This window comes from Bos grunniens, chromosome 7 (assembly GCF_055505025.1).
Source record: "Bos grunniens cultivar Pamir isolate PY7600 chromosome 7, Bosgru_T2T1.0, whole genome shotgun sequence".
In the NCBI taxonomy this organism is placed as follows: Eukaryota; Metazoa; Chordata; class Mammalia; order Artiodactyla; family Bovidae; genus Bos; species Bos grunniens.
In genome coordinates this window covers 62,504,499-62,792,856 of record NC_141171.1, presented here as the reverse complement: position 1 = coordinate 62,792,856, position 288,358 = coordinate 62,504,499, and the positions used below count along the sequence as shown (strand labels likewise).

Here is a 288,358-nt window from a genome sequence, read left to right as displayed (position 1 = left end):
AACACCTAAGACCTATCCTATTCAAACTCTGCCAGAAAAACTCCCAAAGTCATTCTATGATGCCACCATCACCCTGATACCAAAACCAGACAAAGATGCCACCAAAAAACACAAAAAAAGAAGAAAAAAGAAAATTATAGGCCAATATCACTGATGAACATAGGTGCAAAATGCTTGACAAAATTCTACCAAACAGAATCCAACAACACATTAAAAAGATCATACATAATGATCAAGTGAGATTCATCCCAGGGATGCAAGGATTTTTCAATATATCTGAATCAATCAATGTGATACATCATATCAACAAACTGAAAGATAAAAACCATATGATCATCTCAATAGATGCAGAGAAAGCTTTTGACAAAATTTGACACCCATCTATGATAAAAACTCTCCAGAAAGTAGGAATAGAAGGAACATATCTCAACATAATAAAGGCCATATATGACATCCAGGGTTTCCCAGGTGGCACTAGTGTTAAAGAATCTGCCTGCCAATGCAGGAGACATAAGAGATTCAGATTCAATTCCTGGGTCAGGAAGATTCCCTGGAGGAGAGCATGGCAATGTACTTCAGTATTCTTGCCTGGAGAATCCCATGGACAGAGGAGCCTGGTGGGCTATACTTCACAGGGTCACAAAGAGTTGGACATGACTGAAGTGACTTAGCATGCACACAAACACACAGCAAATATTTCAATGGTGAAAAATTGAAAGCATTTCCTCTAAAATCAGGAATAAGACAAGGGTACCAACTCTTGCCACTATTATTCAGTATAGTGTTGGAAGTCCTAGCCACAGCAATCAGAGAAGAAAAAGAAATAAAAGGAATCTGGGTTGGAAAAGAAGTAAAAACTCTCATTGTTTGCAGATGACATGATTCTTTACATAGAAAACCCTAAAGATGCCACCAGAAAATTATTAGTGCTAATCAATGAATATGAGGATGAGATGGTTGGATGGCATCACTGACTCAATGGACATGAGTTTGAGTAAACTTCAGGAGTTAGTGATGGACCAGGAGGCCTGGCATGCTGCAGTCCATGGGGTTGCAAAGAGTCAGACACGACTGAGCGACTGAACTGAATTGAATCAATGAATATAGTAAAATACAGGATACAAAATTAGTACACAGAAATCCCTTTCACTCCTATACACTAATAATGAAAAGTCAGAAAGAGAAGTTAAAGGGACAAACCCATTCACCACTGCAACAAAAAGAATAAAAGTTAGGAATAAATCAACCTAAAGAGACAAAAGACCTGTATGCAGAAAACAAGACACTGATGAAAGAAATTAAAGACTACACAAACAGATGAAAAGATATACTATGTTCTTGGATTGGAGAATCAGTGTTGTAAAATTGACTTACTACCCAAAGGAATCTATAGATTTAATGCAATCTCTGTCAAACTACCAATGATATTTTTCACAGAATTAGAACAAATAATTTCACAATTTGTATGGAAACACAACAGATGTTGAATAGCCAAAGCAATCTTAAGAAAAAAGAATGGAGCTGGAAGAATCAACCATTCTGACTTCGGACTATACTATAAAGCTACAGTCATCTGACAGTATGGCACTGGCACAAAAATAGAAACATAGACCAATGGAACAAGATAGAAAGCCCAGAGATAAATCCACATACTTATGGGCACCCTATCTTTGACAAAGGAGGCACAAATATACAATGGAGAAAAGACAATCACTTCAATAAATGGTGTTGGGAAAACGGGACAGCTAGGTGTATGTAAAAGAATGAAATGAGAACACTTCCTAATAGCATACACAAAAGTAAACTCAAAATGGATTAAAGACCTAAATGTAAGACCAGAAACTATAAAATTCTTAAAGGAAAACATAGGCAGAACACTCTTTGACATAAATCACAGCAAGATCCTCTATGACTCATCTCCTAGAGTAACGGAAATAAAAATAAACAAGTGGGACCTAATTAAACTTAAAAGCTTTTCACAAATGATAATCAAGGTAAGACAACCCTCAGAATGGAAGAAAATAACAGCAAACAAAACAACTGACAAAGGATTACTCTCCAAAATATACAAGCAGCTCATTCAGCTCAATACCAGAAAAACAAACAACCCAATCAAAAGGCAAGCAGAAGACCTAAACAGACATTTCTCCAAAGAGGACATACAGATGGATAATAAACCCATGAAAAGATGCTGAACATCGCTGATCGTTAGAGAAATGCAAATCAAGACTACAATGAGGGGACATCTCACACTGGTCAGAATGGCCATGATCAAAAAGTCTACAAACAATAAATGCTGGAGAGGGTGTGGAGAAAAGGGAATTCTCTTGCACTGTTGGTGGGAACGAGAATTGATACAGCCACCAGAGAACAGTATGGAAATTTCTTAAAAAACTAGAAATAGGACTTCCCTGGTGGTCCGGTGATTAAGAATACACCTGCCAATGCAGGGGATAGGGTTCAATCCCTGGTCCAGAAAGATCCCACATGTTTCAGGGCAACTGAGCCTGTGTGCAACAACCTCTGAGCCCATGCTCCACAACAAGAGAGGTCATCGCGATGAGACAGTAGCCACCGCTCTCCACAACCAGAGAAAGCCCTCAGGCAGCAATGAGTGCAACCAGAAATCAAAATAAGTAAATAATTTTTTAAAAACTAGGAATAAAACTACCTTTTGACCCAGCAATCCCGTTACTGGGCATATATCCTGAGGAAACCATAATTCAAAAAGACACAGGTACTCCAGTGTTCATCACATCACTATTTGCAATAGCTAGGACGTGGAAGCAACCTAGATGTCCATCAACAGATGAGTGGATAAAGAAGTTGTGGTATATATACACAATGGAATATTACTCAGCTATAAAAAAAAGAATGCATTGAGTCCATTCTAATGAGATGGATGAACCTAGAATCTATTATGCAGAGTGAAGTAAGTCAGAAAGAGAAAGACAAATATCATATATTAACACACACACACACACACACACATATATATGGAATCTAGAAAGATGGTACTGATGATCCTGTTTGTGGGGCAGCAAAGGAGACGCAGACATAAAGGACAGACTTATGATCACAGTGGAGGAGAGGGTGGGATGATATGAGAGAGCAGTATCAAAATATATACATTACTATATATAACATAGATAGCCAGTGGGAATTTGCTGTATGATGCAGGGAACCCAGTCAGTGTTCTGTGATAACCTAGGAGGGTGGGATGGGAAGACAGGTGGGAGGGAAGTTTAACAGGGAGGAGACATATGTATACCTATGGTGGAGTCATGTTGATGTATGGCAGAAGCCATCAAAATATTGTAAAATAATTATCTCTCAATTAAAAATTAAAATAAATTAATAAAAAAAAGACTTTGTGCTTCCACGACAGGGGGCATAGATTTGATCCCTGACCAGGGAATAAGATCCTGCAGGCCACAGGATGCTTCAAAAAAAAAAAAAAAGATGGTGTGTGTGTGTGTGTGTGTGTGTGTGTATGAGTTTGTGTATTTGTGGAGGAAGAGAATGGTAAAGAAAATGAGTCAAGATATAAACCAAAGGTGAATCTGGATAAAGGTTTTCTGGAATGTTCCTGTATTATTCTTTGAACTTTCATCAAGTAAGTTTAAAATTATAACAAGATACAAAGTCATAAAGAATAATGGTATCTGAGACCTGCCTGAATTCACGTATTTCCACTTTGAGGCCAGGGGACAATGTGATCTTGGGCAGGTTCCTGTCCCTCTTCGGTCCTAGGGCTCTACTTTGTAGGGGTGAAACTGGACACCAGATGTCTTTGTGAGACAGATCAGCTCTGACTTTCTGATTACTTAAGGCTCTGGGTTTGTGGAATCAGAGGATTACTCAGGAGACCCACTGGGTGACTGATGGGTGTTGGGTCCCTCTATTTTAATCTTCTCAAAGTGCCTGGGGCATGGAGTTTGCTTTCTGCTGAGGAGGCAGAGAGGAGAGGTGGTGATTTTGCAATGGTTGCTGGTCTCCAAAATTTAAAGGAACAGAAAACTTAAATATGGAAAACAGGGAAATGAAAAGCAAGTAGCCAGGCCTCTACAGTCTCATTCACCTAATGTTGGAACCTATTTGACAGGGACAGACTGCCTGAACAGAAGGGAATCCCCACTTTCTGTACTACTGGGGAAATTGAGACTCAGAGGTGGGGCGTGACTTACTCAACATTTCACAGATGCCCCCGAGTGGCAGGGTCAGGATTAGAAACTATGTGTTGTGAATTTCAGACTAACCCAATGTTGGTGTTTATTTTTATTTATTTGTTTTTGGCCTTAGTTCCCCAACTAGGGATTGAACCTGCGCCCTTAGCAGTGAAAGCACAGCATCCTAACCACTGAATCACCAGGGAATTCCCCCAATATTGGTGTTTAATATATGTCATTTTTTCTAATTATGAAAGAAATATAAAATACTTGACCATATGGAAATGACTGAGGAGCCATACCTAATGGATTTGCTTGCTGGCTTTCCTACTCTAAGAATCTCCAGATTCCAGGTGGGGCGTTCCTCTCTGCTTTTGGGCCCCACACCCGGACCTTCCTTCATCCAGAAGCCTGGGCAGGGCAGGGCTGGACTCTGTTCCTCTGCAGGGTGTTAGTGGCTTCCAGCTGACAGTCAGTCAAACACCCAGGCCCTGAACCTTCCCTTATGGTTCCTTCTCATCTCCCCATGCAATGCTGGGCTGGAGCTAGCCCACTGACTGGGTGTTGTATATGCTACTCATAGAGCCAGGCTTTGGGGGGTTCAGGAAGATAAACCATCTGTGCAAAGTTCTACCTGAAACTTCACAGTTCATGCTTCATTCCTTTACCTTCAGCTTTGGCCAAATTGCTTGGGTAGCCAGGTCTGCCGCCAGAGTTCATCAGAAGAAGGAGGTCATTCTGTTCATGGGGAGAGCAGGTACCCTGCTTTTCTTTTTTCTCACTCCCAGAACCCTGTTTATGCACATCTCCAGTGGACCTCTGAGTTCTGTTCTGGAGGCATCCCCGGATGAGGCTCACTGTGACCTTGATGGTCAAAGTGAGAATGCCTGAGGGCAGATCTTTTTGTTTTACAAAACAAAGATAGTGATGAACCTAATTTTTACCAAGCTGTTTTGTTGGGCTAGGCACATCCGTTAGGTGCTTGAAAGGCACCACTTTTAATGCTCACCAAGGTGCTATGACGGGGACGGCAATGGCACCCCACTCCAGTACTCTTGCCTGGAAAATCCCATGGACTGAGGAGCCTGGTAGGCTGCAGTTCATGGGGTTGCTAAAAGTCGGACACAACTTCACTTTCACTTTTCACTTTTCACTTTCATGTATTGGAGAAGGAAATGGCCCCACTACAGTGTTCTTGCCTGGAGAATCTCAGGGACAGGGGAGCCTGGTGGGCTGCCATCTATGGGGTCGCACAGAATCGGATACGACTGGAGCGATTTAGCAGCAGCAGCAAGGTGCTATGAGTATACAGTTTCTTCTCCCTGGTTTATTCTTGTGAAAAAAACTGGTTAGAGGGTTTCGATTACACATAACTGGAAAGAGTAGTAGAGAGGAGCTCAGAGATACAAATTCCAGGTCTGGCTCTGGGAGGAGGGGGTCACTGTTCCTTTTAGACCTGGCTATCTTTCAGTCCCCAGACCGTCTCTGTCACCACGACTGGCACTGGGCAAAGGCTCCACCCCTCCTCCATTCCCAGTGCCCCGCACTCTGCTCATGCTGCTGGCAGTGCTGTGAGGCTACCTGAGGAAGCTGAGATGAGAGGCAGGGCCACTGGGTTGCACAACTCCAGGGGCATTTCACTGTCTTCCATGTGAACGCTATTTCCTGGAGTTGTGCAATGCAGGGCCTGTGAGGAAGAAGCAGGGACCAGCCCAAGGCACATGGACTAGGAGAACCGGCACTTGAACCCAGAGCCAAGGCCTTTCCCAGCAGTCAGGGCAGCACTGTGTGTGTGTTCTGGGGGCAGGGAGGGTTAAGTCTTGTCTGGACGTCTGCCCTGGAGGCAGGCCTCGGAGGCTTGGTGTCCACTCCAGCCATTCCTTGGGATGGTGGGGGCTTCCCTGCAGGAAGCCTCCTCTCCCTGGCCCCAGAGCACAGAGGCAGAGGTGCCCCTGTGCAGCCTGACTGGGAACCCGTCTCACTCCGTCCTGGGCAGTTCTAGAAGACCCGGCAGACAGCAGGAAGTAGTCAGGCCTCCTCCCAGAGCCCGGCCCTGGCTTGGTACCCATCCTTTTACTTACTGCCAGTGAGCACAGGGCAGAGCAGATCTCTTCTCTCTCACAAAACCTTCCAGGGTCTCCCACCGCTTGCAGGACAGAAGGGTTTAGACACGTCTGCCTCTATAATTGGTTTCTACTTATCCAGCTGCATCTTAGGCCACAATTTCCTGTGTGCTCCATCAACCCCATGCCACTTACAACCATCACCAGCATGCTGAACTCTCCTGTCTCCTGCCTTATCTCAGTTTGTCCTCTGCTCCCTAAATGACTTTCTCCTCTCTGATCTCTTATTCTTACCCTGCTGAAATCTTACCCATCCTTAGAGACTCAGGCCAAATGTTTCTTCTTTAAGAAGTGTTATCTTAGAATCAGAATTAATATCTTCATACATCTTAGTGTTTATTACTACATGTGCCCCTTCGCCACAGAGAGAAAAGTGACCCAGAACGGGGGCAGCCACCCTCAGAGCCCTGATCCAGTCTCAAGGTGTAGGGGTGTGCTGAAGCTTCTCTCTCCAAACCTCCTTTGAGCCCCGAGTTTTCAAATGGCTGGGGAACTCTGCTGAGCTCCCTGGTCATCAGAAATCCTCATTTTTATGGCAGCAAGGGGGGTAGGGTGGGGGGGGTGGGGCAGATCTGGTGGGTAGAAGCCCTACCTGAATCCCGCAAACTGACCACAGTGATGGATATGTCTGTGGGCACAGTCCTGCGCTAGCTTGTTCCCTGGGGGAGGGAGTTGCGCAAGAAGACAGGGAAGGGCCCTGTCCCATCCACTTCCTCACCCGCAGCCATCCAATGGCCCATTCCATTCTCAGAGGCCTTGTAATTTGCTCTCATTAACCAAGCTTTGTTCTAGGGGGCAGTGGTAGAGAACCCCAGGCATCTACTGCAGGCCTGGTCATGTCCCCACCACCCTCCCCTTCCTGCCCTGGGAGGGGAAGCCTGGAGTGAAGACCATGCTTGGCTCCTTCCCACACCACCCTCTCTGCAGGGAGTCAGGGACTCAGGAGAGCTGGCCCCATGGCAGGCAGAAGTGGTCGAGTCTGTTATCAGAAGTGGGGTCTGGGCAGACCAAAATCCCTGGGCTAGGGGCAGGGATTGAGATAGGTTTTAACTTGCTGTGTGACCTTAGGTAAGGCCTTTTCTGTCTCTGAGCCCTGCTGTTCCCTTCTGGGATATGAGGCATGCTCAGGCTCTGCACCTGAGTCAGTGTCAGGTCCAAGAATCAAGAAGTCAGGAGCCTTTTCCTTTGGTTCAACCATGCCCAGCCCCAGAGACATTGTACTTCTAAGCGCCCAAATCTCAGCTGCTTGATGCCCCAACCTGCTGCCATCTCCTCCCAGCCTCCATCCATCACCTCCCCTTTACATTCCACTCTCCAGACCTTGCAAGACAGTGACACACCACCATGACTCTGAGCCACTCGCTGGCTGTGGGACCTCTCAAGGCTGAGCCTCTCAAGGCTCTCAGATTCCCTGGGTGTGAGCGCAAATAACATCATTATGTGCTGCCTAGGGTGACTGTGAGCGTTCAAAGAGGTGATTCAGACAAAGTGCTCTGCATGGTGCCAGGCACATGCTAAGTTCTCAATAACTAGAAATCATTCTTGTGATTATCATTATTGTTAGTATTTTAGAAGCTAAGTTGAACCAGGGCTCTGGTTAGACAACCCCCTCTCTTAGCTTGACTTTCTGTTTTAACATATTACCATTCTCTTTTCTTCTCTCTTTTTTCCCTCACATCTAATTATCTAGAAAAACTGTCCAAGTTGTCCTTTTCTTTTTTGTCAATGAAAAGACATAATTCTACTTCTTCTTTCCTTTAATAAACATCCAAATATTTGTAGAACCCCTACCATATCCCAGGTGCTGCAGTCATCAAATAAAAAAGACCAAGAAGGTTCCTGATGTAGGTGGGGAGGCAGTGAATATTCAAATACGTTCATATGTAACCATAACCTGGATGTACTCTCTGGATGGCAGGCAGAGGCAGGAGAGAGCTCAGATATCTCACACCGAGGTCCTGTGTAGATGTGGTCTGGCCCATGAGGTAGGGTGCATTTCACAGCAGGACAAAAGCAGATACTACAGGGTCCCCATTCCAAGCATGCTCACGTGCCTGTAAGTGTAGGGTGTGGGGGTGGAGGAGGGTGGTGCTCTGTAGACTGCCGCAGTGAACTTGATCTGCTAAGTGACTGTGATGAGTCACCAGGCCTCTCTGATTTGTTTTGCTTGTGTATGCAAGAAAACCGACTTCCTTCGGTCCCAGGAAGGGCTGCAGAGTCCTCTGACGTGCGGGGGATTATTCCCACGTGCCTTCATTTATTTGGCAAAGATTCCCTGAGTGCCTACTCCATGCTCTGTATGGGAGGAAGATGAATCCACGGGCTCCACTCTCAACAGGCTCATCATAACAAGTCAGGATTTATTGAGCTGCTACTATGTTTCAGGCACTTCAGCCATTTTAAGCCATTTTATTGTCATAAGACTCTGATGACAAAAGTTATTACTGTCCCATATTTTATAAGCATGGAAATTGAGGCACAGAGAGGTTGATTGACTTGTCCAATGCTCCCAAGAGTTGGCGGCAACCACTCCACCATTCTCATGCAGTGGCCTAGGGAACCCTGAGGGCTCCAGAGACCTTTGTACATAGTCCAAAAGGTCAAAATAACTTTTTTTTTAATGACTAAGAACTTGCCTGCCTTTCTAACTCTCATTTTCTCATGAGAGCACAGTGGAATTTTCCAGAAGTTACGTGACTTATGGAATCACAGCAAGCAGAAGGAAGAACCCCAGTATCTTCTGCAGAGATTTGCAAAAATGTAGAATGATGCCACTCTCCTCCCTACTTTTTTATTTGGAAAATATTTTTCATAAGGATACTTTCTGTGAATATGCAATGAGTTCATTGTTATTTTTAAAAGAGTGAGTGGGAGTGAAAGTTGCTCAGATGTGTTTGACTCTTTGCAACCACATGGACTATGCAGTCCATGGAATTCACCAGGCCAGAGTACTGGAGTGGGTAGCCTTTCCCTTCTCCAGGGGATCTTCCCAACCCAGGGATTGAACCCAGGTCTCCTGCATTACAGGTGGATTCTTTACCAGCTAAGTTACCCCATAAAGTTTTAGAATATTCTTCTCAGTTCGAATTTCTAATAAACTGAGAGGGTAAAGGTACAGAGACGAAAGAAAGCTTGAGAACCGCTGTGCAACACTAAGCAGAAATGCTCCCCAATCACTATAGCTCGGGAATAACACTCCAAGACAGGCCTGCTGGAGGTGTGGCCCTGGTGTTGTTGCCAATGTCATTAGAGTTATTAAGAAACACATCCCTGGATCATGCTCCATGGAGTGGCCCGTGTGGGAACCAGCTCCATCACAAATCAATGCTGTGATTCAGAGTGTCTGCCCTTGTGACTTGCAATATGGGAGTCAGATTCAAATCCCTCTGTGTGTTTCTCTTCCTATAGCTTTCTCAGGACTATGGCTTGTCTCTCTTTTTTTGGCTGCACTGGGCCTTCCTTGCTGTGCATAGGCGTTCTCTAGTGGCAGTGTGTGGACTTCTCACTGCAGTGGCTTGTCTTGTGGAGCGTGTGCTCTACAGCATGCTGGCTTCAGTAGTTACAATGCGTGGGCTCCGAAGTGAGGGCTCAGCAGTTGCGGCACACAGGCTTAGTTGTCTTGCAGCATGTGAGGTCTTCCTGGACCAGGGATTGAACCTGTGTCCCCTGCACTGGCAGGCAGATTCTTAATCACTGGACCACCAGGGAAGTCCTGGCTTGTTTCTCTTGAACAGCCATCCCTCCAGGGTCTAAGTGACCTCCCTACTCTTTGTGATGCCCCCCACCTGAGCCCTGCAAAATAAATTTTGTTTCTTACACAGCCTATATATTCTATACAAGATGCTCACCAACATTCCCACTGAATTTGGTGACCATCCATCTAGCTACTTTCACTTGATATGGTGACAAATGAAAACTGAATAATAAAAATGCAGATAACAATAATATCAGGAATTCAGTAGATATTAAGGGCATGGAAACAAATGCCAAACATGGCAGATCTGAAGAAAATTCTATGAAAACTTTCATGAAATCTGTGTCAGTGTCCTTGGGAGGGGAATCTGGTCTTCTGGAGGACAATCTTGATATTATCTTTTAGGTTATTCTCTTCATCTGGAACTCTGTAGGAAGCTTCTTGGAAGAACTCCAAAGGACATATATTTGAGAATTTCATTCCAGAAATGATAAGTTATGATCTGACACAAACACGATTCTAACTTGCAGTGTTTCTATAAAGGTTTATTCAAAAGATGAGAGCTAAGTTTTTCAGCCACACTGGTTAAATTACTACACTAGAACAGGGTGTGTTAAGTCTCTCAATAGACGCACAACAGAGCTTTCTATATCATGCCTGGCAACTTGGCTTCATTCAGTTCTGCTTTGAATTTTGTGACCCATTCAGAGGCTTGCCTGAGAGCCGATCTTGTTTTGGAAGCTCACGGTGGCATGGCGTCAAAAGGAATGCGCTTCAGATCTGACCTGAAAAAACAGTGCAAACTGTAGGTTTTGGCTCCTGAATCAGGACAGTCCTGTGTGATCCTGGCTGAACTGTTAAGACATTCTAGAGCTTCAGCTCCTCAGCTGTTGAGTGGAAAAAAAGAAATCTATCCTTCTTAGCCTGACATCTTTATTCTGAGGATCAAACGAGGTAAAATATTTTAAAAAACAGAAAGCACTTGTCTCTCTCCTGAAGGCTTTGCACATGCTGTTCTTACCTAGAACCAGCTCCAACCCTGTCCGGTGGCTGGTCTGCAGCTATGGCTCTCTCTGCTCCAGCCACACTGATCTGCCCTGTCCTGCCTGTCTGTCTCAGGACCTTCGTACCTGCCATGCTGTTTACATGGAACACTCTTTCCTCAGGTACTGCACAGCTGTTTCCCTGACTTCCTTCAGGTCTCTGCTCAAATGTCACCTTATCAGAAAGACCCTTTCTGGACACAATATACAAAGTAATCTCCAAATCCCAGGAGCCCTCCATGTTCTTCAGAGCATGTGTGCAATTTACCTGTTGATTATCTGACTAAAGGGCCCCCTTGGTGGCTCAGTGGTAAAGAATCTGCCTGGCCAACGCAGGTTCGATCCCTGGCTCAGGAAGTTCCCCTGGAAGAGGAAATGGCAACCAGCTCCAGTATTCTTGCTGGGACAGTTTCACAGACTGAGGAGACTGGCGGGCTACAAAATATCAGTTCCATGAGAACAGGAGCTTTGCTTTGTTCTGCTATAATCCTAAAGATTAGAATCTAGCATCCATGCCTTCCTCCACCAAGAAGAAGAAAGTCAGGAGACAGCCATATCAGGAGAGGAGACAGGGTGGGCTGGGTGGAAGAGATTTCAGCTGGGCAGACCTACAGAACAAAGAGGAGGCCCCAGGTTCTCTCCCACTCTGACTCCCACCTCTTGGCTTAGATGTATTAGAGCATATCCTTAGTGTAATTATGGGCATTTGAATTGTTTACTCCTTGTTAACCACCCTCTTTGCTCACTTAATTGGTTCAAAGCCTGTGGCATGAGTAACTAACTGTGCAGCAATTTGGCATGTGGTGAGAAGGCAGCGGCGGTGTGACTGCCCAGCGAGGGCTCGTTTGCAGTAACCAGGCTCTAGGTGCAATCCTCACACAGAAACAGAGCTCAGATGGGGCCACAGCACTTCTGATGTCCTGGCAAACACCCCCAGTGGGACTTGCTCAACCCCTGCATCCTCATGCCAGGCTTCTCCACAGGTGCCTGATTGGTCACGTGGATTTCATGCTCTCTGAGCACCCTACCTATGTGGGCAGAGTAATTCACACCCCTGCTTCAGGAAGAGTAAAATCCAGGGTGGTCTGGCTTCTGCTTGCCTGGCCACCTCACCTCACATGTCTCTCCTCTTCACCTAACTTCTACTTGCTCTCCTGTGGTGGTCCTACCTCAGGCCCTTTGCACTGGCTGTTTTCCCATATTCTCACTTGGCTACCTCTTCTTTTCTGTGGATCAGCTTATATGGATGACTGGATGGACTGCATGACATCAGGCAAGTCCTAGCCTTGGTCTGAATCTCCACTTCCTCATCTGATAAATGGGTAGATGGATTCAAGATGAGGCCAAAGAAATTTTTTGAGGAATTACAGGGTACTGGATCCTAGGGGCTAGGTAGATAGTGGTGAAAAAAGAAGATAGAAATCCTGCTCTAAAGGGCTATCCGTGCTAGTGGAAGGAGATTGACAGACAATCCCTGTGGTTCAGCTGGTAAAGAATCAGCCTCCAATGTGGGAGACCTGGGTTCAATCCCTGGTATCCACTCCAGTATTCTGGCCTGGAGAATTCCGTGTCCATGGGGTCGCAAACAGTTGGACATGACCAAACAATAAACATAGAAACAGATAAATAAGATAATCTCATTTACTATATAATTTCATTTACTAATAATTTCAGTAAGTGCTGTGACGATAAAAATAAATGAATGAGATAGAGAATGAGTAACAGCAGGCAGGTTTTGGTTAAAGCAGTCAAGGAGGGCCTCTTTGAGACCTAGACAATAGTGAGCTAGGGCAATCATTCCAAGAAGAAGCAGTAATTGCGGAGACCCAAAGAAAGGAAAGCGGAGAAGGCAATGGCACCCCACGCCAGTACCCTTGCCTAGAACATCCCATGGATGGAGTAGCCTGGTGGGCTGCAGTCCATGGGGTCACTAAGAGTCAGACATGACTGAGCGACTTCACTTTCACTTTTCACTTTCATGCATTGGAGAAGGAAATGGCAACCCACTCCAGTGCTTTTGCCTGGAGAATCCCACAGATGGGGGAGCCTGGTTGGTTGCCGTCTATGGGGTCGCACAGAGTTGGACATGACTAAAGCGACTTAGCAGCAGCAGCAAAGAAAGGAAAGAGGTGTCATCTTCTAGAAACAGAAAGAGAGGGAAGATGACCAGTGGGCAAGAGACAGAGAATGAAGGTTTTGTCTAGGGGCCATGGTACCTCTGTATGTTTCATGTTAGGGGCCATGGGATGTCCACGGAGGGTTTTAGGAGATCAGTGATTTACATCTTAGAGCAAATCATTCTGGCTATTCCTCTGAGAACAGACTACAGCGAGACAAGAGTGGAGGCAGGGGAGTAGCTATCCAGGGAATAAAAGGCAACACCAGTATCTGGGTCAAAGGCAGAGAAGCTGGTCAAATTCGGTGCATGTTTTAGAGGTAGAGCTGGGAGCACTCACTGATGGATTGGACATGCTCGTGAGAGAGGGAGAGGCATGTGGGAAACAGTTGATACACGTCTGATGAATAATAAACATAGCTCTGTGATCCCTCCAGGAGGCTAGTTTGCCAAAGAGCTCAGCATCGGGGCTGAGGCACATCTGCAATGACGACAGAGTGATCTTTGTATTTCCCATCTGTCATTGTCCAGGAGGGTGGCAACCATGTGGGTTTTGTTGCTTTACCCCTGATGCCTAGGACAATGCCAGGCACAGAATGGTACTTATAATAGTTACAAATAGTCCTGGAGCTTGTACCTCCCCAGGGACTTCACAGGGAGACGGAGCCAAGAAGGCATTTCTGGGCTCACCAGCCACGTGCAACCTCATGGTCCTACTGGTCCCTTGATGAACCAATCTCGGCAGGTGAGGCAACCCTGCTATGTCCTCACTGCCAAACCCAGATCACCCAGATCCCGCTTCCGGTCCCAGGCTCCCAATTTTTATGCAGTTTGCCTACTCTCCCAGCTCGAAAGCATGCCCATCGCTTAAAATTTACCAGTAGTCTGGACCCCCAACTCCTTCTTCCCCTGTGGGTCACACACACACTCACAGAGGCCTTGAGAGACTTGGGAGTCTGCTTCATACTAAGGGTGGAATTTCAACTATATGGGGGAAATGTTAGGGGCTGGGGTTCTTTGGAGATGGGGTGGCCTGTATTAATCCATGCTTCTTTTGCCTGAGGAGCACCCCACTTTGTCTACCACTGGGGCTGGTACAGGAAAAAAGATGCCTTTTTCTGAAGGTCCCCCCAAGCTACCTGCATACGGGGAGAGGGCTGCCCCAGAAACTGCCCAGGAAAGAAACTCCAACCCTACCTTTCTTGGCTCAGTCTGACTCTGCAGGCTTCGCCCTGTTCCAGGGCTAATAAGAAAGACTGCCCCAAGGCACTGGGGCTTTGTATTAAATTTTTAATAGCCACAGTGGGTTTGATCCTACACTCCTGTGAGAATTAGTCACTGCAGGTTCAAGTGAGGAATTTATGGACAGGCCTCAACAATCTGTTTCTAATTTGGGGATGGAAATTCTTTGATTCAAGAATCCCAGGAGGGGATATGGTATAGCTGAGGAGGCCTAGGTTCCAACTATTCAACAAATTTTTTAAAATCTTTGTGCCCAGTGCTATGCTACTCCAAACTCCTGCTGTGACCCTGAAGCTGTGTGACCTTGGGCAAGTTCCTCCCCATCTCTGGGCCTTAGCCTCCTGACTTGCACATGATAGAGTGGGACTCTTTCCAACTCTGACGCCCTGCATCTGGATCTGTGAAGGACAAATGACATCTCCAGCTGCAGCTGCTCCCCGGGAGGCCTCCCTTATCGAAAGTTAGCTTTGGAGGCAGAGCAACTGCTGGGTGCCCAAGCATGCCCTGCCCTGAAACCCTGCTTGCCCTCCTGCTGTTTGGGAAGGCACTGAAAGGGTTAAAGTTGGCTCAGTCAGGCAGAGAGAGACTCACTCAATCCCCTCCCTCTTCAGGTCCACTCCCCTTTTTGTTCTCCGGGATTTGCTCAGCTTGCTGAGGTTTGGTAAGCCTGCTTGCTGGGCCGGGAGCCATGCCCCTCTGCCTCTCTGCTGTGAGAGCGCTGAACTGCTGAACTGTAGCAACTTGCCCTCGCTCTTCCCCCAGGCAAGAAATCTGAAGCTGCGGCAAGGGGTGGAGAAATCTTGGAACCTGAGACAGTGATTCTACCTGCAGCCAGAAGTGGCTCTGGAGATAATGGAGTCCAACTAACTCCTTTTCAGATGGAGAAACTGAGGCCCAGAGAGGGGACTTTTCTAGGTCCAGAGAGTCAGTTCAGTTCCGTTCAGTCGCTCAGTTGTGTCCAGGCCTTCCTGTCTATCACCAACTCCCGGAGCTTACTCAAATTCATGTCCAATGAGTCAGTGATGCCATCCAACCATCTCACCCTCTGTCATTCCCTTCTCCTCCTGCCTTCAATCTTTCCCAGCATTAGGGTCTTTTCAAATGAGTCAGTTCTTCGCATCAGGTGGCCAAATTATTGGAGTTTCAGCTTCTGCATCAGTTCTTCCAATGAATATTCAGGACTGATTTCCTTCAGGATGGACTGGTTTGATCTCCTTGTAGTCCAAGGGACTCTCAAGAGTCTTCTCCAACACCACAGTTCAAGAGCATGAATTCTTCGGTGCTCAGCTTTCTTTATAGTCCAACTCTCACATCCATACATGACTACTGGAAAAGCCATAGCTTTGACTAGATGGACCTTTGTTGGCAAAGTAATGTCTCTGCTTTTGAATATGCTGTCTAGGTTGGTTGTAACTTTTCTTCCAAGAAGCATAGTCTCAAATGCAGGTTTCCAGATTCCCAGGCCAAAACTTTCCTCCTAGGCTGATTTCTGGAGTGGGGTGACAGTCTTTGGGGTTGAAGCTGTCATGAATAGGTCATGTTGGGGTGGGGGACATGCAGAAGGAAAGCAGAGGAAGCATGATTTCAGATGTCTTGAAAGCAAGAAAAAGGGCCTCTGTTAATGCTTCTTCAAACTGCCTTCTTCATTTTCTTCTTCCTTTTAAAAATTTATTTGGCTGTGCCGGGTCTCAGTAGTGGCATATGGGACCTTTAGTTGTAGCCTGTGGGCTTTTAGGGCATGAGGGATCTAGTTCCCTGACTAGGGATTGAACCCAGGCCTCCTGCATTGGGAGTGAGAAGTCTTAACCACTGGGCCACCAGGGAAGTCCTGGAGCTGTCTTCTTGACATTCATCCCTGCCCTTACCAAGGACCCCAAATATCTACCCCTCCAATCCTCCGATTGCAGTAGCCAGGTCTGTTTTTATTGAGAAGCCAGTTTGGATAGCGGTTCCTTTGTTTATGGCCCAGTTTTGTAAATAGACCCCTACCTCAAGCCCCAACTTCTCTTTTTATTAGTTGTGTGATCCTGGGCATGTTGTTTCACTCTTCTGACCCCGAGCTACCTGTCTGGAAAATGTTGGTGCTAATAGTCCTTTCTTCACAGTGCCGATGAGAGATGAACAAGATAATGCAGGGCTGGGCATAAAGTAAGTGCTGGAGAAATCACAGTGGTTACCATCACTCCTCAGCTCCCTCTTCTTCCTCTTCAGTAGAATGGACCTATTTCTTCTGGTCCTGCCCTCCCCACAGGAATGTGAAACTCTAATAAGACAACAGAGACAAAGGAGCTTTATAAGAATGATATGAGAGTCTTTCCTGGTGGTCCAGTGGCTAAGACTCTTGTTCCCAATGCAGGGGGCCCAGGTTCAACCCCTGGTCAGGGAATTACATCCCATGTGCCACAACTAAAAGATTTTTCATGCTGCAATGAAGACCCAGCTCAACCAAATAAATAAATATATATTTTTTAAAAAAAGAATGATATGGAACCAGTGGTCTTTGTTGGTGATTCCACTGGCACGTCTGTCCCATGACTCTGTGCCTCTGGACAATCCCTGGTTGACTAGTTGTCGGTCGGCTCAGGATGTGGTGTAGGGGAATACCAGGAATTCAGATGCATTGGGATGCATTCTAACCACCCATGAGCTAAATGGCTCTCTTAGATGGTTACAACTCACTGTAAAATGGGACCAGAATCCCTGCTGTTCCAAATTCATAGGTCTATGGTAAAACTGCAAAGTTCTATGCCTGTTTTGTATTCATCCCCCTCTTCCTCTGGTTCCACATCTCATTTTCATAACGGGGTCCAGTCCACCTAACCTTCAGTTTTAACCAGAGCTTTGGGGGCAGCCGATTGAACCTAACACTCTAGAGTTGGGGCTGAGAATTTGGTCTTGCCAATCAGAGCCCTGAATTCCCTGTAGTCACCACGACTGGTTTGAGGATGGGCCTGTGACCTAGTCATAGCCAACCAATTTTCATCCTGGAACTTTGACTTGTAGTAACAGGGAGAAATGACTCACTCTCTTTTCTGCCAGACAAGAGTGGGGGGAAATAAGAGCTTGGAGCTCTCAGACACTATCAGGTGAAGAGAACTCAGCTGATTATTAAGCAAACGCAAAGGAAAACAGACAAAAAGTGGAGAAGGGCAGTCTTTTGCCTATGCTGTTTGTGCATTTGGCCCAGGCTTACTACTCACCTAGAGCCAGACATCCTGGAATGTGGAGTCAAGTGGGCCTTAGAAAGCATCACTACGAACAAAGCTAGTGGAGGTGATAGAATTCCAGTTGAGTTATTCCAAATCCTGAAAGATGATGCTGTGAAAGTGCTGCACTCAATATGCCAGCAAATTTGGAAAACTCAGCAGTAGCCACAGGACTGGAAAAGCTCAGTTTTCATTCCAATCCCAAAGAAAGGCAATGCCAAAGAATGCTCAGACTACCACACAATTGCACTCATCTCACACGCTAGTAAAGTAATGCTTAAAATTCTCCAACCCAGGCTTCTGCAATATGTGAATCATGAACTTCCTGATGTTCAAGCTGGTTTTAAAAAAGGCAGAGGAACCAGAGATCACATTGCCAACATCTGATGGATCATTGAAAAAGCAAGAGAGTTCCAGAAAAACATCTATTTCTGCTTTATTGACTATGCCAAAGCCTTTGCCTGTGTGGATCACAATCAACTGTGGAAAATTCTGAAAGAGATGGGAATACCAGACCACCTGACCTGCCTCTTGAGAAATCTGTATGCAGGTCAGGAAGCAACAGTTAGAACTGGACATGGAACAACAGATTGGTTCCAAATAGGAAAAGGAGTACGTCAAGGCTGTATATTGTCACCCTGCTTATTTAACTTACATTCAGAGTACATCATGAGAAACACTGGGCTGGAAGAAACACAAGCTGGAATCAAGATTGCCAGGAGAAATATCAATAACCTCAGATATGCAGATGACACCACCCTTATGGCAGAAAGTGAAGAACTAAAGAGCCTCTTGATGAAAGTGAAAAAGGAGAGTGAAAAAGTTGGCTTAAAGCTCAACATTCAGAAAACTAAGATCATGGCATTCGGTTCCATCACTTCATGGAAAATAGATGGGGAAACAGTGGCTGACTTTATTTTTCTGGGCTCCAAAATCACTGCACATGGTGATTGCAGCAATGAAATTAAAAGACACTTCCTTCTTGGAAAGAAAGTTATGACCAACCTAGATAGCATATTCAAAAGCAGAGACATTACTTTGTTAACAAAGGTCTGTCTAGTCAAGGCTATGGTTTTTCCAGTGGTCATGTATGGATGTGAGAGTTGAACTGTGAAGAAAGCTGAGTGCTGAAGAATTGATGTTTTTAAACTGTGGTGTTGGAGAAGACTCTTGAGAGTCCCTTGGACTGCAAGGAGATCCAACCAGTCCATCTTAAAGGAGATCATTCCTGGGTATTCTTTGGAAGGACTGATGTTGAAGCTGAAACTCCAGTACTTTGGCCACCTGATGCAAAGAGCTGACTCATTTGAAGAGACCCTGATGCTGGGAAAGATTGAGGGCAGGAGGAGAAGGGGTCGACAGAGGATGAGATGGTTGGATGACATCACCGACTCAATGGACATGGGTTTGGGTGGACTCCAGGAGTTGGTGGTGGACAGGGAAACCTGGTGTGCTGTGGTTCATGGGGTCGCAGTGAGTTGGACATGACCGAGCAACTGAGCTGAACTGAACTGAACTACCTAAAGTCAAGTTATTCCTGGACTTCTCAGGAATATGAGTCAATTCATTTCTTTTACTATTTGCCTTCTTTCTTCCCATTAATTTTTCTATCAATTTATTTATTTTTCCTTAAGCCAATCTAATTTTGGTTTCTGCCATTTGTAATCAAAGTTTCCTAAGTGAGACTAAATAAAGAATGATGATAGTTATTGGGATAAACAATGTTAGCTGCTGATCTGGTATCTATTTTTCCCTCTTTATCACTAACAGAACTCTGGATGGAGGATGGAAATAAGGAGAGATGGCATAGTAAGTCCCAAGAGAGATGTGACATTTCGTCTAAGCTAATCATGACACCCATGTTTCATATTTTTCAGAATCCTTTGTACTGACAACAGTCATGTAACCCAGTTCTAGACCATGAAACAAGGAGAAATCTGGGAAAGCAAACACATGGGAAAACAGACATAGCCAGCATCATTCTGTCTCTCTCTTTCTGCCTTGAAAGAGGACGTAATGACTGGAGTTGCAGCATCCACACTGTGGCCATGAAGCAGAAACCAAAAAAAGCTTCAGTGACACCAGTCCTAACATCACTGAGTCACTAAGGGCAACAGCTGTCTGCCTGTCTTTCTCTTGTAATAAAGACAAACACCCATTTGTTTAGGATAACATTAATTGAATTTCTGTTATTTGCACCTCAAAGCATTCTTTAGGGATGAATCATCTTAGTCATGAAGAACTCGAGTAGCTACCCAGCAATATCACTGGCCCATAATTCAGACAGGAATCCTAGAATAAAACAAGGACTTCCCTGGTGGCACAGTGGATAAGAACGTGCCTCCAATGCAGGGGACGTGGGTTCAGTCCTTGGTCGGGGAAGATCCCACATGCAGCAGAGTAACTAAGCCCATACACCACAACCTCTGAGCCTGAGTGCCACAACTACTGAAGCTCGGGGGACCTAGAGCCCACACGCTGCACCAGGAGGAGCCCCTGCTCTCTGCAACTGGAGAAAGCCTTCACAAAAGCAATGAAGACCACAAAGAAATAAATTTTTTTAAAAAGAGTAAAATAAATAACACTTGTTGAGTAGCAGCTATTGCGAAGAAGTGTGTAAAGTGCCTTCATTGCATACAACTTTATGTTTAGTTGCCATAACCTTACAAAGCAGATACTATTGCTCATCCCATTTTATAGATCAGAGTGATAAAAAGATCTTTTTAGGCTCACATGGCTAATAAGTGCTGGAAAAAAGGCTTCTGAGTAGTCATGGTAGTATGAATTCTACCATGTATTTTATTCATAGGAGACACCCTTGCTTAGTAAATACATGTACTCATTGTCTACACAATGTACATATGCAGTTATCTAACAAATTCACTATTATAAATAGAACAAATGTAAAGTAAGTGATAGTTGACACTCTGCCAGTGAACAAGGAAAAAATATGGAAAAAAAAAAAAAAAGCCTGGCTCTCGCAGTGCAGGGGCAAATAGCCTAACATACCTTCACAGAGCTTAAGGACATTTCTGCATTAACACTCAATTCAATTATTAATGTTTTATAATGGCCCTGAGTCATCAAACAAAGATGAAGTCATGCTTAGCCTCTTGTTTGGGAAGGCAGGGAAGCAGTAATACACCTAGGGAAGGTTCCCACCTGAAATGCTTAACAGAAGGTTTTAGAACATTAATCAGCAATACCTTTCCCCTCACCCTTCCCCAGCTCTCTCTGGAAAAATCAACTCACAGAATGCTTCCACCCCCAGGGGCCTAGAGGCCAAGGTAGTAGAGGACTGCATTTTTCATCACCGTTTTCCCAAGATGTTCCCTTCCCAAGCCTATAAACATCAACCAGCAGGTTTCTAGCAAAGGGGATCTTAATTATTATTCCTGGGGGATACCAATGGGCACTTAGAGCCAAGAACATAGTAATAGCAGGAAGACTTGAAGAGCAGGACTTGGTTGGGACCTCTGCTCATAGCCTGAGTTGGGATCAGGGGAACAAGTGGGAGAAGGATCTGAGAGAGGGAATTAAGTCGATTCAATGTCAGGATGGACAGGAGTCACTGAGCAAAGGGCTTGAAGGCAAAAATGATGGACTTCCCTGGTGGTCTAATGGTCAAGACTCTGTGCTTCCACTGCTGCACAGCCGCACGCACGCACGCACGCACGCACGCACCCCGAAAGAATCAACAAAAAACCACCACACCATGCTGAGACTAGATGTGGCCTCTGATGTCCATAAATCCAACATGCTCTTTTAACAGACAGGAAAACTGAGGCTCAGAGAGGGAAAGGGATTTACTCAAGGTCACACAGCAAGGTAACAACAGAGCTCAGGGCTTTGTTTCCTGACTTTTGACCAGGGCAGAAGGGTACACTGGACAAAAGTTTGAGGGTTGAAGAGGTTAGCTGACACTTGTGTCCTGAGCCATGAAAGAAATATACCTGGCTGAAGTTTCTCTCACATCCTGGGCCCCCTCTTTGGGACTTCTGGAGTTCTCAGAGAGCGGGACCAGGTGGGGGCCCCTCTGAGATATTAATTCAACAAATATATATTGTATCTATTATATTCTCACAACAATGATGAAAATAGGAAGCAGTGTCAGTACTCAAGAGGCTGTCAAACACAGTGGTTGAGACTACAGGTTCAGGAATCATAAGGCAGGAGCCAAGCTGGGGGTCTCTTGTTTGCTGCCCCAAGACAGGTTACAGAGGGAAAGACAGACAGGTAGACCCACACAACAGAGCCACACAGGCATAGGCAACGTGACTTACGTATTCAAACACAGACGTAGACACTGAACACACAGACACACAACCGCACAGATGGATGTATAGACAGGTGTGCCCAGAGACATACACACAGCTGTCACAGGCAGACACACGCACACATGCACACACACACAGCCTTCTCATTTCCCCCATAAGCAAATTGCGAATCGGCAACTCTGGAGATTGTAACTACATTTTTTCCCGGAAAAACAGACTTCTTTAATGCTGCCTGACCCAAGACCAGGGCTGCCTGATCCCACCCCACACACAGCCCCCACCCCACCCGCCTTGCTGCCAGGTGTTTCTGAGTAGAGGCCAGAAACCAGGATGTAAGAGCACCTCCTGCCTGATTCACTCCTCTTGGCCCCAGAACTTCCTCTTCCCTGATCAGAGCAGCTTCCCAGGACTCTCAGCAACTTGACCTCTGCCCCTGACTCATCCTGCATTAGCACAGTTCGCAGGCCTGTGTTTCACACAAGTCAAGGCACAACCAAGGTGGGGATGGGGTGATTTGGGTGGGAGGTGGGGGTAATTATTAGGTGAGGGCCCAGGAGGAGGTAGGGGTGTGCGCTGTGTGTCTTGAAGGGAGTATAAGGAATATGTACCAATATCTCCTGATGGAGAGAGCTGGCTAGTGAGGGTAGAGGGGGTACCTAGTGGTAGCCCCGGGATTGTCTTCAGTTAGGATAATCCTCATGCTGGAGCTATGGAGCCCCACCCTGACCCATCCTGCCCATCCTCCAGCAGCATTCTCCCCTTGAGGCCAAGAGTCTGTGGAGTCAAGGGAACAGATCACCCCAAGCCTGTGGCCTCCCCCATCACTTCCCTCTGCATCAGGCCTCTGCCAGTTGGCTTTCTCCAAGGGCTGGCAGTGCATCCCGAGGGCTGTCGAAGAGGGAGCAAGTTGGTGCCATTTGCTGGGCAGGCGTTGGGGTGGTGTGGGTGGAGTTTTGGCTAAGAGGTGTCAGCACCTTTCTTGTGGAAAAGGAACAGGTAGGAAGGGAAGGCAGGTGGGCTAGAGCCACAGGGCCTGGCATTTGGACCCTTGCTTGTCGCCCCACACTATTAAGGGTGAACCAGAAATTGGTCACTCCTGGTTCAAGGAGGTCTCCCAGAAAGGGTACACCAGGTTGAATTTCTATTCTAAAGCAAGAACCATGAAGCTGAATGTCAGAGAACCTGGGTTCTGGCCAAGTTCTGCCTAAGAGTTCTGCTGAATAGGATTATAGTCTCTGGGGTCAGCAACTCTGGGAGTTTCTAGCTGGGTGACCCCAGTCAAGATCCCCCTATGAGCCTCAGTTTCCTCCTTCATTGCATGAAACCAGTAATTGTCTCTACCTCGTGATGATTAATTAGCATGATCATCTGTGACACTCATAAGTTCCCTGCTTTCTCTGAGTCTCAGTTCTCTTTCAGGAAAGAGGGAGGGCTTGGTGATGCTAAATTCAATGATCTTTTTTAAAAAAAAAATTTTTTTTTTAATCTTTTGGCCATGCTACACAGCATGTGGGATTTTAGTTCCCTGACTAGGGTTCCAATCTGCACACCCTGCACTAAGAGTCTTAACCACTGGACCACCAGGGAAGTCCCTCAGTGATCTTTAAAGTTCCTTCAGATGCTCTTAGTTCAGAATTAGGTCCCAGGGAGATGCCTCTCAGTGACCTGAATGCCCCACCAACAGAGCACAGCAAGCACACAGAACATTCTCCAGTACCAGCTCTCTGCTCTAACTGCTGGTTTGATCCTACAGATCCTTGCCAAAGGACTTGGGGAGGAAAGTGGTTCTCAGAGAATCATACTTCCCACCCCAGGGCCTTTGCACATGCTCGTCCCTTGCTGGGAACACCTGTCACCTTTCATCTCTTACCAGTTAACTTCCACTTAGGTTTCAAGTCTTAAATTAAATATCACATTGTCAGAAAAGTTCAGACCCTCTTTTACAGGTCCTTCTTGTTCCTTGTATCTATTTCGACCTATAGTCATACATCTTTGTAGATGACGTTGGGTGTCACCTCCTCCAAGAGACCTTCCTTTCAATCCCACCAAGGTTCAGTGCCCTCCTGCTGGACTCCCAAAGCACCCGGCACTTTGCATTTCACCTTTCATCTTGGAATTCTTTGTATTTCATCTTTGAGGGATGGATAAAATGATGGAGGCACCAGATCAAGACAGGCTCCCCTGCTGCATATGCCTGTGGTGCTTCTTACTATCCTTTCACAAAATGCACTGCACCTGTCCAACTTGTCAAGACTTATTCGATGTCTGTCTTCTCTCACCAGAGCAGGAACTTCCCGAGGCAGGAACCTACTTGCCTTCTGCACAGCTGTATCCCTAGCATATAGGACAGTGCTTAGCACATTTAAAGAATTATGAGCCTACATATCAACCTTTTCCACTCTGTGCGCACACACACACACTTTTATTCTCCATGTCTATGATAGTGCCTGGCACAAGGTAAAATTCTCAATGGGCACTTGTTGAATAAATGAATACATGATTGGTCTTTATAGGAGTTGAAGCTTTGAGAGGCCAGGGATCACACCTTCAGTGATGTTTTCCATCTCCTTGTGAAAATGGGATCAAGCAAGATCCCCGGAGAAATGCCCCTGTTGTAGGACCAGATCTGGCTTCCACTCCACACACGCACAGCAAGGCCTCCATGTCCTCACTTCTCAGCTGTTTATGATCTGCCCCACTCTCCTGTCAGCCCCAATCTTTCTTTCCAGTCTTAATTTCCACAATCTCCCCTCAACCTTAGGTCTCAGTCATGGCTTCCCAAGTGGCACTAGTGGTAAGGAATCCACCTGCCAATGCAGGAGACATAAGATCCCTTGGAGAAGGAAAAGGCCACCACTCCAATATTCTTGTCTGGAGTATCCCATGGACAGAGGAGCCTGGTGGGTTACAGTTCAGAGGGTCGCAGAGAGTCAGACACAACCAAAACAACTTAGCATGCATGCATGTGACTTACTATGTAAAGCACAGGGCCCCTCCCATAGTTTCCTGAAGCCCCCTGGTTTCCTCCATTGTCCCATAGCTACTGTGGAGAGGCTCACAGAAGAAGAGATGCACAAGTTCACCGGCATAGAGGAAACTTCATCTAAAAAGTGATATTTGACCCTGGCCTTGAAAGGTAACCCTCTAGCCAGGCTGAGACTGTGAGGGGTGGAGTAGAAAAGAACAAAGGGAGAAAAGGCATTTCAGGCAGAGAGAATGGTCAGCAAAAGCTCAAGGTAGAACCGACTGAAATTCTTGGCAATGTGGCCACCTCGCTCCAGCATTTTCCAGGCAAAGTACTGGAGTAGGGTGCCATTGCCTTCTCCAATTATGGGGGTAGCAGAAGGATTGGCAGGGGCTGGAAGAAAACTTGAATCTAGTATCATTTTAGAGAAAATAAGTAGTAATATCATGAGCAGTAGAGATACTAAGATGTGCTCTTTCCTTTTAAAGAGACCATTGTGTAACTGAGCGTGGGACCTTGCCTTTCTTGGTCCTCAGTTTCCTGATCTTCCAGATGAATGTTTTGGATGAGATGAAACGTCCATCTCTTTCCAGCTCTGAAGTCCTGTGACTGAAACTGAAGTCTTCTCTTGGCTTCTAATTCCTGTTCTGGGCCAGGACTGGTGACCAGATATGAGATCAGTCTTGCAGATTTCAAGACAAATGAGGGCTCTGTCTGTGCAGCTGGTGTCCACTTCCCGTGCCCGGGGTTTTGCTCTTATGCTGTGTGCGGCCGGCTGTCACCACATCCATGGTGTCACCAGCTCCTACTGGTCTTTACTCCTCTGAGCTCCTGGAGTGTTCTCGGAGTCTGGCCAGGGGGAAGGTAGCACAGCGGGTCAGGAAGGCTAGGTGGGCGAGAGGGATCCTACCGAGGGCTGGCAGGGCATTGCGGACCCCCTGACAGTCCCTGGCTCAGTAGTCAGGCTTCTTTTTTTCCTATACCCACATTTTTTTTTTTTTTTTTTGCAGCCAATGGATTTTGGAATGAGTCAGACCTGGCTTTGAATTCTCTCCTTGTCACTTACTAGCTGTAGGCATTTGGCCTAGTTTAGTTGTATGTTTACTAGTTATTTCATTTGACCGTTAGCTCAATTTGCTTGTTGATACACTCATGTATGCATTCTTCAATAAATGCTTATTTTTTATTTAAAAATTTTTACTGGAGTATAATTGCTCTGTAATGTTGTGTTACATTATACATTAATGTTCTGCTGAGCAATGAACTGACTCAGCCATATGTATATGTGTATATATATATGTATCCCCTCCCTCTTGAGCCTCCCTCCCACTACCACCCCCATCCCACCCATCTAGGTCATCACAGAGCACCGAGCTGAGCTCCCTGTGCTATACAGCTGGTTCCCACTAGCTGTCTATTTGACACATGGTAGTATATATATGTCAAACCTAATCTCCCAGTTCATCCCACCTCCCCTTCCCCACTGTGTCCACATGTCTGTTTTCTGCCTCTGTGTCTTTGTTACTGCCCTGGAACTAGGTTAATCTGTACTATTTTTCTGGGTTCCACATATATGCATTAATATACAATATTTGTTTTTCTGACTTACTTCACTCTCTATGACAAACTCTAGTCTATCCACATCTCTACAAATGACCCAGTCGAATTGAATGCCTACCATGTCACACTCGATGCAAGGGGTGCAGTGGTCACCAATCTGACTCTTACTGCCCTCATGACATAGTGTGACAGGAGTGTTCACCTGCATGTCCAACACAATGGCCACTAACCATTCATAACTATAGAGCACTGGAAATCTGGGTAGACTAGGAAACTGAAGACTGAGGAAATGAATTTTTTTATTTTATTTACTTTTTATTAATTTAAATTTAAAAGCACATATTTGGTTCACTTTTAAGTATGCTTGATATAACTCAGAAATGTGAAGCTATTTTTTCAAATGTAAACCTTATGAAATCTAAACACAGGTCAAATCTTGCTTATGAAAATTTAGCATTTGAATCAAGATGTTCTGGACATGTATAAGAACACATTGGCTTTTAAAGTGTTAGTAAGAAAAAAAAGAATAGAAAAATATCTCACTAGTAAATGTTGATTTCAAGTTGGATAGAATACCATTTTTGAAATATTGAGTTATCTAAAAATGTTACCAAAATGAATTTCACCTGCTTCTTTTAACTTTTTTTAATGCGACTCCTGGAAGTTTTACATCACATATGTGGATACATGGTATTTCTGTTGGACAGTGCTCTGTCAGCCAATTAAGCAATGCAACATGAACTTAAAAGATTGTTCAGTTCAATTCAGTTGCTCAGTTGTGTCTGACCCTTTGCAACCCCATGGACTGCAGACTGTGAGCACTGAATGACGATTTATCTAAAGTGCTTAGTTCAGGATAAGTACTAAGTCAATATTAGCTAATTCTGAATGTCAGACATTGGGCTGTCCCCCACGTTACCCCTTTCTGTCATCTTGACATTGGTGCCTACTTGGGGCCAAGACCTCGTTCCCCTGGTTGAGGGTGACTTTTTTCCCCAGGAGTCTCTTGGGCCTTTCCTGCAAATAGGGTCTTCCCCATCCCACCTCTCAGTCTTTAAGACACTCCAAGGTGTAGCTGCTACAACAAGGATCCACTTGATGCCATCTCTGTCTTCTCCTCCCCAGGAGGGCACACTCTTTGCCCTACCTGAAAATCTGACCCATTCTCCAGAAATTTCTAAGTCACTTTTGGATTTCACAGGTTGATAACATTTCCCAGAATTTTGTGGGCCCAATACAGGATTGTTTTTCTTTTCTCTCTCTCTCTCTTTGGCTAAATAAAGTCTTTAAAAATTACTGTCTTCTATCACCTTATTTCACAAAAGAAAGAACACTTCTAAAAAAATGGGACTCTTCTGGGTAGAATTTGGGAAATCCCATGGAGAGAGGAGCCTGGTGGGCTATAGTGCATAGGGCCCCCAAGAGACTGACGTGACTGAGCATGCACACACATGCACGTGACAAGCTAATTCTAGAATTTATATGGAAATGCCAGGAACACAGAAAGGCCAACAATCTTGAAAAAGAAGAGCAAAGTTGAAGAACGCATGCTTCTCCATTTCAAAACTTAACTTCGAAGTCATAGTAATCAAGACAGTGTGGTACTGGCATAAGGATAGACATATAGGTCAATGGAAAAAAAAACCCAAAAGCTCAAAAGAGATAAACTCTTACATTTATATGCAATTGATCTTGATAAGGGCACCAAAACAACTCAACATGGACATAATAGCCCTTTCAACAAACAGTTCTGGGATAACTAGATACACAAATGCAAAAGAATTAATTTGGACCCTATATGGTATCATGCCGGAGAAGGCAATGGCACCCCACTCCAGTACTCTTGCCTGGAAAATCCATGGACGGAGGAGCCTGGTAGGCTGTAGTCCATGGGGTCGCTAAGAGTCAGACAGGACTGAGCGACTTCACTTTCACTTTTTACTTCCTGCATTGGAGAAGGAAATGACAACCCACTCCAGTATTCTTGCCTGGAGAATCCCAGGGACTGAGGAGCCTAATGGGCTGCCGTCTCTGGGGTCGCACAGAGTCGGACACGACTGAAGCGACTTAGCAGTAGCAGTAGCATACTATCATACACGAAACAGCTCAATATGGACCATAGACATAAAGGACTGCAAAATCAGAAAATATCAGTGAGAATCTCTGGATTAGGCAATAATTTTCTAGATATAATACCTGAAGCATAAGCAATACAAGAAAAAAATGTATTAGCTGGAGATCAAAATTAAAAATGTGTGTTTTAAATGATGCCATCAAACAAGTGAAAGCACAACCCACATAACTGGAAAAAATGCTTATGCATTGTATTTATTATAAGGGATTTTATCCAGAATATATAAAGAACTCTTATAACTCGACAACATAAAGACAAATAATCTAATTCTAAAATGGGTAAAGGATTTGAATTACACAAAAAGATACACAAATGGTCAATAAGCACATGAAAAGATGTTCAACATTAGTCATTAGGGAAATTAATCCCTTAGTCATTAGGGAAATGCAAATCAAAACTCCAGCACAATACAATTTCATACCTACTGGGATGGCTGTAATCAAGAAGGCAAATAATAACAAGTGTCGGCAAGGATGTAGAGAAATTGGCAACCTTACACATTGCTGGTGGGAATGCACAAAATGGCCACTCGGGGAAACAGTTTGGCAGTTTTTCAAATGCTAAGGATAGAGTTACCATATGACACAGCCTTTCTACCCAGGAGAAATGAAAACATACGCCAAAAAAAACCCCAAAACAAAAAACCCACCTCAAACACATATGTTCATAGCAGCATTGCTCCTAACAGCTAAAACAGTAGAAAAGTCCAGGTACCCATCGACTGATAAAGGGATAGACAAAGTGGGGTGTCCCTGTACCTGGAATCTTCTTTAGCCACAGAAAGGAGCGAAGCACATGCTACCACAGGAATGAACCTCAGGACCATTATGCTCAGTAAAAAGAAGCCAGGAACAGAACACATCTCGTATGGTTTTATTCATTTGAAATGTCTGGATTAGGCAAATATACAGAGGCCGAAAGTAGATCAGAGGTCAGCAGGGGCTGAAGGGGAGGGACGGGGATTGGGGAGTGACCACTAATGGGTATGGAATTTGGGGGCAGGGGTGATAAAAAAGTTCTAAAATTCTCCTAGGGCGAACATTGCCTAACTGTGTAATAAATCAAAAGCCATTGACCTGTATACTTTAAATAGGTGAATCTTATGGCATGTAAATGGTATCTCATTAAGGCCAGAAACCATAAAAGTGGGCCCCAGGACAGATTGCATGTGGGTAAAGAGAGCAGAGCTCTGCTTCCTGAGGGCTCCGAGTGTCTCAGCTCTGCCACTTTTCGGTTGTGGGATGGGACCTCAAACAAAATAGTCGACTGTGCTAAGTCTCAGTTGTCTCAACTCTATGGGGGGTGGGGAGAGGTTGGGTGAGGAGAGTGCGGGTGTTGGGGTTGTGAGGATTAAACAAGAGCATCTGTGTAAAGTGTCCAGAACATAGCCAGGGCTCAACAAACACCAGGCAGTTTTGTTCTTACGTTTCCATCTCATTCAAGTACCATCCTTTAAATGAAGTAAAGTTAATTTTGTGAAAATCAGTGAGATTGTTCCAGTGAGCCTGTCTGTCCTTTTTTTTCTCACTTTGTAAAAACCGAACTAATGACAGCCTCCTTACCAGCCAGCATCACCCCTGCCAACCCTCACAGCAGCAGGGTGCCGCCCACCCACACTGCATGCCTCTCTCTGAGAAGGAGACTGCCTAGACTGGGAGATCTCTAGGGATCACTCACTCCAGTCCTTTCCAAACATATTTTAGAAGTGGGATCAGTCTTCACATGAAACTAAAATAACAATAACCATGATAGCAGCTAACAATTATTGAACCTTTACCATAAGCCAGTTCCAGCTGAAGTATCTCATGTGCATTATCTCCTTCAATAACCCTTGAGGTCCTCAAGGCCTGTTAGTAAGCAGCAGAGACCTGTTTGTATTAAACTAACTAGCAAGCCTGTTAGTTTAATACAAAACACCTGTGCTCTGAATCCTGGGCCAGCTAAAAAGGGCCTGATCACAAGTGTTTGCATCTTAGATCCTAGACAGCTTACTTAACAGCTCAGAGCCTCAGTTTCCTCATCTCTAAGATACATATGTGCTCATGATAAAATACTAAGCAGGGTAATTACACTAAGCGCTTTGCACACATTAGCACATGTAATCCACCCAACATCGTGGGAGGGCTCAGTGTTTGTTTTCGCTATTACTACACATCACCTCCTCATGCAGAAGCCCAGAGGGTGAAGTGGATTCAAGAAGGGTTATTCTGGTTGAAAAGAACAGGGACACCACTTCTTCCTGTCTTATCTTCTGTTGCCCCTTCCCCCAAGGCAACCTTAAGAACCCCTCTTTAGGACTCTAGGGCTCCTTGAAGTATAGTTTGAAACTATGCTTCTCAGCATATCCTCACTCACTGCACAGATGAGAAAACTGAGGCCCAGAGAGGGTAGGATACTGGTTCAAGGTCACACACTCAGGGGCAGAGATGGTTCTATAACCCTGGATTCCTGGCTCCCAACCGGGTTGTTGCTGAGGCAACTGGGATCCCCAGGTCTTCCTGCTGCCTCAGAGGAGGTTGTGTGGATGCCAGAACTCCCAGGTTGGGCTCCCTACCCTCCTCCAGTCTCAAAGATAATCCTTTAAAGAATTAAGTGCAGCAATTATGTGGCTAAGACAGAGGTTTTGTTACTTTTTGGTAACCAGTCTTGCAGAGTCTCATTTACTGTCAGTTGAGTGCTCAGAGAGAACACCCCTTGCTTTCCCCATCTCCATCAGAATTTCCTCCCCACCGCTTTCCCTTCAATTCACAGCAACACCCTGGATGGGCAACCCTCCACAGCACCTCCTCTCACAGCGCTTCCAGTTAGCACAGCAGACGGGCACTGAACAAGCAAAAAGCAGAGCAAAACCCTGAATGAGAAATAGTCACTAGTTACCTTCCAGTGTGTGGTTCTCTTGTTCAGAGTGGAGCAAGGAGTTGAGTCTGGGAGGAAGTACAGCCTGGCTGTTGCTCTTCCTTCTGCCTGGAACATTCCTCTCTGACCTTGTGGCTGGCTTCTTCTCACTCTGGGTCCCCTCCCGGGTCATCTGTTCAGGGTGGCCTTCCCTGGCCAACCCCCGGAGCGGGGCCAAGCTACTCTGACCCTTCTGCTTTCTTTAGGACACACAGCTCGCTCCAATCATCCAACTGATTGATTTGCTGAAGCTTTTATTCTCTGCCTCCTCCCCTCCATTAGAAAGTCCGGCAGGCAGGAAGCATGTCTTTCTCACTCACTTACTGCAGGCCCAGCACATGGAGCAGTGATTGGCATGTGGTAGGGGCTCCATGTGAGTGTGTGTGTGTTTTCTTAGTCATGCCACTCTTTGTGACCCCATGGACTGTAGCCCACCGGTTTCCTGCGTCCATGGAATTTTTCAGGCAGAAATTCTGGAGTGGGTTGCCATTTCCTACTCCAGGGGCTCCATACTATTTGTTAAATGAATAAGAGGAGGAAGGAATTGGAGAGCAAAGTGCAAAGAAGAGAGAGTTAAGAAAGAATTCTAGTTCCATGTCTGTCACTAACTTGCAGTGGGACCTTGGGCAAGTTTCTTAGCCTCTTTGGTTCACTATGTTGTCTTCAGTTGCAAAATTAAAGAATTGGAATTAGCGCTGGCTGCATGCTCACATCTCCCTATAATGCTTTTCACACGGAAGCATAATTTTGTTTTTAGACATCCATCTTACCCACCAAGTGCTATGTTCTTAGGGACAGAAACCGAGTTTTAGTCTGCAATCTAACCTTGCACAGGGCGCTGAACATACAAGGACGCTAATAGTGTTGGATGAGTGAATGGATAGATGGATGGATGGGTGGGTGGATGGATGGGTGGAAGGCTCTCAGAAGTCCCTTCCAGGAGTAGAGACTTAGGGTTCTAGGGGTCTTGTAAGCAGGGGCAATTAAAAGGGGAAGTAGGTATCCAGGTCTCTGCCTCCTTTGGTGTTTCAGCTTGGATATGCTCCTTAGTCTTCCCAAATCCATTTGGAGGGGTTCAGGCTGTTCCTGCTTCCCCAGCCCCTAAGGCAGAGAACTATCTGCTCCATCAGAGGTAAGACCATGGAAGAAGTGGGACTTGTTGGTGGTCCAATAACTCAGACTCCAAGATCCCAATGCAGGGGCCCCAGGTTCAATCCCTGGTCAGGGAACTAGATCCTACATGCTGCAACTAAAGATCCTGTGTGTCACAACTAAGACGCAGAGCAGCCAAATAAATAATACATATATTAAAGAAAAGACCATGGAAGGAGTGGTACAAGGGTGGCATGACACGATCTCATTAAAGAGTTCAAGACAGCAAATCATCCAAACAGCACAGTGTGTAAAGGATACAGCAACAATCCAGTGGACTGGGGGCAGCTGGAGCACAGTCTGGTGTACTTTTCCTGCAAAGAGCTGGATGGTAAATATTTTAGGCTTTACGAGCTATACTCTCTCTGTTGTAGCTCCTCAACTCTGCAGCCACAGATGACTCCCAAATGAGTGAGCATGGCTATATTCCAAGAAATCTAGGTATGGACACTGCAATTTGAATTTCATCTAATTATCATGTAACGCAATGTATTATGCTTGATATGATTTTTTCTAACTATTTGAAAATCTCACACTCATCCTTAGCTTGCAAGCAGTACAAAAACAGGTGATGGGTTGGACTGGCCCCTGACCTAGAAAGGACAAGACAGTGTTGGGGAGCTTCTCTGGGAGGCTTTCTGCAGGAGTGACAGAGGGGCCAGGGAAGGATTTGGATAGGAGAGCAGCAGAGGTTCGGGTCTGAGGTGAGCAGGCAGGGCACCAGCTCAAATGGCAGCAGAGGTCAGGAAGATGCAGGGCATGAGTGAGGCCAGCCAGGAGGGGCTGGGGGAACTCACACACCCATGTCCCATCTGTCAAGACCTGCAGCATCTCAGCTCCAGTCCTTTATTGCCAACATGCCCGTTTTTCAGATATCCAGAGTTTCAAGAGAAGTCTGGATTGTTCTGAAAGGAAATATGGAAGAAGAAACAAACAAACAACATAGACTGGGTCAAACAGGACCTGAGAAGGGGAGACTGGCTTATGGACCAGCGGCTTGCCATTCTGGGCTTTGGAGTGAGAGGGAAAACTTCTGAACCTGGGTGCATGCTCCAAGGATAGATGGACACTAGAAGAGGGGACTGATGCCCACTGGATAAACAAGGCCTATATTCCCAAATAGTCCATTTCCCTGAAATACTTTGGAGGAAATCATTGTTAAAGTCTAAGCATATTTGGTTAGATTGCAGAACTTAAATCTTCTCCTTTTTTTTTAATTAAAATTTTTTCTTAAATTGGCATTACATATAATAAAGTTCACTGATCTTATTAAGTACAGTTCAGTGGATTAATTTTGTTGGTTCCTAAACTTCATGTATATGGAGTCATACAGAAAATGCTACTTGGGGACTGGCTCGCTTCCCTCGACCTTGTCTGAGATCATTCATGTCACTACGGGTAGCAGTGGTCTGCTATTTTCTGTGCTCACATACTATTGCTCCATTTACTGATTTTATGGTTAATGGGTATTTCGTTTGTTTCCAGTTTATGGATTCTATGAATGGCATCGCTATCACCATTCCTGTATGTGTCTTTTTGTGAACATAAGCACTCACTTCCCTGGGCTGTGGACTTGCTGGCAGTCTGGAAGGATGTGCTTGCTGTGAGTAGTTTCAGATTCTGCCTCCAGGTCCTCAGGGGCCCAAGCCCTCTCTCCTTTGCAGCTAGGTGCCCCTACTGGAACATTTGACCACACTGGTATGTGGCGGGGGGGGGCAAGAACATGGCATGAAGAGCCAGAAGTCAGCGGTCAGCACATGGTACAGCATCAGTACCATGACACAGATGAGTGACCACACAGCATCAGCATCATTTTGATCCTTCACTCAGAAAAACAAGCTGAGTTGTCTGAGGTCAAGTAGATATTAAGGGGACACCCTGGGTTTAAATCCAGATTCATCCAACTCCAGAGTCATGTTGCTAATTGCTCTAACTACCTGGGAGTGGGGACCTATATTTTTACCCACCAGCATCCATTCCTTTCTTTTTGCTAACAGCATCTCAGTTGTGTTTTGGAGAGGCATCCAGGGGCTACCTGATGCAGTCTTAGTGGGCTGTCACTCTGGCCATCCTCAGCCCTGGGCCAAGGTGTAAGCTCAGCACTAGAATGAGGGGAGTCAGGTAGCAAAGGGTCCCAGGGTGAAAATTTTAAGGATGCACTCACTGTCTACTGTTGTGTTAGTTGTTCAGTCATTCTGACTCTTGGTGACCCCATGGACTGTAGCCCTCCAGGCTCCTCTGTCCATGGAATTCTCCAGGCAAGGATACTGGAGTGGGTTGCCATTTCCATCTCCAGGGAATCCTCCTGGCCCAGGGACAGAACCCGGGTCTCCTGCATTGCAGGCAGATTCTTTACTAAGCCTTCACTCTCAAGGCATGCAAATGTGGGGTCAGCCTCTCCCTCATCTCAGTTCTACAGGGGACACAAGCTCAGCAAGCCCAGCCCCCTGGAAGCAATCTGGATCTTGAGATTGCTCACAGAGATGAGGGGCATCCTTCCAGTGGTGATGGTCTGGGTTGATCACCCATCCACTCCTGGCTCTTGTCTTTTGGGAGCTCTAGCTGTGAACCCTATACTCTCATTCTGTGTCGCTCATAACTAAGCCCTTGGCATTAATTTCCCCTTCTGTGTAAGTTATGCAAAGTTGGTTTCTGTGGCTTTTAAGGAAGACACTGTGTGCTCTGGAGCATATTGCCTGATGCTTCAGTCTCATTTACTCCATCTGGAAAATGGGGATTCAGTGCTTAGCACTCCAGCTGGAAAACAAGGCGAGTCCCCGGATAAGGGATACCTCTAGGCATTGCTTCCCAGCCTTGGCTCCATGTTGGCACCACCTACTGAGACTTAACAGCCTGATGCCTAGGCTTGCAGACATTCACAGTCTCTGGGGTGGGCTCACATAACAATATTTTGTAAAGTTCCACAGGTGATTCCAGGGAGTTATGAGGGCGAGAACAATTGCTCTAAACAATGCGGGATTTCTGTGGGTAATTAGCAGCTCCACTGCTCTTGCATCGCCCCCGTGGCTCCACACCTGGGACTTCAGCGTTGCATCAGCATGGCCCTCATCTGGGCAGCACGCAGATGGGAGGAGAAGCAAGAATCTCTTATCTCTACTAGGCCTCTCTTATCCCTAGGTTTTCAAGGATCCCAGCAGCAGCCTGGTGAAAGCCAGAGGGCTTAGTTTAAAATCCTCAGGCAATTGGAGAGGCTTGTGCCTCAGAGTTGCTGAGGAGTCTGCAGTCTTAGAGCCTAAGGCCGTGGAGAGGTCAAGGTGGCCATTTCCTTGCAGGAGGCACTGGCAGGGCCCCTGGAATAGGCAGCAGGAGTCCTGGGTTCAGGTCTCAATTCTGCCAATGGAACATCAACCAGTGAGCCCAGGCAAACAGCAACAGCTGCAAAATGAACAGATATTTAAGAATCATTGTATGCGAGGCATCAAGCTGGTATCCTCAACTGGGGCATGTTAAAGGACTCTGAATTAGAAGACAAAACTGGGACCCCAGGATCTGTACTTGTCAGTGGGCACCCAAGTGATTCTGGTATTGTGGGCCCTTGGATACTGACCCTGAGGTTGAGTGATCCAGGGGATTCCGAGGAGGGAAGCAGAGTTGAGCCTCACAGCAGAAGGTGCTGTGTCAGGGAGGAGTGGAATGTTTTGGATGATGAGACAAAGTGAGTAAAGTGAGACACTGACCTCAAGCAGTCTCCTAACATCAGGCCTTCAGTAACTCAACAGCTACTCGATGGAGTAGGACCTACTGCTGTGTAATATACATCCCAGCTCCTATGTCTTTTCCTCCACCAGCCAGTCTTGCATTGTCCTCTTTGTATATCTAAGACCAAGAACTCCTTTAGATTTGCTTATTTCCACAATCCTCTGACACTTACATGTAGCTTTATGCAGTTTCCCCTCTCATCTACTATTTGAGGCAGTTCTTATAATTTCCTGGTTAACATGAGAGACTGGACTGATCATCCTGTTTCTCAGTACAAAACTCTCATGGATACATGGTCAGTAAGAGTAAGTAAGTAAAAGGGCCCAAATCCAAACTTAGGCATCAGACCCTACATCCAATGACCCTAGACTAAGATTATCTATCTGTTTCTCTGCTTACTCATCCATTTGTCCCTCATCCATCCATTCAGCCAGCCACATGTTCATCCATCCACACATTGCTAACTTATTTTTGTCTGCTTATTTCTGCCATCTATTTAATATGCTCATCTATTTCTGTTTGGGCTTTCCTGGTGGCTCAGTGGTAAAGAATCCACCTGCCAATGCAGGAGGCATGGGTTCGATCCTGCCCTGGGGCAGGAAGATCCTCTAAGGAAGGAAATGGCAGCCCACTCCAGTATTCTTGCTTGGGAAATCCCATGGACAGAGGAGCCTGGCAGGCTACAGTCCATGGGGTTGCAAAGAGTCAAACACGACTTCTTACCTACTAAACAACAATTTCTGTTTATCCATTTAACACAATTTGTGTCTATAACAAGTTGTTTATTGCAAATATTTATCGAGCCTGCCATATATCTCACTGCCCCTACTTGCATCTCCTGCTTCCACTCTCCAAATACCTCATCTTCCCTTTGAATGCTTTCTCCGCTGACCTTTTTCCAGGACCCTTAGTTTGTGTGACCACAGCCTCCACTTGCCTGTCTCCTAACTCACACTCTCCCCTGATTGCTGTGGCCTGACCCCTTGTCCTTCCATGACTGCCCCAACCTGGTTCCATTCCTCCCTAGGCTAGACTCCGGGGAAATATTGATTGACTCGCTGACTGGACCCCCAGCTGGGCTGTTTGCAACTCCAGGGCAAGGACCACGTCTCTTTCAGGGTTCCACCCTTCTCAGTTTCCAGTCTAGGGCTAGGCACACGCTGCTCATTTTGTTCATACTGGCTGGCTGGAATTTGCAGTCCTTGGGAGTTGGAAGGGTCCTTTCAACTATTATTCATTTGACAAATCTTGCATGATTTGTCTTGCTAGATGCTCTTGCCAGGCCTAGAGATTAAAGAGTACAACCTTCTGTGCAGATGGGGACAGGGAAGCCCTGGGAATGACCAGGGCTCTGTCAAGGTCCCACAGCTGAGGCAGAACCTTGAGCACAGAGAAGAGAACATCACTACTATGGATTGTGATGGCTCCTGGGCTTCTCCCAGAGCCAGATGGCATGTGCTTGAAGGTGTCCACAGAGGAGGTATTGGGAAACCCGGGCTGCTTCACCAAGTCACACCAATCAGTCCCCAGTGAGAGCCACAGGGAGCTGCCTTCTGGGTGGCAGGAGAGCCTGAGTCAGCTTCACCTGCACAGATGACATCAGAGTGACCGGGGGCTGGCAAGGGAGAGGAGTGGCCCTGGGGGCTCTAAGGGAAGGAAAGCAGGGGACCCTAGCTGGCTCCCAGGGTATCACACTCCTGACACAGGATATCTGAGTAATGGAGTCCACAGCCAAGTATTGAGGACTCTCTAATTAGGCTGGACTTGCCCTCACTGTTGGAAATATCCGCTCTCCCTGTCCCTACCCTATGCTAAAATCAGATTCATAAGATATGATGTTAGAGTTTATCTAGCTCTGAGGTTCTTAAACTTGAGAGAGCCCCAGAATGAGTTCCAAGCCCGGGTAGCTCCGGGTAGCACACCACTGAGTGAAAAAGTTGCAGCAGGACACACAATATACTGCTTTAACAACCCACCCCACCCCCTGAATCTTCCCTGGTGGCTCAGAGGTTAAAGCGTCTGCCTCCAATGCCAGAGACCCGGGTTCGATCCCTGGGTCGGGAAGATCCCCTGGAGAAGGAAATGGTAACCCACTCCAGTATTCTTGCCTGGAGAATCCCATGGACAGAGGAAGCCTGGCAGGCTACAGTCCACGGGGTCGCCAAGAGTGGGACACGACTGAGCGGCTTCACTTACTCACTTCACTTACTCACCCCCTGAAAGCAAGCGAAAACCCCCAATGCTATATATCTCCTACTGGTATATTTATATGTGAATGTAAGAAGGGTTACACACCTAAATAATTACATTGTTTGCCTTTGAAGAAGGTATTGCTGGTGGTGGCAAAGAGGCCTTTAGCCTTAAATGTAATTCTTTATTATTTGAGAAGGAAAATATACCATGTAAATGCAACACTTAAAGATTTCTCCAATTTTTTTTCACCCATTTTATCTGGTTGGAAGTCTGAGAATCTGCGTTTTAGCAAAGTTTCTGTGCTTCTGTACAGTTGATCCGTGAATTGCACTTTGAGAAAAGCTGGTCTAGTCCCATCATTGTACAGATAAGTTGAGAGTCAGAGAGTCAGGAAACTACCTAAGACCACACAGCATGATAGTGACTGAGCTGGGACTTGAGCCCAGGAGGTTTTACTCCACGGCGCTCTTGTACATGATGACATGAGAAAGAAACTGAGGAGAAGAGTGGAGATTGGGGATAGGGCATGGATGTGCACAGGCAGAGTGTGAGCAACTGGGGCTCAGTGTACACTGGGAACTGGGCCCATTGGCGGCCTCTGTGCTGGAAAGGGATACAGGGATGGTGGGTAGGGGAGGAGGAGGCAAGAGGGGGAATTATTACTCATCTTTATGATTTTTTCTCAAGCCAGCCTGGTCTCAGGCCCCTCTTCCTTTCTGGATTTCCCTGCCTTGTGCAGCTCACTGCTGAGGCCCTCCTGTTTCCAGCAGGTGCAAAGGCTCCCGTTTTGGACAGCCTTGTGGCTAGGTAACCTTGGGCACTTGTTTTCCCTTTCTTGACTGCATCATCTTCATCTTTAACTTATACAGTGGACTGAGCTTCCCTGGTGGCTCAGTGCTAAAGAATCCACCTGCAATGCAGGAGACGCAGGTTCAACCCCTGGATCAGGAAGATCCCCGGAAGAAGGAAATGACAAAACCCACCTCGGTATTCTTGCCTGGAAAGTTCCATGGACAAAGGAGCCTGGCAGGGTACAGTCCAGGGGGTCACAAAGAGTTGGAGATGATTGAGTGACTAAACAACAACAAACATACAGAGGCTCCCAAACCTGACTCGGCACCCTCTTAGAGACTCATTTAAAAATCCGGAAAGCTGCGCTTCCCTGGTGGCTCAGAGGTGGAGAGTCCGCTTGCCAGTGCAGGAGACATAGGTTCCATCTCTGATCCAGGAGGATCCCACATGATGCAGAGCAACTGAGCCACGGGCAGCAACTATTAAGCCTGTGCTCTAGAGCCCAGGAACTGCAGCTACTGAAGCCCACATGCCCTAGAGCCCATGCTCAACAACAAGAGAAGCCACTGCACTGAAATGAGAAGCCCACACCCCTACTAGAGAGCAGCCCCCATTTGCCAGAACCAGACAAAACCTTCTAGCATTGAAGACCCAGCACAGCCAAAAATAAATGAATAAATTCAGGCTCCTCTGTCCATGGGATTTGCCCGGCAAGAGTGCTGGAGTGGATTGCCATTTCCTTCTCCAGGGGATCTTCCTGACCCAGGAATTGAACCCAGGCCTCCCACATTGCAGGCAGACACTTTACCATATGAGCCACCAGGGAAGCCCTGGTTACAGACTGCTGGGCCCCTCTGTAATGGGGAGGGGACTGAAATGTGGGGTTTTTTTTTTTTGTCTTTATTCTTTTAAAACTTTTTATTTTATATTGGGGTATAACTGATTAATAATGCTGTGATAGTTTCAGGTACACAGCAGAGCATCTCAGCCATACATATGCATGTATCCATTCTCCCCAAACTCCCCTCCCATCCAGGCTGTCACAGAACATTGAGCAGAGTTCTCTGTGCTATACAGTAGGTCCTTGTTTGTTATCCATTTAAAATACAACAGTGTGTACTTATCAATCTCAATGGAACTTGCATGTTTTAACAACCTCATCCCTCTGTCCCTCCGGGATCCCTACAAAGTCTTCAGTTAGAAAACCGCTGTGCTACTAGTCATTTTCCCTGAGCAACACCTCCAGCCCTGGGCCTCGGGCAGTCTGAGGTTTGGCCTGTGAGGAGGGCTGTGGGCACTGAGGAATCCAGAGCGGCAGGCAGGCCTGCTCCCCAGGAGACCTCTCCCCTAGCCACCCCTTGTCTAGTGGTTCTGGATTTCCTCCCTCAGGGCCGACCTCTTCCTCGCCTGGGCAGAATGTCTGGAATGTGGGGCTGGTTGGGCTGCCAGAGCTGCCTCTGGAATCCAGGCATTGGAGAGCAGACTCTTGCCTCTGAAGGCCTCTGCCCTGCCAGCCTGGAGGTGACTCTACAGGACCCAGGCGTCTGAGAAAGCGAGGAAGGGGCGGGCATTAGGGCCCTGAGGACACCGGGCAGTCTCTCCGGGCCTCAGTTCTTTTGTCTGTGTGCTAGGTGAAGATGTATCACACAGTTAATGTGTGTTCCGTCGCTTCAGTTGTGTCCGATTCCTTGTGACCTCCTTGGACTATAGCTCGCCAGGTTCCTCTGTCCATGGAATTCTCCAGGCAAGAATACTGGAGTGGGTTGCCATTTCCTCCTCCAGGGGATCTTCCTGAGCCAGACTGAACCAACCTCTCCTGTGTCTCCTGCATTGCAGGCAGATTCTTTACCAAAGAGCCACCAGGGAAGCTCCTTTATTTGTAACCATGTCCTACCCTCTACACGTATGGCGTTTTGGCACGTGCCATCTATCTGTTGTAGGAAGCGGGAGGTCCCCCTTCAGGGCTCCAAGAGCGGGCTCTTGTCTAACACTCGGAAAAGAATTGTCTGAGGAGACATGCGCTGACAAAGCAAGAGATTTTATTGGGAAAGAGCACCCAGGTGGAGAGCAGTAGGGTAAGGGAACCCAGGAGAACAGCTCTGCCGCATGGCTCACAGTCTCGGGTTTTATGGTGATGGGATTAGTTTCCGGGTGGTCTTTGGCCAATCATTGTAATTCAGAGTCCTTCCTGGTGGTGCACTCATCGCTCAGCCAAGATGGATGCTAGCGAGAGGGATTCTGGGAAGTGGACGGACATGCGGTGTCTCCTTTTGACCTTTCCCTAACTCTTCTGGTTGGTGGTGGCTTATTAGTTCCGTATTCCTTACCAGGATCTCCTGTCATAAAACAACTCATGTGAATGGTTACTAAAGGGACTGGCCAGGGTGGGCGGTTTCAATCAGTGTGCTTCCCCTAACATATCCATTCTCTGCACCTATCATATTTCATTAGCACCATATGAAGAGCTATTGGAACTTCATAGATGAATTAGACACCACTGATTTGGAAAACCACCACTTTTTGCCCCAGGCACACTGCTTAGAGCTTTTTTCTTTTTTTTTGATGTGGACATTTTTTAAAAAGTCTATATTGAATTTTTACACTATTGCTTCTGTTTTAAGTTTTGTTTTTTTGGCCTCAAGGCATGTGGGATCTTAGTTCCCCAACGAGGGATCAAATTGGCAACCCCAAGGCTGGAAGGCAAAGTTCTAACCACTGGACCACCAGGGTCCAGTAGAGGTTTGCTGGAGGTTTGCTGATTCACTATCTTATTTAATCCTGACAACCCCTGTGAAATAAGAACCCCATTCAGCCACTTCTATTTTCACCCGCATTTGGCAGATGAGGAAACTACTTCCCAGAGAGATTAAGTAACTTGTCCAGTGCCTCACAGCTGCAAGACGGCAGAGCTGGGTTTGAATCCAAATGTCTAACCTTAAGTCCAAACCTCCCGTTGTGCCCCAACTCCTTGGTAAATGCAGCAAGAGGGAGAGGGGCCACACAGTGCTATCCTTTCCAGACCTCACTGTCAGACCAGCACAGAGCAATCTGCACTTGGCAGGGGCACAGAAGCCCTGGCAGTTCAGGGGAGGTGCAGAGGGAGAGGCCAAGAGACCTTCCTGAGCGGGCAACCGGGTGATGGACCTGGTAGGCGTGGGCAGGATGGCAGTCTCCCAGTAGGAGCCAGTGGAGGGTGATGGACTGAAGCTGACCGATCTGCAGGCCATCTGCACCTCATCTATGAGGCCCAGTGTAAAAGGATAATGTGGGGGGCCTTATTCAAAAGTTACTCGGATGTGTAAGACAGAGAAAGCAGAGCATTGGGTTGAGAGTGGGGCCTTGCTAGATGCAGGTGGCGTGGCCATGGATCCAAATCCTGTGATTAGACTGGAGCATAACCAAGGGCCAAGGCTAACAGCACAGGTCTTAGATATAGATAAACTCGGTTCAAATCCTATCTCTGCCATTTAAGAGTATGACGACCTTGGACAAGTCACTTAAAACTAAATCCCTAACACATATATATGGAATTTAGAAAGATGGTAACAATAGCCCTGTATACGAGACAGCAAAAGAGACACTGATGTATAGAACAGTCTTATGGACTCTGTGGGAGAGGGAAGATTTGGGAGAATGGCATTGAAACATGTATACTATCATGTATGAAACGAGTCGCCAGTCCAGGTTCGATGCACGATACTGGATGCTTGGGGCTGGTGCACTGGGACGACCCAGAGGGATGGTATGGGGAGGGAGGAGGGAGGAAGGTTCAGGATGGGGAACACATGTATACCTGTGGCAGATTCATTTCGATATTTGGCAAAACCAATACAATATTGTAAAGTTTAAAAAAACAAAAACTAAATCCCAGTTCCTTCCTCTGCAAAATGAAAATGGTAACAGTAGTACCTTATCAGAAGGATCTCTTTCAGGATCAAATGAGATGATGCTTAGCCTAATACTTCATAAATTGGGACAAATATCAGTTATTTATAGATTCATTGTAATTGTTGTTATTACCATACAAAAGGCAGAAAAGTGGTTTGTGGCTGTGGAGAAGGGGACATGGGAGGGATACTGATTCTCGGGGGTGTGGGCAGGGCCAATCAGATCCCCTGGTCTGGGGGCAGGTAAGGGTGGGTATGACATCAGAGGTTCTGTTTCATGTCCGTTTTGGAGCAACTCACCACCTCCCAGCTTCCTGTTGGGGTGACCTAACCAAAGCCTTGGACCAGCCAGCCGGGCTCCGGGAGCTCTGTGCCAGCCCCACCCACCAGAACCAGCCTGGGGCAGGCTGACAGAGGGCTGGATTGGGCAGGTGAGCTCATTCTCTCCAGCCTGACCAACCAAGCCGGACACTGCTCCTGGCAGGAGCTGTCAGAACTCCCAGCTGGGGGTCAGGATGAGCTGGAGGGCCTGGTGGTGCCCAGATGCCCATGGCCAGCAGGTCTGCTGAGTGTTTGATTACATTCCCAGGCACCCCAGGTAATGCCAGGGCTAGTGGTTCCCACTCCTGCTGTGTCCCGTCTGTCAGCCTCGGAGCTGACATCCCCCAGCTCAGCCCCCACAGCCCACCTGCCTTCCACCTTCTGCTGCTTCCCCTGGGCTGCAGCCCTCATGGAGCCAGGTGGCCTCATCCCCGATGACTTCATCCTCCTTAAAGGCACCATGTCCCTTTCTTTGACAGTCAAGCCTCTGGAGCCCTTCCTGTCCACAGGTCCACAAACTGACTTCAGGGTCCCCACTCTGTACCCACTCCCATGCTGCTGTATGTGACCCTCCCCAAGAAGAACACAGTACGACAGAAGAGAGGCCAGCCCCAGAGATGACAGCTTGCATCTCATGTTCATTGACCATGTTGTCTCAGTGTAACCAGTCCATCAGCCAACTGTCCCCATGAGCTGAATCTTTTCTCCGGACCAGTCCTCCAAGGTGGACTACACTCTTCCCATACCCTCTGGGTATGCAGCTCACATGGGGCAGTAATGCAGAAGTTCCCTCCATTAGGGTGACAGACCAGTCCCATTTCCCTGAAAACCCCACATCCCTTGAAGCCCCTCAGTCCCATGCCAAGCAGGTTGCTTGTCAGCCAATCCTGCACTTGCATCTGTGATGTCCTGGCTCTCATGACTTGTGCCTCTGATTTCCCCTGAATTAACCTAAGATTTCGGCCTTCCCCAGAAGGAATTAGAGGGGTTCAGCCTGTTACAAATGAAAATACAATTATCTGTGCTTCTAGACTCTCTGGACACCTTGAAATTTGCCATCTGGTTAGAATTTTCATCACTGCTCAAGCCCCTCATTTACACTCCCTACACCATGGGGAATGTGGACAGATTGCTCTAGAAAGGAAAACCTAGGAGGGAGAGGGGAAGCACTCACCCAGACCACAGTGGGGAGTCTAGCTTTCTCCAGGCATACAGGAGAGTGGGCAGGGATGGCGTGCTAGGTCTTTCTTTAGAAGCTTACAGCATCCTATGTCAAGAATACTAGAGCTTTAGAATCTCAGAGCTGGATCTTAAAGATCAGAGTTCAACACCTGCTTCAATGAAACAGGGAAACTGAGGTCCAGGCAGGGGATTCAGAATCAGATGTAATTCTTTTAATGCCTATGACATGGCTGACACTGCTGGGAAACACTGATGCCAGGGCCTGTTCCCAGGGAGTCAGAGGCAACAATTCAGTGGGTGGGCAGTGGTTGGACACTAGAATTTGTAGCTCCCCAAGTGATGCCAGTGTGCAGCAGCCCCAGCTGAGAACTCCTGGGTTAGACAGAGATCCCTGGAGCTTCCCAGGTGGTTCCATGGGTACCCGGTTAGGACCTGGGGCCAGCAGGGAGGAGGATCAGGGCCTGAGGCAAGAGTGGAGAGGGAACTGGAGAGGAGGGGATGGATGTCAGTAGCGATCTGAGGTTCTCGGTTCATCCCATTCCTCATCTCCTCTTACCCCCAGGCTGCAGACATCCCTTCGCTGGACAGGCTGGAGGCCAGTCTTGGCCAGGATGGGGAGCCCAAAGGCAGATAGTCGCACATGACTAGTCAAAGGATTCGTGGGGCTGCCTAGCCACCTTCCTCGGGTTAATGCCTAATCGGCCCAGACTCGGAGACTTGGGCGGCAATCAGCCAAGTGGATAATTGCCCAGGTTAGCCTTTCCATTGGTGTTGATCACAGGAGTCCTCTCGTGCTGTAAACCCCTACGGCTTTCAGGCAGCCTGTAGGAGGGACGCCTGGGAGATTCCTCCCTGGACGTCTCAGGCAACACGTGGCAGCCACTTGCTGGACACCTGTGGTCATGCCCAGTGCTGGTGACAGATCCCTGAGGGCGTGGTCCACAGGGACTGCAGTCATTCCATGAATGGGTATCTCCTGAGAGCTGGGATACAGCCAAGAGTCTCTTTACTCCTCCATAAACAAGATCAGAACCTGGGGACTTCCCTGGTGGTCCAGTGGTTAAGAATCCACCTGCCAACTCGGGGGACACAGGTTCAATCTCTGGTCAGGGAACTAGATCCCACATGCCCATGTACAACGAAGCCCGTGCAACACAACTACTAAAACCTGTGCGCCCTAGAGCCCATGCTCCACAGCAAGAGAAGCCCCTGCTGGCCGCACCTAGAGAAAGCCCACTGACAGCAATGAAGATCCAGTGCAGCCAAAAATAAATATATTTTTAAAAGACCAGAACCTTAATGGTTCCACTTAAACACAAGGTCCCCTAAACCAGAGCCTGAACATCTAGAAAACCTAGTCCTAGCCAAAGAACCAGGTGTTAGCATTTGTCACTTGGCAGAGGAAATATATCTTTTCTAAGTGGCCTCAGCAGTTTTGAGTCCATTTAACAAATGAGGAAACAGAGGAAATTGATGACATCTGCCTTAGGTCACATGGTTTTGATAAGAGTAAGAATAAGGATAAATAGAATGTTTATTTATTAACCAGGTTCAAGGGCAGCTTGAACAGTAGCTCAGCTGGACATCAGGTAGAACTGCTAAGAATCAGAACTGACTGCTGGGAAAGGTAGTGAGTTCCCCATAATTAGAGGTATGCAAGCAAAGACTTATTTATTTGTCAGGGAAGCAGCAGAAGGGTTGCAAGTCCAGGGAGAGAGGAAGGTAGGGGTACTGAACAGGATGGTCTCAGAGCCATTTTCAGCTCTGTGGGGCGAATAACTATATCCCCAGTGCCTGGTAGTGCCTGGAAAAGAGATCCAGGCACTGAGCTGTGCATTTTACACACATCTCTGTCCCATGATTCTGCACAGCCTTACAAAGCAGGGATTCCTGTTACCCCCATTTCACGGCTGGGGAAGCCAGAGATCAGAGAGGTTAAGTCACTCATGGAGAAAATCACAGCTGATAACTGTAAGAAGAATTTCCTTTTATGGGGGACTTAGTCTGCTAAGTGCCTTCCCTCAACCTTTATATCATTTAAATCTCATAACAATCTTGTAAGGTAGGAGTTATTATCCACCCAAAAGGAAACTGAGGCTCAGACTAGTAACGCCCCCAGAGTTACTGAGTTAGTAGGTGGCAGTGCCAGGGTTCTGAACCAGACCTCGAGGGGAGGGGTGCTTGTGCTTGTTCATCTCAGATCTGCAGAGTTGGGAGGAGAAAGGAGAGAATTCTGGCCGGAGAGCTGAGCAACCTGGGGCCTTTCCCAGGGCCTCGTGGTCTCTGTGCATCCTCAGACAAGTACGATCTGACCGGGGCCTCAGTTTATCCCTCTGTAAAACAGAGAAGGCAGGTGGAGATGGGCAGGACTTCTCAGCAACTCTCCAGCCATCATTTTCCATGACTTGATTCCCCACCGTGAGTTCTGGGCCACAACCCAGTTGGCTCCCTCCCTCCCTCCTGCTCCGTGAGACAGAGAGCTGGCAGGAGGGGATGATCCGCCTCAATTCTCCCACCTCCTTTTCCCTCCTCCTCCTCCTGGGCTGGGACACACCTACTCCAACTTTCTCAGCAGCCTCTTTGAGTGTGCGCCTTCCTGCTCTGAGACTCCGCGCCTCCCTCCGGAGCTTGTCAGCCCTTGTGAAAGGGGCTCCTGCCCAGCGGCCCACTCCGGGGCACCCTCCCCCACCCAAAGGGCCCAGGTAAGAACTGTTGGAGGGTGGGAAGGCGGGGGGCGGGGGTTGCGAAGCTTATCCATTCTGGTCCCCAGTAGGGGCTCCTGGAAGGTGCAGCAGAACCTGGGAGATGGCTGGAGCAGGCACAGCAGGGGTAGGACGCCTGGGCCCTGCCTGAAGCCAGGTACACCTAGGTACACTGAATGAGGCCAGCCCAAGCCTAGCGCTGGGGATCCGGGCCCAGAATGGACAAGGTTAGGGCTTTGATCTCCTGGAGGAGCAAGGTCATATTTGTACGTGTGGAAAGTTGGACTCCTTTGCTTGGAAGAATGAAATTCCCTGCTCAGGCTTTCTGGGGATGACCTTCAAGGGGATGGGGAGACAAGCTTCTCTTTGATTTGAGGAGGAAGGGCTGGGGCCAGGGAACCAACAGATGCTAAGACCTCGTGTGTGTCCAAGGCGGGGGGCACAGGATCCCTACACAGACAGAGTCACCTGCTGAGGGGGCGGGAGGCAGGCCTAAGGGAGAGGTAGACATCTGGCCGGCCCTGACTCTTGTGGGACTCTTTAGAGGCACCCAGATTAGAACCTCAACTCTCCTGGCTGGGGGAGGGCTGTGAAAGGCAGCGAGCCTGAGGCCAAGGGCAGCACTGGGGTGGGTGGGGGGAGCGGGAGCAGCTCTTGGGGGAAGCAGGAATCCGATGTGTATCTGTGGAGGTAGGATGGAGGGAGTGGAACACTGAACAGGGCCGCCAGGGCCGGAGTTCAGCCCTCCTCTTGGGTGGGGGCGGAAGTAGCCCTCCGCTTGGGGGGGAAGCAGCGACCATGCTGAGGTATGCTGAGGGCTCAGAGAGGCCAGGCTGTCTCTGACCCCAGGCGCACAGCACTCAGGAGCAAGGCTGGGGTTTAGGGCACCAGGGAGGTAGAGAAGCAGGCTCAGGATGCAGTACTTTCAATCCTTCAGCTTCCTCTATGGATGGGTGGGTGGGGGAGCGCTGAGCCTGGGCAGGTGGGCAGTGCCCTCCACGCAGAAATGAGCAACAGTTACTACTACAGCTGACACCTTTTGGATGCTTCCTGTGTTCAGGGATGGGGCTGACTACGTAGGGTCATTTGAAAATGTTGCATTTTCAAAGCAGGCAGGGGAAAGGAGAATTTCATTATTTGTGTGCTTGTAAGTCATGGGCGGTGTGGCTTGAAACTGTTCCATACAGTTCTGGGCCTATTTCCCTACATTTTAAATAAGGGGGCAGTTGGGTTATTGTTAAGATCCATTCCTTTTTAATTAATTTTAAAACATTGGAGTATAGTTGCTTTACAATGCTGTGTTAGTTTCTGCTGTACAGCACAGTAAATCAGCCATACATATACATATGTCCATTCTCTTCTAGACTCCATTCCCACATAGGTCATTACAGAGCATCCCTGTAAGATACACTCTTACTCTCACTCCCACAAGGCTGCTGGGTAGACAGAGCAAGAATGATTGCATTTTGCAGGTGAGGACGCTTTGGAACTTAGCATCCCCCAGTGCAGGAAGAGGCAAGCTCAGGTTCCTCCCAGGGCTCTCCACAGAGCACAGATTACACCCCTGGCAGGAAAGGACTGAGCCCATGAGCTGGCTAGGGTGGTGGAGCAAAACAGCGAGGCCCTGTCTGCTACAAGCTCCCTGGGCCTCAGTTTCCTCATCTGTAAATGGGGAGAATCTGGAGGGAATCAAGGTCTCCCTAAAACTTGTTTCCATGCTCAGTGGCCTCTTACGGATGCAGGGAACCAGACCTAGAAGGACATTGGCACGCTCCAGATCACACGTGTCAGCTGCCCCTGTGTTTTCCACTGGCAGGGGTGGCCAGGGCCCCCTGCACCAGGCCTCTGTGAGCTGGGCCGCCATGGTCCGCTGCTCGTACACTCTTCCCCAGGTGCCACTGAACTCACCTCAGCCTGACAGTTTTCCTTCCCCAGGACAGGCTGAGGCACTGAGACTGCTGCTGGCCAGGCAAGAACGTGGGGCAGCCTTAGAGGAAACCAGCGTGTGTTGGGGATGATGGTGTTGGCATAGTCAGGGATGTTCCTGTGCCCACCAGGTGGACCCTGCCTTTTTGGTTCCTTCAGTAACATGTGGGCCAAGCTTCTGAAAGTTCCCGTGCTTCCTGGGCTCCAGCACAGGCTGAGCTAACTGAGAAACTTCATGCTACTGTTTCCCTGACTAACGGTACTGATGCTTACATTCACAATAGGGGTTTTCAGACAGGTGTATAAAGAAGGGTATGGGTCCAAGACTTATAGGATGAACTTGTGGTTGCCAGGAGGGAAGGATAGGGGGAAGGAATAGTTAGGGAGTTTGGGATGGACATGTACACATGGCTATATTTAAAAGGACCTACTGTATTGGACAAGGAACTCTGCTCAGTGTTATGTGGCAGCCTGGATGGGAGGGAAGTTTGGTGGAAAATTAATACATGTATATGTATGGCTGAGTCCCTTTGCTGTTGACCTGAAATTATCACATTGTTAATCGGCTATATCAGCCATACATATACATTTACAAATAAAAAGTTTAAATTAAAAAAAAAGGAAGATGAGTGTTGGTCCAAATCCTAGATATTATTGGTTGTATGACCTGGGCCTCAACTTCTTCAAACCTCAGTTTCCTCATCTGAAAAAATGGGGCAAATAACAATCCTTTTCTCAGAGACTGATGTGAACATTAAATGAGATAATGCATGTGGTGCCCAGAGCATGATCATTAATTAATTAATTGGCTCCTCTCCGCTTCCCCTGGGGTAGAGATCATCTCGGGCACCCTGAAGTATTCCTTCCTAAGACAGATCACAATTGTAATTACTAGTTATTTGTGTACATTTTATATGATACAGTCTCTCCTACTAAGTGTTGCTCACAGCTCCGGAATCCGTGTCTAGCGCAGCACCTGGCACGTAAAAGCAGCTCAGTGTGTATCTATTAAGAGAATGAATGAGTCTTCACAGATGAGGACTGACACTCGGAGGGACTAAGCATTAGTCCAACCCCACCATAGATGAGAGTGAAAGGGTCCCTAGACATCACTGAATCAGACATGGAGGCCTCCCTAGAGAAGACTGATAAGTTGGCTTGGGGTCACGCAGCAAGTGAGTGGGGAAGGCAGGGCCATGTCCCAGATCTTCTCACCTTCCTCTGCCTCTCTCTGCCTAGCCCAGATCAAGAGAGAGTCCTGCTTCCTATGTGAGTGGTCAGCCTCAGAAGCCAGGGAATTGCCCCCATACCCCTGGAAGCAATTTAGGATGAAGAACAAGGTTGATCCCTAAACTGTAAGATGCCTTTCAGGGGACAAGGGACATACACAGCATCAATCAGACCCCTCCTCCAACCCCCACCAACACACACACCCACACACGTACACACCTGCACACCATCCCCTCACTATTGCCAGAGAGTCGGTAAGAATCTGCAACTGTACGAGAGGAAGGTGCTCAGGAGTTCCCTCAAGTCTCCTTTAAGAATTATTGGGTCCATTCTAAGGAAATCCCCAAAAGAGGGAATAAATGCATACATATAGCTGATTTACTTTGCTGTATAGTGGAAACTAACACAACATTGTAAATCAACTATACTCCAATAAAAACTTCAAAAAAGAATTATTGGTTCCATATTATAAATGGAAATTTGTAAATTGGTTCCATTTTACTTGCCTAAAGTCAGTAGCCCAGCTTTCGATGGGTCCTAGGCTTAAGCGCAGCCCTGAACATTGAACGTTGGAGAGAGAACTCTTGATGTACTGAGCCCCTTGAACCACCAGGTTAGACCATGTCACCTATATCTTCTCTTCTACTCTGCACGACCTCCCTGCAGGCCTGCAGTTGTGATCCTCCACCACTTCTTTTTGCTGTTGCCATTAGTCTCCAGCGTGGACATGAATAGAGATTCAGAAAAGCTAAGCCACTTCCTTTCAGTCGCACAGCTTCTGTTTTCTCAACAGATCCTTAGTTCAATAGACACTTAGTGCTTACGATATGTCAGGCCTCCAGAGACTCACAGCTAGCGGAGGCAGGTCTGTAAGTGGATGGTTTAATACCTTGAGGTAGGTGGTAAAATAGAGGCAAACTCAAGCAGGCAGCGGGGCCTGAGGAGCCATACATAGTTAGCCTAGTACGGAGTTAGTGGAGCAAGGCTTCTAGGAGTAGCTGGGACTGAATATCAGTTTTGAAGACTAAATAAGGCTTAAATAAAGAAAAAAAGTGGGAAAGGCAATTCAGAAAGAGAAAGTAGCACATGCAAAAGTATAGCAGTTAAAGAAAACACCATGTATGTGCAGGCAACTGTCAGCTGGGTAGAGAATATTTGGAGATGTGCTCTGAAAGGCCAATTATGTCGGGCCAAGGAGCGTGACTTTACATATATATATAAATATGATGATGGCCCACCATTACCCACTGACTGACAAACTACCTCCTGAAAGAGGTGATGCCTCAAGCAGTTTCCAGTTTGGAGCCTGCAGAAGAGAGAAATGTCTCCTCTGCCCGCCCCACCCCACTGCGGAGTCCTTCTCCGTTCCTGAAACTGGTGCAGGCCCCTGCCAGGTGACCTGGAGTGGCAGGTAAACGACAACTGCCCGTCCCCTGGCCGGGGGGCAGGGAACAGCGATGCAGAGCTCTCCTGTTCCCAGTTCCCGTTCAGTTCCAGCACCCACAGCAGTTGGCCTCGGTGCCAGTTGAGCAGGACTGCACATGCCAGCTGTGGGGTAACGTCAGCATGTGTGTGCGTGTTGGCCCGTGTGTGCTCACGTGTCCCAGCTGAGAGCTGCTGTTTGTGCCTGCAGCACCCCCTTCTCTCTGGGTCCTCCCAGCAAATGCAAGGCTATACGGCACAAAACGCATCACTGGGATACTTAAACACTCAGCCTTGATGCCAGTATGGCGCCATGGTTGGCACACCAGCTCTGGAGCCAGGGCACTTGAGTTCTGGTCCTGGATTTGCTGCTTTCCAGCTCTGTGACCTTGAACCCATCATTTCATGTTTCTGCGGGGTTTGGGGTGGATAAAGCTGTCCACCTCACAGAGTTGCTGTGAGTTGATCCATACAAAGCTCTTAAGATCTTAGCATAGCAGTCAGCGCATACTAAGAGCTCACTAAACGTTAGCTACTATTACAGATTTGGGGGCTTCTGCAATATTGGAACTGACTTAGAGAATCAGAGCATTGTGGGACATTCAAATCCTAGAATATCAAACTCTTCAGTTCAGTTCAGTTCAGTCGCTCAGTCGTGTCCGACTCTTTGCGACCCTATGAATCACAGCATATAATTAGAAGAACTCTATTGGATTTTTTATACAAATCTGTACTCTATGTAAAGATTGCTCCTACAGTGTCTCTGATGGATGGTCAGCCTGATTTTTTTTTTCCTTTTCACAAACATTCAAAAAGAAGATGCATTAATTGCAAGTTATAGCTTGATGAATTTTTACCAAGTGAATGCAAACAGTGGCTAACCAGGATCCAGAGCAAAAAGCAGACACCACCCTGTCCCCACTAGAGCCCTCCAGATACTCCTTGTCAGTCACTGCCCTGCAACCCTAAGCATAGCTATCATCCAGTCAGACGGGCTGGTCTCAAATATATTCTTGAGGGCTTGTATACCATCGATAGGAGGACTCTAATTATTAGAGAGTTTCCATGAGCTATTTAGAAGTTGCTAAATGAAGTTTTACATTTAAATTATTTTGTTTTTACTGTCATATTTCAGTGGAAGCATTGTTTAGAGCTGAGCATCCCAAATGGCTAGGGCTGTTTTTAAAAAATATGGATTTCTCAGCTGCATCCTGAGTCCACATCATCGGAATGTGTGGTCTGGGGGTGAAGCCAGGGGATCTGTATTTTTACAAGCTCCAAGGGAACTCCAGTTGGGTTTGGGAACCATTGGACTAGCGGTTCAGAACTTGGTCTCAACTCAGACCATTTCTTCCAATCCATGCCCCACACTTAATGGACACTGATCTTGGATAAGGCACTTAGACTTTCTGATCTTTGAGCTTTTTCATTTATAAAATATGCATGAAATGATAGTACCTACTTCCTTGGGTTACTGAAGGACTCTCAGGGACAGTGCTCACTAAGTGATTGCTCACTAATGCTCACAGATACTTAGCATTGCTTTACTTGGAAGAATCCATCTGTGGTGTAGCCAAGGGAGTGTTGGATTTTTCATCTGAAGCCTCGTGTTTAAGTCCTGGCCGGGCTGCTTGCTAGCTCTTGCTAGCTTTAGACAAGTCTTTTGATCCCTATCTTAGGGCCTCAACCTCCCCATCTATAAAATGGAAATATTTCTTGCTCTACATGTAGGGTCTTTCAGAAGATATAAGAAGAACACAGTCCAGAAACCTGCTCTGAGGATAGAAAAATGCTGCATGAAGCAAGCCCTAATGAACTGTGAGCTCAGTTGAACCTGGGAACCCAGTACAAAATGGGCTGTCATTGTCCTTGTGGTTCTAGGGAGGGCAGGCCATGTGGAGGTGGGGATAGGGAACTGCTGAGGCACTGGTTTTCCACAGCCCTGGTATGCCCTGGCATGGTGCCCGAGCTCTCAGGTTCTGAGAATTGTCTCCTTCCTGGTTCCTGGGAAAGGAAGAGTCCATGATCCCACAGTCATGAAATCCCATGTAATCTGCTATAGTCAGAAGTCACCTGGAGTTCCCTTTTATTAGTTAAATTATTTTTCTTTTATTAAAAGTCTTCTTTGAGCTCCTTTACTAGTACTTTTAGAAAACCTTTAAATTAAGTATAATAAAACAGAAAAAGGCATGGATCACAAGTGTGCAGCTCAGTGAACTTTCCAGAAACTAATCAGCTTCCAGATAAAAAAACAGAACATTACTACCAATTCCAGAAACCTTCTCTGTGTCCTGTCCAGTTGCTAACTAGCCCTCTTCTCCCGCCCAAGGTAACTTTATCTTAATGTAATCCATAGATGAGTTTTGGCTGTTTGAAAGTTTTATACAGTTGGACTAGCACAATATGTACTCTTTTGTATATGGCTGTTTTCACCCCCACATTACGTGAGGGGGATTCATCCGTGTTGTTATCTAGAACAATATTTTCATTTTCTTTTCTATAGAGTATTCTGCTGTATGACCAAGCCACAGCTTACTTATCCATCTGCTCTTGGTGGTCATTCAGGCTGTTTCCAGCAGAGGGTTATTATAAATAATGCTGCTCTGAATATTCTCGTGTGAATCTTTGGTGAACATACGTACACAATACTGCTGTGCAAATGCAGAAGATGGAAATTGTTGGGCCATGAGTATGCCTGTGTGGATGGAATCCACTGATTTTAAGTTCAGTTTTATTCACCGCAAGGAGAACATGGTTCATGGGGCTGTGTCTCTATCTGGGAGATAGACCTGTTTGCAAGAATTAAAAACAGTTGTCTCTGGGGTTTGAGATGCTAATGAGCGGAGAGATTTGCACTCAGAGACTTTTAGGTGAAGGGCACAGGAAGCAGATCTGTTGTTTCACTCTCCTGTTTGGTCTTGTTCGCTCTTCTATTTGACTTTAGAGATAATCTTGCTCCTGCTTTGCCTGGGAGCCAGTGGTCCCCACCTACGGGAGAGAAGCCCTCCGAGTTCCACAGCCCAACGAAATCAGCCTTCTTAAGGATGAGGCTGTAATTTTTATTACACTGACATTTGAGAAGCACTTGTCTAGCCTAAAAGTCATCGAGACTTTGGTCTTTTCCTAACTTCCCTAACCCCCTCTTCACTGGGGCTAGAAGAGGCCCATAGATGGGATACTAACACAGGATCTTAAAGAACGCGATTACCATGGTCAATGGATCCCAAACACCAGTCGTACAAAAACCACCCCAGGAACTTGTTAAACATCTATTCCTGAGCCCCATCCTTAAGAATTTTAATTCAGTAGATCTGGGGTGGAGCTTGAAATATGTATTTGTAACCCCTACACCCATCCCCTTAGGGAATTCCCAAAATATAATCCCTGGTTTAATTCAATGGCCAGCCCTCTCTGGTGAGAACACAACTGACCCAGTGGTCCTGTTGAGTTTCGGGTCCACAGATAGCTGGGCGGAGAACACTTACCAGGGAGTCGGTGTGGACAGAGCCCCGGCGCTTGAGCTGGAGTCCCTGACAGAGGCTCATTTGCATCTCATTAGTAAGCACCTTGATGCTACCGCATCATCCCTGACCCCTCTGTTGACCCTCGCTCTACAGTCAGGTTCAGCCAGCTACATGCAGGACCGCAAAGAGCGGAGGGAGCTGCCTTGCTCTACTGCTAGAGCGCCTCTCCTCACCTGCCGAGGCCTGCCTACATTCTGCTTTGTCCCGCGCTGCTCTGCTCAGGCAGAGAAGGCAATGGCAACCCACTCCAGTACTCTTGCCTGGAAAATCCCACGGACGGAGGAGCCTGGTAGGCTGCAGTCCATGGAGTCGCTAAGAGTCAGGCACGACTAAGCGACTTCACTTTCACTTTTCACTTTCATGCATTGGAGAAGGAAATGGCAACCCACTCCATTGTTCTTGTCTGGAGAATCCCAGGGATGGGGGAGCCTGGTGGGCTGCTGTCTATGGGGTCACACAGAGTCGGACACGACTGAAGTGACTTAGCAGCAGCAGCAGCAGCTCTGCTCAGAGGGGATTGGACTTGGACAGACAAACAGCTGGGCTGGGCACTGCCAGAAGGAAAGTGATTGAACTGGAGATGAAGCTTTTGCTGGGAATCTGTGTGCTGGTGGGAGAGGACCCATGGTTACAAGATCCTTGATGTGGGGGAGGGATCATATAACTCTCTCTCAGCCACTCTTTCCAGTCCACAGGCCCCGGGAGGCAGGCCAGGGAACTGTTAGACGCACCAGAGATCTGAGTTTTAATCCTCCTTGGCTAGCTGTGTGAACTTGGAGCTTAGGTAACCTCTCTGAGTCTCATTTATCCCTTCTGCAAAATGAGCATAATTATAGGGTTGCTGTAAACCAGCTTAAAAGTGATAATGCATGCCAAGGGCCTGGCCTATAGTAAACAGTCAGTAAATGTCAGCTGTGATCAGGGCCTGTGTATTTCCTATTCCCTAAACCTCACCTTCTTTAGAGCATCATTTGCCAACAGCTCAGGGGAGAGTTCCCTCATAGCTCAGTTGGTAAAGAATCCGCCTGCAATGCAAGAGACCCTGGTTTGACTCCTGGGTCGGTAAGATCCCCTGGAGAAAGGATAGGCTACCCACTCCAGTATTCCTGGGCTTCCCTTGTGGCTCAGCTGGTAAAGAATGTGCCTGCATTGCAGGAGACCTGGGTTCAATCCCTGGGTTGGGAAGATCCCCTAGAGAAGGGAAAGGCTACCCACTCCAGTATTCTGGCCTGGAGAATTCCATATAGTCCATAGGGTCGTAAAGAGTCAGACACGACTGAGCAACTTTCACTTTCACTTTCACAGGGGAGGGTTACCCAGGAAGGCAGGAGAGCAGGCACTAGTACCAATTCCCAGACGGATAAGTGGAGATCCCATGAAATGAGGTGGTTTGCTCAGGGGGTCTCTGGTTTGGTCCCCTCCCAGGCCCTCTGATACATCACCAAGGTCCCTCAGCACCAAAGGAGTGGAGCTCCCATCCCTAAATAATTTCATCACTGCCCTATTGCCTGAGGGCTCCTCTGCAAGGCACTGGGACCGTGGTGTGAGGCACTTCATCTTAACTGCAATCTCACTGCAGTGGGATTATCTTCTCCAGTTTATGTATGAAGGGACTGAGGCTCAGTCAGGGTTAAAGATTTGCTCAAGGTCATACAGCCAGCAATGGGCTGAGCACGACTCAAACAGCAGGTCGCCTTACATCAGAGCCTGAGCAGGTGGTCTCCACACTCTGTGGCCCTAACAGGAGCCTCCCCACCCTCAAGCAGACCCGGCAGGCAGTGGCCATGGGCGGCAGATGACCTTTGGTACAAGGAACAAAGAAGCTTAGGGACTTCCCTGGTGGTCCTCTGGTTAAGAATCAGCCTGCCAGTGCAGGGAACATGGGTTCAATCTCTGGTCCAGGAAGACCCCACCTGTCTCAGGGCAACTAAGCTCTCAAGCTACAACTACTAAAGCCTGTGCATTCTAGAGCCCAAGCTCTGCAACGAGAGAAGCCACTGCAATGAGAAGCCAGAAACTACAGAGTAGCCCCAATTTGCCGCAACTAGAGAAAGCCTGCTCGCAGCAACGAAGACCCAGTGTAGCCAAAACTAAATAAACAAATAAACTAAAAAAAAGAGAGAGAGAAAAAAAGAGAAAGGGAAGCTTCAGTCCCAGCAGCTTCAAAGAGCCAGTATGAGGAACAGAATTCACTTCACTGGGGGCCACAAGGCCTACTAACTCTGGAGAAGGCAGTTTGTTGTATTTGGATAGACAGGGGAACCATGCTGGATGGCTTCGTTTGACAAATCACATGAGATGGGGCCCAGAGAGTCACCCCAACACACCAAGAGATCAGGTAGGTTGTGAGGTGTCCACAACATTCTCTGCCTTGTGTTTCCACAGCCTATCTTCTTCTGCCCACCTCACACCCCGTCTTTGCCCCCTCACACTCTAAATCAGATCACATCTCTGACCTCTCTGTACCCACTGTGGGGAAAAGGGTGACAAGATCAGAAATTATTTTTATTATTCAAATGCTGCTCAAGCTGTTGTGTGAGCTTTGCTACAAATTGTTGCAAGGAAACAGGAGATGTCACAGAGACTCATAGCGTGTGTATGTATGTGTGTGTATCTGTTTGTGTTTAACAATACTTCTGGAAGAGGCTCCTGGAGCATGGACAGGTATCTGTATACATACAGAGAATATTCCACACATATTTTTGAACACCAAAGGTAACAGTAATAACATTACTATAACTATTCCAATAACTATAGTAATAATAATGAATGATAGTAATAGTTAACATTATTTTCTACGTGCTAAATGCTTTGCATGCATAAACTCACTAAATCCTCTATGGAGCTAACTGTTGCTAGCCCCATTTCACAAATGGGGAAACTGAGGCTTGGATAGAGGAAGTCAGGCCTCCAGACAAGCAGAGGGAGGAAGGACTTCCTTGTTGGTCCAGTGGTTAAGGCTCTGCGCTTCCATTGCATGGGGCAGGGGTTCAATCCCTGGTTAGGGAACTAAGATCTTGCATACCCTGCAGTGCAGCTAAATTTTTTTAATTAAGGAAAAAAAAAGAAACAGAAAGCAGAGGCAATACAGGAGGCAGGTGTGACCCCAATGGCTGGCTCCTTTCTCTGCACTGTCCTGAGTAGAATGAGTGCTTTGTGGGTTCCTAAGGAGCCCCAGGTTGGGAAAGGAGTTGGGGTGTGGGGGGCAACTTGGCCAGTGCAAAGTGCTCAAGATGAGGAGACTGGGTTCTGTTTCCAGGTGTGCCAACAAAGTCCAACGCGACTTGGTACAGTGCACTATGGACTTCCCTTCTCCAGGCAGAATTCTCCCATCTCTACAAAACAGAGATTAGACTCCTAGCAGCTCTCACACTGTGCCCTAGCGGGGCTTGGGAACCTCACAGAGATGCCTGCGAACGTGAAGGTGGGAACCAGTGGGGGTGGGCTCAGGGCAGCAGGCGGGTCTCAGTCCACTTTCCATAATGATAATGACAGTTTTAAAAAAATAGCAGCTAATATTTATTCAGCAGTTGCTAGGTGTAACATTGTGTTAACTGTTTAATATGAAATCACCTAGTCAAGCCTTCAGAACAACTATCTGAGGTGCATTCAATTAGTATCTCTCTTTTAAAGATGAGAACAGAGGCTCAGAGGTTCAGTTAGTGATCCAAAGTCCCCCCTGTTGGAACTTGATGCCTATGTGTTTTAAAATTCATCCATAGCTTCTGGAAAGACAAAGAGTTTCACTAGACCCAAGAGTTGCAAGACGCACAGAGGACTAAAGAGCCCCTGCCCCAGGTGAGGCCCATGTGGTGGGGACACTCTGGCCTCTACAATCTGTTCTACCCTCTGGAGGGAGCTTTGCAGTCCTCCAGGGATGTCTGTCTCCTGACTTCAGGACACAACCTTCCAGCCTCACAGAGAGCCACCCCAAACTCTAACCTTCAGGACAGCCTCTTTCTCTCCACACGGGGGCCTCCTGGTCCCTGCCTGGCCGAAGGCTGCCCCACCAAGAGGAGAGACTCCACAGGCCTTCCCACGGAGCTGAGTTTGTGCCTGAGGGATCCCAAGACATAAACACAGAACTTAGAGGAGGTGCTCTGTTCCTCCTCTTTGTCTCCAGAACGACTAACTGATAAACAGGTTCAATGTCATTCTGAGCTAGAACTCGTTTTTGTAACTTATGAATCCTTCTGGACAGAGCAGCCAGAAAAAGTGGGACAGGATTTGTCCTCCCCTCAAGCCCTCTAATCCCTGGATGCCCTCTGGTTTAGGGAGTTTTCAGCTCCAAATGCAAAGCTCATGCACCCATACAGGCAGTCCCAAGAGGAAGAGATCCCTTGTTCTCTCTGGGGCTCAGTGAGTGTTGGGGGCTCTGAACTCTCCAGCCAGGGTAGGGGGAGCCTCACGGGTCAAGCAGGCCCAGTGCATGGAGAGGAGGCCATCCTGGAGTCTATTTTCCTTACAGTTTGGAAAGAGACCTGGGTACCAGTATGTGTCTCTTCTGATAGAAAATTACCTTGAAGATAAATAGTAGCTGATGCAGCCTCCGAAGCTGGGAGAGCTTGGGGAAGAGGTCTGGAGAACACAGGGCCCATCTGCAGGTGGCAGCCACCACTCAGCTCCAGCCAGCCGTTCTATGGACCAACACAGACAGTGCCCTCCACTTTGTAAACGGAAGCTGGAGTCTAGATTTTGGGGTGAAGCTTTCCAATGTTTATACATTAACAACTAATTAGGTAAAAAGCCATCAAACAACAAAACAATATACTATGGCTCAACAAAACTAACTGAAGTGGGACAGCCTGTATACTACCCACTGGCCACATGGGATGGCCTTGAAGGGCTCTAAGACTTTATGTCCAGCAGCACCTCACTCTCTCCTTCGGCTCCTCGTAGACCACCATGTCGATCTCATGACGGGGTCCCGCTCACTACAGGTCTTCCCTTTGGCCTGAATTGCCCTGGGCTACCTCCCTGGCCTGCAGGAACCCCTCTCTCCTTTCCCCTCTAGTCTGTCTGCAATCTCCCTGTTCCTGCCCCAGGGCCTTTGCACTGCCTACTTCTTCTGCCTGGAAGTCCTTCTCAAGATGACTTTGTGGCCTTCCCTCTGCTCACATGTCACCTTGCTATGTAGGCTTTCCCTGACCACTCTTTCAAAAATAGCACCTCCTCCATCACTCTCTAATCTTGCTTTCTATGAATTTCCTTCACATCAGTTTTTTGGTGATGTCACCAGCTTGTGGGATCTTAGTTCCCCAACCAGGGATCAAACCTATGCCTCCTGCACTGGAAGCATAGAGTCCTAACCACTGGACTGCCATGGAAGTCCCTTATAAAGTACTTTTATTTATTTAGGCCACATTGTGATCTTGGTTCCCCAATCAGGGATCAAACCCATGCCTCTTGCACTGGAAGTACAGTCTTAACCACCAGACTTTCTCTTAACCTCTCTCTCTGCCACTAGAATCCAACCCCCACAAGAGCAAGGTCTTTATCTATCCTGTTCTCTGCTCTAGAATGTCTTCATAGGGTAGGCCCTCAATAAGTAAGTACCGAATGAATGCATAAATGAATGGCTTTGGCAGAAGAGGTCCAATAGCAAAACACTTTCCCATTATCCCCCATTTTGTCCCTTTTCTTCCTTAAAATCCAGTTGCCTAGAAGCCCTTTGTTTCCTTCAAATGTCCAACTCTCCCGGATCACATTATGCCTTTTGAGGGCCCTAGTCACTGTAGCCTTTGTATGCCCCTTCCTCCATGAAAAAAATATCAGAAAGTATATTTAAGGACAACACTGACATACAGATGAATATATGGGCTAGTGGCTCCCATGCTGGACAGCTCAGACATAGAACACTTCCATCACTGTAGAAAATTCTTTTGGAGAATGTTGCTCCAGAGAGTCAGCTACAGCCCCCTCTGAGTCTCTCTTTTTGGAATATGGGTTCCTATTCTGGGCCAGTACTTGAATCTACCACCTGCTAGATGGTGAACCAGGCAGAGCCCTCCAATTATCTGAGCCTCCATTCCTCATTTACAGAATGAGAATGATAATAAGTGTCACAATAAGGGTGAGGTTGGTACAGTAACTAACTCACACTGAGTGTATCCTGTGCTAGGAATTGCCATGTATTGACTCATGCAGCCTTCTCATTAGCTCCGTGAGATAGGTGCTACTCTCATTTCCCTTTTTCCAGGAACAGAGAGGTTAAATAACTGCCCAAGGTCACACAGTTGGTGAATGATAGAGCTGGGATTTGAAAGCAGGTTGATCTGACTTCAGAGACCACTTTCTTGCTATCAATTCTACCCAATACTGTAGCCTTTCTCCAAAGACCAAGTGAGAAAATGCATGCAGATGTGTTTTGAAAACGTATAGATTGCCATCCAGATACCGGACAGTATAATTTTTGTCATCAATAATGATAATCAGAATACTAATAAAGAAGGGGACCTCAAGTCTCAGCTCCATTTCACCTATACCCTAGATGAGAACTTCCTTTTCAGGCATTTCTCTTCCCCTTAATTCCAGGCTTGGGTTTCTCAGTCTGCTGGTGGTTCCTGCTGCCGTTTAGCAAGCCATTATTTGTCCTAATAAGGTGTTACTCTGCATCTTTCCTCCCTGTGCTTTTACCTGTCATATTATCTGTCTTTCCTCCAGCCCTGGGAAGTAGGTAGGAGTAGCTATTATTATTGCCATTTTACAGACAGGTAAATTGAGGCTCAGAAGAAATCCTGTGGCCTTGCTAAGGTCACACAGCCCATGCAGGGCTCATGTCACTGGTCCTTTTCCTGTTTGTATCCAATTCTTCGACTTGTTTTTGTTACATAAGGACTCAGCAGTGGCTGCCTATAAACTAGCACATGACTCAAGTGTTCAAGTTTCTTAGAAATGAATCGAGCCTCCCTACCAATTCCTGAATTTCAGTTGACCTAAACCAATAGAGCTGGTGTGCAAGACCAGTCCACACTAGAGTCGGAATCTTTTTTAAAAAAAAAAAAAAAAACATTTTATTTTCTATTGGGGCATAGCTGATTAACAGTGTTGTGATAGTTTTAGGTGGACAGCAAAGGGACTCAGCCATACCTATGCATATATCTATTCTCCCCAAAGCTCCTCTCACACCCAGGCTGCCACATAACATTGAGCAGAGTTCCCTGTGCTGTACAGTAGGACATTGTTGTCCATTTTAAATACAGCAATGTATACATGTCGATCACAAACTCCCAAACCACCCTTTCCCCCTACCCTTCCTTCCCACCCCGGGGCAGCCATAAATTCCTTCTCTGTGAGTCTCTTCTTAATTTGTAAGTAAGTTCATTTGTATCATTTCCTTTTAGATTCTACATATAAGGGATGAGCTACGATGTTTTTTCTTCTCTGTCTGACTTTGTAGAGCGGGAATCTTGAGTGGGAAAATTCCCCTTTTGATTTGATATTAGATTACTCTTCCTAGCACATAGTTCTGCTCTGGTCCTGCCTCTTCTCTAAAACCTTCAGTGGCTCCATACAACTAAGTAGAAAAATTATTTCAGTAGCTAAAGACTTCCTGACAAGCAGGTACCTGGAATGTCAACATTCTTTCACTTTTAATCTGGCTCAAAGGCAAAAGGCCTCCTAATTCTCACTCCTGGCTCCACCCTCCCCCATTCCCCAGCCTTTGTCATAAATAGAATATATTCAGGATTCTTTCTTGAGAGCCACAGAGCCAGCCTCACACTGGATGCCAGAGGCGGTGGGTAGGGGTGGGCCGTCATAAAATAAATGCTGAGAGCACCCAAATCCATGGTACATTCATATTCAGACTTTTGAGGGGAGAGTGTGGACATCATTCAGTGAAGAGGAATGAATCCAGTGACTCTTTCATGAAAGACTCTCCAAACTATACAAAATATCTTCCCTCATTGCTTCTCCCCTGAGCCCAGGCAATCCAGAATGCCCAGCTTCAGGAAATTCAGCTTTCTGATATCAGTTCAGCCTCCCCGTTCTGGGTGCCCTTGGTGTGCCAGGCAAATCTCAGTTTACCGCACCTGAGAAACGGGAGTAAAAGGGCAGATGCGTTTCCTAAAAGTGCTCTTGGGCTATTAGTTAATGTCCAAGAAAAGGGAAGGTGCTGGGCCATGAGGCAGAATGTCATTTTCTGATTTGTGCCTGGGTGATGGGGAAGAATTTCATCATCAGAAACAAGCTTGGCATTTTGAACAAATCTGGTAGGACTGTCTTTAGTGGAAGCTTGATTTGGCTTTGAATTCTTCTAAGTGCATTTGCTTCCCCATGGAAGAGACAGAAATACAGAGTTACAAACTCCTAGAACTAGACGCCTGAGTCCTCGCACGTGGACCATTATGGATACAGGTCACAGAGCATCAGATTCACAGCACATCCCACCATGCAGTTCAGAACATGCAGGCAGGACACAGAATGTTAGGATGGCAGAGCCCCCACTTGTCAGATCTGGAGGGGCTCCCAGTCTAGTTTTTCAAACCTGTGCTTCCTAAGAGAATGAGGGACAAGCCTGGAGGCAGAGTCCGAGGACTTGAGCTCTGCTTCAATAGTGCAGTTCTGCTTTTATCTGTTTATAGGCTGTGTTTCCAAGTACAACTTGATTAGGAAAAAAAGAAAGCAACAGAGGGGTCTGAAATCTCAGATCCATTCATGCCCCTTCCCCCAAGACACACACATCATTTAGAGGTGAAGATGGAGGTCCAGATGGCTTAGGTGACTGACTTGACCAACACTCCCAGGGAATAAGTGACTTTGGATCTAGGTCTTCCAAGAACCAGGTCAGCTAACTACACTGACCACTGAATAGGCATCAGTGAATGTGCAACCCTGATCCACAGCCGGAGGAAGTCCCAAATTCCACAAACCAAAGAACCTGCCCATGTAAGTTGGAAAGGACTTTAGAGCTCTCTTTGTAGTCCCCAAGGGCAATCATTCCCCTGGAGTAGCACATCCTTTCCCGGGTGGCCACCCAGAATCTGCTTGGATTCCCCCAGAGACGGGGACCTCTCTATATTGTGAGATGACTCATTCCAGAATTGCACTTGAGATCGCTAACCGAGAAAACAGGGCTAGATCTCAGAGCACTGTTCCTGCCAGTTGTATTCAGACTTTTATCACTGACTTGGATAAAGACACAGATGTTACAATCACCAAGTTGCTAAACATTTGAATTAAGATTCTGAGAAGCTGGAGCAGTGAGTGAAATACATGGAGAAATGAATCCTGGTCTCATTAAAGCCCTATGTCATTTAGTTGCAGAAGATCAGCCTGCATAGGAACAGATTGGGGGTGGTGTGAAAAGACATCTAGGAGTTTTCATTACCTACAAACTCAACAATCTGAGCCAGTTGCTAAAAAGTAATAATACTTGGTAATATTTGTTGAAAATTGTGTCATGTACCATAGTAATTATGTACTTTAATTCATTTCATTCTCAAAATGATATTATGAAGTCAGGAAACTAAGGATCAGAGAATGTAAGTCACTTGCCCAAAGTCACACAGCCAGAAGCTGTGCGCTGTGAATCATTTTCTGCATGAAATGGGATTGGGAGTTACACAGAATTTGATTCACTGCTGCTGCTGCTAAGTCACTTCAGTCGTATCCGACTCTGTGCGACCCCATAGACGGCAGCCTACCAGGCTCCCCCGCCCCTGGGAGTCTCCAGGCAAGAACACTGGAGTGGGTTGCCATCTCCCTCTCCAATGTATGAAAGTGAAAAGTGAAAGTAAAGTCTCTCAGTCACGTCCGACTCTTAGCGACCCCATGGACTGCAGCCCAACAGGCTCCTCCGTCTGGGATTTTCCAGGCAAGAGTACTAGAGTGGGGTACCATTGCCTTCCCCGTTGATTCACACATATATCCTAAAAGAGCCCATTCATGAAGCCCCACATCTGCACTTGCTCGCACCTGTGCATACACACAAGCCCCATGGCTACCAGTTTATTTACTCCCATTCCATTCATTCTGTCAAGCAGGCACACACAAAGAGTGTACCCACACAATTATTCAAAATTGCCTCCTAAGTGTATGTGTATGTGATTTCTTGAAAATGTGCACATTCAGCCACATGCAGATTTCTCTCTGAGTCTGGGGAGCCAAAAGCTTGAGGCCCCACCCGGGACAAGCGCCTGCTCGCAGCTTCCCAGCACAGCCTATGGCTCGGCTAGCAAGCTCAGACTCGACCAGGGACCAGCAGCTTCCTGCTCCGCTGGGGAGCAGACTGGGCCTTCTCTAGGGGGTTCAGTGGACCCCACCCTCACCCCAATCTCAGTCTTTGATTCTGCCTTGGCTTTGAAACAACAGTAACTAATATTTATTGAGTGCTTTTCTATGGGCCAGGCACCATACTAAGCACATTAACATACATAATCCTGTTTCATCTTCCTAAAACCTCAGGAAAGCATTGTTCTTAATAGGCCCATCTTACAGATGAGGAAACTGAGGTTCGAAGAGTTTACCTTCCCCAAGGTTATCCAGTCAGCAAGTGGTAAAGTTGGACTTGAACCCAAACAACTGGATTTATAAGTGAGCACAGTTTCTCTTTCTCACAATGTGACTAGGAGGAAAGAACCTGGCTCTGGTTCTCGCCCTGTGACCTTGGGCAAGCCCCTTTCTTTTTGAGGGACTTTATTTTCCAGCTTCAAAAAGGAAGGGAGGCTGACTAAAGGTTCTCTCAGTTTTCCCTCTGTCTTTGCTTTTCCAAAGTCCAGATCCTTCCATTTTTTTCAACTAGTATTTACTGAGCTTGCTTATGTATCAGGCACTGATCAAAGTACTGGGAGTTCATGCATTAATAAGATACACAAAGCTCCTGTCTTCATGGAGCCCAGGAGACAGTAAACAAATAAATAAGAACAATATTGGGAGGTGACATGTGCCATGGAGAAAATGAGGGTGAAGTGATCAAAAAGGGTGTTAGATAGCAGGCTACATCAACCTGGGGGTTAGAAGGTGACACTGTGCTCAGTTGCTCGGTTGTGTCCAACTCTTTGCGATCCCATGGACTGTAACCTTCCAGGCTCCTCTGTCCATGGGATCCCCCAGGCAAGAATACTGGAGTGGGTTGCCATTTCCTTCTCCAGAAGGTGACATTAGAGCTGAGAAATGGATAACAAGAAGGAGCTAGCCATGGGTGAATCTTAAACAGAGGAAAACAGCAAGTGCAAATTTGGTGTGTTTGCAGAAGAGAAAGAAGACCCTTGTTCTGCAGCTTGGTGAACAATAAGAGGTGTGCTGGAAGGTATCATCTGAGATGCAGGCAGGGCCCAGGTGGTAGGGAGCCTTCCAGGCTATGATGCAAGGTCAGATTTCATCTAAATGCTACAGGAAGCTGCTGGAAAATTTTAAGCATGGAAGTGATAAGAATTGATTTATGCTTTCACAAGATGTTTCAAAATAGTGGTCCTAGGTGCTGTGGGTGGGGAGGGTAGCCCAGGGAGCTGAACATGTCCCTGCCCCCTGCAAGCCTGTTCACTTGCCTGGGCACAGTGCCAGAAACAAGTCTCAGAAACAGGCCCTTCCCCCAGGAAACCACTTGCCAAGTCTGTGGGTCCTGGAGCTTGAACACAGCCATGGGCACCAAACCCCCACCCAAGGGTTCATTCCCTTTGACATCATTCCCTTTGACCACCACCACCACCACTACCCCCTGCCCCGGCGAGACCCCATCCCTGCTCCCTTCTCTGCAGCTCACTTTAAGAACTCTAGCTCTGCAAGGCACCACTGCAGCTGCTGAGCGGAGTGTCTTGTTGGGACCTGCCCTCCACGGGAGCTGACCTGGTGAACAGGAAGTGTTCCCCACAGCAGGGCGGGCGGAGCTGGGAGGCTGCCTGCATCCTGGACTTGCTGGGCCACCGAATTGAGTGTGGACCTGGGACCAGGTAAGCACTCATTTCCCCCCTCCAGCTTCAACTTCAAAAGCAATGCCATCCTGGGGGAAGGAGTGGGGTCTGAATGATTGGGAGGGAGGTCCCCTTCCTGCTTGCAAGGAATTGTGTCAGGGATGGGCAAGTGTGGCTTTTCCCTGTGGCCAGGACCCTTGTGGGCTGCAGTGGCAAGCGAGGGGTGACAGCAAGGGGTGGGAAGGGTGGGGAATAGACAACATCTTTTTCTGTCACCAGCTTTAGGACCCCAGGTGTAAAGTCTGCCTCCATCCTGGCCCCTCTTTTCTGAGGTGCTGGGCATAGGGCGCCACCAACAGGATGTCAAGTGAGGAATGGTGGGAGGGAACCTAGAAGGAGGAGGCATAATCAAATTCTTTTCTATCACAGGCGTTCAGATCCCAAGTTAGGCTGACTTTCCCATTTCTGCCTTCACTCTCTTTCCCATGTTGGGATGCAACCCACAAGGTCTTAAAGAACCTGCCTTTGGTTGTCTCGACTCTAGAGAGACAAGGATCTAAGCCTCTCTTTTTCCCCCTTGCCCTGGACGTTTAACTCTTCCTTGCCTTTGAAGACCAAGGCAACTGGAAAAACAAGTCTTGCCTGTTTCCTCCAGGAATGCTTGGCACATCTGGCTGATAGCCATGAACTCCCCAGAGTCAAGACTCCCATGGTCAGGCCGGGCACCAGCCTGGTGCACACAACCTCACACGTGCTTCTAGAAGACTCAGTTTGGCAACCAAACTCAGCCCACCCCCATCACCCTCCCCACCCTTGACCCTGATGAGTCTCATATTTTGACCCAGGATGGAGTTCAGGGATGAGCCATTGAGGAAGCCGTAAGGGAGAGGATGGGGAACAGTGGGTCTTAGAGGTGAGGCACTCATTTGTGATTACTTCAACAATTGCCAGGGGCTGCTTCTTACCTGGCCACCTACTGTGTGACTCGGGGCAAGATCCCTCTCCCACCTGGGTTCTCTTTTTCCATCTCTGCATGAGAAGCGGGTCTGAGCTCCGTTATCTCTCAGGACCACTTCAGCTCTGCCATTTCAGAGGAGGAAGAGAAGGTGTTTCTCTCTTCAGGATTACAAGACAAGCCAGAATCAGGCCCCATCCAAAGGGACTTTTGGTGGAGGAGGATGTAGCTAAGCCAGGGACTTTTCCCCATGAAATATTTATTTACTTATTTGGCAGTATCAGGTCTTAGCTGCGTCATGCAGGATCTTTGGTTACAATACTCGGGCTCTCTAGCTGTGATGTGTGGGCTCAGTAGTTGTGGCACTCGGGCCTAGTTGCCCTGCAACATGTGGGATCTTATTTCCCTGAGCAGGAATTTGAGCCCTTGTCCCCTGCATTGCAAAGCAGATTCATAACCACTGGACCACAATGGATGTCTCACCAGGATTAATTTGTGCTTTGTTTCTATTTAGCTGTCAGGCCATGGGCAGGCCCCTTCCATTTATGAAACTTAGATTCCTATGACTAATAATAGCTAATATTATGTTAAAACTTACGGTCTTCCCTGGTGGCTCAGATGGTAAAGAATCTGCCTGAAGTGCAGGAGACCTGGGTTCGATTCCTGGATTGGGAAGATTCCCTGGAGAAGGAAATGGCAACCCACTCTAGTATTCTTCCCTGGGAAATCCCATGGACAGAGGACCCTGGCGGGCTACAGTCCATGGGGTCACAAGAGTCGGACACGACTGAGTGACTTTCACTTCACTTCACTTATGTTAAAACTTACTCTGTGCCAGGCACTCTGTTAGCTCATTGACCTTTGTTATTTCACTTAATTTTCAAACAATCAAATGAGATAGATATTATCCTTATTCCTACTCTACAGAAGAGGGGATCGAGGCTCATAGACGTGAAACAACCTGCCCAGAAAGTCACCCAGCTAGTAAATAGTGAAGCCAGGCCTGATGGCCCAGGAGCCTGATGCCAGGCCTGCGATCCTGGTCCTTTTGCTTTTTCACAGCTCCTACACGTGCAGATGCAGCTCAGTTCAACTAGAGTTCAGCCCTGACGGAAGTGTCTTGTGGGAAGTATTTAGAGTCAGACTGCTAAGCTTGGGTACCTGTTCAGAATGATTTCAGCATCACTGAGGAAGATTTTCCAGTGGTAAAGATCCCACTTGCCAATGCAGGAGACATAAGAGATGCACATTTGATCTCTGGGTTGGGAACATCCCCTGGAGGAGGAAATAGCAACCCATTCCAGTATTCTTGCCTGGAGAATCCCATGGACAGAGGAGACTGGCGGGCTACAGTCCATGGGGTCCCAAAGAGTTGGACACGGCTGGAGCGACTTAGCACGCGTGCACAGGGAACCATTGAAGGTTTGGAAAAGGGAGGGAAGCAGTTAAGGACTGTGCTGTATCTGCTGGGTGCCCTTGAGGAAGCACTTAAACTAGTCTGTTACTCTTCAAACACAAGGTTTTGCAATCTCAGCACTGCTGACTTGCTGTGGGTGTCTGTCCCGTGCACCATAGGCTGTTTGGCAGCATCCCCATCCTCTATCTACTAAATGCCAACAGCACCTCCTGCACAAGCTGAAATAGCCAAAAATATCTTTGTGTGTGCTACATTGCTTTGGTTGTGTCCGGCTTTTTGTGACCCTATGAACTGTAGCCCACCAGGCTCCTCTGTCCATGGGATTCTCCAGGCAAGAATAGGAGTGGGTTGCCATGCCCTTCTCCAGGGGATCTTCCCTACCCAGGGGTTAAACCTGCATCTCTTAAGTTTCTTGCATTGGCAGGTGGGTTCTTTACCATGAGTGCCACCTGGGAAGGAAAAAATACCTTCAGACATTGCCAAATGTCCTCTGAGGGGCAAAACCACCCCAGTTAAGAGCCACAGCAGTAGGAACCATTTCTTTCCTAACTCATACTCTTTCTTTTTCTGCCCAGGGTTTCAGGAGGTTTTCCATCATGATTATTGCCTCGTTGGGATTTGCCATTCTCTTGTTCCACTGTACAACTTGTGAGAACCCCCTCATCTCCTCAGCCTGGCACTTCACACACCCCCTATATAATGCAACCATCTATGAAAACTCTGCTCCCAAGACCTATGTGGAAAGCTCTGAGAAAATGGGCATCTACCTCATAGACCCCCAATGGGCAGTGAGGTACCGGATTATCTCTGGAGATGTGGCCAATGTGTTTAAAACAGAGGAGTATGTGGTGGGCAACTTCTGCTTTCTGAGAATAAGGACAAAGAGCAGCAACACGGCCCTTCTGAACAGGGAGGTGCGAGACAGCTATACCCTCATCATCCAAGCCACAGAGAAGACCCTGGAATTAGAAGCGCTGGCCCGCGTGGTGGTCCGCATCCTGGACCAGAATGACCTGAAGCCCCTCTTTTCCCCACCTTCATACCGGGTCACCATCTCTGAGGACATGCCCCTCAAGAGCCCCATCTGCAAGGTGAGTGCCACCGATGCAGACCTGGGCCAGAACGCCGAGTTCTATTATGCATTTAACACAAGGTCAGAGATGTTTGCCATCCACCCTACCAGCGGGGTGGTCACCTTGGCTGGGAAGCTCAACGTCACCTGGCGAGGGAAGCATGAGCTCCAGGTACTGGCTGTGGACCGCATGCGGAAGATCTCAGAGGGCAATGGATTTGGCAACTTGGCTGCACTCATCATCCATGTAGAACCTGCCCTCAGGAAGCCCCCAGCCATTTCCTCAGTGGTCTTGGCTGCGCTTGACCGCAGCGAGGATGCCACCTACGCTACTGTCATGGTAGATGCAAACAGCTCAGGGGCGGACGTGGACTCGCTGGAGATTGTTGGTGGTGACCCTGGAAAGAACTTCAAAGCCATCAAATCTTATGCCCGGAGCAGTGAGTTCAGCGTGGTTTCTGTCAAAGACATCAACTGGATGGACCACCCTCATGGATTCAACCTCAGCCTGCAGGCCAGGGCTGGAAGCAGACCTTCCGTTTACTCCCAGATCAGGGGCTTTCACCTACCCCCTTCCAAACTGACTTCCCTGAAATTTGAGAAGGCCACGTACAGAGTGCAGCTTAGTGAGTTTTCCCCCACTGGCAGCCGTGTGGTGATGGTGAAAGTAACCCCAGCCTTCCCCAACCTGAAGTATGTTCTAAAGCCATCCTCAGAGAGTGCAGCATTTAAACTGAATTCCCGCACGGGGCTGATCACCACCACAAGGCTCATGGACTTCCATGACCAAGCCCAGTACCAGCTGCGCATCAGAACCTCACCGGGCCTGGCCTCCACCACTGTGGTCATTGACATCATGGACTGTAACAATCATGCCCCAGTGTTCAACAGGTCCTCCTACGATGGCACTTTTGATGAGAACATCCCTCCAGGCACCAGTGTTCTGACTGTTACTGCCACAGACCAGGATCATGGAGAGAATGGATATATCACCTACTCCATCACTCATCCAAATGCTGTCCCCTTTTCTATTGACCCTTACCTGGGGATCATCTCCACCTCCAAACCCATGGACTATGAGCTCATGAATAGAATTTACACTTTCCGGGTACGGGCATCAGATTGGGGATCCCCATTTCGCCAGGAAAAAGAAGTGTCTGTTTCTCTTAGGCTCAAGAATCTGAATGACAACAAGCCTATGTTTGAGGAAGTTAACTGCACTGGGTCTATCCACGAAGACTGGCCAGTAGGAAAATCAGTAATGACTGTGTCAGCTATAGATGTGGATGAGCTTCTGAACCTAAAATATGAGTTTGTATCAGGTAATGAACTTGAGTATTTTGATCTAAATCATTTCTCTGGCGTGATATCCCTCAAACGCTCTTTTAGGAACCGTACTACTGGTCAACCCATCAACTATTCCCTGAAAATTACAGCTTCGGATGGGAAAAATTATGCCTCACCCATGACTTTGAATGTTACTGTAGTGAAGGACCCTTATTTTGAGGTCCCTGTAAAGTGTGAGAAGACAGGGGTACTGACACATTTCACAAAGACCATCTTGCACTCTATTGGGCTTCAGAATCAGGAGTCCAATGATGAGGATTTCACTTCCTTAAGTGCATATCAGATCAATCATCATACCCCTCAGTTTGAGGACCACTTTCCACAGTCCATTGACATCCTTGAGAGTGCTCCTCTCAACACACCTCTAGCCCATCTGGCAGCCACTGACCCTGATGCTGGCTTTAATGGAAAACTGGTCTATGTGATTGCAGATGGCAATGAAGAGGGTTGCTTTGACATTGAGCTAGAAACAGGGCTGCTCACTGTAGCTGCCCCCTTAGACTACGAAGCCACCAGTTTCTACGTCCTCAATGTAACAGTATATGACCTGGGCACTCCCCAGAAGTCCTCCTGGAAGCTGCTGACAGTGAATGTGGAAGACTGGAATGACAACGCACCCAGATTTCCTCCTGGTGGGTACCAGGTAACAATCTCAGAAGACACAGAAGTTGGAACCACTGTTGCAGAGCTGAAAGCAAAAGATGTTGACTCAGAGGATAATGGGAGGGTTCGATACGTGCTGTTAAGCCCCACAGAGAAGTTCTCCCTCCATCCTCTCACCGGAGAAATGGTTGTCACAGGACACTTGGATCGGGAATCAGAACCTCGGTATATACTCAAGGTTGAGGCCAGGGACCAGCCCAGGAAGGGCCACCAGCTTTTCTCTGTCACTGACCTGATAATCACATTGGAAGATGTCAATGACAACTCCCCTCAGTGCATCACAGAACACCACAGGCTTAAGGTCCCAGAGGATCTACCCCCAGCGACTATTCTAACATTTCTGGATGCCTCTGATCCTGACCTGGGCCCTGCGGGAGAAGTACAGTATGTCCTGTTGGATGATGCCCACGGGACCTTCCACGTGAACCCGATGACCGGGGCACTCAGTCTGGAGAAAGAGCTGGACTTTGAGAGGAGGGCTGGATATAACCTGAGCCTATGGGCCAGCGACAGTGGGAAGCCCCTGGCCCGCAGGACCCTCTGCCACGTGGAGGTGACCGTCCTGGATGTGAATGAGAATCTCCACCCTCCCCGCTTTGCCTCCTTTGTCCACCAGGGCCAGGTGCAGGAGAACAGCCCCTCAGGAACTTCAGTGATGGTAGTGGCCGCCCACGATGATGACACCGGCTTGGACGGGGAGCTCCAGTACTTCCTGCGCGGTGGCACCGGCCTTGCTGCCTTTAGCATCAACCAAGACACAGGTACTGGGCATTGGGAGCGATGGGAGGGCCAGGTGCTGGGAGAGGATGGGACTAAGGAAAATCAGGGGCTCTTTTGAGAAAAGTCAGGCTGTAAGCTAAAAGGAGCAATAAATAGGGCCACTCCTTCCTGTCCCTCTTATTTTATTTTTTAAGTTATTTTGGCCACGCCACATGACTTTTTGGATCTCAGTCCCCTGACTAGAGATTAAACTCGTGTGCTTGGCAGTGAAACTACAGAGCCCTAACCACTGGACCACCTGGGAATTTCCTCACTCTTTTTTAATGGCTGCATTTGTTCATATGCTTTTACTCGTATGCATGAGTCTCTACAGGAAAAACTCTTAAAAATGCAGTTCTTGGGTCAAAGGATAATACACATTTTCAATGTTAATATATCTTTCCAAGTTGTCCTCCAAAAAGGTGGCATCAATGCATTTATTCCTTTGAAGCTCCATAGAAAATAAGTGCAATTCAGGAAAGCCCGGGCACCCTCTACTTGTGAGGCCCTGAGATAGGTAACTTAGAGAAGATCCCAGGTGAATACAAGTAGGTTATCCACCTTGAGAAGTTTACAATCTGACGGATGATTTCTCACCAGGGTAAAGGGGAGGGTGATGAAAGAGAATTAGATTGAGAGTCAATTCTAGACTCAGCTCTTCTGCTTACTTGCTGCATGATCTTGGTCAAGTCATGCTCTTTCTATGGGCCTCAGTTTCCCCATCTGTCAAAGGAGGAGGTTCCTTCAGCTCTGAGATGCTATGGCTGTGAACCGGGCCTTGCCTTCTCACCTAGGTCTTCAGAGTTGAGTATGCCCCATGAGAGCTTAGGGCACAAGTTTCTTTTGCTCACTCTGGGACCCTTGACCTCTAGAACAGTGTTGGCCCACAATAAGTAATTTGTAGAATGAGTGAACTAATGAATGAAGCTAAGTCTCTAAAATCATGAAGATGATAGAGGGGGAACAGCAATTTATTCATCAAATCCCTCACCCTTGAATTAGTATCTATAAGGACTTGAAGCTTGAAGGAACCACTGTAAGGACCAAAGCATGGAAATCCCACCTAGAGAATGTGAAATAAATAAATTGGACTTGGGTTGAAGTAGTCAGGAGAAAGTAGGTCAACTACTACAGCCTTCTGAAAACCTGCGTGTGCCCATATGCCCATATGAAAACCCTGCATGTGCCTGTATACCCATAACTGCATGGCTGAGTTATGGATCTGTCTTAGCAGAGAAAGGCTCTCAGAGGTTCTTCAATAAGAATCCGAGCTCCCCTGTGTTTAACTCAGCAGCTCCCACACCATATAGGCCACAGTTCCCTTTTCCCCTGAAACACTTGTTAATATCCTTTCCATGGTATGGTTTCAGGACTGTTAGGTAAAGTGATCTCTAGAGCTACTTTGAGCTCTGAAATACTTTGGGTTTGGTGATCACCTCTCCCCAGGAATGATTCAGACTCTGGCACCCCTGGACCGAGAATTTGCATCCTGTTACTGGCTGACGGTACTGGCAGTAGACAGGGGTTCCATCCCCCTCTCGTCTGTAACTGAAGTCTACATTGAGGTTTTGGATGTCAATGACAACCCACCCCAGATGTCCAGACCTGTGTTCTACCCCACCGTCCGGGAGGATGCGCCCCTGCACACCTCTGTGCTTCAGTTGGATGCCTGGGACCTGGACTCCAGCTCCAAGGGGAAACTGACCTTCAATATTACCAGCGGGAACCATATGGGATTCTTTGTCCTTCATCCTCTCACAGGTAAGGACCTCAGAAACGTGGGTGAATAGGATTCTCTACAGCAGTGCTTCTCACAGTGTGATCCAAAGATCGGCATCATGAGTGTCGCATACGAACCAGCTAGAAGGTCAAGTTCTCAGGCTCCACCTTAGACCTACTGAATCAGAAATCTGTATTTTAATAAGACATCCAGAGGATTTTGATGTGTGCTATGTTTGAGAACTGCACTTCATCAAAGTCCATCTTTATGGAAGAATAAGAATATGTCAGTTTTCTTTCCTTGGGGCCCAGGGAAGCTAAGCACGTTCCCCATGTTGTCAAGTTGGGACTATTTCAACCCTGCAAGTGTTCCCAACACGACCATTCCCCAGAATCACAAGCCACAGGCTGAATCTCTTAACTCTAGTTTCAAACTGATCTCAAGCCTGCCTAGGGAGTGATGGTGATAGAGACCCACTTCAGAGGAGTCAACAATCTCATGAAGATCTCTCCTCAACGCAAGGCCATCTAGGATGGTTCAGAGGAATCTAGAGGCCAAAAACTTGCAGCAGTGAACCAGATATAGTCCACAACAGTGTTCTGTTTGGCTTGCACAAGCTTTAAACAGTAATTTTCAAGTTGTTGCCAACATTTAAAAATGTGCAAAGCTCACAAAATGTTCCAGACTTCTGTAACTAGAAGATCTAGCCATGCCAATTGCACAACCGCCTGAGCCAACAGCAGCTCCCCGTGTAGGGCAGGCATGTCCTCTCTCCTCACAGTCCCCTCACTCTGGCCTGCTTCCTGCATTTATGCTGCCTGCCTGGCTCCCAGAAGAATGAGAGCCAGTTCCCACGGCTGCAGGTACAGCTCCAAGGCCATGTGTCCCTCTGGACCATGAACAACAATGCTATTGCAGAGAACGCTGACATTCTTGCCTTCTAACCCAACTTCCCATTCTCCAGCTCCAACCACTGACTCTTGTCCTTGAAGGACAGAAGTCTGGCAAGATTGGAAAAAGCTGGGTGGGGAGGCGGGGGAGTGGGGGAGAGCTAGCAGCAGCTTCCTTCATGATCCTTAAGGCAAAAGGGAGTCAGGAAAAGCGATGGGCCTGGGGGTCCTGAGGCAGACAGCGGGTGGGGGACACAAGTGCTGTTTTGCCCGGTGACATCTGTTTGGAACCTTTGACCTTGGGGAGTTGATTAGTCTTCCTGGAAGGAGGATGCTTTTCCCAAGCTGGCTCTCTGCCTGGGCCCACTCGGCCCCTCCCTTTTTGGAAGCGGGAAGACATCTCTCACCTAAGGTAATAGGTTCTCTGCTTCTCCCAAAGCCCTCCTGTGTCTACTGTCAACAGTTCCCTGACACCAGGTCCGGCAACATGCCCCAAAGGGCAGAGATGCTTAGTCTTCCTTCAGTTGAGAAGAAATTCTTATCAGCATGAACATTTAAAAATAAAATAATAAATCCAGCAATGACCCCTCCCCCCCACCCCCGCCTACCTTACTTATCCCTTAGATTGTCCTACTTCCATACCTGGATCCCTTGACTGGTTTCCCTATGCCCTTAAGATAAAGCCAAGCCCTGTCATGCCCCATGAGCTTGCCTCTCTCACTCCATCACTCTCTGATTTCAACCATGTGGCCTCCCTCAGTCCACGCACGCCCTCTCCTGGCACAGGGCCTTTGCACAAACTTTTCCTTCTGCCAGGAGTCTCCTCTCCTTTTTCAAGGTAACTCCTGCTTTTCGTTCAGATCTTAGCCCAGCTGTTCTTTTCTTAAAGATGTTTTTTTTTTTTTCTTAAAGATGTATTTTTTGACACTATAATACGTCTCCCAGCAGCATCTACTTTTAAAAAACACACTATCACATAGAACATTATAGTCATCTATAATGTGGTGATTATGCTATTAATTATCCACATACTTCACTAGACTTCAACAAGCTTTCCAGAAAAGGAACTTTGATTGTTTTTTGAAAACTATAATATCGAGGCCTGGCACAGAGTAGAACCTCAACAAATAATGAGGAAATGAATGAATGAATCTCTGCCAGCATCCACAGTCATTGGTTAAGCCCAAGATTCATTTATCCCGCAAAGGTTTGAAGGTGTCTGTCTTTATAAGGCATTTAAGTTAAGTGCTATGGAGAGGGGAAGAAGAATAAGACACAGTTTCAGCCCTTGAGGAACCCAATCCATGAGGAGTATAAAGATTTGGATACAAAAAGAGCTGTAGAACCGGTGTAAAGAGTACAACATTGTAAAAGATGAGTGTATGTGAGGCTGCGAATTTAGAGGAGAGAGGAAGCTGCTCAGTGTGGTGGACCAGCAATGGCTTCATGGGACAGCAGGCAGCTGTGCTGAGCTGAAGGGCGGGGAAGATTCTGACAGGCAGCAGGCTGGGCAGGCACTTGGGTAAAAATGGTGACGGAAGCAACAGCCAGGAGGAGAAGACCCAGGACTTGCTGAAGACAGAGCAAGTAGGTCCATTTTCTCTTTCTTTTTTAAAAAAACTTTTTCTTCTTTTTCAATGGTGAAATAATCATAGACTTACAGGAGAGCTGCAAAGAGAGTTCTCATACACCAGTCACTCAGCTTCCCCTAATGTTAACACAGTGTATGTATCAACACTAAGAATTAATACCGGTGCAAGGGAATTCAGGAGATTACAGATTTCATTCAGATTTCCCCAGTTTTCTCTGCTAACAGCCTTACTCCCATCTAGGACTTCATACCAGCCTCAGAGAGGGGGATGTGGAGGAGCACAGGGCAATGGTCCAGGGGGTCCAGCAGCAATTCCAGGGACACCGGCCCTGAGAAGGTGGGGGAGAAGGCAGCAGGGGAGGCGGTGGCGAGAGAAAGGAAAGAGAGAAAAGGAAAACTAGAGATAGAAGAACAGTGACTGAGTTTCCCAGACACACAGAGAGGGGAGGGAGAGAGGAATCCCTGGGAAGGCAAGAGAGGTGGGGGATGGACAGGGATCAACAGAAAGAGGGGAGAGGGGCTGAAGAGGGAGCAGGAGCAGGAGGGGGGCAGGACTGAGCTGGAAGGAAGGCTCTCCGCCAAGCCCTCTCATCCCGCACTCTTCCTGGGGGTCCCCCGGATGCCGGGCCTTCCCCGGCAGGTTCCTCAGCTTGGGGACAAGCTGGGTGGGGCGAACTGAAACAATATTCACTCTGTCCCAGGGGAACGTCTTCCTTCCTGGTTGTGGGGCTTTCCAACAACCTCCTAGGACCTCTCCCATGGCTGCCTTCAGTGAGGGAAGAAAGAGCCAGAATGACACAAAGGCAAAGACACGCCCCCAACAGAGGTCACTCCTCACATCCGTACTGGAGACCCCACCCCAACACCAGATCCCCCTTTCCCCTCAGGAAGCCCCCACCCCCACACTTCATTCCATTACTCTATCATTTAATTGCCTAAACAAGATCAAGAAACTTACAGAAAGCTTTTAGAACACCCACTATGCCCTACCAATAGCTCTGCCTTCATTGAAAAGGGTCCCACCTACCCAGCTAGGACCTCTCAAGTCTATGGGCTTGGGTGCCCCTCTGGTCTCCCAACAATCTTGAGCTTGACTTGTCTGATGCAGGCAGAGAACTGGCTCCTTTTCACCTTTATGGCCTCAATTTATAGCCACAGTGCCTAGAAAATGAAAACCAGAATTACAGATCACTAAGTTCACCTTCGGGAATTTACAGACATGCTGGGAGGAGCCCAGAGCAGCCCTCCTCTGGCTCATATGTGCCAGCTGGGCATGGGAAGAGCCCATTCTAGGTGCCAGGTGAGCAAGAGGATTAGAACAAAGGCATAAAATGTCACCCTTTTGTGATTTCCCCGGGAATTAGAGGCAGTGACTGTGACCCCCGTTATAACTCCTGATGAGCTGCCTTTTCACTCAACAGTAACAGTATCCTGGGCTCAGCACCCTCCTGATGGCAGAAGCAGGAAATAGGTGGGGACCCCAGCTGACACTATCACCTCTGCTGTCCTCTCCCTACCTCTCCTCCCCTTCTCTCTCTCCAGATTTCCATTTCCTTTTTATGTTGTGCTCTCCCAAGACCAAAAGAATTCTGAGCTAGGCTTTGAATGTAGGCGTTGAATTTATCCCAGTAAAATGGCCCTGGGAGCCATTTGCTCCAGTCTCCCCCCAACCATCTCTCCTCCAGGTCTCCTAGCCACTGCCCGGCAGCTGGACCGAGAAAACAAGGATGAACACATCCTGGAGGTGAGTGATGCTGCTGAACCCCTTCACTACGTTTGAAAACCTCCTGCAGGAGGCCAGGCTGGAGCCAAGCCAGGCCTTGGGGCCACATGCACGTCTCCAGGTGTAGCTGAGGAGGGTTCTGACTCAGGGAGAAGTGGCTACTTAAGCTGAGCAGGAAGCACTGATCAATTAGTAATGCCTGCAGGGAGTGTGGGAAAACGGAGCAGCACACATGGGTTATGTACTTGTGCAGTATGCTTTCTGGCCCATCCCCATGCTCTACAGTCACCCAAGGACAAACACTAGGTCAGTAGCAGAGCCAGGATGAAAACCCAGACCTTTGTCCTCTAGGCCCATGCTTTTTCTGTGCATATGTGCAGTCACTCAATTGGGTCTGACTCTTTGTGACCCCATGGACTCTAGCCCACCAGGCTCCTCTGTCCCTAGGATCTTCCAGTCAAGAATACTAGAGTGGATTGCCACTCTCTTCTTCAGGGGATCCTCTCCACCAAGAATCAAACATGCGTCTCCTGCACTGCAGTCGTATTCTCTACCACTCAGCCACCTGGGCAGTCGCGCTCTTTCTAGGATGTCTCTAAAATAAGCATCCCTGGTGACCATTCCAATGAGAGGTGTCAGTCTTGGCCCAGAGGGCCTTAAATCAGAAGTACTCTAGTCAACCCTGTCCTGTGTTATCCACAACTGATGAACAGGCATCTCTGCTAGTCTTAAAGGCATCAGCTAGGAGGGACACATATTCCTCAGCAGAACTGAAATCAGTGTTGCCTTCTATGATCCCAGGCTCTGGACATTCCCTTTGTGTAAAACCGGCATCACTAGTAAGGAGCAGCTCAATGGCCTTCTAGGCGCTGAGGCATTCTCCATAGTTCAGTAGAGGCATTTATCTTTAAATAGCAAAATCTTTTTAAAATTCAGAAGCATTTTGAGTGGAAATGTCCTATCTATACTGATGCATGTGATAATTTGCTCGCATGTGGAACAGTGCCTGGTCCTGAAATTGTTTTCGTGCCTTTCTTCTATCTCCGGATCTTATCTCATACACTGGGCCACATGCCTGACTCCAGAGGTACAGCCCACGCCTCCATAAACGCCTCCTCGTTTGTTTTCTTTCTGATCTCCCGTAGTTTAAGGAAAGTGAGAACAAAGCTTATGAGAATTACGAGCAAATAGAATGTCAAAAGTCTCTGCCCATGGGCCTCCCGAGTAAAGCGCCCCAGCTTTTGTTACAGCCCCTGTGGCTTTGTCTTCTTCCAATTCTTTCCAGTTTCTTTCTCTGTTCTTGCTGGCTTTTCTGTGGGCAAGGTTGCCAGACAGCTGGATTCCAAGAAGTTGAGGTTACGATAATAAAAATCACGAGTATATACCAAAGAACAGGCGGATTGGTACTTCCAGGCTTTTGAAAGCAGGGGCAGAGGAAGAGCTGTGGTGGTTGGCAATACATAGTCATGACCTTGCGCCTGTCAACTCACGCTGGATCCTCTCCCCAGGTGACTGTGCTGGACAACGGGGAGCCCTCCCTCCGGTCCACCTCCAGGGTGGTGGTACGCATTGCGGACGTCAATGACAACCCCCCTGTCTTCTCCCACAAGCTCTTCAATGTCCGCCTTCCAGAGAGGCTGAACCCAGGGACCTCTGGGCCTGTGTACAGGCTGGTGGCTTCAGACCTGGATGAGGGTCTCAATGGCAGGGTCACCTACAGTATCGAGGAGAGTGATGAGGCAGGCTTCAGTATCGACCCAGTCACAGGCGTGGTGTCAGCAAGCAGCACCTTCACAGCTGGAGAGTATAACATTCTCACGGTGAGGGTCGGGGGGCGGGGGGGTGGGGATTGGGTGCACACCTGCTCAGGGATGGATTTTCTCTGAGGATACAAGACCGGAGAGACAGCCTTCAGGCGTGATGGAGGAAGTCCTCACTTCCGTGGCTTTCTCCCAAAAAGAAGCCAAAAGATCAAAATTCTGGGCCTTTCTCTTTGAGGGCAATAAGGTCCTTGCCTGGGAAATGCACTCTCTTCTTAAAGATTTTTGTTGAGAGGGGCAGAGGCATTGAAATCAAGAAAACCTGGGTTCCAATCTTAGCACTGACATTTTACAGCTGTGTGGCCTTGGACACGTCATTATGCCTGGGAGCCTTTGTTCCATCATCTGTAAAATGGGGATGAGAACATTTTCCTTGTAGGAAGCTAATATAGTAAGTGGCTTGGGCCTGGGCTCTCATGCTGGTAGCCTAAATCCCAGCCTCACTGCTGGCCAGGCAGACAACCCCTGGCAGAAGAATTCACAATGCAGAGCCCCGGGTTCCTCCAGCAAAGAGCAGCTGATGATGGTTCCTCTCTGTGGGCAGTCATGAGGATTGAATTAGATATTGCACATATTGCTCTTAGAGCAGGGCCTAATGATAGGGAGAGCTCAATAAATTCTAGTTTATTATGTTGATTTTGTTGGGAAGGGTAAAGAGCCCATGCATGGAAAGTCTTAGGAATGAGCACACAAAGCCTTCAGTTAATAGTGGCTTTGATTCATCTTTCACTACCCATAAGGTTCTGGAGCATAGTTCTATGTTCTGTTCACTACTGTGCTTGCTGAAGCTCACTTGGTGCCTATTTACAGTAAGCTCCTAACTGTGCTGAATGGATGAACTAGTGGGTGAAAGACCCGCTCAGTCCATCACAGGGCACTCTGTCTCTTGGCCTGGCCACCTGGGTCTTCTTGTTTCTTGGCTCCAACCCTATAGACAAAGCCTCAACTTGAATTCTGGCCTCTTTTCAGGTCAAGGCAACAGATGGTGGGCAGCCACCACTCTTGGCCAGCGTCCGGCTACATATCGAGTGGATCCCCAAGCCCCGGCCCTCCTCCATCCCACTGGCCTTTGACGAATCCCACTACAGCTTTACGGTCATGGAGACAGACCCCGTTAATCATATGGTGGGGGTCATCAGTGTTGAGGGCCGACCTGGTCTCTTCTGGTTCAGCATCTCAGGTAAGGGCCCCAGGAGGGCCAGTCCCTCCCATCCTGAGCCCTAGTCGTCAGGGCACAATCCTTCTGAGCCCTCTCAAGGTCATCTTCCCTGGCATCCTCTGTCTTGGCTGTGAGTGGTGATTGCCTTTTCCCTGTTTCTCTGGGGAAGTGGGTTGTCAGGACACTGCTTCTTCTAAGCTTTCCTTCATATTATCTATGATCTCAGGAACTCATGGGTAACCCCAGCCAGAACTGGATGGGTCCTCAGTTATCCCAAGTTCCTGGGAGACCTAAGACCCAGGTCCAGAGAGTGGCCAGAGAGACCCAGAGGAGAAAACACAAGTTTTGTGCTTCCTCTTCTGCCTCACTATGAACATCATTGCAGAGCTGACTTCACTGATCACGAACTCGAGGCCAGCTGTACCCTGGGGCTATGCTTAACATTCTGGTCCCAGGTTTCATCCTCAAGATCAGGGAAAGGGTGCATTCTCGTGGTAGGAGACACTTGGGTCCAAGCTCTCACAGCCTCCTCTGAAATTTCTTTCTGTTTCTAAATCAACATTTTGTCAGAACATATCCGGGTTGGGAGTGGTTCACAGATCCCTTTGGGAATCTGATGAATGTTTAGGCTCTCTTTTTAGAAGGATACTTGTGACCTGTGTGCATGTGCGTGCGCACACACACACACACAAATTTGTGTACAAATTTGGCAGCTGAGGGGGAGTTATAGATTCTCTGAAACCCAGCCAGGGACTCCAGGTCAAGAATCTCTAATCTAAGAGCTTCAGTATCACCTGAAATCCCATCAAAGAGACTCCCACCTGCTTCAGAGGTTGGATACCAAACCTATCTTGAGCTTTTTAATCTCCTAGATTTACTTCCGTTGCTAATTCACTGTTCTTTATAAGCACTTGACATTTTTTCTTTTGCACAGAATTAACACATGCACTCTACAGAACATTTGGAAAATACAAATAAGTACAGAGAAGAGAATAAAAATCACCTAGTCAGTGGGAGGATAAACTCCCACTAAATAGAAGTTAATCCACTGTTTTCATTTTGATGTTTCCCTCTAGTCATTCTTCTTTACACAACCACACATTTAGGGTTACAAGAAAATATTGTTTTATAACCTTTTAAAATATATCCTGAACATATTTCTGTGTCACTAAACAGATTTCTACTAGCAGACACTTAAACAGCTGCATGCTACTTCTGTATTTTGGATTCTCATAGTTTATTAATAAACAATTCCCTCTTGTCAAACACAGTTATTTCCATTTTTTCCCATGTCTAGGCTTCTCTAGACCATGCAGACTACCTGTAACCATGACACAGAGCTCCATGACTCCTGCATGTTTTAATTCTAGTAACAGAATACATTGTAGGGTAAATTTTGGTCTTCCTCTGGGACTCCCCAGTCCTTATAAGTTTACCTTTTCCTGAATCATCACTTGGATCTTGATAATAATTTGACAATAACCCAACAGGATCAACTACCAGCTCCTCTAGATCTGCCAAATCCCACAGTATTAATACTTGTGCTATTACTGCCTACATCACTGAGGTCGTGCATGCTTTCCCCACCCCCTCCCAGGTGGGGACAAGGACATGGACTTTGACATTGAGAAGACGACGGGCAGCATCGTCATTGCCAGGCCTCTCGATACAAGGAGGAGGTCGAGCTATAACTTGACTGTGGAGGTGACCGACGGGTTCCAAACCATTGCCACCCAGGTGAGAAGCCTCACTGGGAGCCTTGAGTTGAGAAGAGATAGGAGGTTTCCTTGGTTGGAAGTAGCTGTGCTCACCACCATGTCACCAACGCACACTGGGACCTCCTTGGTAGGGATGAGGACGCAGAAGGCTCTCTGTGCATGTGTGCTTCTCAAAGAATACTGAATCTGGAATCAAGGTTCTGCATTCCAGTCTTATCTGATCACTCTCTCTACGTCTGTGATCTTGGGAGAATTCTTGTTCCCATTGTGGATCTCTGTATAATAAGGAGTTTTATCTAAATGAGCAGTTTTCAATTAAAGATAGAGCACCTAAGGGCTTTCATAGGTGTAAGGAATGATGGGAAGTGGGGCTCTGGATTTCTATTCTGGTTTCAGCCCATTTTATTTGCTTCATATACTGGAATTTCACCCCAAAAATTTCATCTGAAGAAAAGGTCCTTAAAGAAGAATTTTGATTTTGAAAACCACCATCTTAAAGCCTTGTGATTCTGAAATATGGTCATTCATTCAACAAAATTTTATCAAGTGACAGCTGTATGCCAGGCCTAGTTGTTACAGTGGAGAAGCAGTCAGACAAGGTCCCTGGCCCCCTGGAGCTTACAGTCCATCTTCTCTTTCACCCTCCTCCCTAGGTCTACATTGTCATGATTGCCAATGTTAACCACCATCGGCCCCAGTTTTTGGAGGCTCATTATGAGGTCAGAGTTCCTCAGGACACAATGCCTGGCGTGGAGCTCCTCCGAGTCCAGGCCACAGACCAAGACAAGGGCAAGGGCCTCATCTACACCATACATGGCAGCCAAGACCCAGGAAGTGCCAGTCTCTTCCAGCTGGACCCCAGTAGTGGTGTCCTGGTAACTGTGGGGAAATTGGACCTGGGCTCGGGGCCTTCCCAGCATACACTGACAGTCATGGTGAGTTAACCAAAGACTTGGGTAAGGATGTGCTTGTATTCGGATGTGTGGGGGTGTACATGCTTGGAGGCATGGTGAGGGTTCCCTCTCCCCTTACTGAGCCAGGTGTACTGATGTTTAGAGTGATAATCCATGAGATGAGTTGTGACATTTCACTGCCTGCCAGAGGCATCTTCCATAACGGATGCCTGAGAGTGAGGAAAGAGATGGGATGGCTGCCAAAGAAGTTCCTGCAACTTTGGCTATTCCTGGGCTCACTCCAAATATCCCCAACAATTCCCTCCTTCCTCCATGACTGCATGATCGCATGAACTCATATAGCATCAGAGCTGGGAGGGGCCCAGAGACCATCCTACTCAGAGCAAAAAGATATGTAAGGGCCTAAATGAAGGAGGGCTTACTCCAAGGGTCATGTGCCTGCACTTTCATAACCCTGACAGTGAGAGCCTCCTGAATTTATGCCCTCCATCCCTCATTTGTCTCACTCGAGTCCCAGTCCTGGTCCTACCTATTTCTCTTATCTTATACCTGAGGCTCACAGAGGAAGAGACTTGCTCACCATCATACAATTTTTTAGATGGAACCAGAATCACAGTCCAGCCTTTCCAACTCAAGGCTCAAGGTTCTTACATGTTACTTTATCATCCTCTGGGCACTTAAATATATATTAAAGGCTCTGAGAAGTCCTGCAGCAAAGAAAACATCAACTTGGCTTAGTTCAGTGCTCCCTAAATTCACTTAACTATAGGATTTTTTTTTTTTTCCTGAATAATACACTAACATCTTGAAGAACTAATATTCTCTAAGAACAAATTTGGAAAATACTGCTCTTCTGCTTATTTCTGCCTTCTCCTAAAGTGGAATTATCCATGAAAATAGCTCAGTCTAATAATCATGAATTGATAAACTTATTTAAAAAGAGAATAGAATGTAACAGAGCAAAGCTTAAAGGAATACAGAGAGTTATGACTGGGTGTATTTTTCACTGGCATTCTATTTCATTGACCTTTATCTAATCCTGCCTCCTCCATTCCACTTGCTGCTCATCCCATCGCCCCCTTGGGCCCATAGGTTCGCGACCAGGGGATGCCCATCAAGAGGAACTTTGTGTGGGTGTCCATTCACGTGGAGGATGGAAACCTCCACCCTCCCCGCTTCACCCAGCTCCACTATGAGACACGTGTTTCTGACACCACAGTCCCCGGAGCAGAGCTGCTCCAGGTCCGAGCCATGGATGGCGACCGGGGAGCCAATGCTGAGGTCCACTACTCCTTCCTCAAAGGTGAGAGGTCTGACCGTACGTGCAGGATACGTGGAGAGGGGCTTTGGCAATAAGGAAAAACACCAGGAGCATGGATTTGCAAGTTATTCAAGTGTCAATTACTTGCTAAACTTTGGCAAATTATCATTCTAGAGCATTCCCTGGAACTATAATGACCTAAATTAATGTGCTTTCAAAGATGGTGAGAATGGTAACAAAGGATTACTCAAGTTATGGGAGAATTTTCATTGAGAATATATATATATCCACCAATGACCATACATGTAAAGGATGCTTATGAAGTCCTCGCAAAATATATATATATATATATCGGAGAAGGCAATGGCACCCCACTCCAGTACTCTTGCCTGGCAAATCCCATGGACAGAGAAGCCTGGTAGGCTGCAGTCCATGGGGTCACTAGGAGTCGGACACGACTGAGCGACTTTACTTTCACTTTTCACTTTCATGCATTGGAGAAGGAAATGGCAACCCACTCCAGTATTCTTGCCTGGAGGATTCCAGAGATGGCAGAGCCTGGTGGGCTGCCATCTATGGGGTTGCACAGAGTCGGACATGACTGAAGCGACTTAGCATAGCATATATGTATATATATATATATATATATATATTTTTTTTTTTTTTTGGCCACGCCATGTAGCATGCAGGATCTTAGTTCCCCAGCCAAGGATTGAACCAATGCCCACTAAATTGAGAGCACAGAGTCTTAACCACTGGACTGTCAGGGAAGTTGCCCATGCAACATTTTAAAAGATAGTATCTTTGTGCATGTACAATAAAAGGGACCTATAAATACTTGATAAGATATATGGCATAGTTTCAGGAGTATTTTCTTCTAAGGCCACATCATGATTTCATACCTCTTATTTTTTTAATCTGAAAAATGGGAATATTATCTGTGCCAGAAACTCTTTGTGAAGACTAAAAAAGAAAATGTATGTTAACACTTTGTAAATTGTAAAATATTATACAAGTGCCAAGGGTTATTACTAAGTGTTAATTATAAGTAGTTAATATGACAAAAATGATAATATCCAGGACCCAACTAATTATTAATCATAATTTGTAATGTTTGATAATTCATAATCGATACTTGATAATTATTGTTATCTATAATATAAATTAGTATCTAGAGAAGGCAATGGCATCCCACTCCAGTACTCTTGCCTGGAAAATCCCATGGACAGAGAAGCCTGGTAGGCTGCAGTCCATGGGGTCACTAAGAGTTGGGCATGACTGAGTGACTTCCCTTTCACTTTTCACTTTCATGCATTGGAGAAGGAAATGGCAACCCACTCCAGTGTTCTTGCCTGGAGAATCCCAGGGACGGAGGAGCCTAGTGGGCTGCCCTCTATGGGGTCGCAAAGAGTCGGACACGACTGAAGCGACTTAGAAGCAGCAGCAGCAGCAGCAGCAGTATCTATAGAGCAAGATGCTATAGATGATCAAAGGTGAGCATGACTTGCTCTTTGCCTTCATGGAGCATAATGATGTTCATTTACTGCTTGTCGGTGTCTTATATACTTTCAAGAACTCAGAATGTTTCACATTTTCCTTTTTTGTAGAGACAGTCGTTATACCTTGTCATATGGCAGAAGTCTATTCATCCCTGAAGAATAATAATGCAAATAATAACCCATTAATGGCTTCTTTTTGTGACTTATGAAGTATAATCATCTCTTTTTTCTCAGTGACAGTTCCACTAATGTTGTACTAATTTTTTTTTAATAAATCTAAAACATTTTTTAAATCTATGCCTCACAACATATGGGATCTTAGTTCCCTGCTGCTGCTGCTGCTAAGTCACTTCAGTCATGTCCGATTCTATACAACCCCATAGACAGCAGCCCACCAGGCTCCCCCGTCCCTGGGATTCTCCAGGCAAGAACACTGGAGTCAGTTGCCATTTCCTTCTCCAATGCATGGAAGTGAAAAGTGAAAGTGAAGTCGCTCAGTCGTGTCCGACTCTTAACGAACCCATGGACAGCAGCCCACCAGGCTCCTCCATCCATGGGATTTTCCAGGCAAGAGTACTGGAGTGATGTGCCATTGCCTTCTCCGCTTAGTTCCCTGACCAGGGATCAAATCCAGGTGCCCTGTAGTGGAAGCTTGGAGTCTTAACCACTGGAGCACCAAGGAATTCCCACTGCTACTAATTTTATTTTACACATTGAGTTAGTTTTAAAATAATCTTATGATTGAAGAAGTAACACATGGTTATTCTTTGAAACCTGAAAAAAACAAGAATCTCCGAAGAAGAAAATAACACTCAGAGGACTTCCCTAGAGGTCCAGTGGTTAAGACTCTGCACTGACTTCCATTGCAAGGGGCACAGGTTCAAATTTAAGATCCTGCATGCAGCAGTATGGTCAAAAAAATAATAAAAATAACACTCGGCCATGCCTTTCATAACCCAGAGAAAATAATTTCATGTATTTCTCTCTTATCTTTTTCTATGCATATTTCTGCAGTTCTAAGATCAAAATGAATATACAGTTTTCTTCCCTATTTTTTTTTCTCTCAGCAGTAAAATAAATTATAATTATGCTTACTTGGCTACTTTTAAGGGAACTACTTTTAAATTTCTGGTTGCTCATTAAAACCACATTCTTTGATCAACCTCAGGATTTGTATAACAAAGGCAAGTTGGGAAATCACCTCAATAGCCAGCTGCAGAGTGACTTCGCTTAGTGGGACAATCAGATGGAAGGTTTTGTGGTGAAGCCTGGCTATTTACTTTGCCATTGAAATAATAAATGAAATAAGCATAATAAGAAGTAGTACTCCCCTGAGTGAAGGACTTGTACTCCTGGGTGGTGAGCAGAATTATTCAGGTTTAGTCATGGTATTAAATAGGTAATGGTCTCATCACAGAAAAAAAAAAAAACATATTTGAAAAACTATATCAGGTGATGGATGTTAAACAAACATTGTAGTAGTCATTTTGCAATATATACTTAAACATAGATCAAAGTATGTTACACATGTTTAATGCCATGTTATATGTCAATTATATCTTAATAAAACTGAAAAGAAGTACCAGTTATGCAAGCTGAATAAGTTCTGGTGATCTCTGTACAGAATTGTGCTTATAGTTAACAACACTGTACTAAACCTCTAAAAATTCAAGAACGTAGACCTCATGTTATCTGTTATTACCATAGTATAAAAAAAAGGTAAAGGAAAAAAAAAAAAAAGAATAGTTACAGCCCAAGTAAGGTCCGACCTTAAAACTGTGACAACTTTGAGAAGTTTTTTTAGGAAAACATGATTAGTTTTCAACATTACCTTTTGTGAACTATGTAATGTTGCATAATCACAACTTCCCTCAACTTAAATTTGAAATGGTATTATGTATTTATCCAAATAAATATCAAATTTTAAAAGGACAATAAAAATAATAATCAGACATGGAGAAAGGAGTCCATTTTTGATTTTCATTTAGGCTTCCTGATTAGTCAAGGAAGATTCCTTTGGGTACTATGAGCTCTTTAATTTTCTAATATTTGCTGCAGAAAGACTGTTGGATACTATACTGTTGTACAGGTAGTGGCTGAATATTAAAAAAAAAAAAAAACCTGTAAAGGTGGTGTAAGAATGCCTCAGTTCAGTTCAGTTCAGTCGCTCAGTCGTGTCCGACTCTTTGCGACCCCATGAACTGCAGCACGCCAGGCCTCGCTGTCCATCACCAACTCCCGGAGTTCACTCAGACTCACGTCCATCGGGTTAGTGATGTCATCCAGCCATCTCATCCTCTGTCGTCCCCTTCTCCTCCTGCCCCCAATCCCTCCCAGCATCAGAGTCTTTTCCAATGAGTCAACTCTTCCATTCAGGTGGCCAAAGTATTGGAGTTTCAGCTTTAGCATCAGTCCTTCCAATGAACACCCAGGGTTGATCTCCTTCAGAATGGACTGGTTGGATCTCCTTGCAGTCCAAGGGACTCTCAAGAGTCTTCTCCAACACCACAGTTCAAAAGCATCAATTCTTTGGCACTCAGCCTTCTTCACAGTCCAACTCTCACATCCATATATGACCACTGGAAAAACCATAGCCTTGACTAGACAGACCTTTGTTGGCAAAGTAATGTCTCTGCTTTTGAATATGCTATCTAGGTTGGTCATAACTTTCCTTCCAAGGAGTAAGTGTCTTTTAATTTCATGGCTGCAGTCACCATCTGCAGTGATTTTGGAGCCCAGAAAAATAAAGTCTGACACTGTTTCCACTGTTTCCCCATCTATTTCCCATGAAGTGATGGGACCGGATGCCATGATCTTCGTTTTCTGAATGTTGAGCTTTAAGCCAACTTTTTCACTCTCCACTTTCACTTTCATCAAGAGGCTTTTGAGTTCCTCTTCACTTTCTGCCATAAGGGTGGTGTCATCTGCATATCTGAGGTTATTGATATTTCTCCCGGCAATCTTGATTCCAGCTTGTGTTTCTTCCAGTCCAGTGTTTCTCATGATGTACTCTGCATATAAGTTAAATAAACAGGGTGACAATATACAGCCTTGACGTACTCCTTTTCCTATTTGGAACCAGTCTGTTGTTCCATGTCCAGTTCTAACTATTGCTTCCTGACCTGCATACAGATTTCTCAAAAGGCACGTCAGGTGGTCTGGTATTCCCATCTTTTTCAGAATTTTCCACAGTTTATTGTGATCCACACAGTCAAAGGCTTTGGCATAGTCAATAAAGCAGAAATAGATGTTTTTCTGGAACTCTCTTGCTTTTTCCATGATCCAGCGGATGTTGGCAATTTGATCTCTGGTTCCTCTGCCTTTTCTAAAACCAGCTGGAACATCAGGAAGTTCACGGTTCACGTATTGCTGAAGCCTGGCTTGGAGAATTTTGAGCATTACTTTACTAGCATGTGAGATGAATGCAATTGTGTGGTAGTTTGAGCATTCTTTGGCATTGCCTTTCTTTGGGATTGGAATGAAAACTGACCTTTTCCAGTCCTGTGGCCACTGCTGAGTTTTCCAAATTTGCCTAACCTTTAGGAAATCCAGGTGTGGTGGAAAGAGCATTTGACCAAGAGCCTCAAGAGCTGGGTGTGCTACCCAGTCCCTCCCAACTCAACCCCCGCCACTCACTCCCAATCCTGACAAAGGATCTCCCACAGTTGACTATACAGGGAATAGACAAGGCAGTTTTCCCAGTCTGTTTCAGTTTAGACATTTTATGATTCCATATTGAAAAATTTCAACTATTCAGTGTGTAACCAAAGCTGTTCAAAGTTATATAAAGAATGGTTTAAGATTCTATATAATGTAACTGAAGCTTTGCCTATAAAAGTCACCACTGAAATACAGAGAGGAGTATGCTTTTCCTACAAAGTTTAAATCTCCTTTCTTTCCTCCAAAACTCTACTATGGCTTTGGTTTGTAGCTTTAAGTTATGGCCCCAAAACCTTCCATTTATGGAGCACCTACTATGTGCACCAATTAAGAGATTTCATAAAGTACAGACCTACCCTACCTCTTGTAGCATAACTAAATCCATGGTGGCACAGGATGTGGGTTTTGCCCTGCCCAGCTTTTGTGTGATTGTCTTATACTGATCTAGAAAGCCTAGTTGGTACCTCTGAAGGATGTGGTAAACTTCAATTTCTCTTGTCTTTTTTTTTAGGGAACAGCGAAGGTTTCTTCAACATCAATGCCCTGCTAGGCATCATCACTCTAGCACAGAAACTTGATCAGGCAAATCATGCCCGGTATACTCTAACAGTGAAGGCAGAAGATCAAGGCTCCCCACAAGGGCATGACCTGGCTACAGTGATCATTCACGTCTACCCCTCCGACAGCAGTGCCCCCATCTTTTCAAGCTCTGAGTACTTTGTAGAGATCCCTGAATCAATCCCTGTGGGTTCCCCAATCCTCCTCATCTCAGCTACAAGCTTCTCAGAAGTTACCTATGAGTTAAGAGAGGGAAACAAGAATGGTGTATTCTCCATGAACTCATATTCTGGACTCATCTCCACTCAGAAGAAACTGGATCATGAGAAAATTTCATCTTACCAGCTGAAAATTCGAGGCAGCAATATGGCGGGCACATTTACTGATGTCATGGTTCTTGTTTACATCATTGATGAAAATGACAATGCTCCCGTGTTCTCAAAATCGACTTTTATGGGCCAAATTAGTGAAGCAGCTCCACTGAATAGCATGATCATGGATGAAAACAACAACCCCCTCGTGATCCGAGCCTCTGACAGTGACAAAGAAGCAAATTCCTTGTTGGTCTATAAAATTTTGGAACCAGAGACTCTGAAGTTTTTAAAAATCGATCCCAGCATGGGAACTCTAACCACCGTATTAGAGATGGATTATGAAAGCATGCCCTCTTTCCGATTTGACATCTATGTCCATGACCAAGGAAGCCCCATCTTATTTGCACCCAGGGTTGCCCAAGTCATAATCAACGTCAGAAATGTTAATGACTGTCCTCCCAGGTTCTTGGACCAGATATATGAAGTAGCAATAATGAAGCCAATCCACCGGGGTATGGAGCTCCTTATGGTGCAGGCCAGTGATGATGACTCAGAAGTCACTTATAGCATCAAAACTGGCAATGCTGACGAAGCTATTGCCATGCATCCCATTACTGGTCTCATATCTGTGTTGGATCCTACTCTCCTGGGACTCTCTCGGGAGCTTATCGTCAGAGCTTCTGATGGCCTGTATCAAGATACTGCACTAGTAAAGATTTCTTGGACACAAGCTCCTAACACAACCTTACAGTTTGACCGGGATGTCTACAGGGCAACAGTGAAGGAGAATTTACTGGAGAGAAAGGCATTGGTGATTCTTGGTGCCCAAGGCAATCATTTGAATGACACCTTGTCCTACTTCCTTTTGAATGGCACAGATATGTTTCACATGATAAAATCAGCAGGTGTGTTGCAGACGAGAGGTGTGGGGTTTGACAGAGAACAGCAGGACACTCATGAGGTGGCAGTGGAACTGAGGGACAATCGGACACCTCAGAGGGTGGCTCAGGCTCTGGTCCGAGTCTCTGTTGAGGATGTCAATGACAATAGCCCTGAATTTAAACATCTGCCCTACCACACAATCATCCAAGATGGCACAGAACCAGGAGATGTCCTCTTTCAGGTATCTGCCACTGACCAGGACTTGGGGGTGAATGGTGCTGTCACCTATGCATTTGCAGAAGATTATACATATTTTCGAATTGACCCCTATCTTGGGGACATATCATTAAGGAAACCCTTTGATTATCAGGCTCTGAATAAGTATCGCCTCAAAGTCATTGCTCAAGATGGAGGAACTCCATCCCTCCAGGCTGAGGAAGAGGTACTTGTCATTGTGAGAAATAAATCCAACCCACTGTTTCAGACACCTTACTACAAAGTCAGAGTGCCTGAAAATATCACACTCTATACCCCTATTCTCCACACCCAGGCCCGGAGTCCAGAAGGACTCCGACTCATCTACAACATTGTAGAAGAAGAGCCCTTGATGCTGTTCACCACTGACTTTAAGACTGGTGTCCTAACCGTGACGGGCCCTTTGGACTATGAGTCTAAGACCAAACACGTGTTCACAGTCAGAGCCACAGACACTGCTCTGGGATCATTTTCTGAAGCCACCGTGGAAGTCCTGGTGGAGGACGTGAATGATAATCCTCCCACTTTCTCTCAGTTGGTCTACACCACTTCAATCTCAGAAGGTTTGCCTGCTCAGACTCCTGTGATCCAACTGTTGGCTTCTGACCAGGATTCAGGGCAGAACCGTGATGTCTCTTACCAGATTGTAGAGGATGGCTCAGATGTTTCCAAGTTCTTCCAGATCAATGGGAGCACAGGGGAAATGTCCACAGTTCAAGAGCTGGACTATGAAGCCCAACAACATTTTCATGTGAAAGTCAGGGCCATGGATAGAGGAGATCCCCCACTCACTGGTGAAACCCTTGTCGTTGTCAATGTGTCTGACATCAATGACAACCCCCCAGAGTTCAGGCAACCTCAGTACGAAGCCAATGTTAGTGAGCTGGCAACCTGCGGACACCTGGTTCTCAAAGTTCAAGCTCTGGATCCTGACAGCAGGGACACCTCCCGCCTGGAGTACCTGATTCTTTCCGGCAATCAGGACAGGCACTTCTCCATTAACAGCTCATCAGGAATAATTTCTATGTACAACCTTTGCAAAAAGCACTTGGACTCTTCTTACAATTTGAGGGTAGGTGCTTCTGATGGGGTCTTCCGAGCAACTGTACCTGTGTATATCAACACTACAAATGCCAACAAGTACAGCCCAGAGTTCCAGCAGCATATTTATGAGGCAGAATTGGCTGAGAATGCAAAGGTGGGGACCAAGGTGATTGAGTTGTTAGCCATAGACAAAGACAGTGGTCCCTATGGCACTGTAGATTACACCATTATCAATAAACTAGCAGGCGAGAAGTTCTCCATAAACCCAAGTGGCCAGATTACCACACTGCAGAAACTAGACCGGGAAAATTCCACAGAAAGGGTCATTGCCATTAAGGTCATGGCTCAGGATGGAGGAGGACGCGTGGCCTTCTGCACTGTGAAGATCATCCTCACAGATGAAAATGACAACCCTCCACAGTTCAAAGCATCTGAGTACACTGTATCCATTCAGTCTAATGTCAGTAAGGACTCCCCAGTCATCCAGGTGCTAGCCTATGATGCAGATGAAGGCCGGAATGCAGACGTCACCTACTCAGTAGACTCGGTGGAGGACTTGGAAGAAGAAGTCATTGAAGTCAACCCAATTACTGGTGTTGTCAAGGTGAAAGAGAGCCTGGTGGGATTGGAAAATCGGGCCTTTGACTTAAAAATTAAAGCTCAGGATGGGGGCCCTCCTCACTGGAACTCTCTCATGCTGTTACGACTTCAGGTGGTTCCTAATGAAGTATCCTTGCCCCAGTTTTCTGAACCTCTATATACCTTTTCTGCATCAGAAGACCTTCCAGAGGGGTCTGAAATTGGTTCTGTTAAAGCAGTGGCAGGTCAAGATCCAGTCATCTATAGTCTTGTGCAGGGCACCACACCAGAGAGCAACAAGGATGGCATCTTCTCCTTGGACCAAAACACAGGGGTTCTAAAGGTGAGGAAGGCCATGGATTATGAGTCCACCAAATGGTACCAGATTGACTTGATGGCTCATTGCCCCCATAATGACACTTACTTAGGTTCCCTGGTCTCTGTCAACATCCAAGTGAAGGATGTCAATGACAATAGACCTATATTTGAGGCTGATCCATATAAGGCTGTTCTCACTGAGAATATGCCAGTGGGGACCTCAGTCATTCAAGTGACTGCCAATGATCAGGACACTGGGGATGATGGCCAGGTAAGCTACAGGTTGCCAGTGGGCCCTGGTAGCAATATCCATGAACTCTTTGCCATTGACAGTGAAACTGGCTGGATCACCACACTCCAGGAACTTGACTGTGAGACCAACCAGATTTACCACTTTTATGTAGTGGCCTATGACCATGGCCGGACCATCCAGCTATCTTCTCAGGTCCTGGTTGAAGTCTCCATTACAGATGAAAATGACAATGCCCCCAGATTTGCTTCAGAAGACTATAGAGGATCTGTGGTTGAGAACAGTGAGCCTGGTGAACCTGTGGCCACTCTTAAAACCCTGGATGCTGATATCGCTGAGCAGAACAGACAGGTCACCTGCTATATCACAGGTAAGGATACCTATCTTAGAGTGGGATGCATTGAAAAAAATTCCAGCAAGATGTTTCTTAAGACATGGGTTTAAGTCCTTGCTCTGCCACTTAACAGTGTGATCTTGAGCAAATCACTTAACTTTCCAGGACCTCAGTTGCTCCAGTTATAGACTTGGCATGGCTGTTTTGATTCATCTCAAGGGATGCTGACAGGATCTAACTTGGAAAAGCTTTGATAGCTCCCTATAAATTAGAAAGTGCTTTGTAAAGAGGATTTCTTATTACCTTAGCTCGAGTAGATAGAATGGAGATATTGTAACTGTTCTCAGTTAGCTTCTGGAAGATGGAGAGGGGATCAAGAGTTGTGTGGTCTATAGAAACTCTGTGAGGTGACTATCCTTGCAGAGTAGTACTCTGCCAAGGGCAAGTTGTGGATAGTAGAAAATGCTTCCTAGTCAATCATAGGACCTGAGTGTTAAGTGGGTTGGATATGATTCCAATCCAATCCTCTTCTTTCACACACACATGGGAGAACCAAAGCCCAGATAGGAGGATAAACTCAACCAAGGTCACACTCCAAGCTTGCATCGGGACTGGGATTAAAACCAGACCCTACAAACTGGTTTCCCCAGTAGATAACTACTGCAAACCTAAACAACTCCAATCTCTGTCCAGGGGTGAAACCAGCCAACTGGTGGCCAGAGAGTTTCTTTACTTCTCAGTGTCCCTTTCCCTGTGTCCCAGGTGCCTTGTCATCCCATTCCCATAGTCATGGTTTCTTCTGCTCTCACAGCTGCCTGGCAGAGAGTTAACAAGCATGACATTCCAACCAAGAATTATAGACTCCTGGAGACAGAGCCTGGATCAAAGTTGTTTGAAACATGGAGTCTTAGTGAAATATAATCTTATCATCTTATAATATCAGACTTTTAAAAACACAAAAATCTTAAACTCTCTGAATAATAACATAATAAATGTCACAGTACCATCAACTCCGGGAATAGCTGAATCTTGGAGCTCCAGAATCTTAGAATCTCGAAAATCCATCTCCCCTCTCAATGATGAATATCAAGAAAAGATGACTCAGAAGCAAATCTAATGAGCCATCTGAACTTCCAGTTAGCCTGTGTACTCAGTTGTAAAACAAAACCTCAGAGAGTTTAATGTTATTGATCACTTTCCAGCCCTCCACTATTGAACAGATATTGGATACTAGAAGGTTCTTATCTAGAATTGTTATCTGCTTCCCTTTAACTTCCTCCATTGTCTTCCAATGAACACCAAATAAGAAATGTGCCCCTTAGCCACACATTTTGGAGCAGTGTTTCTTGCAGTGATAATTCCATTTTATAGGAGACCTTTGAAGTTGAAAGAGGTTTCATAACACCAAATAACTGACTCATTGAAGAAATGTAGGTCCCTAGTTAAAGGAGGAAATTTTTGCCTTTCCCTGCAATCCTAAAAAAAAGTGTCAGGTGGACAGTCACCTATAGTACAAAGCCTGGTTTGTTCCTATGGCTTGGCTTCAGGAAACTCTGTCCCATATTTCTAGAGGGAGACCCCCTGGGCCAGTTTGGCATCAGCCAAGTTGGAGATGAGTGGAGAATTTTCTCAAGGAAGACCCTGGACCGTGAGCACACAGCCAAGTACTTGCTCCGAATCACAGCTTCTGATGGCAAGTTCCAGGCTTCAGTCCCAGTGGAGATCTTTGTCCTGGACATCAATGATAACAGCCCACAGTGCTCACAGGTGAGAGCCAAGTGAGGGTCGGGGAGGAGTGGAGATAAGGAAGCTGGAGCAAAGGGTAAGAGGAAGGAGAAGGATTCAGAGTACCATCTCTGAGGGGGGCCATCACTGACCAAACCTGCCCTTGCTTCTCCCCGGCCGGCGTCAGACTAGTGCCTGGGGCAGGGACCGTTCCAGGTAATTCCTTGCCCTTCCCAAAAGGATGTCATCAAGGTCTTTAGGATTCATGGTCCATAGCTCTCCCCACCCCCCTCCCCACACTCCCTAAAAAGATCCTTTTTTCTGTAAAACATATCCAGAAGTAACTTCATTCTCCAAACAGTCTGCTATGCTCAATGGAAAAGTCACTGTATCACTCAACTTGTTAGCATGGCTCATTGTTATCAAATATATCCAAAGAGACCTTCCCCCAGAGACACCCTGCACCGCTCACCATGTCTTTATGTGCATATCCCTACATCTGCATGCATTATACAGACCAACAGAAACCCTCCCCCAGGATACATGTATACATAAACATACAGACAGGGCAGCTACATTTTTGATAAGGGAGACTTTCCTAAGGACCTCATGTAATTAAACACTAAATTTCCCAAGGAAAATATTGAGTGGTGTGTGTGTGTGTGCGCACACACACACATACATCAGGAGAGAAATTGCATTCTTAGAGGACATAAATCAATAACCATTGTCATGTAGCTTTGCTTTTAAACATATTTTTTAAAACACAATAAATAATTTTTAATTTGGGGGGGTTGCATTACTTCAAGGTTTGCAAATAAAGTTAAACTATTAATATTAAATTTTTATGACATCAAGTTAGCATAATTCAAGTGTATAAAAAATCCAGTTCTTCAGTATATATACATATAAGTGCACACTTATATGTAGGTACTCACACACATACACGTAGTTGAAAGATTATAACTCTATAAATATGTATTTACATATATACATACACACAAAGATACACATAAGCATGCATGCATGCATGAAGTCGCTCAGTCGTGTCCAGCTCTTTGCAACCCCATGGACTGTAGCCTACCGGGCTCCTCCGTCCATGGAATTTTCCAGGCAAGAGAATTGCAGTGGGTTGCCATTTCCTCCTCCAGGGGATCTTCCCGACCCAGGGATTGAACTCAGGTCTCCCGCATTGCAGGCAGATGCTTTACCATCTGAGCCACCAAATAACATTCATCCATAATATACCCATTCATACAGGTAAATGTACATCTCTAACTCACACAAACATATAAGCATGTGCATATGTGTATACTTCAGTTCTTCATACTTTATTTGTATACATATATATGGACACATACCTTGGGATACACAAAAATCATATATCCTATCACCTTTCCTTCCTCTGTTTTCTATGCTCCAATCTCATAGAAGCATAGTAGAAAAAGAGAACCTGGATTATCAAGTGGGGTGCATGGAAAATGTCTCTGCAGGATCTAAGATGAGCACCTTTTGGATGGTTTCAGAAGGGCAACCTTTTGGGGAGAACAGTGGCCATACTTTCTTTCTCTTTTGCTTCAGCATCCTTCTAACCAGCCTATATCCTCCTCATGCTGAGGGAGTCTGGGGCCAAGCTCATCTTAGCCTTCTCAGAGGTGATCAAGAGCATAACCAGAGCCAGGGGAAAGAGTCTGCGGGGGCATCTCCACACAGCCTGCAAGGCACAAAACCTCCACCCAGAGCATATATGGGGGTCTGTGCTAACCCACACTCAGCAATGGGGGGGGACAAGTTTGCTTGGAAACTGTGTCCAGCGCCAGCAGCTGGAGAAACATTGGGTTCTCAGGGAACTCCAGCCTCTCCCCTGTGCTACACACTTCAAAATGTGGCCCTTATGGAGTAAGAGACTGTGGCAGGTCCTGGTGGCTCAGATGGTCAAGAATCTGTCATCAATGCGGGAGACCTGGGTTCAATCCCTGGGTTGTAAAGATCCACTGAAGAAGATCCCCTGGATATCCTCCAGTATTCTTGCCTGGAGAATCCCATGGACAGAGGAGCCTGGTGGGCTATAGTCCATGGGGTCACAGAGTCAGACATGACTTAACGGCTTTTCACTTTCACTTCTAGCCTTGAGTGTGAGCTTTCAGATGGTGGAAATTCTCTCTCATTCTCTGCTTTTCTGACTAGGTCTCCCATCATCTTTCTCCTTGTTTTTCATCTCCATCTTCCCTGCATGTTCTATCTTATTCTACCTCCTCTCTCCCTCTCTCTGCTTCTCTCCCCTCCCCCACTTCCATCTCTGCTCTCTCGTCTCTCTCTCTCTGCTTCTATCTTGTCCTGTTACTCTCTCTCTAGATCTTAGCATATCTCCCACAATCTCCCTCTTCTTTGTCTTTCAATTTCAGCTTCTCTACACTGGCAAAGTCAGTGAAGATGTACCTCCAGAACACTTCATTTTGAAGGTTTCTGCAACAGACTTGGACTCTGACACCAATGCTCAGATCACATATTCTCTGCATGGCCCTGGGGCGGATGAATTTAAGCTGGATCCTCACACAGGTAGGTTTCCTGAGCTGCAGGATCAAGCCAAGAACTGATACACTGAATAACCAGTACCCAGTACCCAGGCTCCTTAGAGAAGAAACAAGAATTCACTTATCTATCCATCCATCCATCCACTCAGCAAACATATATTGGCACTATGTGCCAAGCATTCACTAGATGCTGGGGACAAAAATTGATAAGACAAGATCGAGGTCTTCACAGTCTAGTGGGAAAGGTATTGAGTTAGTGGTTTGACATGTGCTGAGTTAAGAAAAATTCAGGATGTTAGGTGAGGTCTCACAGCAGAACTTAAGTTTGGAAGTGGGGTTAAGTAAAATTTCTTTGAGGAAATAGCCAGGGGGTAAGGGAGTGGTAAGGTTGGACATTCAAGGTACAAAGAGATTTCATACGAGGACTTTGTTTTGGGAAAGAACATGCACAGGTAAGGGCCTAGAAGGCCAAAACTGGTGCACAGAAGGGGAGGGGAGAAGGAGGGCAAAGGATGAGGCCCCCTGGGGCACAAGAGCCAAGTGCTTACCTACAGAGCCATTAAAGGGTTCAAGTAGGTAAAAAGTCATGATCAAAGACATGATCTCAAGGTTGTATGCTGCAGATTGAGATAAAACCCCAGGTGCTGTTGTAAGGATCCCAATAAACTATATAGAAATACAAGCCCAAGTCTGGCACATAATAATAATTCAGCTGCTGACACTTGGAACCAGTAGCTCAAAGGATACTATGGAGGTTGCTGAGCAGGGAGGTGGCAGGTGAGAGTGAGTACTTCAAGAAGCTGCACTGCCCTTTCTGACCCCAGCACAGGCATGCTGAGTCACCCAAGTAGGTGACCTAACCTCTCTCTACTGCTCTTTGTCCAGATGAAGGATGATTAGCAGGCTCCTAAAAAAAATTCAATAGTTTATCTGAGTAAGGAAATAATATGTGCTCATTATTCAAAATGGGGTTCCCTTGTGGCTCAGTTGGTAAAGAATCTGCCTGCAATGTGGGAGACCTGGGTTAAATACCTAGGTTGGGAAGATCCCTTGAAGAAGGGAAAGGCTACCCACTCCAGTATTCTGGCCTGGAGAATTCCATGGACTGTATAGTCCATGGGGTTGCAAAGAGTCGGACACGACTGAGCAACTTTCACTTACTCATTGTTCAAAAATGCAAACCATGTAGGTGTGTATTAGGCAGACATTGGAAAATCTTCATGATAACCAGCCTCTTAACGAAAGATAAGCACTCTTGGCATATGTTCTATCAGACTGGTTTTCCATGCGTGCCACAATCTCTGTATAGCATGCTATTTTGTGACTTCCTTTTTCTTAAAGCAATATTTTGGAGCTATCAACAAGGCAGTACATAAAGTTCTGCCATAATCACTTTTCCCATTGCAAAATATTTTACTGTATGGCTAAATGATAACGTATTTAACTAGTACCTTTTTGAAAGACACAGGATATTTTCAGTATATTGCTATTTATAAAGAATGCTGCAGAGAATATCTCTACATGTATATTTTCTCCTTGGGTTGATTATTCTATGGGATATAGTCCTAGAAGTGAAACTGTAGGCCAAAGCATAAACACATTTTATGTGGTGTTAGAAACTGTCTAACTGGCATTTTAAAATGTTGTACCTCTTTGTAGCTTGTTGGTGTGAATTTTAAGTTGGGGATGCAGTGGTGGAATGTGACTAGGAAAGCAAGCAGGTGTGGAAAGATACAGACTCGGCCTCTTTCCTAACCATCTGTACACCGGACCCCTATTCTCTGTGACAGCACAATGAGGCGGGGGGCAGTGCTGAGGTTATCTCATATAAACATCAGGAATGTACATGCTAGGATCATGGCCTCCAGAGAAAGATCACTTTCTGTCCTTTCTCCTGCCAGGGGATCTGACCACACTCACAGCCTTAGACCGAGAGAAGAAGGATGTGTACAGCCTTGTTGCCAAGGCAACTGATGGAGGCGGCCAATCATGCCAGGCAGATGTGACCCTTCATGTGGAGGACGTGAATGACAATGCCCCCCGGTTCTTCCCCAGCCACTCTGCTGTGGCAGTCTTCGACAACACCACGGTGAAGACCCCTGTGGCGGTAGTATTGGCCCGGGACCCTGACCAAGGTGAGAAAGACAAGGATTAGAGGCCATTTGCTTACAGGGTCACCTTAGGCGAGGTTTTGGCTCTCTCTCTGTTGTTCTGGAACTGCAAGGACTGTCGCTTCTGAGCCTACAGACAGTTACAAGTAGAAAATGTCCATAAACTGCATACCTAAGTGCTAGAGGACCAAAGATTTTGGCCGTTTCAAGACTGATGTGGGGCATTTCAGCCTCATTGCTTCTCCCTGCCTCTTAGACTTAGAGCACTTTCAATCCTATCATTTAAGCTCCAGGATATTTTGAATACAATACACCAGTCAGAATTATTTGACTCTGATTAATTGGCCACAAGAAAGAAACCTAGGGCACAAACTCCATTTAGTCTACTAAATTCTTGGATCAATTTTCTAGGCAATGAAGTGGAATAGTTTACATTTTATTTTTACGTTTTAATATTTTACATTTTAATTTTAATGACATGGTTTTCATTAGGATTCTTTTCCTTTTACTATTTACAAGGCAAATTGGTTTCATCCAGGAGTATTCATTTCATATTGTACCATTAAAAGATTCTGACATCATGAAGTTTTTCACTGTGGCAATCTCTATGTCTATAGATGTATGTGTATATATATATGTTTATATATATATATGCACATATACAATTATAAAATTTAATTCAAGAAAATTGGACAATTTTGCTATAGGTAAAAAATACTCTCAGGATCAAAGTAGCCAGAGGAACAATGATGAAGATGATGGTAGTGATAATACTCTGATTCATGAGACACGAACAGAGTAAATTTACAACTTCTTAGAGGAAGGGAGTTTTGGCTTGGCATTGAGGGAGGTGAGAGATTTTGGAGGAACACAGGGGTTCCAGGGAGGGCAAATAGTCAGTGCAAAGGCATAATATCTAAGGCCCTGCAATGCCCAATTAGGTGAGAGATTTTGGAGGAACACAGGGGTTCCAGGGAAGGCAAATAGTCAGTGCAAAGGCCTGATATCTAAGACCCTGCAATGCCCAATTAGCCAGGGCTTGCACACCTCCAGGAACAGGAAGCTCCCAACTTTCCAGGCAGCCCTTCCTTCCTCAGATAATTATTAAGTGTTAGCATTTTGGAGCAGATACCTGTCAATCATGGTCCTGCCATCTGCAGCCACACAGGTGTCCTAGACCTTCCAAGACTGGGACGTGCTAACTGTCAGCTCCAGCCTCAAGGTTCCCTTTTTGGATGAAAGAGCCCTAGCTTCTTCACTCTTGAGTTTCCAACCCTACCTCCCTTCTAGGATTCATCCTCTGGCCTTGTACCAGTTAACAATTAACCCTTGAAAACTGTTATTATTATTTTAACCCAAATATTCCACCTCAATATTTCATATGTAGCCTGAGCAGTACTTCTCTCTCGAGAAAAAAATACACATATGGAAGAATGTGCATGGTATGCACACTTAGTTCATGTAAATTCAACAAAAGCGTTGTGTCCCCACGTGTGTGTGGGATTCAGTCTCTATAGGCTCAAGGCCTGTGCTCCTCCCATTGGGTGAGGCTCTCATGGCTGAGCACTAATGTTGGCCTTCTTCAGACCCTATGGGCCCTGCCTGAGCCAACTGCTTCATCTGGTCCACAATCAAAGGAAATAACGGCCTCTGAGACAAAGCTCGAAAAACACTATGTGCTTTGATTTACTGAGAACTTTCCATGGGTGTATATTTTATTTTCTGGTTTTTGTTTTCTTTTTATTTTGACATAATTATAGACACACAGGAAGTTGCACAAATAGTACTGAGAAGCCTATGCATCCTTCACTCAGCTTTCCCCAAAGGCAGCAATCTGTAGTATGACATTAAAACCAGGAAACTGGTCATGGGACATTACCAACAGAAGAAAAAGAAAGAAAGTGAAGTTGCTCAGTCGTGTCCGACTGTCTGCAACTCCATGTAGCCTGCCAGGCTCCTCCATCCATGGGATTTTCCAGGCAAGAATACTGGAGTAGGTTGCCATTGCCTTCTCCAGGGAATCTTCCTGACCCAGGGATTGAACCTGGGTCTCCCTCACTGCAGGCAGACTCTTTACCATCTGAGCCACCGGGGACAGTACTGATAATTAGACTCCGAACTTATTCAAATTTCACAGTTTCCATATGCACTTATTTGAATATGTACATGTGTGCCCTTCTATTCTATATTTTCCCATGTATAGACTCATGCAACCACCACCACAATCAAGAATTGTTCTATCACAACCAAAGAACTTGTTATGAGTGGTTTCAATCTTGTAAAATTTTCATTTTATGAGCTGACATTGGACCCTAACCTCCACATAAACAGCTTCAGATATCCTTAAGGGTTTGCAGAATAACCCTCCCCTTCACAAGAACCTTCTATGAGGTCTTGAACCCCACCCTCCTCAAGAAACCCCCCATGAGAGGGTCTCACTGCTAACAGCCTAAGCATGTTAGCCTTTATAGGGACCCTGTCTTCCAGACCCTCCTCTGTCTGAAAGTTTTGCAGCAGGCAGGGCCCAGGGGAGGTCCCTCTGTATGAATAATGCACTCTGTCTCCCTCCCCAGGCACCAATGCCCAGGTGGTTTATTCTCTCACGGACTCTGCTGAAGGCCACTTTTCCATCGAGGCCACCACGGGTGTGATCCGGCTGGAGAAGCCGCTGCAGGTCAGGCCACAGGCAGCGCTGGAGCTCACCGTCCGTGCCTCTGACCTGGGTACCCCGATACCGCTCTCCACGCTGGGCACCGTCACGGTCTCTGTGGTGGGGCTGGAGGACTACCTGCCTGTGTTTCTGAGCACCGAGCACAGCGTGCAGGTGCCAGAGGATGCCCAGCGCGGCACAGAGGTGCTGCGGCTGGCCACCCTCACTCGCCCGGGTGCCGAGAAGACTGGCTACCGCGTGGTCAGTGGGAATGAGCAGGGGAGGTTCCGCCTGGATGCCCGCACAGGTGAGACAGCGCCGGGAGGCAGCTCCACCCCTACCCTAAACACACACACACACACACACACACACACACACACACACAGTCTGACTCACATACCACAGCCCCTCCCTGGCATCTTTCAGCCCCTTTTTCACTCTGGATCTCTTTAGATACCAAGTCCCTTCTTGCACCCTGGGCCCCGCTTACATGGAAACACTCCTCCTTGCATTATGTCCCCACCAAGGACTCTGTGTTGAGGACCCCCTCCTCCCACTTTGCAACTTCACAGTCCCAGCTCACATCCAGCCCCAGGATGCTGAGGCTACCCTCCATCCTTGGCTGCCAAGGCATAAAGCACCTGCTAGAATTTGGGGCTTGAGCAGCCCAAGGCAAGGCTGCCTGCTTCCCTCCTAAAGCCATCCACAAACATCCCGTCTCCCTTGAATTTTCCCTTAGTCTCATAAAGATAGACATCTAGGAAAACTGCTCTCTTCTATCCTCCTATCCATGAAAGAATCTAAGTCAGACTCACAGCATCCCATGGAAGGGCCTCAGAAGCTGCTCAGGTCAGACCAGGCCCCACGTGGATCCCTCCCCACCTCTGCAATGGTGTGCTCTACCTCCTAAAGCAACCGCCTGTTGAGCAGTAATTTTTGCTCAGTTTTTATTATGGGGACTTTAAACATGTTTTTAAAAATAGAGGAAACAGTATATGGACCCCATGTTCCCATCATCCAGCTTCAGTAATTATCAACATTCGTCTTGTCTAGTTTCATCCTTAACCCTCACATCCACCCATTGCTGAGTTATTTTAAAGCAAATCCCAGGGACTTCCCTGGTGGTCCAGTGGCCAATGCTCTGCACTCGCAGTGCAGGGGGCCGGGGTTCAATCCCTGGTCAGGGAACTAGACCTCATATGCTGCAGCTAAGAGCCTGCACGTCTCAATAAAGACCGAAGATCCCGTGTACCACAACCAAGACCCAGTGCAGCCAAATAAATAAGTAACAGGATTAAGATTCAGTTAAAAAAAAAAAAAAAAGCAAACCCCGGACATGATATTGTGTGGTTTGTAAATACTTTAGTGTGTATCTCTAAGTGATAAGAATTTCTTGTATAGGCACAGCCATAATATCATTATCACACCCAAAAGATAATAATTCCTTAATATAGTTTCCAGACAACTTTTCAGACTATATCTCAAATGACTTTTTGAAGTTGGTTTGTTTGTCAACAGCCTCAAAAGTCCACATATTGCATTTCATTGATAGAAACTATATAACGTCCCTTTGGATCTCTAACATTTTCCTCTCCCTCTTTATTTCCCACTTATTTGTTTATTTAATGAAATAAAATAAATATTTTATTTATTTTAATGAAAAATTTGGGTCATGTGTGAGGCAAGATTTTCTAATATTTTGGATTGGCTAGTTGTACCTTTATGATGTCATATAATATATCCCCCTAGCCCCTAAGCTTATTATAAATGACATTTGAATCAAAGACCTTGATCACGTTCAAGCTCAATATTTTGCCAACAGTGCTTCATAGATGATGCTGGGCTCTGCTTTGCACCACATTAGGAGGCATGTAATGGTTTATTGGTTCTTTTTCCTGAGGTTAAGATTGATGGTGGGCTCAGAGGCTGTCAGTATGATCTATTTATTACAGAGTTCCTCATATAGCTATTCCTTCAACAGAGGTTTTAACAGCCTTTAGTGATTATTTCCTAGGTACATTATTTCTTTAGGGGCTGCAAAATGGTGGCTTTTTCTAGTCCTATCATTCTTCATTCATTTACTAACTGGAATCATTTTATAAAGAAGAGTTTTCTACCTTTAACTATTCAGTTATAGAGGAATAGCAGGATAAATCCTTATTCTTTTATTTTCCAGTTTTCATAATAATAACTCTCTGCCCTAACAATTTGTTGAACAATGCTGGGTGGTATAAAACTCTATAACGTAAGTTCTGTCATTTACTAGGTGACTGTAGCACCTAGTAAATGGGTGCCTTGGGCAGGTCACTTAGCTTTTGGGCACATCAGCTGACTTACCTAGAAAATGGGAATCACACCTTGTTCTTGTTCTAAGGGTTATTATAGCTCCATATGACACAGAGTTAACATTATAGATTTAAACAAAATCTCAATGAAATAGTACATAAATAAATGAGGGCAAAGCTTCTGCTGAGATGGTAATAAGGAAAATGAGAGGAGATGGAAGAGGAGAAAGGAGACTATAGGGGAGGGAAAATAGAGAGAGATGATGGAGGAGATGATGGAGATGATGCAGGAGATGACAGAGCAGATGAGGCAGGAAATCAGTCTCTCCCAACACAGCTGAGCTGCCTCTCCTGGCATTTAGCTCAAGACCCCCTCAGCACTCTGCCTTTGTGGTCCCACCTGCCTCAATGCTCCCATCACCTCTTGTTTCTTCAGGGATCCTGTACGTCAACAAGAGCCTGGACTTTGAGACCAGCCCCAAGTACTTCCTGTCCGTCGAGTGCAGCCGGAAGGGCTCTTCCTCCCTCAGTGACATGACCACTATCGTGGTCAACATCACTGATATCAATGAACATCGGCCCAGATTCCCCCAGCACCTGTACAGCACAAGGGTCTTAGAGAATGCCATCGTGGGGGATGTTGTGCTGACAGTAAGAATCTGTGATTTTGCCCTGTGTGTGTGTGTGTTGGGGGGAGATGGACTCTGGGGCGGGTTCTTATCTCCCCTTCCTTTAGTCAACTATGAGCATAGATTATTTTATCAATTAATACACTATAGACTTGACTGACGTGTAGCCACTCAACCAAGCTCTCTCTTGACAAAATGTCTCAGAGCCATGTTTGATAAGATCTAGATCAGAGGCCCCAGAGGACACAGGGGGCACAGAGGGTCAGTCTGGGAAGGGAGGAATGGGGGGGACACCAAAGAACACCTCTTTGCATTTAAATATGTAATTGCTCCCCATTTCATGCAGTGAAAGTGAACTCTGCATGCCCATATTCGAGGTTTTCATCTCCTTTCACGTGCACCCTATGCTCCAATCACACAGAAGGAGATGCCTTTCCTCAAATATCCTCTGGACTTTCATATCCCTGGGCTCATATTGTTTCCTCTGCCTGGAATGCTGACTCCACTCCCAGAAGCCTTCCTTATCCTTCAAGGCTTTGCAAATCCTTGTCTAACCTCCCCAGGTGAAATTTATAGCCATAAAACTGATCATTCTTTGCTCCAAATTAGACTTGACCATAAAATTAGACATTAAGCTTCCTGAGGGCTTGCTCATTTTGGCATATTCCTCAACTCCTAGCACAGGACCTTCATACCCTGTCAGTTATGAATGAATGAGTAAATGAAGGAATGAAGGAATGGATAGATAAATGAATGAACCATGACATGCTGACATCCTTACCAGGATGTAAATGAAGATATTCTCTGGGAAAGGATGACTGTGGTCTAGGGACTGCCAGCCCAAGGACAATCTGTGGGGCAGGAACATATTTGTGCCCCCTACACTCCTAGGGGCCAAGATTTCCTTTCTGGTCTCTCTTGCCCCTCCATTCACAATCATCACCTGCCCCCACTGCAGGTGTCAGCAACTGATGAAGATGGACCTGTAAATAGTGCCATCACTTACAGCCTCATAGGAGGGAACCAGCTTGGGCACTTTGCCATCCATCCCAAGAAAGGAGAGCTACAGGTGGCCAAGGCCCTGGACTGGGAACAGGTGAGTCACATGGGAGGGACCCATTCTGAGATCATCAGAGCAGAATATAGCCCTGCTGAAGGTCCAGAGGGTGAACTGTGGTCAGCACCCCAGCCTGATGCTTCTCCTGACCTGCCCTCAGTGTCCCCCATTCCTTTTCTCTGTGGAGACTCTAGGCATGTAAAGCCAGAGGCAGGAGAGGGGCTGAGTAACTTTTAACTCAGGCCAACTTCTCACTTTACTGAGCACCTGCTCTGTGCCAGGGACTTTGCTATGTGATTTTCATACAGTATGCCATTTGGTCCTTAAAGTAATCCTAGGATGTGGTTCCTGATATCACCCACACACAAGTCAGTCACTCTGCCAAGGTCTCATAGCTAGTAAATAGTTAAACTGGAAGTCAAATTTACTTCTGCCTGACACCAGAACTTGAGCCCTAAAATGCTATGGGACAGCAATGGGGACAGGCAAAAGGGAGTGTCTCCATCTTATTTTACCAAAAACATTAATCATGAATCAGGGGGGCAGAACTGAGGACCCTGTTGCTAATTCTCCCCTGGGCCTCTTGCTGTAGACTTCTAGCTATTCCCTGAAGCTCCGAGCCACAGACAGTGGGCAGCCCGCACTCTATGAGGACACAGACATCGCTATCCAAGTGGTTGATGTCAATGACAACCCACCAAGATTCTTTCAGCTCAACTACAGCACCTCTGTCCAGGTATGCTCAACCTTCCAAAATCATCCCAAAGTCATCATCTTCCCTCCATTTTCTTCCTAGTGGAGGGTGCTCACCACTGGTATCAGTCCACCCAAACAGTGACTGTGACCTTGCATTGATATCCCAAATGGCAACACAGCCTGCTGAAGGGGATTATGGATTATACAATTAAAAATTATCAAGCATTCTGCTAGGTTCTTCTGCATCCATTATCTCATAGGGGACTCACACAGTCATATGGAAGTAGATAGTACTCATTTTACAGAATTTTTAAATGGAGGTACAGAAACATGCCATAGTCAAAAATGTGGCAAATTTGGGATTTGAACTCAAAGACTTTCCAGATCCCAAGCTATTTCCGCTATACTAATGGTTTATAAACTGGATTTGGAGAAGGCCTTGGGATTCTGTGGGGAATTGTGATCACACAGAGAGAGGTAAGGAAGTGGGTAGGAGCACAAAATTCTGAGTCCCATATCCATCAGCCAGGGTCACCTGTTTTGGAAATTATGAGTATGAGTTACAAGGCTTTGGCTGCTAATAACAGATCACTTGACTAAAAGTTCATTAAACAATAAGGCCTTATTAATCCTATAGCAAAAGTTCTGATAGTGGGAAAACCAATTCCAGAATTGTTTATTTCAGCAGAAAAAAAAAATGATATCACAATTTTGGATTACTTTCTTCAAAATTCACTCACCTTCTTCCTTATGGTTATAAAATGGCTGCTGTAGCTCCAGCATCACATCCTTGCCTAACCTTCTTCAAAGGTGAACAGGAGGAGACTTCTTTTGCTGAATCTGTTTCTATCAAAAGAACCCTCACCTGTCAGACTTCTCCAATGGTCAGAACTGGATTATATGATCACCCTTAAATTAAAAAAAAAAAACTGGCATCAGAACAGATCAGATCAATCACTCAGTCGTGTCCAACTCTTTGTGACCCCATGAATCGCAGCACGCCAGGCCTCCCTGTCCATCACCAACTCCCGGAGTTCACCCAGACTCACGTCCATCGAGTCAGTGATGCCATCCAGCCATCTCATCCTCTGTTGTCCCCTTCTCCTCTTGCCCCCAATCCCTCCCAGCATCAGAGTCTTTTCCAATGAATCAACTCTTCGCATGAGGTGGCCAAAGTACTGGAGTTTCAGCTTTAGCATCATTCCTTCCAAAGAAATCCCATGGCTGATCTTCAGAATGGACTGGTTGGATCTCCTTGCAGTCCAAGGGACTCTCAAGAGTCTTCTCCAACACCACAGTTCAAAAGCATCAATTCTTCAGCACTCAGCCTTCTTCACAGTCCAACTCTCACATCCATACATGACCACAGGAAAAACCATAGCCTTGACTAGATGGACCTGTTGTGGCAAAGTAATGTCTCTGCTTTTTAATATGCTATCTAGGTTGGTCATAACTTTCCTTCCAAGGAGTAAGCGTCTTTTAATTTCATGGCTGCAGTCACCATCTGCAGTGATTTTGGAGCCCAGAAAAATAAAGTCTGACACTGTTTCCCCATCTATTTCCCATGAAGTGATGGGACTGGATGCCATGATCTTCGTTTTCTGAATGTTGAGCTTTAAGCCAACTTTTTCACTTTCCACTTTCACTTTCATCAAGAGGCTTTTTAGTTCCTCTTCACTTTCTGCCATAAGGGTGATGTCATCTGCATATCTGAGGTTATTGATATTTCTCCCGGCAATCTTGATTCCAGCTTGTGTTTCTTCCAGTCCAGCGTTTCTCATGACGTACTCTGCATATAAGTTAAATAAACAGGGTGACAATATACAGCCTTGACGTACTCCTTTTCCTATTTGGAACCAGTCTGTTGTTCCATGTCCAGTTCTAACTGTTGCTTCCTGACCTGCATACAGATTTCTCAAGAGTCAGATCAGGTGGTCTGGTATTCCCATCTCTTTCAGAATTTTCCACAGTTTATTGTGATCCACACAGTCAAAGGCTTTGGCATAGTCAATAAAGCAGAAATAGATGTTTTTCTGGAACTCTCTTGCTTTTTCCATGATCCAGCAGATGTTGGCAATTTGATCTCTGGTTCCTCTGCCTTTTCTAGAACCAGCTTGAACATCAGGAAGTTCACGGTTCACATATTGCTGAAGCCTGGCTTGGAGAATTTTGAGCATTACTTTACTAGCATGTGAGATGAGTGCAATTGTGTGGTAGTTTGAGCATTCTTTGGCATTGCCTTTCTTTGGGATTGGAATGAAAACTGACCTTTTCCAGTCCTGTGGCTACTGCTGAGTTTTCCAAATTTGCTGGCATATTGAATGCAGCACTTTCACAGCATCATCTTTCAGGATTTGAAATAGCTCAACTGGAATTCCATCACCTCCACTAGCTTTGTTAGTAGTGATGCCTTCCAAGGCCCACCTGACTTCACATTCCAGGATGTCTGGCTCTAGGTCAGTGATCACCCATCATGATTATCTGGGTCATGAAGATCTTTTTTGTACAGTTCTTCTGTGTATTCTCGCCATCTCTTCTTAATATCTTCTGCTTCTGTTGCTGCTGCTGCTACAACAGCAACAGTCAGACACAGAGTCGTGTCTGACTCTGTGCAACCCCATAGACGGCAGCCAACCAGGCTCCCCCATCCCTGGGATTCTCCAGGCAAGAACACTGGAGTGGGTTGCCATTTCCTTCTCCAATGCATAAAAGTGAAAAGTGAAAGTGAGGTCACTCAGTCGTGTCCGACTCTTTGCGACTCCATGGACTGCAGCCTACCAGGCTCCTCCATCCATGGGATTTTCCAGGCAAGAGTACTGGAGTGGGGTGCCACATCCATACCATTTCTGTCCTTTATCGAGCCCATCTTTGCATGAAATGTTCCTTTGGTATCTCTGATTTTCTTGAAGAGATCTCTAGTCTTTCCCATTCTGTTGTTTTCTTCTATTTCTTTGCATTGATCGCCAAAGAAGGCTTTCTTATCTCTTTTTGCTATTCTTTGGAACTCTGCATTCAGATGTTTATATCTTTTCTTTTCTCCTTTGCTTTTCGCTTCTCTTCTTTTCACAGCTATTTGTAAGGCCTCCCCAGACAGCCATTTTGCTTTTTTGCATTTCTTTTCCATGGGGATGGTCTTGATCCCTGTCTCCTGTACAATGTCACAAACCTCATTCCATCAGGCACTCTATCTATCCATAGATCTGATAGATAGAGTGCCTGATGAACTATGTAAAAACTGGCATAGGAAATCAGATTATTACAACTGACTTAAACCAATCATAGTCTGTCTCTTCTTAGGAGGAGCACTTCTTTGCTGAGGGTATTGCTCTACCTGAATAAAAGCAGGATTTTATAAGAAAGGGCAGACTACCTGTTAACTATGAAACTATGACTTTCTGCTCATGAGATTGTGTTTTTAGATAAGGTTTTTGATGCTAAAAAGACAGTTAACAATCACTGTAAATATTACAGCATGCTGAATTCCTGTGTTACAGAACAAAGACTGAAACAGGGACTTCCCTGGTGGGCCAGTGGCTAAGACTCTATGCTTATAATGCAGGGAGCTCAGGTTTGAGCCCTGGTCCGGGAACTAGATCCTGCATGCTGCAACTAAAGATCCTGTGTGTTGCAATGAAGAATGAAGATCCCACATGCCGCCAAGAACTGGCGCAGCCAAATAAATATTAAAAAAAAAAAAACTTAAACAATATCCAGGGGATCCATTCTTCTCAGTTGAATTACTAATTGTCTTTGAATTTTTCTCATTGGATGTGTGTTCCATTGGTCATCTAATCATGAAACCATCTCTAGGTTTTCAACTGATCCTGTGAATCACGAAATTCCCATGTGGATCTCAGGCACTAATTTTATATACATGAATTATCAGTTATGTGACATGGACAAGTCACCTCTCTATAGGATAAAGGGACTCTAGAGACCCTTCCAGCCCCAATGGCCTTTGTTTCTAAAACCTAGGACTTCCCTCCGGAAGCTCTAGTCTAGATTAAAAAGGCAACCACTAATTAACAGACAGGCAGAATGAATGAATGACAGTTCAAGATGTAGGCATGACCTGGGAGCAGCCAGAGCACTGAGGACTCATCCTAGAGAAGGGAATCCAGAAAAGATGTGAGAAGAAGGACCGGGACTCACTTTGCTCTTTGATTTTGTCACTCTTGTTCTCAGGAAAATGCCCCCATTGGCAGCAAAGTCTTGCAACTGATTCTGAGTGACCCAGACTCCCCAGAGAATGGTCCTCCCTTCTCCTTCCGAATCACCAAGGGGAATGATGGCTTTGCCTTCCGAGTGACCCCAGATGGATGGTTGGTGACTACTGCAGGACTGAGCAAGAGAGTCCAGGAATGGTATAAGCTTCAGATTGAGGTGAGAGCAGTGGGGGCCACTGGTGGGGGCCACTGGTGGTGACCATGGGGGCAAAAAATGTGCTGGCAGTGCTACTAGATAGCTAGCAGGAAGCTGTTGTATAGTGCAGGGAGCTCAGCTTGGTGCTGTGTGATGATGTAGACTGGTAGGATAGGGGTGGGGGTGGGATGGGAGGTTTAAGAGAGAACCATATACCCCTGGCCGATTCATGTTGATATATGGCAGAAACCAACACAATAATGTAAAGCAATTGTCCTCCAATTAAAAATTAATAAACTCAAATTAAAATAAAGAGGGAGGGGGTATGTGTATATATATAGCCATTTATATATGTTGATATATATACACACAGATAGCTGGTTCACTTCGCTATACAGCAGAAACTAACACAACATTGCAAAGCGATTATACTCCAATAAAAAATAATAAATGAATAAAAGCACCATCAGTGCTTCTCTTATTAGGAAATGTACAGAGCCCTTACTATGTGCCAGGCACTGGGCTAAGTGCTTCACGTGCATCATTGCACTAAATCTCCACACCATGCATTAGGGTGAGTGCAGTTGTCACTCCCACTTTCCTGATGTGGTAACTGAGGCACACAGAGATTAAGCGACTGGCTTAAAATGATACTGTTAATAAGTGGTAGAGCTGGGCTGCTCCAAATTCCAGCACTCTAACTCCAAGCTCTTCATCCCTGCCGTGCTCTCAGAACAGAAACACCCTCACCCTCAATCTAATTCCTCAAGTCTGGCCAGAATAGCTCTTTGAACCTCAAGTCTTGTTAAAGACCTACCTCTGAGCATTGGTGTTCAGTTTATCCAGTGTCACAGCAAGCCAAAATGCTGAGATGATGAAGTCTGCGGTGAAGAGAGGGTTTATTAGCAAGGCAGCCAGGCAAGGTGATAGGATAACAAGTCTCAGAACCACCTCCTGGAAGGCAAGGGGCTCTGGGTGTTTATGGATAAAGAGCAAAGGGCCAGGGCAGTCTGAGGCCTGGGGAGCAAAGGGAGCACAGTGAAATGTGATTGGAAAAAGGTGCAGTAGTCATTGTTCTAACGCAGGTGTTCCTAAGCTACAGGCCTCTGCATGTCCAGAAATGGAGGCACTTTGCACTACCTGAGGGGGGAGTTTTCTGCCCTCTGACATCAAGGTCACCAAGCAGAACTTGGGCATGCTCTGTTGAAGGGCTGGTGGTCCTACCCAGTCTGAACCAGTTCTATTCCCACTAGGCACAGCTGACTCCCCAAGTCCTGGAAAATAACGCAGGCAACTATCTTACTGTTTAGGTTATATGCAGATGCAAGTCTTAAAGTGACCTTGACTAGTGAAGGCAGGGGAAGTGGATTTGACTAATGATTATCCATGGTTTCAGTGCCAGGGTCCAATGAGAGAACATATATACATGTACAGTGATATACGCAGTGATATTATCATGGGTTGTAGGAAAACTGCCCAAGAAAAAGCAGCCAAAATGCTGATGAAACATGCCAATGCTCATTCAGTTCAGTTCAGTTCAGTCGCTCAGTCGTGTCCGACTCTTTGCGATCCCATGAATCACAGCACGTCAGGCCTCCCTGTCTATCACCAACACCTGGAGTTCACCCAGACTCACATCCATCGAGTCAGTGATGCCATCCAGCCATCTCATCCTCTGTCATCCCCTTCTCCTCTTGCCCCCAATCCCTCCCAGCATCAGAGTCTTTTCCAATGAATCAACTCTTCGCATGAGGTGGCCAAAGTACTGGAGTTTCAGCTTTAGCATCATTCCTTCCAAAGAAATCCCACGGCTGATCTCCTTCAGAATGGACTGGTTGGATCTCCTTGCAGTCCAAGGGACTCTCAAGAGTCTTCTCCAACACCACAGTTCAAAAGCATCAATTCTTCGGCGCTTAGCCTTCTTCACAGTCCAACTCTCACATCCATACATGACCACAGGAAAAACCATAGCCTTGACTGGATAAACCTTTGTTGGCAAAGTAATGTCTCTGCTTTGCAATATGCTATCTAGGTTGGTCATAACTTTCCTTCCAAGGAGTAAGCGTCTTTTAATTTCATGGCTGCAGTCACCATCTGCAGTGATTTTGGAGCCCAAAAAATAAAGTCTGACACTGTTTCCACTGTTTCCCCATCTATTTCCCATGAAGTGATGGGACCAGATGCCATGATCTTCATTTTCTGAATGTTGAGCTTTAAGCCAACTAAACCTTAAGTCTAGTGGATACTACTATCCTGTGAACTTCTCTGGGCTCAGGATGATGTAGTCATCCATTCAGACAGCCAGCCAGTCAGGCATTCATTCATTCAGCATCCATTGAGTACCTATCATATGCTGGGTCCCATGCTAGCAGCAGAAAGAAGAGGGTGATCCCTGTCCCCATAGGCTTTTGATTCTAATTATAGAGATAAAAAATAAACAGATGAAGAAAGAAATGGATGGGAAGCTCAAAAGGCACTGCAGAGACATATTCAGAGGGTGGCTGCCCTTGAGTTGAGACCTGAGGAGTTGGCCACATGAAAAGGGGGCTGGAGAGTGTCCCAGGCAAGAACAAGACAAGACCAATCCCACTTTGGGAAAGAGCTTGAAGTGACCTGAGACATGGTCATTTGCTCATCACATGGTGAGCGGTGGTGGGAATGAAGCTTAAAGGATGGGTTGGATGGCTCATGGGTGCCTCATAGCTTGGATGACCATGTTATTTGAGGTCCAAACTGTGAGGCTCCTGAGAGTGAGAGAGGCACTAAAAACAGTTAATTGGTTATAACTGTTGATTTTCATAACAAATGAAAATCAAGACTGTCCTGGGCTAACCAGGAAGTATGGTCACCCATGATAAGCCTTGGTAATACTTGTAGATTCTAATCAAGGTGCAGTGAGAAGTGATGGAAGGGTTTCCAACAGGGAAGTGACCCTTCTTGTGTCCCAGGAAGCTCATTTTTTAAGTTCCAGAGACAGTCAGTTGAAGGGGGCAAGACTGGTTGAGGGAGACCAATGAGAAGTCATCTAAGCTGGAGGCAGGTGGTGCTGAGACCTTGAGGTGATGGTGAAGATGAACAAGTGGACAGATTTGCAACAGGTTTTGCTTGGAAATTAGTGGGAGTTGGTGGTGGATTGGATATGGGGAGAGAAAGAAAAGAGAAGAATCAGGACCACTCCCAGGTTCCTGACTCCAGTGAAGTCTGATTGGTAGGGCCATTTATGAGTCTGGATAGACTTGGATGGAGAACAGGTTTATGGGATAAAATGAAGGCTCTGTTTAGCATATATTATCTTTCAGGTGTCCATGATATATCTAAGTGAAGGTGTCCAATAAGTAGCTGGAAATGGGAAGCTTTGACTCAGAGAACAGATGTGGGCTAATGTAGAGGGTCTTCAAAGCCAAAAGCATAGGTCAAGAGATCAGCTTCCTGATCTCTGTAAGCCTGGCTCAGAGTATAACTTAGTAACTCAATCACTTTCTTGCATTCGTCCTGTATATCCACTTTTGTTCACTGGGAGGTACTATGTTGCTGCTGCTGCTAAGTCACTTCAGTCGTGTCCAACTCTGTATAGGCCAGCAGATTCTGCTCTGGCTTTACCTGCTGTATGACCTTGAGCATGTTAATTGACCTTTTTGAGACTCAGTTATATCTTTTGTAAAGTAGGACACTTCAGGATACCTGCCTTATCAGACAGATAAACTAAGATCACACATTTAAAGCATGTAAAAGTGACTGGCACACAGTTTGTACTCAGATAATGTCAGTTACATGTTATAATGCAGTGCTTAGTCACTCAGTTATGTCTGATTCTTTGTGACCCCATGAACTGTAGCCCACCAGACTCCACTGTCCATGTGATTCTCCAGGCAAGAATACTGGAGTGGGTTACCATGCCCTCCTCCAGGAGATCTTCCCAACCCAGGGATTGAACCCAGATCTCCTGCACTGCAGGAGGATTCTTTACCATCTGAGCCACCAGGAAAGCTGATATATTATAATACTTAGCAGTAATATTAATTATTACCATTGCTATTGATATCTCATCAGTTACCAATAATTCCCAGAAGCAGGTGTATTATTATACCTTTCTTGCCCACTCAAAGCAAATCCATATGAACAAGATATTACTGTAGGGAAAATTACAAAGATCCTTGCTGACAGCTGTGAAAGTGGTAATGCTACTGAGGAGCAGAAGGAAAGCTTCACCCTTGTCTGCCTAAGTCTGGGCAGAAAGTTATAGAGATGCTTGGTGAAATGTGCAAGGGAAATGCATTTCTAATTTATTCTAATAATCACCTTGCTTAAAACCTTTGGTGGCTTTTCATGTCTCTGACTTAAATCCAATCTCCTGTTCCTCAGCCCATCAGTAACCACCTGGGTTACCTCTCTGCGCACCTCTGGCCCTCAGCCCTGGCCACTCTGGTCCCTTCCTGCTTTTTCAGCATTCCTTCCCACCTGAGGGCCTGACACTTGCTGTTCCCTGTCTGTCACCTCTCCTCCTCACCTCTCTTTTCTCCTGATCACGGCGGAGGGCCTGGTCTGTACTAGGCACTCAATACATATTTGTTGACTGAACTGAAGAAGACATGCCCATCCCCAGCCTGACCCCAGTCACATAGTAAAGAGGAGTAAGAGAACCTGTTGGGCTGACAGTGGCCACAAAGGATGTGCTCTGAAATCGCTAGGAGACATGTGATGACCGTCCTAAGGAAAGAGACAGAATGAGAGAAGTTCAAGGGGAAGGAAGCATGTGGCTGGCGAGGCTTAGGAGGGACTCAGAGAGGTGTCAGATGAGAAGGTGTAGAATTAAGTTTTACTGCCTGGTGTGGGTTGTAAGTCCCTCCACAAAGCCTTTGGTGCTTCCGGAGTGATGATTTTCCTTTTCAAATACGACAGCACACTGAGCTCACCCTGGAGCAGCAGGGAGGCCCCTTAGGGGCCATAGCCACTGTCCTAATTCGTAGCCTGCTTCACCCACAGGTGTCAGACAGTGGCATCCCACCCCTCTCATCTTCCACGTCGGTCAAGGTCCACATCAGGGAGCAGAGCCACTACCCGCCCTCCGCCCTCCCCCTGGAGATCTTCATCACCATCGGGGAGGAGGAGTTCCAGGGTGGCATGGTGGGCAAAATCCATGCCACAGACCGAGACCCACAGGACACGTTGACCTACAGCCTGGCGGGAGAGGAGAGCGTGGGCCAGCGCTTCTCAGTGGGGGCGACCGATGGCAAGATCATCGCCTCCCACACGCTGCCTCGGGGCCGATACACTTTCAACGTCACAGTCAGTGATGGAACCTTCTCCACCATGGCTGGCGTCCACGTCCATGTGTGGCACATGGGGCCAGAGGCTCTGCAGCAGACCATGTGGATGGGCTTCCACCAGCTCACTCCAGAGGAGCTGGTGAGTGACCACTGGAGGAACCTGCAGAGGTTCCTTAGCAACTGGCTGGACATCAAACGAGCCAACATCCACCTGGCCAGCCTTCAGCCAGCAGAGGCCACGGCTGGTGTGGATGTGCTCCTGGTCTTCGAAGGGCACTTGGGGGCTTTCTCCAAGCTCCAGGAACTGGCATCCACCATCGCTCGCTCAGCCAAGGAGATGGAGCACTCAGTGGGAATTCAGATGAGGTCAGCCATGCCCGTGGTGCCCTGCCAGGGGCCAAGCTGCCAGGGACAAATCTGCCAAGAGACCGTGCACCTGGATCCCAGGGTTGGGCCCACATACAGCACAGCCCGGCTCAGCATCCTGACCCCAAGGCACCGCCTGGAGAAGAACTGCTCCTGTAAAGGTGAGAAATGGGCCTTCCCCAGGACACCCAGCACTGCTGGGCCTGGCCAGCCCAACTCCAGGGCTGGAGATCCCAACACAGGGCTCTCAGTTTAGTTAGAGGGATGTTTTCACAGGATTAAGGGCCATGGACCACCACGAGACAGGTATGGCCTCACAAAATCTCATCATGGAATAGCACCCTAGTTCTGGTCACTTTTTTAAATTTTGAAAATAATAATAAGAATACAAGAGACAGTTGAGATAACAGCTAAAAGCATAGAGTCTAGCATCAAGTTGCCTGGGTTCCAATCCTAGCTATGCCACTTGTGAGCCACGTGACCCAGGGAAAATTAATTAACCTCTCTGTCCCTTTGTGCTATTGTAGGGATTAAGAATTAAATATTAAGGGCTTGCTTAGAAAAGTGCCTGACATATAGAAGGTGGTCAATTAACCTGAGTCAGTAACGCTACTACTATTATTACTACAGTCTGATGGGTTTAACCTTAGCATTCAGAATAGGCAGCTCAGGTTCAAATCTGAGCTTCTATCATTTACTAGCTGTGTACCCTTGAGTGGATTATTAAAACTCTCTTTCTCCTCCTTTTGACCTGAGTTCCCTCTCTTCAACACTTCTCTTCCCCTCCTCTCAATCCCCCTCCCCCCAAATCAACCCTCTTCCCTAGGAATCTGGAGCCCTGACAACTGATAATCTTATTCACAATGAGGTTTTAACGATTTAATAAGTGAACTCACTTCTGGGGAGGGTGGATTTAAAAAACAAAATCTGGGGAGGGCATTGCTTAATATAACACAGCATTTCTCAAAGGGGTTTCCACAGAATGCCATGTCCAAGGGCTAATGGTAGGTGGTCCACATTAAAGGGTCCCATGGTCAAATAAGCTTGAAAAACTCAAGTTTAGGTGAAGTTTCAGACCCCTCACTATGCAACAGTGCATTAGCAATTGCTATGGGGGATGGGATATGCAGGACCTTATGGAAGTTTTAGCCACATTATTTGTCACTATTTTCTTTCCTCTTGACTTCTTAACAGCATATCATGTGGGATGCACTTATTCAAATGATTACACTCCTAATGATAAAGGAGATATCTTGAGGCAAAAAGCCTTTGTGGTGTTCCTGAAATCACACATATATGCAAGATCCTCTCCAACTTGGCCTCCTTCTTCCCCAAGTGATGTCAGAATCATCATGGAAACTATGGAGGATTTTGGTATCAACCAACATACTTGGTTGATATTTCTGGCTCAATGCATGTTTCCTTCATGGTTTTAGCTCATAGTTTCTGACCCAGGCTGGAACCCAAGGCAAGGGGCCCTGGGGCCAAAGAAAGGTGTGCAGGGTGATGGCCCCTGTCTAACAGTGTGCCCCTGGACAAGTTACTCCACACCCTTGTTTCTTCACCTGTAAAATGTGAGCAATGACTTTGCTTGCCACCCAAGAGTTGAGTGAGACAAAGTCGGTTCCAGTGTTCCATGGTGACCACTTGGTACCGGGGTCCAGCCCCAGTTGGATCCAGGGATATCCTCAGGAGGACGGCATTGGTGAAAGAATAGCAAAGCAGAGAGACAGAGGCTTGACCTGACTGGTTTACGTGGGAAACCAATAAAGTTCGTGACACCGAACTTGCTCTGACCACGGAGGCCACAGGCGCCCTCTCGAATAGCTGAAGGTACCCCACCTTAGGCACCTTCTCGAGTGGGTCTTAGAAGCCCAGGCAAGTAAGTGGTCTCAGAGAGCCCCCACGCTCCAAATCAGTCATCCTGAAGGAAGAACAGAGAAGAAAAGGAGAGAAAAGGAAACAAGAAAGAACGACATGGGGAGACCAAGCTTTGGTGAGCAAGGCCCATAGCTTTATTTTCAAAGAGAGCTTATATACCTTAAGTTGTGCGTAGAGGATAATAGGGGGTGTAAAACCATGCAAAGTCAGCAGTCTTTGATCCTTATCGAGACCAGGCTTTCTTTTCTGCAAACTTATCATATACAAATGCTTTAGGTGATTTACATCATCTTCTGGCCAGAAGGCCTATTAACATTTTATGACTCTTTGTTCTGATAAAAGTTAGTTAACCAGAAAACATGTTTTTTCTAAGAGTAATTATTTTAAAGTTTGGCGCCATCCTTCAAAAGTGTTAGATAAAGTTGCATTTCTACAGGGCAAAGGTGCAGTGGGCTTACAACAAGGAAAGAATTTATTACCTTAAGGGTCTAAAGTTGTTAACACCAAGGCCACTACTTATTTTTTTCTATATACCAACTATATTAATTAATATACTCCCAAGGACACAATACAGGGGATGTGGAAACTTGGCAGCAAGCATTAGCTCAACAATGAAATCTTCTACTAGTTCTATTCTAACAATTTCTAACTCCCCGAGAGGTTCTATACTATTTGAATATCTTAAGCTTCCCGTACCTCTCGCTGTTGGGAGGCTGTAAACAATCGTATGCGTAGCTGTAGGAGTCCGGGTATACCTGTCAGGCAAGTTAGAGAGCCATCTGAGGGGTTTGGATTGAAACACTCCTAATATGCCCAGGAGGCTAATTAACTAGAGCTCTAAGTTGATTTCCTTCAGAGAAAGGTGATCAGGGATAGCCCCCCATTAATGTCAGAGGAGTTGGTGAAAGTCGTAGAGTAGTAAAACAGACAGATTCTGGTTTTGGGGTAGATGCTCAAGCAGATCCAGGGGCCCCTCGAGTCCTGACTTGCCTTTGCATATTAGGCCTCTCCGCATGACCTTTGTCATGGGTGGGAACTCCCGTGCTGGGTCCCGGCATCTCCCCCATTTTTATTTCTTAAGAAACCCGTATGCAATTCAGTCTCGAGCTTCTGAATGCTCTGTCGGAAAATTCTGACAATACAAGGAAGAATGAATATGATAAGCAGAATTATAGCGGCCACAGCAGCATAGTTAAAAATAGCAGACAGAAAGTACTTTCCTGAAACAAAGTTAGAGATTGTATGGAAGAAGTCACTTGCTACTCCTGAGGCAGTAAAATCTAAGTGAGAGCGTTCTATGGTTGTTATTTGACTGTGAAGTTTCCTTAAATCTAAACTAATGTCGGAGCTGTTCCAGACACCTAAAATATGATTTTTAATTTTTTGCCAGTCATAATCTGTCTCATTTACTTTCAGGGGTGTTACACAAATCCACCGATAGTCGGCATGACAGGACAGTGCCAATCTCACTTTTAAAGCCTGCAATTCATTTCCAATATGCAATATTGCTTCCTCTAGGGCATCTATCCTCATCTCCAGCTTCCTGAATATAGCTTCCTCTGTTGCCAATGCTAAAGAAACATTTTTGGACATAGCATCAACATATTGAGCAGTGTGTACTTGTTCAGTCAATGAAACTGCTGCCATATAAACAGAAGTAATTCCAGTTATTAAAGTTGCTATTCCCAGTAAAAGTAAGCCCGCTAACCGTCGTGATCGCATTAAATCCCGCACTTGTTGTATTACAGCAAGACCATAGTTATCATACCAATGTGTAGTTATAGTTACAGGCACCATAAGATAGGGTGGGCGTTGCAACACCACAAAAGAGCAAACATTATATTGAGGGGCCAAACAAGATGAGAGCATACATTGTTCACAAGTTACTATATTAGGTCCACCTGAATAATTCATGTGTATATTAAGTCTCTTGGAATCATTAGTGAAGAGAAAAACATAAGGCGAGGGTAGACAAGCTAAAATAGAATAAGTAGAAATATTTTCTGGCCGGGTTAAGGTAATAGGGGCAGTAGCGGTAAGGGCCTTCCAAATTTCTGGTTGCCAATAAGTTCTGCCCTTAGCCGTATAAGACAGCATAGGAGGAACAAATTGATTACGATGCCATCTAGTGGCGCGTAATGGCCAAGGAACTGAATATTCTTTCCAATTGTCAAATCTCCCTTTAAATGCATCATCAATCATTGGATCCTGACCTGGATCCGGGTTGCTCCAGTCCTGAATGGTATAATTTCCTCCTGGTATTCTGTAGTCAATTCTAGAATTATAAGTACAAGATTTCCAAATCGGATATCCTGAATGACCATCTATAGTTTTCCATATGGTATCTGAAGGGGCGGCATTATGACAATTTGGATATTTTGGTGGAGATTTAAAACGCAGGGATTTATAGGGGTCAAGGATCCCAGGCATACGAGCCAGTAATACCCAAACTGACCGATATCTTAAGGATGGAGAATCTGTTATAATTGCTTTTTCAGAGGCTCCAATACATCCTTCTTTGGTAGGAGTAATATAGCTTCCTGTATGATCAAAAGGGAAGTTAAAACAAACAGGGAGATCATCTGTTAATCCCCTAAAGGTATAATTGAAATTAATAGGGTATTCCTCCTCTGTATAGAAAGTATAATGTCCTCCCAATAAATGAGGCTGGTTTGTGTGGACCCGTATAGGGGCATTGTTCCAAGTAACTACTTGGAAGGTTGGAGGATCTGGGAAGTATGCCCAATACTTTTCTGGAGCGGGAGAGGAGGCGCTTACCTGGCAAGATAGTAAGGCAAGCATAGCAATAAACACTCTCTCCGGAGAGACTGGAGAGCCCTGCAGGGAAGCTATCCCTTGTGCCTGGTGACAAAGCGTCTTAATCTGTCCCCAGGTAGGTATAGAGGCTTGTTGAGTGGCCCGCGTAGGACATCCCGGTGATTTCCTGCGGGGTAAAGAATTAGGGAGAACAATATCTCTTATACAGAGTTGTGACATCTGTCTGGTGGGTGGTTCCTCTTCCTGTTCATCCAGGATCTCTGGTGTCATTCGTCTAGAGATCAGCTGGGCTTCCCGTGTTGGCGGAGGGAGTGGAGGTAGAGGAGGTCCCTTCCTTTTTTGTGGTCGTGGCAGTGGAGGGACCAGATGCCTGGGGGGCTGTGACATGACGAATCAGTCTGTCTGGGATCCAAATTGCATCCTGTGGGAAAACACAAGCATATCCTCGGCCGCTAGTTAATAATGGGTTGGGACCCCTCCATTGTCCAGAGAGGAGATCCTTCCACTTCACCAACAGCTTTTTATTTTGTTCCGGACACCAATGAAGCATTGCAGTGGCTCCAGATGAATCAACATTCAGGTTATTTATTACAAAGAGAGCATGCTGCAGGATCTGATGGGGGGAACTATATTTAAATTCCCCTTCCTGTAATTTTTGAATTTGTATTTTTAATGTTTGACGTGCCCTTTCTACTATAGCTTGTCCTTGTGGATTATAGGGGATGCCTGTATTATGTTTTATATAAAACTTTATACAAAAATCCTGGAAAGGCTTAAAGTATAAGTAGGGGCATTATCAGTTTTTAAAGCCTTTGGCAGACCTAAATATGAAAAACAAGTAAAGAGATGTTGCACTACATCCTTATAGGCCTCTCCAGTACGAGCAGTTGCAATAATGACATGAGAAAAAGTATCTACAGTTACATGAACAAAAGACAATTTTCCAAATGAAGAGACATGAATTATATCCATCTGCCAGAGTACATTAGGTCTGAGACCACGAGGGTTAACTCCCATAGGTAAATTATTTACAGTAGTGGGACAATGTGAACAGGAGTGAACAATCTCTCGTGCAGATTCACGGGGAATCTGAAATTGATAATCTTAAGGCATTAGCATTTTGATGATGGAGTGAGTGAGGGGCTCGAGGCTCTTCAAAGGCAGGAGCCACTGTAACTTTAGTTAGTGAATCTGCCAAGTCATTTAAGGCATTCAAAGGTCCAGGCAATCCAGAATGAGCTTGCACGTAGCCAATAAAATATGATCTCGGTTTCGTTCCCAAATTTGCTGCTGTAGTTTAGTTAACAAGTGAAATATAGCAGTTTTGTTCTCTGGCAGAACCGCAGTCTCAATGTGTGGAAACAGCCTGACCACATACTGAGAGTCAGAGTAAAGGTTAAATTCCTCCTCTGCAAACATAACAAAAGCCTCTATAACAGCTGTGAGTTCAGCTCTTTGAGCTGAAGTTTCTTGTGTTTGCAAAACCTTATGCTGATCTCTTGTAACTATAGAAGCTCTGCCATTAGCTGACCCGTTAGTAAAGGCCATTTGAGTGCCTGGATTGGGGGAGTGTTTGCACCTAACAGGGAAAATAACTGCATGTTTAGATATAAAGTTTAGCAAAACATGTGAAGGTAAATGATGCAGAATTTGACCAAAATAATTTCCTATAGCAATCTGCCAATTTTCATCAAACATTAGAAGAGCATCAAGCTGTTCTTTATTATATGGAATTACAATTTCTGATGGCTCTTTACCAAATAACTCAATGCTCCACTTTCTCCCCTTTAATATTAAAGTAGCCACTAAACCCGGATAAGAAGCCACTACCTTTTTAGCTTGAGCGGGAAGATGGACCCACTCTAGGGGGCCGTTTGGCCATAAAACTCCCATAGGTGCAGTTGGGGTAGCCAGGCAAAGGAATTGCCAGGAGGCTGCTAATTCAATTCTTTTTACATAGCTATCAGATAAAGCCTTTTCTACTTTGTCTAGGGCTTCCTGAGCCTCAATAGTTAATTGCCTTTTTGAAGTTGGATCAGGATCACCAGGCAGAATGTTAAAAAGAGGCTTTAGCTCAGCAGTGGTTAATTTTAAATAGGGCCTTATCCAATTAATAACACCTAAAAGTTTCTGATAATCATTTAAAGTAACAAGATGGACTTTTCTCAATTGTAAAGGGGCATGAGTCACTGTTTCAGAATTTATAACCCTTCCTAAATAAGTTATAGGTAGATTGGTTTGAATTTTCTCTGGGGCAATTTTTAAGCCTCTAGCTGACAGTGCCTGAGTCAAATCTTGGAGAGCAGTTTGCAAATGAGCTCTATCTGGATGAGCTATTAAAATACCATCCATGTAATGAATCATATATACTTGTTCATATTTAGCCCTAATATCTTCTATAGTGGCATTGACTAATTTTTGACATAGGGTAGGGCTATTTTTCATTCCCTGGGGTAACACTTTTCCATTGAAACCTTAAATAAGGCTGTTTAAAATTTTCTGATGGCAGACTAAAGGCAAATTGCTTTTTATCTTCAGCACTTATGGGAATGGTGAAAAAACAGTCTTGTAAATCAATTACAATAATATTATATCCCTCTGGAACAGCTACTAGGGAAGGGAACCCAGGTTGTAAGGCCCCCATGTCTTCCATAGTGGCATTAATAGCTCTTAGATCTTGTAAAAGTCGCTATTTGCTAGATTTTTTCTTAATGACAAAAATAGGAGTGTTCCAGGGGCTATTGGAGGGTTCAATATGTCCCAATTGCAGTTGTTCAGAGATTAACATCTTAGCTGCCAGTAATTTTTCTTTAGGCAGAGGCCATTGTTCTACCCATACTGGGTCTTGAGATTTCCATGTAATGGGGTCGGCAGCAAAAACAATGGCCTCCATTATAAATTTGGATACCCCAATCCTGTATGTTGCTGTCGAGGGGTTGGGCAAATCGGCTCAATTATTCCTTCCTGTTGTTTACATAGTCCTTTTGATGGATCATAGCCCATATCGAGCATTTGGGAGGTCACTTTTTCATCAGGACTAAAAAGTAGCACTTCCATTTGAGACAGCACATCCCTCCCCCATAGAGTAAAGGGGAGTGAAGTAACTACATGGGGTTGAAAAGTTCCACAGGTATCCTCAAACCGCCAGTCTAACATTTTTGCACTCTTAACTACTGTGGTGGCTCTCCCTATTCCCACCAAGTTGTTTTCAGTCGTGTGTGTTGGCCAGGAACTGGGCCAGTCTTTCCCAGAAATGCAGGAAACATCTGCTCCTGTATCTAACAGCCCCACAATAGACTTGCCAGTAACCAAGATAGTTTTCATAGGGCATTTCTGAGTAATCTCTGTCACCCAAAAGACCATATCACTGGATGTGAATCCTCTCTCTTGTCTCTCACTCTGAGTAACTGTGCCCTACAGCAGTGTGATAAGGCAAAAGTAAAAGTTGAGCTATTCTCTGTCCTTTATGAATTTGTATAGTTTTAATTGGGGGTGAATCATAATCTGAATTTCTCCTGTGTAATCTGAATCAATCACTCCAGAAACAATTATGAGTCCTTGCATGGCTAAGGAACTTCTGCCCAGTATAATTCCTACCAAACCTGTCGGTAATGGGCCTTTAACCCCTGTAGGGATTTTTATAGTAGGACTATCTGGTGTTAATATTGTTGAGGTGGTGGAACGGAGGTCCAGCCCTGCGCTGCCTGGGGTTGCTCTAATGAGCTCTGTGATGGGATGAAGGGTATGAATGGGTTCAAAGATGTTGCCCCAATTGCTGTCAGGGCCTGAGGCTGGCCCCTCAACCCGTTTCCCGACTGCTGGTCAGGAACTAGCAAGGTTCCATTTTTATGGAATTTTGATCTACAGTCTTTTACCCAGTGATATCCCTTCTGACAACGAGGACAAGGAGTCTTAGGGAGATTAGGAGTCATAGCCGTGGAGGCAGGATTCGGCAGATAAGAGTTAGCTGTTCTTTGGGGGCAGGCGCGCGTAAAGTGCCCCTCCTGGCCGCAAGAAAAGCAGGCTTTGGACAAGTCAGCATTCCGGCCTTGATTACTGAAATGACTCTTTGGCGGGTTATTCTTGTTTGTAAAAAAGGATTGAACTGTCTGTTGATAAGAATTTCCCTTTATGGCCACAGCTATAGCAACGCCCTGCATCATTGCAGGTCCTACATGTGCACATTGCCTGATGTAATCTCCTACTTCCCCAGATTTTTTTTATAGGACGTAGGATAGCCTGGCAGGTAGAATTAGCATTTTCAAATGCTAGTTGTTTTATCAGTATTTCAGATGCCTCAGTACTAGAAATTACTCTGTTGATTCCCTCTATAAGTTGTGATACAAAGTCCTCATATGGCTCTTCTGGCCTTTGTTTAATGTTTGAAAAGGAAGAGGTTGATTCCTTTTCTTGAGGCAATAATCACCAGGCCCCAAGGGCGCAGGATGATACCTGTTCTAAAGTTTCTTTGCCTAGATCCATCTGATCCCCAAATGTTGCATAATCAATTCCTACCAACTTTTCTTTTACAATGTTGTTTCTTCCCTGTTTGAGGTTAGTGCTAGCCTGCTTTTGGGCAACATCCTCATATTCAGCTTTCCAAAGTATAAATTGCCCTCCAGATAAACAAGCCTTAACAATTGTTTTCCAATCATGAGGTGTCAGCCATCTAACCGCCAAGGCGTCTAATAATGTTAAAGTATACGGGGCTGTAGCCCCATATAAGGCATAAGCCCGTTTGAGTTTTTTAATTAATTTCATTGGAAGAGGTTCCCAGAAAGGGACCTCTTCCCCCCCCCCCCCCCCTTTTCTGAAACACTACTGGAAAACAAGCCTTAAGGTGGGGATCAAATTCATCCTCGGGGCTAGAGAGGACCCTTCTCTGGGGAAGTTCTAGTGGAGGCCCCTCACCCCTATAGGGAGGAGGGGGCAAGCGGGGACTGAGGCATTCCCTGTTTTTCCTCTCCTGCTCTGGGGATCCTCTGCCTGTTTGATATTTAAATCTTATGGATGGTCTGATTGGGGATGTTTCCCCTCAGACTCATAGGAGCGGATGGTATGATTGAAGATATTTCCGTCAAGCTCCTAGGAGCGGATGGTCTGATTGGAGATGTTTCTCTTAGACTTTTAGGAGCGTCTTTAGCTAAAAAAGACCAATCCTCATCAGAATGGTATCAAGCTGCCATTTCCTCTAAATCTTCCTCATCCTGAGGGGAGAGCTGATCTTTCTTCTCATCCCTATCTTTTATTTACCCATCAGCAGTCATAGCAGCTAGCCATTCGTTTAGCTGCTGATAGCTAGGTATAGCTTCCTTTTCTTCACTTTCCTCTCATACATGCACCTTTTTTTCCTCACTTTCCTCTTTAACGTGAACCTTTCAGAATCAGGAGCAGGGTCTAAAGCATCTCTAATTATATTACATAAGGAAAAGGCATCAGAGGGCACCTTTTCCGGACCATGTTGACTATAACAAGTTTTTATCTGTTTACCTACCTTTTCCCAGAATCTAAGTTAACAGTGCCCTTTTCTGGAAACCAAGGACACTGCTCTTGTACAAAAGTGAAAAAGGATTGAACATTAGCTTTCTTGACTTTTATTCCTTTTTTTGCTTAACAATTGCAAAATTACTCCTATAAAAAGTTGTCATTCTTTTAATTCACTGTTACCCATGTCAGAAAATTTTTATCTTGTCTTAAATTGCAAGATTCAACACTTCAACACTGAAATCTTGTCTTATATTGCAAGATTCAACACTTCAACACTTCCCACTCCTACTCACCCTACCTATCTTATGCAGGGGGGTCTGCGACACCCTGAGTGGGGTTCTAGCCATCCGAAAACTGCACAATGGGGGAGACCTACCTTTGGATAGCCTGTTCCGGGCGCCACTTACCAGGGTCCAGCCCCGGTTGGATCCAGGGATATCCTCTGGAGGACGGCGTTGGCGAAAGGATAGCAAAGCGGAGAGACAGAGGCTTGACCTGACTGGTTTATGTGGGAAACCAATAAAGTTCGTGACACCAAACTTGCTCTGACCACGGAGGCCACAGGCGCCCTCTCGAATATCTGAAGGTACCCCACCTTAGGCACCTTCTCGAGTGGGTCTTAGAAGCCCAGGCAAGTAAGTGGTCTCACAGAGCCCCCCGCTCCAAATCAGTCATCCTGAAGGAAGAACAGAAAAGAAAAGGAGAGAAAAGGAAACAAGAAAGAATGACATGGGGAGACCAAGCTTCGGTGAGCAAGGCCCGTAGCTTTATTTTCAAAGAGAGCTTATATACCTTAAGTTGTGCGTAGAGGATAATAGGGGGTGTAAAACCATGCAAAGTCAGCAGTCTTTGATCCTTATCGAGACCAGGCTTTCTTTTCTGCAAACTTATCATATACAAATGCTTTAGGTGATTTACATCATCTTCTGGCCAGAAGGCCTATTAACATTTTATGACTCTTTGTTCCGATAAAAGTTAGTTAACCAGAAAACATGTTTTTTCTAAGAGTAATTGTTTTAAAGTTTGGCGCCATCCTTCAAAAGTGTTAGATAAAGTTGCATTTCTACAGGGCAAAGGTGCAGTGGGCTTACAACAAGGAAAGAATTTATTACCTTAAGGGTCTAAAGTTGTTAACACCAAGGCCACTACTTATTTTTTCTATATACCAACTATATTAATTAATATACTCCCAAGGACACAATACAGGGGATGTGGAAACTTGGCAGCAAGCATTAGCTCAACAATGAAATCTTCTACTAGTTCTATTCTAACAATTTCTAACTCCCCGAGAGGTTCTATACTATTTGAATATCTTAAGCTTCCCGTACCTCTCGCTGTTGGGAGGCTGTAAACAATCGTATGCGTAGCTGTAGGAGTCTGGGTATACCTGTCAGGCAAGTTAGAGAGCCATCTGAGGGGTTTGGATTGAAACACTCCTAATATGCCCAGGAGGCTAATTAACTAGAGCTCTAAGTTGATTTCCTTCAGAGAAAGGTGATCAGGGATAGCCCCTCGTTAATGTCAGAGGAGTTGGTGAAAGTCATAGAGTAGTAAAACAGACAGATTCTGGTTTTGGGGTAGATGCTCAAGCAGATCCAGGGGCCCCTCGAGTCCTGACTCGCCTTTGCATATCAGGCCTCTCCGCATGACCTTTGTCAAGGGTGGGAACTCCCGTGCTGGCTCCCGGCAACTTGGTGTGGAGGTGACACCTTTGGTTGCTTTCACAGGTACTGCCGTGAGGTTCAGCGGTCAGAGTTTCGGGCGGTACCGTCTCCCGGAATTTCAGAACGGGCACATACACTTCCGCCTGAAAACACTCCAGTCACAGGCAATTCTCCTGTTCAGCAATAAGACAGTGCGTCTCTCCCTGAAGGTAAGGAACTGCCACCCTGAGAGATTTCCTGGGGGCATGCCAGGCTGGGGAGGTGGGGCAGTATGGGCGTGGCCAAGAAGGCAAACTTCTGCAAAGAAACCCTGCGTGGTTTACCATGAGCCTGGGTGTGACTCTCGAAGGTCAGAACACGAGACTTTCTAGTTACAATGGCCAAAACCCACCCCACTTGGGGATGCATCATGTCCTAGTACAACAGAGGTTGGGCTGTTCTGTGGGATGATAGAGAGCCTCTGAAGATAGAAAGAGAGATGCATGAGGCCACCTAGACCTGGCTGATGCTTTTATCACTTTTGCTGAGTAACAGACCCATGTTCCCCAAGATGGATTGGACCTGGGGGGCACTCAAGATGACAAAATCAGCATTAAGGTACATGGAATCATATGGAGGAAAATGAATTTCCTTTCTAAGGGTCTTTCAGTCCTTCTGATTATATCTGTAGAAAGTCTCAGAGTATCTGTCTGATTTTAACACCTCCATCACACATGTCCATCTCCCAAAGAGAAAGGAGACTTTGGCAGCTAGTTCGTGCTAAGTTGCTTCAGTTGTGTCTGACTCTTTGCAACCCTATAGACTGTAGCCCAGCAGGCTCTGCTGTCCACGGGACTCTCCAGGCAAAATACTAGAGTGGGTTGCCATGTCCTCTTCCAGGGAATCTTCCCTACCCAGGGATCGAACCCACTTCTCTTATGTCTCATGCATTGGCAGGCGGGTTCTTTACCTCTGCACCATCTGGGAAGCCCCATTTAGAATGTCTTAAATATTTATTTATTTTTACTGCACTGGGTCATCACTGATGCGCACATGCTTTCTCTAGTCGCAGCAAGTGGAAGCTATTATCTGGTTGTGGTGCTTGGGCTTCGCATTGTGGTGGCTTCTTGTGTTGCAGAGCATGGGCTCTAAGAACAGGGGTCAGTAGTTGTGTTGCTCTGCGGTGTGTGGGATCTTCCCACAGCGGGGATCTGTGTCCCTTGCACTGCAAGGCGGATTCTTCACCACTAGACCACCAGGGAAGCCCTAGTTGGAACTGAATTCATTTAGCAAATATTTATCAAGCATTACTATGCAACAGGCACTCTTCCAGGTGCTTGGGTCTTATCGGTGAAAAATATTTAAAAAAAAAAAAAAACCCTCTTAGAGTTTTCATCCTATGGTGAGAAACTGACAGTAAACCTAGTAAATCATAAAATTACAGAATTTGTCTAAATGTGATAAGTGTTTGGGGTTAAAAGAAAAGAAAGGTTAAGGGGGAAAAGGAATGTGGGAAGTTACAATTTTAAATAAGGTGGTTAGGGAAGGTTTCATTGAGGGTCTAGTTATGTAGACCTCTGGGGGAACAGCATTCTAGGTAAAGGGAACAGTCATTGGTAGGAGATTGCTTGGCATGTTTAAAAACAGCTCAGATGTCAATATGGCTTGAGTGAAGTGAGCAGGGGAACAGTAGTAGCACAAGTTGAGGTCTGATACATAATCAGATGAGATGAGATCATATCTATAAAAAGTTCTCATGCTATTTAAGAACATTGGGTTTTATTCTGAGTAATGTAGGGGATGTTAAAGGTTTTGAGCAAAGAATTAAGATGTTTTGACATATGTGAAAAGGGTCCTCATGGCTACTGTGCTGAGAATAGACTTTAGAGGCACAAGGATGGAAGTGGAAAGACCCAGCCCAAAGGAAGTAATTCTGGTGAGAGATGATGGCAGTTTAGACCAGGGGAATGACAGTGGAACTGGGAAAAAAAAGAGTTCAGATGCTGGAGATATTTTGAAGGCAAAGACAGCAGGACCCCGGAGGAGCTGAATGAGGGCTAGGAGAGAAAACAAGGAGTAAGACGTTGACCTGGAGCAACCTGAAGGAATGGAGTTGCTGCCAACAGACCTAGCCAAGGATATGGATAGAGTAGACTGGGGAAGTGGAGGTGACCAGGAGTTCCATTTTGGACACATGAGCTTGAGATAACTATCAGACCTACTAGTGGAGCTGGACAAACAAAATCTAATGAGAAAGTTCTGGGCTGGAGGTGAAGATCCGAGATTCTTCAACATATATGTAGTATTGACAACCATGAAACTGGGGAGATCACCAAGGATTGCAGGTTAAAAATAGGGTACATCAAGGATTTATCCCTGAGATACTCCATTACTGAGAAGGCAAGAGAAGAGGAGAATCCAATAAAGGAGAATGAAAAGATGCAATTGGCGATGGTGAAGGAAAATGAACAGAGTATTGTATCTGGGAAGCCAGATAAAGGGTTTGTATTAATAAGGAAACAGTGGGGCTTCCCTGGTGGCTCAGTGGTAAAGAATCCATGCAGGAGACATGGGTTCAATCCCTGGTCTGGGGAAATCCCACATGCCTCAGAGCAACGAAGCCCAAGCACCACAACTATTGAGCCAATGTAGAGCCTGGGAGCCTCAACTACTCAACCCATGTGTCACAATTACTGAAGCCCACATGCCCTAGAGCCCAGTACTATGCAACAAGAGAAGTCACTGCAATGAGAAGCCCAACTATGGAAACCATGTATCACAACTACTGAAGCCCGCATGCCCTAGAGCCCAGTGCTATGCAACAAGAGAAGTCACTGCAATGAGAAGCCCAACTACAGAAACCATGTGTCACAATTACTGAAGCCTGCATGCCCTAGAGCCCAGTGCTATGCAACAAGAGAAGTCACTGCAATGAGAAGCCCATGCACTATAACTAGAGAGTAGCCCTCACTCTCTGCAACTAGAGAACAACTGTGTACAGCAACAAAGACTCAGCACAGACATAAATAAATAAATAAATAAAATTATATACAAAAAGAGAAGGAAGCATTGAATGATCAGCTCAGTCATATTCTGCTAAGAGGTCAAATAAGATATGAAGTGGTATCAATCATTGGATTCGGCAACAAAGAGGATGCTGCATACTCTGACATCAGTGGTTTCTGTGTCGTGGTGTCATGGTGGGTAGGAGTGGAATTTTACTACAAAGCAAAAGCAAATAAAGAAAGTGCAACCTGGCAAGAGATGTGGGTTCAATAAAACTTTTTTTTCTTTTTTAAGATTAGAGCAATAGGGACTTCCATGGTGGTCCAGTGGAGAAGACTCTATGCTCCCAAAACAGGGGACCCAGGTTTGATCACTGGTCAGGGAATTAGATCCCACATGCCAGAGCTAAGACGTTCTTATGCCTTAAGTAAAGATCCCACATGCTGCAACAAAGATCAAAGACCTTGCATGTCACAACTAAGACCTTGCAAATAAATAAATACATAAATATATATATATATATATATTTTTAAAGATTAGAGCAATAACAGCACGTCTATATGATGACTGGAATGATCCAGTAGAGAATGAACAAAGATATAGGAAGGAGAAAGGATAGTCAGTGGTCTCTTGTCCAATATATAGGAGGTTAAGAAGGGTAGGGTGGGATCTAGTGCACGAATAGAGAGATTGGCTTTGGACAACATGGACAGATGTGATGGTGACCGTGCCTATAACTTCCCATCTGGTTGCTGAGAGCAAGGATGGGGAGAGAGGCATTAAGGGTCTAAGGAGAGAAGTTGTGAAAATAGTCATCTGGGAGAGTGAGGGGACTAAACAAGACAGTAGAAGTGTTGGCCGCTCAGTCTTGTCCGACTCTTTGCAAAACCATGGACTATGGCTCACCTGGCTCCTCTGTCCATGGAATTCTCCAGGAAAGAATATGGAGTGGGTGGCCATTCTCTTCTCCAGGAGATCTTCCCAACCCAGGGATTGAACCTGGGTCTCCTGCATTGCAGGTGGATTCTTTACTGTCTGAGCCAACAGGGGAGCCCAACCAAGACAGTACAATTGTACAATTGTTGGGCAGTACGAAGGACACATTTGTGGCCATGAAATTAAAGGGAGACCAATACGCAAAGGCTGTGTGTTACTCCGTAGCCACGTTCAGCTCCATGATTGCTATACAGAGTAGAGGGAAAGTTGAGTTTTACCTGATTTGTGTATTTGCCAAGTGAGATCTACCAAGTTAAAAAGGGAAAAGAATTTGTCTATGGACTTTAAGCTTGATAAGGTGAGGAATGAGGACATGAAAGAAGGGAGAAACAGTGAAAAAATGGAGGGATCAATGGAGTTGTGGTCTTTAGTAAGTGAAAGCAGTGATTTAATAACAATGCTTTGTATAAGATGTACTTATTTAAAATTTTTTTTAACTGAACAATAATTGCTTTACAGAATTTTGTGGTTTCCTGTCATACATCAACAAGAATCACCCATAGGTACACCCATGTCCCCTCCCTCCAGGGCCTCCCTCCCATCTCCCTTCCCATCCCACTATTTAGCCTGTCACAGAGCCCCTGTTTGAGTTCCCTGAGTTACACAGCAAATTCCCCTTGTCTATCTATTTTACATATGGTATTGTAATTTTCTATGTTAGTCTCTCCATACATAAGATGTACTTATTTTTGACATTCTCTTTCCTCAGTGGCAAGTTATATTGGTTTTCCATTTGCTGTAATAATACTAAGTGTTCTTTTAAAAAAAGGTATGTGTAGTATTCAACCAGGGCAAAAATTGGCAAGATTGTGTACAAATGGCCAGTCTCTAGAAAACACTGGGTAAGATCTTCACATTTCACCCGGAGGAAGCTCTACTTAATCCAGCTCTACTTAATAGTTTCACTTTGTTGTTGTTGTTGCTCAGTTGCTAAGTTGTGTCCAGCTCTTGGTGACCCCATGAACTGCAGCACACCACCCTTCCCTGTCCTTCACTCTCTCCCAGAGTTTGCTCAAACTCATGTCCATTGAGTTGATAATGCCATCCAACCATCTCATCATCTGTCATCCCCTTCTCCTCCTGCCTTCAATCTTCCCCAGCATCAGTGTCTTTTCCAGTGAGTTGGCTCTTCGCATCATGTGGCCAAAGAATTAGAGCTTCAACTTCAGCATTGTCCTTCCAGTGAATATTCAGGGTTGATTTCCTTTGGGATTGACTGGTTTGATCTCCCTGCAGTCCAAGGGACTCTCAAGAGTCTTCTCTAGCACCACAGTCCAAAAGCATCAATCCTTCAGTGCTCAGCATTCTTTATGGTCCAGCTCTCACATCCATACGTGACTACTGGAAAAACCATAGCTTTGACTATATGCACCTTTGTCAGCTTGTGGATCCCCTGAAATCATCTTTGAGATCCACTTCAAGAAGTGCTGAACTGTTGCATAAGTGGGGGTGAAAGGGAGGTTTTTGGTTTCCCTGAAGGCTTAGGAGAGTAGAACACTGGAGAGGCCTGTGAAGAAGAATCCAAAAGACAGGGGCTGGCAAGATGTCTCTGGGCCTCAGTTTCCTCATCTGTGAAATGGACAGACATGTCCCCTACCAGGACATTCCATGGAGAACAGCAAGGGCCAAATGAGGCCATAAATGGAAGTGCACTTTGAGGGCCTTTATGCTCTACAAATACAACGTCTGAAAAAAATACAGCCTTGAAAAATCACTACCCCTTCTACCTGTAAAAATACACGAACATTTTTTGCACTAGCAGCTTCTGAGCAAAGGTTTCTCTAAGCACCTCTTGGTTTTGCTGATGGTCATCTGGGTTTTCTTTACAGCTGGTCAATGGAGTGCTCCAGCTGGAATACCACTGCCCAGGTGGCTTCTATGGAAATCTTTCCTCCCGGTTGCACGTGAATGACCATGAGTGGCACTCTGTTCTGGTGGAGGAGATGGACACTTCCGTCCGCCTGTTGGTTGACAGTGCAAGCAGCACCTCCCTCAAGCTCCCAGAGAACTGCCGGGGTCTGAAGCCTGAAAGGGACCTCTTTCTGGGTGGCCTCGTCCACTCGCATTCTTCCCCAAATGTCTCCCAGGGCTTTGAAGGCTGCCTGGATGCTGTTGTGATCAACAGAGAGGTGCTGGAGCTGCTGGTCCATGGCAAGAAGGCGGCCGGTTTGCTGGAGAGGCGGGCCCTCACCGAGTGCTGCTTCCCCAGTGACCAGTGCGGCCAGAACCCGTGTCTCAACGGTGGGAAGTGCTCGCAGACTGGTGGGGCAGGTAAGGCTGTGGCTGACCCCGAGGCTTATCCCAGGAGACTCTGCAGAGGACCCTGACATGCTGAACTAGCAATCGTGGATCACTGTAGAGTTGACTGAGCATATTTCTCCAACACAGCCCCATGAGGGAGAGAGGGGAAAGGGAAGTAAAGCTCTGTTTTACTGCTCAAGAAACCACTGTGCTACGGAAGGGATACCTGGAAAGGTAAGGGAACTCAGACAAGGTCATAGGGCTGAAGTTTGAGACAGGCTCAGGGTGCAGATCTCAGTGGAGATAATTCCTCCCTTTCCTTTACTGTCTGGTGAGTTGGGATTGGCTAGGTTTACACTGGAGAAGGCAATGGCAATCCACTCCAGTACTCTTGCCTGGAAAATCCCATGGACGGAGGAGCCTGGTAGGCTGCAGTCCATGGGGTTGCTAAGAGTCGGGCATGACTGAGCGACTTCACTTTCACTTTTCACTTTCATGCATTGGAGAAGGAAATGGCAACCCACTCCAGCGTTCTTGCCTGGAGAATCCCAGGGATGGGGGAGCCTGGTGGGCTGCTGTCTATGGGGTCGCACAGAGTCGGACACGACTGAAGTGACTTAGCAGCAGCAGGTTTACACCAGGGGAGGCCAAGAGTCTTCTTTCTTCTTCAACAAGAACTATCTTTCTACTTTTTTTCTGGATGGGGGAAGGGGGTGAATAAGAACCTCCATATAGAAGGCTGAAGTCAACACATCTGTGTCATCATTGGTCCATGCTAAGTTTCTCTTTCTTACTGCCCTTTATACTCCACTGCCTTTTCCCTTCCCCAAACTCATAGGTAAACACTTAAAGTGGGGTTTTTTTTGGCCATACTGGCACCCCACTCCAGTACTCTTGCCTGGCAAATCCCATGGATGGAGGAGCCTGGTAGGCTGCAGTCCATGGGGTTGCTAAGAGTCGGACACGACTGAGCAACTTCACGTTCACTTTTCACTTTCATGCATTGGAGAAGGAAATGGCAACCCACTCCAGTGTTCTTGCCTGAAGAATCCCAGGGACGGGGGAGCCTGGTGGGCTGCCATCTTTGGGGTCGCACAGAGTTGGACACGACTGAAGCGACTTAGCAGCAGCAGCAGCAGCAGCACAGTATATGGGATCTTGGTTTCCTGACCAGGGATCAAACCCTCACCCCTCAGTGGACGCATGGAATCTTAACCACTGGACCACCAGGGAGATCCCTAAAGTTTTTAAAAGTATCCTTTCAACATGCATGAACTATATTTCACATGCTTGAATTTTTACACTCTTCCATCCACACTGCCACAAGTAATTCTTTTTTCTAATATTTTTTTAATTGGAGGATAATTTCTTTACAATGTTGCATTGGTTTCTGCCATACATCAACATGAATCAGCCATAGGCATATATATGTATGTCTCCTCCCTCTTGAACCTCCCTCCTACTGCTTTTAATTTCGGCTCAATTTGCCAAGGTGTGCATGTGCTTACCTTTCCCCTCTCCACTTTCCTAGCAATGGACATCCCACTTCCATCAACAGGGCTGCACTGAACATCCTTCCATGTCATCTTACGAACCTACATGAGAACTTTCACACATACACACACATGAAATTAACAAACCCAGAGTATACCAACACTTTGACTAAGTCAGGTCAGATTGCTGACCAGCATGGCTGCAGCAGTCTGTACTTCCACCAGCAAGTGCGTGGGGTTCCTAAGCACCTGTATCCCTGTCAACACTTGGCAGTCTCCCGTTTTCTAATGTTTGCCTGACTGATAATACTGTCATTTCTACCTGAGCTATCCAAGGAGTCCATCACTTCTGTGTCCCCACTGCCATGAGTCTGACCCCAGCCCTCATCACCTCTCATCTTCTCCTCTGCACCAGCCACCTCCTTGCTCTCATGCTTCTGTCCCTCCACTAGCATCTTCCAGCAAGACACCAGAGCCATCCTTACACAGTGCAGATCTGAGCACATCACTTTCCTGCTCAGACCCTAGTGGTGGCTTCCCCTTGCTGTTCAGCTGCTGCTGCTGCTGCTGCTGCTAAGTTGCTTCAGTCGTGTCCAACTCTGTGTGACCCCATAGATGGCAGCCCACCAGGCTCCCCCGTCTCTAGGGTTCTCCAGGCAAGAACACTGGAGTGGGTTGCCATTTCCTTCTCCAATGCATGAAAGTGATAAGTGAAAGTGAAGTCATTCAGTCGTGTCCAACCCTTTGTGATCCCATGGACTGCAGCCTACCAGGCTCCACCATCCATGGGATTTTTCCAGGCAAGAGTACTGGAGTGGGGTGCCATTGATGGAATCCCAATTTCTTACTCCTGCCTATGGCTCCTATGCACTGGACCCTTCACCTGCCAGCCCTCCTGCTCCCATTCTCCCCTCTGCTCCCTAGGCTCACCCCTGCCCTGACCCCTGGTGATATGTCATGCCCTCTCCTCTGAGTCTTTGCACACATTCTCCTTTGCTTAAAGCATCTTCCTCTCTTTTTGCCTGGCTAATTTTTACTCATCCTTCAGGTCTGAACTAAAATACCACCTCCTCCAAGAAACCTCCCCTGGTCCCTAGTTTAGGCTAGTTTCCTCCCCTAACACTTCCTTTCAATAAAACGAATTTTTATAATAATTACTAATATACTGATATGATATATAACTGTCTCAGTTTGACGACCCCCCCGCCCCCCCAAGTTTCCATTTGCTTGTGGTGTAACTCTGAGCCAATGTCATACATTCCCAGGCCTCACTTCCTGGCCAGCCATCAACTTCCACCTGTCCCCAGGTGCAAGGACAATAATAGTAACTAATGTTGACCATAACAGCAACCAATCTCAGAGCCAACGGGTGGGTCAGATGAGCTAATACATGAAGATGCTTAGAACAGTGACTACACTGAATAGCATTGTCCTGGATGACAGTGACGATACCCATTCATATCTGTTAGATGAATGTTCCCTGTAGGCTGTAAGTTGTTTGAGGGCAGGGATCAAGTCTTCTTGCCCAGCTGAGCACCACTGCCCAACACAGAGCACATGGCAGAGGGGAGCATTCAGTAGCCAAGTGTGGACCCTGGGATCTGCAAACACTCAAGGTCCCCCTCCATCCTGGGGGCTCAGTCCACCTGCAGTTGCTGGACCACGAGGCCAGTATGTCCTCTCGCCTCCCTGCCCTTTCCTCCCAGGATATATCTGCGTGTGCCACCCACAGTTTGCTGGGAGGCACTGCGAACAAAGAAAGGAGAACTGCACCTCGACTCCCTGCCTGGAAGGTGGAACTTGCATCTCCTCCCCCGAGGGAGCCCCCTGTATCTGCCCTCACCCCTACACAGGAGACAGGTAAGCACAGGAGAGGCCCCCGGCTGTGGGCTCCTCTCCCTGAGGTTGGCAGCACCTCTGCCCTCTGAGCCCTAAAGAGGCCAGTGGGCAGCCAGGGGCCAAGTAATCCAGTGACCTGGCCTCTTGGCCTTTTGCAGGGGTCAGGCCTCCTTCCTCCCACCACCTGCATCAAGAGCACCCTGGGAGGGGAGGTCCTAGCTATACAGACAGATCGCCCAAGCCCTCTGCTGAACCTAGTGGACTGGACTCACCAGGCTGGGGCCCAGGAATCTACCTCATACCAGCTCCTCAGGCATTTCCTGTCTTTGCTGAAGTCTGAAAATGCTCAAGTTCTTATTCTCTTGCTCTGGCCCCTGACTTTTCAGAAAGTGGCCCGGGGGCAATGATTCCCCTTGGGACAGGCTCCACTGTGGATTCATGCCCCACCACTACCTACCTGTACCTTATGTAATGCTGCCCTGGGGTTGCCAGGGAAGGAGAATCCCCCACGATAATCCTAGACACAAAGAGGCTTCTGGCAATTCACCGGTTTTACGAATTCCCAACTTGGAAACCTTTAAAAATCATGAGGGAGACTTATGAAAAATAAAAATTCCTGGAACAATTAAATTGGAATCTCCAAGGAAGGAGGCCTGGGATTCTATTTATAACACGCTCCCAAGGGACCCCCCATCCTGTTGTCAGGGTGTATGTAAGAGATCCAGTGGTGTGGTCCACCCACCCATTTTACAGGTGGGGAAACTGAGACCCAGAGAAGGAAAGGGCTTGTCCAAGAGTCTCCCATATGTTTATCTTAAAGTCCTTTCTCTCAGCACCCGGTCAGGGAGCTAAGATCCCACATGCCACGGGGCAACTAAACTCGAGGGCTGCAGCTACTAAGCCCGAGCGCTTCAGAGCCCGCCTGCTACAAGTAGAGAATCTGTGAATTGCAAAGAAAGATCCTGCATGCTGCAACTCAGACTCAATAAAGCCAAATAAATAATAAATTAAGAGGGGACATGGAAAGGCCTATATAGTGACTGGGTCCTCTACTTCTCTGTCCCTGCAGGTGTGAAATGGAGGCCAGGGGCTGCTCAGAAGGACACTGCCTCGTCACCCCTGAGATCACAAGGGGGGACTGGGGACAGCAGGAGATTCTGATCATCATAGTGGCCCTGCTGGTCATCGTCGTCATCTCCACGGTGCTTCTCTTCTACTGCCGCCGTTGCAAGTCACACAAGCCCGTGGCCATGGAGGACCCAGATCTCCTGGCCAGGAGTGTGGGTGTTGACACCCAAGCCATGCCTGCCATTGAGCTCAACCCCCTGAGCACCAGCTCCTGCAACAACCTGAACCAAACGGAGCCAGGCAAGACCTCGGCTCCAAATGAACTTGGCGCTTTTGGACCCAGCTCTAAGCAACGGCCCATGGTCTGCAGTGTTCCTCCCAGACTCCCGCCAGCCGCGGTCTCTTCCCACCCTGACAGTGAGGCCATCATTAAGAGGAGATGGTCTGGCGAGGAGATGGGTCAGTATAGCCACAGGCTGCTAGCCTCTGGGATTGATGGGACAGGGCAGTAAATGGAAACACTCCATTATCTGAGACATGAGTGTTTTCAGCCACCATCCAGTCCACGAAGGGATGTGGTCAAGGTCAGGGTGCACTGGATGTGACTTCATCCTCGGGGTTACATTCGCAGAGGTGTCCAGCCATCGGGAATTACCTTGAATGGACGGGGAAATCGGTGTCTTTCGGAATGTGGCACGACCCACGAGGCTTCCTCTCTAGTTTCAGTGCGAGACCTGCCTCCTCCTGAGGTGCGACGGGAAGGTGGGATCCCTTTCCAGACAAAGTAGGGGAATCGCCCCTCAGGTCGAGATCAGGAGGGGAGAAGGGGCTCAGATTAAGTTGTGCGGGAAAACTCGGTGTTCCTCTCAAGTGAGACCCGTGTGTCGGGGAACTTTTTGACTTGCATCAAGGCTGTCAAGTACAGTTTTGAATTTCAAGAAATTCGGTGCACTAGTGGGCTGGACCAGACTCCAGGCCTCTGGACTCAAGAGTCTATGCCTCGTTCCACTGAACTGTGATCCACTCCTCTAAATTCCAAGTCACTCCACAGGACTGACGTCCATGGCAGAAACCCACAGACCCTGGATAGGGGTGGGGAGGATCCATGGGGTTAAAAGGAAGCTTCTGTACATATTTACTTGGGTTTCCCTGATGGCTCAGCTGGTAAAGAATCCGCCTACAATGCAGGAGACCTGGGTTTGATCCCTGGGTTGGGAAGATTGCCTAGAGAAGGGAAAGGCTACCCACTCTAGTATTCTGGCCTGGAGAATTCCATGGACTGTATAGTTGATGGGGTTGCAAAGAGTCGGACACAACTGAGTGACTTTAACTCACTTACATGTATATTTACACTTTTCTGGAAAGGGAGAGAGAGAGGCAGTTGTCTAGTTGGCTGGCCACGTCTAGAGGTACAGCAGCCTTGAGCCAGACCTGGCTCACTCCAAGGAGGGATCTTCACCCTCCTCTCATTTTCAGCTCAACAGGAGGTGAATTTGTAAAGTACTTTATGTTTCTAGGCTTACTTACTAATAGTTCAACAGTTATTGGCATGAACTATCTGCCATTAGGGTAACTGGGACCCATATAGACACAGTGACTTGTAACTCTCCCAGCTCTTCAGGACCAGGGATAGAGGCAGGTCCAAGGATGCCTGATCACCAAGCTTCCAAGCCACGTCTCATGTAATCACTCCCTGTAATAGACACCACCACATCTCCTAGTCCAAAAGACATGTTTGTTTCCCTCAATTAAGGAGACAAAACTCACCAGTAGGATTTTGATGGAGCTGCTGTCTCCAGGAATGGGAGTTGGCTGCATGGAGCCCTTCAGATTCTTCCCTTATCCCACTGACCTTTGAAGCAGTGGCACAGATTTGCAAAATGGGCTGGCTTTGAGTTAAACCTCTGGCTTTCAACTTGGCCCCACTGGATTCTAGATATTAATTTAAGCTGCCAGAGACAACACACACAGATGGGCCACATGCCCACTGACTCCTTGGCTCCTCTCTGCCACGCGCTAAGTCATGTACATTAGCTCTAAGGCCAGCTGGAACCTTCACCAGGGAAACTCAGAGCTCACTCTATCATGTGTTCCCTTTCAGTGTACCCAGGCGGAGCCACGGTCTGGCCCCCAACGTACTCCAGGAAGGAACGCTGGGAATACCCCCACTCCGAAGTCACCCCTGGCCCAGCGCCACCGTCGCCTCACTGCCATCAGAATCCAGCCGTGATGCCAGACCCCAGTGGCCTCTACGGGGGTTTCCCCTTCCCACTGGAGCTGGAAAACAAGCGAGCACCTCTCCCACCCCGTTACAGCAACCAGAACCTGGAAGATCTGATTCCCCCGCGGCCCCCCAGTCCCCGGGAGCACCTGCCGGCTCCCTGTCTCAACGAGTACACGGCCATCAGCTACTACCACTCGCAGTTCCGGCAGGGAGGGGGAGGGCCCTGCCTGGCAGAAGGGGGCTACAAGGGGGTGAGCATGCGCCTCAGCCGGGCCGGGCCCTCTTATGCCGACTGTGAGGTGGGGGGTGGGCACCCCCTGGGCCGGGGCCAGCCCCAGGCCCCCCCCAACTATGAGGGCTCTGACATGGTGGAGAGTGATTATGGGAGCTGTGAGGAGGTCATGTTCTAGCTATCCTCAGAGGGAGGCAGGCAGGAGGCTGAGGACCCGACACCTCCCCCCCAACTGGTGGGGAATGAATTGAGCATGGCTGGGAAAGAGGGAGGGAAGCCCCCATACCCAGTCCAAGCTGCCAAATCTTGAAATGTGCTCTTGCAGACCCCAGCTGCTCCCTGAGGATGGAGGGAAGCTGAGGGTAGAGCTCTAGACACAGCGCACCAGGGCCCCCCGCAGAAAGGGGGTGCCCAGAGCCGTTACCCTGGAAACCCAGGAAAAACTGACTCCTGGGATAGGCAAGAGGCAGTGGGCCCCTCTGATGGTCCCCAGGGATTCAGAGCCTGAACTAGTGGGCCGACCCTGATGGGCACACTCTTAGACCTGCCCACAGCTGCGCTCTGCAGGCCATGGCGGGCCTGTGCCTCATAGGCAAGCACCACATCTGCTGTAGAGACAAGGTCCAAGGTCACAAACCCTGCGGGGCAACAGGGGCTCTGCAAGGGGCTGAGAGGTGAGCAGCAGGTGAACAGCTACCACATGTCACCTGTGCACCCTGCCTGCCAGGCATCGGAGGTAAGATGATGAACCTCGATGACGAAGGTTCCCCAGGGGCATCATTTGGCCTCAGTCTCCTGGTGGTCCCACTCCTCTAATCTAACTCCAAGCACCTTGTCTGTCCTTTTCTAAGTCATGTGACTTTCTACCAGCCAGGGTTTGCCAGGATCTGTGCAGCCCTGAACCATCTTTGTTAAAGAATTCAGACCTCATGAAACTCTGGGCTCTTCAGCCCAAGTTTCGCAAGCACTTTGGGCCAAAGGCAAGAAGGGCACGATTCTTCATTTTTGAAATAATTCTTAGGCACTTTTCAACCTTGCTGTCTGGATGAGCTGCCCCATAGGGACTCAATGTCCTCCCTAGACACAAGGAAGTCAACTCCTGCGCAGGGAAGGGTGGCAGCAGGGAGTCAGACACCAGGAGGGTCCTCTCCTGCCCCTCTGTCTCAGAGACCTGCCAGTCCAAGGATTACCTGCAGTGACTCAACCCTATGCATGGAGGGTCAGTATGGGTGCATGTCTGCACACATGGGAGTCCATGTATAGTACATGTGCACACATGTGCAGAATGTATGTAGCCAGGAGTGGGAGGGCCCAGAGGCTTCTGGTGGCCTGGCCACTCCTTCCTCTGCCACTCTGGTCCACTGCTTTTTCATGTGTGTTGTTTGGGAGACAAAAGTAAAAAGGAAGAGAAATGGTGACTCTTACCCACAAGGCTGCTGCTTACAGCTAGAGGGAGCTGTGTGGGTGAGAGGGTGTCTGTGTGTGTGGTTCACGGCTGTGCGGGCGACTGTGAGAGTGAGTGATGGGGTGCCTGGTTTCATTGCTCATCTGTTGTTGTTTTTTAACAATAAAATATCTTTTTTTACTGTTATTTTCTTTGTCACCTAGGCTGTTTGGGATTGGGTCAGGGGAAGGTCACAGGGGTCTACTGGCTATTCCAAGCTAAGGTTCATGGAGTCTGGGGGTTGGAAGGGACCCCACAGGTCACTAAGCACCATGATTCCCTTGAAAACCGGCTAACCTGCAGATCCCTGAGTTCCACCCACACATACAAAATCAGAACCTCTAGGGGTGGGGCCTAGGACACTGGAAAACCGCCTCTAGTTCTGACACAGCGGGGCACAGTGAGAGGACAAGTCTGCTAAGGAGCGAATGAATGAAAGGCCCAGGACAAGACTTCAGGACTGCTGACCTCTGGCCAGCACCCTTGGCAGCACAGAGCAGTGGCCAGGCTGAGGGGACTTACATCACAGGTCTTGGGAGGCCAGTCCCCTGCTGCCCAGAGTGACCTGTGGCCACAGCTCCACAGCTCACCTTGAGGCCCAGCTGGATGTGAATGTCACCAGGCAACCTGGTCCGTGCAGGCCTTGCCGGTCCATCACTGAGACTGGAGGGTCTAGTCCCTGCTGCCCAGCTCCCAGTGCAGGTAAGCAGAGAAGGCATGCACATGGGTGGTACCACAGCAGACAGTGGCTCAGGGGTCCAATGGGCTCGGTTCCAAACCGGCTCTGCCGCACCATAACGTGGCCTCAGGCAGGTACGACCGGGCCTCTCACTGGTCAGTAAAATGAAGAGTAAGTAATACCCCTATTCTGAGAGATAAGTTCAAAGAGCTGATAGCAGCATAAACAATAAATGGTGACCCTTATGCTAGGGAACAATACCAGGTATAGTATGCAGATAGGATTAGCTTATCAGAACGGTGCAGGAAACCACAAAGAATCTAGTCCAGTGGCGCCCAAATTTCTGTTGCTTTTTGATTTTCATTTTATGATTTTGATCCTGATAAAATGATACCTGTTCTATTGTTTACTTAATATTTTTCTTTTAGTGTATTTAGATTTTTAAAACTATTTTTATTCACCTTCAAAGGATAGGGCTTCCCTTGTGGCTCAGCTGGTAAAGAATCCACCTGCAATGTGGGAGACCTGGGTTCGATCCCTGGGTTGGGAAGATTCCCTGGAGAAGGGAAATGCTACCCACTCCAGTATTCTGGCCTGGAGAATTCCATGGACTGTATAGAGCACGGGGCGCAAAGAGCTGGACATGACTGAGGGGCTTTCATTTTCACTTTCGGACTTCCCTGGTAGTTCAGCCGATAAGAAGTCTGCCTGCAATGCCGGCGACCTGGGTTCAATCCCTAGGGTAGGAAGATCCCCGTGGAGAAGGAAATGGCAATCCACTCCGGTATTCTTGCCTGGAAAATCCCATGGACAGAGGAGTCTGGCAGGCTACAGTTCATGGGGTCTCAAAGAATGGGACACAACTGAGCAATTTCACTTCTCACTCTCTAAAAGGATAATATCCATAGATGAAAACAAGTAAAAGTTACTAATTTTTCTAGCGCCACATGAAAACACATGAACATTCCGGTTTTCAAAATGACTGTCCAGGGTCCCCTAAATCACCTCTGGGAAACACAGATCCAGTTCGTCATCATTCCCAATGCTCCTCACCCTGAGGCCTGCAGAGGAGAAGGCGTGGATCTGAAGTCCCACAGGTAGCACTTCACAGTAGTGAGACCATATTCAGGTCTGATCCCAGACTGGGGGTCTCCCTAGAAAACTCCCTGCTCTTCTCATAAATGCAGAGCCTTTCTCTAGCCAGCCCACTTCTCTCCCCACCAGGTCCCTCCTTCCCTTTGTCTCCTGCACCTGCACATTTGCAGATCAGCCACTAGAGGGCTCTTTGGGATCAAGATATAGAGCTGTGGCAGCCCCAAATGTTTCTCAGGGAAATCCTCAAGCCACTGGGGTTCTGTCTCAAAATGTCCTGAGTCTGACACAGCGAGACAGTGGCATAGAAAGGCAGAGACCCAGGCAAAACCCACCTGACTTGACCCAGGTGAAAACACAGTTCACCACAATCATCCTCAGCATCACTTCTTACTGGCACTTGCTATATGACAGGTGTTGTGCAAACGCTTGGCATGTCTTATCTCATTTAATCCTCATCATGGTGTGATGAGCTTTATTTTTTTGGGCTCCAAAATCACTGTGGATGGTGACTGCAGCCATGAAATTAAAAGACGCTTGCTCCTTGGAAGAAAAGCTACTGACAAACCTAGACAGTGTATTAAAAAGCAGAATCAGTTTGCTGACAAAATTCTGTCCAGTTAAAACTACAATTTTTCCTGTAGTCATGTACAGATGTGAAATGGGATCATAAAGAAGGCTGAGCGCTGAAGAATTGATGCTTTCAAACTGTGGTGCTGGAGAAGATTCTTGAGAGTCCCTTAGACTGCAAGATCAGATCAGCCAATCCTAAAGGAAATCAAGCCTGAATATACACTGGAAGGACTGATGCCGACGCTTCCACCTGATGCGAAGAGCCAACTCACTGGTAAAGACCCTGAAGCTGGGAAAGATTGAAGGCAGGAGGAGAAGGGGACGACAGAGGATGAGATGGTTGGATAGCATCATCAACTCAATGAACATGAGTTTGAGCAAACTCCGGGAGATGGTGAAGGACTGGGAAGCCTGGCGTGCTGCAATCCATGGGGTCGCAGAGTTGACATGACTGAGCGACTGAACAACAGCAACAACAAGGCTTGTGGTGTGAATACTGTCATCTCTGTTTTATAGATGGAGGAAAAGAAGAACACAAATTAAGTGGCTTGGGACTTCCCTGGTGGTCCAGTGCCTAAGACTTCACACCCCTCAATGCAGGGGACGTGGGTTCTATCCAGGGAACTAGTTCTCGAGTGCTGCAAGCAAGAGTTCGCATGCTGCAACTAAATATCCTGAGTGCTGAAACTAAAGCCTGGCGCAGCCAAATAAATAAATAAAGATTTTTGAAAAAGTAAAGACAAAAGACTATTTACAATATTTACATTTTTAAAAAGAACAAGAAGTTAAGTGGCTTGTAACTTATGGCAGTGACTTCAAGTGGAGTCTCCCAGTTCATGAGTGCTAGGGTCAGGATTCAATCCAGGGATGCCTGACTCCAGAACTATGCCTTATATTTGAGTTTTTGAAACTAATCATAAATACGGGACATCAGAAGATTAAGGAACAGGAGCAACTAGGACTGAGAGGGCTTAGTCCAATGAGCCAACTAAGTTCAGAGACCAAGAATGTCACTATAATTCTAGGTGGTATTAACAGCTGGAGTCTCTGGGTTTGGGGACGTAGAGTCTGCTCAGTCCCCCAGGGTTCAACTTAGGCCACCCTGGTAATCCTGTATCCAGTTCCGAGGCTGGGCCTTAAGAGTGACACAGCAATCTTGGGCACGGCTAGAGGAGGGCAGCCAGGAAGGGGTTGGGGAGGACTCAGAACCATGTTCCAGGAGGAGGGGCAGCTGGAACCCACCAGGACCTATGGCAAGGGAATTGTGAGACTGCTCCTTGCAAGGGCAGCCTGCACTGCCACACCATCACATGGCGTTTCTCAAGGCCTCACGGAGAAGCATCTTCCAGGAATAAGAGCAGTGTTTTGGAGGGACACACATGACATCTTGGGGGAAGAGCAGCAAAAAGTGAGTGTCTGGGGGTAAAGACAGGCAGGCAGAGCCAGACTACCGTTTTGTGGACTGAAGATTAGAGATTATTGGTGGGGGGATTGGTTTCAGTTTCACCCAGCACTCACCAGTTCCTAACAGGCCACAGACCCGTACGTACAACAGGGGCAGGGGACCCCTGTTCTAGAGAGCAGCAGCCATCACAACTGGGTATTAAAGTTGAGCTTCAGGTTCAGCACAGGGAGAAGGACTGGCTGGGCTAAGAGAACAGCACAAAGGGAAGGCCTGAAGGTTTAAAGTATTTCAGCACTGGGGGGAGTTCTGATGGGTGGGGGTGGAGGGACAGTGGAGCCCAGGGTGGGGAGAACAGCCTGGGGTGGGAACGTGGGAGGAGTTAGGTGCACAGATAGGGGTCTGGAGACACACTGTGTCCACCGAGGGATGCGAGGGGAGGAGTGACAGAATCAGGTGGCAGGGCAGTGGATCCAAGGGCCAAAGACATGAGGTCTAGAATCAGACAGACCTGGCTCCACCATTTAGAAACGTGAGATCTTAGGGACTTCCCCAGTGGTCCAGTGGTTAGGACTCCACGCTCCCACTGCAGGGGCATGGGTCTGATCCCTGGTCGGGGGACTAAGATCCTCCATACCCTGTGGTGTGGCCAAAAATGATAATAATTCTGGATTTTTCAAATCTCCTGCAATTGTATTATCATACTTGCATAATTTAAAAAATTAAAATAATAATAATAATAGAAAATGTGTTATCTTGGGCATCATTTAAGCTGTTATGCTTTAGTTTGAAAAGCAGGGATATTAGCAGCACCTTACCTCTCTGGGTCTGAGGACAGAATATAGGTAAAGTGCTTAGCATGGTTGGCACAGTAAATGCTTAGAAGACGTTAATATGTTATCATTGCTATTAAAAAGCAGATCCTATTGTAGTATCCATGATCACACATCTTTGTTTCACAGCCAAGACACAAGGACATCTCCCCAGTTAGGGGTAGGTAGAGGCTAAGTACGTTAAAGCAGCAGTTCTTGAGAGGGTGGTGATTTCCAAACAACCCCTCACACTCAACACACACACACAAACAACACACAGAGAAGTCTGACCATGTCTGGAGGCACTTTGGGTTGTTATGACTGGCAGGATGCAGGTGGCATCCAGTAGTAGACCAGAGATGTTGATAAAAATCCTACAGTGCACAAGACGGTCTCAACAGCAAAGAATAATCCAGCCCAAAGTGTACACGGTATCAAGGCTGAGAAGCTCTGTCCTGAGGAAATATATGTGGTCTTTAAGTAGCACATAGCAGCTGGGAACTGGCAAAAGCACACTTATGCCAAAAATTATAGTTGTAGCACATGGTTTTGCTCATTTATAAAAAGGCACCATTCTGGATTCTACATTTGTCAGAGTAAATATCAATATCAGGGTGAATAAAAAGCAATCCAAATATATATACACACATGTATACATATGTGTGTGCACCTATGTGTATACATATATGTATGTACACGTGTGTGTGTGTGTGTGTATATATATATATATATATACCTAAAATAATATACCATATACCATGACCAAGTGGGACTTATTCCAGGTAAGCTAGGTTGGTTAACTATTCAAAGATGATCCATTTTAATCCATCATATCAACAGGCAAAAAAGAAAAATTTTAATGTCATAGCAATTGATGCAGAAAAGGCATTCAACAAAATTAAGCCATTCATGATTTCAAGAAAATCTCTCGGTACAGGAATACAGGGGAACTTCTATAAAGTCCTGTAGTTGGTATCATATGTAAAGGTGAAAGACTGAAAGCTTTCCCTGTAAGACCAGGAAAAAGGTTAGAATGTTCACTGGGACCACTCTTTTCTAATATAGGGGCTTCTCAAGTGGCACTAGTGGTAAAGAAGCCTCCTGTCAGTACAGGAGATGTGGGTTTGATCCCTGGGTTGGAAAGATCTCCTGGAAGAGGGCATGCCAACCTACTCCAGTGTTCTTGCCTGGAGGATCCCCATAGACAGAGGAGCCTGGCAGGCTACAGTCCATGGGGTCAGAAAGAGTCAGACACAACTGAAGTGACTTAGCACGCATGCATTGAAAGTTCTGGCCAGTGCAGTAAGACAAAAGAAAAAAAGAGAAAAAAAGGTATACAGATTGGAAAAGAAGTACAACTACTATTTGCAGACAACATGAACATCTGCATAGAAAATCCCAAGAATCTTACCAAAAACTCATAAAACTACAAAGTAAGGGCAGAAACATCACAAGACAGAATAATACTCATAAATGAATTTCATTTTTATATAATACAGATGTATGTGTGGAAACTGAAATAAAAAACACAGTACCACTTAACACTGCTCCAAAGAAAATTAAATAAATCTAACAAAACATTTATAAGATCTGGTAAATGGCTAAAATAGAAAATAACAACACCACCAAATGCTGGCAAAGATGCAAAAAAAAAAAAAAAAAAAAGCTAGATCATTCATATACTGCTGATGGAAAGGTAACATGGTACAGTCACTCTATAAACTCGTTTGGAAGATTCTTTTAAAACTAAAAACAGGCTTTCCATATAACCCAGCAATTGCACTTCTGACATACATCACAGAGAAATAAAAACTTTTTTTCACAAAGAAACTTATACATAAATATTCACAGTAGCTTTATTTGTAAGAGCCAGACCTGGAAACTATGCAAATTTCCTTCAATAGGTAAATTGATAAACAACCTGTGGTATGTCCATACCACGGAAGACTACTCAACAATGACGAGGGACAACCGATTCATACATGCACCAACTTGAATGATCCTCAAGGAAATTACACTGAGTGAAAGAAGTCAAACTCACAAGGATACATAGAATATAATTACATTTATAGAACATTCTTTAAATAATATAATGACAGAGATGACGAACAAACAGATTAGTCATTACCAGGGGATAGCATATGTTGGTAAGGTTCAGGATGTGGATGTGTCTACGAAGGTGTCAGGTGAGTGTATATTCCTCAGTTCTGTCTCGTCACAACAAAGATTTGGAGTGACGGACATTAAAGCCCTTGGCTCGTCACAGCTCTCAGGTCTTGGACAGACCGTGTAATAGCTCTCAGACAAATCAGTGTTACAGCTCCATGTTACAGCTCTATTTTATTTAGAAAATAGCAGGAGAATCCATCCTTGAGGCTTGAGGGCATGCCAACCCAAAGATGAGAAGAGAGTGGGGGAGCGCACCAGCGTGCAGGAAAGATAGAGAGAGAGCACTTTGGCTCCTCTTATTATATGTTTCTTCCTCCCCCTGGGCCTGCCCTATGTAAAGTGGGCTAGCCAGGGGTGCTATTTGTTCTACCTGAGGTCCTCATTCCGGTCCTTGGACCTTCCTTGGACCTTTCTTTGTTCTATTTTCACGGGCTTTTCCCTTCCTTGTCTTTTAGCCACAGCCATTTTGGACTCCTGTTTCCTATTCTAACTACCTAGCCAAAGGGTAGCATGAAGGGGTCTTGTGGTAAAGGTACCGTTAAGCACCATGACCGTGGTGGAAAAAGCCACACGTGACTAAAACTGTTTAGCCACACACACACACGTACACAAGCATGCACACACACACAAATGAGTGCATTATAAATGGAGACACAAGAATGAGCTCCATGGATTGTGTCAATGTCAACTTCCTGGTTGTCATAATGTACTATTGAAGGAGGAAACAGACAGGCTCTATCTTGAAAGCAGGACTCCATCTTGGGCCGGACTGTGGACTTTGAGCTATATGCCCAGTATCTATGGATACGACATACCTACTGGAAAACCAGGACCCCCGGAAGGAAGAGCCCCAGAGCTCTCCATCGCCTAAAAGAATACCCTAATTATCTGTGTGACCGAATAGAATCATACATTCTATTATGCTTATTGGGGAATGACCACAAGCCTATTGATAATTGTCCAGTGTTAACTACCTGGGTTTAAGGCACATGAATCACAGGTTGACTTTGATTGTATCTTTCTTTTTCCTTTGTTCAGACTAGTTTCAGGGAATTTGAGGAGGTAGGTTTGGGCACGTACGCTTAGGGTATATAAAGTTTTCACAAAAACTGGTCAGGGTCCTTAGCTAAGAGGAGACTCTGCCTTGGGCCCGCCAGTGTAATAAACTGCACTCCACTCTCTGCATTGTCCTTCTGAGTGAGTTTGTTTCCCAGAACGCGTGGCTACAACTCTATAGTCTTGCAAGCTGTCAACATGGGAGAGATGGGGTGAAGGGTGCACTGGATTCCCCTATATATTTCTTTGTACCTTTCTGTGAACCTATAATCACTTCAAAATAAAAAGTTTAATCTTTTTAAAGACCAAAGTTCTAAAAATATTTTTAAATTTACTTTTATTTATTTGACTGTGCTGAGCCTTAGTTGTGGCAGGCAGACGCTCAGCTGCAGCAGGTGGGATCTAGTTCCCTGACCAGGGATCAAAGCTGGGCCCCTGCACTGGGAGCTCGAAGTCATGGCCACTGGACCACTAGGGAAGTCCCTAAAGACCAAATTTTAAAAGAAGAAAATTATTTGAATAAATACTCCATTCAAGAAGGTAGACCAGGGAACCAGGGAACTAAGGAATCAGGGAACCAAGCAAAAAAGGAAAATGGTCAACTCGATGAAGAGGAAGGTGAAGGAGGAGAAGAGGAGATGATGAAGATGCTGGTTACATCAAGTAATGAAACCAAGAAACGGAAAGCAGGTTTGTGACTGCTGCTAGGGAATGAACTACGAATGTGCACTACAACATGGATGGATTTTGACAGCATTATATAAAATGAAAGAAGCCAGAAAGGTCACGTATTGTTTGGTTCCATTTATATAAAGTATCCAGAATAGGAAAGTCCCATAGAGACAGAAAGCAGATTAGTAGTTGCCAGGGATAGGAGGAAGCAGTGTTTAATCACATTTTCTATTTTCTGCACTTTATGATGCTTTGACTTCTTGGGGTCTTTGTGGACCCAGAGACCGATTGCCCCTCCCAGAGTCAGCTGATTTCTAGAGACAGCAAACAGCCTGCCTGAGGACATCCCTTTGATATGCAAATCAACCAATCCAGAGTGCAATTCCCAACCCAACTCATCTTATCAGTATGGAACACAGTCCCCACCCTAAATCACTCCAGGAGTTATGGACAACTAGAGACCACCTTTACAGCCCAGGCTGCTCAAAGTGTTTACCTACCTAACCTCAAATTTGCTCATTTGATGTTAACCCTGCCCTGCCTCGCCTTTCCCACAAAAATCACCCTAAAGGCTCCCACGCACGCCTCTGTTTCTCTTCTGCCTCCTGATCACCCCTGGCACTTTTCTGTGTGGCTCTGCCTCCTGTTTCCATGGATCTGTGAGTATAAAAACTTCATCCTGAAACTTTCCTGGTGGCCCAGTGGTTAAGACTCTGCACTTCCAATGCAGGGGGCACAGGTTTGATCCCTGGTCAGGGAACTAAAGTCCCTGACCATGCAGCCAAAAAATAAATAAACAAAATTTAAAAACTATCCTTCATGACAGTCCTGTTTCTGTGTACCTTACCATATCTAAGCAAAAAAATCCCATGTACATTTTAATTTTTTAAATTTATTTAATTGGAGGCTAATTACTTTACAATATTGTAGTGGTTTTTGCCATACATTGACATGAATCAGCCATGGGTGCACATGTGTCCCCCATCCTGAACGCCCATCCCACCTCCCTCCCCATTCCATCCCTCAGGGTCGTCCTAGTGCACTGGCCCTGAGCGCCCTGTCTCATGCATCAAACCTGGACTGGCGATCTGTTTCACATATAGTAATATATATGTTTCAACGCTGTTCTCTCAAATCATCCCACCCTCGCCTTCTCCCACAGAGTCCAAAAGTGTGTTATCTCTGTGTCTCTTTTGCTGTCTCACATCATTCTCACCATGTGAGACATGGTCATCGTTACCATCTTTCTAAATTCCACATATATGCATTAATATACTGTATTGGTGTTTTCCTGACTTACTTCACTCTGTATAATAGACTCCAGTTTCATCCACTTCATTAGACCTGATTCAAATGTATTCTTTTTAATAGCTGAGTAATATCCCATTGTGTATATGTACCACAGCTTTCTTATCCATTTGTCTGCTGATGGACATGTAGGTTGCTTCCATGTCCTGGCTATTGTAAACAGTGCTGCAGTGAACATTGGGGTACACGTGTCTCTTTCAATTCTGGTTTCCTCAGGGTGTATGCGCAGCAATGGGATTGCTGGGTGGTATGGCAGTTCTCAGAGAAGGCAATAGCACCCCGCTCCAGTGTTCTTGCCTGGAGAATCCCAGGGATGGGGGAGCCTGGTGGGCTGCCGTCCGTGGGGTCGCACAAAGTCGGACACGACTAAAGCGACTTAGCGGCAGCAGCAGCAGCAGCATGGCAGTTCTATTTCCAGTTTTTTAAGGAATCTCCACATTGTTATCCATAGTGGCTGTACTAATTTGCATTCCCACCAACAGTGTAAGAGGGTTCCCCTTTCTCTGCACCCTCTCCAGGATTTACTGTTTGTAGACTTTTTGATGACAGCCATTCTGACCTATGTACATTTTTAAATGGCATGCAGGGATGGGATAGAAAGTGTTTAAAGCGTATATGGTTGCCATTTGGGGTGATAAAAATATTCTGGAGTTAGGTACTAGTAATAGCTGCACAACACTGTGAATGTGCTAATTGTCTCTAATGGTAAATTTTATTCTGTATTTCTGCATTTTGCATTTCCACATAGACAATCATGTTGTTTATGAATAAAAAGTTTTAATTAAAAAAAAAAAAGACCAATAGCAAAAAGACCTAGAAAAAGATGCACATCAGTAGTGATTAGGCAAATGCAAATTAAAATCACAATGAGGTACCACTACACACCCATTAAGATGGGTAAAACTGAAAAAACTGCAATATGAAGTATTGGGAGGAATGAGGAGCAAGTGGAACTTCCATAAATTGTTGGTAAGAATCCAAAATGGTATAGCCACTTTGGAAAACAAATTTCCAATTTCTTATAAAGTTGATATACACTGAATCATACAACCTCACAATTACACTCCAAGGTTTTTACCAAAGAGTAATAAATACAAATAGGAAAAGGAGTATGTCAAGGCTATATATTGTCATCCTGCTTATTTAACTTATATGCAGAGTACATCATGAGAAACACTGGGCTGGAAGAAGCACAAGCTGGAATCAAGATTGCCGGGAGAAATATCAATAACCTCAGATATGCAGATGACACCACCCTTATGGCAGAAAGTGAAGAACTAAAGAGTCTCTTGATGAAAGTGAAAGAGGAGAGTGAAAAACTTGGCTTAAAGCTCAACATTCAGAAAACTAAGATCATGGCATCTGGTCCTATCACTTCATTGCAAATAGATGGGGAAACAGTGGAAACAGTGTCAGACTTTATTTTTGGGGGCTCCAAAATCACTGCAGATGGTGATTACAGCCATGAAAGATGCTTACTCCTTGGAAGGAAAGTTATGACCAACATAGACAGCATATTAAAAAGCAGAGACATTACTTTGTCAACAAAGGTCTGTGTAGTCAAGGTTATTGTTTTTCCAGTAGTCATATATGGATGTGAGAGTTGGACTATAAATAAAGCTGAGTGCTGAAGAATTGATGCTTTTGAACTGTGGTGTTGGAGAAGACTCTTAAGAGTCCCTTGGACTGCAAGGAGATCCAACCAATCCATCCTAAAGGAGGTCAGTCCTGGGTGTTCATTGCAAGGACTGATGTTGAAGCTGAAATTCCAGTACTTTGGCCACTTGATGCAAAGAGCTGACTCATTTGAAAAGACCCTGATGCTGGGAAAGATTGAGGGCAGGAGGAGAAGGGGATGACAGAGGATGAGATGGTTAGATGGCATCACCGACTCAATGGACATGAGTTTGGGTAAACTCCAGGAGTTGGTGATAGACAGGGAGACCTGGCGGGCTTCGGTAGCAAAGAGTCGGACACAACTGTGCGACTGAACTGAACTGAACTGAATAAATACATGTGGCCACACAAGGATCTGGGCATGAATATTCATAGCAGCTTTATTCAGAACACCCAAAACTGGAAGCAACCCAAATGTCCAACAACTGGAGAATGAATAAATAAACTATGGTTCAACCACACAACAGAGTATCATTTTGAAATAAAAACAAACTCCTGACATGTCACAACATTAAGTATAAAAAGCATTATGCAAAGTGAAAGAAGCCAGACAGAAGGGACAACATGTAACGTTCCATATACATGACATTCTAGAAAAAGCAAAACTAGAGACAGAAAAGTTAGATGTGTTGTTCCCAAGGGCGAGTGGCATGGGGATGGGACTGATAGCAAAGGGACACAGGGACCTGTAGGGGTAAAGGAAACATTCTGTATCTTCACTGAAATGGTGGTCAGATGACTGCATGCATTTGCCCAAGCTCATCAAGTTGCGTACCTAAAAAAAAGTGACTTTTATCATATGTAAATTATATCCCTATTTACTCTCCCAAAGGTGGGAGGATATCAGTGGCCAAGGATCTAAAGGGTACTGGCTGAAGACACACAGTTTCTTGGCACACATCTGCAATGGGCTGGGTCTGAGGAAACCAACCTACTTAGCAAAAAGCCCTGGCTAGATCTAGGGTCCAAATCCAGTTCCTGTCACTCAGCTTATGTCTGTGTGAGTGCAGTGGGCTGACCTTGAGGGCCTTCGTTACCTGGAAGGAGGGATTATGGCCATTATGTATGGATATGAGCAGGAATAAAAACATGAACAGTCTAAGAAGGGCTGAATGCTCTGCCTGAAGCCAGTGAGCAAGACAAGATTATAACGAATGAACACAGAACCAAAAATACAAGTAAAACAGCTCCTCTCCAAATCTTGGTTTTCTTCAATTCAGCTAATACTTTATGTTTCATGAGCCCCTCATGCCAGGTACCATGTAGCATTCTCTCTAAGCCTCTCAACAGTCCCTAAGGGTGGCCCTCCCACCTGAGGCTGCAACAAGTAGGGCGAGGCAGCCAGCGCCTCAGGAAAGAGCTTGGGTTCTGCAACCACAAGGCTTGTGTAAGTATCCCAACTCTGTCCCTTGCTGGCCGCTGTTCTGGAACAGACACTGAATGCCTTTGAGCCCCTCAGGTCCAGTAATAACACTGATCACAGAAAACAGTCATGTTTCCCCACCTTTCTCCATAAGTGTTGTGCCTCAACAGTGCTCCTTGAGGGCTCTGCTTTTAGAGAAGTCTAATCTAGTGTCCAACGATTAGTTTTCAAACCGTCTTAGGGGCAGCTTGGATGGCCTTGCTTTTCCTCTGCAATGTGACAAAAAAGGAAGGGGAGTCATCTCTTCCATGTCCTGACGTCTATCTCATCACTTCAAGAAAGGTGGGGGTAATACAAGTATTACCTCTTGTATCAGTCAGGGTTCTTCAGAGAAGCAGGACAAGTAAGATGGAGATGTACACACATGAAAACATATGGGAGGTGGTGGGGGGCGGAGAGAGGAGGAGACAAGACACACACACACAGACGGGCATTTCAAGAACGTGTGTGATTGTGCAGGCTGGCAAGTTCAGAATGTACATGGCCAGCTGGTGATTAGAAACTCTTGGGCAGGAGTCAATGCTGTAGTCTTGAGGCAAAATTTTTTCTTTCTCAGTGAAACAACCTCCATTACGCTCTTGAGGCTCTTCAGCTGATTGGATGAAGCCCACACACATTTTGGGGATTATCTTTTTATTTAAAAGCAACTGACTGTGGACATTAACCACAACTACAAAATGCCTTCACGGCAACACCTAGGTTAGTGTTTAACTGAATAACTGGGTTATTCAATATAATCGCCCAACCACCTTGACACTGAAAACCATCACGCCTGTCCTGGGTGGTCCTCTGACATGCACAGAGGGGGCTAAGAATTCCTACGCAAGCTTTCAAGAGAAGCAGGAGTAGACTTAGGAAGAGCAGGATTGTCTAACAGAAAAGTAACTACCTGCCCTTTCTCAGGGACTCTCCATCCATAGGTGGGTCTGCTGTTCACACTACTCCCCTAGATGAGTTCTGTGACATAAACCTAGAAACATTTTGACCTAAGATCCAGTAAAGGGATCTGAGTGATCGGGGGAAAAAAAAAGAGACAGAGAGAAAACAAAGACACAGACTCCAAGCTCTCAAAAATAAAAAATAAAGCTCATTTATTAAGGAAAAGTTTAACACATGATCCGTGTGCAGAACCCAAAACAAAATCTTCATGAGTCCCTGCATGACCCGCATTTCTACACGTACCATTCAGAACGTACACATGCACACAGGCACATGACATACACGGGACTGTCTAGTTATCAAGACCCGCTGGATGGCAGTTTTTCATTTTCCTCTTGGTCACATATCCACTAACATGGTTTACAACAGAGTCACATAATTTTATTGTTCAGTAAATTTCAGTAAAACAAAACCACTTCCACAGCATCACCTTGATTGAAACAAAAGAACATGGCTGACAGCAGGCAACTTCACCATTACTCCCCACCGCGACTCTGGTAACCTCAGCTCAGCACCATTTATGTCCCCTGGCCAGGGAAAGACCCGGGGATTAAAGGACAGGGAAGAAATGTCACAGGCTGATGCCGTGAGTGCAAACAGCTTTGCAACTAGCAGGACTGTCTAAAAGTATTAACCATGATTTCAATATAAACCGTACTCTTTCCTTTCCTCTTAATGGTCTTGGAGATGCGTAATGTACCTTGGAAAATTAAATTCTAAGGCAGACTTGGAGCCGACTCCTGTACATCAAGTCAAGCCTTTTTAATTTTATTTCCACCAAGAAGCAGCTTTGTGTTCTGAGCTAGGTAGATGCCAGGGCTCACCTGAACATCCAATCAGCCATGAAATAAAACAAACTGATACAGACTCCCTTGCAGTGAGTAGTGAATAAAGAGAGCTGTAAACAGACATAAATTGAGATTCTGCACTTCCAAAAACACATGAGGCAAACATGTAGTGTTAAACAGAGATGCTGTTCTACAATTTAGGAAGGGAGAGATTTGAGGGAAAAAAAAGCCAGGCAGGAGAACAAGGAGGGGGAAAAGATTTTCCTAACATACCTGTTTGGAGATCATCACTTTAAGACAACTTTGCAAACTGCAAAGTTTGCCTTTCGTGGGGGTAGAGGGTAAACGGTGAGCATTATCAGCCAGTAAATCTGACTGGAAAGGTGACTGACAGAGGAGTTAAGCTGCAGGTTCTAGGCTAAGACACACCACACAGTCACATCCATCTGGCCAGGGTCTGTGCACATGAAGGGCTCTTAGCAGCACAACATAAATATAAATAATGCCACTTGTGAATGGTACAACTTCTAGAAAAAGTGACTAGAGGATGCCAGGTCACGCTGTTCCCAGCAAGAACCTGCATTTAAGGAGAGGTATACTGCCTGCAGGGAGTTGGAAACCTGCTCCTGATAGTGGCGTCTGCAGGAAGGAACAAGGGGCTCTGAGAAGCTACCTCTGGGCTGATGGAACCTGGGGCCGCCCTGGGGAGGCTGGAGAAGGACACAGAGTGAACAGCACTGGGCCAGAAAGCCCTATCGTTTACCTTTGGTCAGAAAGATGTGGCCCCACATCCCTGCAAGCCTTTGCTCTTTTGTTCCCTGATTGGTCTCCTACTTATGCTGGGGCTTCTTCACCAGAGACTAAAGCAGGGCCCAGGGAGAGGCTGCGAAGGAAGCAGGGAGGGAGCCCTGACTGAGAAGCCCTGTGGGCAGCAGACTAAGCTTCCCTGAGCTGGGCTCGCCAGCTGCTTCTGTAAAAGGAAGGGCTTCTTCCACTAAACCATCTGGCCAACCCTTTACTCGACAACTGACTGCTGTGCAACTGCACAAGCAGGAAGGTCCCCATGGCATCCACCTTGCCTGGGTCTCCTGAAGCAGCCATGTGATCAGGCTGCCCGAGAAGAAAAAGCACAGGAAGCTATCGAACAGGGCAAGGCCAGGCCAAGCTAGTTTCCTGAAGCTCCAAGGCTGCAGCAGTCTCTCCTACATACCAGGTTCCCTGGGCAGGGGCCCTGAAGCAATAGACATGGGGCCAAAAGACCTCAGGATCGTGCTGTCCAGTTGTCAGGTCCCAGCATCCCAGACTGGGTCTCAAGAGCCGCCTGGACAGGACTGCCTCTAGCTGTGCCCTGAGCACACAGAAGCCTCCACCGTGGAAGCTGTGGGTGGGACACATGTCTGAGCCCTTAATAGTGGCCCACACCTTCTCGATGGAAACAAATACTCAGGACCGCTCTGGAAAGACTGCTGGAGCCTGGGCTTGCAAATGGGAGTTAAAGGTTCTTGAAGTTACACTTTGGTAACCAGAAGTTACTCAGAAAGCTTGAGGCTCCAGAGGGCAGGGCCACTGCTACCTCCAGTTAGAACCCTGGTCACATGAGCACCTGTGAGTGACCACCAAAGAGCCGAAAGAATGGGGGAAAGTGTTCACTTTCCTAAGGGAGACCAGATCACCACTGACTGCATCTTCCTAAGTGAACAAATGATTAAGTAGGTCAGGTGTCACTGAATGAGAGAGTCTGGCTTTGGAACAGAAGAGAAAGAAAAAAGCTGGGGCTGTGAGGGTGGGTCCCAGCCCCCAAGAGCTTTGGTGAAACACAAAAAGTAAACCCCTGATAAAGGAGTGCTGCTCTCCCCACTTTCAGGTAAGAGGCGGGCAGGGGTGGAGGACAGCACGACCCTGTTACCTACACAGGAGCATGTGCGTGCACACACACACATACACAACTCAAGAGACGGAGATTCAGTGAACAGCCTTCTGTGATACCTGTCACACCAAGAGGGAAGAGGCAGCCGACAGCGCAATGGACATTTCCAAGCCTTCTCTGCAGTTTGTCCCCACACCTGATGGTTGACCTTGAGGTGAGTCAGCCCTGAGGCTGCCTCTTTTCTGATACCCAGGGAGGCATGCGGGGTTGGGGGTAGAGGGACAAGGGCACGATTAGTGTTCAGAACACAGGAGACCGAAGTCCCAACCAAGTGGTTCCATTAGAAGTCCAGATCCTGGAGGCAGCTTGGGGCTGGGTACTTTGCCCACCCGCCCTGTCCTCCAGGGCTTGTAAACAACCGAGCACCACATGCAGTGTCGGACCAGCTGCTGCAAACTCTGGGAACTGCCCTTCACACTGGCCTCATCTTCTCGTTCACAGCAAGAGTCGGGGTGTCCTCCTGGACGCTGCCGTGCCATCTGTCCGTCAGGAGCTGAGGTGGGGAACAGGTCTGAATGCACAAAGCGGCTGTTTTCTAAGCCTCCTATGGAGAGAAACCCACCCCACATCGCCATTCTTCCCCTCCGCTTCGTGCAACATCTCCTGAGTCCTTCCTGCCTTCTCAGGAGGAAATCAGGTTGGTTGATGGGAGGCAAGGTCCGTGACTCCCCACAGAGGTCCGCACTTCGATGGTCCTGACTAAAAGCTCTGGGGTCCTCGGCCAAGGGTGCTGAGGGCCTCCGTAGACACCTCCTGGACTCAGTTTCCTCTCAGAGGGAGGAGTTGAGTGAGAGTTTACTGAGGAAGGAAAAAGTTGCAAATAGGCCCAGATCTAGAGACAGAATCTAAAAACAAAAGCTGGTTTTAAATAAAATATAAATATTTTCAATTTTGGCAGCACTTGATATCTTTCAGCAGTTCGAGCAACTAAGATAACAGTATCGTGACCCATGCGAGGAAACCGGAGAGGAGGTGGTGTTGCCAAGGGTCACGGCAAGCCAGAGAAAGGCCAAAACCTCTAGCTTTGGGGGCTGGTTTTCAACTACTAGGTAGGCTCCACTACTGGGCGGAGACTTGAATAGGCAGGAGAATACTGAGGTAAAATATTTGGAAGAGAGCTAAGAGGTGGGCTTGGCTTGATAAAGAGGGGCATGCCCACATTATTTCATCTAGGCTTGGCCCGGGCAAGGAGAAAACATGAGGTGACAGACACTGAAATTTTTAGATAAAGTGAATTGTGCAACAGGGATAATTTGGAGAGGTGGGTCAGAAGGAGAAAGGCAGGCAGTGAAGGGAGGAGGTGGGATCAGGGAAAAGAGGTGAAAAGTTCCGGGTTAAAATAAGTACAAATAAACAGAGATGGCGCTGCCGCTAGAGGTACCTCCCATGCAGCAGCGAATCTGCTGCCCACGCCCTACCCTGTCTTCATCCCTACCTGACCCAGGGTACCTAGGAGCCAGGTAGGGGTTCCCAGACAGCGACCTTACCTTCCCCCAGAGCCTGGACCCTGCCTGAGGCTCTGGAGCCAGGTGCTGGGGGAACACACAGGGTGGAGTGGGCTGGTGCAGGGACGCACCCAGCCTGCTATACAAAGGCACTGGTGGAGTTGATGAAGATGGGAGCGCTGCTTGGCTGGATCAGCTCATACAGGGTCAGACACGTCCCTACCACAAAGCCCACGAAACCCAGGATGCTGATCAGGGCGTCCTTGACAATGGTGATGGGGCTCATGCCCTCCGAGTAGTAGGTGGTGATCTCCAGGAGGGGCGGGATGATGAGGGCCAGGGCACTGCTGCTCACGGAACCCACCAGGGAGATGACCAGGTCCAGGCGGGGGATGAGGATGGCCAAGATGCCTGTGGGAGAGAGGACACGCCTGTTGAGGACCACCCAGAGCTGGGAGAGACCGCCTTACCATTCAGCAAATCTAGCAAGTCCGTCTCACAGAAGGGGGAGCTCCAAGGAAGCCAAAACATCATCCAGCTCAATTTCTCATTGCACAGATGAGAAAACTGATGCCTGGAGAGGTGGCATAACCCAGGACTCACTGCAAGGTAGGCAGAACTGGGATGGGAACCCAGATCTCCCAGCTTCTCCTGTCACAGTCTGTGACTTCCATCTTTCTGAGGAAAAGGAGCCAAATTACATCCCAGGGCAATCTGGTCCTACTAAAGGACAGTGAGTGGAGAGCAGAAAAAGAGGTAGACCTTTTCTGAGCGACTGCTCATCTTCTTACCCCTGAGGTACCTCTGACACAAACCTCTCTACTTGAAAGACAAGAAATGAAATGGTGGGAATGGGGGGACCCTCCTTCTGAACAATCCCATGTAAGCCCCATGGCATAGAGCACTTTCACGCAGCGAAAAGAAGCAGATCTGTGTGCAGGCTGACCTCAAGAGCGAAGCCCCCCACGATGACTGCATTCCTGTGTCAGGACAAGCCGGTGGCTTCCAGACCTGACACTTAGCCCGGGTGTATGTGAAGAAGGTGCAGAGATGATAAAGATGAAATGAGGACTGCGTGAGGAAACGCCACAGCTTTCCATAGCACACCAACACCTGTACCACCAGCCAGCTAGTCAGACAGTGCTGTTTAAATCCAAGCAGAGGACTTACTCCATTGCCCACTGACCCTATGACTTCCCCTAACTCAGCTCTCCACTCGGGGGGCGGGTAGTGGTGAAAGCCAATGTTTCATAGGTTTATTGAGGATTATGGGCTCTGGAATTGGGCACTAGTGTTTGGACTCTGGCTGTGTCTTGAGTGACACATGGCTCTTTTCTACTCCCCAGTTTTCTTGTTGATGAGATGAAGATATAAAAGCTCCCGTGATGATCAAAGGAGGTTACAGAGGCACTTAACAAAAGGCCTGGTGTACACCAGGCACACAATACAGTTAATATTATCAGCAGTAGTGTATATTTCGTTGCTCATGGCAAGTGCACCGTTAACTCGCTAATAATCAAATTATTTTGATGAATCGTCTTCCCCATTGCTGGGCTCCGGCCAGCAGTTCTGAGCATTGAGACAGTAATCCAGAGCACATCTATCTCCTCCCTGATCTCTATAAGAGACTCACACTGGACACAGTAGACTCACACTGCTAACTGCTGCTGAGGGTTTCAATTCTACATTCATTTCATAAAGCAGAAGCGAAGTCCAACTGCTCTGAGGAAGGCATCACAGTGGTGAGACGCCAGAACTTCTTAATCCTGTGCAGCCAACTGTACCCTCCAGATGGACTATTGGAATCAATTGCTGCTGCTTTGGGTGAGCACCAGATGAAAGCAGGGGCTACATTTAGAGGCCAGGTTTTAAGAGAAATACTCACTTTTTTGCCTGGAACACCACTCCATGCGGGAAGGCAAGAGGCAGGCTGGGAACCGGGATAAGCAGAGCCACGTCACCCGTCTCACATTCACTCACTCTGCAGTCGCGCCGTACAATAACGCCACTGTCACTAGCTATCCAAATCTGAATGAACTCGGTCCCTCAGTCACACCGGCCACACTGCAAGGACTCAACTGCCACCTGTGCCTCCTGGCTACTATCCTGGACAGCACAGACCTGGAGCACTCCCATCATGCAGAACGTCTACTGTCTAGCAGACAGCACTGGGAAACAAGCACTCGCTGAGCTGAATTCGCCTCTGCTCCATAGGTACAGACCTCCACAACATTATTATGGTCTCCGCGGAAAGACAGCCCTGAAGAATTTACATGATAGAAAGTGACAGAACTGGAACTAGGGCCTCAAGTACCTGATTCAGTAACATTATAGACCCAAAGATCAAGAAAATACAGAATGGTATGAGCAGGAGGAGGGAGAACAGGGGATCTGGCTGATCAGCAGAAAGATCCTGTCTGTGAAGAACTGAGGGGTTCAGATACCAGATTAGCTTTCCCAGAGACACACCACAATCATGAGGTAGAAAATCCAGTACAGGTCAGCCATGACCCCTCTCTGCTTTTCAGAGGACTCCAGACAAGGATTTTGAAGCCTGGTAACAAAAGGAGGTACAAGGAAAATGAGTTTCAGATCTGCCTATGCTGCCCAGGGTTTTACAACCTCAGGGCAATCCCTTCCTCTTTCTTTCTTCTACATTCAACCTTCATGGCAATTATCTCTGAATACCCTCACTGTTCTGAAGCCTTCAGAGTCTACCAAAGGTATAAGCTTTTAACTTGTTCTGCAAGTTTAAAATAGTCTGTTTCAGCCTTCAGCTATTTCTAACTAGAGTTGATGATGGCCCTCAAACCGTCAGGGTTGAGTTTGGAGGAAAGTTGGAAGTGTTTGTAGGTTGATGACAAAATGATGCTCTCATCACAGAAAACCTAAGACAACAAGAGCTGATCTGCTGTGTGACCTGGAGTAAGACACTTGCCCTCTCTGGGGTCTGGATCTCTCTGCCTAATGTTTAACCACACAGCGGTGGCTCCAGATGTTTCAGTTCAGGTGAGCAATGGGATGGAAACAGCTGAGGCAGTCATCAGATCTGGGCCTTGGAAAGGCTGGTATAAGGGTGTGGTTAAGGGTCGGGACTCAAAATCTAGGCTCCAACCCACCACTGACCAGTCAGTTACTTAACCTAGTTAAGACATCTTCCCTACTGCTAAATAGGGATGGTCAAATAAGATCATTCAGGTAAAGAACTTGGAGTTCTACACACATAACAAAGGCCTCATAAATGTTAGCTAACAGCATTATCCATTCCTGCTCAGGAGCAGGCTGCATGTGACCTGGGGTGTGGAATCAGCTCCCATTCTGAGCCTAACTTCATTTACCCATGGAGTAAGGTGACTTCATTAACACTGGATAACTTGCATTGCACTTGACTCTGAAATTTTAAGCAACTGCACAATGCAGATTTAGTCACTTGGGAATGTGTTCTGGAATATGTCCCTCAATTCACTGTCTGGGAAGTACCATGTGCTGCTCCAGAGTGATACAGCTGACTCACAGGATTCCATCTTAGAAGACATGGTCGGGCCAAAAATGTAACTTCTAGCCCCCCTGCCCCCGACTAGGGCTTCCCTGGTGGCTCAGTTGGTAACAAATCCATCTGCAATGCAGGAGACCCAGGTTCAATCCCTGGGTTGGGAAGATCCCCTGGAGAAGGAAAGGGCAACCTACTCCAGTATTCTTGCCTGGAGAATTCAATGGACAGAGAAGCCTGGCGGGCTACAGTCCATGGTGTCACAAAGAGTCAGACACGACTCGGCTATTAAACCACCGAGTCGCTCTGGTTTTGTACTATAAAAGGAAGTGTGAGTTATTCCTCCTGGTCCCCGGGATGCTCCAACCACTGAAGAGAAAGCAGGCGTTTATGCTGAGACAATAAGTCCCTGGAGGAGACAAGTCAGAGGATCTGCCTGGCCCCTCCCAGTGCTGAGGGTCTGTCCTCTCCTTTCCTCTTGCGTACTAGCCTGGAGGACAGATGGGTACTTCATGATATGAGCTAAATGGAGTCATGTGCTCCACTCTGATAAGAATTAAGTGAAAACAGAAAGAAACAGAAGCTTGCAAGATCAGAATCTTTTCTCAGACTGGATGGAAATGTTCCATTTCATCATGACTTTAAAATAGCAACCTGAAAACTTGTTCTTGACTTGACTACTGATATACAAGATAAGTATGTTTAACACAAATGTCCTTAATAGAGGTATTTTTTAAAGGGCAAAACTTTAAAAAGCCAGGACCACAGGGCTGCAAAGGGAGGACCCTCTTCCTGTCCTAGCTTGACCAGATACACAGTTGAACCCTAAATGCAGCCCGACACTGGAGAAACATAATGAGGGGAGAAGGCAGGAAGAATGAACTTCCCATTAGTTAATATGCTGGGGGAGGAGGAAGGGAGAGGGACCCAAACGGAGGACCTAATAACCAAGGCCTCTGTTTACCAAACACCAGGCAAACTCAGTTCAATTCAGTCGCTCAGTCATGTCCAACTCCTTGCGACCCCATGGACTGCAGCACACCAGGCTTCCCTGTCCAGGCAAACTAGATTTCACTAATTCCAGAGATGGGAATCAGGTACTCAGGAAAGATATGGGAGCAACTAAAACCTCTTCTAACACTGAATGTCTTTACTCCATGAGTTAAAGCCCTTAAGAAAGAGAAATCCAAGAAGGCAGATACCTGAGGAAGCAGCCAACTGGGAACCCCCTCTCCCTGTGCTGTGCTGTGCTTAGTTGCTCAGCTGTGTCTGACTCTGCAACCTCATGGACTATAGCCCGCCAGACTTCTCTGCCAATGGGAATTCTCCCGGCAAGATTACTGGAGTGGGTTGCCATGCCCTCCTCCAGGAACCCTCTCCCTACTCCCCCACAGAAAGAGCATCTCACACAAAGAAGGTCAAAGACAGCACTCTCCCCACTGGCAGTTCCCCAGCCCCCTGCAGCAGCCTAGCTGTGACATGAACAGCTTCGCTGTTGCCCTGAGGACGAGCAGATCACATGATTAGTCAAGAGGGCTCCAATGGTATTGCAAAACATCTTCCTTTTGGGTTAAGAGACACTGAAAACGTGATCTTTTAACTGCTGAAGCAGCAGGAGGCCAACGGCCATGTTCAGAGAAGGAACTGACTGGAATTCTGAGCCTGTGGTTTTAGACCACAACAGAAAGAGCTGACTTACGCACAGAGCAGAGAAAGCACTTAAGAGACAAACACGCTGACAGAAGGCCCTTGGACACTTACCGCTCCTGTGTCCAGAAGTGCTTACTGCTGTTATCACCACCAGTGTGGATGAAGCTCATCTGTGTGACTCTCAAACGGCTAGAAATCTGTCTTTAAAATTAATAACAGTCTTGGACAGAATGTATAATTTCCTTTAGTGGGAGCATAAATTTTAAAAACAATACAAAAACAAGGGAAACCACCTACATGTCCACTGTTAAAGGAGTAGTTTCGTAAACATGACCTACCGATACAATGGAATATCATGCAGTCATAAAAAGTATTTCCAAAGATATGCACAGTCATGAGACAATTTTAAACCAAATGCCAAAGACAAAATCACATGTATATGAGGACTGCAATTATTTATAAAAAGCGCCCATGGGGATTAACACAGAAGATAAAATGCAAAAAAGTTATTTTAAGTCACTGGGATATTGGGAATTTCTTTTTCACTTACTCTAGATCTAGACAATCTTCAAACGCTTTTATTACATTAACTTTTTTTGGAGTAATATTTTGGTAGGAATTTAAAATCAAGCTCAAAGTACTAGTGCAGAATGACAGAGTTTTAGACATGAAGTGAGGGGATCCCTTTCACATCTTACAAATGAAGAAACTGAGGCCTCATGACCGAGCCCGTGGTGGAGATTGGGGCTCAGAGCACAGTTAGTGCTGCTGCTCTCTTTCTTTGTAGCTGCAAGACCGAGATGTGTAGGAGGCCAAAAGGGGTGGAGAAAGCCGCTTTGTTTGGACCTGGAAGCTTCATCCTCTAAAGAGTCTGGCTGCTTGGACTGCTTTATATTCTAGGCTGATACATCTCCTAACTGAGATGGTTGTACTGCTATTCTGTCTTCAATAACAGGTTTATGACATTCTCATACCTAACTGAAATAAAATGTGTCATGTGGCAAATGCCACAGCAGATCAGTTCAAACCACTGGAGGACAGGTTAGCGCCTCAAGGAATCCAAAGAAACTACTCTTTGCACATCTCTGGCCTCTTTCAGGTGGAGCAGCCTCTCCCAACCTCTCCTACACAAGGTCTGGACATAAGGTGATCTGCTAGGTCTGCATGGCCAAACATATGGGCTGGAAGAAACTACTGTCCCATATAAAATTGTAACAAAATGAGCACCAATCTCTGACATGCATATTTTTCTTTCCTTTCCTCTCCAAAAGTGTGAAATAAAGCATCAAAAAAGTAGACATGGTCATCTTTGGCAGATGGGGAAGAGTGGTTGAATTCTAAGTGGAAAAAAAAATGAGGCTGAACCAGATTTTCCTGCTTCCCTTGGGGATGGAGGGTGAGGAGGTGGAGAGAAAGTTGGGGAGAAAACAAGAAAATAGCCCAAACAGCAATAATATAAGCTGCCATTAAAATTTATGGGTGTAAATGAAAACAGTTACATCAAAGATCTAAAATCATATACCAATTAACCTTTGGCCAAAGGATCTGAAGTTACAAAGATACAAAAACAAAATGAACTTAGATAAATGCAATTAAGTTGGTGCTACAGTAAAATACTGCTCCCGAATCCCACAATAACTTCAAAGTCTCCAGGGAAGGCAAGAGAGGCTGAGCACTCAGAGATGAAGGGGTTGCACCCTTTAATAGGATGACGATGCAAGGTCAAGTCACAAGAGATCACAGGAGAAAGGGAAAACAACCCATTGCGCTTGAAGATCAAAAGCAGCTCGTATCCTCTGAGCGTCACACCGCAGAAGGGAGGTGAGACCCACAGACAGAGCCAGGGAAAGCGAAGTGAAAATCAAGAGGCATTTAAGGATAGCATGAGGTCTGTGAGTCAGGATTGCTGGATCCCGCGGGGTGCAGCGGAGAGGAACCTGGCAGGAAGCGAGACATATGCTACCGGAGGCTGAGCCAAACTTGAGAAGAAAATGGGGCGGTGAGAGGAGCCAGGGCCAGCTCAGTGCCCCAGCTCTTCCAGCAGGGACAACACATGTACACAGATAGCCCTACTTTCTCTACAGTAACCACTCCGAAACAAAGCCCATTATTTGAGCTATCCCTATCCTTTCTTCTAGTATCTGTTGGACTCAAGAATCGGGGCCTTAGAGTTGACATTATGAACACCGTGCACATGGGTGCTGTCTCCTCAACACTCAGATCTAATTCCTCTGTAGAGGAAATACACATGCTTGATCAAAGCCTTCAGGGTTGCCGGCAAGAGACAACAGTAAAATCTAGGAGAGTACAAGCCTCTGATCTTATCACACATTCAGGTGCTTTACTGGAAAGTCAAAGCTGTACCCTGCACATTCCTTCCTTTCAATCACTTTGGGGCAGCAGTGGCCTCCAGGCAGTGGGCTGTTTTCCAGGCTGGTCTAAGGAGATAGCCCAAAGGGCTGTCCAGTTAAAAATATGAGAAGTCAGATTCCTGGTTGCCATCAGCTCTCTGGGGCTGGTGAAACCAAGGTGTGCACTCTGCTACCCAGGTCCAGCCTACAAGAACGCCTCAGCAGGAGAGCTGCGCAAGATTAAATAGGAAGGTCTTCAGGTCTCAGCTCCAGTGAGTTCCTTCCATGCAGACCTGGGACACTGAGCTTCCACCCACTGCCCTAGAAGTAACATCAGGAAGGTACCTGTAGGTGGCTGGGGGAGGGCCATCCTGGGATGGGCGCCAGTCTGCTCCCCACATCTACGTGGGTGGGAGGAAAGGATGACAGCCTCTTGCTTGCCCTGCTCTTGCTAACAGTCAACCAATGAAGTCATTTCAAACTTTCCAGACTATGAGCGCACGTTAGACAACTATCAAATCATTCATCCCTAAAACACTCCATTCTGGTCCAATGAACAAATATCGTATATTAACACATACATGTGGAATCTAGAAAGATGGTACTGAGGAACCTGTCTGCAGGAAAGGAATGGGGATGCGGAAGTAAGAACAAACCTGTGGACACAGCTGGGCAGGGATAGAGTGGGACGAATGGAGACAGCAGCGTAGACATATGTACACCATCATGTGTAAAATAGCTGGTGAGGAGTTGCTATACAACACAGGGAGCCCAGACTGGTGCTCTGTGATGACCTAGAGGGGTGGGGGGCGGGGGAGGGAGGCTCAAGAGGGAAGGGATACATATATAACTATGGTGGATTTGTATTGTTGCAACCAGAAACCAACACTACGTTGTAAAACAACTTTCCTCCAATTAAAAAATAACTTAAAAAAAAACTAATTAAAAGAAATATAGACCAGCTTTACTTCAAAGACAGAGGCTTGGACTGCATACTTTAAGGAAAGTTCCAATATGATAAGCAAAGATGTCTCTTTTCCCAAGAGAGTAAAATGTTTAAAAAAAAAAAAAAAACAACTAACCATGGCCAAAAAGAGACATACATCTGTGATTCAAGTATTTCAATTTAGAAAGAAACTGTAAATCTCTTAAAATTTAAATTAGATATTACAGACCAATTTATTCAAGAATTATTTTATCAACTTCACAGGAGCTTCAAAAAAATAATTTATTTTTGAATTATACCAGTTTTAACCAAGAACAAATAAGGCGCTATCTTGTCTCTCAGCTCACACTCCTGGTATGTGGTCAGAAGAGAGGAATTAAATACAAAGTAATAAAGCAAACACCTAGGGTAGTCAACAGAAATTTTCTAAGAAACAGATTTTAGGGAGAACACCATCCAAAAGTATCTAGAATAATATCAGGCAGTCTCAAAATGCAATCCAAGGAATAGACTGTCACACTGAAAACACGATTATTTGAAATAAACAAAGATACACCTGCTATCAAAGAACTTACAGTACTCATTATGCATGTGTGTTAAATGGATCTCTTTTAAACTTTTGCCATATTTCATACAGAATAATTGCACCCGTTTACGAAGCATCATGACCATTGCCATTACATTTTAGGCTGTCTCTATAAAGAAACTACCACTCCTGTTCCTGTATCCTTTAGAGCATGTCTATAATCAATTCAGTCCCTCCGCAGACATGCCTCAACTCTGATGCTGAGACAGTGCCCAGAGTTCCCTGCTCACACAACACTGGCTACGACACAGGCCCTCTCTCACAAAAGCCCTGGGGACTGGGCGCCCTCTGGGGAGAAAACAGACAAGGTAATGATCTTGTCTTCTACTCACACGTCAGACAGACCAGCACAGTGCGCACGGAGAGATCTATCACCAGTTCACAGTGCTCAGGCCCACGGGCCACAAAGAAGGGGATGATGATCTCGGCAGGGACGTAGAACTGGAGGGCGTAGGTGAAGAAGATGCCGACGGAGTAGAGCAGCTTAACTGACTGGTACAGCCTGCAGAGAGAGTCGAGACACACTCAGAGCCAGCTGTGCACACTCACACACCCAGCAGTGAGAGTGCAAAATGGCTCTGTGGTGATTTGGCCGTATCTCTCCAAGTTACAAACGCATGTCTCCTTTGGATGAGCAATTTCAGGTCTAGGGATTTATCCTATAGCTATACTTGTACATGCACACATAAACTTACAGGAAAAATATGTCACTGCAGCTCTAAGTCTGAAAGATTAAAGAGTTCCAATGTTAATCGGTAGGGAATTGGTTAAATAAATCATGGCACCCCGATGTGCTCAGGCGTGTCTGACTCTTTGTGACCCCATAGATTGTAGCCTGCCAGGTTCCTCTACCCATGGAATTTTCCAGGCAAGAAACTGGAGTGGGTTGCCATTTTCTACTCCAGGGTATCTTCCCGACTCAGGGATCCAAACCATGTCACTTGCATCTCCTGGATTGGCAGGTAGATTCTTTACCACTAGCGCCACCTGGGAAAACTGGCATTCCCACAGAAGTGTTCAAAAGTAGGAGAAAGAACTCCGGTGCTGATACGAAACTACCCCCATGACATAAATTGAAGTGAAAAAAAGCATGAAGCAGAACAGTGTAGACAGTATGGTACCCACTGTCTAAAAAAGGAAAAAGAAGGAAAATCACCCCCTTTCAGACACACGTACATGTGACATTCCTATATACGCCAAGTATCTTGAGGAGGAAACACAAGAAACCTCTGAAATGGAAAATTGTAAAACAGGGGTCCTGAAGAGCCAAGTGGAAACCTAATATTTTCTGTATGCCCTTTGAACATTTGGAATCTTTTCCACGGGCATATGGCCTTTAACAAATAAAAACAGAGACCAACATGACATGGTAAAAATTAATAAACAAAACATTTTTAAAAGGCAAGAAAAAAAGGAGTAAACAGCAGGAAAAAAAATACAATTCAAATGCAACAAGCCTTTTCATATCTTTCCCATCCAACGCGGTGCTCCCAAGAATCAGATGGTGACCACACAGAATGAATAGGCAGGAACAAAAGCCATCTTTCCATCCCACTAGGGCTGGCTACGATCCTACCACTGCTTCATGGGAGGCTGCTCAGAGAGACTGCTAACCTACTATGGGACACGTCTATCTTATCCCAGACCTAGGACAGTGAAGAGTAGAAAAAAGGTCTGATCAGTAAGTATTCAGATTTGACATGCCCATTAAAGAGAAGGCCATCCTGCCCCTAAGCAAAGTTCCACTTCAAAGAAGACCCTCATGCATTACCAGCAAGAAACTGTGGCCTCCCTCCCTTGCTGGAAATCTATTTAAAAGTGGTGATTATAGGGACTTCCTGGTGATCCAGAGGTTAAGACTTCGCCTTCCAGTGCAGAGGACGTGGGTTCAATCCCTGGTCGGGGAGCTAAGATCCCACATGCCTCAGGGCCAAAAAACCAAAACATAAAACAGAAGCAATATTGTAAAAATTCAATAAAGACTTTTTTTAAAAAGTGATTATACTGTTCACGGTGTGCACTGACTTTCTCTGTGGTTGAACTTAATACCTAGAAGATGTTCTAATGCTATAAGCAGGAGAACACCCTGGGAGAGACTGAGATTGACAAAAGGTCTTTTGCTCCAAGAATACATAATTAAAAACCCTTTGGGAAAAAACCAGCTAGCAGCTCTATAATTAAACTCAGTGCAGCCCCAAAGCCTTCTGGAGTGCTGGGAAATCTAGATTCAGGATAGCCACCTGCTGGGACAGCCAAATAAATCATACCCAAAGGGAGGCAGAAAGATTAGGGGACCTGGGGTGGAAACATCAGAGGAAAGAAGACAGATGCTCGCCTATGGCTTCAGATTATGTTGGCTGCTTCTGCTGCTCCTGATCCATTTATCTTCAGTTATGCTGAGCTATTACTTGACTCTTCTCTTTTGAAAAGGCATGAATATTTGGAAATTGAAAAGCAGGCATTAGAGGGAAAGAGAAAGACTTTTGGGAGAAAACAGCCCACTTCAGGGTTACCACTTGTCTGCTGATCAGGGTGACCAGTATTAAACACTGATCCTACTGAAAAAATACTTTTCTCAATTTCCTCAGTCAGTCCTTGTACAATGCCTCACCCATTATACCTCTAAAACCAGGCCAACCTGAAAGGTTATTCTGATCCCTAGGGCATTCGACAAGCTTTACAGCATCTGCTCACGGCTGCTGTCTGCAATGAAATTTTAATCTTCCAAAAAGAATTGCTGCTTAGGACACACCCTCTGACATTTACCTTTTCGGGAAGGATTTCAGTATGTCTTGGTCGTTCTCTGCAATACAGCAATCATGACTTAGGGAAAGTGAGATACAGAAGGGTTCCCAGCCCATGGTGAGAGGCTCGCCTGCACCTGCGCACGGAGCAAGTGACAGTCCTGGGACAGGCACAGCAGAAGCTGCGGACCAGGCAAGGCTGCCCTCCGCTTTCCTTATGTATCTGGAAAGGTTCGAGGTCAGTGGACTGGATGCTTGACCCTTCTGGGCTCAGATCTCCTGGGAGAAGTGGCACCATCAGTCAGTGGATCAATCAATCCACGAGGCATCTGTCTCCATCAGAACGACTCATCCAAACAAAGTACAAAGCTCAGCACCATCCTATTCTCCATAGTGCCAGTACAGCAGTACCAAGCTCACGCATGTTATTTGATCTGCATGACAATTCTGACAGAAATGACTAGTCTTAGTCCCCAGAAAGGGGAACTGAGGCAGTGGGAAGCTGTGACCTGTCCAAGGCTATAGAGAGCTGGGACAAAGCAGATCACCTCTATCCTCTGTGCTCCAGTGGCTTTCTGGTGAGCTCTCCTCATTTATAAAGGCCTCACCGACTCAGCAGTTAGTCCTCCCTTTTTGTTCAAAAAATCTTCACTTGGTTTTGACTGTATGCCAGGCATTGTGCCAGGGGGCTGGGGTAACATGAATGAAGCTTATAATGTAGGGAGAGCACGGCACAGGTAAACAGACAACCACAACACAATGGAATAAAGACTGAGACAGGATCCTCATGGGACCCCGCGGCAGCAGAGAGGAGGGCCACTGACCTAGACTTGACGTTTCAGTCGGTGAGACATTAGAGAATTTCTCAAACAGAGTGACTCCCAGCATGAGGCCTCTTCACTGAGAAGGAGCTAGATGGGGGTGGAGCTAGAGCCTGAGCGGCCCTCACTGCATCTCAGGGTTTCCTCTTCATCGTTAAGAACTAAGGGAAGGTTCTGTGCCCTCTCAACAGGGGAATGCATGACGGGACTGAGGGTTAGATGGCTCCCACAGGTAACAGGAGAAGAACAGATATGAGAGTCAGACTCAGGCAGGGAGACCAGCCAAAAGGCTTGATGGGCAGCCAAGGAGGATGGTGCTGATCTGGGGAATGGGGGCACGAAGGGGCTAAAGTGAAGTGGGCTGATTTAAGAGATAAGAAGGAGGAAAAATACACATTATGACCCTTATTGATTTTTTTAAAAAAACCAGTGCTCCTAGGATTCCCTCCTTCCCTACATACCAACAGTTGGGCAGGTTGAGAGTTATGCTGCCTTGGATGTTAGCTCCAAAATGCAGGTAACCCAGAATCCCCAGGCTGACATAGAGGGCAGTGACGATAGCCATTCCCACATAGAGGATGAGCGAAAATTTCTTAGGATCCTTCATTTTGTTTTCAAGGGGCAGAACCTAAGAGAATAGTGAGAGATGAGAAAGCACCATTAATGGCCAACAACAATAATCCAGTAATATTCTCAGAAAAATGTAACCTCTCTTTTTTTCCCCAGAATTTCCCCAAAGCCCACCTGTTGTTTACTAGACAGACAAATGTAAGCTGTTCATCAGACATTATGCTTGCAGACTCTGGGAGATGGTGAAGGACAGGGATGCTGCAGTCCATGGGGTTGCAAAGAGTTAGACACAACTTAGCAACTGAACAACACTTGCCAAGCTGGAGGAGCTTTGGAGCCTGCTGTCTAAGCAGGAAGTCCCAAGAGGTATGGTGGGCAGGCCCGGAAGCCAGGACTCCTGTTGCAGGTTGGCTCTCTGCCTCCTGTGGGTTGGGAGTGCTTTTGGCACCCTGAATGCACGTGCACAGCACCCAACAAGCCCTCTCCCATCATGCCCACTCAGCATGATGAGCAAGAGACCCAGCGGTGGCCCAGGCCAACTGTACCTCGACTGAGATCATGGCTCTGCTAAGCTGTCCCAAGAATGCAAAATGCAGGTCAAGGAAAACTGCCACTCCAGTTCCCAGAAACTGTTTCCTTATCTCAAAAGGGGGGGGCACTAGCAGTGACAAGTGAAACCTCCAACTTAGAGAAACTGAGGTGCTAGGGGTGGCATGACTTAACAGAGGGTCCTGGAGGCTGAAGTTTGTGGAGATGCATAACAAAACCCAGTTTTCAGACTCCTATTTCAAACCACTGACCCTGCAGCCTCCTCCCTCACAGCAGAGGATTTTCTTTAACATTTGCTAAAGCCAAGGAAAGGCCTTTTATTTGCAGTTTTTTAATACTTAAAATTTTATTATGAAAAAGTTTCTAAAAATTCTATTGAAGTATGGTTGATTTACAAAGTTGTGTTTAACTTCTGCTGAACAGTGATGTGACTCAGTTATACATATACATATTCCTTTTCACATCCTTTTCCATTATGGTTTATCACAGCATGTACTTCCCTGTGCTATACAGTAGGGCCTTGTTGTTTATCCATCCTACACATAATAATCTGCATCTGCTAATTCCAAACTCCCTTTTCCCCAACCCCCACCTACTCCGCCCCCGGTAACCACAAGTCTGTTATATTTGTGAGTCTGTTTTTGTTTCGTAGATATGTTCATTTTAGATTCCATATGTAAGTATCTTTATGACTTACTTCACCTAGTATCGTAATTTCTAGTTGCATCCATGTTGCTACAAATGGCATTATTTCATTCTTTTTAATGGCTAAATAATATCCCTGTGTGTGTTTATGTGTGTGTGTATTCATTATCCATTTATCAGTTGATGGACATTTAGGTTGCTTACATATCTATTGCAAATAGTGCTGTTATGAACATAGGGGTGCATGTATTTTTTTCAAATTTTGTCTGGGTATATATGACATGTATAACCCACGACTGGGACTATTAGATCATATGGCAACTCTATTTTTAGTTTTTTGAGGAACCTCCATACTATTATGAAAGGCATTTTATGAAGAATGGTTCATACAGGGAACAGGGAAAAGACCAAATGTGCCTATGACTACCTTCATGATCTGCTATCAACCACATCTGGCTGGGCTGTTGCAGGAAAAGCAACTTAGGGAAACATCTATCTGGCCCCTTCCTCTGTCTTTGGTCTTGTCATTGTGCCCATTTTCCACAAGTGCCTCTGGCCACCAGACAGAGCACGTCTCAGCCAGACCCACCGGCAGACGGCAGACACCATGAGCCTGCTGTTGGCCCACAGCTACCGGGTACATCACAGCTCTGCATCTCCAACTGACCTTCAGCATCCCCCACACCAGATCAAGGGGCTCAAGCTTCAGTTGATCCACAATCCAACAAGAAACAGTTTCTAAACTTTCCTTTGGTTTCTTTCTATGGGGAGTCTTGGGAGCCAGAGGACAGGGAGCCCATCTCCTTCAGGCCAGCCAGTCTGGACCAGGGGTGCAGAAACACAGAGAGCATGGGAAAGCTCAGTGAGCCCAGAGCTTTTCCTGGTCACGCCCAACAACCCTCAGATCCGGCCTAAGAGTCAAAACAGCCATATCTCTATTTTAAAAAGAGAAAACACCAACAAATCTTGAATTAATAGATAAAGACGGTAACAGAATGACTTTATCTGAGCCCCTGCTGATGAAATGAAGCAAAGAACAACTTCTGCCCTGTGCTGCTAGGGAGAGCTGATAAATTCAGCACAATGTTCCTTAAGAACCCAGGGTCCCTGGGCATCTTTCCACATTCACTCAGCCTCTTCTTTCCAGATCTGAGTGCTTCAAAGCTCTTTATCCTACTGTAATATGGGTCCCTTGAGGCCTCTGCCTGAGCAGCAGGGAAACCATATATGTTTGTGAATCAAGGTGAGATGTTCTTCTTGGGCAATGAGAAGCCCCAAGGGCAAGCACCAGGGAAGGTTTAAAACCTCAGAACAGTCACATACACCTGCTCACTCAAAAAGTCTCTCCCATGATGTTACGAGTCATATTAACACATTCTATTGACATCATCAGGGCAATTCTCAAATCGTGACAAAAAATGTCCACCTCTGAGGTTTTCTTAAAAGTGTATAAGGATGCTCACCTTATATAAAGAAAACCTAGACAGTGCACCTAAATGAGAAGGAAGTCCAAATGGGAGGGTATATGTATATGTACAGCTGATTCATTTTGCTGTTTGGCAGAAATTAACACAATACTGTAAAGCTCCAATGAAAATTAATTTTTAAAAAGTATGTAAGGTGACAGAGCAATCAAATAGGGACAAAAAGATACTCCATGAAAGGAGAACTGTCTTCCCATTTCCTAAGCCCTAGGCTAACAGCTTTCTTCAGAAAAGAAATCTGGACCTTTATTATGAAAAACACAAGTAAAAATCTAATTAGGTACACCCGAGGGACAGAGTCCTCTCTTTAGGGGAAATTGGTGAAATCGCAGCAATGATGGAGGAGCTGAGCTAAGAGTGAAGGCTATTGGTTTATGCATGGAAAATACAGCTCAACAAAGTTTCAGGGCAGAGAACTCACTCATATGTTTATTGATTTAATGATAATATCAATACTATTATTAATGAAAATAAAAATTATTGAATGCTCACCACATGTCAGGGATTATTTGAAGTATTTTAGACATGTCTCATTTAATCCTAAAAACTATTAACACTAGGCTCCCTTTTCAGAAGCATACAATGAAGAATCCGAGAAGGCAAGACCTTGCACAAAGTCACATAGGTACTCTTTGGCAGAGTTGAGCCTAACCCCAAATTGGTCCAGCTCTAGACCCTGCATTCCAATCTGTCACCCACCGCTGCTTACTGCACGCACAAGAGATGCATGTGCAATAGACAGGCTTGAAGGGAAACAAAAACTGGAGCTAGGAAACTTCAGTGGAGTCTCTGAAATGCTGTTCATTAAATGGCCAATAAACCTTAAAGACAATTTCTAGGAGCATTTCCTCAGCATTCCTTAAAATGGACCTTAAGAACACCGAGGGCACCAGAGAATCACGATGCATCTCTTACCATCCCGATGCCTTCAAATGCAAAAATGGCCGTGCCAAAGAACAGAGGGTAGGTCTTCCAGGAAGCCACCAAGGGGAGGTGGCTGGGGTCTGGGATATTCTGAAAGAGAGAAAACAAAATAGAGCAAAGGCTATACAGAGATTCATGATTTCAACCCCAGCATCAGACCGGTCAAACCTTTCCTAAATCTAATATTCTCTTAAGGGAAAAAGTATGACACTATGACATCTCAGAGATAATTTGGGGTTGTATGTAGCCCTTCTATTTTTCCTTCAAGCCAAGAAAAGTCTACTTGCTTTGGGGAAACTCAAATGTTAGAGACTATATAAAAAGAATCACATTCTTTCACTAGGTGATCCCATCCCCAGAAATATAATCTGACAAGGAAAAGATGATTAAAATATGAAGAAAATTGAGCAAAGCCTTTGAATGGTAAGCAGCAGCAAGCCTAAATGTTCCTGAACATCTGTCTGTTAGTGTACTGCACATCAACTAAACCACACTCTTACACTATTATGCACTGTCTAAAAAGTACAAAGCGGGATAAGTAGTACATGAAAAATTGCTAATGAAATAATAGTGAGAAAAATATTTTAAAATTTTATATATTTACTATGATACAATTACATAAACATTCCACACAGATAACAGCTGGAAGAAAAGGTGGTAGGTTTTTAGATGAGTACTTTTCTCTTTTATCTCTACTTCCCTCTCTTTCTTTTTTCAAAAATTCTGTGAATCAGTACTTGGAAAATATTATTGACAGGCACATGACAGCACTATTGGTACAAAGCGGGGGAAATAGCAAAAACAGCATTTTAAAAAGAAGGCAAATAAAAACCAAGGCAACTGATAACGGCAGGTACAATGTACCTAGCTAGCTGACCAATGGCAAGATTCCCCAGTGATGGCCAGTATCGAAGGAGCAGGACTCAAGAGACAAAAGCTGCCATTCTTTCAGAATTTGACTTTTAGATTTAAAAATGTCTTTAAAACTGCCTTTTACAATGTTTTAAACCTGATTTAACTATAGAGGTATCTAGATAAATATGGAGCCTGTTCTAACAGTGTGACAGAATAACGTCGGAGGACAAAAAAGAGACCTACTACTAATCTCTATAGTAGGTTTCTCTTTGAAAGATTTCAAACCAATTATATTGATACTATAGTCTCCTTAAAATATGAAGCATTTTTAAAATGCTTTCTTTTCCAAGCCCCTGCTAAGAAACCAGTTAGATCTCTTTATGAGAAGCACTGCAGTTCCTTGAATGAAGCTGAGACTAGTAAATTTTTTTTTTTTTTTTTTTGATGAAACATGATGGTAAGACTGTCCTTTAATTCCCTGAGTCATAGTATAACTAGAGTTTCTGAAAACTGCCCAGGGTCATACATTGGGCTGAGACATCACAGAGGGAATTTCAAAATACACGTCTGGGGATACTGGTGTGAATGAGACCAGCAGAAGATATTTACATACTTAATGATGGCTACTGCCTTATACCCCAACCAACTAAATGGAAGAACTTTTAATTTGCAAAAAATGTACAAATTAAAATCAGGTCATTTTCAACATATTATCTCCTCATTTGCACCACATTATCATGTAACTATAATAGCTTTTTGAGAAAATGTTGTTAAATGTACATAAGAATTGCTGGATGTACTCCAATTTTAGGAACATTATTAACTGCGAAAAAATATGTCTCAGAATTAAGGATATCTGTGGTGGTCCAGTGGTTAGGACTCCACACTCTCACTGCTGAGGGAATGGGTCTGATCCCTTGAGCCTCCAGGTACTGCCATAAAAAATAAAGAAAGAAAGAAAGAATTAAGGACATGCAGTGATGAATTAAGGACGTGCACTGGGAGCCAAAACAGTTACTGGGACTCTGCTCAGAAGTGCGCCATTTGTCACACACGTGATAAAGAGACCTGCTCAGGTGGAAGGAGCCAAGCGACTCCCTCCAATGGTGTGAGTCTGAGGAGCAAGGGCACCAGCCACGCACATGCTCAAGGCTAGGAGAAAATTCAGGAACTTTGGACATTGGGGGATTTATCAAGACAAAGAGGGAAAGATACCAACAGGGGACAGCAGTAAGAGCAGCGACAAAGACAACCAGAGGGACAGCTTTAGCCATGTGCCACGTCAACAAGAAGCTGCTGGCCACCCAGCCAGACCACATTCTCCCCTCTCCAGCCCCGGGAGAGAGCACTCCCGGGTCACAACACTCCTCCCCACTGAGCCCAGAGGCAGGCTCAGAATCGCTCTCGGGCCTCAGCAGGGCTGCCTCGTCCAAAAGCGCAGGTTGTACTAGGCACAGACAGACCTCTGGACAGACACTTCTCTCAGCTGGGACTGAGATGCTATGGACCCTGTACTTCCATCCCTGTCCTCCAATCACAACGACCACAGCCCAGCTATCTGCAATGGTACGAAATTAAATGTGGTGTCTACGTGAACTGGCCTCACTTCCTGTGTCTTTGAAAATGTTCACTGCAGCAGGTCCTAAGCACCAACTGAGATCTCTAATTGTAAAATTAAATCATACGTTTATTTGTGCTTCCTTGTGTTAACTTAATGGGCCAGAGATAGGGGAAGAAACTCTCTAGAAATGGTCGTTCACGTGGTCACAGGTCCTCCTTCCAGTCCATTAAAAAAAACAGAACACAGACAGCTGTCTATTTTATGCTTTAGAAAATAGTTCTACAGGAGAAGAGTCCATATCTGCCACCCACCTGAAGGAAAAAACAAAGAATGCTCACTGACGACAGTGTTGATTTAAATTCATTATGTCACTTCCTCAGTATAAAAGTCGTTGCATTTTATACCCCACTGTTTTCCTGGGAACCTCATCAGTGGGTAACTGGGTCACTGTTATGCAGACTGTGAAAATGAGGTAACGTTCACCTGTCAGACTGGCCCAAATTAAAAACATTGATACGTCCAGTGTGGCTAGCATGGGATGCTTACTGACTGTGGAAAGGAGTCTGTAAAATTAGTAAACGGCTTTTGGAATAAGCAACTTGGCAGTATAAAAAATTCTAAACTGTATACTCTCCAGCAAGTGTACCTCCAGCTCCTCTGTATGCATATATTATATAAATACATGGAGAAGTACTTATACATGTCCACAAAATGATAAGCATAAGGATACTATCATAATACTGAAATAACACTAAGGTGATATATGAATTGACAGGCCACTGACTGGGGACTGGTTAAATAAACTACAAAACTATGGCATATTTATTCTCTGAGATACTATTTAATAATTTTTAAAAAAGAGGTAAGAACAGATATATCAACATGGAAAGCTTTCTGAGGCACTGTTAAAGAAAAAAACTAAGGTAGATAAACACTATATATAATAATTTTTTAAATTATGTTAAAAAACACAAAACCAATTTTCATTTTATATATTTCTCTACATAGAAATACAATATGTAAATCCATTCAAAGGACCTAGAAACACATGTAGCAGGTCCCAGAGTGGAGGAGATTCAGGGTGGGGACATGCTGCTCACAGGTACTTGTGTTGTCTGTATTTTAATGAGCATGTATTGATAAGTTGTTTGGGGAATTACATTCAATATCAGGAGATGATGAAGGACAAGGAAGCCTGGGGTGCTGCAGTCCATGGGGTCGCAAAGAGTTGGGACACAATCTGGCGACTAAACAAACAAACAAAAATCTTTCTTTAAAGTTATCCTTTTAAAGAGTGGTGGGGGAGGGACAGTTATGGAGTTTGGGACTGATAGGTACACAATGCCGTATTTAAAGTGGATAACCAGTAAGAACCTACTGTATAGCACCGGGAACTCTGCTCAATAGTATGTAACAAGCTAAACGGGAGAAGAATTTGAAAAAGAATACACATGTATATACATAACTGAATCACTTTGCTGTACACCTGAAACTAACACAACATTGCTAATCAACCATACTCCAATATAAAATACAAAGGTAAAAAAATAAAGTAGAAGGGAAACATGGAAATAAAAATGACATCCTCAGCCTGATCTTCTACCCATCCATATACAGATGTCCTCTCCTGCACCACCCCACAGACCTGACCACATGGGCTACATGAGGGGGAATGATCACCAGATTTAGAATTCTGACAAATAAACACAAAACTGGAGTGGTAAAATAATAATATAATATTCCTCATTATATTATATCATACGATGATTCTTCTATTACTTAGTATAAAAACATAAATTGTATAATTTAATATTTAAGAATCATCTTAATATTTTCTCTATTTTCCAATCTTATACAATGATCATGTATTATTATCTAACTGGGAAAAGTCTAAACTAGCAATCTCAATGGGAGTGATTTTGCCCTCCTTGGAGACACTGGGCAATATCTAGAGACATTTTTGGCTGTCACAACTTGGGGAGCAGTTGCTACCGGCACCTAGTGGATAGAGACCAGGTTGCTGCCAAACACCCTGTGATGCACAGGACAGCCCCCACAACAAAGAGTTATCCGGCCCAAGTGTCAACAGTGCCCACGCTAAGAAGCCCTAATCTTAGCACACTGCTTGTAAGTAACACCCCTATTTATGCTCACTTCCTCACTTTGTATCTCCGATTATTTATAAGACACAGTGAGAAGGCTGAGCTCCTACCTGAACAGTGAACTGGTAGATCATGACCAGGCTGACTGCCATGGTGATATTGGCCAACAGGGAGAAGATGGACAGGGCTCGCAGGTTCCTGACGAACACCAGCAGCACCATGAACGGCAGGAACGTGAGCATGTAGAGCCTCGAGTCCATAGTAGGCGTCAGGATCACTGTCTCGTTGTTGTGGCAGTTGTTGGTGGTCCCATTGGCCATTTCTATCACCTAGAGTGAACGGGAGAAACAGAGACAGCCTCTCAAATGACAAAGTGACCCTCCCACCGGAAGGGGTTCTAGGCTAAACGCTCGGTGTGTGAACAAAGTCGTATAGGAAGTCAGTGGTCATGGAACCATCTGCAGAGATCTGCCTAATTATCATTAGCAACCCAACTGTCAGAGCTGGGATTGATCACATCGTACCTAAAGACAAGAAAGGACTTTCCTGGTGGTCCACTGGTTAATAATTCACCTGCCAACACAGCGGACATGGGTTTGATACCTAGTCCAAGAAGATCCCACATGCCACGGGGCAACTAGACCCATGCGCTGCAACTACTGAGGCTGTGCTCTACAGCCCACGAACCACAACAAGAGAAGCCAGCACAATGAGAAGCCCGAATGCCACAAGTGAAGAACAGCCCCTACTCGCTGCAACTAGAGAAAGCCTGTGCACAGCAACAAAGACCCAGCACAGCCATAAATAAATAAATAAATAATATAAAATACAGACAAGAGGACAGCAAGACGTCTTGAGGTTTCTCGATGTCCTAGGTCTTTAATAAAATCAAACGACGCTGACCCTGTTCTATGTAAAGTGTTAAGATCTCAATTCTCGTGCTGAAAAAAACTGGCTTGGGAGGGATCCTAAACAGAAAGCCCACTCATCTCCTGCCATTCTTTTCCCTAGGGCCTACCTGTTTAAAGTTGTCAGCCAGAAAGACAAAATAGATACAGCAGAATCCCAGCTGCGTGACGATTAGGAAGAAGTCCACCATGCGCCTGTGGGTGGGGAAGGAAGGAACATAAAAGATCAAACAATAGAAAGCAAGACAGCCAGAGAGATGGGAGTTTGAACAGTGCTTCTTCCCAAGTCATCACAGACCCTTCCCATCAGGTTACAAGGATGAGGGTGCCCTGATAAGAGGAGAAAGTGTGTCACTGGTCTAGAGCCCTGGAAACAAGGATGAGGGTGCCCTGATAAGAGGAGAAACTGTGTCCCTGGTCTAGAGCCCTGGAAGAAGGTAAGGGAGGCGCTATCTGTGTGGTTCCCAAGAACACCTTGCTGGCTGCATGCCAGAAACGCTACACACAGTCAGGCAGGCCCGAGACAGTCCTGAGACTGGACTGGCAGGAGTGCAGCACACACATAAGGACTACCACCCATCCCTTGGCTACCCCTTCCCTATGGCCCGTCTGTCCCATTTCATCATGTTTATCCTAAAGCTACAGGGAGCCCTTAGCATAAGAGCCCCAGAAGCGGACCCCTTCACCGTCTCCTTCTATAACTTGGATCAAAAAACCAACCAACTCTCATGTAAGGACATGGAAAGAAATGTATCAAAACAGACTGTGGCTGAAGCACAGTTACAATAACAACAGCTAGTGACAACCTAATGGGTCATCAAAGGGAAAATGCTTAAATTATATGCCATTTTAGATGAAACAGTACATAGCAGGTAAAAAGAATATGTTAAATCTACGTGTGCCAAAACAGAAATGTCTAAAGTCCATTAAGGGAAAAAAAAAATCCCACCAAGTTTCCAGTCAGAATGCATAGTATGGTATTTACTGTAAAAAATGTGAGGAATCTGTACATGTTTTTACATACTCAGAAAATTCCAGGAGAATATTCATGCAACTGCAACTATACTTTTACTCTTCATTTTATGTTTTTCTATCTTGTTAAAAAAAGTTGTTGTTGCTGCTGGGTTTTTTTTTTCACCATGAGCACACATTAATTTTATTAAAGGAAGGAAGGAAAGGAGGGAGGGAAGTAGGGAGGAAGGGCGGAAAGAAAAAGAGGGGGAGGAATTGGGAGAGAGAGAAGGAGGAGAGAGAAAAAAACAGATGCAGAAAAAGAAGAGGAGAAAGGAGAAGACTCAGCCAACAACCAACCAACCAACAGAGGTCTCTTGGCAACTTGGCTTCTCCAGGCACAGAAAATGATTTTCCTGAAAGAATTACAGAAACCTGCATCACAGGAGGAAGCTTACTATGTGTGAAGGTAAAAGTCTCCCTATGATCACAAAAAGGAGTTTTTCTGGAGAACACTAGTATGATTCAATTTAAAAAAAGGTCGGGGGGAACTTCCTTGGTGGTCCAGCGGCTAAGAATCTGCTGTGCAATGCAGCAGACTCTGGTTCAATTACTGGTCAGAGAACTAAGATCCCACATGTCCGAGGGCAACTAAACCCATGCACTGCAATGAAGATCCTGTTGTTGCAACTAAGACCCAATGCAGCCAAATAAATAAACATTAAAAAAAAAAAAAAGGAGTTTTCTATGTCAAAATGTACCATTGCCTCAAATGGTAAACAAATAGTAGAATACTTCTCTCCAGGTGTCTGAAAAATTACCAGAAGGAGAAATTTCCAAATACCTCTCATGTCAGCTCCTAAAACATCTCTTTCCCTGAAAAACCCTTTTTCTCTAATTCCCCTCACCTCCCCCTTGAAGCCCTGCTTCTCCTGCCCAGTGCCCGGCCCTGAAAGCACCTATCAAGTACGCTTCTCACTGGCACAGTAGACAAGAGCATCTTTAGGGCTCCTCCCCCTCGGGGCCCCTGCGGTGCATTGCTAGCTCCTGATACTCTCTCTACTGGTATACCCTATTTCTGACCTCTTGTTCTCAACAGATCTCCCACACATCTTTCTCCTTCTCCTGGAGAGCCAGGACCATGTAGTATGGGGAAACCATCCTCCCTATACCTGGAATTGCTTTGTACCACTTACAAGAATGTGTTCAAATGTCTGTTGACCAAAAGAGGGGATAAAATACCATCGCTGGTCACAGGCTGTCAAAGCTGGAGGAGCCCTTAGCTACCTTTCAGGCCAGTGCCTTCCTGTCTTACTAATGAGGAAACTGAGGCCCACGGAGAGGAGTGGTCACACAGCTCAAGGTCACACAAATGACCACTGGCAAAGCTGAGCCCAAGCAATGTTCTTCCCACTAGCTACATGGTCTTCCACCCATCATCATCCTATCTGAAGACCCCCACACTGGGCAGCCACAGCCGCAAAGAAGAAGGAAACCCATTACCTTCCCCAGTGTGCGTGGTTCCGGAGCCAGGAGATGGGGCTGGCTTCCAGGCTGTACATCACTGTATCCCCATAGTCCACAAAAGGCTTGTTCAGTCTGGAAGAAAGCAGAGAGGAGAAGGGAACAGTGTGGGGTCAGACAATGACAATGACAGGACCAGCAGGGCTCATGGAGACCTGGGTGGGTTCCCCATCTGCCACCCCAGACACAGCACCAAGTCCTCAGTCTGATGCTTTCAAGGAGCCTAAGTCTGAAGTCGATGGGACAGTTACTTTCTTTATAATTAAGCAATCATCTGGTAAAATCCTTTCAATGGGGTGCATATTACAAAGCACATAAAACTAGAACATGGTCTCTGCACACTGGTTCTAAGTCAGTGTGACAGATGACGCATGTGTGTGCTCACTCAGTCATGTCCGGCCCTTTGGGACCCCATGGACTGGAGCCCGCCAGGCTCCTCTGCCCATGGTATTTTCCAGGCAAGAACACTGGAGTGAGTTGCCATGCCCTCCTTCAGGGGATCTTCCTGACCCAGGGATCGAACCCACGTCTTCTGTGCCTACTCTAGTGGCAGGCAGATTCTCTACCACTGAGCCATCCGGGAAGCCCATGTGACAGATGACAACAAGCTACAAAAGGGCACAGAAACTGCCAGAGAAAGGCCATTAACGAGTGGCCACCTTCAGCTAGCAGAGAATCGAGAGTGATGTGTGTTGAGCGCTCACTTCCGGCGCTGGTAACGGAACCTGGAAGGACAGCCTGTCACTCAAGAGGTGCATGGAACACCCTCACCTGTAGCAGAAGTGGTGAGCGCACTTCACCAGGATACGCATGCAGTGCACAGCCACGAGGCCAATCACCAACAGGCTGAGGGGACCCATCTGTGCATAGGCGGTGCGGGCCAGGGAGGGAGAGACAGGCAAGCAGAGTTAGAACTGGAATTCGCACATGATCAAAATGTGACTAGGGTACCTTCCAATGACAGAACTTCTGGCAGGGCATTCGAGAAACAAACATGTTCACAGAGACTAGTTGAGCAGGAAGGGCACCCTCTGAACCTCGGCAGGCCTTCTAGACAATTAATCTCCCTGAGGAGAACGACACAGATCAGGCTGTTTCGAGACTGCTGCCTACTCAGCAGAACAGAAGGCTCCTGGGACTGTCTGGGAAGAAAAGACAGGCTAAGGGCTGGTGGGAGGGGGCGAGTTCTGTCTAGAGTAATGGCACAGGCCAGTTTTCAGCGGAGGACAAGTCCAGCCTCTGGGCTACCTCTAACTTTATTTATTTATTTCTACTTTTCCCATATAACTTTTTTAAGTTGATATGTTGTTATTTTCATTTTTACTCGGTTAAGAATTTTTTTTTTTCCTGGCCTCAAGCCATGTGGGATCTTAGCTCCCAGTCGGGGTTTGAACCAGTGCCCCTCGCAATGTTGTAGTGGAAGCACAGAGTCTTAACCAGTGGACTGCTAGGAAATCCCCTATCTCCAACTTTAAAAGAAAGCAGAATGGCTCTGGACAGGCAGTCCATCAGGGGGAGAATCAAGAAAGGAAAAAAATTAGATTTTCAGAGTTGTCCATCTAAGGGCAGGGCGTGGAAAGACTATGGAAAATGGACAGAATTCTGTTATTCTTTAGTTACTATTATTGATGGAAATGGCCAGGACCTCCTCCTTACCTCAAGTAGCCTCCATGAGGGCAGGAATCTTTGTTTGTTTCACTCACTAATAATAGTCTCAAGAATCTAGAACAGTGCCCGGCACACAGCAGATCCTCAAAACATACCTTTAGAAGAATAAACCTGAACCCTGCTTTTTCTCAACTGCATTTGAAAAAGAAAAACTGCCCATTTCAAAATGTTTTATATGAAGTAAATTAAACACACACACACGCGTACCATCTCCTAAAATTTGTCACAATACTTCCTTGCACCGATGCAGACCCTTACCAAGATGCCGGCATTTTTCACCGCCAGAGGCAGCCCCAGGAGTCCTGTGCCAATGTTGCTTTTTAGCAGGTGGATCAGGGTCTGGAACCATCTGAAGTGGGAATAAGGCAGACAAGGGCAGGTTAACAATAATAAGAGGTAACATTTATCAAGTACTTACCGTTGAGCTAAGTGCCTTCATGAACCATCTCATTCAATTTCCAGCATGGCAGGCATATTCTTTACCACTGAGCCACCAGGGAAGCCCAGAATAACATGATGAGATAGGTATTAACTTCATTTTACACAGGATGAAGCAACTTGTTCAAGATCACACACCTGAGTGTGAACCTGGATTCAAACCCAGGATGTCTAGCCCCCGAGCCCATTCTCCTAGTCACTGGGCTATAATGTCCATCCCCCAAGGCATCTCTGAGTTCACCTTGCTTAGAGATTAGACCAGAGGGACAGTATGGTGTCGCTCCTGGTGTATTGGTTTTCACCCTGGAACTTTCCATTATAAAGACTCAGATCCAGAATTGCAACAGAGGATTCCAAGCATAACTGTGAAAGACAGACACACTGCTGTGAGTAAAGAACAGGGGAAATAACAAAATAGAAACCCCAAATCCCTATCAAAAAGTTTTATGTAACGTGAACAGAGTAAAAGTCATGTGGTCCCACAGTCCCTGGTGTATTGTGTATTTAAAAAAAAAAAAAAAGTCAAATGCCATAGTCCTAAGAGAAGCCCTCTTCAGACAGTCGCCTAATTTATCTTTCTGCCTTGAGAATAGTGTTTTCCCTTGTCTGTTATAGACTGTCCCTCTCAAGCTGCAATTGGAAAGCCACTCATGTGTAATTATTTTTTCACTCAACAAACACCATCTATAATGTGTAAAACATTGTGTTAATGCAATGGTGGAAACTGCATGGATCAGATGTGAACTTTAGTCTCTGGAAACTAATAGAGTCTGCAGGAAAATAAGGCAGACACATGAAAAAGATCAAACATGATACCACTTTGCCCCAGACTTCCTCAAGATTTGGTCCCTGGCACTGTCTGGAAATTCTTCTCCACATATAACCTAAACACCTCCTAAACGATGTTTCCACACATGTCTTCCAAACTGCAATTTAGTAGAAACTGAAAGCAAATCATGTGTTATCTTGTGGTGGTGGTTTAGTCACTCAGTCTTGTCTGACCCGTGCGACCCCATGGACTGTAGCCCACCAGGGAGCTCTGGCCATTGGATTTCCTAGGCAAGAATACTGGAGTGGGTTGCTATTTCCTTCTCCAAGGGATCTTCCCAACCCAGGGATCAAACCAGGGTCTCCTGCATTACAGGAGAATTCTTTTCCATTGAGCCACCAGGGAAGCCCATTAACTTGTAAGAACCATTATAAATAAGATCTGTCTACACTCTCTAGAAAGGAATTTTACTCTCGGTAACCTTTCTCCCTCTACCTCCAGGAAGAAAATCTCTTGACCTTCCTACTGTCCCCAAGTTTCTCATGCAAGATCAAGAAAACTGCTTCAAGTCTGAACAAGAAGAGGCAAGTGCTCTCCTGGATGAAACTAAGAGACGGCAAGGGTGCAGGGGTGACTCCTCCATTATCAAGGGCCAGTGACTAGGAGATTATGGGCAGAATGATGGACCAGTCAAATTTCTACCTTGGCAAATGTTTAATCCACTTAAAGGCAAAGGTAAGCACCTCACCAAAACTACCTGCCTACCGCAGGCCTCCCCAAAACACCCTGGGCTGGGTTTCATAGGAGATCAGATCCCTCCAGCCCTGATTCCGCCATTAATTCATTACGAAATTCCCTTCCCTCCTCTGGGCCTATCATCTCATATGAGAGGACTGGACCAGAACAGCAAACTTCAACTCTGAAACAGTAGGGCTCTAAGCAATTGACCAAAATTATTCTTTGTTAAAATCATCAATGTATTTATTTTTGGTGGTGCTGGGTCTTCGTTGATGCGCTCGGGCTTTCTCTAATTGCAGAGAGTGGGGGCTACGCTTCACTGTGGTGCACAGGCTTTTCATTGCGGTGGCTTCTCTCATTGTGGAGCACAGGCTCTATGCACGCGGGCTTCAGTAGTTGTGGCACATGGGCTTAGATGTCCCGAGGCATGTGGAATCTTCCCGGACCAGGGAATGAAACCCATATATCGTGCACTGTCAGGCGGATTCCTATCCACTGTACCTAAAGGACTTCCAAAATTGAGCTTTTCACCAGTGGCCACGAGCTGGGATTACCCAAAACCATATGAGTTATCACAGTATCAATTCCATGGACTAGAGAATCTTAACTATGGGGGTAAGAGGGAAAAATAAGCCTAGCAAATCATAGTTCTTATACTTTTTTGGCCTTAGGACCCTTGTATGTACTTATAAATTACTGAGGATCCCACATAGTTTTTGCTTACATGGATTATATCTGCTGATATATATATATGTATATATTTTATATACATATAATATATATGTATATATATTATATATATATTTATTTTATATATATATATTATATATATATATTTTATAAATTAAACCAAGAAACTTTAAAATACATATTAATTTAAAATAACAATAAACTTACTATGTTAATAAAAATAACCAATTTTTAACAGAAAGTAACTCTATTTTCCAAAAAAAAAATGTGAGAAGAAGTGCACTATCTTACTTTTTTTGCAAATCTCTTTAATGTCTTGTTTGGTAGCTGGATTATCTTCTGCATTCAACCTCTTGTGATACATTGCTTTGATGGAAGTCCCTGAAGAAAATCTGCCCTCACACAGATGTGTAGTTAGAATGTATCTGAATAGCCTGTTTAGGCAACTGTGATATTTTTTATTTGATACTACATCAAAACTCTACACACATAGTTTCTTAGGAGTTAGTTGTAATGTGGAATCTGACCTTTTCATACTCTACTATGTGAAAATACACTGGCAATCTTGCTCCTTGAATAGATCTTTTACCCACACACAATTTCCCAACATCACACTTTGGCCATATGGGAGATACTGGTTCCCTGAGCTACACAGATCTTTCAAATGCTGGCACATTTCATTATATGACATTTTAAAAAATCACATTCATTAGTATCATCCCTAATCTCATTAGACAAGTCTTTAGATAAAGGGAAGCTGTCAAGGTCACAGTGCAGGATACAAGTTTATTTTTTCTGATTTTGCTCAAAAGCTCAAATTTCATTGTTGGCAACATATAGTACTGGTTTTTTGTTTTTTTGGTTTTTTTGGCTGTGCTGAATCTTCACTGTGGCTCGAGAGCTTTCTCTAGTTGCAGCATGCTGGTTTGGTTGCACCTGCGGCATGTGAGATCCTAGTTCCCCAGCCAGGGATTGAACTCTGTCCCCTGCACTCAAAGGCAACTTTTAAACCACTGGACCACCAGGGAAGTCCCTTAATAGTTTTTCCTGAGGTGACGGTCTCATTACTTTCATTTTCAAGAAAATATCTGCCAAGTACTCAGATCTGAACGACCTACGGTTTCCTAGTTGTTCAGCAGAACAACAACGAAGTTGTTCAGATAACTCAGTAGAACCAGCTAGAGGTGGAGAGGGGCTTATAATGCGGGCAGACGGTCTCCTCTAGTTTGGAGTTCACTAGAGAAAATGCCACGCACCAGGAAAGACTGCAGCCAGGGGGCCTTTACCAGTAATGAGCTCCAAGAGAAGCTTTCATGTGCACTTTCCATTTTGTCACACAGAATATTAACAAAATATTCTGGACTGAAGGGTCAAGATTTAATAAAATTAGTGATATGACTGCTTCATCAAGGACATGCTTAAGTGAAAAATACAATGACGAGCATAATTTGGTGTTACCTCCTTGATGCACGCTGCTGCTGCTGCTAAGTCACTTCAGTCGTGTCCGACTCTGTGCGACCCCATAGACGGCAGCCCACCAGGCTCCCCCATCCCTGGGATTCTCCAGGCAAGAACACTGGAGTGGGTTGCCATTTCCTTCTCCAATGCATGAGAGTGAAAAGTGAAAGTGAAGTTGCTCAGTCGTGACCGACTCTTAGCGACCCCATGGACTGCAGCCTACCAGGCTCCTCCATCCATGGGATTTTCCAGGCAAGAGTACTGGAGTGGGGTGCTATTGCCTTCTCCGTTGATGCACGCTAAGGCACCAGCAACTTTACCCATCGTTGCTTCTGAACCATCAGTGCAAATGTCAACACAGTGAAAAAACAAATCACATCTAGTATTATTATGAAAACAGTTTTGACCTCGTGGGCTTCTTAAAATGGTCCTGGGACCCGCAAAGGGTCTGAAGACCATACTTTGCAAATGGCAACTCCAGATAACCTACTGAAGACTGGTTTCAGTCAACTTGTTTCTCAGCCTGCCAGCCTGGGGGAAAAAGTATATTGGTTGAGAGCAGTATAATGTAGCTCAATAGGGCAACAAGAAAACTTTGCCCGAAAGAGTAAAATCTGATGCCGTCATCAAAGCAGTCAACAGCTTGATAACTTTAAGGGTTAGGAAATTAACCTCACCAAACACATTATCATGGAAGCACCTGGGGCTCCTATCTGCATCCCTGACTGGGGATTCTTACTCAGTCCTAATCCCCTAGAAGAGCCTGGTGTGCATGCATATACTTTGCTTCTTGTACTTTGTTCCATGTATTTTTTCCACATACTTTGTTCCTTAGCAAATTAGATAACACGGTGGAGTAAGTCCCCAGGAAACAGGAACCCAGCTCAAAAACTTGTCCCTAACACTTCTCACCTGTAGAGCTAACTAGGTCCCAAATCAGCTTATACTTAATCATACCTGGCACATTTCTACATATGACGCGTCTGGCGATCCAGGCCCCAGGCAAGTACTCAACCAATCCTCCAAGTCCCAAAGGAGTACTTTTCCCTGCACCACTTGTGATGGGCTTGTGACACCTGCCATCACTTACAGAAGGGCTTTCCTGGGTCACCTACCTTGTTTCACAATACCAGGGCAGGATGGGCCCTCAGAAAAAGTACATCCCCAAGCAAGGCCAAGAGAACATTGATCAAACATTCCAACTGGTCAATTTCCAGCAAACAATGGGAGATAATTTGGTGTTGACTATTAGCTATAACCCAATGTGGAAAAAAAAAGAGAGATTCAGAATAGCCAACAACCATGCATTGTCTTCAGTATGACAAAACCTATAAGCTACCAATCCTGATGTTGCTAGATGACTGGCTGTGAACTTTAGAGGAGTCCCTCTAGAAATGAAAATCTAGACCCCATATGGCAAGCACTGCATAGACAAGCTGATGTCTAAGAACAAGGAGCAAAAACTGGAAAGAAAACTAGAGAGAGAAGCTTGGAAGAAGCATTTTCCAGTAACCAGAGTGACTTTTGAAGAGAAGCCATCACATGGCATTGGCTGCATTTGACACTCCTTCCACCTGGGGGAAGTCACGTAGGTAGGTAAGGTTAGGGAAGAGAGAGGAAAGATAGTTCTCACTGCTGCTGGTTGGGGCCTAAGCAATCTTTTCCATCAACTAACACTGCAAGCATATGGGGAAATCTACAGTAGCATGCCACAGGAGAAAGAAGCTATGGAGATGGAACCTTTATGAGCAGAAAACCAGCTAGAGGTGGAGAGGGGCTTATAATGTGGGCAGACCGTCTCCTCTAGTTGGAGTTCACTAGAGAAAATGCCATGCACCAGGAAAGACTGCAGCCATGGGGGCTTTACCAGTAATGAGTTCCAAGAGAAGCTCCCATGGTCTCCTTGGGCAGTCACAGGGGAGAGTGTGAGTCAAGGACATAATGGATCCCTCGATGAGTCACACCCAACCCCCAAGGGAACACACAGAGGATGATGGTAAAGCTTGAGGAATATACAGAAGGGCCACAGAAGATGGGGTACTGTGGTCCAGAGAAAATGTTAGGGCTCTGCTGATTCCAAAACTGAACCAGACAACTCAGTGGAGTAGAAAACCCTCTTCTGAATCTTCTCATTTGAAGAGTGAATCAGCACAGCTTCACACGGGGGTTCTCAATCTTATATTTGGAAAAACTGAGGCCCACAGAGGGCCAAACTAACCCAGATGAGACTTGGGATTCAGTTTTCAGAGATAAGGCATAAGCCCTCCTAAAAGCATACAAAGCAAATCACCTCTTCTTTTTATTTTTAAAGATTTTATTTATTTATTTATTTATTTTGATGTGGGTCATTTTTTTTAAGTCTTTATTGAATTTTTTACAATACTGATTCTGTTTCATGTTTTGGTTTTTTGGCAGCGAGGCACAAGGGACCTTAGTTCCCTGACCAGGGATCGAACGCACATCTCCTGCATTGGAAAGCAAAGTCCTAACCGCTGGAGTACCAGGGAAGTTCCCTCTTCTTTACCAACGCCTTGCAACTTTTAGGACCTCCCTGGTAGCTCAGCTGGTAAAGAATCCGCCTGCAATGCAGGAGACCCCACTTCAAATCCTAGGTCGGGAAGATCCCAGACTTCCCACTCCAGTATTCTTGGGCTTCCCTGGTGGCTCAGACAGTAAAGAATCGCCTGCAATGCGAGAGACCTGGGTTCAGTTCCTGGGTTGGGAGGATCTCCTGGAGGAGGGCATACTGCAAGAGAAGTTATTCTTCCCTCTTCCTATTTATTCTGTCAAATGCCCTGGCTGTTTGGTGATGGGGACAGAAGTCTGGGAGAGACTTTGCAAAGGACTGTCTGTATTGGACTTGGAGTTATTGAAGCTTCTAGCACAGATGACCCAAGGTTCTAAATTAAGAGAATGTTCTCTCTACAAGTTTTTCTTATGTTCAGGCTGTTACTTAGCACCAGCCTTCTGCGACCAACGCAGGTGAAATGAACAAAGAATAAGAAACAGAGTAGAGAGTAACTGACAAAGAGCTCAGATCTCAGCAGCATCACTCACTTCATCTCTTTAAGTGTTACTCTCATCTGTAAAGCAGGGAACTGATAAAATCGGGGGGCAAAAATAACTCACAGGGAGATTACATTACTAACACAGAACGTTGGAATATGATTCCCACCCCTAAGGCAGACAGAACAGCTACTTACGTTGTGCTATTGCTTTCCCCAAACCGCATGTAGGACCCTGAGGAAGAGAAGTTGTTCAGGCCTTCGGATGGGCTCTCCTCGGGGCTCGCATCGGTGGAGCTGTAGTCACGGTAGTCCTCATCCCGAAGTCTCTGCGTGGACATGGTAACTGGGGGGACAGGGGCGGCACTCAGACCTCCAGTGGCTCGTGCCTTTAGCTCCGAGCCTGGGGTCGGCTCTAGGGCAGAAGCAGCCATTGTCACAGAGTTCAGTGACAGCTGCACTATGGATTAAGTACAGTGAGAATGCCTGATACTGACAGAAATGGAAAAGGTACAAAGTACACATGGGCGGGCTGAGCTCACTTGACTTCTGCCTCCCAACCGACGGTGCCACATTCACAAGTTTCTAAATTTGCCAGCACACCAGGACAGAACAAAGGCGAGGCTCTAGTCTTTCCTATGCCTTAGTTTGGGATTGACAACCCCTTCCACTGAGCTAATTTCTTGGACCCCGGACCCAATAATTACATTTTATCTACATCCATCTTCCCCAAAAGCAAGCTCTTAAAGGACAGGAACCTAAATATTCCTAAGCTGCATTCTATTTTTCCTGTGCATTCAGTACAGTAAGAACCTTCTGCAGCCCAGAAATCCTGTCCAGATCATCTGATTCTACTCAAACTCTCCAGCAGGTCCCAAAGCTACAAAAGATGTTCCCTTTCTCTCTGCCAGGACCTCTGGTATGTTCTATGCTATGCTATGCTATGCTAAGTCACTTCAGTCGTGTCCGACTCTGTGTGACCCCATAGACGGCAGCCACCAGGCTCCCCCATCCCTGAGATTCTCCAGGCAAGAACACTGAAGTGGGTTGCCATTTCCTTCTCCAATGCATGAAAGTGAAAAGTGAAAGTGAAGTCGCTCAGTCGTGTCCGACTCCTAGCGACCCCATGGACTGCAGCCCACCAGGCTCCTCCATCCATGGGACTCTCCAGGCAAGAGTACTGGAGTGGGGTGCCATTGCCTTCTCCAGGTATGTTCTATACTCTTTGGTATATACTCACTCCCTCATCCTAGGACTCTCTTCTTGCAACCAGCATGAATATTGAGAAACGGAGCTAAAAGCAGCTCAGAGGAAGGCTAGGAGCATGACAGGTACATGCCACTGGCCCTTGTTGCAACATCTCCCTTCCACCCATCTTCCTTTTTAACAGATCTGCCAATTTTTTAAAGACAGTGGAAGAAGAAAACCTTCCTCTTACATGCAGAGGAAGGACAGAGAAGATGGTATCCCCTGGGTGGACTTTGCTTTAGTAATTAAGCAGCAGAAAAGAGAACAACAAGGACTTCGCTAAGATACACTACAAGTATACATTCCAAGAGTTGTGTAAGCTCCCAGAATATGAGGGTCTGTTGCTAAAAGAGCTGTTGGAGGTCACTCCAAACTGCTCATTTTACAGATAAAGAATCAACAACCGCCCCCCCGCCAAAAGCTGAAGGGACCTGCTCTGCTACAGCCAGGTAGCAGCCAAGCAGTAAACATACATCCTGACACTGCCTGAATCTGGAAACATCACTGAATACACTGCCAGTTGCAGTGATGGAATATCATAATGAAGGCGAGTCAACTTCCTCCAAGAATCTGCAAGTGAGTAAGGAAAAAACGGTTCATGAACATTAAAAATTGCAAATAAAAATCCTCTGACACTTGGCAGACTGGTACGACCACCTGCCTACAAAGTGCTTTTCCCTATCCTGAATCTCATATGCTGCCTCAGATGCCCAGGGGGAGACAGGACCTCCGAGGGCCATCACACAACGTGCTGTCCCACCTGACACATAACGTTAGCAGCCAGAGACTAGACAGCTCTGTGTCAAGTGCTCCCAGAAGTCCAGCCCCTGGGGATTCTTCAGACCCCACCTGGCACCTGAGTGATGAAGGGTGATCTCATTTTCTCCCACCAACCACATAACCTCATGAAGAAGGAGCTTGGCAGAAAGCCAGCAAAGGCCTTGGAAGTCCAAGAGGATTCTGCCTCACTTCACCACCAGAGCTGACCTTGCTAAGCATCTAAGAGGGCATCATTTACTCACATGGTGGAAGAATTCAAGGAGTCATCTAAGCTCTTGGGGCAACTAAACTTATAAGAAGGCTGGGGTAGGGGAAATCTATAAAATATCTTAATGTGAACAGTTGAAAGCTGCTACTCAGGTAAAATTGATTAAGTGAGTTTCTATGCAGGACATCCCTGATGGTCCAGCGGCTAAGACCCCATGCTCTTGTTGCAAGGAGCCCAGGTTCAATCCCTGATCAAGGAACCAGATCCCACATGCCTCAACTAAAGATCCTGAGTGCTACAACTAAGATCCAGCATGCCAAATACGTAAATAATTTTTTTTTAAAAAAAGGTTAGTATCTATGCATGTCAGAAGTGTGAAAAGTGAAAGTGTTAGTTGCTCAGTTGTGTCTGACTCTTGCGATCCTATAGACTGCAGCCTGTTCAGGCTCCTCTGTCCAAGGGATTCCCAGGCAAGAATACTGGAGTGGGTAGCCATTCCCTTCTCCAGGGGATTTTCCCGATCCAGGGATTAAACCTGGGTCTCCTGCATTTCAGGCAGATTCTTTACCATCTGAGCCACTAGGAAAGCAGTCAGAAGACCTGGGTGCTAAAGCTGCCTCTTATCACTAGTTTGCTCAGAGGCCTGAAGCAATTCTTATTTGCCTCAGGTCTTAGTTCCAAATGCTAAAAATTTGGGTGTAGGGGGTATGGTATACTAACCTATCTCTCAGCACCTCTTCCAGGAATCAATGTAATTCTTTATGCAAACACAATGGCTACTTTTGAGTCTCTTCCCACATACCCAAAGCTCTGAGGAACAGAAGCCTTCCAGGTGAACCCTGCATATTACCAAGGGAGAGGAACAGAAAACAGGCACTGACAAGTTCCCCAATCCCTCCCCATCAACCAAGAAACCACTCTTGGTACAGACACTCAATTTACTTCAAACACTGTTAAGAAGCCTCCTCATGTCACTGTAAAAACTGAAGTGACCCACAGCAGATTATCACTAAGAAAAGTGCTCAGAAAGAAGCTGAAATCTATAGATCAAAAGTCCAGTGAACAACTGCAGAATGTGGAAGATGTGGCTTGGCAACTGTGCATGTTGAAAAAGGAAAATAATGCTACTTACTGGTTTTAGTTGATGATAAGCTCAACAGAAATCAATGATAACACAGTAGATGCCAATTCTGCTAATGCAATTCTTGGTTTCACTACAAGAAAGAACCCCAGGGAGATGACAGACTGTTCTTTTTCTTGCCATACCTTGTACTCTGTTCCAGGTAGCACACTATAAAGGGGATGATGATCAACTGCTGTATAGCCAGGGGTCAGCACCAAGGTCACTAGGGGGAAAGAAAGCAGGTAAATGAAGAACGGCTGGAAGTCCTGAGAAGGTTCAACCTGGAGAACTGGAAACTCAGGAGGTACAAAAATTGTCTTTCAAAGCTGTTCTAGGGATCAGATTCATCCTTTGGAGCCTCAAAGATTACTCAGAAATGGGATCATTAGGTGGAAAGTAAAGGGAGGCAGGTCTTTGGCATAAGGAAGCCAACTCTCAAAGAAGTTATCCACAGGACTTCCCTGGTGGTCCAGTGACTAAGACTCGACCTTCCGATTCTGGGGCCCGGGTTTGATCCCTGGTTGGTAACTAGGTCCCAGATGCCACAACTAAAGATCCCGTGTGCCGCAACTAAGACCTGGAGCAGCCAAATATATAAATGAATAAAGATATTTAAAAATATATATGTGTGTGTGTGTGTGTGTGTGTGTGTGTGTGTGTGTATTAAAGGCAGTATCCAGGAACTTCCCTGAGTCCTTGGTTCGGGGGTTAAGATTCCATGCTTCCACTGCAGGGGTACCGGCTTCAATCCCTGGTCAGGGAACTAAGATCCTGCAAGCTGCATGACGGCCAAAAAGGAAAAAAACAAAACAAAACAGGAGTTGTCCAAATGGATCACTTATTCTAGGAGATAGCGTATCTTATTCCTGGAAAGTTCCAAGCAGAAGCCCTTCTCAGAACTGCTAGGCAGGAAATGAAGCCTGTAGAGGGTGGGTGTGATCACTCTCTGGAGGTTACTTCCTTCTAGGGCTCTTCTGGCAACCAAGGCCTCCACGTCTTTTCTCTAGCTATCCCCACTTAGTGCTAGTCTCCTTGGCCACCCTGCCCTGAGCTCTCTGTGATGAAATCTGGTTTCCACCATCTACTGCTATAATTGCTAATTCCTGCCCTGTGGGAGTTTTAATAGACCTTGTTAACTGTCCAAATGAGGGATGTGATATTTAAGAGTTCAAAACAAGCTTGTTCTTCAGGTTCTTAAGGACAATGAACTGAGTTTATATAACATGTGTGGTCCATCAACACGAAGTAAAAAATCTCCATAAAATACTCAGATTCAAGAGAGTACTAAGTAAGAAAAGTCTGCATGTGGGGTGACAAACATATATATTCAAGTGCACATCTGAACCAAAATTGAAACGTCAACTCTTTAAATAACCTTGATAAATGCTCTTCTTTTTCCTTATATAAAAATTATTTTTAACTAATCAACAATTGCTATTTCAAGGTCTTTTCTCACTTATTTCATATCTACTCTTCCTTAAATCAATGCAGTATACACACAAATGATGTTTAGTTGTAACATAATGGTCTATCATTATATTAATAAAATAATTTGCTTCACTAGCTCCCAGTTAAATTTTGAGCTTCTGCTTCTTTTAATGACTATCTTATAGCTAAAAAATACCCACATGTAATTTTTAATTTTCAAGTCATATCCTTGGAGTAGAGTTAGGTGCATAGGTTTTTAAATGGTTTTACTACAGAAATGACTGAACTAACCTAAAGTGTCACTAGCAATATACGGACATGCCTATCTCTTATAACCCTGCCAATGTTGGATTTTATTTCTTTTCTTTTTTTTTTTGGCCATGCTACATGGCTTGTGGGATCTTAGCTCCCCAACCAGGGACTGAACCTGGGCCCTCACAGTGAAAGTGCTGAGTCTTAACCACTGGACAACCAGGGAATATATGGATAGTATCATTTTTATTTCTGGTATTTCTGATGAATGAGTGGCTCCTTGTATTTATTTTATTTTACATTTCTTTAACTTCCAAAAAAAGACAACTGATAATCAAGACTTTAAGAGCATCTTTCCTCCACCTATCAGACTCATAGTTTTGAAAATACTTAGCTCATTTTTGAACTCACTTTTGAAAATCTAAAATGTTCTTAAGATAGCTATCTAAGAGTTTAGTGATGGGACTTTACTGGTGGTCCAGTGGTTAGGACTCCTTGAATTTCCAATGTAGGCAGTGCCAGTTCAATTCCTAGTCAGGGAGCTAAGATTCCACATGCTGCACAGCAGACTGGCCAAATTTAATTTACTGATTAAATTCTATTCCAAATTTCAGTATAATAAACATGATGACTTCCAGCAAGGAGAATCCATTTATATGAATTTGTAGGTCTCTTTTGGGGCACACAGGAAAGTCAAGGAGGGGAAAAGAGAAGAGGGCAGGAAAGGCACTGCAAGCGTCAGTTCGCTTCATTACCAAAAGCTAAGCAATGCTCCTAAGGGTGACTTGTAAACACAAAAAATATTATCCACTAGAAACGATTAAAACTAATAAATGCAGCAGAGTTGCAGGATATAAGATGCACATACCAAAATCAGTTGTATTCCTTTACACTTTCAGTGAACAAGGTGAAAACAAACTTGAGAAAACAGGTCCATTTACACAGCAACAAAAAGAATTGAATATTTAGGAAGAAATTTAGTCAAGTAGGTGTAAACTTGTACACGAAAACTATAAAACACCATAGAGAAATTAAAGAAGACCTAAGGAAATGAGAAAACATCCTAATATTCATGAACTAGAAGATTTAACACTATTAAGATGGCAATATTCTCTAAACTGAGGTACAGATTCAGTTGAATCCCTATCAAAATCCCAGCTCCCTTTTTGCAAAAATTGACAAGCCAATTCTAAAATCCATATGGAAATTCATAAGGTCCAAAACAGCCAAAACAAATCTGGAAAAAAGAAAAAAGATGGAGGACTTCCCAATTGCATAACTTAGTACAAAGCTACAGTAAGTAACCTCAAGACAGTACAGTATTGGCGTAAGGACAGACGTACAGATCAACTGAATAGAAGTGAGAGTCCAGAAATGAACTCTATACCTAGGTCAAGTGATTTTTGACAAGGGTGCCAAAACAATTCAATGGAGGAAAATATAGTTTTTTCAACAATTAACGCTAGACAACTAGAAATACACGTGCAAAAAAAAGAAGCGGAACTCCACCTCCCACCATATACAAAACTTAACTCCAAATAGGACTTCCCTGGCAGTCCACTGGTTAAGACTCTGTGCTTCCAATGCAGGGGTCACTGGTTCAATCCCTGGTCAGAGAACTAAGATTTCATATGCCACTCAGCATGGCCAAAAAAAAAAAAATTCAAAATAGATCAAAAACCTACATGTAAAGGTTAAAACTATAAAAACTCTTAGAAGAAAATATAAGCATAAACCATTGTAACCATGAATTAAGCAGTTTCTCACATATGACAGCAAGAAACACAAGAAAAAATAGATAAATTAGACCTAATCAAACTTTAAAATGTTTATGCCTCAAAGGATACCACCAAGAAGGTGAAAAACAACCCACAGAATACGAAAAATTTTCTATTAATTATATTTCTGATGAGGTACTTGTGCCCAGAACATACAAAGAACTATTGTAATTCAATAATAAAATGAAACCCAATTTAAAAATGGGCAAAGGACCTAAAGAGCTGTTTCATAGAAGATGTGAAAAAAGCCAATAAACATATGAAAAGATACTCAATATCTTTAGCCATCAGGTAAATGAGAAACAAATATCACATGTGAGGTATCACTTCACATACACCAGGATGGCTAGAATCAAAGACAAGTAACAGCTGCTGCTGCTGCTAAGTAGCTTCAGTCGTGTCCAACTCTGTGCGACCCCACAGACGGCAGCCCACCAGGCTTTGCCATCCCCGGGATTCTCCAGGCAAGAACACTGGAGTGGGTTGCCATTTCCTTCTCCAATGCATGAAAGTGAAAAGTGAAAGTGAAGTCGCTCAGTCGTGTCCGACTCTTCGAGACCCCATGGACTGCAGCCTACCAAGATCCTCCGTCCATGGGAGTTTCCAGGCAAGAGTACTGGAGTGGGGTGCCATTGACAAGTAACAGCAAGTACTGGCAAAGATGCAGAGAAATTGTAGAGAATCGTGTCTTACATTGCTGATGAGAAAGTAAAATGGTGCAGTCACTTTGGAAAACAGTCTGGCAGTTCCTCTAAAGGCTAAACATAGTTACCATGAAGAGCAGTGATAGTGTGAGTCACGCAGTCCTGTCAGATTCTGTGTGACCCCACGGACTATACTGTAGCCTGCCAGGCTCCTCCGTCCATGGGATTCTCCAGGCAAGAATACTGGAGTGGGTTGCCATTTTCTTCTCCAGGGGATCTTCCTGAATCAGGGACTGAACCCGGGTCTCTTGCATTGCAGGCAGAATCTTTACTGTCCGAGCCACCAGGGAAGCCCATAGTTACCATATGACCCAGTAATTTTGGCTATTAGGGATAATGCTGCTATGAACATCTTTGGGTATATTTTTCTACAGGCATACATTCTCATTTTGGTATGTACCTACAGGCATACATTTTCATTTTGGTGTGTACCTATGAGTGGTGGATAGGACCCAGCAATTCCACTCCTAGGTACACACCAAAATGAAAATGTATGTCCACAGAAAAATGTACACACAAATATTCATAGCAGCATTATTCCTATTAGCCAAAAAATGAGGGGAAAAAAAACTTGATGAGTGGATAAATGAAATGTGATATATCCATACAATGGAATATTACTTAGCAAAAAACAAAAAAAGAAAAATATGAAATACTGATAGATGTTACAACATGGATGAACCTTGAAGACATTATTCTAAGGGGAAGAAGTCAGTCACAGAGGAACATTTGGGAGCTGGGGGGATTAAGGGGTGATAGCTAAAGGGTTGAGTTTCTTTGGGGGTGATGAAATGTTCTGAAAATGACTGTGTTGCACAACTTTGTGAATTCAATAGAAAAGCTGTTGAACTGTATGCTTTAAATGGTTGAATAGTATGCTATGTGAATTTAATCTCAATAAAACTGCTAAAACAAACAAACCGATCTCTGGGCCCAATCTGATTCAGCCTCAGCATTTAACAGGCTTCTTATTATGATAGGTACACCCCAGGCCTCATCTCCTACCAAAGTTTATGGATTGGTGATATATGCATATTATAAGTACTACTATTATTATAAAACAATCACATTTTCTAGAACCCAGAGAAGCAGTGAATTCTCTAGATATACGCTCTCTTCTCCGTTGCTGGAATTCCAGAAACACGAACAAAGTCATAGACTGTGTTCCTATATGCTGTCTACAAGGAGGGAAGTAAAAATGTCTGACATCCACATGATTTGTTTTCGGAGACATGGGATAGTACTCCATCTGATCTACCACAGAATGACTTCCCTGACTTGAGACTCCTGCCTGAGACAGTGAGGTGCATGGGCAGCCATGAAACAGCTGCTGACCTCAGCAGGCTCTGCACAGGAGCAGCTGAATGAGCAAACTGACTTTTTACTCACCATCATAAAAATCTCTAAACATTAGCACCAGGCATGACTGACAGTTGACCAAGCTCCAGCTTCCCAGTTATAGATGAGAACACCAAAGCCTCAGCTGGTTAACAGTTTGGGATCAGAACCCAGCATACCAGATTCCTAGCCCAGTGTTCTTTCTAACACACCACCTACTCTTCCTAAAATCTCCCTGGGAACAGAACTCAGGCAGGATTAAGTCTACAGGGGAAATCCCACATAACAAAATGTGCATGAGTTCAGAGCCTAGTTATGTGACCCTAATCTCCCTTTGTCTTACTTTCCTTATCTGAAAAATGTTATTAATAACATTTACATCACAATATTGTTATGAATGTAGAAGTAAAAGATGTTAAATATGCTGCTTGGTGCATAATGGACCCTTATTAATGGTAGCAACTATGTTATTACTAGAGAGAAGGAAGTTCAAGGCAGGGAGTCACTACACAAATAAAGTGCCACAGAACTTCCTCCATCCTATCACTCTGGAGAGCTGAGCCAGGTCCCCATCTCAGAAACAATGATCTATCTGCTGAGAGCATCCCAGTAACCCACGGAGACAGAATGCTGAACTTCACGGAAAAGGGAAGCACAGAGGAATCCTTCCTACTGGATAGAATCATTGAGAACTGGCCCTGGGTGTCAAGGATTCCAAGAGAATGTCTGGGAGAAAAGAGCAGAGATAGCACCAAATATAGCATCAGGAGCTTACTCTTTTTAGTATATGCAGAATGTCCTAGCCAACGGACCCCACACACTCATTAAATAGAAGCTAGCTTTGTGTGCTCAGACCCAGTTAGGCCTGGCCAAAGGAAGGAGGTAAAGGATCCCTCCAAGATCTGAGTTAAGACTCAATGTGAACTTCCTCTTTGGGAAAAAGAGAAATGCTAGCCTAGGACTTAGGGGGTAGTCACATACTTCTGGAAGAAATTAGGAGGACTAGTCAGCAAAAGTAGAAACCAAAGTCCACTCACTCAGCCCAGTTCTAGGATCTCACTCCCAGTCAGGGTGGAAAGAAGGAATATATCATTAACAGTAATGTCTCCTCAGCATCTGATCCTGGAAGAGGTATCAAGAACTTAAAGAACTGAGACACTCGGTGGGGAAGGGAGGCAAGAGAGGGAAAAAAAAGAAAAAGTAGAAGCATTTAACATGAGAACTGTTATCTAAGCAAAGAGAAAAATAAAGCATGCACAAAAGTGGACCCGCTGCTCCACTATCTCTAACTCACATCCCACCTGCTAACAAGTCCAGTCCTAGAATTTCACATAACCTCAGAGTTAGAAGAAAACTTAAATTTTTATCTAGTCTGATCCTCTACCTACCACATTCCCAAAAGTAATTTCCCAATAACAATGACCTCTAGTGACAGGGACTGCCACACGCTGTGTTGCAACATGCTAGAGCACCACTTCTTTCAAAGTTCTTATTCTCACCCAACGGGGAAGGAAACGGTAACCCACTCCAGTATTCTTGCCTGGAGAATCCCGTGACAGAGGAGCCTGGTGGGCTGCGGTCCACGACACGACTGAAGCGACTTAGCATGCATGCATGTATTGGAGAAGGAAATGGCAACCCACTCCAGTGTTCTCGCCTGGAGAATCCCAGGGACAGAGAAGCCCAGTGGGCTGCCGTCTATGGGGTTGCACAGGGTCAGACACGACTGAAGCAACTTAGCAGCAGTAGCAGCAGCATTCTCACCCAAAAACCACTTCCATTATGGTATTTCCATCCCCTGGTCCCAGTTGTCATCTCTGGAACACTACAAAAGAATGGAATCCGCCTCCTTATACTGCCTTTAAAATAGACAAAGTTCTGAGCACTTCAAGCTGCAACAGGGATGAGGCCAAATGAACAGATACATGCTTCAAAGGGAAAACAAGGACTCAAGAGCAGACAATTATAAATGGCACAATCAGAAAACAAAGAGAGAGGGACTTAATATCATCATCAGAGCAGGCTCTGTTGCATAAGGCCTCCACCCCAGTCTCAAACTCAGAGCAAATGATCCAGCCTTTGGTGTCCTCTTGACTTCAGGAACACCTTTTAAAAAACCACATTCTAAACATACAATCATGTTAATTACTGTAAAATAGGCTCTCAACAAGAATCAAAGAGGCCCTTGATCATACTTAATAAAAGTCAAAATCATTTTCAGCTGTCAGCGTTTAGCTTAGATATAATATAAACAGTAAGAAAAAAGGAGGTGAATTTCATGGCAACCTATAAACAAGTAGGGAAACTGCTTCCTGGACAACTGTATTAAGAAACAAATGGAGGGAGGAGGTAGGATCTCTCTGGTTAGAAAACAGAGTGAGATAGAGAATGTCAGGGCAGAAGGAGATCTTAGGGATTCCACCCCATCACTGTACAGACTGGAAATCCAAACCCAAGCAAGGATGGGAGTCATCCCGGGTTGCAAATCAAGTGTCAGAACTAGAACAAAATCTCCTAATTCCCCAATCTCGGTTCTTTCCATTACACCAAGCTATCTTCTTTCAGCAAGCCTCAAATAACTGCAAAACATTCATCGGAATAACCAGCATTCCTCAAATCTGACAAGCTACATTAAAAACAAAGCAAAGGTCTTGACATTCTGCAAGTTAACGCTAGCGTTCTCCACAACCTCAGCTGGGAGCCGCCTACCCTCCCAAGAGCATCATACTCTGCTTCTTATTTCATATTTTGGGATGACTTACACAAAATTGCAGGATGCTTAAAAACATGATGAGTTTGCAGAAAAATCGAGGAACAGTGAATGAGGGAACCACACCCAGAGCCAAGCCGATCTAGCGGCAATTGAGAATGCAAAGCTGAAAAGGGAAAAACGAACGAAGGAAAAGGGTGTTGTTGTTGTTGTTGTTTTTTCCACCTGTCAAATTTTCCGCAGGAGGCAGTCTGGTGAAAAGCAAAAAGCCGCTGGAGTTCAGCGAGACTTGGATTCTAGTCGCAAGGCTGCGACTAACTCACTGGATGACCTTAGGCAACCCCTACTTTTTCTAGGACCTCGATTTCCTCAACAGCTCTAGAAAGTGACTGCAAAAGATAATTTCCCAGAGTCCTGGTAGTTCGGCATTCTATGACCCAAAGACTGGCTATCAGCAATTTCCCAGCAGGGCTCCCGCAACTGCCGGGTCACCTCCCCGCGACGTCTGGACCACTGTAGGAAGCGCAGCAGAAGCCCTAGCTTGTCGTTTCGGTGATCCTTCCCATCTCGGGACCTGTTCCCACACCTGTCAAAAAGGATGGGGAGGTCAAAAGAGACAGCGCGAAGAACACCTCTCATCCGGGAGGGGTGCCCACAACTCACCGCAGCTGCCACCGGGGAGCCGAGGAGACCAGGACTCGCAGCCCAGGCCGGTCGGTGCCAGACCCGGAGCATCTGCTGAACCCGGAGGAAGGCGACTTGGATTCAGCAAAAGGCGACCACCGGCAGCCAGCCCCAGCCCATCAGCGCGCGGACTTACCGCTCGAGTTCCGACTCCAGCTTTGGCTCCCACTTCGGTGCAGCAGCCCACCAGTCCACCAGTTCCTGCCTCAGCTCGAAGCCCTAGCCATCCCCACCCTCCGCTGCCCAAGCAGCCGCTTCCGGGCCCGTCACGTGACCCAGGCGCTCAAGCCCTAGGCCCGGGTCACGTGCTCCCGCGCGCGGCTACGCCTCCCCTCTAATGGGCTCGGCTTCGCAGCACCACCTGGCGACGGGGAGCTGAAACTGCGGGAACGACGGTTCTCGGAGTTGGGACTGAGCCGGGCGTCGAACATCTGGGCACCAGCCGAGAGCCCAGCGTCTCAGAGCACGGTCACCTGAGGTGTGGGCTTGTGGAAGGTGGCTCAGTTTTCCACGCGCTGAACTTTCTTTAAGACGTTTCGGTGATCATATGTTGCTTTTATGAATGAAAAACAATACATCTTTTCAAAACTTTAGTCATATTTTTAAACTTTTACCAAACATATGTGGTGGCGACCGGAAGTGGGACTCTGTAAGGCCAATTCTATCTTTTTAATATAGTTAAAAAATTTAACATTTCTGAATGACAACTTTTCAGTATGTTTGAGGTTTATGTCTTATCTACGGTTCTCTTTTACTTTAAAAAATATCTTTAAAAATTTAAAGATTTTTAAATTTTTAAACTTAAAAAGTTAAAGATTTAACTTTAAAAAGATTAGCTACTCAGAGAAACAAACCCACAAATTATTGATACAGCTACAAAATGGATAAATCTTAATTATACTGAAAGAAGTCAGAAAAAAAAAAAAAAAACATTGTGTTTATGTAATCTAGAAACTTTAATCTACACTGACAGAAAACACATCAGTGGTTGCCTGGGAATGGTTGTTGAGGTCAGGAGAGAAGAAAGTGATTATAAAGGGACATAAGGAAACTTTCCAGGTGACATATACGTCCATTATCTCGACTGTGGTAATAGTGTCACTGGTGAAGTTATACACTTTAAATGTGTGCAGTTTATTGTATGTAAATTATACCACAATAAAGCTGTTAAAATATTCAGTAAAAATTATAAGTAGAGTGGCAGGGCCTGAGGAGGGGACTTATGGCAGGGAAGCAGCTTCACAGACACCATGGCGGAGGCAGGAGCCCCCAAATTCCTGTGGCAGCGCCGTGAAAGGCTGGGAAGTACTGCGCGCCCCTCTCTCAGTGGCTGCACTTCCTGGGCCTGGACAATAAAGACAAGGAGCCAGAGGAGAGGAAAGGCGGGGACCAGAGCCTGGCCGGCAGCCGGCCATACAGACAGCCAAAGGGCCCCACTGCGGCCAGCAGCCCTCCGCTCCTGGCTGCCTCCAACCTCGACTCCAGGCTTCCCCAGACCCCTTTCCCGTGGATTCCAGCAAGGCCTTTGCCCTGACCCTGGCAGCACGTTGACCAACACCTGGTGGCCAGTGAAGGTTTACAGGCTCAACAACGACGAGCAGTGGGACAACCAAGGCGCTGGGCATGTTGTCCAGTTGTGTGGAGTAGCTGAGGGCATGTCCGTGCTAGTCTGGGCCACTGGAAGAGGGAATGGCAAACCACTTAGGTATTCTTGCCTCAAGAGCCCCATGAACACAAGGAAAAGGCAAAAAGTTAGGACCCCGGGAGATGAACTCCCCAGGTCAGTAGGTGCCCAATATGCTGCTGGAGAAGAGTGGAGGAACAATGGAGAAACTCCAGAAACAATAAAGAGAGACAGCCAAAGTGAAAAAAAACACCCAGTTGTGGATGTGACTGGTGATGGAAGTAAAGTCTGATGCTATAAAGAACAATATTGCATAGGAACCTGGAATATTAAGTCCATGAATCAAGGTAAATTAGAAGTGGTCAGGAGATGGCAAGAGTGAACATTGACATTTTAGGAATCAGTGAACTAAAATGGATGGGAATGGACAAATTTAATTCAGATGACCATTATATCTACTACTGTGCGCAAAAATTCCCTAAAAGAAATGGATTAACTCTCATAGTCAACAAAAGAGTCCAAAGTGCAGTAGTTGGGTGCAGTCTCAAAAAGGACAGAATGATCTTGGCTCCTTTCCAAGGCAAACCATTTAGCATCACAGTAATCCAACCACTGATGTAGAAGAAACTGAAGTTGAATGATTCTTTGAAGACCTACAGGACCTTCTAGAACTAACACCAAAAAAGATGTCCTTTTCATCATAAAGAGAAAGTGTTAGTCGCTTAGCCGTGTCCAACTCTTTGCGACTCTATGGACTGTAGCCCACCAGGCTCTCCTGTCCAAGGGATTTTTCCAGGCAAGAATACTGGAGTGGGTTGCTGTTTCCTTCTCCACAGAATCTTCTCAACCCAGGGATTGAACCTGGGTCTCCTGCATTGCAGGCAGATTCTTTACCATCTGAGCTACCAGGGAAGCCCCATTATAGAGGACTGGAATGCAAAAGTAGGAAATTAGGAGATACCTCAAGTACCAGGCAAGTTTGGCCTTCAAATACAAAATGAAGCAGGGCAAAGGCTAACAGAGTTTTGCCTAGAGAATGCACTGGTCATAGCAAACACCTCTTCCAACCACACAAGAGAGGACTCTACACATGGACATCACCAGATGGTCAATACTGGAATCAGATTGATTATATTCTTTGCAAAGATGGAGAAGCTCTACACAGTCAGCAAAAACAAGTAATACAGTAACATGTTCTTATTTAAAATGTTTGACAATATATGACTCTGTAAACAGTGAAAATTCCTCTTCTCCCAAATTTGCTATCTTCTCCAAAGATTTACAGTTACCATCATGTTACTGTTATTTTCTAAACACTATGCTATGTATTTATAGAAATATCTATATATAGGCATGTACAGATCATGGTGCTAAAATTTAGAATCATGAATACTAGTACTTACTGTTTTGCTTAAGATTTTTATTCTTCACTGTTTACATTGTTTAAATTATTTCATAAATGTGTACTACTTTACATATATATGTTCAAAATCTCTATGTGTTCTATAACCTATTTATATGTTTTAAAAAATCTACTCTGGTTGGTTCATTTCACCAGGGGGAAAAAAAAAGAATGTAGATTCATGCCCAGTCAAAATAAGAGGATGAATGAGTTCATCCCATCCCTGGTAGAACTCCCCAGTTCATTGACTGCTCAGTGCCACGAACTATGCTTGAAGTGCTGCTGAGCCCAAGTCCAGAGTGCCTCTTTTAGGTCACCTCCAGGCCTCAAATTTCACTTATTCTATGGCTCCTCCTAGTATTCTACCCCAAAAGACAGAACTTATTGGAATTACTGATGCAAGTGGGAATTTGCCTTCCCCGTCTGCACCGGGGAGGCCTTGGCTGTAGATAGGATTCTTCCTCCCATGATGACTGAGAGTGAAAAGAAAGTGAAGTCGCTCAGTCGTGTCCAACTCTTTGTGACCCTGTGGACTGTAGCCTACCAGGCTTCTCCATCCATGGGATTCTCCATCCATGGGATTCTCCAGGCAAGAATCCTGGAGTGGGTTACCATTTCCTTCTCCAGGGGATCTTCCCAACCCAGGGATTGATCCTGGGTCTCCCGCATTGCAGGCAGACACTTTAACCTCTGAGCCACCAGGGAAGCCCTATTATACCTTTCTTAGAGAGACTTTTTAAAAAAGGCTGCACAATTTTCAGATACTGTTAGGACTCTATCAGCCTTTTCATTGGTGGTGGTTTGGTCACTGAGTCTGTCCAACTTTTGTGACCCCATGGACTATAGCCTGCCAGTCTCCTCTGTCCATGGGATTGCCTAGGCAAGAATACTGGAGCGTGTTGCCCTTTCCTTCTCCAAGGGATCTTCCCGAATCAGGGATCGAACCTGGGTCTTCTGCCTGTGGAATATAGCCCACCAGGCTCCTCTGTCAGTGGAATTCTCTAGCAAGAACACTGGAATGGGGTGCCATTTCCTTCTCCAGAGGGTCTTCCAGACCCAAGGATTGAACCCACGTCACTTATGTCTCCTGCATTGGCAGCCGGGTTCTTTACCACTAGTGCCACCTGGGAAGCCCAACCTTATTATTGCTGCTGCTAAGTCGCTTCAGTCGTGTCTGACTCTGTGCGATCCCATAGACGGCAGCCCACCAGGCTCCCCCGTCCCTGGGATTCTCCAGGCAAGAACACTGGAGTGGGTTTCCATTTCCTTCTCCAGTGCGTGCAAGTAAAAAGTGAAAGTGAAGTTGCTCAGTCGTGTCCGACTCTTAGCGACCCCATGGACTGCAGCCTACCAGGCTCCTCCATCCATGGGATTTTTCAGGCAAGAGTACTGGAGTGGAGTGCCATTGCCTTCTCTGAACCTTATTATTATGAAGCCATAATTATGAAGCCATAATTAGAGACTTCCATGGTGTCCAGTGGATAAGAATCCACCTGCCAATGCAAGGGATATGGATTTGATCCCTGGACCAGGGACTAAGATCCCACATGCTTTGGGCAGCTAAGCCCATGACTCACAACTACTGAGCCTGGTCTTCCTAAAGCCCCTGCTTTGCAACAAGAGAAGCCATTACAATGAAAAACCCATGCACCACAGCTAGAGAGTAGCCCCCTCTCAGTGCAAATAAAGAAAGCCCGTGGTTAGCAAGGAAGAGCCCGTGTGCCACAAAGAAGACTGAGTGCAACCAAAAATAAAATGAAAGAAAGAGAAAACCTAGCACACAACAGCGTATCTCTATATCTTTGCCAGATAACCCCTATCTTTGCCAGGTAATTTTCCCCAATCTATACAACTCTCTACCTCTGCTCCCACTGTTTACTCAAAAAATAAAGATTTCCAGTGCAAAATGGATGTGTAAATAACTGTTTTGACTCTTACAAACTATTTTAAAAGCAAAAAGGAAAAAAACTTTGCAAATTTTTTTTCAACAAAACCAGAAGAGAAACAGAATCCACAGATACCAAAATACATGTAAGGGCCTGTAAAGCATCTGAAACTAGACAGAAACTGTGTAGGAGAAAGGAAAAGAAACTCAGGAGTGAAGGGACTGACAGGGGTTGGGGATGGGGGTAGATCTTAGGAAAGCATCAGTAAAAACTGCATGAAAGTGAAAAGCTCACTCAGAGTTGCACAGCTATATCCCTTTTGTCTGAAACAACATGCATGGACAGTTTAGCAAAACTAACAATAAAAACTCTCCTAAACCTCATTCGGACGGGGAAGACAAAGAAGATGAAGACAACAGAAAGAATATTGTGGCGGTTTTTGCCATACATTCACATGCATGAATGTATGGCAAAAACTGACATACTATTGTAAAGTAATTAGCCTCCAATTAAAATAATAAAATTTTAAAAAAGTAAAAATTAAAAAACAACAATGTGCTTTAAAAAAGAATATTCTGGACTTCCTTGGTGGTCCAGTGGTTAAGAACCCATGTGCCAGTGCAGAGGCAAGAATCTTCCTGATCTAGGAAGATTCCACATGTCGTGGGGCAGCTAAGCCCATGCACCACAACTATTGATGCCTGCATGCCTTAGAGCCTGTACTCCACAGAAGAGAAGCCACCCCAATGAGAAGACTGCACACTGAAACTGGAGAGTAGCCTCCTTTTGCCATAGTCAGAGAAAGCCTGCACACAGCACTTAAAACCCAGGACAACCAAAAACAAATAAATAAATATTAAAAAAATAGAATACTCTGAGAAAAACTATAGATTTTATATTTTAAAATTTTTAATTAAGTAAAAATTTGGAAATTTAAATATAGTTAATTAGAGAAATCAAGAATCAAATAGAATAGTAAGAAAGTAAGGATAAGAAAATATGTTAATTTTCTTATCAGTAAATATTTATACAGTGGACTTTCCTGGTGGCTAAGCAGTAAAGAATATGCCTCCAATTCAGTCTCAGGATTCGGTCTCTGGGTTGGGAAGATCCTCTGGAGAAAGAAATGGCAAGCCACTCCAGTATTCTTGCCAGGGAAATCCCATGGATGGAGGAGCCTGGTGGACTAAAGTCCACTGGGGCCACAAAAGGTTCGGACATGACTGAGCAACTGAGCACATGCACACACACAGCTAAGTAAGATACGTATCAAGTCAGCAGGCGTATCTGCTGTGGAGAGTAGAAGAGGGAGTTTAGAGGCAGAAGGAAGGGATTGCAACCTCTTTATTTTTATTTATTTATTTTTGACTGTGCCTCGCAGCACATGGGATCTTACTAAGTTTCTCTACCAACAATCGAACCTGTGCCTTCTGCAGTGGAAGCTTGGAGTCTTAACTACTAGACCACCAGGGACACCCCCACAACCTTTTAAAATAGTCAAGAAAGGTCTCACTGAGAAGGCAAAATGTAAACAAAAACCTGAAGTAGGTGAAGGAACAGGCCATGTGGACTTCTTTTAGGGAGAGCATTCTGGGCAGACGGAATAGTATATGGGCCTGGGGTGGGAGTGTGCCTCACCTGTTTGAAGAATGACAAGGAGGTCACTGTGGCTGGAGCAGTGAGAGTTAGTGAAAGAGAAGTAGATTAGGTCAGAGCAACACCGAGGGTGGAAATTGTATAGTGCTCTGTGAGCCACTTTAAGGGGTGTGTGTGTGTGTGTGAATGAGATGGGAAGAGATTTGAGGCGTTTCAGCAGAGGAGTGCCATGATCTGACTTGGGTTTTAAAAGGGTGCTTTGTCTGTTGGGTTGATATTGGCAAAGACACAAACAGCAAGATCTGTTGGGAGGCAGTTTGCAGTAAGTCAGAATAAGATTGTGATGACTTGACAAGAGTGACAGCGGTGAATGTGGTCAGTTTCTGAAAGCATTTTTATAATAGGTTGGATATGTTGATGGACTGTAAGTGGAATATGAGACAGAGGAGACAAATATTTTGGTCTGAGCAACAGGAAAGAGAATTGCTTTTAACTAGATCAGAAAGACAATGGCAGGAATAGGTTTGAGTGGGGAGGAATTAGAGATTATTGTGTGTGAAGCTCTTATTAGCCATCCAAGGGAAAAGGTTAGGTAGGCATTGGAATGATTGTGGAGAGGAGAGAAATCCAGCCTAGAGATAAAAATGTCACCATTGTCAGCAAATTAATGGTAGTTAAGCAGAGAGACTAGATGAGATCATCAAGGAAGTGAGTGCAAATAAAGATGAGAGAAAACCTAAAAATCAAGTATGGGGGAGGACAGAAAGATGATTATGAATGAGCAAAAGTGACCATGAAGGCATGGTCATTGAGCTAGGAGGAAAACCAGGAGTGGTGGTGTCCTGGAAGCCAACTGAAGAAAGTTATTCTAGAAGGGGAAGGACTGCCTATGTCAAATGCTACTGCTTGGTCATGTAGAAAGAGGACTGAAAACAGACCATTGTATCTAGTAAAGAATAAGCACTGATGGGGACTTCTCTAGTGGTTGAGAGTCCCACTGCCAATGTAGGGGACATGGGTTCGATCCCTGGTTCAGGAGGATCCCACATGCTGCGGGGCAACTAAGCCTGTGCACTACAACTACTGAGCCAGTACTCTAAGCCTGTGAGCTGCAATTACTGAACCCAAATACCTAGAGCCTGTGCCCCGCAATGAAAAGTAATCCCCACTCACCGCAGCTAGAGAAAGCCAATGCAAAACAAAAAAGACCCAGAACAGCCCCCTCCCCCCAAAAGAATAACCATTGATGGTGCTCAAAAGAACAGATTTGATTGGGTGCTGGGAGTGAACCCAACTCTGGAGGGAGTTCTTGGCCAGTATTATTTATCTGTATCCCAACCAAACACCACCACACCCAATGCCCCTGTACCCTAAATTATTTTGAAGCAAATTCCAGTTATATCCCTACAGAAAAAAATAAGGAGAATGGTGAGATTGTGTGTGTCTTATGAGTCCTGCTCAGTTTCCCCTTTATCTTTCCATCTCTCCTTTCAGGACTTCTTGAGTCCCCAGTCCATTTCCTTTACACTCTATGACAGATGGGGAAAGTGCCATTCACAGCCAATTACTTAAGAGGGGATGGGATCCAAAGGTCAGTCCCCTGACCTTTAGGTGGGACCAGCTCAGTGATGCAAGTTGTGCTCCAGCTTTCCCCATGGGATCCGGCTGAAGCGAGTCTCCAGCTGAGACTGCATCCTCACTTAGCCTTTCCCTTTTTCTTCACTTCTGCTTCCCTCTCATCCCTTCTCCTGAGAATGCTGCTCCTGCCGCTAAGTCGCTTCAGTCGTGTCCGACTCTGTGCAACCCCATAGACAGCAGCCCACTAGGCTCCGCCGTCCCTGGGATTCTCCAGGCAAGAACACTGGAGTGGGTTGCCATTGCCTTCTCCTCTCCTGAGAATACTCCCTCAGTAAATCACTTGCTCAAGAAACCCTATCTCAGCTTCTCATTCTAGGCATAAAGCATCATCCCCATTTTACTGATGAGGAAAAGTAGACTTTATTTATTTTATTTTTTAAATGGAGGAAAATTGCTTTATAATGTTGTATTGGTTTCTGCCGTATGACAATACAAATCAGCCACAATTATGCATATATCACCTCTCTCTTGAGCCTCCGTCCCCTCCCTGCATCCAACCCCTCTAAGTCATCACAGAGCACCAGGCTGGGCTCCCTAGGTTATATAGCAGCTTCTCATCAGCTATCTGCTTCACCCATGGTACTGTATATATGTCGATGCTACTTACTCTGTTCACTCAACTCTTTCCTTCCCCCACTGTGTCCACAAGTCCGAAAGTAGACTTTAGAAAGATTAAAAACACTCACTCATGTTCACATGGCTAATCAGGGTTGAAGCCAGAATTCCAGCGACCACATACTTAATCATCTCACCACACCCACCACTCAGCAGCATCCAAAGTTAATGAAGCAGGAGAGTGGAGGATGTCCTTGAAGGGCTGAGAACATGCAGGAGCCCAGCCTCCTTGGAGAAAGTGAGCAGGCTATTATGTCAAAACTGTTGAGATACAGCCTGTCTACCTTCTGTAGCTCTGGCTAGGTGACATTACCTCTTGGGGGTTAACCTCCCTGAGCCTCTGCCTCCTCACCTATCAGCCAGAAAAGGGTCTGATGGGTGTCAGAGCATTTGGCCCACCGACACAAGAAGTGATTCTGATTTTTCTCAGTGTCCTCCTCAGACCTGGTGAACATGAGGATAATATGCCTTCTTTGCCTCTTTGGGTTCTTCAGTCAGGAATTGGAGTTGTTCAGCCTCATGAGGATGGGAAAGGGCAGAGCGACTTACAGACACCTTAAAAGAAGAAGAATTCCTGTCCCCGGTATCTCAGAGTGACCCCAGGAAAGTGATGGTATTGATAGTAAGATCTCAGATGCACTGGGTACTTGCCATGTGCTTTACAACTGATTTACTCCCCACCTAAAATCTTATATGAGATCGTTATTTTTAATTCCACTTAATAGATCAAACTGAGGCAAGAAGGCAGAAAAACTATGCCCAAAGTCTCACAAGAATCTAAGTATTGAAGCCAGGAGACAAGCTCTGCATAACTCCACAGCTGGTGTTCTTAAAAAATATCATGGGTTGAAACCTACTTGTTAATAAATGAAGTCCATACTCACACTTTGTGAATTGAGGGATTTTTTTGCTTTTTTCCTCTTCTTTTATCAACATGTTTCTGCTCCTTCGTTTTTTTCTTGTAGTTGTTTCTTTTCTTTCTGCTTTATTTTCTTTTTCTTCTTTTTTATACCACTAGACATAAAGAGAATGAAGGATTCTTCCAGGGAGCTTCCTTTAATTCTAGATTATCAGAGCTGGAAAGCCCCATTGGGTCAGTGAGCCCAACCTGTCATTCTCAGTGGAGGCCTAGAGATAAGGGGCAGTATTCCCAGAGTCACACACATCATGTGTTTCTTGGCTCTTGCTTCCAAGCCCAGAGGTTACCAAATAGCACAGATAGAATGAGCATATTTGGTTAAGGAGGAAAAACACCCGGGGTGCACAACGCAGTCTCTGTATACATATCTGGATTACATGAATTTAAGATGGTGTGGTATAAAATGTTAAAGTTCTACTTCATAGGCAGAATTTAGGGTACTTAGAATCCCACTCAAATTTAAAGTTTCACAGGGTATCCCGTAATAGCACAACTGATGTTCAAAAGAGTTAACTGTAAACTGTGCTGCTCTCTGCCCAATTTTGTCAGAAGCCAAAGAAAAATGCCTTTGTTCACATGGAACTTCTGTGGGCGAATTGAGTTATTTATTAGCCATAGTGTAAGCATCTATTGTTAGTGTAATTTAAAATATTCTATAAGCCATACAGTATAATTTGAGAATTCATTCAGTGGCACAAGTGCCGAAAAGTTAACTTAGAAATTCTTAGTTTGGAAATGGAAATCAGAAATTGCTATAGAAATGAGAAATTAGAAACAGCCAAATACATCAAGATGTAACATGCAGATGACAAAGGAGAGTTAATTCCATTTAGTAAATTAGCAACACGGTTGAAATGAAAAGCAGCCTTTAAAGCAAGGGCCTCACTATGGGAACAGACAACAACTCAGACACTAGGAAAAGTGCTGGTGCTCTATCAACACACTGTAATGTGCCTCTGAGCCAGGCTCTTGTGACTTGTGATAATTAGGAAGGGAGTAATGATGGTAAATTTTATCACTAGTGTCTTTGTGGTAAATGAAGTATGTTTAGAGGGGAAAAAATGTGTTACAAACTTAAGAGATTTATGCATTCCGCAGACTCAGAGAAAAATTTTGCAGACTGTCCAAAAGCCCATCCAGAGAATCCAGTAGGACCACTCTACCATCAATACAACACTCTGATGTATGGGAGAATGCTCAAGGGATGGGAAATTCTGCAGGGGCACAGAACCAGAGGGCATATGTGAAAAAATGCCAATTGCCTGTCAACCTAAGCTAACCTGCAGGCAGGATTGCAAGAACAGGAGCATTGTCAGTGCATGTGTATGAGAACCCGAGTACACTCCTTAGAATCAAATGCTGCTCTTACAGGAGCACATCCAAAGAACAGGCTTTAAAACATATTATATCACTTTCGTGGGGTGTGCATTGGTCAGTGAGGTACCATAAATGAGTACAGGGATACTGATATTGGTACTTTTCCCCCAGGGGCAACCAGGTGGCTGGAGCTTCTGAGACAGTTACCTATAGTCATGAGCAATTATTTTATCCTGACAATGTATAAATTGTTAGCATTGTCCACATGTGTTATGGTATAAAAGAAATTGGGAACCATTGAATAAGTTTTAGTGTTTGTATGATTTTTTTGTTCAGGTGGAGATACTTTTGAGAATGAAAGGAGCTGTATTCACACCAGAACACCGGGAATGTAGTGGGACTATTCCAGGAAAACCAGGATGTGTGGTGGAGTATGCAGAATGATGGTCCCCAAAGATGTCTAGGTCCTAATTTCCACAGCCTGTGATATGTTACCTTAGATGGCAAAAGAGACTTTGCAGATGTAAGTTGAAGCTCTTGATGAAAGGAGGTTATCCCAGATTGTCTCAGTTGGGCCTAATGTAATCACAAATGTTCTTATAGGAGGGAAGCAGGAAAGTCAGAGAAGGGAGAAGATGCTACTCTACTGGCTTTGAAGATGGAGGAAGGGGTCACAAGCCAAGGGAATACAGGCAGCCTTTAGAAACTGGGACAGCAAGGAAGCAGATTCTTCCTAGAGCCTCCAGAACACAGCCCTGCCAGCATCTTGATTTTAGGACTTCTGACTTCCAACAACACAAGGTAACAAATTTGTGTTGTCTTATGCACAAAATGTATAATTTACTAAAGCAGCAATAGAAAACTAACACAGATAACTGTTTCTAAGAAGTTTATGCTTACATAATTTTTAAAAGTACAAAGATATGTTGAAAGGAACTAAAATGAAATAATTATATTGAGAGGAGGGGTGGGGGAGGTTGACAGGTGTAAATTTTCATCTAACATCATGTTGATTAGTTGAAAAATGTCATTGAAGTGTATTATACAAAGAAATGGAGAACTAAAGAACTAAAACAAACAAACAAAAACAATTAAAAAAAGAGAGAGAGAATTGCTCCAGTAAGAGGAATGGAGATGGTCAGATAAGGAGACTCTAGCTTTTAATTAAAAATCTCTTGGTTAAAAAAAATTAAGGATTTATCTATGGACATCTTTCTTAGAATATGAATATTACTTTTTAGAGTGTGTGTTGGGGAGCCTCCAAGAGCTTACTCGTCTCAGGTTCTCCAAAACTCTAGCTTCCAATCTACCTGAAAACAGTATACAGCTTCCATCTCACCCATACACACTCCCCTACCTCTGACTCAGCCAAGAGCTTCCTTGATCTCAGTCTCACACAGGACAACACCAACTGGTAGGTCCTCCTGAAATGAGGCAGGAAAAGGCCAGACTGGATGAGGAATATTCCTAGGACTGGGCCCAAACTCTTAAAAGATCTGGAGCAAACCCACTAGGTCCTGTCTGTAGAGTGGGCGGGCAGACCTTGGGATTACCTCACAATGGTAACAAAGAACCTGGCAGACCTTAGAAGAGAGAAGAGCCTCCTGGTTGCCACTGAAGAAAACACTGATGTAGGAGCCCAAAGAGAAGGGCTGAGGCTGACTCTGCTGTGTCTTAGCAAGTCCGTTTCATCCGGGCTTCAGTTTCTCACCAATGAAATTAATAGGGGAGGAAATTCATCTCCCACATCTTTCAGCTCTGTGAGTCCTTCTTTTTCGTACTTTAGCAACACCCTTCCTCCAAAGATGACTGGATGGGCCCTCAGTCAGTCAGCCACAGAATCATTATATATCACACTTCAGAGTTTCTTTGAGATGGTCTGCTACAATCCATTCATTCTTGGTTTTTTTTGGGGGGGGTACCCCTCATGGCTTTCGGGATCTTAAATCCCCAACCAGGGATTGAACCCATCTCCCTGCAGTGGAAGCACTGAGTCCTAACCACTGGAACACCAGGGAAGCCACCTCCCCCCAATTCATTTTTTATATGGGGAACTGGACCTCAGAGAAACAAAGGTATTTGGTCAGGGTCACGCTTTATAAGAGGTATGAGAGCGTCTGGGTTCTCCTCTGAATCCTCAGTTAGACCCTGGGGTTTTGTGGTCACAATTTGCCATGTGACAGTATTGAATGGCACCTGTTTAATATGAAAATACATTGTGACTGTGTTTTTTTAAAAATACAATGTAAGATGCTATTAGGGACAAAACAACCGTATAAAAAAGATGAGTGGCTGTATTAGTTTCCTATTGTGTTAGTTGCTCAGTTGTGTCTGACTCAGCAAATTGCTATCTAATAAATTACATAAACTTTGTGGCTTAAAATGACTTACATTTATTGTCTCTCAGTTTCTGTGGGTCAGGAGTTCAGGCATGGCTTAGCTGGGTCCTGTGCTTATAGGGGCTCACTGGGTACAACCAGGTGTTGGCTGAGCTCTAGTCTCATCTGGAGGCACAAATGGAAAATAATAGCCCTCCAAGCTCAGGTTTTTGGCACAATTAATTCCTTTGCTATTGTAGGACTGAGGGCCCCAGCTTCTTGCTGACCCTCAGCTCTTTGCTGACTCTCAGCTCCTAACCATGTGGGCTTCCTAACATGACCACTTACTTCTTTAAAGTCAGCTGGACTTTTTGTTTACTTGTTGAATATCTCCTTGTTGCAGGTCTTAAATTTTGTCTTGTGAAATATGACATGTATAAAGAAAGGTTTATAAAACATATATGTCTAGTTTAAAGAATATTAGAATAAATATCTGTATGCCCACCACTCAAGAAATAAGCTGTTGACTTTGAAGTCTCTAGAGTTTGTCGGTAAAACAAAATCTCATATAACATGATGTAATCATGGAAGTGACATTACATCATCTTTGCCACATTCTATTAGTTAGAAGCAAGCACAGGTCCCACTCACACTCAAGAGGAGGAGATAAACAAGGGCATGAATGCCATACATAACAAAGGAGGCAGCATGTTAGAGTCTATCACCACAGCAGTAAAAATTGTGTGTATAGAAAGGACCAAAATTTCTACTGTCAAGACAAGTGAGAAGAGGGCTAAGGTTTAGCCTTTGGATTTGGCAGTGGGAGGCATCGTTGCCATTGGCAAGAGCAGTTTCAGTGAAGTAATAAGGATGAAGTCAGCTGAAGTAAATCCAACAGAATGGAAAGTGAGAAATTGGAGAGAGTAAGTAGAGATGACTCTTTTAAGGAGTTTTACTGTGAAAGGGAACAGAGAGATGAGAGATGAAAGGTCCTGTGGTATGTTTATATGTTCATGGGAATGACGAAATGAAAAGTAAAGGTTTGATGATGCAAGAGAGAGGGAAGGATCTTTGCAGGAGGAAGGCTCTGGAATAGGTGAAGGAAAGGGGATGAGATCCAGTGCACAAGATAAAGGGACTTAGGGCAGGATGAGGATGACTCGCCTATTCTCACGGCAGAAAAAGCCTAGTTAGTCTGTGCGTTCGGACACATGTCAGTGTGTAGATTTAGTGGCTGGAGGATAAGGAAGTTCTCTTATGATTGCTTCTGTTTTCTCAGTGAAATAAGAACAATGTCATCAGCTGACAGTGAAAAGAGGGAGAGTAATGGAGGTTTGAATTCAGGAAATAGCCTCTTAAAGAGTGGAAGAGAAACATAAGTAAGACAAATAGGTTTGCCCCACAGTGCTAGGACTCACCTGAGGTTTCGTTTTTGTTTTTTGAATTGGAGGATAATTACTTTACAATGTGTTAGTTTCTGCTGTACAACAATGTGAATTAGCCATATATGAAAGTGAAAGTGGAGAGTGAAAAAGTTAGCTTAAAGCTCAACATTCAGAAAACTAAGATCATGGCATCCGATCCCATCACTTCATGGCAAATAGGTGGGGAAACAGTGGAAACAGTGTCAGACTTTATTTTGGGGGGCTCCAAAATCACTGCAGATGGTGACTGCAGCCATGAAATTAAAAGATGCTTACTCCGTGGAAGGAAAGTTATGACCAACTAGATAGCATATTGAAAAGCAGAGACATTACTTTGCCAACAAAGGTCCGTCTAGTCAAGCCTATGGTTTTTCCTGTGGTCATGTATGGATGTGAGAGTTGGACTGTAAAGAAGGCTGAGCGCTGATGAATTGATGCTTTTGAACTGTGGTGTTGGAGAAGACTCTTGAGAGTCCCTTGGACTGCAAGGATATCCAACCAGTCCATTCTGAAGGAGATCAGTCGTGGGATTTCTTTGGAAGGAATGATGCTAAAGCTGAAACTCCAGTACTTTGGCCACCTCATGCGAAGAGTTGACTCATTGGAAAAGACTCTGATGCTGGGAGGGATTGGGGGCAGGAGGAGAAGGGGATGACAGAGGATGAGATGGCTGGATGGCATCACTGACTCGATGGATGTGAGTCTGAGTGAACTCCAGGAGTTGGTGATGGACAGGGAGGCCTGGCGTGCTGTGATTCATGGGGTCGCAAAGAGTCGGACACGACTGAGCGACTGAACTGAACTGATGCTATGCTATACTAAATCGCTTCAGTCGTGTCCAACTCTGTGCGACCCCATAGACCGTAGCCCACCAGGCTCCGCCGTCCCTGGGATTCTCCAGGCAAGAATACTGGAGTGGGTTGCCATTTCCTTCTCCAGTGCATGAAAGAGAAAAGTGAAAGTGAAGTCACTCAGTCGTGTCCGACTCTTAGCGACCCCATGGACTGCAGCCTACCAGGCTCCTCCGTCCATGGGATTTTCCAGGCAAGAGTACTGGAGTGGGGTGCCATTGCCTTCTCCGAACTGAACTGAACTGATACATATAAACCCTCCCTCCTGTGCCACCCTCCCACCCCCTCCTTCCCACCTGTCTAGGTCATCACCGAGCATGGGGCTATCTATTTTACACATGCTATCTATTTTACACATGTAGTGTATATATGTCAATTCTAGTCTCTCAATTTGTCCCACCCTATCCTTCCCCCACTGTGTCCACAAGTTCATTCTCTATGTCCGTGTCTCTATTCCTGCCCTGCAAATAGGTTCATCAGTACAATTTTTTCTAGATTCCCTATATATGTGTTAATATATGATATTTGTTTTTCTCTTTTTGACTTACTTCACTGTCTGACAGACTCTAGGTTCACCCAGATCACTACAAGTGACCCAATTTAATCGCTTTTTATGGCTGAGTAACATTCCATTGTATATATGTACCACCTGAGGTTTTGATAAGTTGAAAGTGTGACTGGTTGGCAAACCTGCCTTTTGCTCTCTAGCCACATTCAGTGGCTTGGGTGTAGTCTTAAAGCAGAGGCAAAGGTGCATCGGGACAGTGTTGTGGCTTTGAAGGATGGCTGCAGAACAAGGAGAGGGACAAGAGGATGGGAGTGTGTAGCAGGGAGCCTGCACGGTTGACCAGTCACTGGGTGGAAAAGGGAGTGAAGCTATGTGGGGATGAAGAGCGGTGGCTGGGTCACAGACTTTTTAGCATTAGACGAGAGATCCCGATGTGGTCACAGTCTGGTAGGGTCTGCACACTAGTGGATGTGAAACAGACCAGCCGGAGTTGGTGTGGCACCCAGAAAATAGGGTGCTTGAAACAGAGGCTTTGAAGGTGGCGCAGCAACACAACACTATAAATCAACTATACTCCAGTAAAACTTAAAAAAAAAGAAGAGTGGTACAGGTTTTGATAATGACAAGGTCTAGGGTGTGATGGTAGAAGGGAATGTGTGGGGTAGGGTGGAGAACAAGCTATTTGGAAGCAAAAGGGGTCAAGAATTTAAGAGACTGGAGCACAGATGACTCTTTTATATGGATAAACGTATCAAGAATGATCACAACAAGGGACTTCCTTGGTGGTTCAGCGGCTAAGAATCCATACTTCCATTGCAGGGGCCCCAGGTTTGATCCCTGGTCAAGGAACTATATCCCACATGCTGCAACTAAGTCTGAGCACAGCTGAATAAATAAATAAATAAAAGTATGATAATAGGGAAATGGTGGAGGAAGAGAGATAGGGCAAGAGAGAGATAAAAACAGTGAGAGAGAGAGAGAGAAGATGCTAGGTGGAAGAGGGGGCCGGCCTGAGGGTTGTGCATGCCGAAGCAAGTAGAAGTGCCGTGGTATGCTGGCCCGTGTTCCCGAGGAGCCAACTGTCTTAGAGAGGAAGGAGGAAAGAAACAGGAACAAGGATCCTCCCTGGCTCCTGGCCATGTGATATGAGGAGAGGGGAGCCTCTCTCAGAGGCCTGCAGAGGAAGCAGTGACCTTAGGGGGATGCTGAATTTAGTTAGGGCAAGGAGGTGAAAAGAACATTGCTGTGCGGGAGACTTAACCTCTTTTTCAGGAAGCCTTCCTGTTTATTACACACACTCAGCCTTTTGAAATTTTCCTTCAGAGCACTTATCACAGTTGAAAAACTTTTTTACTTCTGTATGGGAAACCCTGATTGATATTCATGACTTCCAACTAAGGTCATGGAAGGCTCGTTCTGCATCCTGGTAGCAGTGGGTCCCTAGCACCCAGCTAAGGGGCCACCACAGGGGTACTCCATCAGGGTTTTTGGCCAGAAAGGAAAGAACAGACTTCCAAGAGTGTAGGAGATGTAACTAACTTCCCTTTCCCTCTGCAGTAGAGGAAGACAGCAAAAAGATGTGGGAATAGAAACTACCAGTTAACCCTCTCCTGCATATCTTGATCTCTGCTTGAATACCCTTACTGACAAGGAGCTTACTACCCTCCAGAAGTCTTCTAAGGATGATGTTGGAGAGATCTGAGGGTTTTTTTTTTCTTAAGTGAAGACTAGGTGGCAGTATCAGTAAAGAACCCATCTGCCAATGCAGATAGATGTAAGAGACACGGGTTCTATCCCAGGAAGATCCCCTGGAGGAGGGCACAGCAACCCACTCCAGTATTCTTGCCTGGAGAATCCCATGGACAGAGGAGCCTGGCAGGCTGCAGTCCACAGGACTGCACAGTCAGACACAACTAGATGAATTACAGTGTTGTGTTAATAACTGACTCAGTTTTTTATATATATATATATATATATATATATATATATATATATATATATGTTTTCCTGTTCTTTTCCATTATGGTTTATCACAGGGTATTGAATATGGTTCCCTGAGCTGTACAGTAGGACCTTGTGGTTTATCCATTCTCTATATACCAGTTTACATCTGCTGATCCCAAGCTCCCAATCCAACTTTCTCCCAACCCCACCCACACCTCTTGGCAACCACCAGTCTAGTTTTAGTGTCCTTGAGGGGTTTCTTAGATGCATTGAAAGATGCTGCATGGTACTGTCCACTTCTGTTGACCTTCTCCCCACCCGGGAGAAACAACCAAACTGGTTAAATAAACCATAATATAGCCTTTCACAAAATAGTACACAGTTGGAAAATGAATGAAGTATGAGCCATATCTATTATGCACGGATAGGCACAGTCTTCTTCTTTATACAGTATTAAGCCCACAAGAGGTGCCGTGGTATGCCGTGGTATATTTATATATAATACTGTATAAAGGTGTGTAGGTGTGTGTGTATCCCGTGGCCCTCCTAGAAGAAACCTGCCCAAGTACAGTCACTCCCTTCCCTGGCTCTTTTGAACCTCAGTTTTCTCACCTATAGAAATGGGTATTGAAGGACTTCCCTGATGGTCCAGTGGTTAAGACTCTGCACGTCCACTGCAGTGGGCATGCGTTTGATCCCTGGTTGTGAAACCGTGCACATCTGATTGGGACTTGAATCCACGATCTTTCAATTAGAGTCACTCACCTGGTGTCTGGATTTGCTGAGGCTCAGGTTCTGTGTCTAAGCACAGATTCAGTGAGAAGCAAAGCGATAGGTGAGAAGTCGATTTGTTAATATAGGATGCTTTGTGAGGGATGCAGGCAGGCAGGCGACGGAGCTCTGCCCCGAGGGTTAAGCAGACTACATTTTTATAATCAAAGTAAAGTGAGGAAGAGGGAAAAGACCACCCTCTTCCTCATTCTTTGAGTAGACATTAGGCTTACATCACCAGCTCCTCCTTCATATTAGATAGGAGAGTATTTGACCTTATGAGATCAAACTGGGACTGTCATGGCACTTAAATCAGGAGAAAGACGGTAACACATGTTACTAAAATGTGTTGAATCGTCTCAGGTGTCTGTATAATGAGGGTCTCCAACTTTGGAATGCCACCTTTCCCTTAAATTCCTGTCCTTGGTCCTAAGGATCACTGTCTTGCTGACCATGGCCAGCAGAATGCAAGCCTCATTTTTTTTTTTCTTTCACTTAATGACCTGGGCTGTATCTCTTGCTTTTATTTATGGTTTTATAGTTAAGCAAGCTTGCTTCATTCCACGACTTTCTGATGGGTTTCTTGAGTGATCATTAACTTACAGTGGTCCCCCGAAGTTCCCTTGGTTTCCATCTCTACCTATAAGGCCCTACTGAGACTACTACAACTACCTGTGTAACTATCCTCTCTATCCCTATCAGTCGGGGAACTAAGATCCCTTATGCTGCGCGGTGCAGCCGAGAAAGGGGGAGGAGGTTGACAGCCTGCTGATTGGAAAGCTTAAGTAGTGTATGCAGTTGTTTTGTAAATGTTAGAGTACTTGACACTTAATAATACTTCCACTATTATTTTTAGCATAATTACTGATTAATGATTACTCTCATCCTCATCCTATGAGTCTATCTAGGCCAGGGTCTTCATAGGAATTCCATAAACCTCATGAAATTGTAGGTAAAATTTAATAATTACTGTTTGCTTTTTCTCTGAGAGGATCAATTCTTCATCTCATAGAAAAAGAAATTTGTGATTCAAAAAAAGAAGAAAAATTTCTGATTTTCTGAATAGTAATGGAGTGATAACCCCAGAATTTTTCCTTTAATTTAGAAGTCCATTTTATCTTCCCCTAAAAGCATTCATATCTCCAGAGATTAGCCTCAAGAGCCTGTCCTCTATCTTTCCTTTTCCAGTGATGGTGAAATCAGCATACCCTCCATCCTCTGAAGTTTGCCTTGCCCTTGGGGTTCTTTCTTGGCTCTCTGTGATGCTGTAGAGGTGACTGGGAGAGTGTTCATGGTCAGACCCATTTCCTGTCTAACATAAAGTGCTTTTATTTTATATTCTCTGTTCTCTTGCAGGCAGCAGAGCCTAGAGGCTCTTCGTTCAGCGTGTTGGAGAGGGAGGGCAAAGGAGTCTACCTTCTTTGAATACTGGTGCCACCGCTGACCAGCTCTGTGGCATTGGTCAATTTCCCTAAGCCTCAGCCACTCCATATGTAAAATGGGTCTAATAGTAGAGAGCTGTTCTCTAGATTAAATGAGACCGTAGCACTTAGCAAACACCCTCAATGGTTACTCTAATTACCCTTATCTTAGGAAGTGTTCAAAAGTTCTGCTGCCAGGAAATAATGCTTAAAACCTTAAGAAATAAGAGACCCTTGAGAACTACAAGCCCACTTCACACAAAGAGAAAATTAGCCTAGAGAGGGGAGGAGACTTGTTCCAGGTTGCACAGCAAACCAGAGGCAATGCCAAGGTAAAAACTGGGCTGGAGCTCCCAGAGCAGGGCTTGTTCCACTGCCTCACAAGCCCCATTTGTTACAAGTGATGATCCTTCATTGACTCATCATTACCATCCAGAATCCATACCTTACATTAGGGTTCTGTCTTGGGTTCTATGGATTTAAACACATGTATGACAAATCAGCTCAGTTCAGTTGCTCAGTCATGTCCAACTCTTTGCAACCCCACGGACTGCAGCACACCAGGCCTCCCTGTCCATCACCAACTCCCAGAGCTTGCTCAAACTCATGTCCATCAAGTCGATGATGCCATCCAACCATCTCATCCTCTGTCTTCCCCTTCTCCTCCTGCCTCCATCTTTCCCAGCATCATGATCTTTTCCAATGAGTCAGTTCTTCCCATCAGGTGCCCAAAGTATTGGAGTTTCAGCTTCAGCATTAGTCGTTCCAGTGAATATTCAGGACTGATTTCCTTTAGGATGGACTGGTTGGATCTCCTTGCAGTCCAAGGGACTCTCAAGAATATTCTGCAACACTACAGTTCAAAAGCATCGATTCTTCGCTGTTCAGCTTTCTTTATAGTCCAACTCTCATATCCATACATAACTACTGGAAAAACCATAGCTTTGGCTAGATGGACCTTTGTCGGCAAAGTAATGTCTCTGCTTTTTAATATGCTGTCTAGGTTGGTCATAGCTTTTCTTCCAAGGAGCAAGTGTCTTTTAATTTTATGGCTGCAGTCACCATCTGCAGTGATTTTGGAGCACAGGAAAATAATGTCACTGTTTCCAATGTTTCCCCATCTATTTGCCATAAAGTGATAGGACTGGATGCCGTGATCTTCATTTTTGGAATGTTGAGTTTTAGCCAGCTTTTTCACTCTCCTCTTTCTGCCATAAAGGTGGTGTCATCTGCATATCTGAGGTTATTGATATTTCTCCCAGCAATCTTGATTCCAGTTTGTGCTTCATCCAGCCCAGCATTTCACATGATGTACTCTGCATATAAGTTAAAGAAGCAGGATAACAATATATAGCCTTGACGTACTCCTTTCCCAATTCAGAACCAGTCTGTTGTTCCATGTCCAGTTCTAACAGTTGCTTCCTGACCTGCATACAGATTTCTAAGGAGGCGGGTCAGGTGGTCTGGTATTCCCATCTCTTGAAGAATTTGCCACAGTTTGTTGTGATCCACACAAAGGCTTTGGCATAGTCAATAAAGCAGAAGTAGATGTTTTTCTGGACCTCTCTTGCTTTTTTGATGATCCAGCGGATGTTGCAATTTGATCTCTGGTTCCTCTGCCTTTTCTAAATCCAGCTTGAACATCTGGAAGTTCTCAGTTCACATACTGTTGAAGTCTGGCTTGAAGAATTTTGAGCATTACTTTGCTAGTGTGTGAGATGAGTGCAACTGTGTGGTATGACAGATATCCACCATCATTTATCATGCAGAATAATTTCATTGCCTTAGAAATCCTCTGTGCTCTCTGAACTTTCCTCCCCTCACCCTGGGCTGCTACTGATCTTTTTACTGTCTCCATAGTTTTGCCTTTTCCAGAATGTCATAGAGTTGAAATCATACAGTATGTAGCCTTTTCAGATGGCTTCTTTCACTTAGTTATATGCATTTAATTTTCCCCTAGTGTCTTTTTATAGCTTGACCGCTCATTTTTTTCTTTTGCTATTTGTCCACCTACTGAAGGATATCTTGGTTGCTACCAAGTTTTTGCCTTTATGAACAAAGCTGCTATAAATATTCATGTATGGTCTTGTGTTGCCAAAAGTTTTCAACTCACTTGAGAAAATACTAAGGAATGCAATTGCTGAATTGTATGCTAAGAATCCACTTAGTTTTGTGAGAAACCACCAAACTGTCTTCCAAAGTGACTGTTGCATACTATTGTGTATTCCCACCGGCAATGTGAGTGTTTCTGTTGCTCCACATTGTCACTAGCATTTGATGTTGTCCGTGTTCATTTTGGCCTTTCTAATATACGTGTAGTGATATCTCCGTGGGTTTTTTTCTTTTTGGCTGTGCTGGGTCTTCATTGCTGCACAGGCTATTCTCTAGTTGTGGTGAGAGGAGGCTTCTCTCTAGTTGTGATGTGCAGGTGTCTCATTGCAGCGGCTTCTCTTGCTGTGGGGTACAGGCTCTAGGGTGCACAGGCTTCCATAGTTGCAGCACATGGGCTTAGTAGTTGAGGCTCCCAGACTCTAGAGTACATAGTTGTGGTACACGGGCTCAATTGCTCCACAACTTGTGGGATCTTCCTGGATCAGGGATTGAACCCATGTCTTCTGTATTGACAGGCAGATTCTTTACCACTGAGCCACCAAAGAAGCCCATCCATGGTTTTTTGTTTGTTTTGGGGGTTTTTATTATTATTTTTTTTTTGCCTGCATCAGGTCTTAGTTGCAGCACTAAGGATCTTCAATCTCTGTTGCAACATGCAGGATCTTTTAGTGTGGCATGCGGAATCTAGTTCACTGATCAGGGATCAAACTCGGACCCCCTGCATTAGGAGCACGGGTCTTAGCCACTGGACCACCAGCGAAGTCCCATCTCCACATTATTTTAATTTGCATTTCCCTGATGACTTTGCCAACAAAGGTCTGTCTAGTCAAGGCTATGGTTTTTCCAGTGGTCATGTATGGATGTGAGAGTTGGACTGTGAAGAAAGCTGAGCCGCCGAAGAATTGATGCTTTTGAACTGTGGTGTTGGAGAAGACTCTTGAGAGTCCCTTGGACTGCAAGGAAATCCAACCAGTCCATTCTAAAGGAGATCAGTCCTGGGTGTTCTTTGGAAGGAATGATGCTAAAGCTGAAACTCCAATACTTTGGCCACCTCATGCGAAGAGTAGACGCATTGGAAAAGACTCTGATGTTGGGAGGGATTGGGGGCAGGAAGAGAAGGGGACGACAGAGGATGAGATGGCTGGATGGCATCACTGACTCGATGGACGTGAGTCTGAGTGAACTCCGGGAGTTGGTGATGGACAGGGAGGCCTGGCATGCTGTGATTCGTGGGGTCGCAAAGAGTCAGACATGACTGAGCGACTGAACTGACCTGAATTGATGACATATGATATGAAGCATCTTTTCATGTGTTTTTTTTGCTTTCTGTATATTTCCTTTGGTGGCTTCCCTGGTGGCTCAGTCGGTAAAGAATCTGCCTCCAATGGAGACTGCCTACAATGCAGGAGACCTGGCTTTGATCCCTGGGTTGGGAAGATCCCCTGGAGAAGGAAATCACAATCCACTCCATATTCTTGGCTGGGAAATTACATGGACAGAGGATCCTGGTGGGCTACTGTCCATGGGGTCACAAGAGTAGGACATGACTTAGTGACTAAACCACCACCACCACCATACTTCCTTGATGAGAGTTCTGTTCCTGTCTTTTGCCTATTTTTTAAATTGGATTGTTCATTTTCTTATTGTTGATCATCCTTTTTCAGATATGTCATTTGCAAATATTTTCTCTTAGTCTATGACTTGTCTTCACAAATCCATTTTTGTCCTATGTTTTTCAATCTAACATACCTACTAAGCTCCTTTCCTTCTGTCCACATCCACATATCCAGCTGGGTCCTGGCAGCCTGTAGATGGTAGTCTGTGGCTGTGCCCCACACAGGTGTCCTAGTGAGCCATGCCCACCACTTCCACTGCTGGTGAGAGTCTTTGAGCCATCTCACGAATAAGACTTCCTTTGCATTAGTTCTCCTGCCAAATTTTGCCATGTCTCCTGCTATTTCTCCTTATACGCATACTAGAACAAGGCCCTTCTATTGTGCTCCTCAGCCAAGGGTATGTTCCATCACAAAGTTGGTGTCCTTTTTTCACTTTCAACATATGCAATTTAAAAAAAATAATATTTAATATGTTTTTAAAACTTCAGGATTAAAAAAAAACTATTTATATTTGTATATAAATTATTATACATAATGTTTATAAATATATTTAGAGTGTCTGGACTTAATTACACTACACTGTTAAAAGTACATACTTTGAAGAAAGAAGTGGGAAGGAGAATTAGATTGGGATGAGGTGGGAAGAGGGTATAGATAGAGATTTTCCCTTTTTACATATATACTTCTGTACCATTCAATCATTTTATAACAAGCATTCATCACTGCTATATTTTTTTAACTAAATGGAAAAAAAGTCACATGACTTCTCATTTCCTTGAAATTCTGATGTGCCCTTAGAAGTGCGAACTCCTGCACTGCTGGTAAAAACCACTGTACCAAGGGATAGTGTGTGTGATAATCTCATCACTAGCACAAAGACCAGCAATTTGTGTGGTGTCTGGGAAGCTCAGGGTGTGATAGGAAAATCACTGTTGTGGAGCCAGGAGACCTGAGGTCCGGTCTTGAATCAGTCATGTGATCTGAGGTACTCTGCAAGCATCTTTACTCACCCTTATTAACTCTGTTAATTGTGGACCAGCCTAAACAGAAAGAGCCTAGGGCCGAGGCATGCTGAGTCCAAAATGTAGATGATGGAGGCCCTTCAACTCCACTGACTTCAGCAGCCTGGGCCAAGAAACTAGAAGGTTCAGTTAAGCATAAAGAGAAGAGGACCCAGGCTAAGGAGGCCCCAGGGCAGTTCAAGATGATTCATGACCTAAAGCGGCATGTAGTAACTAAGAGTCAGGAGGATCCTGTGTATACTTCCTAAAAGATCAGTTGACTCACTGAGAAACCAGCATCTCATTCAGTTATCAGTTCATCCATCCACTTATTGAACAAATGTCACTGAATATTGACTATAGACCAGGCTTTCTAGGTGTTAGGGTGATAAGGGTAAGTGACGTAGGCATGGCCCCTACCTTGATGGAGTTTCATGACCTAGCAGTAGAGACAGAGTAAATAAGAAAAGAAGCAAATGTATAATTCTGAACTAAGATAAGAGTTTCAGGGAGGGTGGGGAAAACCTGTCTGAGGACATGAAGTTTAAGTCAAGATCTGAAGAACAAGAGTCAACTGATGGAAGAGGTGTGGGAATACTATCAGTCAAAGGCCATGGAGTGGGATGGGCTCAGAGTCCTCCAGAAGCTGGTAAAGCATGCTGAGTGAGGGGTAAGAGATACAGAAAGAGAGAAGGGAAAGGTAGGCAGGAACCAGCCATGTGCTAGAATGTTATTCTAGGAGTAGAGGAAGGCCCCATAAGGGCTGTAAGCAGAGAAAGGTCATAATATAATCAATAAATTTTAAAAGATCACTCAGCTGCTGCATGGATCATTGATTGGAGCGCCAAGAGAAGAAACAGAGTCATTCTGTGGAGGAAGGGATGACCAAGACCAAGCAGAGATTTCAGTGTCCAAGTCAAATCAGAATTTACAGGGGTCAGAGCCTTCCTTCTCCAAGTGGGTGAGATTGGGCAACAGATAATGGGGTAGGGAGGCCAAGGCAGGCCATTGGCTCCATAACTACCTGGACACAGAGGCTCTACCTGGGAACATACCTGGACACAGGTGAAAAGAGCCTGCAGGGCATTCCTGCCTCTCCCTGAGCAGCAGGAGGTCTGAGGCTTCCCCAAGGCTTCCTACCTGTGGGTGTGAGTAGCAGGGGGACCCAGGCAAGACAGGTGAGGCAGAGGTTAATAACTCCAGCACAGTGGGTGGCCCCATATTCCCTCTTTTCATAACAAATAATCTTCTCCTCCCAACACTCAGGTACAATCATGTTTTTCCTCCTGTTTGTGGACCAGCTGGGATTCTTCTGTATGTTCCTTACCTTTGTGCTCAGATCAGATCAGTCGCTCAGTCGTGTCCGACTCCTTGTGACCCCATGAATCGCAGCATGCCAGGCCTCCCTGTCCATCACCAACTCCCGGAGTTGTGCTAGATCTCTGTAAACAGATAGGCAAAGCCCTGGAGCAGAAACGCAAGGTGGCAGGAGTTATCCCACTGTGAAAGTGAGAGTATGAGTCGCTCAGTCATGTCCGACTCTTTGTGACCCCATGCACTGTAACCCTCCAGGTTTCTCTGTCCTTGGAATTCTCCAGGCAAGAATACTGGAGTGGGTTGCCATTCCCTTCTCCAGGGGATCTTCCTGACCCAGGGATCAAACCTGGGTCTCCTGCATTGGCAGGCAGATTCTTTACCATCTGAGCCACGAGGGAAGCCCACCATGAGCTTTGAGCAATTCTTTCCCAATCAACCAGTTTGAATAAACTTCAAGTTAGTGAAAGCCTAAACTATGAGCCTTTGCTTTTGAAAGCCTAAAAAATTCAGTTCTTATCTCAAAGCAGTACTACTTTAGAATCTTCAAGTTCTCCTTGTTGAACAGGATATATTCTAATCTGGCTCATAAGACCCTGGATAATGTGGTCCCCATCTACCATCCAGCTCACCCAACTCCCACCTATCATATAGCTTGTCTTTTGTTTGTGTGCTATACTCTAAAACATCTGGGTTCTCTAGTGCTCCCGGATTACAAAAAAAAAACTGTTGCATGCAGTGCAGGAGACCTGGGTTCAATCCCTGGGTCAAGAAGATCCCCTGGAGAAGGGAATGGCTACCCACTCCAGTAATTTTGCCTGGAGAGTTCCATGGATAGAGCCTGGTGGGCTACAGTTCATGAGGTTGCAAAAAGTTGAACATGACTAGAGACTAACCATTATAGCTGATTTACATAGGTGAGATTTTTGTTTGGTTGGTTGGCCATGCCACGCAACATCCAGGATCTTAGTTTCCCAACCATCGGACCCACACCTCCGGCAGTAGAAGTGCAGAGTCCTAACCACCAAACAGCCAGTGAATTCCCTATCCATTTCTTCTTGATTGTCCAAGTTGTTGGTGAATAGCTGTTGATAACTCAATCCTATTTTCTTTAATGTATAGTTTCTCTTGAATATAGACATGTCTATATTTCTTCTCTTTAAGTAGCCTATGAACTCATTGAGACTAGAAAAGTTCCTCTTGAACTATTAAAATAGCTGCTCGACAAATATTTGTTAGGTGTGTATTTTCAGCAAATAGGTCTTCAAACCCTTGTGCTGGAAGAAACTCAAGCAGTGCAGGCCATAAAAAGGCAGGCTACAAAGCACCAAGTACATTTAGGTCTCACTTTTATAGATATATATGTTTGCATGTGTGTGTATACATATGTGCATGGGAAATCTCATGGACAAAGGAGCCTGGCGAGCTACAGTCCATGTGGTTGCAAAAGGGTCGAACATGACTCATCAACCAAACAACAGCACATATGCATATGTATAAATGTATATAATATGTACTCTGAAGTATTAACAGCAGTTACCTCTCTGAAATGAATCTATAAATGTATCTTTTTTAAAAATTTTGAATGCTGTATTTAATTTCTGCTGTGTAGCAAAGTGACTCAGTTATACATATATATATATATACATATTCTTGTGGTCATGTATGGATGTGAGAGTTGGAATGTGAAGAAGGCTGAGCGCCGAAGAATTGATGCTTTTGAACTGTGGTGTTGGAGAAGACTCTTGAGAGTCCCTTGGACTGCAAGGAGATCCAACCAGTCCATTCTGAAGGAGATCAGCCCTGGGATTTCTTTGGAAGGAATGATGCTAAAGCTGAAACTCCAGTACTTTGGCCACCTCATGAGAAGAGTTGACTCATTGGAAAAGACTCTGATGCTGGGAAGGATTGGGGGCAGGAGGAGAAGGGGACGACAGAGGATGAGATGGCTGGATGGCATTACTGACTCGATGGACGTGAGTCCAAGTGAACTCCGGGAGTTGGTGATGGACAGGGAGGCCTGGCGTGCTGCGATTCATGCGGTCGCAAAGAGTCAGACACGACTGAGCGACTGAACTGAACTGAACTGATATTCTTTTCCATTATGGCTTATCACAGGATATTGAATATAGTTCCCTGTGTTATACAGTAGGACTTTGTCATTTATCCATCCAATAGATAATAGTTTTCATCTGCTAAGCCCAAACATCTAGTCCTTTCCTCCCCTGCCCCCCTGCCTTCTTGGCAGTCACAGTCTCTTCTCTATACACAGATATATTGTTTGTCTTCATTTAAAAATCTTTATGGTTAATTTTTTCTTTTCAGAACACAAAAATAATGCAGTTATTTCTTAAAATCAATCAGTAATATAAAAATTACCAAATTAAAAGTCCCCGTAAATCTCTCCTCCCACAAAAACACACCAGTAAAAGTTATGTGAATAATTTTTCAGGTTTTTTAATGCATATTTGAATATTCATACCTAATAATCATTTTCAAACTATGATATTAATCTGCCACTTACTTTTTTCTTGCTCAATAATAAATCATCGATTTATTGTATATGATTTACCAAGTTAACTCTTTCAATAAATGAGTTCATTCAACAAATACATATTGATTATCAACCATGTGCTGGTCACTGTGTTGGCAATACAATAGTGAACAAACGGTATAAAGTCCTTACCCTTGGGAAATTTATATTCCAATCGGAAAGATGAACATTAGCCATAATCATGCCAGCATACAATTATAATCCATAACAAACCCTATTGAGGAAATGGGCTGGGTGCTCTGATCTAGTTTACGGGGCCTGATCTACTGAGACTGAACAGTCAACAACTAAGAGAAGGTTAGGAGAGAAGGGAAATATTGTGCAGAGGAACCTCTAGTGGCCTGGTGCTTGTGAGGGCTGATGCTTGGCAGAACAGGCTGGAGGGCATGGGGTCAGGGACTGGTGGATGGCAGCTGATGTTCGTGTCATCCTTTCTTATCTGTAGGTGACTGAAACAGCCAATGGGATTGCCAGGACAGATGGATCAGGACTCACACCTCTGGATGTGAGTCCCCAGCATCTACGCAGTGTGGGCACTTCCCTTCCTGGTGCTGCTGTATTCATCTTGAACTTCTGAGCCGTGTTGACAATGCTCAGTGCTGGCCAAGGTCCTCCTCATCTTCCAGCACCTCCTGCAGGCAAGCACCTCACCCCAGGCCATCACCTGCCATGACTGAGCAACTAACACTTTCATATGCTTTTTTATATACATCTGTATTGACATAGGCTGCAGTCCATGGGGTCGCTAAGAGTCGGGCACGACTGAGCGACTTCACTTTCACTTTTCACTTTCATGCATTGGAGAAGGAAATGGCAACCCACTCCAGTGTTCTTGCCTGGAGAATCTCAGGGATGGCGGAGCCTGGTGGGCTGCTGTCTATGGGGTCGCACAGAGTCGAACACGACTGACGTGACTTAGTAGTAGTAGTAGTATTGACATATGTACAGGATTGCCATACAGAAAATTTCTTCCACTGTGTTCCTAATAGAACACTTCTCTATTTTTTAATGCCCAAACTTCATAGAATAAATGTATCTATCCCATTATAATTTTTCTGTACAATATTTGTTTAGGAAGCATTTATATTTATGTCCCCAGACTCACTACGGCAGGTTTAACAAAACAATGTGCAAGAAATATCTTGAGGTATTTCTTACATTATCTTACATTCCAGACACACCCAAATGTTAGAATCCCACACAGACAGTTTAGAACAAATGTCCACAAAGAGGATATGGAAGATGTTACTGTAGACAAGCAACTTTTTGAAACAAGCACGTTAATTTGTGTTCAGTATCACATTGCAGGCATTTATAAGCTAACATCAGTTCATTACTTACATATAGCCATGTTATTATCTTAGGTATGTTTTCAAAAATTGCAACTAATACCTGGCTAATTAAAAAAATAAATATTTTCTAAAAGATAAACATTTTCAAAATAAATTAAAAAAGAAGACAATTCAAGTGTTAAACAGGGTAATGATATGTTTAAATGAGAGTTGCACATTTCTTAAAAATTAGGTGACAAGGGCATTAAAGTTATATTTTCTTTTCCTGAGATACAGGTCTGGGATGTTTTTCAGTTGATAATAAAGTTTTCACTCCTGCAATGAGATTTATTCTGAAATCATATCTAACCATCCTTGCATAGGAGGCAAATTTGAATGGTATTCATCAGCAAAGATCATTCTCTATACAATATGGGGACTGGGTCCATAGTTATCACCCTTCCATCTACTGTGTTGATTCAGATTCCCCAAAATTATTTTACTTATTCAAAATACAACTTCAATAAATAAATTTTTAAAAAAACAACAAAAATTGGCTGTGTGTTTAGGGTTGATGTGTCATGTGACATAATCTTTCCAATTCAAAATAACAGGAACTAGATTATCAGGCATGCTTGCACAGATCAAAATTTTAGGAGATTACTGATATTAAGAAGGGCTCCCCCCACCCCCACCCCGCCCCACAACAAGTAGTTATTTTGGTTTTAGGGAAAAAACTGTAATAAGGACTCTCATTCAACTCAACCTAAAGTAACTGGGAAACAAAAGGAGACTGTATGAGAAAGGTCTTGGGAACTTTCTTGGAGCAGTCAGGCCCCAATTAGTATCCTGAGGAAGTCAGGCATGGGAGCAGACTCACCCAGGAGTCAAGTCACATTAGGGCTTCCAGCACCCCTGCTCAGGTTAGCTCTGACTATTGGCTTCATTCCTTACTTTTGATGTGAACAAGCTCTGTCCACAGCTCTTGAGTTTTACCTTTTACCATTTTAGGCACCAGAAGGAGACTAATCTGATGATCTGTCTGGTTCCAGTAATCCAGGGAAGGAATTGCTTTAGTGGTTCAGCTTGGGTCAAGTACCACCCCTGAACAAATCAGCTGTAGTTAGGAAAGTGCTGGTAGAAACCACAGCTAATTCAGAAGTGGGGTTAGGTCACTTCAGGTAAGAGGGGAGGGTTTCTGAGCAATAACCCCATAGACATCCATGACAAGGTTTGAAGAAAGAAAAAATAAAACAGGAATAAAAATCGGACAGATTCCATCCCTAGCCTTCAGTTTTGCTCATTAAAGAGTCACAAAAACTTAACCAGTGTATCCACCGTGTCTGGATCTCTATGTGGCTATGAGTCCTAGCTTTGCAGCTCACAAGCTATGCTACCCTGGATAAGTCAGGCTTTTAGAATGGGGCTAATAATTTGTCTTTTTCTAGGCTGTTGCAAAAAACTACTGGTGAGAAACCAGTGGTTCTTAGAGAGGCAGTGGAGTGAGTTCAGTGAATACAAGTAGAAACTCTAGAGCAGTGTCCTCAGTCAGGAGTGAGTTTGCCCCCAGGAGTCATTTGGCAATGTGTGGATTTATTTCTGGTTGTCACAAGTAGAAGGGGGTACAACTACTGGATAGAAGCCAGGGGTGCAGTTAAACATCCTGTGATGCACAGGACAGCCTCAGATGTCAAGAGTGCTCAAGCTGAGAAACCATGCTCTAGAGCCAAGTTATCTGATTCTATTTATATTGCCATCACTTCAAAATTTGGTAAATTACCTTGCTTTTCTATACCTCAGTTTTCCCATCTGGAAAGTGGGACTAATACTACAAACTATCTCCTAAGCCTATTGTGAGGACCAAATGGATTAATATATGTAAAGAGCTTGTGCCCCTGCCTGGTACATAGTTCTCCCTAAATGTAAGCTGTTACTTCCTCCAAACTTGGCTAAGCTTCAGAATCACTTTGAGAGCTTGTCTAATAATAGACTCCCAGGAACCTTCCCTAGTTGTACTGGATCTGAATCTTTGGAATTTGAAATCCAGGAATATGGGGAGTTTAGAGTTCCCCAGTTGATTTGAATGATCAGCCAAGTATGGGGGTGAAGCCTTGCTATGCAGAGTGTGGTTTTCAGACCAGCAGCAACTCAGAGCAAACTCCGATGTGCACACAAATCACTTGGGGGCCTTGTTACAAGTCAGGTTTTGGTTCAGCAGTCTGGGTGCCTCCTGAGATTCTGCTTTCCTAACAAACCTCCAAGTGAAGCCAACACTGCTGGTCCTCCGACAGTACTCTGAGTCCCAACACTCCAAAGTACTTTATAGCTGCATGTTATGGATTCCACACCCCCAATAATGCTGCTGGACCCCAAAGCCTATTGAGTGCCACAAGGTTGAGCTGGAATAGCTGCCACAGTTTCTTCTCAAGAGCTAAAAACAAGGTAAGGAAAGGAAGCTGTGTGGAAATGCTTCAGATAGCCTTTGTCTCCTGGGGACCCCCCCGACCCCGCCTGAGCTGCAATGGAAACCCCCCAGGAGAAGGTCGTCTGCTTACTACTTGCCTGGCTGCAAAAGTATATCCCCTTAGCCAGAAAGAATAAAGAACCTTTGGAGGCTTCTGGAGTCCCATTTGTTGTAAATTACCTGGAAGTCATTTTGTTTACAGTAGAATTGACCTGGAAATCAATTTGTTCCTTTTCATGGCTGATGTCTCTTAAAGAGTATTGTTCTTCAATGTCAGGCCCCACCAGCCTCCAGGAGTCTGTGTTCACAGACAGTCAGAGATAGGACTGTATCTGGAAGCTCTCTAATTCAGTGGTTTTTCAGGGTGTCTCTGACACATGCGTGTGATGAACTTAGTGGGGAGATGGGTAATGTTTATTTACTTTCTTTTATATATATATATATATATATATATATGGCTACGCTGGGTCTTTGTTCCTTCACATGGGCTTTCTCTAGTCATGGCGAGCAGGGGCTACTCTCTAATTGATGTGTGCAGGCTTCTTATTGCAGTGGCTTCTCTTGTTGCAGAGCATGGACTCTAGGTGTGCAGGCTTCAGTAGCTTTGCCACTTAGTCTTGGTAATTGTGGCCCACAGGCTTAGTTGCCCCATGGCATGTGGGATCTTCCTGGATCAGGGATCAAACCAGTATCCTCTGAATTGCAAAGGAGATTCTTAATCACTGATGTGATTTAGCCCCTATTTACTTTTCATAATAATGCATTTGTGTTAATATGTCCAATCCATGGTGGCTTAGAATTGTGTTATACTACTTCTTTTTAAAATTTAATTTTATTACAGCCTACTTATATCAGTTAGCTACTGTGATAATAATGCTACACAATAAACTACCCTGAAATTCAAAAAAATAAAATAAAATTTAATTTTAAATTATTGACTTGATGAGAAAAATAATATAAGTAGAACACATATGTGATAAATGACTTAAGTTCCAGACATGCTGTTTCAGTTCAGTTTCCTTGTTTTATGGATGGAGAAACTAAAGCAAGAGAGGCCCTGGGTCTCGATTTTCTTATCTTTAAAATAAAGATAATTATCCCTACTTGGTAGGATTGTGGTCAGAACTAAACAGTTCATTTACAGCACTTTGTACATTGCCTGGCCCATCATATATACCTAAGAAATGCTAGCTGCTCACATTATCAGTATTAAATGAGAAACCTTATAATATGATCATTGATAGTCTCTCTGAGCCTCATGCTCCCCATCTGATGCCCAAGTGAAGGCATCAGATGAGAAGACTAAGCATCTCTGGCCATCCAGCTCCCTCATCCTCTAACATGCCAAAGAGAAATATCTGACAGAAAGATATGAAATGTTAAATCTTCTCTTTTCAGTATGCCTCATGTTATCCATCTATAAAATGGGAGAAATAAAGACTTCTGTGACAATTCCTGCCAACAGGTCAGCCTATTTCAACAACCTATCAAACATCATGTTAAAAATCTATTTACTTTGGTATGCTCTTAATTGACACATTTGAGTGCTAGAGCTAATCCAGCAAGAGAAAAATTACTGGAAAAAAATCAGCACTAAATGTATGTGCTCACATCCACTCACAGATAATGAAAACAAAGGCTAGAAGCCATGTAGCTTGTCAGAGAGCAAAGGGCTGTTAAATTCTAAAGCCAAGGCTTAAGCTCCTGTCTCCCAGCTCTCAGACCAAAGTTTCCTTCTCAACTTCTCCTTCTGGTCTCCTTCTTTTATCTTCAATTTCCTTTTTAGTTCTCCTTTGACAGGACTATCTCTGGATCTCCTCACCACCAGCTCCCCCACTGCTCCCTCTCTCTCTCTCCAAACACACACACACACACACACACACACGAGCAAGGCTGCCTGAACCATTATTCAGAGCTGATGTTCCCACATTCCTACTCTGAGACACAGAATTATAGGTCTCAGAGAGCTGGAACTGGAATAAAGGATGAACACATAAGAGAGTTTTCTAGACAACTAACTCATACCACAATAAGGAAAAAGGTTTCTTCAGTCCTGGTTCCAGTGCAATCTGCATTCCTTTTTCATCCTTTGGACAAGATCCACTGCATATTCTGGTATGTAAGAGCCTCTTGCCTCTCTCCCCATGGAAAAGGAATCCAAAATTATACTTTGGACTGCAAATCTGTGCTGCTAGGTCACTTTCCAGACCTAAAATTAGGGATGGTGCTCCCTCAGGTGGTGTGAGCCTAGAAGCACAACTCCTACAAAGACACCAGCTTAGATTAATACAGTTGAACAGTGATTTTCTCTAACAGCTATCATCATTATCATAATCCATGGGCCACAGAACTGCTCAGCCTTCACTGAGCATAGAAGGATACTCAGCTGGAATAAAGGATGAACACGTAGAGAGTTTTCTAGACAACTAACTCATACCACAAATAAGGAAAAAGGTTTCTTCAGTCCTGGTGCCAGTTCAGTCTACACCGTGGCTGGAGTAGAAGCCCCTTAAGGCCTTTTTAGTAATTGTTACTGTTATAGTTCAATAGTTTCTTGAACCTAGTGGTGTCATGTATTGGAGTCTGGCTTTTTTTTTTTTTTTTCTGTTTTTTCTTTTTTTTTTTGGCTGTACCTCAAGGCTTTCAGGATCTCAGTTCCTTGACCAGGGATTGAACCTGGACCATAGCAGTGAAAGCCTGGAATCCTAACCACTAGGCAACCATGGAACCTGTTTTATCTTGTTTGTTTTTCTGCACTGAGCTTTTTGTTGGCTGAAATGAATGAATATAGAATGATAAACAGTGGGTAAATGGGATCTCAACATAAATGGGGACCGCTGAGTAATTATGGCCTTTCCATTCACAGATTTTGCTTTTGGAAAACAAAATATGGGACATGCCAAGGCCACTCATCCACTCATCCTATATGGAGGGATGTTGGCAATCACTAGAGCATACAGAAGGCTCTGGGCCTCAAGCTACCACAAATTTGGGGCCACCACCCAGGTAAGCATCATCCTCAACTTCCCCAACTGCTAGTGAGTTATTTCAGTCCCCAGAGACAGAATGATGATGTACAGGGTGTGGCTGGCTTCCCCTCAACAGAGGAGATTAGCAACAGCATGACTGAGAGTTTCTTCTGCATAAAGAAGAGATGCCAGCAAGCTGCACCATGGAAAGAACTGGACCCCTGAAAATGCAACCCCGTACATGGCATCCCTCTTTCTTAAAAAAAAGAAAATCTAAACCAAGACAGATCTTTTTTTCTTGTGTGAATGTGAGTTGCTCAGTCTTGTCCAACTCAATATGACCCCATGGAATTCTCCAGGCCACAATACTGGAATGGGTAGACTTTCCCTTCTCCAGGGAATCTTCCCAACCCAGGAATCGAACCGGGGTCTTCTGCATTGCAGGTGGATTCTTTACCATCTGAGCTACCAGGGAAGCCCCCTAATTGATTTTTGGCTACTGTAAGTATGGCCCTAAAGAACAGAAATTCACATTCTTAATCTAATATATAAATACTGTTTGTGAAAGTCATTCAGTCGTGCCTGACCCTTTGCAACCCCATGGACTATACATAGTCCTTTGAATTCTCCAGGCCAAAATACTGGAGTGGGTAGCTGTTCCCTTCTCCAGGGGATCTTCCCAACCCAGGGATCGAACGCAGGTCATTCACATTGCAGGCAGCAGATTCTTTACCAGCTGAGTCATCTATGTTTAGAAAAATATAATCTGATCGCTGAGACTTAATTTTCTCAGTAATCCATACTCATCATTTATAAGAAAGAGAAGAAAGAACAGCATTAAATAAATACTCTTCTCTTGAATTGGTCCTTAGATAAGTCCTCAAAAAGGAACTCAAAAGAAGGAGAATGAATTCTGACCAGGAAAGAGAGAGGCATCACCAAAGCCCCTGAGACTTGAACCATAAACAGGACTGTTCAGTTCAGTTCAGTTCAGTCACTCAGTCATATCCAACTCTGTGACCCCATGGACTGCCGCATGCCAGGCCTCCCTGTCCATTACCAACTCCAGGAGTTTATTCAAGCTCATGTCCACTGAGTCAATGATGCCATCCAACCATCTGAACCTCTGTCGTCCCCTTCTTCTCCCACCTTCAATCTTTTCCAGCATCAGGGTCTTTTCAAATGAGTCACTTCTTCCCATCAGGTGGCCGAAGTATTGGAACTTCAGCTTCAGCATCAGTCCTTCCAATGAATATTCAGGACTGATTTCCTTTAGGATAGACTAGTTGGATCTTCTTGCAGTCCAAGAGACTCTCAAGAGTCTTCTCCAACACCACAGTTCAAAAGCATCAATTCTTCAGTACTCAGCTTTCTTTATAGTCCAACTCTCACATCCATACATGACTACTGGAAAAACCATAGCCTTGATTAGATAGACCTTTGTTGACAAAGTAATGTCTCTGCTTTTTAATATGCTGTCTAGGTTGGTCTCTTAATTTTATGGCTGCAGTCAACATCTGCAGTGATTTTGGAGCCCCCCAAAATAAAATCTGTCATTGTTTCCCCATCTATTTGCCACAAAGTAATGGAACTAGATGCCATGATCTTAGTTTTCTGAACGTTGAGTTTTAAGCCAACTTTTTCACTCTCCTCTTTCACTTACATCAAGAGGCTCTTTAGTTCTTCTTCGCTTCCTGCCATAAAAGTGGTGTCATCTGCATATCTGAGGTTATTGATATTTCTCCCTGCAGTCTTATTTCAGCTTGCGCTTCATCCAGCCCAGTGTTTTTCATGATGTACTCTGCATAAAAGTGAAATAAGCAGGGTGACAATATACAGCCTTGACATACTCCTTTTCCTATTTGGAACCAGCCTTTTGTTCCATGTCCAGTTCTAACTGTTGCTTCCTGACATGCATACAGTTTTATCAAGAGGCAGGTCAGGTGGTCTGGTATTCCCATCTCTTGAAGAATATGCCACAGTTTGTTGTGATCCACACAGTCAAAGGTTTGGGCATAGTCAATAAAACAGAAGTAGATGTTTTTCTGGAACTCCCTTGCTTTTTTGATGATCCAGTGGATGTTGGCAATTTGATCTCTGGCTCCTCTGCCTTTTCTAAAACCAGCTTGAATATCTGGAAGTTCACGGTTCACATATTATTGAAGCCTGGCTTGGAGAATTTTGAACATCACTTTGCTAGCGTGTGAGATGTGTGCAATTGTGTGGTAGTTTGAGCATTCTTTGGCATTGCTTTTCTTTGGGACTGGGGTGAAAACTGACCTTTTCCAGTCCTGGGGCCACTGCTGACTTTTCCAAGTTTGCTGGCAGCACGTTCACAGCATCATCTTTTATGATTTGAAATAGCTCAACTGGAATTCCATCCCCTCCACTAGCTTTCTTCGTAGTGGTGCTTCCTAAGGCCCACTTGACTTTGCATTCCAGGATGTCTGGCTCTAGGTGAGTGATTACACCATCATGGTTATCCTGGTCATGAAGATCTTTTTTGCATAGTTCTTCTCTGTATTCTTGCCACCTCTTTTTAATACCTTCTGCTTCTGTTAGGTCCATACCATTTCTGTCCTTTATTGAGCCCATCTTTGCATGAAATGTTCCCTTGGTATATCTAATTTTCTTGAAGAGATCGCTAGTCTTTCCCATTCTATTGTTTTCCTTCGTTTCTTTGCATTGATCACTGAGGAAGGCTTTCTTATCTCTCCTTGCTATTCTTTGGAACTCTGCATTCAAATGGAAACCACAAAAACCATAATCACAGAAAACTAACCAATCTGATCACATGGACCATAGCCTTGTCTAACTTAATGAGACTATGAGCCATGCCTTGTAGGGCCACCCAAGACGGACTGGTCATGGTGGAGAGTTCTGACAAAATGTGGTCCACCAGAGAAGGAAATGGCAAACCACTTCAATATTCTTGCCTTGAGAACCCCATTAACAGTATGAAAAGGCAAAAAGATCAGACACTGAAAGATGAACTCCCCAGGTTGGTAGGTGCCCAATATGCTACTGGAGATCAGTGGAAAAATAATTCCAGAAAGAATGAAGAGACGGAGCCAAAGGAAAAACAACACCCAGTTGTGATTGTGAATGGTGTTGTATGTAAAGTCCGATGCTGCAAACAGCAATATTGCATAGGAACCTAGAATGTTAGGTCCATGAATCAAGGCAAATTGGAAGTGGTCAAACAGGAGATGGCAAGAGTGAACATCGACATTTTAGGAATCAGTAAACTAAAATGGACTGGAATGGGAGAATTTTACTCAGATGACCATTATATCTACTACTGTGGGTAAGAATCCCTTAGAAGAAATGGAGTAGCCATTATAGTCAACAAAAGAGTCTGAAATGCAGTACTTGGATGTGATCCCCAAAATGACAGAATGATCTCTGTTCATTTCCAAGATAAACCATTCAATATTACAGTAATCCAAGTCTATGCCCTAATCAGTAATGCTGAAGAAGCTGAAGTTGAATGGTTCTATGAAGACCTACAAGACCTTCTAGAACTGATACCAAAAAAGATGTCCTTTTCATTACAGGGTACTGGAATGCAAAAGTAAGAAGTCAAGAAATACATGGAGTAACAGGAAAATTTGGCCTTGGAGTACAAAATGGAGCAGGGCAAAGGCTAATAGAGTTTTGCCAAGAGAACACATTGGTCATAGCAAACAACCTCTTCCAACAACACAAGAGAAGACTCTACACATAGACATCACCATATGGTCAATTCCGAAATCAGATTGAGTATATTCTTTGCGTCCAAAGATAGAGAAGCTCTGTACAGTCAGCAAAAACAAGACCAGGATCTGATAACCGGAGTTCAGAGCATGAACTCCTTATTGCCAAATTCAGACTTAAATTGAAGAAAGTAGGGAAAAACCACTAGACCTTTCAGGTATGACCTAAATCAAATCCCTTATGATAATACAGTGGAAGTGAGAAATAGATTCAAGGGATTAGATCTGGTGGACAGAGAGCCTGAAGAACTATGGATGGAGGTTCATGACATTGTACAGGAAGCAGGAATCAAGACCATCACCAAGAAAAAGAAATGCAAAAAGGCCAAATGGCTGTCTGAGGAGGCTTACTGTGAAAAGAAGAGAAGCAAAAGGCAAAAGAGAAAAGGAAAGATATACTCATTTGAATGCAGAGTTCCAAAGAATAGCAAGGAGAGATAAGAAAGCCTTCCTCAGTGATCAATGCAAAGAAATAGAGGAAAACAATAGAATGGGAAAGACTAGAGATCTCTTCAACAAACAGAAGTGTGACAGGTTCAGATGGAGGGAAAGGAGTGGAAGTGTATGTCATTCTCAGGGAATGCCTCTAATTGACGAGTCTGGTTGCGGTGTAGAGAACATGGCGTGGAAACAGAGAGGGACTATTTTGAGCTGAGAGAGTGGGAAATTAAGCTTGAAACACAATGGGCTTTGAATCTCAGACTCAAGTTTGGAACTTTTTACTGTAGGCAATGAGATACCTTAAAGGCTTTTTGAGCATTACAATAACATAGTCACTGATCTTTTCTCTGATTTGTGTCCACTAAGAAGCAATGTATTTTTCTACTCTTAAAAAAGATGAGTTCCATGTGGTGAGCACTTCATGATCATAGGCTTTCAATGACCATCATTTCCAGCACCTACATTTTAGCACATACAGAGTATATCCTGATTTTAAGATGAGGCAAATGAAGTTCAGGAAAGTAGTCATCTAGATAGTGGTAGAGGCTGAGTTTAACTCAGATGACCATTATATCTGTTACTGTGGGCAAGAATCCCTTAGACGAAATGGAGTAGCCATCATAGTCAACAAAAGAGTCTGAAATGCAGTACTTGAGTGCAATCTCAAAAATGACAGAATGATCTCCGTTTGTTTCCAAGGTAAACCATTCAATATCACAGTAATCCAAGTCTATGCCCTGACCAGTAATGCTGAAGAAGCTGAAGTTGAACGGTTCTATGAAGACCTACAAGACCTTTTAGAACTAACACCCAAAAAAGATGTCCTTTTCATTATAGGGGACTGGAATGCAAAAGTAGGTCGTCAAGAAACACCTGGAGTAATAGGCAAATTTGGCCTTGGAGTACAAAATGAAGCAGGGCAAAGGCTAATAGAGTTTGCCAAGAGAACTCACTGGTCATAGCAAACACCTCTTCCAACAACACAAGAGAAGACTCTACACGTGGACATCACCATACGGTCAATATCGAAATCAGATTGAGTATATATTCTTTGCAGCAAAAGATGGAAAAGCTCTTACACTCGGTAAAAATAAGATCAGGAGCTGACTGTAGCTCAGATGATGAACTCCTTATTGCAAAAGTCAGTCTCACATTGAAGAAAGTAGGGGAAACCACCAGACCATTCAGGTATGACTTAAATCAAATCCCTTATGATTATACAGTGGAAGTGAGAAATAGATTCAAGGGATTAGATCTGACAGATAGAGTGACTGAAGAATTATGGACAGAGATTCGTGACATTGTACAGGAGACAGTGATCAAGACCATCCCTAAGAAAAAGAAATGCAAAAAGGCAGAATGGTTCTCTGAGGAGACCTTACAAGCAGCTATGAAAAGAAAAGAAGCCAAAAGAAAAGGAGAAAAGGAAAGATATACCCATTTGAATGCAGAGTTCCAAAGAATAGCAAGGAGAGATAAGAAAGCCTTCCTCAGTGATCAATGCAAAGAAATGAAGGAAAACAATAGAATGGGAAAGACTAGCAATCTCTTCAAGAAAATTAGATATACCAAGGGAACATTTCATGCAAAGATGGGCTCAATAAAGGACAGAAATGGTATGGACCTAACAGAAGCAGAAGGTATTAAAAAGAGGTGGCAAGAATACAGAGAAGAACTACGCAAAAAAGATCTTCATGACCAGGATAACCACGATGGTGTAATCACTCACCTAGAGCCAGACATCCTGGAATGCAAAGTCAAGTGGGCCTTAGGAAGCACCACTACGAAGAAAGCTAGTGGAGGGGATGGAATTCCAGTTGAGCTATTTCAAATCATAAAAGATGATGCTGTGAAAGTGCTGCACTCAATATGCCAGCAAACTTGGAAAAGTCAGCAGTGGCCCCAGGACTGGAAAAGGTCAGTTTTCACCCCAGTCCCAAAGAAAAGCAATGCCAAAGAATGCTCAAACTACCACACAATTGCACACATCTCACAAGCTAGCAAAGTAATGCTCAAAATTCTCCAAGCCAGGATCAATAATACGTGAACCGTGAACTTCCAGATATTCAAGCTGGTTTTAGAAAAGGCAGAGGAACCAGAGATCAAATTGCCAACATCCACTGGATCATCGAAAAAGCAAGGGAGTTCCAGAAAAACATCTGTTTTACTGACTATGCCAAAGCCTTTGACTGTGTGGATCACAATAAACTGGAAAATTCTGAAAGAGATGGGAATACCAGACCACCTGACCTGCCTCTTGAGAAACCTGTATGCATTTCAGGAAGCAACAGTTAGAACTGGACATGGAACAAAAGACTGGTTCCAAATAGGAAAAGGAGTATGTCAAGGCTGTATATTGTCACCCTGCTTATTCAACTTATATGCAGAGTACATCATGAGAAACGCTGGGCTGGAAGAAGCACAAGCTGGAATCAAGATTGCAGGGAGAAATATCAATAACCTCAGATATGCAGATGACACCACTTTTATGGCAGGAAGCGAAGAAGAACTAAAGAGCCTCTTGATGTAAGTGAAAGAGGAGAGTGAAAAAGTTGGCTTAAAGCTCAACATTCAGAAAACTAAGATCATGGCATGTGGTCCTATCACTTCATGACAAATAGATGGGGAAACAGTGGAAAGCATGAGAGACTTTATTTTGGGGGGCTCCAAAATCACTGCAGATGGTGATTGCAGCCATGAAATTGAAAGACGCTTACTCCTTGGAAGGAAAGTTATGACCAACCTAGACAGCATATTGAAAAGCAGCGACATTACTTTGCCAACAAGGGTCCGTCTAGTCAAGGCTATGGTTTTTCCAGTAGTCATGTATGGATGTGAAAGTTGGACTATAAAGAAAGCTGAGTGCCGAAGAATTGATGATTTTGAACTGTGGTGTTGGAGAAGATTTGTGAGAGTTCTTTGGACTGCAAGGAGATCCAACCAGTCCATCCTAAAGGAGATCCGTCCTGGGTGTTCATTGGAAGGAGTGATGTTGAAGCTGAAACTCCAATACTTTGGGCACCTGATGCGAAGAGCTGACTCATTTGAAAAGACCATGATGCTGGGAATGATTGAAGGCAGGAGGAGAAGGGGACGACAAAGGATGAGGTGGTTGGATGGCATCACCAACTCAATGGACATGAGTTTGGGTAGGCTCGAGGAGTTGGTATTGGACAGGGAGGCCTGACGTGCTATGGTTCATGGGGTTGCAAAGAGTCAGAGATGACTGAGTGACTGAACTGAACTGAACTGAACAGAGTATGAAAGGACTTCTTTCCTCACACCTTTGCCAGCACGTGCTATTGTTAAAGCTCTTTTGTGTTTTACATTTTATGCTTACCAATCTGACTTTTAAGAAAAAGAAAATTCATTTCATTGTTTCCATACAGTTGATCACCTCTTCATATGTTTATTGGCTATTTAGACTCCTAAATACTTATTGTCTGTCTGTGCCTGATTTGTATTTACATACTTGTGAGTATTTGACATCTGAGAGGAGGAGACAAAAGCTGGGAGAAGTCTTCATAAATGTAGAGAACTTCTGTTGCTTCCTTCATTTATACAGCAAACCTTTGCTGAGGGCCAGGCATTGTGCTTTCCTACACGTTTTCTGCTGAAGCGGTTTGCAAGGCATGATGGCTCAGTCTCTATTTAGTATTACAATTCCAGAAGACAATGAATTGATGACATGACAGAAGAGAGTTCCTCAAAGCTTATGAGTAACTGGAGTCCTCCAGACTTATTCATTCAACACTTACTTACCAAGTGTCAGACATTGTTCCAGATATGCAGTTGGCCATCTGTATGTCTTCTTTGGAGAAATGTCTATTTAGATATTCTGCCCATTTTTTTTATTAGGTCACTTGGTCTTTTTGTTAGTGAATTGTATGAGCTGTTTGGAAATTTGTAAATTAAGCCTTTGTCAGTCACATCATTTGCAAATATTTTCTCCCAAATATTTTCTCCTAGGTTATCTTTTTATTTGTTTATGTTTTTCTTTGCTGTGAAAAAGCTTGTAAGTTTGCTTAGGTCCCATTTGTTTATTTTTGCCTTTAATCTCTATTGCCTTGGGAGAGAGGCTTAAGAAAACATTGACATAATTTATGTCAGAGAATATTTTGCTTATGTTCTAGAGTTTTGCGGCATAATGTCTTATATTTAAGTCTTTAAGCCATTTTGAGTTTGTTTTTGTGTGTGGTATGAGGGTGTGTTCTAACTTTATTAATTTACATGTGGCTGTCCAGCTTTCCCAACATCACTTGCTAAAGAGACTGTCTTTTCTCCATTATATATTCTTGCCTCCTCTGTCAAAAATTAAATGACTCAAGATATGTGGGTTTATTTCTGGACTTTGTTCTGTCCCATTGATCCATAGATCTGTTTTTTTGTAGCAGTATCATGTTGTTTTGATTACTATAGCTTTGGGTATTATCTAAAGTTTGGGGGGATTATGCCTCCTGCTTTGTTCTTTTTCTTCAGGATTGCTTTGGCAATTTTGGATCTTTTATGGTTCCATGTAAATTTTAGGATTATTTCTTCTAGTTCTGTGAAAAATGTCATGGGTAATTTGATAGGGATCACATTAAATCTTCAGATTGCTTTAAGTAGTATGTCCATTTTAACAATATTAATTCTTCCAATCCAAGAACATGGGATATCTTTCCATCCATTTCCTTGAATCATCTTTGATTTCCTTTATTAATGTTCTATAGTTCTTGGCATATAAGCCTTTCATCTCCTTGGTCAGGTTTATTCCTAAGTGTTTTTTATGCAGTTTTAAAAGGGTTTGTTTTCTTTTTTACATTCCTTTTTGATATTTTATTGTTAGTGTAAAGAAATACAACAGATTTCTGTACATTAATTTTGTATCCTACAACTTTGCTGAATTTATTTATCAGTTCTAGTAACTTTTGTGTGGAGTCTTTAGGGTTTTCCGTATGTGATATCACGTCATCTGCATATAACAACAATTTTACCTCTTCTCTTCCTATTTGATACATTTTATTTCTTTTTCTTGCCTGATTGCTGTGGCTAGGACTTCAGATACTATGTTGAATAAAAGTGATAAGAGTTGGCATCTTTGTCTGGCTCCAGATTTTAGTAGGAAGGTTTTCAGTTTTTCACTATTGAGTATTCTATTTGTTGTGGGTTTGTCATAAATAGCTTTTATTATGTTGAGATATGTTCCTCTCTACCCACTTTGGTAAGAGTTTTTATCATGAATGGATGTTGAATTTTTAGCAAATGCTTTTTCTGTATCTATTGAGATTATCATGTGGTTCTTGTCATCTTTTATTTTTTTTAATGTGGTACATCACAATTGATTTGTGTATATTGAATCATCCTTGTGACCCTGGGATGACTCCAACTTGGTCAGGTGCATGATATTTTTTATGTGTTATTGGACTGAGTTTGCTAATATTTTATTGAGACATTTTGCATCTATATTCATCAAAGATATTGGCTATAACACCCTGGCTCATATGGTAAAAAAATCTGCCTGCAATGCGAGAGACCCAAGTTCGATCCCTAGGTTGGGAAGATCCTCTGGAGAAGGGAATGGCTACCCACTCTTCTTGCCTGGAGAATTCCGCAGACAGAAGAGCCTGGTGGGCTACATACAGTCCATGGAGTCACAAAGAGTTGGACAGGACTGAGCCACTAACACTTTCACTTTCATTCTTAACATATTCTTTCAAAATATTTGATTTTTGCTGCAGAAATAGCATGTATGTCTTTGAAAATCAAAACATTTAAAATTAAAACAAAATTCCAACCCCTGTTTCCACCCATAGGTCTCCACCTATACTTTTACAGTATAGGAGGAACTATTATAAATTCTTTCAGACCTTTTTTGAGCATATACGAACATGGATATAATGTGTATGTCTTTGTCCATTCACTCTGCTCCATGAAATGCCACAGATGAGGTGGCTTATAATAACAGAATTTTATTTCTCATAATTTTAGAGGCTGGAAGACCAAGATCAGAGTAGTAGTTTGGTCAGGTGAGGACCTTCTTGTGGATTGTGATTTCTCATTTTGTCTTGGGTTACTTTTCCAAAAGTATTAATCTCATTCATGAAGCCTCCACCCTCATAACCTAATCATCTCCTAAAGGCCATATATGCTAGTATCATCACATTGGGCATTAGGATTTTAATATATGAATTTCAGAGGGATACAAACATTCAGACCATAGCAGTGTGTATGTTTGTATGTGTACTTTCTATGTTTCCATGTTAGTCTGTGATTCTGTGTATATGTGCTTTCTTTCTTATTTTTAGAAAAAATGATATATTTAATTTATTGAGAATTTCACATTTCACAATAATATTTCCTGAACATGCCTCCATGTTAGCATATACAGATATATTTCAGTGTCTTTAACAAGTGAAGAGAGTTGGACCATAAAGAAGGCTGAGCACCAAAGAATTGATGCTTTCACACTGTGGTGCTGGAGAAGACCCTTGAAAGTCCCTTGGACAACAAGGAGATCAAACCAGTCAATCCTAAAGGAAATCAGTCCTGAATATTCATTGGAAGGACTGATGCTGAAACTGAAGTTCCAATACTTTGGCCACCTGGTGTGAAGAACTGACTCATTGGAAAAGACCCTGATGCTGGGAAAGATTGAGGGCAGGATGATAAGAGGCCTACAGAGGATGAGATGGTTGAATGGCATCACTGACTCAATGGACATGAGTTTGAGCGAACCCCAGGAGACAGTGAAGGACAAGGAAGCCTGGCATGCTGCAGTCCATGAGATCGCAGAGTTGGATACAACTGAGCGACTGAATAATAATTGTCTGAATTAAGTATTTGAAAGGATAATTTCCATAGGTAACTTACGTGAACTGGGCTGGGGTGTTAGTTGGATGGATAGTTGGAAACTAGCAATCTGTTGCTCCTTTTTTTTTGTTTGTTTTTTTGAAAGCTTTGTTTCCTATTTGTTGATTTGTCAGGATAAACCTGCTACTAACTATGTACTAATTATGTGATGGGCCAATGTGCTGTCTGTGAGCTTAACTCCTCTAGGTGTCACTGTAGAGTTCTTGCAGCCCTTTTACCTGTCTTGATTTTTCCCTCTGGCAGTCTAAAACCACGGTGGGTGCTCAGATCATTCAGTGGCCAGCTGTTAAATGTGGTTCCCCAGAGGAACAAGTTCTTTTTTTAAAACTAAATAACTGGGTTTCCCTATAGGACTGCTACATGGTATGAGGACTTGCCTCCACCATCCTGCAAGTTTCTCACTGCCTGAGAAAGTCATTGCTGGCCAGGAAAAGATGTCCCTTTTCTTCTTCAGAGCTGAAAACTCTTGTGTAACATTTCCACTTTTATTCTGACAGACTCAATTAAAGTAGCAAATTCAACAGGAAATCAACAGGCCAATCTCCTACCTAATCACTCAGTCTAAACCTACTCAGCGTTTTTCAACTGAGGCAATCCAGGTTCTCTTTCAAAACTAAGATTAAGCAAAACTTACTCCCCACAGCGAGGAATTTATCCACCACCAAATAAAACAGGATCACCAGCCAATAATGGGAGATCCAAGATCCAGGAGAGTTTTACCCAAATTGTCTGGACACACCAAAGGAGGCAGACAGGCATGCGGGGCCTCTGCTAGTACCAAGACTCTGGACCCTCATAGAGTTCAGTCCAAGGAGAAAAACCTTCTCTGAATCCTTTCATGGTCACCAAAACTGATGACTGAGAGAAAAATGCACAATGTCAAAGCTGTGAGTTAAGTTTGATTCTGGGACCTTACTGAGGACTATAGCCCAGGAGATAGCCTATCAGATACTTCTGAGGAACTGATCCAAAGAGATAAGGGAGGAGGAGCCAGGATATGTGAGTTTTTCCTGCTGGAAAAAAACATACACAAACATCAAAAGACTACTGCTAATCACAAAAAATACACATTCCAAGTTAAAATTTTTAGTGTTTTTCTTTGGATTGGAAGATATAAGAACCTGAGTTCATTGAAATTATTCTTTAGATATGCATCTTAAGGATCTAGACCCAAGTCAAAGCACAGAATGCTTCCTGAATTTCCTTCAGGCTGCACTGTCAGTGGGCGACTGCACTGGCTAATGGCCTAATCCTTGTAGAACTGGAATGGCAGGCCTGAAAATTCATTTGGAAATTTGATTGATGTAAGAAACTCCAAAGTCTTGAAACACGTAAACTATGTAAGTGGAAGAGTATTTTTTGTTTGTTTGTTTAATTTTGGAGTTTCTACCATGCACTGTTGTTTAGTCACCAAGTCATGTGTGACTCTTTTGTAACCTCATGAACTATGAGGTTAGTTCCCAACAGGCTCCTCTGTCTATGGGATTTTCCATGACTCCTGGAATGGGTTACCATTTCCTACTACAGGCGATCTTCCCAATCCAGGAATTGAACCCACATCTCTTGCATCTCCTGCATTATTAGTAGGCAGATTCTTTACCACTGCACCACCTGAATGCAACTCAAACTCTGGCCAGTATAAGAACCACCTGGGGAACTTGGTAAAAATACAAAGGCCCAAATTCTCCCTACTTCAATAAGTCTGGGTCTCTGTGTGCTTTATTATCTCCCCAAATGATTCTGATAACACTCCAAGTTTCCAAGCTGCCATAAAAAACTGAAAAAAAGGTTCTCTGTTTACTCTAAAGGGTCATAAAAGATTTTCACTATTTAAATCCCATTTGTTCCACCCTCTATGGAGACATCAAGCAGTTTAGACTGTCCTCACTTAAGTTGTGTGAGTCCCAACCCAAGGGAAGCTGGGCTTGCATCTCAGCATCCAGTGGGAATGAAAAGCCTAGACCCTGGGGTCCTCAGTTCCTCGGAGGTCCTCTCTAATCTAGTACCTATTTCTCCAAGGGGGGAAGAGGAGCAGTACCTTTCCCAGGATGGCAGCAACTTTATGGTAGAGCTGTAGTGGAGGCCAGAGCTACACATGCCTGGGCCAGTGTTAGAAAGGTGTATTTTGGAGGCTCTCATCCTGGAAGAGTCCCTCTTGCCTGCTGATGGCTAGTAGGCAGTGCCCTGCAAGTTTTCTTTTAGGCAGTAATATCTGGGAAGGGACCTAGCCAAATTCTGATTATTCAGTCAGCCCTGTTCTCAATAGTTTGAAGATTAACTCAGGGTTCTTCTCACAACTTGGAGAGGAAAGCAAGAACTAGTCTTTTTTTTTTTTTTGCCTCAGCACAACTTGTGGGATCTTACTTCGCCCAAGACCAGGAATTGAACATGGGGCCAGCACAGTGAAAGCATGGAGTCCTAATCACTGGACCACCAGGGAAGTCCCTGGAACTAGTCTTATATCTGAACATCTCAAGGTTCTTGATAGTCTTACTGATCCTGTGGCCTGAGCAAAAACAAAGGTCTATCGGTGGATGAGATCTGAGATTAGAATCGCATTATGGAATCTCAGTGCTATCTTGGGCTATAAAATCACTATGGATGGTGACTGCAGCCATGAAATTAAAGGACGATTGCTTCTTGGCAGGAAATCTATGACAAACCTAGACAATGTGTTAAAAAGCAAAGACATTCCTTTGCCAACAAAGGTCCATATAGTCAAGGCTATGGTCTTTCCATATGGTTGTGAGAGCTGGACCAATAAATTCTAAGGCAGAGTGCCTTAGAATTGATGCTTTCAAACTGTGGTGCTGGAGAAGACTTGAGAGTCCCTTGGACAGCAAGGAGATCCTAAAGGACATCAACCCTGAATATTCATTGGAAGGACTGATGCTGATGCTCCAATACTTTGGTCCCCTGATGCGAACAGCCAACTCACTGGAAAAGACCCTGATGCTGGGAAAGATTGAAGACAGAAGGATGAGACGGCTGGATGGCATCACCAATGCAATGGACATGAACTTGGGCAAACTCCAGGAGATGATGAGGGACAGGAAGGCCTGGCATGCTCTGCAGTCCATGGGGTCGCGAAGAGTCAGACATGGCTGGGTGACTGAACAACAACAATGAGCAGACCAGAGGGTGCATCCTGCCCGCATGCAGGCCAGGAACACTGCCACGTTAATGGTGCCAGATGAGTGATTAGAGGATGTTTCTCAAACCATGGTGAGTGTTTCTGTTGATTCAGGGCAAGAAACTTGAAGGGGTGGGGCTGGGATTCAATCCAAAAGTTCAGTGTAGTGGTCAAAGCTTCAGGCTTCAGAGGTAGAAAGATCTGACTGGGGTAGAGTTTGGGGTCTGCTGAGGATTTGCCGTGGCCGTGGGCAAGCTATTTTTTACTTCCGTGAGCCTCAGTTTCCACATCTGTAAAAACAAAATAACAGTGCTACCCGGAGAAGTAGATAGGCTTTGTGGAGTCTGAAGTTTATACCACTGGGAGGGGGGTTGGGGTAGCAGTTACCAGTGGAGAGAGCCTCTTTAAGAAAAAGAACACAAAATTACAAATTCAGAATTGCATATAGGACCTTGGAAAGGGTCCCATGTAAGGGAGGGACCCAGACAAATATGTTTCAGATGCTACCAGTTGGCTGTAAGATCACCTAAATAAAACTCGTGGCACACGAGATAATTATGTAGGGAATGGGATGGCTTGAGTAAAGTGCTGTAATTTTGAGGGAGGAGGAAATTTTGGCCTATTCATCTATCACTGAAGCAGAGATGATGACAGAGAACAGAACACTAGAGAAACCTCCAAAGGCTTCTTTAGCCACACAGTTCTGTTTTGACAGTCACATGTGACTTTAGGCAACTCACTCCCTCGGCTGAGGCCAGCGTCCTACCCAGTGAAATGGGGCTGGGTTGAGTTATCTCTGCCTCTCTGACCCTTTCTGAAAGGATCCTCCTCTCTTCCTGAAGCCTCACAAAAGCTAAGAAGCAGTTAGAGGTGAGTAAGTGAGGTTCCTTCTTTTTCCAACTTAATAAAGGGGAGCTCCTAGAAGGATGCCTCACAGCAGATATGCAGCCAATGGGAAGTGGGGCCCCTGCCCCTGTGGAGGGGGAGGAGGGTAGGCGTTCTCTTGGAGGTAGACATGGGTTATTGGCTAAAAAACTGGATGGATGCGTTGAACTCTCATCCCTACTCTGTCACTTTTTTAGTTATGTGACCTTAGGCAGGTCCTTTTACTTCAGAGCCTGATTTCCTCACTATTTAATTTATAGGACTAAGTGAGAAAATATAGAGAAAGCACTTAGAAGAGCATCTATCCCTTAGAGAAATGCTTAATAAATATTAGTCATCAAAATGATCAGTATCGTAGTTGCTGTTGCCACTACTGTTGTTAGGTAAGCAGGGATGACTCCCTTCCCAGACCCCTCCCCTCCCCTCCTTTCCTCCTCAGTCTGGGGATTGTTCCTCTCCCCCGGGTTTCTTCAGGCAGGAGGCGCACCCTCCGGGGGAGGTGGGCGGGGCCTCTTTCCCGCTTGGCCAGAGCCTGAAGAAAGGCACAAGCCGCACAGCTGGAGTTTTGCACCTGACTGGACACCTTCCTGCTCAGTGCAGACCCCCTCCATCACCGGGAGCCCTCTCTTTCTGAACAGCCATGTCCATGGCAAAGAGTGCCAGGAGTCCCCAGGAAGCTGTTGACCTCGATCTGGACCTCAGGTCCCCTCCTGAAAGTGCCAAGAAGCTGCCGAACAAGGACTCCGGTTTCTTGGATGGAAGCCCTTCCGAGTCACCCGGCTTGGAGACGACCAAGGGCATAACGTGAGTGCTCTTTACTGCCATCTCCATTTCTGCCTTCCAGCCTGGAAGCTTGCAGTGACAAGAACCCCGAGAGGTGTGTTGACCCCCAAAGCATTGTGCACATGGGGAGACCAAGGCTTCAAGAAATGCAGTCGGAGGCTGAGTCAACTTGAGAACTTAAAGGGGCAGGAGGGGGGACTGTCAGAAAGCCCTCAAGATACAGTGATCTAGCCCCCAACACATGCACATGGGGGACACTGAGGCACCTTACCCCAGGCCACGCCCTGGCTCATTGGTAGGATGGGGGCTGGAATCCAGTACTGGCCCTAGAGTCTGTTTGTTTGTTTGCTTGTTTTTAACTGAAGTACAGCCCTAAAGTCAGTTTATTTTATTTTTATTGAAGTGTAGCCCTAGAGTCAGTTTTGCTTCTGGCTGGCCCTGATAGTGTCTGGGAGGGAGGCAGAATCCCCAGCTTCTTGGTATAGAAGGTGACGCTTGAGCTAAAACCACAGACAACCAAGCATTGCCTCCTCCCTGCAGTTACCTGGCCTCTATTTCAATTGACAACTGCAGTGACAACATCAGAAGCACAGTATGTAGAACAGTCTAGTTTCTTCCACCTTCCTGGGTCTGTGTCGGGGGAAGGGGAGATCTCTGGCGAGGCTTTCAAACCATGACAAAGAGGGATGTACTCAAAGCAGGGAAACCAAGCTACAGGCTCCAGCTCCCTTCCTCTCCACCCTTCAAGCAGCGTGGCTAGTGGCTGACGGGCATGGTGGTAAAGATCCTGCAGCTTTATGAAGAAAACATTGACCCTGTCAGTATAGTAGAAAGGACATATGCATCCAAGAAGGTCTGCTCCTTCTTTTTCTAAGCCTCAGTTTATCCCCATATGCAAAACAGGGATACATTGGTGGCAATGTGAATTTAAGGAGGGTGGCTATGGAAATTAAATCTGAAAGATTGAATGTTGTAGGGGTCGGGGGACAGTGTACAGCAAAGAGGGAGAAGTTATGATAAAGGGGCAGGCAAAGCTGCTCCCATGCCACCCCGCAGGACGATTTGGGGATGGACACAGTGACTGACATTATGACATGGTTCGCTTGCCCCAGGACTAGTCCTGGGAATTGCTAAGAATTCACAATACTGAGAGTGAGCCCTTCAGGACTTGGGACCATCCACTGCTGAGGTGGGGTATTTCAGAGTTTTCATTATTTAAAAAAATTTTTTCCACACCATGGGACATATGAGACCTTAGTTCCTCAACCAGGGATTGAACTTGCAAGCCTCTAATTGGAAGCAAAGAGTCTTAACCACTGGACCACCAGGGAAGTCCCTGTTCAGTTCAGTTCAGTTCAGTCATTCTGTCATGTCCGACTCTTTGCGCCCCCATGAACCGAGCACACCAGGCCTCCCTGTCCATCACCAACTACCGGAGTCCACCCAAACCCATGTCCATTGAGTCAGTGATGCCATCCAACCATCTCATCCTCTGTCATCCCCTTCTCCTCCTGCCCTCAATCTTTCCCAGCATCAGGGTCTTTTCAAATGAGTCAGCTCTTTCCATCAGGTGGCCAAAGTGTGGGAGTTTCAGATTCAATATCAGTCCTTCCAGTGAACACCCAGGACTGATCTCCTTTAGGATGGACTGGTTGGAAGTCCCTGAGGTGGGGTATTTCTCAATCAGAGACCTTGAGGGAACCAATTAGCTCTTATCTCCTGAGCTAAAACATAGTTAAATGGTAATTTGAGCTATGTAAGAATCAAAAGTATAAAGCAAGTCAGAACTTGCTCCTAGTTAGGAGGGAGGTAATAAACAGGTCAAGTAAGTATGGTACCTGTGGAGTATATTCACCTGGGTTTGAATTCCCACTTTAGCTACTTACCAGCCAGAGCAGGTGATAGAACTTCTCAGTACTCTAGACTCTCCCCTGTGAAATAACAGTCAGGTCCTCCCAGGTTGGCTGCAAAGGACATCGTGGAGGAAGCCCCCAAGTGCAGTGCCTGCAAGCTGATGGCCACAACTATAATGACATTCCAGAGTCACTAAAGGAGTTAGGACTAGCACCCAGGTCTCCTGCCTCCCAGCCCAGTGCTTTGCACAGTTCACCACATTATTAAGTTGCCTGAGTGGTCTAAATTCTGATTTCCTAAGTCCTTTAGATAGAAATTTCCAAGTGACCCATTGACCGTGGTTGCCAAACAAACCCATCATTGGAGAACCGTGGGGTGCAGTGCTCTGTCAGCGATGTTGACACCCACAGGGTGAGAGAAAAGCATGCAAAGACTCTCCTACCCTCTTTCTTTCCCCCGCAGTTTTCCTCTTTAACCCTTAACAAGTCAATGGGCAGTTCCTCAGGAAACTAGAGGATTCAGGGATTAATATAAAGATACAGGTGTTTGGGACAGGTCCTTCAAAAATACCATTCCTCCTAATATTTACAGAGGCCTAGCAAAACAGACATGCTGCCCACTATAACACAGCTAGTTAAATTGTAGCCTTGGGTTTTTTGTTTGTTTGTTTGCTTTTGGCCAGGCTGTGTACACCAAGATCTGGTTGGGATCTTGGTTCCTCAACCAGGGATTGAACCCAAGCCCCCTCCAGTGGAAGCATGGAGTCTTAACCACTGGACTACCACAGAAGTCCAGCCTTGGGTTTTAATCCCTGATTGTCCAACCCCAGAGACCAGGCTTTTTCCAGAGTACTTCTGCCGTTTTGAGCAGTAAGTCTCCTCACTGGAAGGCTCTCATGGGAAATTGGTAAAGTTTCTCAACTTGTAAGCCCAATACTCAGTTTAACCTGGTCTAGCTTCCCTGGTGGCTCAGAGATTAAAGAATCTGCCTCCTATGCGGGAGACCTGGGTTTGATCCCTGGGTCGGAAAAATCCCCTGGAGAAGGAAATGGCAACCCACTCCAGTATTCTTGCCTGGAGAATCCCATGGACAGAGGAGCCTGGTGGGCTACAGTCCACGGGGTTGCAAAGAGTCGAACACAACTGAGCGACTTCACTTTCACTTTCTTTTTCAAAGAGATATGAAGATAGGTTGTTAATTCACCATCAAAGAGAGTATATGTTTCTCCTTAATGGTTTAGACCTTGTCTTCTGGACCACCTTCACATCTGTCTTAAAGAAAGTTCTGAAATTTGGGTTTTGTTTTTGTTGGAAGTGGGAGGAGACTTGCCATTCCCCAGTTTGATGTCCTGGCCTGAGGGGGAAAAAAAAATCTCTCTGGAGCCCAAACCCGAAATTACCCTGTCCTAGCAGATACCCACCTGGGGGCCCAAGTCACTTGATTTCTTTACCAGAAGTCACATGATTTCTGTTTGCTGCCTCCCCTTTCCCCTTTCCTCTGAGTTCAGTTCTGTATCTGCTAATGATACCGTGACCATGGGCCCTCTCTGAGCCTTAGCTTCCTCTATTATGAAATGGGGCTGTCTCTTTAACTCATCTATCTGAACTCCTTTCCTGGAGACAGCCCAGTAGAAGTGAGGTGAAGAACAGAAACTCTGAGATAGTTTCTGGGTATATATACCCAGAATATCCTTAGATAGTCCATGGGGTCGCAAAGAGTTGGACACAACTGAAACGACTTAGCACACACACATCCTTAGATAAGTCTATTTAAAAAAATCTCTATTCCTCAGTTTCTTCATCTGCAAAAAAGGTAATAACGTACTTTCTCATCATCACAAGAAGATTAAATGAGATAATGCATGAAATCCTTAGCATAATGTCTGTTATATATTCTAGCAAGTGTTCTAATGGCATATGTTAAGTGTGAGCTGTTAAAACTAATGCATGCATGCTAAGTCACTTCAGTCATGTCTGATTCTGCGACCCCGTGGACTATAGCCCGCCAGGCTCCTGTGTCCATGGGGTTCTCCAGGCAGCAATGTTGGAGTGGGTTGCCATGCCCTCCTCCAGGGGATGTTCCCAACCCAGGGATCAAACCCACGTCTCCTGCACTGCAGGCAGATTCTTTACCACTGAGCCACCAAAAAGAAAGAAAGTGAAGTCGCTCAGTTGTGTCTGACTCTTTGCAACCCCATGGACTGTAGCCTACCAGGTTCCTCCATCCATGGGATTTTCCAGGCAAGAATACTGGAGTGGGTTGCCATTTCCTTCTCCAGGAGATCTTCCCAACCCAGAGATTGAACCCGGGTCTCCCGCATTGTAGGCAGACACTTTACTGTCTGAGCCACCAGAGAAGCCCCTAAAACCAGGATAGTGCAGGGCAAATTGGGATGCTTGGTCACCCTACATGAGATCCAGAGTGCCTGAAAAGGCCATGGAGGCTGAGATACAGACAGGAGTCTACTTATGGACCAGCTCAACTCAGGCATGGCATGCTGGAATAGGATGCCTGTTGGATCTCCTCACCTCTGTGTACCCACATGCTCATGTCTTTTTCCTCTCCTCTTTTAGAGCATTCCAGACCTTGGTTCACCTGGTGAAAGGCAACATGGGCACAGGGGTCCTGGGACTCCCGCTGGCTATGAAGAATGCAGGCATCCTGGTAAGAGGGGCTGCTGAAGGTGGGTTCAGTACAACTGGATAGTAGCTGGGAGTAGGAGGACAGGGTTTACGGTGGCCTACAGTGAGCAATCTTTCTGAAATGCAACTTGGAGTCTAGACATCTAAGCTGGGTTTGAATTCTGGCTGTGCCACAGACTTTGAGTGGCCTTAGCGAGTCAGTCTGGAGAAGGCAATGGCAACCCACTCCAGTACTCTTGCCTGGAAAATCCCATGGACAGAGGAGCCTGGTAGGCTGCAGTCCATGGGGTCAAGAAGAGTTGGACATGACTGAGAGACTTTACATTCACTTTTCACTTTCATGCATTGGAGAAGGAAATGGCAACCCACTCCAGTGTTCTTGCCTGGAGAATCCCAAGGACAGTGGAGCCCGGTGGGCTGCTGTCTATGGGGTCGCACAGAGTTGGACACGACTGAAGTGACTTAGCAGCAGCAGCAGCGGGTCAGTTGTCCACAGTCCAGGTGTCGTTTCCTCCCTTGTGCAATGCTAGGGTTGGACCATAGCTGGTATTCCAACTATGTTCTATAGAGCACTACCTCTCAGGGACACTCAGAACCCACAAGGATCAGAATTCTGAGTCCCTTACTCCCACCACAGCACCTCATGGTAATTGCTTTTTGCACTTTATTGGAGTACTACTTGAGATCACATTTGAAAGAATACATAACATTGTAAGCCAACTATACTTCAAGAAAGAAAAAAGAAAAGAAAGAATAAATGTTACTGCTAAAAAAGGCTCACAAACCAGTTTGCTAGAAAGTTCTCTGATTCCTGAGTAATATCTGTGCTACCAAATCTCTCCTCTCCGTGTTATTCACAAACTCATTCTCTCCTCTCTTCCCTTGCCCCTTGGCCCGTCCTCCAGATGGGCCCACTCAGTTTGCTGGCCATTGGCTTCATCTCCTGCCACTCTATGCACATCCTGATCAGGTGTGCCCGGCGCTTCTGCCACAGGTGAGGAAAACAGCATCTTGTCAACTCCCTCAGTACTTGGTTCTCAGAGACATCCCAGAAACATCCCAGGTAATAAGATTTCACTTCTTAATGTCCTTCAACAAGGCCCAGAAAAACAGAAAAGCGTTTGGGGCAGGGACCTAAGGAGGCTCTTCCGTGACTCATTAGCTGATCTCAGTCAGACCATTGTGCTTATCCAGCTGGCTCATCTGTAAATTGGACATAAACAATCCATGCCTAACCGTGCCTCAGAGAATTGTCGTGAGGATCCAATAGAATCATGGATATGAGAACACCTGTACCTATGCAATATGTGTGTTATTACCCTTGTTATGTAGTCACCGCCCCGATTGACAGGTAAGGAAAACAAGCCATCAGGGAAATACCACCAGGTGTCAAAAGTCTGAACTAGAACTTGGGTGCCTGCCCCAGTGTTCTTTCCATTCCAGCTGGGTTCTGCCTTGCTATGTGTCTCCTGACTTTTCAGTATGTGATCTTAGGTTAAACTGCCTCCCGCTAACTGTATGCACTCTCTTCTGCAGGTTCAATAAGCCCTTTATGGATTATGGGGATACAGTGATGCATGGACTAGAAGCCAACCCCAGCGCCTGGCTCCGAAACCACGCACACTGGGGAAGGTATCTTATTCTTCCTTTGCCCAAAGTATGAAGAACATGTGACTGTCAGGGCTGCCCTCTTCCCTGCAAAGTTGGCTCATGTGATACAGAACAGTGGACTTCACATGAAAGGAGTTCAATGGCAATCTGCCTGATCCAGCCTTTTTCCTTATGTATACAGAGGGCTCATTCCTTTGCTGTCCAACTTTAATTTCATTCATCTTTTTATTAAACCACATTTATTTAGTTGCAGCTGCCTACCAGGCCCCAGAAATACTATAGAAAACCAGGCAAACAAAGCTTTGCCCTTGCAAAATCCATAGTCCAATGGGAAACACAGACCTTAAACAGTTACTTAATAGTCACTGGGATAAGTACCATGAAGGAAGGAAGGAAGTACTAGTTGTTCCCAAGCAGGTAAGAAGAGGTATGTGGGTTCAGGTAGACTTCCTAGGATGTAACAGTTGAGATTAGGTCTGATAGAAGGCATTCTTAGGAATAAGGAATTACCTGGGGGAAAGTGGGCAGGAGTCTGAGGGGCCTCCCAGGAAAAGGACCAAAATATGAAGGTCCTAAAGCAAGAGGGAGAATATGACAGTTTCAGGGCAAAGAAAGACCAGGTGGCTTGATGGCAGATGATGCTGAAGATCCAGGGCCCTATCCAGGTCTACATTTTAGACCCTCTTAAAGGTCTTGTTCTTTTCTTAAAAGCAACCAAGAAACCTTTGGAGGGTTTTAATCAGAGGCTTTCCTGTTTTAATCATATTTGCATTATCTGAAGCTCTATCTGGCTTCTTTAAGGAGAATAAATTGTAAGGAAGCAAAAGTATACTTAGGCCCATGAAAGGGCTGTTGACAACATCCTGGTGGCAGGTAACAGTGAAGGCTGGGTCCAGGCTGGTGGCAGTGGGAATGCAGAAAAGTGAATTTGGTCATTATTTGGATATTCGCATTGTGGGCAAAGGAAAGTGCCAAGGTAGACTTCTGGTGACTTCTGTTTTGGATATACGAGCAGTTGCATCAAGTGGGTAGTTATATGTATAGGGTTGAACCTATCTTCATGCAGGAGACACTGAATTGAAGTCATTAGCTATGAAGCCAGGGGACAGAAAAGGTCTCTTAAGGAGAAAGTATATAATGAGAAGAAAATAGACCAAAAAAACCAAGACATTGATTCCTTGGTGAGCTCAAGTCTTCCTCCTGCAACTGCCGCTTTTTTTGCTTTCAGAGATGGTAGAAAATCAATGCCTTCTGTCCCCTGGTTTTTCTTGTTTAGTCACTAAGTCATGTCAAATTCTTTGCAACCCCATGGACTGTAGCCCACCAGGCTCCTCTGTCCATGGGATTTCCCAAGCAAGAATACTGGAGTGGGTTGCCATGCCTTCCTCCAGGGGATCTTGCCTGGGATCAACCCCATGTCTCCTGCATTGCAGGTGGATTCTTTACCGCTGAGCCACCTGGGAAGCCTCTGTTCCCTGGTACTTAGGAGTAAATCTACTCTTTTGTCTTCATTTCCAGACCTCTCCCCACCTTCTCTACTCTTTTCTGCACATCTCTAGATTATCAAAGTCTCTTTTGAACTGTGATATTCCAAACTGCACTACCTGAGGTGTGCCTTGCCCATGAGCATCATGGGTCTGGTGCCTCTCTTGACCCGAAGCCCCTTCACACATTGCATTATAAATTCAGTCTATGAGCAGACTAGAAAGGTTATGGGATAATTATCAGGATTTTCCCAACTGTGTAACCCAAGAGGAGGCTTTTGTCTGTCGAAACCCCTCAGATCCTTTGACTCATTGTTGAGCATATAAGGTAGATTTTCCTGCTCTATTTAAGAACACCACTCCATTAATTATCTCCTCTCCTATAACCTGAACTTCTTTTTGAACTATGAATTCTTCCTCCCAATGTTGAAATGTGTTCCTATATCTCCATCTTAAAAATAAATAAATTAATAAAGCCCCCTGGACCATATACCACCCTCTATCTCATATTCATTTTCTGATTATTCAACAGATATACACTACTAAATATCTGCAGTGTATTAAGTGAAGTCACTCAGTCATGTCCGACTCTTTGCGACCCCATGGACTGTAGCTTATCAAGCTCCTCTGTCCGTGGGATTTTCCAGGCAAGAGTGCTGGAGTGGATTGCCATTTCCTTCTCCAGAGGATCTTCCCGACCCAGGAATGGAACCCAGGTCTCCTGCATTGCAGGCAGACGCTTTACCGTCTGAGCCACCACTGTATTAGAAGTACTTTAATCAGTGGGTTTACAGTGATAAACAAATGGGGTACCTTCAACACTGGAACTCACACCCTAACTTCATGAAAGAAAAGCTCGCCCTCTGACTTTACTTCCACACACCCCATCACACCTCCTTCGTGGGTCCCCTGGCTCTCCTGTCATATACTTCTACCAAAGTCCTTTCCACTAGTGTCCTAAAAGAAATCTCTGATACACCTTCTTTGCCCCAGAGAACCTCTCGGAGGCAGTAGGGACAACTGACTGTTGTCTTCTTTGAATGTTTTCTCTACACTTGACTTCTGTTAAGCCCCCTTTCACCCTAGTTTTCCCACCTACCTCTCTGGCCATTACTTTGCAGGCTTTTTTGTTTCTATTCTCCTTTTAAATGTTGGTATTCTCTAGGGTTTGGAACACTGCCTTTTCTTCTCTGTACACTTTCCAACACTGATTCACCTTCTCAAGGATTTATCCACTACCTGAATAAAGGTATTTTGTCCTTTATCCATTACCTGGATAAATAATTTGTCTATTTCCTGGACAAATCAGCATTTTCAGATCCCAGTGTATGGCTGAATGTCTCCTGTAGGAACCCAAGCTCAACCATTCAAGTACTGAATGTGCCATTCCTCCCCTTCCCTAAAGCCTCTTATTCCTTCTGAGTTTCTCTGTTCATTTTGTTGTCCAGGACAAACAACTTGGCACTTACCTTAGGTCATTTCCTTTTTCCTTTCCCTGGGTGTAGGTGGTCACCAGGTTCTGTAAGTTTTTGTTACCTAATGTCTCTTAAAATGTTTTCTTTTCTCTCACTTTAACGACCATGGCTTTGTCCAGGTAGCTGCCATCTTTCACCTCCGTTATCAGGTCTTCCCACCCTCAGTCTTGGCCCCTCAGTGGACTCTCCACATGCCTGCTGTAGAACTCTGCCTAATCCCTCTGCTGAAATGCTTTTTCATCACTTCCTCCTCATCATCTGCTCCTCCTCTTTATTCCTTTTCTTTCTCTTTCTTCCTCTTCCCAAGGGACTCTGCTCAGGTATTGGCTTTTCTAAAAAGGCTGTTTGCTCCCTAATTTGGGTAAATTGCCCTTTTTACCATGGCCCTTAGGACCATGTTATTTTTTTTTTTTTTTTTTTTTGTCTATCTCATCCACTAATCTCTCAACCAGTAGAGGAAGGGGCCGTGTGTTATTTGTCTGTGTATCCTTAGGGCCTAATATGGTGTCCGGCACTGGTAGGAAAAAGTTTTAATGATCGCTAATAAGCTGACCCTACTGCCTTGTATTGGTTAGTATCAGCACAGAGCTGGGTATGGGGCAAGGTTTCTCATGATGAAGAATTTTACCACTTGCTGAGCTCAGAGTGTGGGGGTGATTTAAAAACATGTTTTTAAAAGAACTATTGTTACATCCCTTCTTACTACTGCATTGTTGATTGTGGTGGCAGGACCGAGGGTGCTGGTCAAGGGTCACCAACCCCTGAGGACAGAAGCGGAAATGACAAGTCAATTCTTCTTTTATAACAAGTTTTTTCTTTCTCTCTGCTCTCTTTCAGGCGTATCGTGACCTTCTTTCTTATAGTCACCCAGATGGGCTTCTGCTGCGTATACATTGTGTTTCTGGCTGATAATTTAAAACAGGTAGAGTCTTCTAGAGAAGGTGAGAGGGAAAAAGATCTGCAAAAGGAGGATCCTCTCTTTTTAGTTGTTCAACAAATGGCTTCTTCTCTTTGGGCCCTAGTGTCCTCATCATGGGGCGCCCCAGGTGGCACAGTGGTAAAGAATCCGTCTGCCAATGCAGGAGACACAAGAAATGAGAGTTCAATCCCTGCGTCAGTAAGATCCCTGGAGAAGGAAATGATAACCCACTCCAGTATTCTTGCCTGGGAAATCCCATGGACAGAGGAGCCTGGTAGGCTATAGTCCATGGGGTCGCAGAGTTAGATATGACCGAGCATGCATGCACACACGTATTCTCATCATACAATGAAGGCTATAGTCCATGGGGTTGCAGAGTTAGATATGACTGAGCATGCATGCACACGCATATTTTCACCATACAAAGGAAAGTAAACTAGATGTTATCAGTGAACACAGACTTCCCCCAGTTCACGTATCTGCAGATTTCTGTAAGTGGTTACTTTTCCACAGTACCTTTTGTCCAAGAGTTGTCTTAATCATCCTTAACTCTTCTTAAACTGATAACAGGTCTTTTCAAATGATGCCTAATCTTTGGGTCATCTTTATTACCTTTAATTGCTTCATCTTTATGGTTTAACAGTTTTTGTCCCCTAGAAATTCTTTCAATCTGACCCAGAGGTTATGTCGTAGTAATTTGAACAAAATAATATGGGTCATAACAGAGATCATCCTTAGTTAATCAATAAGCTTAACAAAGAACACTGTTCTTTAGGGCTTTTTTTTTTCCTTAATGTAGTATCAGAAATTTGGAAATGTAAAAAAAGAAAATTAAATAGAAGGAAAAAATAGTAAGAATTCAAAGTTAGCTTCTATTATATGTCAGGTATAATGCTGATCATTTTATAAGCTTTCCCTCATTTAGTTCTCTCCATGGTCTTATCAGGGGCTTCCCTGGTGGCTCAGATGGTAAAGAATCTGCCTGCAATACGGGAGACATGGGTTTAATCCCTGGGTTGGGAAGATACCCTGGAGGAGGGCATGGCAACCCACTCCAGTATTCTTGCCTGGAGAATCCCCATGGGCAAAGGAGCCTGGCGGGCTGCAGTCCACAGGGTCACAAAGAGTTGGACACGACTGAATGACTCAGCACACATGGTCTTATCAGAGTAGGTACTGCAGTTATTCCCATCTTGCAGGTGAGAAAAGTGATGTTATGAACTCTATAATTTATATAAATAGGGTCACAGAGTAAAGGTTAAAAACATAGGCCTTTTAACATCACAGCTCTATTTTTTAAACACTATGCTGTACTGCTTCTCAAAGTAAAACAAAAGTATTCTTAATCTAACACTCATTGGTATTGTTTTATTTTTAATGACACTTTGGTTGCTCTTTATCGTGTTTATTTATTACTAGGGAGTTCGAGAATCTTTTCATATATTTATTGGAAGTTTGTACTTTTCTTCCTTCTCTTTTTTTGGTTGTGCTAGGTCTTTGTTGCTGCATGCAGGTTTTCTCTAGGTGTGGGAAGCAGGGGCTGATCTTTGTTGCAGAGCACAGGCTTCTTACTGCGGTGTCTTCTTGGTGCAGAGCTCAGGTGCTGGAGCACAGGCTCAGCGCGTGCAGCATGCGGGCTGAGTAGTTGTGGCACACGGGCTTAGTCGCTCCAGGGCAAGTGGGATTTTCCTGGACCAGGCATCAAACCCGTGTCCACTGGGTTGGCAGGCAGATTCTTATCCACTGTACAGCCAGGGAAGTCCTGTTGTTGTGTAAAATGAACATTCACTGATTAGCATTTCTCAATGTTCTTAAAAATTTTTGTATAATTAAAAATTTTTTATTTGTTTGGCTGCACAGAGTCTTAGTTGTGGCACATGGGATCTTTGATCTTTATTGCAGCATGTGGGATCTAGTTCCCTGGCCAGGAATGGAACCCAAGCCCCCTGCATTAGGAACGAGGAATCTTAGCCACTGGACCACCAGGAAAGTCTCTAAAATAATTTTTAATAGTTTTATAATTTTCCATCACAATGAATACTTAATCTTTTATCATCTGATATTGTTTCCCTTTGTTTTTCTACTATAATCTATACAAATCTTTGTATATCTGTTTATTTCTTTAGTAAATGTATATTTTAAGTAAAATCACTGGATCAGGGAGTTTGATATGAAGGCTCTTAATTGCCACGTTGCTGCTCAGAAATCAGTCTGACACTAGCAGAACTTTGTCAGTCATCTGCCTAGAGACAAGGTGAGTGTTGTCTCAAGGACTTTGCAGACTAAGTGGGGATGTGTTCTGAGGCATATGAATAAAGCTAAATATCAATATAATATTTTGGTGCTGGATCAGGACTCCATTAATGCCCTGAAGTTGGGCATGCTTAATTGTGGACTAAGGTGCAGAAATGTATGGGAGCAGGAGAAATTGTTGGAGCAAGGGAAGGCTCCCTTGAGAAGACGCATCTGAGCTGGGCATTGAAAGGTAGGTTGAATAAGAGCTGGCAATCAAGGTAGGAGGAGGAATAAACACCCGGAGGCAGGAATGTATGGGACTTTCTCAGGAAAGGCAGTACAAGTGGTTACAGAAGGTGTGGGCCTTAGGAGAGGAAGAGCCTTCACAGTTGAATGGGTCCATTTATGCCAGGCTTTGAATACCTGGCTAATTTTCCAAGCATTTTTCCTATTGTAGTAAGGAATCAAAAAAAAAAAACAAGACTTGACAATTTGATTTACGTATTCATGATTTGTTAAATGAAAAGGAGATTTCAAAACAAGAGTATATGTTATGATTACAGTCTTGTAAAATGAAAAGGATGTGTGTAATATATGTAATCTGTGATATTGCAAAGCATTACCGTGCTACCCATGGGTACTGAGATTACCATTGCTTCTTCATTTTCTTCTTGCTTAACTCCAGTTTCTAATTGTTCTACAATGAATTGTGTTGCTTGCACATATCTATTGAGTCATGGTGATTCCAAAGGAGGGTGGTACCCTCCCACCTACCCCCACTTTGCCAGGGGGCTGTATGTAGAGTGTACAGGGGCTGTTGCATGTTTGCCACAATGACTGGGGGGTGCTAATAGCTTCTGTTGGGTGGCATTCAAGGATGCTAAATGTCCTGCAAGGAATGGTCCAATGCTCACAAGGAAGAGTTCTCTCACTCAAAATGTCAGTGTTAGTCTAATTAAGAAACAACAATGAGCTGTTTCGGTTACAAGCAGAAGAAATGGATTCAGTGGAACTTAAGCAGAAAATAAGTTTAATGGAACAAGATTGGCTTACATCCAAATGACAGAGAAAACTTTAAAAAAATGGGTTTCAGAAAAGGACAGGAAGAAGAACCAGGCCATCAAGGGAGATGTTGATAGTAGAACTGATGAGCACTCTCCTTGGGGATTCCCTGTCAGAAGTACTGTTTGCCCCTTTCCAGTTCTGCCTGTTGTCATTTTCCTATAGATTCAGATTCCAGGGAGAGATGTGAGTGCCCCTGCTTGAGTCAAGGGCCAGTCCTTTGGCTCTACCACATGATTGTGATTTACAGTCCACCAAGGCTGTATTCAGGTGAGAGAGAATGCACCAAAAATAAATCAAAATCAAGAGGAATGGATTCCAGGTTGCCAAAAGCCAATGAAGAGCCACTCTAAGTTTAGGCATTTATGCTTATTAAAGTTATTTCTACAGCTTCTTTTGAGGAAATATGATGCAAAAGATTTGCAATAAGAAGTCCTAAAGTCACTCTAACTCACTGTAAGACCTGGGCATGTGAGACAGGCCAGCTGTTCATGAGGGAGTCTGATGATGGGCCAGGCACTGAGCTAATCCTGTGGCCATATTGCTCTTCCCATTCCTCTCCCAGGTAGTGGAAGCAGTGAATAGCACAACCAACAACTGCTATTACAAGACAGAGATTCTGACGCCCACCATGGACTCTCGACTCTACATGCTCACCTTCCTGCCCTTCCTGGTACTGATAGTTCTCATCCGGAACCTCAGGGTCCTGACTGTCTTCTCCCTGTTGGCCAACATCACCATGCTGACCAGCTTGATCATCATTGTCCAGTACATCGTCCAGGTTAGCATACCACACTCTGACTCCTCCAACGAGCAGAGCATTTTATCAGTGATAGACTGACGCTTGGGGCCATCCCTAAGGGTAGGTATGTATGCACTTCAGTCTGCAGCTTAGAACTCACTTTATTGTAGGATTTCTTCCACAAAGATGTCTCTGTGCACTCTCATTCTTCAGGATGTCTCTTCTTTCATGTAGCTTCTCCAATACTCATTTTATAGCAAATCCTGGTTTTAGGAGAAAAACTGTACTTTTCAAGAAAAATATCTTGAATGGTGAATTACAGACCATTTCTATAACGGTTGGAGAGCAGCAGAAGGCAAATAAAAAGCAGGATTTTCTACCAGAGCTAAACTTTATTGAACTAGTCTTACATCCTCTAAGCTGCAGGCCCAAGTAATTCCAAAATTATCCCTAGGAAGTTCAAGAGAAAACAATGACAACTAATATTTAGTTGTAGAGGTATAAATAGAGAGCCTTGAAAGACCACAAATGAAGCTACCATGATGTAAATCACACATCTTTGAAGTTGAGTTATGGGTATTGATTTTCCATTAATTTCCTACTTTTCTATCCTTTCCAATTTTTGTTTCATAATAGACAAGACTACATAGAAATTTAAACCCAAAAGATCCAGGTAGTATATCTATAAAACATCTGAAAGGTATTAGGCATAATACCTTTCAGATGTTTCCTTCTTTCAGAAGTCACAAGAAAAAAAGTTCTATTGTCCATAGAATTTAGTAAAGGTAACAGATTAGCCAAATATTTTAGGATAAACTCAGATAAGTCTTAAAGCAATATTGATAGATTCTACAAAATTGAATTTCCCAATGAAACAGCTACTTCCGATTAATTATTGGACTATGCCAGAGGTTGCTCAATTAGAGAAATGGTTCTGTAATTTTGATCTGTCATAGTAGTTCACAAGGTACTTTAATAAAATATTTATTCCACACACTTTCCTTCTATTTGTAGCTCACTGAAGAAGAAAAGGGAACTTTAATACTTAGCTAACTTACTAGACTTTGGGCTCCCTAGAATGTCACTGTAACTGTGGTCGCAGTGATTTCCAACATCTGTATCCACTGCTACATGCAAAATGTTCTTGGGCACTTTAGACTAGTACTAACCTGTGTTGTATAAGATTTTCTTCTGGAGAATTCTGATAAATTAGACACCCTCCATGAGATCCTGATACTTCAATACTCTGATAATACCTCAATCTTTCTTTCCTCTGGCTCTTTGGTATTGGGCAGTGTTAAAATCAACTTTGATTATTGCCTGCTTCCTTTTGAAGTTTTATGAATTTCTTGACATTCAACTTTTTGTTCTTATAATTCAGCTATATTCTCAGAATACTCTCCCTCTTAAGGGAGCCCAAACATGCTTTAAGAGTAAATGTCTTATCGTATTTCTCTCATAGGAAATTCCAGACCCCCGCCAGTTGCCACTGGTAGCAAATTGGAAGACCTACTCGCTCTTCTTTGGAACAGCCATTTTTTCATTTGAAAGCATTGGTGTGGTAAGGTTTGAATTGAGGTAGACTCTCCCAGGTGCTGTGGGTGATGGCCTTCTGAACAGGAGCTGGGAGCTCTGGATTTCTGTGTGCAAGAGAGAAACTAACGTCTGACTTCACTTGGGTCAGTTTTCACCAGCAGGAGAAAGCAGGTTATCATGGCAGAGAGGTTAGAATGGTCAGGATATAGTTTTATTCCTGTCCCAATACATTTATTAAACATTTATCTTCATATCAACATACATTTCCTAATCTTTAAAAATCAAGATAAATGGAGGTGTACAATTTAAGTTACAGGATTTTTATGAAACATAAAAAAGTGTGTTTTTGGAAAGTATAGTATATTTACAGTGGAATATTGTACAGTCTCTACTTCCACACTTGAAAAAGGAAAGTGCTGTGTATAATTTTTTCTTCCAGTTTTTTGAGATATAATTGACATATAGCACTGTTAAAGTTTAAAGGTGTATGGCATAATGATTTTACTTATGTAGATCATGAAATGATTATCATAGGAAGTTTAGTGAACATGCATCATCTCATATAGATATAAAATTAATCAAGTAGAAAAAATTTTTTCCTTGTGATGAGAACTTATGATTCACTTTAACCTTCATATACAGTGTTAATTATATTTGACCTACAGCACTATGTTAATTCCTGTTGCTTACAACAAATTTAGTATTTCTGTGGGTTTCAAAATGATCACCATGATAAATCTAGTAATGATAATGTCACAATACAAAGATATCACTTAGTTACTGACTATATTCCCCTTCAAAGTTATTACATAGTTATTGACTGTATTCTCTGTACTACACATTTCTCACCTGTGACTCATTTATTTTGCAATGAGTAGTCTGTGTCTCTTTGTGCCTCTATGCTTTTTACATTTACTATTAATTTATATACAGTACAATTCACTTTTATTTGATGTACATTGCTGTAAGTTTCAAGAAATGCGGAGTCATAGATGTACCACAGTCAGGACGCAGAACAATTGCCCCACCATGAAAAGCTGCCTTGTGTTGCCCCTTTTGCAGTCCACTTACCCCCACTCCCGTTAACCCCTGGCATTTACCTTCTGTTCTGTCTCTATTGTTTTATTTTTTTCCAGAATGTCATCCATATGGGATCAGATAGTATGTAACTTTTTAAGCCTTGCTTCTTTCACTTAGCTGCATGTAAGGTCATCCACATCGTTGCATGCATCAGGACCTCATTGCTTTCTACCCCTGAACATCCACGCATGAGCAGTACCATGATTTGCTTATCTATCGCCTGTTGAAGGACATTTAGGTTGTTTCTGGTTTCTGATGATTATGAGTAATGCTACTGTAAGCATTTGTATATAGGGTTTTGTGTAAACATATGTTTTCATTTCTCTAAGAATAGATTTTTTAGGTCACATGCTAATGTATGTTTAACTTTATAGAAAATTGCCAAACAGATTTCCAGAATGGCTGTACCATTTTTGCATTACCACCAGATGTACAAGAGTTAAGAGTTCCTTTGTATCTTTGCTGGTTCTTATCTGTATTTGTAATGTTTTTCTAAATTTAAGCCAATCTAATAGGTGTGTGGTGGTATTTTATTGTAATTTCATTTGCATTTTACTGATGACCAGTGATTCTGAGTCTCTTTTTTATGGTCTCATTTGATAGCTGTATATTGTCTTCAGTATAGTTCCTGTTCAGATAGTTTGTGAATTTTTAAAAAACTGAATTGTTGTCTTTTATTGTTGAGCTTTAAAAATCTTTGTATATTCTAAATGCAAATCCTTTATTAGACATGTAATTTGCAGATATTTTTTCTAGTCTGTAGCTTATCTTTTCAGTCTCATAACAGTGTCTTCTCTAGAGAAAAAGTTTTAACTTTGATAAAGTTCAACATATCAAAAATTTTCATTTATGGATCTTACTTTTCATGTTTTCTCTAAAATGCTTTGTCTAATCCAAGGTCACAATGATTTTTCTATTATTTCTTGTAAATATTTTGTTTTCATTGTACATTTAGATCTATGATCCATTCTGAGTTAATTTTCATTAAAAGTGTCTATATGTTGAAGTTCAGTTTTTAAAGGATGCCCAATTATCCCTGCATCATTTGTTGAATAGACTGCTCTCCATTTGAATTACCTTTGCATCTTTGTAAAAAGCTAATTGGTATAAGGGTATGGGTCAGTTTCTGGACTTTCTATACTGATTCATTGATCAGTGTGTCCATCCTCTCATGAATACCAAAATACCGTGATAGCACAAGCTTTATCTTAAAATCATGTCATATTAGAGCTCCAGCTTTGTCCTAATTAGTATTTGTGTGATATATCTTTTTTTCTTCCCCTTAATGGACATATATCAAAGAAGCCCCTTCAATAGGGGTTCTCAGTTCTAAAATTTCAGCTTGGTTCTTTGGTTCTTATTCTTTCAGCTTCTTTACTGAGAACTTTTGTCTGTTGATTTGTTTCAATAGTGTTCTCCCTTACTTCAGAGCACTTGGTAATAATAATTGCTTTAAAGTCTTTGATATTTCCACAATTTGAGCATATTAAGATTGACATCTGTTATCTTATCCCTTAAGAAGTGCTGAGATTTTCCTGGTTCTTTGTATGTTGATTAATTATAGACTGTATTCTATACATTTTGAATATTATTTTATGAATCTCTGGAGCATGGTAAAATCCTCTGAAGAATATTGATCTTTTATTTTAGCAAGCAATCAATCTGATTAGATTAAGACCACAAGTCCTGATCCATCTTCAGGAGATCATGGTTTTATTTATGTATTTGTTCATACATAGTTTTATTTGCAGGATTGACAAGGATGCAAGGTATAGAACAGAGGTAGCTTCAGCTGTACTTTCTTTAGTATAAATCTTTGATCAGTTTGCTTCACACACTGGTTTTGTTCAGACCATGTATTAACCTCAGTGTTCAATAAGCATATCACAGCTTAGACCATGGTTTTAATATCAGACTAGTTTTCTATCACTTTAAAGTGATACTTGGCTTCACCTTGCCTTTATACTACCCAGAGACCAGATGTTCTCAAAAGCTTTCCTTTGATGCTTCACATCAGTTCCACATGTACAGCTCAGGGCTGAGCCCAGATTTCATCCACAGATTTAGAGGGTCGCTTTCTCTGGCTCCCTCCTTTCTGTGTTTTCCTGCACACTCACCAGTGTTCTGCACAGTCATTCAGCAGCTTCTTTTTCTGGTCCTCTGGCTAGAAAGTCAGGGTTTCAGCCTCCCTACCCATCTATCCAGTTCTTGACTGGACCTCACTCAAGGGTGAGTATCTAAAGTAAAGAAAGGAGGAAAGGGTAATAGGGATTCCTTCCATGGGCATGCAGCCTGTGTGGTCACATGGGGCCCTGCCTTTTAGAAGGATCCCACTCTTGGTTTAATGCCCTGCATTCATCATACTGAAATTCTTGACCTTTGACCAAGTGGTTCTTCATTGTCATTCTGCACTGGGCCCCACAAATTATGTAGCCAATCCAACTCCCCTCTTACTCTTTGGACTCTCAAAGCACCTTTTCCCTGTTCCTCTGCTCCAAGAGAATTATTGTGTCTCAGATTTTTAGGTGCCTCTGTAACCACTGCAATCACTGGTATAGCAGACTGTTGCTCTGTGCCTGAGACTTGCCTTGGGGGCACGGCTTGGAGAGTAAAAAGGAAGCAGGAATACTAGGAATTCTCTCCATGCTCTCCGTCCCACAGGGTCCCCTATTTTAGGTCTTCCAGCCAGAAAGAGGGTTTCTGCTTGATTTTTTTTTTCCATTTGCATCCACAACATAGTTCTAGGATTTGGGCTCTCCTTAACTAGGAGATACAAGAAGAAAAAAAAAATCAGGAAACTCATTGCCATAAAGGCCATTTTTACTGGTTTTGAGCAATTCACCTTCTATTATATATTTTTCAGAGTCCATGGCTAGTTGCTTAATATATTCTGTCCAGGGCTATTAGTCTTAATCAGTGAGAGAGAGACGACATAGTATGCTTACAGCATCTTAATGAAACTGCAAACAGTGGCCAAACAAAGCACCCTTGCTGGCCAGGTTGGGCCACCCAGGGAGTTGACCTCCTTGGTCTGGTCAACCTGCAGAGCTCTTCCAGCTCTGAATGGTCCAAGGATCATTTTGTGACTCCAGGCCTGCCTTTCCTTTTTTCCCTTTAATTGTGGTAAAATGTACCTAAAATTTACCATCTTAACTTTTTAAAATTAGTTTATTTTTTATTGAAGAATAATTGCTTTACAAAATTTTGCTGTTTTCTGTCAAACCTCAACATGAATCTGCCATAGGTATACATATATCCCATCCTTTTTGAAACTCCCTCCCATCTCCCTCCCCATCCCACCCCTCTAGGTTGATACAGAGCCCCTGCTTGAGTTTCCTGAGCCGTAAGTGTACAGTTCAATGACATAAAGTATATTCGTATTATTGTACAACCATCATCACCATCCATCTCTTTTCATCTTGCAAAACCAAAACTGTGTACCCACTAAACAATAACTCCTCATTTATCCCTCCCCTGGCCTGTGGGAATCACCAGTCTACTTTCTGACTCTGAGTCTGACTACTTGGGTTACTTCAATGAGTGGGATCACACAGTGTCTGTCATTTTGTGACTGGCTTAGTTCATTTAGCTTATGTCTTCAAAAGTTGTGCATGTTGGGCATATATCAGAATTTCCTTTCTTTAAAGGCTGAATAATATTCCATTGTGTGTATGGACCACACTTTGTTTATCCATTCCTTCATCAGTAGACATTTGGGGTGCCTCGAACTTGTGGCTACTGTGAACAATGCTGCTGTGAATGTAGGTGTACAAATTTCTGTGCATGTTCCTACTTTTGATTTTGTGTACATACTTCCAGAAATGGCATGCCTTCCTCTTGATGCCCATGTTCCTCTTTTTCCTCCTTTCTTCTTGCTGCTACTGCTGCTAAGTCGCTTCAGTCATGTCCGACTCTGTGCAACCCCATAGATGGCAGCCCACCAGGCTCCCCCATCCCTGGGATTCTCCAGGCAAGAACACTGGAGTGGGTTGGCATTTCCTTCTCCAATGCATGAAAGTGAAAAGTGAAAGTGAAGTCGCTCCGTCGTGCCCGACTCCTAGCGACCCCACGGACTGCAGCCCACCAGGCCCCTCCGTCCATGGGATTTTCCAGGCAAGAGTACTGGAGTGGGGTGCCATTGCCTTCTCCTTACATTGTGGTATTTCTTTAGGTTCTGCCCTTGGAGAACAAGATGAAGGATGCCCGCCGCTTCCCAGTCATCCTGTCTTTGGGAATGTCCATCGTTACTGCCCTCTACGTCAGTGTCGGGTCTCTGGGCTACCTGCGGTTTGGAGATGATGTCAAGGCCAGCATAACCCTTAACCTGCCCAACTGCTGGTAACTCCATGGGTCTCAAGTGGTGGGGACTCAGAGCCAGTGGGCACAGGAACATATAGGTCACTTTCTCCTCCCTTCCACAGAAGGCAAACTGAGGTCTGGAGGGCATCCACAAGGAGAAACAGAGCTGTCACGGGAACCCTGGGTTCTAGATTCTCTGTCCAGGGAGCTCTTCTTCAACAACAGTCTCCCATGTTGAGTGAGGCCTTGATAGCTTAGTGCGAGGAAGGACATGATTTAGGAAAATAGGGGGAAAGTCAGAGTCCTTGGTCACCTAAGGAGAGAAAGGAAGAGGCACAGAGGCCAAGAGGCAGAGAGAGGAACCAGTGGGCAGCTCCAATTACATTTACTAAGGCTGTACTACCAAGTCTTGCAGAGTAGCTAGGATGAAAAAGTAGTAAAACAAGAAGTAATGAGGGAGGACCATTGGAACCTGGAAAATGTTTATATTTAAGTGACCCAATTCATACAACAGTTAGCTGACCCAGACTTCAATAATGCAGTATCTCAATAGATAGATGATCCCTATCACATTGTGCATCATTTTCTCCCACACTGAGGCATGTCATTCATTACAAGATACCTGTCTTTTGAAGGGTCACTTGGAGGCTTAAGTTATCTAAGTGGTGCTCCTTTCCCAAGCTGATCAATATCATTCATCAAGCAATTATTGTATCCCAATTACATGCAGATGAAAGTGTAGACACATGGTGATGGGAGGGTATTGATGTGAGCAGACTATAATTTTGAGCTTCATGATCTTTTCAGCTTGTGATCCAATGGAAATGGGGAAGGTATAGTGTATGTACACAAATGTAACTTAATGAAAAAAGAAGCCCTCCAGAATAGTGGAGAGGCCTGGAGGACTCCCCAGTAGAAAAAGTACATTGGAGTGGGAGTACAGGGGATCATCCTGTCCAATGAGATGGCTCCATCCAAACAAGGACAACTGCAGCACCCTGGATCCAGGTCCCAGTTACACCAACCCTTAGCTTATGGTCATGGGTGGTTTATTTAACTTCTCTGACTCTCATTTTCCTCTTCTAAAAAACAGAGTTATCATGTGGATCACGTTGGATATGTCTAAAGGCATCTGGCATGTAGTGCTTCCTTGGGAATTTCAAAAAATAGGTGGGGACTGCACAGATGGAGGGAGTAGAGAGGGTGTTCCAGGCAACAGAACTAGTGTAAGCAAGAAACCCAGAAATGTGAAAGTTAGCCTTTGTAAGGAATGGACTGAGTATGCACAGACAGGTTTACTCAACAGGCCAGATGCATCTACCACATTATTGAACTAAAGGGGAAAAGCCTTACCTCCGTAGGTCATAAAAGGCATCAATAACACTCAACACCCCCCATCATGTGGTCTCTCTGCCCCTAGCCTGAGACCTCTAAGTAACCCTGTCTCTTCTTTTATTCCTCTTTGTAAACTACCTCTTCCCCCAAGGATTTGGGATTCTGCAGTTCTTTCAGCCTACTTGAAGTATTTGTTGATATGCCAACAGTTTTGAGGGATCCAGAGAATTCCTAAGAACACACAGAGATTACAAAGGAGCAGATCTTTTAGACCCAGGTCTTCACTACTTATCACTTGTATCTCCCTGAGCAAGGTACCTGGCCTGAACTTCTCTTTCCTAAAATCTAAAATCCAGCCTCAAGTGATAATGGTTTGTGAAGGTGTTATTTATACCCATACCCGAGATTCTTTTTAGAGGTAACCCTCTCAACTGCTTCCATTTGAATCTGTGACGATTCTGTCTCTTACCACTGCATGCTCTACCGTGACTTCCTCTTGCAGGTGGTCCCTCCCCATCATTTTCAGACAAGGAAACATTTGCCCACAAGACTGTTCCAAGGTCAGAGGTTAATGTACAAAGATTCCAGGTGTCAGAGCACGTTGGCCTTGAGAGCACTGCTCTGGTTTGTCCTGCAGGCTGTACCAGTCAGTCAAGATCCTCTACATTGTTGGAATCCTGTGCACCTACGCCCTGCAGTTCTACGTCCCTGCGGAAATCATCATTCCCTTAGCCACCTCCCGCGTGTCGAAGCGCTGGGCCCTGCCTCTGGACTTGTTCATTCGCCTCGCCATGGTCAGCCTGACATGTGAGTGGAAGGCAGAGCGCCTGGTTTTTCCAGAGAGCTATCAGGAATCAGCCAGATGGTAGACGATAGTCACAATAACCAGCATTAATTGCATACTGTAACTGCATTTCTGGGGCCATTCTAAGGCTTTCAAAGTAGTAATTCATTTTATTTAAGCTTGAGGAATAACTTCATTCTTACATCTACCTAATTAGATAGATTTACTGGTGTCCAGCTTGAGGGAATAACAACTTATCAAGTAATAATTACAAAAGAATTGACTTTCATTAAACACCTACTGTGTGCTGTCCTCTGAGCTAAGCTCTTTCTCTCCTATATTTCATAATATTTTCTTCAGTCTTTGCAGGAACTCTTATGACGTAGGACTATGATAAACTCTACATTAAATGAGAAAGCTGAAGGAGGGAGTGAGAAGCAATTGGGCAGGAAGTGCCAGAGGTGGGATTTGAACCCAAGTCATCTCAGTCCAGACCCATCACAGTTTACCTCCAGGACAGAGGTTGAAAATGGTGGCCAGTGGCAGCCCTCCTTGTGCTCTAGGCCCTATGATCCAGGGTTGCCCTCACTTTTAGTATTTTAGTGGGGGTGAAGATGATAGAGATTCCTGCATTGTGTGTGCTCTGGCCCCCTGTACCTAAGGCTCCTTTTAATTGTGATTCTTGTTGTGCTAGACCAGCCCATATAAATCACGGGACACGGATTTTCTTCCTTTGAAATCATTTATTCCCAGTTTGTCCTCGGAGGCAGGGACACCACCATACAGAATATTAGAGACTCTAGAAAGATCAATGAATTTGCCTTAGATATGAAGATAACAATTCCTAAAGTTTTTGCATTTGCCCCAATCAGTACAGTAAAGAATCTGCCTGCAATGTGGGAGACCCAGGTTTGATCCCTGGGTTGGGAAGATCCCCTGGAGAAGGGCATGGCAACCCACTCCAGTATTCCTGTCTGGAGAATTCTATGGACAGAGGAGCCTGGCAGGCTGCAGTCCATGGGGTCTCAAAGATTCCGATACGACTGAGTGACTAATGCTTTCACTTTCTTTTCAATCGGTACGTATGCAAACAAGTAAAAATAATAAAGTAGGAACTTCCCTGGCAGTCCAATGGTTAAGAATCCATGCTTCCACCCTAGGTTTAACCCCTGTTGTTGTTCAGTCGCCAAGTTGTATCCGACTCTGTGACCCTGTGGACTGCAGTACTTCAGGCCTCCCTGTCCCTCACCACCTCCCAGAGTTTGCCCATTTTGATCCCTGATCAGGGAACTAAGATGCTGCATGCCACACGGTATGGCCAAAAGACAAAAGAAAAACAAATAATAAAGTAATAGTGAAGTAATAATAAAAATAACTTTTCTGAGTGCTTTGCATGAATTAACTTCTTTAAGACTTTAAAACCATTTGCAGTATGAACAATAATACCTAACAGGATAGACACCATCCCCATTTGGCAGATGAGGGAAAAAGCTGAGAAAGAGTTGGAGACTTAACTCAAGGCCACACAGGGAGAATCCTGCCTTCCAGTCCTGATTTGTGCTGTTATACCACACTCCATTGTAGCAGACCTGGGGGAAGCTTCTGTGTTTTGCTTGTAATCAGGATAATTGTCCATCAAGTGAAATAAAAAATGTAAAAGCCCAGGCCTATAAAACATCATACAAAAAACATATATATTATAAATCATATAATTTCAGGATCTTTAGCTTTAAGTGTTTCTTTGTTAGACATTTTATGACATGTATGTAAATCTTGGAGAAGATACTCCTTTAAAGGAACCCTGTAATCTTATTCCCACTGAAGACCCCCTTTCTCCTGTGAGTAATTACTCATTCTAATTGTTTGCAAGTAAGAGGTGTTTGTAGTCCTGTTAATTATTAATGTTAGTTCCACAAAGGCAAGGGGTTTCTTCGTCTGTTTTGTACATTGATATATTCCAAACAGCTGGGACAGTTCCCAGCACTGTTGTTTAGTGTTATTTATTAAGTAAAAGCTTAATCATTAAACATGTAGAGATTTGAAATGTACCTCTGTGGCATGAAAATTATCTTAAACTAAAAACATTAGTACAAGTAGCCTTGGGGGAAAACCCTTATCTAAATGTCCTTTGTGAATTAAGCAGAATATTCTGAAAAATACAGGCACCATAAATCCCCTTTCTGGGAGATTTTCAGTCAGAGAGACTAACCATCATCACAGTCTAAGTAATTTAATTAAATAACATGGAAGCTCTCCCCCACTTTAATTCCTCTTTTGAAGTGAGTATGTAAATCCCTATCTTTGTTTAGGGACCCAGTTCATATGAAGGCTGTGTGTGTTTGTGCTCAGTTGCTCAGTCATGTCTGACCCTTTGTGACCCCATGAACTGCAGCCCACCAGACTCCTCTGTCCATGGAATTTTCCAAGCAAGAATACTGGAGTGGGTTGCCATTTCCTCCTCCAGGGGATCTTCCTGGCCCAGGGGTCAAATATCTCTTGCATCCCCTGCATTGGCAGGAAGATTCTTTACCACTGCGTGGCCTAGGAAACCCCATATGAAGGCTTCCTAACCCTAAATCAACCTTGTCTTTCCTTCTGTTAATCTGCCTGTTGTCAGTTAAATTCAAAGACCCCCAAACACTGAACCTAAATGAGAAGAGGGAAAGTTTTTCTTTTCAATAATATTAATGTCTGTATTTGAAAGATGATTGAAAGGAGACACACTATAATTTTAATGTGTAACCTTTAGTGAATGTGGTTGGTGGTATTATAGGAGTTTCAGCTTTTCTTTATGTAGCTGTATGTGTAAGAAACAATTGGTATATGTTTTAATTAGAGGATTTTTAAAGCAAAATTTAAGACTTTGGCTAAGCCCAGAAAGTTCCATCTATCCTGTATCATCTCCTGCAGGCATCTTGGCTATCCTCATCCCCCGCCTGGACCTGGTCCTCTCCCTGGTGGGCTCCCTGAGTGGCAGTGCCCTGGCCTTCATCATCCCACCCCTCCTGGAGATCAGCACCTACTACTCAGAGGGCCTGAGCCCCATCACCATCATCAAGGACACCCTGATCAGCATCCTGGGCTTCGTGGGCTTTGTGATGGGGACCTACCAGGCCCTAGATGAGCTGATCCAGTCAGGAGACTCTCCCACCTTTTCCAACTCCACTATTTTTATTCAGTGAATATGGCACTGCTTCTTTCCACCAGCACCTTGACATTTAATGACACAAATCTCTTTTATGTGCATTATCTGTATTTTGGGGCTTTACCTTTCTCTGGGCTAAGTCACAGTGAAACAAGCACGGACTTACCAAGATAAGGTCTAGGTGGTAATTTAAAAATTTTTGTGTGTTTACTTCTTTTCTTTCCATCTCTAGCTTTCCCCTACACTGAGAGCTCTCCCTCTGAAGGCTCTTGATTCCATCCAACTTTTTGGCAGTTCACATGATGAATTTCTTACCTTGAGTGGGGCTATGCAAGAGGAAGCCAACAGGGGGGATCCAAGAGGCAGCGACTGACAGAAGGAGGGGCAGCCTGCTAAGGCTACGGTGATTTGGTAAAGGGTGTCCTTTTTTCCAGTGGACATAATCCATAATCCAGCAAAGTGTGAATAGCTCCAGCATCAAAGCGGTAGGATCCAGAGGTCCAGTGCAAACTGCAGCTGTCAGACAGAAAAGAGCCATCATGTTTAAATCAAGGGCAATAAACTTTCTCGACAGCTGGATAAAGTTTTGGCCCAGTTCAAAGATCTCAACAAAGCAGTCCTCATGAAAGTAGATGTGCCAATGGTGGGGGCAGGGTTGTGGGGGTAGGCAGGAGCTAAACAATGACACTATTTCATTATTTACCTCTTGATTCTTGTTATTTTTAACCTCTTAATTCTTGCAACAAGCATTCTTGCTTACCCACCACACACCAAGCAAAGTTCAAGGTTCTTGTAATAGATTGCAAAAATGGCCTCAAATTCCTCTTGACAATGTCATGTTGCAGCTCCTCCCATCAAGAAGTAAATCTGCATCTCTGCCCTTTGAATCCTGTTATGGCCTTGTAACTTGCTTTGGCCAATGGCACATTAGAGAATGTGATGCAAGCAGAGGAATGGTGATGGCTCATGCATTGGAACATTCATCATCATGCTCTGTGGAGCCAAGAGCACCAGGTGTAGAAGCCAGGGCTAGCCTACTGAAGGATGAGAGACTGTGTGGAGCAGAAATTAATCATCCCAGTTGAG

General features: G+C 45.0%; 3 protein-coding genes and 2 long non-coding RNA genes across 20 annotated transcripts; 3 read left to right on the top strand and 2 right to left on the bottom strand.

Moving 5' to 3' along the window:
* Positions 1 to 10,513: 10,513 nt before the first annotated feature.
* On the bottom strand, positions 10,514 to 32,250 carry LOC147369707 (uncharacterized). Its single transcript, XR_015167765.1, has 2 exons — positions 31,407 to 32,250; positions 10,514 to 10,771 (listed from the first exon to the last, which is right to left on the bottom strand). It is a non-coding gene; the product is annotated as an uncharacterized LOC147369707 (long non-coding RNA).
* On the top strand, positions 31,675 to 33,849 carry LOC147369706 (uncharacterized). Of its 4 annotated transcripts, none has more exons than XR_015167769.1 (4): positions 31,675 to 31,784; positions 32,457 to 32,556; positions 32,951 to 33,017; positions 33,449 to 33,849. It is a non-coding gene; the product is annotated as an uncharacterized LOC147369706 (long non-coding RNA). The 4 variants fall into 4 exon arrangements; XR_015167768.1 differs by having other exon boundaries at positions 31,708 to 31,797; XR_015167770.1 differs by lacking the exon at positions 32,457 to 32,556 and having other exon boundaries at positions 31,705 to 31,784.
* A 13,370-nt stretch (positions 33,850 to 47,219) lies between these two features.
* Positions 47,220 to 146,190, top strand: FAT2 (FAT atypical cadherin 2). Of its 3 annotated transcripts, none has more exons than XR_015167760.1 (25): positions 47,220 to 47,373; positions 70,275 to 73,542; positions 74,987 to 75,301; positions 79,427 to 79,485; positions 80,973 to 81,284; positions 82,254 to 82,464; positions 84,041 to 84,180; positions 84,815 to 85,096; positions 86,168 to 86,378; positions 92,007 to 96,065; positions 97,600 to 97,796; positions 100,160 to 100,313; positions 102,190 to 102,423; positions 104,973 to 105,356; positions 107,771 to 107,985; positions 108,922 to 109,059; positions 109,613 to 109,756; positions 113,902 to 114,099; positions 119,062 to 119,872; positions 131,585 to 131,730; positions 137,332 to 137,773; positions 137,891 to 137,977; positions 140,943 to 141,096; positions 142,145 to 142,602; positions 144,245 to 146,190. XR_015167760.1 is itself a non-coding variant. In XM_086412515.1 (25 exons), the coding sequence occupies exons 3-25, from the start codon at positions 70,296 to 70,298 to the stop codon at positions 144,775 to 144,777; spliced, it is 13,044 nt and encodes a 4,347-aa protein (XP_086268641.1). In that variant the 5' UTR covers positions 47,238 to 47,373; positions 67,175 to 67,366; positions 70,275 to 70,295; the 3' UTR covers positions 144,778 to 146,190. The 3 variants fall into 3 exon arrangements, 2 of the variants coding, with proteins under 2 accessions (XP_086268639.1, XP_086268641.1); XM_086412515.1 differs by lacking the exon at positions 137,891 to 137,977 and adding an exon at positions 67,175 to 67,366 and having other exon boundaries at positions 47,238 to 47,373; XM_086412513.1 differs by lacking the exon at positions 137,891 to 137,977.
* SLC36A1 (solute carrier family 36 member 1) lies at positions 121,704 to 209,983 on the bottom strand. 11 transcript variants are annotated; one of them, XM_086412518.1, is made up of 12 exons: positions 209,822 to 209,976; positions 200,935 to 201,014; positions 197,631 to 197,778; positions 190,593 to 190,683; positions 189,438 to 189,526; positions 188,646 to 188,741; positions 186,302 to 186,386; positions 185,394 to 185,612; positions 180,757 to 180,855; positions 177,055 to 177,221; positions 173,361 to 173,530; positions 159,972 to 164,416 (listed from the first exon to the last, which is right to left on the bottom strand). In XM_086412518.1, exons 3-12 carry the CDS (start codon positions 197,771 to 197,773, stop codon positions 164,145 to 164,147), a joined length of 1,431 nt encoding a protein of 476 aa, XP_086268644.1. In that variant the 5' UTR covers positions 197,774 to 197,778; positions 200,935 to 201,014; positions 209,822 to 209,976; the 3' UTR covers positions 159,972 to 164,144. The 11 variants fall into 11 exon arrangements, 9 of the variants coding, with proteins under 9 accessions (XP_086268647.1, XP_086268644.1, XP_086268643.1 ...); XM_086412521.1 differs by lacking the exons at positions 159,972 to 164,416; positions 200,935 to 201,014 and adding an exon at positions 121,704 to 124,791 and having other exon boundaries at positions 209,822 to 209,983; XM_086412517.1 differs by lacking the exon at positions 200,935 to 201,014 and having other exon boundaries at positions 209,822 to 209,983.
* Positions 209,984 to 260,180: 50,197 nt separating this feature from the next.
* On the top strand, positions 260,181 to 287,468 carry SLC36A2 (solute carrier family 36 member 2). Its single transcript, XM_086412512.1, has 10 exons — positions 260,181 to 261,090; positions 265,497 to 265,587; positions 266,471 to 266,559; positions 267,102 to 267,197; positions 270,973 to 271,057; positions 274,917 to 275,132; positions 276,556 to 276,654; positions 281,881 to 282,047; positions 283,981 to 284,150; positions 287,038 to 287,468. Exons 1-10 carry the CDS (start codon positions 260,927 to 260,929, stop codon positions 287,307 to 287,309), a joined length of 1,449 nt encoding a protein of 482 aa, XP_086268638.1. The 5' UTR covers positions 260,181 to 260,926; the 3' UTR covers positions 287,310 to 287,468.
* The last annotated feature ends 890 nt before the right edge of the window (positions 287,469 to 288,358 follow it).

What these genes read in the sequence shown, in the direction of transcription:
- SLC36A2 (XM_086412512.1), top strand. Translation starts at nt 260,927, where the DNA reads ATGTCCATGGCAAAGAGTGCCAGGAGTCCCCAGGAAGCTGTTGACCTC. An exon ending in CTTAACCTGCCCAACTGCTG is followed by an intron (nt 282,048 to 283,980) that starts GTAACTCCATGG and finishes TTTGTCCTGCAG; the next exon opens with GCTGTACCAGTCAGTCAAGA. An exon ending in CGCCATGGTCAGCCTGACAT is followed by an intron (nt 284,151 to 287,037) that starts GTGAGTGGAAGG and finishes CATCTCCTGCAG; the next exon opens with GCATCTTGGCTATCCTCATC.
- FAT2 (XM_086412513.1), top strand. Translation starts at nt 70,296, where the DNA reads ATGATTATTGCCTCGTTGGGATTTGCCATTCTCTTGTTCCACTGTACA. An exon ending in CTTCTGGTTCAGCATCTCAG is followed by an intron (nt 82,465 to 84,040) that starts GTAAGGGCCCCA and finishes ACCCCCTCCCAG; the next exon opens with GTGGGGACAAGGACATGGAC. An exon ending in TGGGGGATGTTGTGCTGACA is followed by an intron (nt 107,986 to 108,921) that starts GTAAGAATCTGT and finishes CCCCCACTGCAG; the next exon opens with GTGTCAGCAACTGATGAAGA.
- SLC36A1 (XM_086412516.1), bottom strand. Translation starts at nt 197,866, where the DNA reads ATGGCTGCTTCTGCCCTAGAGCCGACCCCAGGCTCGGAGCTAAAGGCA. An exon ending in GCTCACCACTTCTGCTACAG is followed by an intron (nt 188,742 to 189,437) that starts GTGAGGGTGTTC and finishes GCTTTCTTCCAG; the next exon opens with ACTGAACAAGCCTTTTGTGG. An exon ending in TGTGCTGGTCTGTCTGACGT is followed by an intron (nt 164,417 to 173,360) that starts GTGAGTAGAAGA and finishes TCTCTCCCACAG; the next exon opens with GCATCTTGGCCATCCTCATC.